This window comes from Rhinatrema bivittatum, chromosome 7 (assembly GCF_901001135.1).
Source record: "Rhinatrema bivittatum chromosome 7, aRhiBiv1.1, whole genome shotgun sequence".
Taxonomy (NCBI): Eukaryota; Metazoa; Chordata; class Amphibia; order Gymnophiona; family Rhinatrematidae; genus Rhinatrema; species Rhinatrema bivittatum.
Window position 1 is genome coordinate 96,989,517 of NC_042621.1, and position 240,729 is coordinate 97,230,245.

Consider the following 240,729-nt stretch of genomic DNA (forward strand, 5'->3'; position numbering starts at 1 on the left):
TAAGGCTAACATCCAAAAATAAATCAGTTATCAAAGGCTGGAGAGAAGAACCAAGTTTTGAGGTTTTTCCTAAATTTGCAGGAAAATCTCTTTCCAAACACAGGGAAATCAGAAGTGAGTTTCATAAATTCTCATAAATTTCTCAGGTATGTTCCAGGTGGATCTTGCTGGCTAATGGAATTCTAAGTAATTCCAAGTGGGAAGAATGAAGGGAGCATCCCGGTCAGAAAGAAGTAACTAAATTTGCCAAGTAAGGGAGGGTGCTCCTAAAGAACCAGTTCTGAATTGCACATGACTAGAAATAAGGATCCAGTGGAGGTCCTGTAGAAGGGGGATTGCATGATCATATTTCTGCTTCCTAAAGATACGTTTAGCTGTGGTGTTTTCAACAATCTGAAATCTGTATGTTGAGCTCAATAAAACACCATGGCACCATGGCATAAGATGTTGCAATAATCTAAACGGCTTAATACAGTAATAGTTACTGTGCCAGGTGGACTTAGACATCACACTCTAATGATGGGACCTTCACCCCCCAGTGTCAGAAACACTTCATTGTTGAGCAATGCAGAAATATTGTTCCTATTTCACTTAGCTCTGTATATTTCCCAAGCTGAGAAAGCTGCAGCTTTGAACCAGAGCTTTGGGGCTTGCAATTGCAGTAACTCCGGGGCCCGAGCCCCCATTGCCGCAGCCTGCACGGGTAGCTACAAATTAATCAAACCGGCAGTAAGCAGTGGCAGCAACAGAGAGCAAGCTCCTTCTCACGCTGCCACCCTGAACTGCCTAGCAGACCGTGCACGCGTGCTCTTTTGAATGTGGGTGTGCATGACCCGGGGGGGGCAGTGTGACAGCCAGAGAGATTCCTCTGTGAGGCCACCTCTGCCTGGAGACTAAGCTCTCCCAGCCACAGAAGGGAGATGTTCTTTCTCTGACCTGAGGGCAAACAAAGAAGGGCAAAGGTAAGAATGAAGGTAGAATGATGGGAGACAAAAGGGCAGCAGAGAGGACTCCCAGCAATGAGGAGAAACAGGACAGAAGGCACGACAATGGGGGAGAGTGAGAAGGAAGAAATGAAAGAAGCCCAAATGAGAACAAAGGGAGAATAGAGAAGTTAAAAAAAGAATACACTGGGCAAAGAAAATAGACCAAGAAATACATTAAAGATTTCAAAATGTTTATTGTATTAATAACTTTCTGTTGTATTTCAATATCAAACCCCAGGAAGAGTGACAGAAAAACATGATAGGGAAGTATTGGACCATTTCATTAAGAAATTACATGATTAAAATAAAGCTCAAATGTGGATATTATTTTGTTCAAATCAGGGGTGTAAGGTGACTGCTAAAGTTGATGGTGCACCAGAAAATCTTTCATAGCAACACTGAACGCCTCCAGGATCATATTAGGAGCGAACCACAATCCTGGCAGAAGAAAAGTGTTTCTGAAGATACTGGGTGGGAGGGAGGATTGGGGAGGAGACAGGCAGAGACTGCCCAGCAGACCCTTATCAGATTTATTTTTAAACCTGCTCTTGGAGGGGTTTTGGGAAGAGGGGTGTGTTGAGCCCTGCAGGACCCATTTTTAACGTATTGGCTGAGAGTTGGAGAATCAAGCCGCTTGCCCACATGTCACTTGGTCTTCTCACTGTCACCTCTTAACAGGCTATAGTCTTTTGAATAGAACCAGTTAAGTCTAAAGTTATCTAGGAACAGTTTCCACTGAACTTTAGACTGGATTAGTACTGGGGATACTGAAAACTCAGTATTTAGCCAGTTAACGTCTGTGTTATCTGGCTACATGCCTTTGAATATTAGCCTCAAAACTGTATTGCAGATTTTCTTCAGTGTTTGTACATATTGTGTATATTTCAGGGGTAAAACAATTATAAATCGTGAACCCATCAATATCCTCCACGCAATCTCCTCTTTCTACCTTCCCGTGATAGTCTGCTCAACATCCCCCTCTCTCTCCCATCCCTGTCTTCTTCTCCATCCCCTCTCTCATCCCCCTCTCACCACAGTGCTACTGTCTCTCTCCCCAGCAGGTTAGTCCTTAGGCTAAATCAAGCCAATAAAAAAATTCTCCCTAGCCTGTTCGAAGCTAAGGATTGACATGCTGAGGGAGTTTATGGTGAGAGAGAGAGACTGAGACTCTTGCAAAGGAAGGCAATTCCCTCTCCCCCTAGAAAACTGCACCTCCGTATAGCTGCTTTTACCTAGCATTGTTCTCCCTGGTCATGGTGTGATCTACCTTCAGGCTGAGACAGGGGAGAGGTGTTCAGCACCTGGTCACCTGGAGGATGCAACAGGTTTACCAGCGCAGCTGCTGCTTCAGCAGTTATGGCAGACAGCAGCTGCAAGCTCAGGACTGCTAAACACAAGGCAGAAGCACAGATCAAATCCTCTGTGCCAGTGCCTACTATGGTACTGCCAACTGATTGGCTCTAGCAACGTGGCAAAAACATTTAAAAAGTGGTAGTGACAGTGTGCTTGAGCAGAGAAAATAAGCACTCTGTCTCCAAGCTGCCGACACTCTGACCTGCCTGCTCCAGCGACACCTGAAGTCATCCATAAAGGCCCAACATGTGATATTGGGCCTTCAGTGATGATGTTAGCAGGTAGCCACTGGATGCAACTGGTGCTGAGCCAGCAGTTGAAGTGGGACAATGAGGCTGAAGGTGGAACAGTTGTGCTTTGGGGGTGGGGAGCAAGAAGGCTGCTGGCACACTAGAGGATTGCCATGATGCACTCACATGCCCTAGAAATGCTATTTTTTCAGGTTGGTGGTGCATGGCACAGCCATTTTCTAAGCTGATGGTGCCTGTGCACTATGGACAATATACCCGTGATTCAAATCAATCACATCAATATATGTTTTATTCCAGTGCTGCGCAAACTGGGGCGAGAGGGAGCCTGAACAATCCTGAAAGGAGGCCGTGCATTGCTGGCTGCCTAATCAGGGAAGAAAAAAAATGGCTATGCTGTCAAATCTTGGTGTTATGGAGACACGGCCAGCTCAGGAGGGAGGAAGCTGCCAAAACTTGGTGACGTAACCCTGCATCTGTCAGTGGGCTGGGGAGAAGAGCTGCTTCTGCTGTGGTGGGAACAGGTGGGGAGCCACGTACTCTGTGGCAGAACTGGACATGAGAGCAGCCACTGTCCTGTTTTACAAGCCAGGAAGAGCTGCCTCCCTCATGCATCAGCCCAAGAGTTCCTGCTGCCACCAGCTCCCTACCTAGGGAGAGGGATCGCAGCTGTTTCCCACCCAGGGGAAAAGAGATGGTGAGACAGAGGAAGGGAATGGACAAATAAGGAGGAAGGAGAATAAAGGCAACACGTTCAAAAAAAAAAAAAGTTTAATAAGCAAATCAAAACATGAGAAAATAAAAAAGATGAGCAAACCAAGACAAATTAAAAATAGAGAGAAAAATAGGAAAACTTAGTGAAAACAATAAAAAGGAAAAAGAAAAGTTGGGCAGGGTGGGATGGAGTTTTCTCAGCTCCTAAAAGATTTTGGCTGGCACCTACATTTTTTGGAAAATGTTTCCAGCCCTTACCATGGTGATGTGTGGCCCGCGTGTCTGGGTGTGGTGCATCCTCCCCGGGTCAGGATCTTTCTGGTTGTGGATTGTGGGCCTCTGTGTTTGTCTGCCTTGCTGTGCGTGATGTGGTGTGTCTGTGTCTCTCTCTGTACCTGTCTCTGGTGTGTCTGGGTGTGGTGTGTCTGTCTTGTGTGTTTTTTTTATTTAGGTATGGCATGTGTTAGTCTCTGTGCTTGTTTGGCTGTTGGCTTTCTGTCTCTCTGTGAGGTATCTGTGTCCAGTCATTGGGTGTCTGTGTCTCTCTCTCTGTACCTGTCTCTGGTGTGTCTATCTTTTGTCTGGGTGTGGTGTGTCTGTCTTGTGTGTTTTTTTATTTAGGTATGGCATGTGTCAGTCTCTGTGCTTGTTTGGCTGTTGGCTTTCTGTCTCTCTGTGAGGTATCTGTGTCCAGTCATTGGGTGTCTGTGTCTCTCTCTCTGTACCTGTCTCTGGTGTGTCTATCTTTTGTCTGGGTGTGGTGTGTCTGTCTTGTGTGTTTTTTTATTTAGGTATGGCATGTGTCAGTCTCTGTGCTTGTTTGGCTGTTGGCTTTCTGTCTCTCTGTGAGGTATCTGTGTCCAGTCATAGGGTGTCTGTGTCTCTCTCTCTGTACCTGTCTCTGGTGTGTCCGGGTGTGGTGTGTCTGTCTTGTGTGTTTTTTTTATTTAGGTATGGCATGTGTCGGTCTCTGTGCTTGTTTGGCTGTTGGCTTTCTGTCTCTCTGTGAGGTATCTGTGTCCAGTCATAGGGTGTCTGTGTCTCTCTCTCTGTACCTGTCTCTGGTGTGTCTATCTTTTGTCTGGGTGTGGTGTGTCTGTCTTGTGTGTTTTTTTATTTAGGTATGGCATGTGTCAGTCTCTGTGCTTGTTTGGCTGTTGGCTTTCTGTCTCTCTGTGAGGTGTCTGTGGCTCTCTGTGTCTGTCTGTGCATGGGGTAATTCCGTCTCTGTCTAGATGTGTCTGTTTCGCCCTCAGTGTGGGCTGGGTGTGTTTGTCCAGGAGTTACATAGTGGTTAGATCAATAGGCTATAAACCAGAGAAACAAACTTTCAAATCCTACTGTTGCTCCTTGTGACCTTGAGCAAGTCCCTGTTGCCTCAGGTGCAAACTTAGGGGCCTATTTGCTAAGCCACAGTATTCAATTATGGGGGGGTGGTCCCACAATAATATGTCGCTCCTTGAGATAATAACAGGCAATATTGCCACATTATTATCACAGAAAATCTTATGTTCCAACTCAATGATAAACAATAACATTGGGGGAGCGGGGAAACACATGATGATGGCCCCTGTCACCTGGGGCCGCCATCGACTTAAAGGGCCAAGAGGCCGAAACTTCCCCTCCCCAAAGCGCAAAAATGGTCTCCCCCGGGATCAGTTTAGACCCTTGCCCACTTCACCCTCTCCCAACCCTGCCATCCAAGGGAGGCGGGGGATGGGAGAGGGTGACGTGGGCAAAATCCCTTGGGGCACTGATATATGGCATTGACCGAGGCCAGCACTAGGGGGTGCTCCAGGACCCTACTGGCCCACCATGGATCTTTTTAAAGGTACAGGGGTGTGGTCTAGAAGTGCAGGTATGATTCCGGCTGCCCTACCAGACCACCAGGGCCTGTTTTCCAGGGTGAGAGATCCACTAGACCCCAGGGATTTTGCCTTTTGTTGGGGAGGGAGCTATTGGGGCAGGAACTCAGGATGGGTATTTTTATTGGAATAGGATGCGAGCTTGACTTTCACTGGGAGGGCAATTTCTGGACAAATGGAAGGGGTTTAAAGTTTTTTTTTTTCTTTTGGGGCTTGCCACCGCCTTCCTAGGTGATGGGGGTAGATGGGGGGGGGGGTCTATATTGACCCCTAGGGGGTCATTTTTGCACTTTGGGGTTAAGGGGGCCTCTTGGCCCTTTAATTTGATGCCCCGATGCCTCCGGGGAAAAGTTAGCTACAACTCCGGAGTTGTAGCTAACTTTTCCTGCAATAGCGTGGCTTCTTCCAGCAATGTTATTGTATTTGCAACAAATTAACTATGCATGAGCTGCTTTGCATGCATTATATAATTTTATGCATTCAAAATAGTAACATAGTAATGACAGCAGAAAAAAGACCAAATGGTCCATCCAGTCTTACCAGCAAGTTTCTTATGGTAGTAACTGCCGCTCCGTGCAGGTTACCCCAAGCCTTATGTTAAGGGTAGCAATATTTACAACCAAAACCAAGCAACTGTCAATCCCATAACAAAATGACTGCTAGCAACATTTTTACAGGGTGAGAAGCCTTCTTGATGATTCAGACACTGCTGCTTGAATGTGCTTTGCTTTTGGACTTGGCTGTAGAAGCAGTCGCCTGATGTCTGTGTATCAGTTCCCCGGACCATAAAAGTTGGGGCCCAGCTCTGGCTGTTGCCTGAATCCAATTCCCCTCCCCCTCCCCCGCCGTTGTCGAAGCAGAGAGAGATGTTGCAGTTGTGCCAAAAGCATCTATATAGGGGGTGTTTTTAAATCAAATATTGCACAATATCTTGGTACTTTGTGTGACATCACTGTGATACGGCTATATCGCGTAATAAACAGGGTTTATCATGCATTATAGCAATATCACAGCTTTGTAAATGACCCCCCCTTAATTGTAAACCCTCTGGGGATATGGAAATACCTGTGGCAGCTAAATGTAATCTTCTTTGAAGTGCCAAAAATCAGAATATGAATAAATACAAATTAGGAATGTTAGGTATTTCTCTTTGTGTTTGTCTGGGTGTGAGGTGTATGCGTGTGTGTGTGTGTTTACTCTTTCAGCAACTTGAGGAGAAACATGGGGGCTTTGAGCACTGGGTAGCAGTGTGGTTGCCTGGCAGATATCTTTCATATGTCTAAGTGTGTGATGTCTATATCTAGATCTATATGCACAGTATATGAAGTTATCCATCTTGGAGAGCCCCAACCAATTACATGAATGAAAAATGGGTTGTGGCTCAAAACGTTTGCTCATCCCTGCTATATTAATTTGCAAAAGTATAATCACCTTCTATAAATGTGTTTTTTTGGAATTCATAAAGTTGAATATCTAAAGGTCAATATTTAAAATAATTTTTGGGGGGAATCCAGTTCCCCCATACCCTCATGACTAAGGGCCCACATTCTCAATTTATTTGCAGAGCTCAGAGTACTCTAAATTCCCAGATACAAATATGTCTTTATCACACTTTATTCTACCAACCAGCCACACAAACTAAAGCCCTGGTGAGCATCACTCACTATCTGTAATGCTGCTCCCTAATCTGGAAAGTGTGCATGGAAGGGGATTCATCACACTGTTGAGAGGAGTGGAATCCTGGCTCCAGTCTTATCTTGTGTTTCTCTCCCACACTGAGCTCCATCAGCGGTCCCCTAGCTCGTCCTAGAACAGGCCACTTCTTTTCTGGAGGCTGATCTACAAACGTATTGCAATGGGGTTGCTTGTTAGCCTTCTTTCATCTCCACTATTTAATTGGTGTCCCTTGAACCTTAATCCTGGAGTGATCAAGCTTCTGGTCCAATAAGAAAGAAGACATTGATTCTTTAATGCTTTTTCATTTCCGGCATCAAAATTTATTTATTTATTTTATTTAAATTCTTTTGATATACCGATGCTCAAGAGCCATGTCTTATCGCACCGGTTTACAATGAATTCGGGGTAAACCAATTAACACTGAAAGCGAAAGTTACATTACAACAGGGAAGGTCAAACAGGGCTGTTGGAAAAAAAAGGATAGATTAACGATTTCTAACTGAAGAGCCGTGGTGGAAGCACGGAGAAGTTGTTTACATGGAAAAATAAAATACAATTTACACTTTATAATTTACACATGGAGAAGTTATATATGAATTACACAGAGGGGTCGATTGTACCAGTTATATAAGAGCGTAGTTGGCAGAAAACAGTTCCTTTGTGGGGTGGCAAGAGGGCGCAATGGTGGGGTGATGGTCTGAGTAGGTTACCATAATTGTTTATTCAGGGAAATGCTTGGGTGAACAGCCATGTTTTTAATTTTTTTCTGAATGTGATATGAAAATTTAAGATGTAAGATGCTTATAAATTAATGTAGAAGACTGCTCTACTAAAAAGAAGCATCTTGCTTTTGGGGATGTCCCGTCCTGCATTTGTGATATAGAAAAGAAGATTTTTATTTTTTTTTACCTAAATGGTAGCTGAGAAGATTCCACATTGAAGAACTTGTTACCTGAGGATGATACAAGAAGGGTTAAAGGGAGTGGCTGGCACAAGCTAATTCTTGGAGCTTTATTGCTAATTCTGTTTGATAAGGAAGCTGTCCTGTCTCCTGTTAGTACGGCTGTGCACAGACAACCCTTTGACAGATGCTTTGGATATTCTGCAACATAAAGGCAGAAGGAAGAGAAGACAAAAGGGGGGAGGGATTTTACCAACAATTGATGAACCATTGTTATCTAAAAAGAATGCCAATCCTAGCTTTAAGTGAGCCGAGTGAAATTCAGCAAGGTGCTCACTGAAAAGAGAATACTTACAGGGATAGTCTGAAGTCACTGATATAATAAATTACTGCCAGCGCGTAAGGGGCAGTGCTACCTGTTTTTGCTGCCCTGTGCAAAAGATTACTGTGCTATCCCCCTTCCCACCACCAAATCCCGGTGATTTTAATGGAAGCATTCATGGACTTCTTTTTGTCTTACCAATAACTTTATGTCTGAACATAAGGTGTAAGTTTACCAGATTTCAGTTGGGCAAATTAGGGCACTTTTTCCCTGTAGTGGGCAAGTTGCTCATTTGTAGGGAGGAGTGGCTATCTGGAGGACTGTCCCCATTGAAAATCGTAGTAATCTATTTTCAAAATGTACCTACATAGCAAAATCTTTGAATTTTGAGACCAATAAATAATTCTCCTTCATTACAGAACCTCAGGGTTGATGTGTATGTTGAGTGGTAGGGTGAGGGGGGCACCAAAGTAATAGTTTACACAGGGCAGCAAAACAGGTAGCACCAGCCCTGAGTGTGCTGGCGGCCCCAAGGTCTCTTTCAGACTTTAGCCACTGCCAGCCTTGCATCCTCTTTCAGAGTTTGACTGCTGGAGATTTGGGAAGCACAAGTGACCCCCCCCACGGTCTCCTTCAGACTTTTGCCACCAGCAGCCCTGTGGTCTTTTTCTGGCTTTAGATGCTGGAGGGTTGAGGACCACTGCTGGCCCTGTGGCCTCTTCCCAAGCTTAGCCCCCAGCTGATTAGGGGCCCGCCTATGGCCATCACCAGGGCCGGCAGGAGGCATTAGGAGAACTAGGCGGCTGTCTAGGGCGCTGGAAGTGGGCAGGGCGCTGTGGGCGCCATGGTTGATGTGAGCGCATCATGCAGCGCGATGCATTCATTGGCGAGATTGCCGGGGAGAGAGAGATCGTGTGGTAGGGTGTCATCACTGCCTAGGGCAGCTGAACATCCTTGCACCGGCACTGGCCGCCACCCCCTCCAAGTCACTGCCCTCTGCAAGTTCACAGCTTGCACAGTGGGTTGTACTGGCCCTGCACTGAATTCTACTCTACACATGGACCTAATTGAGACCCAGAGAAGGAGATGTAAAGAGGCTGAGTGGGAAGGAAAGTAGTAAGGAAGAAAGATAACTAGAAAATATGGGAAAAAACAATCAAAGTTAAGAAGTAAACCAGATGGCATGATAAAAATAATATCCATAAGAACATACTGGGTCAGACCAAGGGTCCAAGTCAGCATCCTGTTTCCAACAGTGGCCAATCCAAGTCGCAAGTACCCACACTACTATTCCTTATTGATTAATAGCAGTTTATGGACTTTTCCTGTTGCGCGCTCATCGGGACCGAGTTTATGGCCTTCGGGTACTGTTACGAAGCGCACCCTCAGGCCCGGTCAGGAGCTCGGAAGCATGATCCATCTAGAGAGGAATGTGAGCCCTTGAGCCCTGGCCTGACTCAGGGAGGAGCCCCAAGACACACCGCAGGAGGTGAGCTGGTACCAGCATGGGTGGAGCAGGAACAAGGCCGGAGTGAAGACAAGGCAAGGATTACCCGGAACAGGAACAAGGCAGAAGTGAAATCAAGGCGTGGATTATCTGGGACAGGAACAAGGCTGAAGATACTGACCCTCCACCAGACCTGCACGCTACAAGAAGACCAACAACGCAATGGTGGTCAATGAACAGTCCTCCGACCATTCCAAGCCCTTTCAGTCCTGCCGCTGGGTAATGGCAAGAAGGGGCAGGCCGGACGGAGACCAGGCAAAGACATGGATACTTGTATGAAGACTCAGGATCAAGGTTCAGGAGACGAAGACTCAGATTTAAGGTTCAGGAGTCAAGGAGTCAGGATCAAGGTTCAAGATCAAGTGAAGTACTAGGTTGAGGCTGTGATGCAGCGCGCCCTACACAGCCCTCCCGCGGGACTGGTCGCGGACCACACTTGATGCGGGGCAGACTCTAGATGAGATAATGGAGCAAGTGAGAATGACATGACCCAGAAACTGAGAGGCCTGCACCGGGGCACGCCCTACACAGCCACTTGTGGCTGGTCACGGACCATGCTTGGTCGATGCAGGTTCCAACAGCGTCTAACACATGGACGGAGCAGACACAAAGAATCTGAGGGCCGGCAAAGTTCAGGACACAGGACAAAGTCAGGACTTGGCTTCAGGCAAGGATTCAGGACCAATACAGGACTTGGCTTCAGGCAAGGATTACCCTCCGGAGGTTTGCGCTACGAACGAGGAAGGGTGGACATCAAGGAACCAAAGGTACAGGACATCAAGGCTGGATTGCAGAACATCACGGATGTCACGACTGGATCATGAACATCAGGAACATCAAGGCTGGATTGCAAACATCAGGAACCATCCCAAATTACAGACGAAGGAATTCTGACGAGGGACGAGACCAGAAACATCAGGATCAGGAACATGAAGAACACTGAACACGAAGCCATCTACACAATGAAGACCATGGAGAATCTGGACCAGCAGACAGAACACAATGATGTGCAAGCTGATCCAAAGGCCCCGAGGAACATGAAGAGAGCCCATATATAGGGCTGAATCAGGAAGTGAGATCTGAAGACTTCTGGTGGGGCTGAAGGCCCAGAGATAGAACAGCACCAAGGACAGCGGCATCCTCCTGGCTGCACAGGAACAGATGAAGCAGGCAGACTTCGGGGTGGCCTCCAGACCGTAGGATAAAGGCAGCAGCACTGGCGGCGGTTCCCGGCCATGTAGGGGAATCTCCGCGAGGGGTTCCCCGCTGCAAAAGCGAAACTTCGGGGGCGGCACCAGGCCACAGTGAAGACAGAGTTGGCAGCGGCCCGGTCCGGAGGCAGGCCTAGATAACAAGGAAGGAGTAAGGTCCGCGGCTTCCCTGCCGCAGAGGCAGGGGATCCCAACGGCGGCTCAAAGGCGCGAAGATGAAGATCTCCAGCGGCAGCTCCTGCCGCTTGAAAAGGAATCAGCAGCAGTAGCTCAGCGGCGGTCTGGGGTAAGAGGCCTGTTCGTGGGGATTAGCTCCACGGGCAGGAATCGTAACATATCCTCTAGGAAATTATACAAACCTTTTTTAAACCCAGTTACATCAACTACTGTAACCACATCCTCTGGCAATGAAAAATGAATTTTCTCTGATTTGTTTTAAATGAGCTACTTGCTAACTTCATAGAGTACCCCCTAATCCTTTTATTGTCTGAGAGAGTAAAAAACAGATTTACATTTAACTGTTCAAGTCCTTTCATGATTCTTTCCTGGGTAGTAACTCCTAATAGGGAGCCTAACATCGTGTAACTACAGCAAGGGTTATTTTACCTAATATGCATCAGCTTGCCTTGTCCACATTAAATTTCATCTGCCATTTGAATGCCCAATCTTCCAGCCTCACAAGATCCTCCTGCAGTTTATCACAATCCACTTGAGATTCAACTATTCTACATAATTTTGTGTCATCTGCAAATTTAATTACCTCACTTGTCATACCCCTTTCCAGATCATTTATAAATGTATTAAAAAGCACCGGTCCTAGTAAAGATCCCTAGCACTCCATAGTTTACCTTTTCCCATGGTGAAAACAGACCATTTAATCCTACTCTGTTTCCTGTCTTTTAACCAGTTTATAATCCACAAAAGGACATCACCTCCTATGCCATGACTTTTTAGTTTTCTTAGAAACCTCTCATGAGGCACGCTGTCAAACACCTTCTGAAAATCCAAATATACCACATCTACTGTTCATCTTTGTCCACGTTTACTCACCCCTTCAAAAAAAAATGTAGATTTGTGAGGCAAGACTTCCCTTGGGTAAATCCATGCTGGCTGTGTCACATTAAACTATGTTTATCTAAATGTTCTGTGATTTTATTCTTTATAACAGTTTCCACGATTTTTCCCAGCACTGAAGTCAGGCTCACCAGTCTATAGTTTCCCTGATCTCCCCTGGAGCCATTTTTAAATATCGGGGTTACATTGCCCACCTTCCAGTCTTCAGGTACAACAGATGATTTTAATGCTGGGTTACAAATTAATTGTAATAGGTCTGAAATTTCATTTTTTAATTTTCAGAACCCTGGGGTGTATACCATCTGGTCCAGGTGATTTACTTTTCAGTTTGTCAATCTGGCCTACTACAACTTCCAGGCTCACCATGATTTGATTTAGTTCATCTGAATCATCACCCTTGAAAACCATCCCTGGAACAGGATTCTTCGCAACATCCTCTTCAGTAAACACAGAAGCAAAGAATTTTAGTCTTTCCGCAATGGCCTTATCTTCTTTAAGTGCCCTTTTATCCCCTCTATCATCTAACAGTCCAAACAACTCCCTCGCAGGCTTTCCGCTTCGGATATATTTTAAAAAGTTTTAATTATGAGTTCTTGCCTCTACAGCCAACTTATTTTCAAATTCTCTCTTAGCCTGTCTTATCAATGTCTTACATTTAACTTGCCAATGCTTATGCATTATCCTATTTTCTTCTGTTGGATCCTTCTTCCAATTTTTGAATGAAGAATTTTTGATTAAAATAGGCTCTTTTACCTCACTTGTTAACCATGCTGGCAATCGTTTGGCCTTCCTTCCCACTTCCTTAATTCATGGAATACATCTGGACTGCGCTTCTAAGATGGTATTTTTTTAACAATGTCCATGACTGTTGCACACTCATAACCTTTTTAGCTGCAACTTTCAGATTTTTTTTTAAACTGTTTATCTCATTTTATCAAAGTTTCCCTTTCGAAAATTTAGTGCTAAAGCTGTGAATTTACTTAGTCTCCCTGCCAGTCATTAATTCAAATTTGATCATATTATGATCACTATTGCCAAGCTGTCCCATTACTTCTCTCACCAAATCCTGTGCTCCACTGAGAATTAGATCTGAAATTGCTCTCTCTCTCATTGGCTCCTGAGAAAATTGCTCCATAAAACTGCCATTTATTCCATTCAGGAACTTTATCTCTCTAGCATTGCTTGATGTTACATTTACCCAGTCAATATTGGGGTAATTGAAATCTCCCATTATTACTGCACTACCAATTTGATTACCTTCTCTAATTTCTCTTAGCATTTCACTGTCCGTCTCATCATTTTGGCCAGGTGGATGGTAGTATACACCTATCGCTATACTCATCCCCAAGATACAGGGGATTTCTACCCATAGAGAGTTTCAATTGTACATTTAGTCTCTTGCAGGATCTTTATGGTGCATATAAGGAGCCACCCCACCACCAAGTTGCTCCTATCATTGTGATATAATTTGTACCCAGGTATAGCACTGTACCATTGGTTATCCTCCTTATACCATGTCTCTGAGATGCCAGTCAAGTCTGTCATCATTCACTGCTATACACTCTTAACTTTCCAATCTTACTTCTTAGACTTCTGGCATTAGCATATAGACATTTCAAAGTGTGTTTTTTGTACGTATTAACATTTTGCTTTTCAGTTGTCAGGGATAATTTGGAATCTTTTAGCTCAGGTAATTCTTTACTTATAGGCACATGTAATACATTTCTTATTATTGGAACCTCTCTGTTAGGATGCCCTAACTCTAAAGCTTCATTAGTATCCCTCGAAGATACCTCCTTCCAAACCATGCGCTGCTGAGCAACTATTAGCTTTCCCCTTTGTTCTAGTTTAAAAGCTGCTCTATCTCCTTTTTAAAGGTTAGCGCCAGCAGTCTGGTTCCACCCTGGTTAAGGTGGAGCCCATCCCTTCGGAAAAGATTCCCCAGTTCCTAACAAAACTGAATCCCTCTTCCTTGCACCATTGTCTCATCCACGCATTGAGACTCCGGAGCTCTGCCTGCCTCTGGGGACCTGAAGGAAAGAAGTAGGAAAAAAAATGAAAAGAAATCAAATTTCTAGGAATTACATGGGCTGAATCCAAATTATTTTAGCTACTGTTAAAAAGACGGAGAATAGGGATAGAAATCCAGAAGACATGGAACCCACCCTCCCACCCCCAGAAGAATATGTGAAAAAGGGCAATACGTGTCTTGATTTGCATATATAATTTCTTAGGAGTGGGTATCTCTTTTATTCATAAGGTCCCTCAATTTATAGAATGAATGCATATTGAATGTGATGTTTTATTATGCATGCATCCAGAACCAACACCAAAATAATAGGTTTTCACAAAAACAAGCACACATATTTTGATGTTTTGTGCATTTGTAATGATATAAACCTTTAGAAAAACATCACAAAATTGTTTCAGAATCTTGAAACCCGGGATCTCCAAGATGGCAACTTGAAGGGAGGATGGAGTTAGAGGCGCTCCTTCTTCTCTAATTTTCTTCGCAGATGCCGCACACTGGGGACATATTTGGATGGAATCCTCTGCATCTACCTTATCCACCCCGACTCAACTTATCATTGAGGGCTTCTTTGCTCCATCGAATATATCAACCCCGAGAGGGAGGTCCGCAGCAGATCCCTGGGAGGAACACACCCTGGCTCTGCAGGACATACTAACATCTTTGAGCCCCGGAGCTCCCATGACCCCCTTCTCCAACATCCCATGACCTAGCGCGGGTCCTGGGTCTGGCTCCACGACAGCAATTGCCAGATGTGAAGCCGACTGCAGAGGCAGGATGCAGAGCATTCAGCATGGGCTTTGTAACTGAAGGCACTGCAGGCCTGCTGGTTCAGCCTGCGTTGCAGCAGACTAATTTGGAAGAACAAAATCAACCAAGTCTGAGTGCACCAGTTTCCATCTGTGATAAGAACATAAGAACATGTCATACTGGGTCAGACCAAGGGTCCATCAAGCCCAGCATCCTATTTCCAACAGTGGCCAATCCAGGCCATAAGAACCTGGCAAGTATCCAAAAACTAAGTCTATTCCATATTACCATTGCTATTAATAGCAGTGGCTATTTTCTAAGTCAACTTAATTAATAGCAGGTAATGGATTTTCCGCCAAGAACTTATCCAATCCTTTTTTAAAAACAGCTATACTAACTGCACTAACCACATCCTCTGGCAACAAATTCCAGAGTTTAATTGTGCATTGAGTGAAAAAGAACTTTCTCCAATTAATTTTAAATGTGCTACATGCTAACTTCATGGAGTGCCCCCTAGTCTTTCTATTATCCGAAAGAGTAAATAACCGATTCACATCTACCCATTCTAGACCTCATGATTTTAAACACCTCTATCATATCCCCCCTCAGCCGTCTCTTCTCCAAGCTGAAAAGTCCTAACCTCTTTAGTCTTTCCTCATAGGGGAGAATAACCGACAGATAATCCTGCCAGGATTTTAGAAGTCTGTGGAAAGATGCGGTAAGCACTGCTTTAAATTTGAAATTGTTAAACCTCAGGCTATTACCTTAGAATCAGTGTGGAGTGCTTTGATTTCCTTGGAAACATCTATTTCTACATTAACCTCAGTTATAACTGAGTCACAAAAAATTATTCAACATATGGAACCATTACTTAGTTCTTATGATGTTAGAATTAAAGATTTGGATTCATGAGTTTCCCAGTTACAAGATGTTCAGGGAAAATTAGTGGCTTCGAAGAAAATGGAGAACATGGAAAACACTCTTAGATATTTAAATCTGAGAGTGTTAAATTTTCCCCACATAAAATTAATTTCTCCACGAGATACATTTAAAAAATATTTAATGGACATATTACACTTTCCATCGGATGCAATTCCACCTTTGTCCAATATATATTTCTCATCTACGGAGAAGAAAGAAAATTATGATACCTCTGTTAATCAGCTTCAGAATCGGGGGAGGGCGGGGCACGCTGAACTCTTAGCTTTATTGAAAACATTGGGGGAGGATCAAGTGGATTTCTGCTGAACTTTGCTTGTTACTTTTGTTTTCCCTGCTGATCGGGACTCTATGTTAAGAGTTTTTCTTCGTAATAGAGATAAATTGTATTATGGTCAGAAGATTTGGGTATATCCCGATATTACTAGAGCTACTCAAATATGTAGGAATGTGTCAGGAGGCCAGACAGCTAGGAGCACAGATTGCCATTAGATACCCCTGTAAATGCGTATTGAAACTGAATAATATCCGATACATTTTTTTTTTAACCGTCTCAGCTGCGGTTTTTTTTCTAGATTCCCACACAATGGAAGGCAGTGCTACCTGTGTCATGGTGTAATGTATAATATTCATTGTCTCCCTTTATTTTTTTCCTTTTACCTACGCTCAAATTGTGTACGTTGTAATCCTTGGATCTCTCCAAATTGCTTTATACACGGTTAAATGATTACCTAGTAATAGGTGGATATGTGTTTATCCTAGCCTTTATTTTTCTTCTATATAATTTGTTAATGACCCATTCTAGATTGGTTGATTCCTGTCTAAAGTTATCTATAATAAATAAATTAAAAATTTAAAAAAAAAAGAATCTTGAAACCCATAACTTTTGAATTTTCATACTATTCTTGCTGAATCTTGAAAACTGTGCCACAGCATTTTCTAATCTTCGTCACAGAATCTAGAGGCTTTGATAGCACTCTAGTGCTAGCGCATTATCCCTGTAATAACATTAGCACTGGTACAATAGTCACTGATAAACCATTTTCTGTTTCACAGTGCTCTTTGTTATAACAGTTCTGTCATAACACTGATTCAACAGAAACCAAAACTGCATGGAAACTGCATTTTATTTCCCATAAATTTATAACACTTTCTCCACATTTCTTTATCAAATTGCAGAGATGTGTTATGGTTCTGGCCGCGACCAGACCCTTACCTCTGTGTTCCTGGACCTGTTCCCGCTCCTGTTGGCCTAGTTCGCGGCCTGTTCGGTGACATCCCCGCGAGGGCCGTGCCGCCGGGAAGCCTCCCATGGATGCCCTGCCTCTAGGCACGCACGCCACTTGGGCGCTTTTCTAGGTCGTTTCCTGCCAGTGGTGACTCCGCCCAGTTCCTGACATCAGACGCTGCGGCCTTGATAAGCCGGCCGCAGTCACTCAGTCTTTGCCTTGCAACGGGCTTACCTACTGGTCCCCTGTTGCTCCGTGCCCCGGAGTGAGCTGCCTTAGAACTCGCTCCATTCCTGCTTGCCTGCTACAAGTACCTACTTGGTTCCTGCTGGCCTGCCACAGTTCCTGCCCAGTTCCAGTATCCGAGTCTTGCTACAGTTCCTGTCTACTGTCCTAGTCTGGTTCCAGTACCCGAGTCTTGCTACAGTTCCTGTCTACTGTTCTAGTCTGGTTCCAGTTCCCAGTCCTGTTCATCAGCCTGCTCGTTCCAGTCTCAAGTTCATCAGCTCGCCTAAGTCCCAGTGGCTGGGCTCCTACAGGCTCCTCCCGGGGGAGCACCAGCTTCCAGGGTGAAGAGCACCACTATGTCCTGCCTGAACATCTGCCTCCTGGCCTGCGGTGTACCAGAGACATTGAACCCCTTTCCCAGTCTCCTGCAGGTCGGCCCAAGGGTCCACTAAACTGAGACTCCATAACAGAGATGTGCCATTATGCCCACAGGAATAGCTCCTTGAGATACAAGGGTACATATATTAAATGTTTGCTTCAATACAAAACTTAGTTTTGCATCCACATTGTCCTCATAATGGTAAATATGGAATATTTTTTGCATTAAAGCAAAACTGTTGTAAATTGAGTTCACTCACAAGACTGGCGTTCTCACTAAGAACCAACATGACCAAATAATTTGTAATCATAGCTTCTTAGCTGTTTTTCTACATATGGCAAACATGAGTTCTTTGGTGTTTAACTTATTAACAACTAGACATGAGGGCCTCTGTGCTGGAGTCATAAACAAGGAGAAAGAAAGCTGGAACTGAAAAGTCCATATTTACAATGCAGACACCAAGAAGGCAAAAGAAAATAATTCCAAGTAGAAAGCTAAACAGATACTATGTGAATGCCACAAGAGCAGAAATACCCATGAACAATAGTTCCTGTAAGTTGTGTGTGTGAAACATAGTGTATATAGGAAAATAGAGCATACAAAAGAAAAGGAAAATAGAATGGTGTTTAAAAGAACACTGTATATAGTAGGGATGTGCATTCGTTTGCGATGAAATAGGAAATATCATCTATATTTCTTATTTCGTCGCGTTTGGGGGGGGGGCCGAAACGATAGGAAAACCCACAAAATTTTTGTGGTTTTCTTATCATTTTTTTGGGGGGGGGGGGGAGAAAGGGCACATTAAAAAAAACAAAACCCCAAACCCACCCCAACCCTTCAAATTTCATTAATTGCAAGCCCCCAAGACTTGCTTGCCCCCACTTAAGACTTACCAAAAGTCCCTGGTGGTCCAGAGGGGTCCTTGGAGCGATTTCCCCCTCTCGGGCCATCAGCTGCCACTAATCAAAATGGCACCGATGGCCTTTTGCCCTTACCATGTGACAGGGACTATCTGTGCCATTGGCCGGCCCGTCACATGGTAGGCGCAATGGATGGCCAGCGCCATTTTTTAAGATGGCACCGGCTGTCCATTGCTCCTACCATGTGGGACCCCCGCTGGACCACCAGGGACTTTAGGCAAGTTTTGGGGGGGGGGGGGGTCAGGAGGGTGGGGGATTGTAATTAATTAAATCTTAAGGGTTGTGGTGTTTTGGTTTTTTTTTCCGGTTCGGGGCAGCCGAAAAAAATCAGCCTGAACCTTGGAAAACGAAATTTCCTGCGGCGGGCCGATAACGAAGGCCAAACCAAAAGGTTCGGCCGAATCACATCTCTAGTATATAGCAAGTTTGCTTACTGTAAATGGTGTTCTCCATAGATAGCAGGATGAATTGGCCATGCATGTGGGAGATGTCATTTAGCAGCACCAAATAGACCTCTCTCTCTTATAGGGCCATTTATCAAAATGCTAAAAGGCGTTTTCACATGAGTTAAGGGCTTATTGCATGCGAAAACGCCTTTAACGCATGGTGCAATGCAAATCAGAAAAAGTTAGGAGCGGGAGTGGGCTGGGTTTACTGTTTTGCGAAGCCCTATCACACAGCTTTAACACCAATTTTACACCTTTTTCAGTAGCGTTAAGCCATGCGATAGCTTGTGTTAAGGCTTTCTCGCATGTTGCGATGTTTTTGCCCATGCCGGTTTTAGTCGTTTTGACTCTCTCTCTCTCTCTCAGCTAGGCTGACTCTCTGGGAGCTTCAAAACAACTAAAACTGGTATGGGCAAAAACATCACAACATGCGAGAGCCTTAACACAAGCTATCGCATGGCTTAACGCTACTGAAAAAGGTGTAGCTAAAATTGGTGTTAAAGCTGTGTGATAGGGCTTCGCAAAACAGTAAATCCAGCTCTCTCTCTCATGGTAAACATGGTCCCCCCAGTGGTTGTATGTAGGAAATACCACAATTCTGGCACTTATCTCAAAGTGAGAAAAAGTTATCGCAATTTGCGGTAACTTAGCTCTTCGCATAGGAATTAGCACAAATTGCGATAAACTGCCTATTACCATAAAACACACCCCTTTTTCTATTGCATGTGATATTTAGTGCATTTTGATAAATCCAGGCCTTAGTTAGTAAAGCTATTGCTCTACTGAGAATGTAGTGGGAATTCCTGAGCAGGTCTTGCCTTATGAGTCCCTTCAGTCAATTTCAGAGCTAAATCTAGTTAGGTAGTAAATTCTCTAGGGAGGCAGGTGAGTATGTAGCATGGCTAATTCATCCTACTATTTATGGTAAGCAAATGTGCTTTCTCCATTGACAAGCAGGACTAAATTAGATATGACATGCAAGGAGTCCCAAGTTGAGTAGAGCATTTACTGAACAAGCAACCCAGACCCCACTGTGAAGAGTAGACTATGGGTCAACAGGCTATGCAAAATTGATTGCCAAAATTTACTGTCACTCTTTAAGAGATTGTCCAGATAGCTATGGGATGCAAAGGTGTTTACTGACGACATGTTGCAGCTTTGCAGATATCTTCAAGACGTACGGTTCATAGACGAGCCGATGTAGCAATGGTACTAATTTGATGAGCCCTGATGGTGTCTGTAACATGTAGTCCTGCTGGCATTTAACAGGGTACAATACAGTTTGTTGGCCAGTAGGATAATGTATGTTTGGCCATTGCTATGCACAGGGTCATAGTTGAAGAGTTGAAAAGCCTGCAATGTGGCTGAGTCCTTCTTTTGTAGTAAGCCAAGGCTCTTTTATAGTCTTAAGATATGAAGGGCTTTCTCACCATCATTTGCTTATGGCCTCGAAAAGAACATATGTAACACTATACCTTGATTAATATGGAACGCTGATGCTACTTTTGATAAACTTTGGATGTGTGTGGTACACCATCCTACTATGGAAGAATTGCATATAAGACAAAGAACTAAAGCCTGAAGCTCACTGACTCTTCTGGTTGATGTTATTGCTATAGGGAATATTACTTTCCATGTTAGAAACTTCAGAGAAGCTGACTCCAATAGTTAAAATGGCAGCTTCATCAGTTGTGTGAGAATCACATTTAGGTCCCATGGAACAGGCTTATTCCATAAGCCTTTCATAAACTTGTAAACTAATGAATAAGTGGAGATTAGTTTACCCTCAATTTAAGCTGTTATGGCACTGAGATGTATTCCTACTGCTGAGGTACTAAGTCATTAAGCAGAAAGAGAGAACAAATAGCTCAGTAACTGTTTGTTGTATGCAAATGAATCTAAGGTATTGTGTTGGCACTATGTGGAGAACCTTTTCCATTTAAATCAGTAGGCTCTTCTAAATGATAGTTTTCTGACAGACACTAATATGTACTTAGCAATGAAACACGTAGATGGATCGGTGTAAAAGATTTTAATTGAAGCTTGCCCGACTCTGGCCGAGTTTCGCTCAAAGAGCTGCCTCAGGGGCTTACAAGCCACATGAATTGGCTTAAAACAACGCGGAGTGAAATCAAGAGGAGGTTCCTTAGGTTTCAAAGCACAGCTCAACAGCAGGTTCTCGCAAATATTTGCGAGAACCTGCTGTTGAGCGCTGATGTTGTGAGCTTTTTTCTTCAGTATGTCTTCATTATTTGGTATACAATACTAATATCTTTAAAGCTCTGCTTTGAAACCTAAGGAACCTCCTCTTGATTTCACTCCGCTTTGTTTTAAGCCAATTCATGTGGCTTATAAGCCCCTGAGGCAGCTCTTTGAGTGAAACTCGGCCAGAGTAGGGCAAGCTTCAATAAAAATCTTTTACACCGATCCATCTACGTGTTTCATTGCTGACAGCCATCTTGGATCGGCTACTGGTTTGTTTTCTTGGACTAATATGTACTTGACAGCCTTGGGTAAGGATACTTCAGTCATTGAGCACTCAACAATCATCAAACCATCAAGTTGAGGGAGGGTTCAGATGAAACAGACATCCCTCTAACGTGAGAGATATTGGAGGGCTGTTGGACAGCTGTACTGGATACATGAACCAAACTTGTCTGGGCCATGTTGGAGCTACTAGGATCATACAGGCCTGGTCTTTGAGCACTTTTTACACCATTCTAGCTATCAATGGAATTGGTGGAAAAACATACACGAAATCTGCATTCCAATTAAGCAGAAATGAGTCCTATGTGGATCAGAGTTTGCTGGGAAAAATGGAGCAAAACTTCCCAGTTTTCTATTTTGCTCTGATGCAAATAGGTCAATTGATAGAAGCCCCCATAGACTGAATAATATATTAGCCGTTGCTTCTGCAAAAGCCATTTGTGTGGTAAAAAGACTGCTGAAGTGATCTGCTAATATTTTGGGGATCCCTGGAAAGTAGGTTGCTTGTAGAGCAACTTGATGTTTGCATTCCCATTCCCCTATCTTTCTCGCCTTTATTGACCCTGTGTCTACCTGCTTGTTCACATAGAGCATGACTACTTTGTTGTCAGTTTGAATGAGAATGGACTTCCCTTGGAAGATGTGGGTAAATATTATTACAGCATATCTGATCATTTTCGATTCTGAAATTGTCCTTTTATGAATGACCAAGTTCCTTGAGTTCACAAAGGCCCCAAGAGGGGTGTCCCAACCTTTTGTGGAAGCATCCATCATCAAAATAATTTGGTAATCCTTCCTGAAGGATGTAGGGATCTAGCCACCAGTGCAGTTCATTTCTTCAGAAATTTTCATTTTGGTTCTCATTGGTCCTACTGGGAGAGGAGGCACCACTCCAGGAGACATCTGTGAAATAAGCTTAGTGAAACAACATGTATCATGGCTACAATGTGGCCTAGAACAATTAGAACTTCTCTGGCTGTGAACTGATCCATGTTTAACAGTCTGTACTTCACCTAATCTGACATAAGGAAAGCTTTCTCCTGCAGGGAATCTATGCACACTCCAATGAATTTGATTTTCTGGAAGAGAATTAGAGTTGATTTCTCAAAATTCATCAAGAAGTCTAATGACTGTAGGAGTTAAACTGATCTTTGCAGAGAGGTTAGTAATCCAGGTAAGGGAAAACTCGGATGCCCTATCGCCACAGATATACTGCTACTACAGCTAGGTATTTGATGAAGATCTTTGGTGTTGTTGACAGGCCAAAGGGGAGCACTTTGTACTGAGAGAGGGAGGAGTCCACCATAAAGCACTGGTAATGCCAGTGGGAGGGGTGGATAGGAATATAAGCATAAGCATACCTTAGATCCAGTGCACATCCACTCCCCCCCTGTGGCAGCTGACCATGCCCAAGGGGGGAAGTCCAGTGAGGGGCCACAGGTCAGGCTCAGCTTAGGACACACAAACACAGAGATTGATCTTTTATTAGACAATGTGATGAAGCCACCAGAGGTGGCAGTAGTGAGCAGCAGAAGTAGCCCGGCTGGGCTAGTATCCCTCAGGCGCTGGAACAGTGACTCCTCCAGTAGCAGTGCTGTAGTGGAAAGAACTGAGAATACTGAGTACAGTGGAATAAGCACAAAGCCCCAGTATGGAGAACCCCAGGATAGGGAGAGCAGGCCCTTGAGGGGCGAGTACCTGATCCCTGAGAACAGAGAGGCTTGAAGGTAATGTACTCACACAGCCGTTCCACGTAGGAGATGGCACTAGGGCTGGAATGGAGGCAGGCCCTCAAGGAGTGAGTACCTGGTTCCAGGGAACAGCTCTGAGTTGAAGATGTTAGTACTCACCTTGAGTAGACCCTGGAGAAGGACCATCTCTACACAACAAGAAACTGGAAGGAAATGGAATAGATGAAAATCCTTTTACAGTATAAAATGTGTGGGAAGAGCTAAAGAACCTGAAAGTGGACAAAGCCATGGGGCCTGATGGGATTCATCAAAGGATATTGAGGGAGCTCAGAGATGTTCTGGCGGGTCCGCTGTGTGACCTGTTCAATAGATCCCTTGAAACGGGAGTGGTGCCGAGAGACTGGAGAAGAGCGGTGGTGGTCCCGCTTCACAAGAGTGGGAACAGGGAGGAGGCTGGCAACTACAGACCGGTTAGCCTCACTTCGGTGGTGGGAAAAGTAATGGAGTCACTGCTGAAAGAGAGAATAGTGAACTATCTACAGTCCGGAGAATTGATGGACCAGAGGCAACATGGATTCACCAGGGGAAGATCCTGTCAAACAAATCTGACTTTTTTGACTGGGTAACCAAGGAATTGGATCAAGGAAGAGCACTCGATATCATATACTTGGATTTCAGCAAAGCTTTTGATACGGTTCCGCACAGGAGACTGGTGAATAAAACGAGAAGCTTAGGAGTGAGTGCCGAGGTGGTGACCTGGATTGCAAATTGGTTGACGGACAGAAGACAATGTGTGATGGTAAATGGAACCTTCTCTGAAGAGAGCGGTTTTAAGTGGTGTACCGCAAGGATCGGTGTTGGGACCGGTCCTGTTCAATATCTTTGTGAGCGACATTGCGGACGGGATAGAAGGTAAGGTTTGTCTTTTTGCGGATGACACTAAGATCTGCAACAGAGTGGACACGCCGGAAGGAGTGGAGAGAACGAGACGGGATCTAAGGAAACTGGAAGAGTGGTTGAAGATATGGCAGCTGAGATTCAATGCCAAGAAGTGCAAAGTCATGCATATGGGGAGTGGAAATCCGAATGAACTGTACTCGATGGGGGGGGAAAGGCTGATGTGCACGGAGCAGGAGAGGGATCTTGGGGTGATAGTGTCTAATGATATGAAGTCTGCGAAACAATGCGACAAGGCGATAGCAAAAGCCAGAAGAATGCTGGGCTGCATAGAGAGAGGAATATCGAGTAAGAAAAGGGAAGTGATTATTCCCTTGTACAGGTCCTTGGTGAGGCCTCACCTGGAGTACTGTGTTCAGTTCTGGAGACCGTATCTACAAAAAGACAAAGACAAGATGGAAGCGGTACAGAGAAGGGCGACCAGGAAGGTGGAGGATCTTCATCGGATGACGTACGAGGAGAGATTGAAGAATCTAAATATGTACACCCTGGAGGAAAGGAGGAGCAGAGGAGATATGATACAGACTTTCAGATACTTGAAAGGTTTTAATGATCCAAAGGCAACGACAAACCTTTACCATAAGAAAAAAATCAGCAGAACCAGGGGTCACGATTTGAAGCTCCAGGGAGGAAGATTCAGAACCAATGTCAGGAAGTATTTCTTCACGGAGAGGGTGGTGGATGCCTGGAATGCCCTTCCGGAGGAAGTGGTGAAGACCAGAACTGTGAAGGACTTCAAAGGGGCGTGGGATAAACACTGTGGATCCATAAAGTCAAGAGGCCGCCAATGAAGAGTGAGTGACTCGCCAGAATGATGGCTACTGCCTGGACACAATACCCTTATTCAATAAACATACACATGGTTACTGTGACTCCAACATCACTCTAAGCTTCAACAGCAAGAGGAAATGTGGAAAAAAGGATTTGCACTCACAAAGCCGGGAGTAGCTGGCTTGTTACGGCGGTTACTACCCCAAACCAAATGTGCCTGATACTTCACTTTCGATGCACATCCAGCATAGCTCTCTGCTCCAATGGCAGGGGAGAAGAAAAACTGATACTTCACGCATATCCAGCATAGCTCTCTGCTTCAACGGCAGGGGAAAAGAAAAACTGATACTTCACGCATATCCAGCATAGCTTCAACGGCAGGGGAGAAGAAAAAAGGATTCACACTCACAAAGCGGGGAGTAGCTGGCTTGTTACGGCGGTTACTACCCCAAACCAAATGTGCCTGATACTTCACTTTCGATGCATATCCAGCATAGCTCTCTGCTTCAACGGCAGGGGAGAAGAAAAACAACCAATAAGGGCTGTATAACATAGTCTGGGATAAAACAAATAAGCATGGGTGTAGCTTGCTTATTGCGGCGGTTACTACCCCTACTACCCCTAACTAATCAAGCTAGATATTTCACTTGGATGCAGCTCCATCACTGCTCTCTACATTAATGGTGGGGGAGGAAGGGAAATAGAACCAAGAGCTAAAAGAAACAGATAAGTATGAGAGAAAAAATGTGTGAAGCTTGCTGGGCAGACTGGATGGGCCATTTGGTCTTCTTCTGCCGTCATTTCTATGTTTCTATGTTTCTATGTTTCACTGGTGTTGAAGATAGCGAATCCTTCCAGGCAGAAGAGAAGGTAGGAGCAGGCAGTGAGTCAAGGAACATGGGCCCTCAAGGAGCGAGTACCGGTTTCCTGATAGGACCTGAAAAGCAAGTGAGGCCCCTGAGGAGCGGGTACCCCGTTAGCGTTAAGAGTCCAATGGAAAATTGGAGAGGCAGAGTAGCTGGGTACAGAGAGCGAATCCCATCCATAAGATTCCCCTTGCTAACTCAAAGGCTAGCAAACATCGTAGGCTTTAAATATCCGGGCAGCATGACGTCATCACAGGGGGACGCCCCTGAGGTTCACGCCAAGTAGGAAATAAGAGTGAGGGCTGCACAGCGCGCGTGCCCTAAGGTACCAGTGGAGCATGGCAGGAGGCAGTGCCCAAGCCGATCTGGGGATGCCAGAGAGGACGGCAGGCAGATGCCACAGCAGCCAGGCATCCTTCCATAGCGAGAGGAGGTGCAAAGAAAGAAAGATAGGCGGAGTGAAGCCGTCGGGAAGGGATGGTTGCAACACCACTTCTGGAGGGCAGAATTATGTGGAAGGAATTAATTTTGAATTTCTCCCAAAAAATATGCTTGTTCAAACTTCTTAAATCCAGGATGGATCTCAGTTCCCCGGATTTCTTGGGGGATAAAGAATTAGCAGGAGTAGAACCCCTGGCCATGATGATGGAGACAAATTAGTTCAACTGCCTGCTGTTAGAGGAGCAATTCCACTTCAAGACAAAGTTGCGTTGAGTGAGACAGATCCGTATTGAAGGCTGAGCAATGAGGAAGCATGGGAAGCTAGGAAAAACACAAGCAATATCCGCAAACTTGACAACCTTGTGATCTTTAGTGTATATTGCACTATTCCTCCAGGTAGCGCTGGATTCTCACCCTACTGGAGAGGATGGTTGCTGAATTTGAAAAGTGGATATAAACTTAGTCCAGGTTTGAGCCAGATTTCTTGTGTCATTTTCGGCTGTCGGCGCACACGTTGTCGAGTGCAAGTCAGAAATTGTTGTTGAAGAAGCAGAGGCAGTATCTCATATCACTGAAATTGCCAGAAGGGGCATCACTGGAAATACAGTCTTTTAAAAGCATAATAAGGGCACTTTGTAGAAGACTGTTGCTCTGATCCTGTAGATAGGGACTGGACCACCACATTCTGTTCTTATATTTGAGCAATGTTTTGCTGAGTTTTTCTCAGAAAAGGTGATCACCCAAGCAGGGGACATATGTCAGTTTATTGTGAACATCATCGCATAGACCTCTTGATCTTCTTAACCAAGCCATTTGGCATGCTCCAATAAAGCTGATGAAGAGTGTCACGGCATCAAACACTCTGTAGATGGATCAAAGATCATGCCTATGCACTCTTTTGCATCCAAAAGTGGCTGAGGGTATGTGATTCTATCTTCATCAGGTGTAAGAAAAGGCTTCAATTTCTGTATACAATTGTGAAAGTACTGAATCATGTAGAATTAATGAGAAGAGATCTGTGCATTATGCACAGAGCTTTGGAACACATTTTTACTGAAATTGCCCAATAACCTGGGATCCTTCCATGGGGGAGGTATTCAAGTATATATTTGTTTCCTTGGCTTTTTAAAGAGGAAATTCTACCACAACAGATTGAGTAATTGCACTATCCCAAATCAGAAGGATCTTTGCATCCTAAATTTGAGGTAGTTTTCTTGCAACTGGGGCACAGGAAATATGATTTTTCTACATTCTTGCAGGATATCATGGATTGGGATAGCTGTTGACTCCACCACTGTGTCCAGAATTTGGAGACCTAATACCTTTACATGAGGATCTTTGTCCTTTTGCATATTAACTCCCAAAAACTTTTCCCAACTTGTCCAGAAACCTGGCGTAAGAAAGATCTTCTGGGGGAGAAATGTGTTCTGGAGGATCTGGGAATGGGGATTCCTATCAATCTCTCTTTAGATCCTAGAAGTGAGGGAACACTAATCCAGGACCCCAGTGATGAAGGCGATGGAGGAAGGGTCCTTGGTCACCTCTGAGGGGTATACTCCTGGTGCACATCCTCCAAGAAGCTGGACTCTGCTGCAAGCGAATGTCATGGGCTATAACCACTTCACGGGGGTTCTCATGTAGTGTCCTTAGGAACTGGCAGTACTGGGACTCCTCATGAGAGTAAATCTAATATCCTAAAAAGGAGAGATTGGGAAACCAAAGAGGTAAAGAAATCCTTCACTAACTCCGCTACTTGAAAAGGGGTTAACGTGCCCTGGTGTGGGTTGTGGAACATCCTATGACACCAGAACAGAATTCTACACATCTTCTGGGCTTTGGATGGGAGGCAGATTAAATGTGAGGTACCAGAGAGCAAATGGGATCTGGGATCTCCAAACACAGCTCTTGTTCCATTAATTTAGTTGGTGTTAAGTGCCCCTGGTAATTAGTGGGGCAGGGGTACGATACCCCTTTCTGTTCCTATTAATATTCTTGATAGGCCAGCTCTGCAGCTCAATGCGTTGATGCTGGAACAGGTTTAATAGGCAACAGTACTGAGAACCAATGTTTCAGGGCTCGATGCATCACCAGCATCAAGGACCTATGCATCGGTAGTGCCAGGACCTTGTGTTTCAATGACGCCAGGGCCTTTTGGGCCAATGGTGCTAATGCACCATGTGTTGATGGCACTAATGCATGTGTGATGGTGCTGATGCACCATGCGTTGATAGTACCAATGCACTGTGTGTCAATGATGCTGATTTACCCCAAACTCAGTCCTTTTTGGCACCAGCTGCTTTGGTGGCTCTGAGGAGTGGCACCTCTTTTTCTTCAACACATGCCATTTCTGCATACTTGACTCCGAGGCCTCAGCCTGTTCCGCCAATGGGGGGAGATGTTTCTGAGGAGCTTCTGTCAACTCCATTCCTGGTGAGGCAGTTCTTTAGGAAGAAGATCTAGTTTGGCTTCTGAGAGCCTTACTCAATTCCTCCAAATTCCAGGCCCTCAAACTTTATGTACATGGGGACATCCATCATCAATCATAACAGTTGGCCTGGTTGTGGTCCGGTCCCAGGCAGAGGTGGCATAGATCATGTCAACTGGTAACTGACATTCTCCTATCACAAATACAATCCTTGAAACAACTCACTGTGGCTTTCTTCTTACCAGTCATTGTAAAGAAAACTTTTTTTTTTTATTTTGAAGTAGCACTGCAAAGTGCTGCTTGGGGGCTGCTGAGGCAGCAAGGCAAATATTAAGAAAAAGGTTCTGGTGTTTGGACAAAAAAAAAAAGACTACACATGCTCAGTAGAGCAAAAGCTCTACTAGCTATGAGAGGCCCCTTTGGTGTCACCAGATGACTTCACCCACATGACATGGGTAATTCAGCCCTGCTTGTTGAAAAAGAAAAATTTGTACACTATATTGCACACAAGAACTTTTTTTGCACACACTACCACAAAAAATGAGAGAGAACATTGCATACCACCCTTTCTTTTGGTTTTACAATGTAACTTTTATTGATGATGGCACACTTTAAACACTAATAGCCTTAAATAAAATATCTGCTAATAGTAGCTATACATTCATTAATGTTCAAATATTATATATAGAGAAAGCATTTTATTGAGCAAGTCAGCCCAATGCATATTAGTAGATGAGATTTATTTATGGGCTAAATTTCATTAGATTAATGTATATATGACTGTATGTACTCTTGTGTATATGTACAATGCCCCTAGACTTAAGGCTTGAATCTAATACACAAAACTTAAAGAAAAAACCTGAAAACCTGGCTCTTTAAGCAAGCCTACCAATAACTTTCGCACACTCACACTCAGACACACAAGCTCTTTCCCCTCCACAAGCCCGTTCCTAAAACTGTTATCCCCTCCTACAACATGATGACCTCTACAGTTACAATAATTATAGTTACTTGTTCCTTTCTGTTTTTGGTCTCTTGTGTTCCTACCTCCTTTCGCCTTTCAAACTCCATAGCTATTCAAATTAAGACATAGTTACTCAAATTGTTAAGATGTAATTTCCTTTCATTTTTCAGTTGTTCTACTGTAAACCGATGTGATGTGCAAATGAATGTCGGTATATAAAAGCAATAAATAAATATATACTGTATATATAAAACATCTGAAGTATAACTGCTAGAAGAGAGTTCTGATAACCCCTGCTGGTGCAAAAAGGATCTTATTGACCAAGTCAACCCACTCCAGATTATATCAGATTTATTTATGGGTTTAATTTCATTTATTCAGTGTGTGTGTGTGTGTATATATCTATTTCTTGGAAGCCGCATATCAGTTAAATTATGCGTGTATGTGGGGGGGACGGGACCGTATTTGTGCTGTTCTGAAAGATGGGAGTTTGTGTGGGTGAGATACAGAATGAGAAAGGGAGTTCATGTGTCTTTGTGAGATAGGAAGGGTGCATGCATGTATACTTGGGAGAGACTATGGTTGTGTATGAATGTGTGTGGGGTGGGGTGGGGTAAAAGACTATTTGGAGCTATGCACCTTCTAAAAGTGTGTGTGTGTGTCACACTGGAAGAGAATATGATTTTGGGCCGGATTTTATAAAATTGTGCGAGCGCGTAGCCGCGCGTATCTTATAAAATCCGGGGTCGGCGCGCACAAGGGGGTGCACATTTGTGCAACCTGTGCACGCCGAGCCCGGCGAGTGTTGCCTGTTCCCTCCGAGGCCGCTCCGAAATCGGAGCGGCCTCGGAGGGAACTTTCCTTCGCCCTCCCCCCACCTTCCCCTCCTTTTCCCTACCTAACCCACCCCCCCTGGCCCTATCTAACCCCCCCCCCTAACTTTGCGTGCGCCGGGCCGGCTGCCCCGCTCCGTGTTCCAGTCCGGGGGCTGGTCCTGAGGCCGCGGCCACGCCTCCGGGCCGAAACCACGCCCATGGCGCCGCCCCCGAAATGCCGCGTCACTCGCGGCACGCCCCCCTCCACACAAGCCCCGGGACTTGCGCGCGCCGCCAAGCCTATGCAAAATAGGCTCGGCGCGTATCCTACACGCGTAACCCTTTGAAAATCTACCCGCTAGTGTGCATATGCGTCTCTATGAGTGATAGAGGGCAGTTGTGTATGTGAGGAAAGCTGTTTGTGTGAGTAAAAGGGGATTTCTGGTTATGTGTGAATGAGATGTACAAGGAGAGAAGCTGTGCATGAGTGTTTAAGTGAGAGAGAATATATTGTGCATGGGGTGTGTGTGTGTGTGTGAATGAGAGAGACTATGACTGTGTGTATGTGTATATGGGAGAATGCTTTTATTGGGATGCTTCCCATTTAAAAACAGACACTGTTAGATAGATGGAGCTGTCAGCGAGGTACCATGAGAGCAGCAGATCAGGCTAAAGCAGGAAAGAGTCCTGGATTCAGCTACTTTGATGGCGTTTCAGTTGCTTGAACTGTGCCAAGTCATGCTGATTTGGGCCATAGAGGAGGCGATGTGGATGATGCATTGGCAATGTTCTGAGCAACAGCTGTTTCAGATTATGGCATTCCATGACAGCAGCAGATCGGCAGCACAGGATGCCTTCCATAAAATGTCTCCTTGCAGCCAATCACGGGATGCCACTCTCCTTTTATGGGAGGGAGTATGACAGGTGGAAATGAGCTTTTATTTATAGGATGATTTGTACTGAGTCAGTGGTTTTGCCTGTATGTCCGGTATCTCCTTTGCAGGTTTTGTTCCTTAAAGTAGTTACTATGCTTGCAAGCATCAGAAAACTCATTTAACTTTACTACTACCACTACTTATTTATATAGCACTACTAGAGTTATACTGTGCTGTACAAATACACATAAAAACCAGTCTCTTCTCATTACAGCTTACTATCTATTCAAGACAGACAAACAGGCCGTGAAAGAGACTCTGGGAGTCCCATTTAGTATGGAAAATGGTTAAAAGCAACAGGAGTATGATCAGGAGAACCAAGGGATAAGCTTTAAAAGCAGCCTCAAGAAGGAAGGTTTTTAGGCTTCAATAAGGCCAGAGAGGGAGCGTGGCACAACTCAGGAGGGTTATTTATCTATTTAGGCATACTTATAGATTAAGGTAAATCTCTCAAAGTGTTGTACAATAAAACAGAACACTTGGACATTGAAAACTGAACAAGAAAACTAAAGAACCAAAAACTAAATTAGAACCAGGAAATACACATAATACTATTAAAGAAATCGTGAAGTCGACTGGACGATGGTGACTGTGAGAGTAGGAGGTCAGCTGGCCTACAGAGCAGCAAGGTGGAAAGCGCAGAGTCTGGAGTTGTTGATGGAACATTTTGAACTGAGCACGAGTCCTCATTGGAAGCCGGTGCAAGGAATTCAGCATCCCTTTTACTGAACAGCTCAACCCTGTTCCTGCAACCACATTTGTAAGGTCTTTCATTTTCAGTTTAAACTGATTTTCATCCATAAATTCCTGGATTTTTTTTCCAAAAGTGACACTTGGTTTAAATCAATTTTCACCCTAATTTTGGGAAGATTAAAGAGCTGCTCTAAAGCAGCAGATGCAGTGTTTCAAGTCCTTCCACCCCCAGAGCAAAAGCGCTGGCTATCCAGTGCCGCTGATGCGGCATTTCAAGTTCCGTCTTCCGCTACCCCCAAACAGCCAAAGTGCCTTCTGCTTGGTGTCACCAAAGCAGCATTTGAAATAAGGCCACGCCCACCAGAAGCACTACCTGGCAGGCTCCCTGGCCCTGCACAAAAGCAGACGTGCAGTGCCATGGATAGTGGGAACCTCATTAAGTAAGCTGCTGAAGGAGAGAGAAGCTTGGAGCTACCATTAGTAAGGATGAAAGCTGTTGAAATGGAGAAGGGGGAGGAAAAGGGAGATTCTTGAGGGTGTGGGGAAAGCTAGGCAGGGAGATGGGGGTAGAGATAGGAAGGCTGCTGAGTGGGTGAATCTACTTAATATTGGTTTATTGCCCTGGCTTCGGTCCACCAAAATAAACTCAGATAATTACCCAGAAAAAAAAAGTCTCATTTTTCATTTGATTTTCTTCTGTTTTTGTTCTTGACATAATTTATTTATTTATTTATTTATGGATTTTATATACCGGGAGTTCCTGTATACAATACATATCACTCCGGTTCACAGTTAAACGGTAATAACTACTGCCGTGTAGCAGTTTACATGGAACAAATCAGAAACTTGATCTAATAAGCATAAGCGAAACTAACTAGTTACAACTTTAAACATATAAGTAAGGCAATATAAATCTTAGCTAAATAGTGTAGAGAATAATACATTAGAACCAAAGGACCAGGGTTGTTATGGGTTGTTATATCAGTTTGTTCTTAGCTCTCTGGGAATAATAAACCCGGATAGATTCCCGGGAAAAATAAAAACCGAAAATGAAGGTCCCTTGCAACCTATGACTCAAATCTGTGGCAACCCCACCAATTGTCCATTACAATAATCCAAATGTGACACTACTAACGAATGAATAACCAATTTGAACTCATTCATGCTTAAAAATGGGTGTAATTTCTGCAACATTCTTAACTGACAGGCCGATACAGTAAAGCGCGGCTGCGATTACCCTGTTTCTAACCCGCTTTGTACCCGCAATTTGGCCACGTAAGTCCAACCCGCGATTCACTATCCCTTTTAACCCATCCTTACCGCTTCTTTAAATCAACGGGTAACCCTTTCCGCCCGCGGCATGTATGTGAGATGTAAATGATCGGATTAGCTATTCCCTCCCATACAGTAACGCACGCCCCGACTATCGCCTTTTTAACCTGCAGTTTAGCCGCGTCTTTAACCTGCTAAATTACCGCCTACCCGTACCCCTGCGTTAGAGGGTAGACGGTAAAGTTTGCCCGTGAAATTTCACGGGCAAACTTTCCCCCAGCCCCCGATCACCTGCCCTGGCCGCGTCCATGGGTGCCGGTCTCCCGTACGGGCCCGCTCTGACAGGGACAGGGACATTGACTCACAAATGTCCCTTCACTTTCTCTTTCAGCATTCCTTCTCCCGCTTCAGCAGCCCGGGGCGGATCGGACGCTCTCCGTGAGGCGGCTTTCAGCAGCCCCCGCTGGCGAAGATGGATGAACGCACGCCTGTACTTCCAATTTGGGTGCTCAAGGCACCTTCGTTGGCTTGAGTGCCCAAATGGGACGTACAGGCGGTGCAAGCTCATCATGCCAAAAAAATTGCACCGGCAGGCAACTGGAAGATTGCCAGAGCGGCGGAGCCAGGGCCGGGGGGGGGGCGGCGGCTCCCCTACCTTTCCTGCATGTGGGGCAGCTCCGGCTCGCCTGCCTGCCTCCCTCCGTTCCGCCGCTCACTGCCTCTCCAGCGCCATCTTGCAGCTTGTGACGTCACCCCTGACCCTTGAGCGCCCAAACGCCGGCAAAGGTGCATGAACGCACGTCCAATCTGGGCGCTCAAGCAGCGAAGGCGCATGAGCGCACACCGTGACCTGAGCGCCCGGATGGACCTCCGAGGTCACGGCGTTCGCTCATGCGCCTTCGCTGCTTGAGCGCCCAAATTGGACGTGCGTTCATGCACCTTCGCCGGCGTTTGGGCGCTCAAGGGTCAGGGGGGACGTTACAAGCTGCAAGATGGCGCTGGGGAGGCAGTGAGCGGCGGAACGGAGGGAGGCAGGCAGACGAGCTGGAGCTGCCCCGCATGCAGGAAAGGTAGGGGAGCCGCCGCCCCGTCCCCTCCTGCGCACCCCCCCCCCCCCCCCCGGCCCTGGCTCCGCCGTTCTGGCAATCTTCCAGTTGCCTGCCAGTGCAATTTTTTTGGCATGATGAGCTTGCACCGCCTGTACGTCCCATTTGGGCACTCAAGCCAGTGAAGGTGCCTTGAGCGCCCAAATTGGACGTGTGTTCATGCACCTTCGCCGGCGGGGCTGCTGGAAGCTGCTTTTGCCACCGGCTGCCCCCGGAAGGCAGGGGAGCCGTGGTGGGTGCCTCGGGAGAAGGGGAGAGAGGACTGGGGCTGCTGGAAGCATGCAGTAAGCTTACTTTAGTTACAATTTCTATTTTCTTAATAACATGTCGAGTCGATTTTCGCCCTGCGCCTTGCTTCGGGAGGGGGGGAGAGAGGACTGGCAATCCCCGATGCCCGAGCATAGGAGAACCATCCACTTCCTGGTACCTGTCATTTGAAATGACAGGTACCAGCGCACCCATTTTACCTTATAGACGCTGTATAGCGCTCTATACGGTAAAATGGATTGCGCTTCATGGACGCTTCTTGGACGCGCTTTGGATGCGACTTGCATTTGCAAGCCATTTAAATACTGTATCGAGCGGTATGTGATCCGAACTGTGTGTGCGGCAAACGAGGGTGCGCCCGGCACTACCGCGTCCTTACTGTATCGGCCTGTTAGTAAATACCAACTGAACTCCTTAGACAATAGAACTTCCCCTTCTAACTGTGCACCAAACATCACTCCCAGATTTCTCACCTTCTGCATCATGTACTTTCAGATTCTTCCTTAACATCCAGACATGGCCTAATTATAAAGTATTTGGTTTTCCTATTCCTAGTCTCTCTCTTTTAGCAGAATTCAAAACTAACCTATTCCGCTTCAGTCAATCCATTGTTACCATTAATTTCCCATTAACCTTCAGGAACAATCTGTCTTCTTTTTCAGGGGAATTACCAATTCTATATCATATACATACAAATATCCTATTATACCCAGGAACCTAATAATGCTCCCTAAGGGCTGAAAAAAAACCCCCATTCCCTCAATTTTCCAAGTTTCTGTCCAATAATAAAACTGACGTGTCCCACTTAGGTGTAACAGAGCATCTCAGCTACCTGCATTATTCTTTCCCTAGTTTGGACGAGAGACAGTTCATTGGGTTCAGATCCTTTTTACTGCCAGTCTGAAGGCCTGTATTTGCCAGCAGGTGAAATTGAACAGCGTACTGAAAGTTCATGTGATCGGCTTTTCTAAGTTGCATCAAGTCTCAGTAATAATCCACCCTGGATGTAACATCAGAAATTAGAGGTGCAGTAACAATCACACTAACAATTGTTACAACTTGCAAGCCTATAGAGAAATGTTCTTACCTGTTAATTTCCTTCCCTTGAGTCCTACTACACCAGTTCAGAAAAGTGGGTTGTTTCTCCTTCCTACCAGCAGATGGAGGCAGAGAACAATTTTCTCTGCAATGTCATCACAGATACCTATATGTGGTGCAGTCCAGAAAATTCCTCAGTATTCTAGTATCAAAAGCACTACTTGGAATCCAAACAGTAATGCATAGAAACATTCAGAACTGGATCTTTTGAGCGAATCACCTCTCCATTTACTAAGAGACAGAATTCAAACAGCATGAATAGGAAGTGGAGGAAAAAACATATACATACCTTGTAAGTTGCCGGTGCTTTGGAACTTCTGATCTCTTCCTTAACCTGAAACAGGGCCGGCCTTTAGGTAGGGCAAGCAGAGCAATCACCCAGGACATCATAAGACAAGGGGCACCTTGGACAATGCTGGTACCATCCATTGGAATTGCCAGTCAGTGGAGACAAAGATGAAGGGGGAATATATGAAGAGAATGTCTAGAGGAAAGAAGGAATGTCTGAAAGAAGGGAGAGAGAGAAGGAGGAAGAGGTGCCATTGACAATTTTCACCCAGGGAATCATTTACCCCAGAGCTGACTCTGACCTGAAAAAACACTTCCTAACCTAAAAGCCCAACTTCCCAGGTGAGTTCTGGATTGGTGTAGCAGGACTCATGGAAAGGAAATTAACAGTTAAGAAAATGTCTCCTTCCTCATATCCTGCTACACCAGTCCAGACAAGTGAGACTTAATTAAGCCCAACTAATCTAGGAGTGATGAAGTAAGGGCCATTTTGAGGACGCGGCCATTTTGAGGACGCGGCACCAAAGGCCGCGTCCTCCTTAGTCTGAACATCCAAACCGTAATGCTTGGCGAAAAAGTGCAATGACAACCAGGTAGCCACTTTACAAATGTCCTCTGGAGCTACAGCCACAGCTTCATGCCATGAAAAAGATTGTGCTTTAGTAAAATGAGCCCGGAGAACTGCCAGAACCTGATGATTCTTAAGTACACTGAAGAGATAATCTTTTTAATCCATCTAGCCTGAATTGCTTTGGAGGCTACCTCACCTTTGCATGGAACTCCAAACAAAACAAAATAATCTGAGCACAGGAAAGTATTAGTGACTTCTATTAGGAGAACCCAATGAACATCCAAAAATTTCAAAGATTTATTAGCACCCTGACACTCTTCTCTGTAGAAGGCCAGTAGACAGTCTGATTCAGATGAAAAATTGAAAGCACCTTCTGTAAGAAAGAGGATATTGGCTGAATAGATACCAAATTTGCAGAAAACATCAGAAAAGGATCCTTACAGGACAGGGCCTGCAGCTCAGAAATATGCCTAGCCGAACAGATTACAAAAAAAGCACTGCCATTAGAGAGAAATACATGATAGATGCATGCTTCAGAGGCTCAAAAAGGGAGGCGACTAGAGCCTTGATGATCTAATTAATCTCTTCACCCCATGAAGAAAAATGAGCAATGTCAGGATAGGAAGCAAAGTGAGTTGCTTACCATAAATGGGGTTCTCCATAGACAGTAGAATGATGACTTGCCCATAACATGTGGGATGATGTCATCCGACGGCAAAACAGACCACTCTCTTGATTTCAGTAGAGCATTTGCCCAACTGAGTATGTGCATGAATTCCCATAGAAATGCTCCCTCATGAGCCCCATAGTCAACCGAAGAGCTTAACTAGATAGGTAATCGATTCTCCAGGGAGGCAGCAGGTATTAAGTATGGTTAATTCATTCTGCTGTCTATGGAGAACCCAATTTATGGTAAGAAAACTTACTTTCTCTGTTGACAAGCAGGGCTGAATTAGCCTTAACATGTGAGACAACCCAAGCTGAGAGTTGCACTGAAGTGCAGTTACTGAATCATTAACCTGGTTTCCCCATGGAGAATAGACTACTTGATGAACAGGCTGCGCAAAACTGCTTGAACAAAAGTTATTGTCATTCTTTAAAAGATTGTATAGACAGTAGTGGGGCATAAATGTATGGATACATGACCAAGCTGCAGCTTTGCAGATGTCTTCGATAGAAACAGATCTTAGATGAACAACTGAAGTACCCATGGCTCTAACTTAATGAGCTTTGACAGAGTCTGTAATCTAGAGGCCAGCTAATACACACAAACAGTGTGCAATACAGTCCACTAGCCAATTGGAAATAGTATATTTGGCAACTTCTATGCCCATTCTGTTAAGATCATAGAAGACACTAAATTGGGAGGGCTGTCAATGCAGTCAAGTTCTTCGTAAGCCATAGCCTTCTTACAGTCCAGTGAATGAAGGGCCTTCTTGCCCCTCTGTGCATGCAGCTTTAGAAAGAACATGTGCAAAACAATGGCTTGATTGATCTGAAACGTGGAGACAATCTTTGGCAGAAACTTTAGGTGAGCACCAAGCACTACCCTATTATGAAAATGTTAGAAACTGGTATGTTGTGGACCCTGGATCGTGGTGAGAATTGGCTCCACCCACAGGGAGGAGCCCTGTGGGGACTCACCGCGATAGGCTAGCCTCAGCTGAGACTGACACAAACGAAATAAATTGTATTATACTGAAAATGTAGAGGCTTCCCACCAATGGGAAGAGAGGCACAGTCCAGAGTACCAGATAGCTCAAGATGATATCCCCGGTAATGGCCCGCAGCGCAGGGTACGCCGAGAATCACAGGAGAAATGTTGAAGGTAGAGCAGAAAGTCAGCAGAGTAGAACAGCTGGTGGTACTTATTCTTGAAGTGTGCAAAGATGGTTGCTGAGGAGAGCATGGTAGTGGCCCGAGGAACGGGGTACACAGAGGTTCCGTCAGCAGAAGTAGCGAAGTCGCCAGGCAGAACCAAACGCTCCCAGAGCAGGTGAAGAGAATTCTAGGCAGGAAGGCCCTCCGAGGAGTAGGTAGCCAGAACGTGACAAGGCCCCCGAGGAGCAGGTACCTAAGGCGTTCCAGAGTCAGGTTCAGTAGCGAAGCGAAAGGTCTCCAAAGGAGTGGAATATAGCAGGAAGGAAGTCCTTGCTAACTCATAGGAAGGTTAGTTAGGCAGGCTTAAATACACAGGCAGAGATGACGTCATGCGGAGGGGACGCCACTGAGGTTCCCGCCATGATGTGTATTTGAGAGGCCCTGGCACGCGCGCCTTAGGTAATCCCAGTGTCAAGATGGTGGATGGAGTCGCTCACGCCATCTCGGGGATGCCAAGGAAGGCGGCATTTGGAAGCAGATACCAGTGCAGGCAAAAAGGAGGTGAGCAGCAAAGGTCGCAGCCATCTGCGACTGACGGGCGCAACAGAAAAAAACTGTAGATAGGGCGAATAAGAGATAAAGGCTTGTAATTCACTCTCTCATCTCGCTGAAATTATTGCCGCTAAGAATATCAACTTTTGGGTGAGGAATTTCAGTGGAACAGAGATCAGTGGTTCAAATAGAGGTTTCAATATCTGTGCGGAAACATTAAGATCCCAGTGCGCAGCAGACTTTGATACTGGGGGTTTTGTATGCCACAAGTCCTTCATGAATTTGGAAACCAAAGGATGGATGGAGATTGGTTTTCCCTCCATATGAAGGTGGTATGCAATGGTACTCAAATGCACCCTCACTGAAAAATTAAGGAGACTTGAGAAAGATAGGGAGAACAGGTATCTGAGAAGATCCCTAGGATAGCAAGCAAAAGGATCTAGGGATTCTGAATGACACTGTCAAAAATGTTTCCATTTAAAAGCATATGACTTCCTAGTGGATATTCTGCTAGCAGAAATCATGATATCTCCACCTCCTTAGGCAGTGCCAAAGGAGAGATCAATGAACACTCAATCTCCAAGCAATCAGGTTGAAATGAAGCAGATTGGGAGGTACAAGTGGCTTCCCTCCCAGGTAAGAAGGGATGGTAAGGTTGTGAGTTGAATCAAAGGACATAAGGAGAGTTGTATGAGGTAGGAGTCCACAGTTATCTGGACCAGACCAGAACGAGTATCATGTTCACTTGATCCTGTATCATCCTTTGAACTGTTCTGTCCACCAATGGTAGTGGTAAAATGCATACAGTGGGTTGGCATCCCACGTCAGCAAAAATGCATCCTGAGCTAATCTGAAATCTTGGAAGGATAGAGCAAAAATTCTTCGATGTTCTAAATGCTTTCTGAAATGAACAGGTATATTGATGGTTGATCCCACTTGGATAAGAAGTCATGCCCAATTTTCTGGTCTAACAACCACTTGTGGGGTCAGAAGATCTAACTGAGGCAATCTGCCTGCATGTTAGATATTCCTGAAAGGTATTTCACTTGAAGGCAAGCCCTGTGGCTGAGGGCTCACACCTCTATCTGTTGATCTTCCTGGCAGAAAACCCAGGAGTCTGTTCCACCTTGCTTGTTCATGCAGAACATTGCTACTTGATTGTCAGTCTGAATTGGAACTCTTTTCCCTTGTAGTAGATAAGCGAATGCCCATAGAATGTAGAGAATAGCTTGAAGCTCCAATAGAATTATCTGATGCTCACACTCTTAACACTGACTGACTATGTCCCTTGTGTTCAGAAGACAACAAAGGCTGTGTGCTCCCCAGCCTTTGTTGCAAGCTTGTGACTAGAATCACCTGATGTAGGAGAATGCATAAAGGGAAACCATGGTGAGAACCCTTGGCTTTAACCATCAGTGGAGTGACATTTTCATCCAATGATTTAATTCAATTGGTTGAGACAAAGGTTGCCAAAGTTGATCCAACTGTGACCAAAGGTCCCTCTGAAGAGATCTCATGTGAAGGCACCACATGGACTGTTGCTGCCAAGTGACCAGTTATGACCAGAGCTGAATAGGCTGTGGAATGGCTCTGGCGCATCATCTCTTGCACGCGTGTTCAAATGTGGATTACCCTGTCCTCTGGCAGTAGCGCCCTTTCTTTGATCAAGTTATATGTTATATTTTAGTTTTATGTATCTTTTTGTTTTATTATGCATGTTTATACTGTAATCCTCATTGAACAATATGGAAATTGCAGAATATAAAATGGTTCAAATAAATAAATCTATTCAGACTCCAAAAAACTGAATTTTCTGGGTTGGTATTAGGCTTGACTTGGCAAGTTGATGATGAAGCCCAGAGACTGCAGCAATTGTATTATTCTGCTCAACAAATCCAAGACCCCTGTCTTGAAGGATTCTGTCACTAAATAGTCATTTAGGTAGGGAAATACTGATATCCCCTGCTAATGAAGATGTGCTGCTACTACTGCCAGATATTTTGTGAAAACTCTGGGAGCTGCAGACAAGTTGAAGGGCAGTACCTTGAACTGGAAATGCTGATCCTCCACTATAAGTTAGAGATATTTCCAATGAGATGGGTGGATAGGGGCATGGGCATACAATTCTTTAGATCCAGCACACACATCCAGGTTCTCTTGTAGATGAAAGGGAGGGAATTCATTTTGAATTTTCTCCTTCTTCAGATGCTTGTTCATTCTTCATGGGCTGAGCCAGGCTGTCTTAGGGGCTCTGAACTGATTTAAGAAGACTGTGGTATACAGATCTCATAAGACTATAGGTGGATCAGAGATGAGATCTTTTTGACTCCAGCTCAAGTCATCATGGAGGACCCATCTCCATTCTCACTTATGGCTTGGCTCTTGAAAGATCATGCTTGCAAAGAAAGGGATACCCTTCCTCTGTAATTTCCACTTTGTTGAGAGCCTGTTAGAGGTCTACCTTTTTAGCATATTCGTGTCTGGTGGCTATTTAAGGCCTGCTGCATGGAGTGGTTAATTTCTCCATGGCAAGCTGATATTTCTACCATTTTAGCCTTTCCTCAACAGGGTCTAGATAAAGGTTTGGTGATGAATTCTTTGGTCCAGGTTACTGCAATTTGCTGTTTATGGGGTAGAGTGCAAGGATTATCCTTTCTCTGGTTGACAAGCAGAGATGAATTAGCCATAACATGTGGGGTGACATCATCCAACAGCATCGATCATACTACTCTCTCTAGCTCAGTACAGCTTTTGCCCTACGTGAACATTCCCTCAAAAATGCTGCTTCATGAGCCCCCTCAGTCATTTTTCGTCCGTATTTCAGCCCAGACATGTATCTCTCTTTTAACAATTTTCTTCTGGGCCTCTCAAGATTCTCTTTCTTTCAATGCTTTTTCTGCCTTACTGCCTCGGCAGCCCCTCAACTGCACCTTTCAATGTTTAAAAAATAAAAATTCAAAGTAGAAAGGAATGCCCATGCCCAAGAAAATGGTCATCACTGGCTTTAAGGACTGCATCTGTGGACGGAAGACGCATCACTAACAACCACAATGTTTGTTACAAGTGTCTGGGGTCCTACCCTGACTCTGCCAACAGGAATCAGAAGAACCTAGATTACAAGATGGCAGAACTTTGGAGCTCCTCATCAGCCATGGGCAGTGAGTTGAACAAGGGCTTCTCCCACTACCTATAAGGCCTAGGGGTCAAGTGATTGAAGAAGCACCACCTTTCAGGCCAAGAGTGTTGCGAACTTTAAGCAGGCATAGAGTTCCTTGGTGCCATTGGCAAAGGACCCTGTCACACTGGCTGGAGACAAGATTTTTGTTTCTTTAGCCTGCCTCAACTGGAAGGAGAGCAGAGGTCTCCAGTCCAGACAGAAACAATCGATCCTGTATGCAGATTCACAGAAGGCAGTTTGGGGAAGCTGGCAGCACTTGGCAGAGGCTGGGCAGTGCAGGAACGCACAGAGACCCCACACAGAAGCTGTGGGGCGGAGATTCAACAGCTGCTTCCTAGGCACCGAGGCGGCGGAGGTACAACCGCTTCCTGGGCAGTGCAGCAGCAGGGAAGGCTGAAGGCAGGTCTTGGCCCGGCAAGTGCTGGTCAGTAACTGACAAAAGTAAACAAGCAAAATGGGCCTGCACATGGTGGAATTTACCTCTGCAGCGACGTGCGAGTTGTAGTTCAGGTAGGAGGATAGGTAGTAGTTGCTGTTTCTCATTATTGCTTAAAGAAGTAAGCTGGAGCAGGAGGGGGTAGGAGTCACTGGTGGCAGCTGAATTTTTTTTGGGGGTGGGGAAGCATGCTCCCATCCCCAGCCTCCTCGTTGCACCGCCTATGGGCAGCAGAGACCCACGAACACGGGAAGATCTTTCTCTAAACAAACTAAGGGGCTGATGCAATATGGTGCGCTGAGCCGAGCGCACTCTTAAAAAGCAGTTAGACACAGGTAAATAAGCGCTAATCAATCCCCTAATGCAATAAGGGGATTAGCACCTATTTAGCGCACGTCTAACTTGGAGTGAATGAGATAGTGCTCATCACATGCAAATGCGCATGGAAATGAGCCTATTAATCGTTCACTCCCAATGCAAAAAGCTAAAATGTGCATCTCAGATGCACATTTATCGCTCAGCTATTAACACCTGCCTGGAGCAGGTGTTAATAGCTGAGCGCAAAAAAAAAGATAAATAACTTGGCAGACCACCGAGTTATGAAGACCAATGCCGGTAAACTCGGTCTCGGTTTCATAACCGGCCTGTCTGCCAGTAATGAAAATGGCCACCAACCGGCCGTCTGCCAGTAATGAAAATGGCCGCTGATAAACTCGGGGGCCATTTTCATTTGTGGCAGACAGGCAGCCGCGGTGGGCCGTGCTAGGAAGGAGGCGCTAAGGTTGCGCAAGCGACCCTAGCGCCTCCTTCCTAGTGCGACCCCCTAATTTAAATATTGCATGGCACCCCCCTTTGGGGCACCATGCGCACATTAAGAGAGCGGGCGCTGACGGTTCAGCGCCCGCTTTCTACGAACCTTTATTGCATCGGCCCCTAAGTACTAGTTTACGCCTTTGGCATTTTTCCACTTCCTTATATCCTCTGTGTTACAGATTATATCAGCAGCAAGTGTAAGCTAGATGCTTAAGATATTGTTCATTCTCTAGCTGTAGAAATTGAATTACAAAGGAGATAGCCTCTGTTTGCTTGCCTTTCTTTTTTTTTTTTTATTTAAGTCTAAAAAGCCAGGGAAGCACATTAAAACTATTTCAAAAGATAGGTGGTGACATGTGGACAATTTTGCAGTCCTTTTTGTTGATTAGACAGAGCGGTGCCAATGCAAATTCTTTCCTTTGAAGCCCACAGAAGTCATTCTCTTGCTCTGCTAATTTTAAATTACCCCCCTTGGCACAGTAATAGGGGGAAGGGGAGTGGTGTTATTTCCAGGGTTACAGTGACAGAGTGGACATGACTGTAATTGCTAGAAGGAAATTCTGCGCAGAAAAAGGCAAAGACGGAGGAGACCCCACCTGCTGTGAGCAGAGCCTGTCACGCTTGTGGCAAAGATGAAGGTCCCAGTGAGAGTGTGTGTAGAGGGATGTATGTGTATGTGTGAGAGATTGCGGGGGGGGTGAGAGAGCATGTAGGAGGGTGCTTGGGAGTTTGTGAGAGAGAGCATGTGTGGGAGGGTGCTTGGGGGGTGAGAGAGAATGTGGAAGGGTGCTTGTGGGTTTGTGACAAAGCATGTGGGAGGGTGCTTGGGGGTGTGTGAGAGAGCATGTGGGGGGTGAGAGAGCATGTGGGAGGGTGCTTGGGGGGGGGGGGGAGAGAGCATGTGGGAGGGTGCTTGGGGGGGGGGGTGAGAGAGCATATGGGAGGGTGTGTGAGAGAGCATGTGGGAGGGTGTTGGGGGTGTGTGAGAGAGAGCATGTGGGAGAGTGCTGGGGGGGGGGGGGTGGGGTGAGAGAGGGAGCCTAAGTGAGGAGATTGCAAAGGATTGTGTATGTGGGTGAGGGATTGGGAGCTGGTGTGAAAAAGTGATAGTGTGTATGTGAGGGTGCTTGTTTGTTTGTGAGAGAGGGAGCCTGTTTACACAGGCACTTCCTGCCCCTGCCACTCATACCTGGGAACTCTCCGGATTTGGCCCGGAGACTCTGGAATTCTGAATGAATTGCCAAGTCTCCGAGCCAAAACTAGAAAACTTTGGGTGCCCTGCTGCAGAAGGCTGGAAGAGAAATGGCCTGGAGCCGCACACGTTCGAAGGAGGAGGAGCATCAGCACCCGCGCCACCAGAAAATGTGAAGCCCGGTGCAGCGTGGCAAGAAAGACGCGCAGCATTGCCCTCCTCCGATGAACAAGAAACTGAAGACACAGGAGGAAATGCAACACTGATGTATTTTCTTTGAATGTTTTACTTTTTGAAAAGTGTTGTGATGTAAACACGAACGACGGTATATAAAACAAATAAATAAAATAATTATTGGAGGAGGAGGAAGTGCAGCACATGTCCCGCGGGCCTGGGGAAAGAGGAGGTTCCTGTGGCTAATGAGAATCGAGGTGAGAAGAGAGTGCATGTGTGTATGGAAGAGGGAGAGAAGTGAATGAGTGTATATGTGTGTATGCATGTATGGGGTTGTGTGGAAAATAGAGGGGCGCCATATCCCTCGACTCAGGCAGCAGATTGCCTTGAGCCGCCCCTGTTCCTACACACACCCCCCAGTTAGGTTCTCATCACAGACAGACCCCCCAGTTAGGTTCCAGGCGCGCACACACACATGCACCTGTCAGGCTCCCCCTTCACACATATAGAAGGCAGGCTTTCACTGTCACACCCCACCGAGAGCCATTTTGTGGTTCTTCCTTGTATGCCGGCCCCTGCGCTAATCAAATCTCGCGGGGCTAGCACTTCCTGTATGCCGATCTGGTGCATTGCAAGATCAGCACAGAGCACGTGCTAGGTGCAGGAATTTTGGATAGCGCATGCCGGCCCAGAGAAAGAGCAGAAGTACGGACTCCCTCTTCCTTCTTCAGCCGTTGGTAGGGTGGAGTCCACCGGCGGCCTTGCGGGCCACTTCCTCTTCTGAGCCGCCGTCGGTAGGATGGGGTCCACCGGCGGCCTCCTCTTCTTCCGTCCCCCGGATGTGCTATCTTGTGTACTTGCTCGGTGTGCACACCCGGCAGCGCCGGGCCTTTCAAGTAATTACGAAAAGCTCAAAACCAGCCACAAAATAAAATAAATTAAAGAAAACTACAACTACCAGAAACACCGTTCTCTTCGCTTCATGACGCTACCAAACGGGCCAATCACTGATTTTTGCGGCAACTTCTCGGGTGAAATCACAATAGGAACAGGCGTTCCTTCAATCTCAACCAATGAGAACCTTGAACCGAAGCTGTGAAGGGTGGTGGAGAGAGAGAGAGACGGGATGATAGCCCCTCCCCCTGATACTCGCGTTGCTTTGCTGTTTGTCTCGCGGATTTTTGTCACCTACGTCTGTTTCGCTCTTTGGATTTTAGGAACCGCTTCCCCAAAGCCCGACTTGGAACTGTAGCCGGACTCCGCGTGCCTTCACGGGATCCAGCATGATTGAGAGACCCGAGTCCGTAGCGGCCGCCATCGCGGTAAGTCTGGATGTGTCCTCCGCCCCTCTCCCATCTCCTCCGATCCGCTATAGTTGTCCGTCAATAGCCCAGAATTCTTTTCGCTTGTGCTCTCCAGTTTCCATAGATCATCTCTACGATCTTCATCCCTACTACTGACTGCTCACAGTTGGACCCCGTTGACTGTATTTCTTCTGTCTTATTTCTTTATTCTTCTGTCTGTGATTGAGAGCCTCTTATTTTACTTGTCCTGGGCTTTCTTACTAACTTCTCTTATTGATCTTGCCTTTCTACCTTCCTTTACTGCTCCTGCCTTTCTATCTCTGCTGCCCTGCCTGACTTCACCTAGCACCCCAGCCTTGCTATTTCTGTTGCCCCCGCTAACCTTTTTTCCTGCCCCTGACTGTTGATCCTTTGCTTACTATCTCTGCTGCCCCTTACTGACTCCCTTTTCTTCCTATGCCTTGCTTACCATCTTTATTCCCTTTAGTTATCTCCTATACCTTCTTATGGCTTTTTGCCTCTACTATTAGGTGTCTCACTCATTGTGATACTCATTTAACTCCATTTCATGATAAGATGGTCAGACTGTTTCTGATGTTTGACTCCCTATAGTGATGTAGCTTGGTTCCTAGTTCATGGCAAATAATATTTGTAATCCATGCCGAGCTGCTAGATTTTGCTTCATTTATGTTTACTGCCCTGGTACTGTAAATAGAGGGACATGTATCTCTCTCCCCCCCCCCCCCCCCCCCCCCCCCATATGACTGCACATCTCCAAGGAAAGTTGGAACATTCTTTTTTTGCCCAATGGATTGGGGTGGGAATTAGAAAGTCATTTGTGAACAAACATGATGTGTTAATTGGTAACATTACTCTATCATATGCCATGCCATACTCTGACTTTGTGGTCGATTTTCACAATCCTGCAGAGTGGATACATTTACCCTGTTATTTTTGAATGGCGATTCAGGGCATTTACTTGCTAATTGTTTAAAGCATTTTTCTCCACTGATTATTTTTTCTGCCTTGCTTTTCTTTCCCAGTTGTTTCTCTTCTTTCATTTTTGGGGAGAGCCATTTTGAAAAGTCATTTATTCGGGTATGGCTATTTCTTTGGGCAAATTGGCTATTTGAAGATTGCTCTTTCCCCTGATAAAACTGCTTATGGGAATCAACAAAATGTATTCTTCCATCCAGGCAAAATAAATACATTTTTTTTAATTTAAAAGCGCTTATAGACCACTTATTTTGAAAAAAATCAATGCTAAGCAGTGTACAAAAACAGTGCATTGTACCGCACAATTAAAATAAAACATAACATAATAGTTATTCAATAAATAAGAAAAGCAAATAATTAGAATATCATAAAAGTACAATAAAACAATAAATCAAAGTAGGCAGAAGCAAGTAATATACAAAGTGGCTCAAGAAAAGGCTAACTGAAAATAGTGGGCTTTAAGCTTTTTTTTATGATGCATTTCAATTTGGTAATGCTCCAAAGTTCAATTGGCAGCTCATCCTAGAGGCTGGGACCAATAATAGAGAGAGCCTACCTTGGGTAGACTGATGACATGCTGCTTTGATGGTCCGTTTCTGGAGAAGACTCTCTGGTCGGCTGACCCAAGAGCTCTCCTGGAACATATCTTGTAAGTCTACAGGGTAAGGAGAGGGGTCCATCATTTTGAAGAGCTCTAAACACTAGTCATCCTCTATAACCTAACCGTCTGATCAGCAGGGAGCCAGTGGAGTTGTTTCAGCACAGGAGTTTTGTGTGCTCTATATGGACGAGCAGCAACATTCTGTGAAAGCTGTAGTGCCCATATCGTGTTTGGGAAGACCTGTATACAGTCAGTCGAAGTAATATACGGTGGTCTTGATGAAACCCTAGTGATCTAAATTCCTCAATAGATAAGTGTATGCGTCAAAGGACATATTAGTGTTAATTTTATAAAAAGCGGTTTTGATTACCACATTCAGTTGCTGTTTCATGCAGAAGGTGGAGTCAATTAGGACTCCCAAGTCCCTAATAGTTGCAAAGAAAACTATAGGGGCTCCCTCGGTGATGAGATGTTGCAACTGAGGTGGCGGTGGAGTTTTGCTAATCCATAGTGCTTCCAGTCTTTTTTTCACATTCAGCAAAAGATTATTTTGCCCTAGCCAGGAACTTACTGCATGTAAGCAATCTTTTACCAACTTAATGGCTGAAGATAAATCGGAGTCTGTGGAGAACACAAGCTGAATACTGTCAGCATAAACTTTAAATTCATCTGCATAAGAAGATAGAATTGTGCATAGGGATAGCATGTAAAGATTAAAAAGCATAGAAGAAAGAGTGGAGCCCTGCGGGACACCTTTTACAGCAGGTTATCAAGACAGTCTGTCTTGGCCTACCTTAACCTGAAATTCACAATGTGTTAAGTAAAAATGGAGCTACTGAAGGACTGCATTGCCTATGCCAAGTGAAGATAATGTTGCAAGCAGTATAGAATGAAAAGGCTGCAGAGAGCAGAATCAGGGAGTTATCCCAATCCAGCAATTGGAAAGTGATCTGCCATGAATGAGATTTGGAAATGTGGCAAGCATGTCTGTAAAATAAAGAAATAATAAAAGGGTTTCAGTACTATGATTTGCATAGAATCCAAATTAATTTTGGTGCAGGGTATCATTTGTCTGCACAAATTCTGCAAGTTGTGATAAGACAAATTTTTCTAGAATCTTGGCTGGGGTTGGAAATGGGCCTAAAGCTTGGTAGCTGCATTAGAGTGCAAATTGCCTTTCTTCAAGGCTGGGTCAATAGAGCTTTTTTTTTTTTTTTTTTTACAGAACTGAGGGACAGTATCTTCAGTAAATGAAAGATTAACTAATGCAGTGATGATGTCTAGAAAATTTGGATTTCATGCCAAGCATGGTGCTGATAGAGCAATGATGGCAAACTCCAGTCCTCGAGTGCCACAAATAGGCCAGGTTTTCAGGATATCCCAAATGAATATGCATGAGAGAGATTTGCACGCACTGCCTCCGCTGTATGCAGCTCTATCTCATTCATATTCATTGTGGATATCCTGAAAACCTGGCACTCGAAGAAGAGTGGAGTTCGCCATCGCTGAGTTAGAGAGTGGATCAAGAAGGGAATGGGAAGCTGTTAAAGAATACCTTATCTTTTCAACCTCGGTTGGGGGAAGCAATGTGTGTAGTTTTCCACAGCAAAAGCACCTGCACATAAAATCAGGTGCAGATCTCTGTGGGTACCTTCTCTCAACACAGTTTTTTTAAATGGAAAATATACTTGGGCTTTCTCTCTTAAAACTAGCGCAGGGCCTGTGGGTAAAACTCGTCATGCGCTTTGCATCAGAGAAAGCAGGTTGGTAACTTACCCCCTCTATAACAGTCTTTTCTTGCTTTCTTTTGGGATACATTTATTTTAAGCGATGCTGCCAGGACTGGTGAAGAGGAGTTTGAAAATCCCTGGCAGTTGTTTCCAGCCTTTGTGCAGTAGCTCTGACTTGCAAACCGATTGGTGCCTCCTGATGAACGAGGTGCAGTTGAGCCGCTGGCAGCTGCTGGACCATGGCTCGAAATCGTTCCCCTTTTTCATTAAAATAGTAAAAAGAGTGTGGCATAATTAAATAAGTCCAAAAAATATTGGGTGGAGAAAACGGGGGGGAATCCAACCCACAATTAAATGTCCAAAGAAAGTGAGGGAAAATATAAAAAATGTTCAACGTCCCAGCAAAGAGCCAGGATATTTAATAATAAAAAGGCCCCACCCGTGTCGCTGAATCCACTCTTACGACTGCCCCTCAGCTCATGTCAGGGGCTGTGTGGTTTCTTGAAGCCCTGTTGAGTGAACAGCCTTTCTTTCTTTACTCTTTTGTTTCACTTTTCTGTTGATGTGGGTCTGTTTACATTTTATGGATATACATCTTTAAAACAAATAAAGCTATTGTATCCCCTGAGTCTCTTGTGGGACATTAACAAAGATTTCTAGAACTCCCCCTCCTTCCTTTGGACATAAATAAATGTCAAGAAATGACGGTGGATTAATAAGATCTATCTTTTACACCGCCATAGAAACACAAAGGCAGAGAGAGATCATATGGCTTATCTAGCCTGTCCACTTCCAGCAATCTAGCATTGAATGCAGATAAGACAGAAGTGATTATTCCTGGCTGTTTTAGTTATTTACACAGTTTATATTTCGCTGATCCAAAAATCTCAGCGGATTACAGCTCTACATACATAAAATTTCCGCATAAATAAGCCAAAAAATAAATGACATAATGACTAAAAGAATACAAATATTCAGTTTAAAAACATCTAGTTACAGTGGCAAAATCAGAATAATGTCAGTCTGGGTAAGCACATGAGAGAACATTTTTAACAGCTTTCTGCTCTGATCTTGTCCGGCAGCTTATTCCAAAAGCTAGGACCTGCAGCGACCAAAATATGCTGTCAGGATTCAACCATGTGGATGGAGTTTCTAATAAGTTTTTGGACTGTGAACGAAAAGAGCAAACAGGAAAATACCTTTGAAGAGATGACGAAATGCAAGCAGGAGTTAAGGCCATGAGGGCCTTAAATACCAATGCGAAAACTTGAAATTATGCTGCCAGTTATTTGGCGGGTTAAGTTTTCCCTTAAACAACGCTCATTCAGTCGTTTAGTTGATTAATATGCTATTCTGATTCCAGCACAAGTGTAAAAAAAAAATAAAAATCTTGTATTCTGGCTCGAATCCAACTTGTCTTTACGCATAGAAGTAAAAGCAGTAGTAAAGGGGACTTTTTTCAGATTACGAAGGCTGTGCCTGCAGAACCCTATAGATTTCTGGGCTGTGCTTCAAGCTCTAGTCCTCACATTTTTAGATTTCTGTAATTCCAGCTGCATCGGGGTTCCAGCATATACTCTCAGGACATTACAAATAGCACGGCTGCACGAATCTTGACTAATAACCGGTATTAGGGAAGCTATTACATCTGTTCTTCAGTCACCCCCCCTGGCTTCCTGTAGAATGGCAAATTAAATACAAAATTGCAATGTTGATTCACAAGTTATTAAATAACTCTGTACCCTGGGTTTGTGTGATCCTGCCTAGCTACAATTATCCTCATGCTTTAAGGTCAGCACACTGTTTTGTTTGATTTCCTCTCACAATGATGGGAACCTGCGAGAGAGCCTTCTTGATGGTAGGCCCTGCTTTCTGGACTATTTTGCCAGAAAGTTTGTTCCTCGGTCACCATGCAGATATTCACAAAGCAGCTGAAGGCCATTCTGTTCACACAGGCATTTGTGCATTGGCATTAATTTGTGCATTGGCATTCAAACCGATGTGATGTTTTACTAACGAATGTCGGTATACAAAAATTGCAAATAAATAAAATAAATAATCTCCCATTTTCTGCGATTCTACGGTTGTAATAAGTGCTGTAGAATTTGCCTTCTGTTACTGTCCGTCAGGTTGCACCTTGCACACTCCCTCACCTTTAGTGCTGTCTTCCCCATAGCCTTTCCGCTGCTGCTGTCATGAGCACATCCCTTTTCAGCATCCCGCCACCGTCCATTCGTGTCTCCCCAATGTCCTGCTGCCGCACACTGCTGACCTGTGCTGGACGTCTGCTCCTGATTCGCGTTTCTATGGCCTCCCGTTAGCACAACTGGCCTACATCCCCTCTTGTCGCTGCCACAACTGAACTGCCTTCTTTTCCCTTTGGTCACATGGTTCAGGGAAGGCAGATATGCCAGGCTGGACAGGAGAGCAAGCCTTGCGATGAAAGAGCCAAGTTGGAGGGGCAAGAGAGAGCCTGGGAATGAGTGCCTAGTTGGAGGGCAGCTGGGGGAAGTACTGATTGGTTGATTGAATGAAATGGGAAATGCAGGTGGGACGAAGGAGAGAATAAAATGGAGGGATAGGAATAATGGAGGAGCACTTGGAATGGAAGAATGGCATAAGAGGATGGAGGAGAACCAGGGAAAGAGGATAGCAATGGCAGGGAGGGAGAGAGGCGAAAGGAGGAGAAACTGGAGGGGATGAATGGAGGTGGGGAGAGAGACTGGACAGGAGGGAAAAATGTGTGGTAGCTGGGAGAAAAAGGTAACTTTTGGGAAGGCTAAAGACAGAATGTGGTAAAGATAAGGGAGAAACCAGCAAAAGAAAGTAATTGGGAGAAAAAACAGAGGTGAGAGAAAAATAAGGGAAAAATAATTATTTGGGCAAAGATTATAAAACCTTTTTGAAAATAAAGTTAAAACAATATTTTCAAGATGTTGCCTGTGTACACTTCATGATAACTGCATGCTAATGTACACAAATACACTGCAGAATCTTTAACCTTGCCGCAGAATCCTCTAAATTTGTAACAGAATTTACCTTTGAGTTGCCACAGGCAGAACACAAAAATTAGTTTACTGTTAAAACAGTCTCAAAATACTGTTCCTTAGCAGCTGGGTCCATCCTTCTCTCGACCTCCTGGCACAATTCATGGCCATATGACAATAGCAAGCAGACCCTTTCTAAGCAGGACTTAACCAGCCCCGTGCTGAGGTTTGATTCTTGTTCCTGGAGCACCTGCCCTGTGCAAGCTGATTCCTGCATCTGCTCCTAGGCAGCTGAGGGGCTCCTGACATCGGCTAGCTGCCGGGTTTAAATTGCAGCCTGACTCCAGAGGGGAAGTGGCAGGGTCTGAATAAGCATAGGCATCATAAACTTGCTTCACCAATATTTTAATGAACAAAACATAAAACACAATCTGTGCTTCCTGACTTGCGATAATGCAGGAGAGCAAACAGAGGAGCCAGGCAAGTGAAGAGGGAGAGCCAAACAGCTGAGTAGTAGTGTAGCCTTTTTCAGCCCCAGCCCTAAGTGTTGCTGCAGAGGTTAAAAAGGTGTTACAAGGGTGGGTCCAGCTTTGGGCCAACCAAAGCCCACAGTACCTGGGAATTAACAGCACTACTGCTTCCCCAGCCTTCCACCACTCACATGGCTCACCTGAGATGGCTTTAGCTTGCCGCCCCACTCAAAACCTCTAGCTGGAAAAGCAGAGGGAATAGGGAAGCACTCAAGGCTGTCAGGAACTGCTAGGAACATTGGACAAAAATTGGGCATAAAAATGGATGGTTTGCTTTTTCAGTTTCTCTATAAAGTTTTTGGCTAAGTTCTGATAACTTGTGTTGCAGTTGCACTTCTTGATACAAATAGTTTGTGAAAACATGATCTTGTTGGCTTGGAAGTATTTTTTTCTGCAGCTCATTCAGAATCTGTGCACTGTTGCTCTGCTGTATGATATTCATCTCTCCCGGCTTGGCTCAGCTGTTGCTCAAGCTGGCATTTGTAGACTCAGCTCATAGCTAGGCTAGATCTCTCCATTTGAGTTCAGTGTGAGGTGGCTTGGTGGATGAACTGAGGGACACCAATAACTCAAACACATCCTGAAATTTCAGGCGAGTTAGCGGTAATTGCAAAATCTGATGGGCACAAGAGGAAGCACTGTACTCTGTTTGGGAACTACCTCTTCCCTGTAACATTATTCTCTTTCTACTTAACAGCAGCAGCGGAACCTGGATGGCTATGTGGGTTTCGCCAACTTACCAAACCAGGTGTACCGGAAATCAGTAAAGAGGGGCTTTGAGTTTACCCTAATGGTGGTGGGTAAGTAACAGCACATTTTTTGTCTTTTGTTCTTCCATCATGTGATAAAATGATTCCATGCTAGTAAATTAAATTGATTGTAAGATAAATCATTGGAATTACCTAGTTGGTTGTGTTGAAAGGAAACCATCAAGTCCAACGTTAAAAGGTTGTTTGAAGACCCTAAGGCATCCAGAGCATACAATATTCACAGATTTTACAGGAGAGTGAATCTTTAGCTTCGGAACACAAAGTTCACAGCTCTTTACTTACTGATTTGTTCATGAAGAGTAGGTTGCATTTTATGTTTTTGTAATGGTGGTGTTCTGATCTTGTATCACGATGTTGCATTTGATGCACCTAGTCCTGTCATCTTAGATAACTCATTGCCTGGAATAGATTGGTGCTAATAACCTGGCCTGTCTGTTTGAAGAGGTTACCTAAGAGCAGAGTTCCCAGTTTTTCGCAATTCTGTGGCCGGGAGAAACCGCATAATTAACCTGTTGTCACATAATTTTCAACCTTTTGCACAGTCACCAAATATGAAGTTCTCCCACCTCCTGTTACAGTCATTGAAGAAAGCTCCAGGGTGCCTGCTTTTCTTCTCAGCTCTATCTGCTTCCTGCTCCAGCCCTATCCCTTCCTTACACCAGTAATGATTCAAGCATCGGAACAGAGTGCTCCAACTTGGTGCACTGAGCTGCGGTGCTTGCAATGCCAACTGCATGAGGTGTGGACATTGCTTCCATTACCAGTGAAATCCATGCACAGAGGAAGATTGTCAGGGGCATAAGGAAATATATTATTCCTATGTTGTCACCATTGAGATTTTTGGAGCAAGGCCTTCATCTAGATTCCGTGGTGTCTTTGATTTCTAACTGGCCCCAGGTCCAAATTTTGAAAAGTCCAGAGGATGTGCAAGGAGATTCTATTCTAATATCTGAAGAAGATAATCCACCTCCAATGCCCGGCCAAAGGGCACATCAGTCCTTGGACCAAGTGACCGAGTTGATGAAGGCTTTCTTTACTTCTCTTGCAACTGAGGATTATGAGGGTGCTTTCCCACTTCTCCTTTTCAAAATATCAGATTTACTCCCACGGGAAGGGTGTCCCAGTTTCCCCCAAATCAAGTGGGTTTTCCATCAGATCCCCCACGAGGTGATACTAGTCTCCCAACATTCATTAGTGCAGACAGTTGGAGGATATACATCAGGAATACACCACTTTGATGTGACCAAGGATCCCTCAGTTGCCCAATTCATAGTTGGACTTAGAGTTTCCTACATCCTTGGACCTGAAGAGGGTTTGATGGAAATCCCTTCAATTCCCTACTTGAGCCTCCGGAACACACATTTCCTCCTGAAGACCTCTTATCACGCCAGGTTTCTGGACAAGTTGGGTACAGCACTCGGAGTCGGTGTTTGTAAGGACAAGGATCCTCACGCGAAAGTCTTCAGCTTTCTCCAGATTTCTGGTGAACCCCCTTCAGAGCTGGCAGCCATTCCTAATCATGATATTCTGCGAGAGTTACAAACAAGAATTCGAGAACCCAATTTCCTGCTCTCCAATAGCAAGGAAATTAGACTAAAGTACAGAGTATAGAAATCTCCAGGTTTTGGAGTAAGAACATAAGAATATGCCATACTGGGTCAGACCCAAGGGTCCATCAAGCCCAGCATCCTGTTTCCAACAGTGGCCAATCCAGGCCATAAGAACCTGGCAAGTACCCAAAAACTAAGTCTATTCCATGCTACTGTTGCTAGTAATAGCAGTGGCTATTTTCTAAGCCAACTTAATTAATAGCAGGTAATGGACTTCTCCTCCAAGAACTTATCCAATCCTTTTTTAAACACAGCTAAACTAACTGTGCTAACCACATCCTCTGGCAACAAATTCCAGAGTTTAATTGTGCTTTGAGTGAAAAAGAACTTTCTCCGATTAGTTTTAAATGTACTACATGCTAACTTCATGGAATGCCCCCTAGTCTTTCTATTATTCGAAAGAGTAAAAAACCGATTCACATCTACCCGTTCTAGACTTCTAATGATTTTAAACACCTCTATCATATCCCCCCTCGGCCATCTCTTCTCCAAGCTGAAAAGTCCTAACCTCTTTAGTCTTTCCTCATAGGGGAGCTGTTCCATTCCCCTTATCATTTTGGTAGCCCTTCTCTGTACCTTCTCCATCGCAATTATATCTTTTGAGATGCAGCGACCAGAATTGTACACAATATTCAAGGTGCGGTCTCACCATGGAGCGATAGAGGCATTATGACATTTTCCGTTTTATTCACCATTCCCTTTCTAATAATTCCCAACATTCTGTTTGCTTTTTTGACTGCCGCAGCACACTGAATCGACTATTTCAATGTGTTATCCACTATGACGCCTAGATCTCTTTCTTGGGTAGTAGCACCTAATATGGAACCTAACATTGTGTAACTATAACAAGGGTTATTTTTCCCTATATGCATCACCTTGCACTTGTCCACATTAAATTTCATCTGCCATTTAGATGCCCAATTTTCCAGCCTCACAAGGTCTTCCTGCAATTTATCACAATCTGCTTGTGATTTAACTACTCTGAACAATTTTGTGTCATCTGCAAATTTGATTACCTCACTCGTCGTATTTCTTTCCAGATCATTTATAAATATATTGAAAAGTAAGGGTCCCAGTACAGATCCCTGAGGCACTCCACTGCCCACTCCCTTCCACTGAGAAAATTGCCCAGTTAATCCTACTCTCTGTTTCCTGTCTTTTAGCCAGTTTGCAATCCACGAAAGGACATCGCCACCTATCCCATGACTTTTTACTTTTCCTAGAAGCCTCTCATGAGGAACTTTGTCAAATGCCTTCTGAAAATCCAAGTACACTACATCAACCGGTTCACCTTTATCCACATGTTTATTAACTCCTTCAAAAAAGTGAAGCAGATTTGTGAGGCAGGATTTGCCTTGGGTAAAGCCATGCTGACTTTGTTCCATTAAACCATGTCTTTCTATATGTTCTGTGATTTTGATGTTTAGAACACTTTCCACTATTTTTCCTGGCACTGAAGTCAGGCTAACCGGTCTGTAATTTCCTGGATCTCCCCTGGAGCCATTTTTAAATATGGGGGTTACATTATCTATCCTCCAGTCTTCAGGTACAATGGATGATTTTAATGATAGGTTACAAATATTTACTAATAGGTCTGAAATTTCATTTTTTAGTTTTCACAACTCTGGGGTGCATACCATCCGGTCCAGGTGATTTACTACTCTTCAGTTTATCAATCAGGTCTACCACATCTTCTAGGTTCACCGTGATTTGGTTCAGTCCATCTGAATCATTACCCATGAAAATCTTCTCCAGTACGGGTTCCTCCCCAACATCCTCTTCAGTAAACACCGAAGAAAAGAAATCATTTAATCTTTCTGCAATGGCCTTATCTTCTCTAAGTGCCCCTTTAACCCCTCGATCATCTAACGGTCCAACTGACTCCCCTCACAGGCTTTCTGCTTTGGATATATTTTAAAAAGTTTTTACTGTGAGTTTTTGCCCCTACGGCCAACTTCTTTTTAAATTCTCTCTTAGCCTGTTTTATCAATGTCTTACATTTAACTTGCCAATGTTTATGCTTTATCCTATTTTCTTCTGTTGGATCCTTCTTCCAATTTTTGAATGAAGATCTTTTGGCTAAAATAGCTTCTTTCACCACCCCTTTTAACCATGCCGGTAATCGTTTTGCCTTCTTTCCTCCTTTCTTAATGTGTGGAATACATCTGGATTGTGCTTGTAGGATGGTATTTTTTAACAATGACCACGCCTCTTGCACACTTTTTACTTTTGTAGCTGCTCCTTTCAGTTTTTTTCTAACTATTTTTCTCATTTTATCAAAGTTTCCCTTTTGAAAATTTAGCATGATAGCCGTGGATTTGCTTACTGTCCCCCTTCCAGTCATTAATTCAAATTTGATCATATTATGATCACTATTGCCAAGCGGCCCCACCACCGTTACCTCTCTCACCAAATCCTGTGCTCCACTCAGAATTAGGTCTAAAATTGCTTCCTCTTTCATCGGTTACTGAACCAATTGCTCCATAAAGCTATCATTTATTCATTTATGAGTAGTACAACTACTCATCAGTCAGTGAAGTCGGTTCTTAAAAGAGCTAAGAAAAAAATATTTTACAATATTTCACCAGGAAAGGATCCTAAATTACTAGACTCTTTTTTTGCTAGAAAGCTGTTTCAGAGATCTATGCTCAATGGACAGATTTCTACTCATCATTTATACATGGTTCAATACTTTAACGATTGCATGCAAAAACTGAATCATCAGTGAAAAGAATGTGAGGATAAGTTTATAAATCCAAGCCAATAATCAGGCCGATGCAATATGGGCGCTCAGTGCTGTGTGCCGCTTTCCTAGCACGTGCCCAGCCACCTCTCCTGGGCATGCGATCCAGTATTTAAATGAGGGGTCGCACTAAAAAGGTTGTGCTAGGAACAATTGTGCATCCCTGGTGCTTCCTTGGCATCAGGTGTTCAGGAGAGGTGGCTGTCAGTGTGGGTTAGGAAACGGACGCTTAATAAGAGCGTCCGTTTTCTCCCGCTACCTGCACAAGATATACGGCCTGGACCGTGTGTGTGTGTGTGTGTGTGTGTGTATGTGTGTGTTATATATAATAATTTTTTTTTCAAGACCCTTTTTTTTTTTTTTTTTCCCCCCACCTGGATCTGCTTTCTGTGGTTCCTCCTACTTAGTATCCCAATGATACTAAGAGGAGGAAACCACCAAGAAATCCTGCTTTGGAAAAAAAAAAAAGAATTGAGCCCTTGAGTGTGGCAGACCTTAACGCCAGCCCTGAGCTGGCGTACAATTTGCCATGTTACAATGGGCGCATTGCCTGCACGGGAAATGTTTTGAATCGTCGGGATTAGCTAATAGCCTCATCTACATGTACTGTACATGTGATGAGTGATATTAGCTTTGCGGTGGTTTAGACGCGTTTTAGACACGCTAATCCCTGTATTGCATTGGGGGTTATGGACGCATGTCCAAAACGTGCGTCCAATCGCATATAAAGCCGTGTGCTCAGCTGAGCGCACTACATTGTATCGGCCTGAATGTGAAATTCAGAAGCTCTTCTCAAGGTTGAGAAATGAGTTATTTAACAGAAGTATCTTGTTTTATTTTCAATAAGAACATAAGAAATTGCCATGCTGGGTCAGACCAAGGGCCCATCAAGGCCAGCATCCTGTTTCATGTTATATTATAACTGTTATGTACAGACTTCAAGCTGATTTAAGTTGTCTCAGCTTTAGTCCCTCCCAAAGAAGCCGATATTCGAAAAATGGCCATGTCAGGGGACCCCAATGCTTGGAGTCTGTACATGACACAGTGATAATATAACATGAAATCTCATTATTGAAAGTAAGATACTTCTGTTAAATAACTAGCTTCTCATCCCTGGGAAGAGCATCTGAATTTTACATTATTGGCTTGGATTTATAAACTTATCCTCACATTCTTTTCACTGATGATTCAGATATCCGTGTGAGGTTCCTATATCCACTTTGACTCTGCCGCATGCAAAAACTGAAGCCATTGCTTCCTTTAGGTGATAGTAGCTCTGCATACCTAGATGCAAAAGAGTGATACACCATCATATTTGATCAATTTATGAAATATTTGATATAACAGCCTGCTCTTCATCTGCCTCGACTGGTGTATATCAGATGGCTAGTCTGCGAACCAGTAGGTTGCACGCAATAACCGCAATAAATTTAGTAGACTTCTCCTGCCTGGGAGATCACCTCTTTGGAGACAACCCCTGAGAAATGGTTGCTCAAATCAAACAGTTTGAAGGTGAATGTTTTAAATAAGCAGAAATTGCCTTCAAAATGTGTACATAGGAAGATTTATTGGCTGTTTGTACCATCAATAATACATTTGTTTATAACACACCTGTCATTCTGGTATTTCATCTAGTTTGTTTGCTCATCACTCCGCATTCCTCATGTGAGACAAATCAAATAGTTACACATGGCACTCCAATTCCTCTCAGTGGACTCAGAGCAATAGTCCACACTGGCCTTAATATGTTTTTAAAAGGCCATACTTCCAGAGACACTCCAGTAATTTCAGAGGTACCGAATCCTGCCTTGGCTTCTGCAGCAGCAATTTCCAATCCAAAGTTGACAACATGGATGCCATCAACCAAAAGTGGCACAATAGGTTCAATCTAAACCTGGACCAAGTTTTTGACCCGCCTCCAAACTCAGTCATCTTCCCCAGGTAGGAAGAATGGCACAAGATTACTAGACAACTGGATTCTCAAAATATTAGTCTGGATACTGATTACATTTCTCTCTGCTTCCCTTGCTTCCTAATTACTCAGCTTTCAATCTGGATCCATTTCACTCAACTCAACTCCACCTGAAGGTAGAGTCACTCAGTCAGCAAGCAATAGAACCTATATCTGCACTTTTTGTGGTAGACTTTTCTCTCATTACCAGTACGGAGTACTGGTTATTTACACTTTCGGATAATAGAAGGACTAGGGGGCATTCCATGAAGTTAGCAAGTAGCATATTTAAGACTAATTGGAGAAAATCCTTTTTCACTCAATGCACAATTAAGCTCTGAAATTTGTTGCCACAGGATGTGGTTAGTGCAGTTAATGTAGCTGGGTTTAAAAAAGGTTTGGATAAGTTCTTGGAGGAGAAGTACATTAACTGCTATTAATCAAATTTACTTAGGGAATAGCCACAGCTATTAATTGCATCAGTAGCATTGGATCTTCTTGGTGTTTGGGTAATTGCCGGGTTCTTGTGGCCTGGTTTGGCCTCTGTTGGAAACAGGATGCTGGGCTTGATGGACCCTTATTCTGATCCAGCATGGAAATTTATGTTCTTACCCTTCGGATTATCAGTAGCACCAAGGGTCTTTACCAAATGCCTAGCTGTAGTAGTAGCACACCTTCATCATCAAAGCATCCGGCTCTTCCCTTACCTAGATGACTGGCTAGTGGCAATGTCTACTGAAGAGGATATTTTCACTTCCCTGCAGAAGTCTATTCAAATCCTACAGTTATTAGGCTTCCTGGTGAACTTTGAATGATCAATTCTTAATTCCAACCCAGAGAATAAAATTCATAGGAACATGGATAGATTCCTTGCAATTGCGAGTTTTCCTCCTGTCAGATTGGGTGAACTCTCAGGACTATTGTATATTGACTGCTGAATGCAAATCAGGCAACAGCCAGGTATGTTCTAGTTGTTTTGGGTCACATGGTAGCAGCAGTTCATGTAGTTTTGCTGACCCGCCTTCACATGCAGCTGCTCTAGTGGGGCCTTCGCGCTCAATGGGACCAATTAACTCAACCCTTGATGACCTTCATGGATGTCTCACAGGAAATGAAACAAGAGCTTCGTTGGTTGCTACAACTCTTCATCCTTCAAGAAAGGGCACCACTTCATTTACTTTTTCACCAAGTAGCACCGGTGACAGATACTTCCCTCAAAAGGATGGGGAGGCCCCCACAGGCCCCTTCCTAACTCAAGGGACTTGGTCATTAATGGCAAGACAATTTTCAATCGGTCTCCTAGAACTATGAGCAATTGGATACGCTTTGACTACTTTCATGCGTCTCCTCCAGGGGAAGAGTGTTCTCAACTAAACCTACCAGTTGGCCATGTTCTATACGAACAAGGTGACATAGAATCGTGGATCCTCTGCCAAGAGGCAATAAAGATATGTAAATGGCCATCCAAACCTCAAGCTGTCCTGCAAGCAGCATAACGTCTTGGAATTTCCAATATGTTAGAAGATTGTCTCAGCAGAGTATTTTGCCCCCGCGAATGGTTCCTGTAACAATTAACTGCCACCAGTCTATTCAGTCTATGGGAACTTGAGCAGTCATCGTCAGAGGAAACAGAAAAGTAGAACGATTTTGCTCCATTCTTCTCAGCAAACACAAAACCCCTCAGGACTCTCTACTGCTCAACTGGAAGGCAGACATCGTGTACTCCTTTCCACCAATTCCATTGATTACCAGAACAGTACAAATGTACTTAAGGACCAGACCCATCTGATTCTTATTGCTCCAGCGAGGCCCAGAAAAGTTTGGTTTGTGTACCTGGTACAGCTATCCAGCAACCCTCCAATGCATCTTGGGACAAATCCATCCTTATTAATTCAAGAGTAAGGATGTCTATATATCATCTGAACCTTCTCTTCTTCAACCTGACAGCATGGATGTTTTATGCTCACAGATTGCCCACATTGCCTTACTCAAATGTTGAAGATATAGTAGTGTCTGCTAGGAAGCCATTTTTAGAAGAGCTTATGGATTTAAATGGAAACTATTCTCATCTTGGTGTCAACCGACTTCCATTAACCCATTGACATGCGAACCAAAAAACCTACTTAAGTACTTCCTCTGTCTTGCTTAGGTCTCAGTACCTTTATCAGAGAGAGTACATCTCAGTGCCATAGCAGCCTACCATTTTTAAATTGAGGGTAGGCCAATTGCCACTCATCTGTTGGTATTCAAGTTCATGAAAAGCTTATGGCATATTAAGCCTTCAGTTGTCAATCCTCCTGTTCCATGGGATCTTAATGTAGTTCTGGGATAACTAGTGAAGCCATCATTTGAACCATTGAAGTTGGCTTCTCTCAGAATTCTCACATAGAAAGTATTGTTCCTAGTCGCAATTTCATCAGCCAGAAGAGTCTGTGAGCTCCAGGCTTTATTCATTACTCTCCTTATATTCATTCTTCCACAATAGGGTAGTGCTCTGCGTACACCCAAAATTTCTACCAAAGTTGGTATCTGCTTTTCATATTGCTCAAGCCATCATCTTATTTTTATTGAAACCACATGAAGATGAAAAGGCCCTTCATTCCATAGACTATAAAAGAACCTTGGCTTTACTACAGGAAAGGAACTCTGCCACATCATCGGGCCTCACATCTATTTGCCTTTTACAGTTCTAACCGAGTGGGCATAACATTAGCAAACAACATTGTCCAGTTGGCTAGCAAACTGTATTACACATTGTTATACTCTAGCAGCATCCAGATTACAGACTTTATCAAGGCTCATCAAGTGAGAGCCTTGTCTGTTTGAGTTTCTGATTTTAGAGAAGGTACTGATTGAAGACATCTGCAAAGCTCAGCTTTGTCATTAGTGCACACCACATCCCATTAATGTCTGAACAATTTATCAAAAAGTGACAGTAAATTTGGGCAAATAGTTTTATGTAGCCTATTCACCTAGTAGTCCACTCTTCATTTGGAGTGCTTATTCAGTAAACGCTCTGCTGCAAACCTCAACTTGGGATTCCCCATGTGTTATGGCTGATTCAGCCCTCCTTGTCAACAGAGAAAGCATTTGCTTACAATAAATAGTGTTGTCAGTAGATAGAATGAATTAGCCATGTTAAATTTCTGCCTGCCTCCCTGGAACATCCACTACTTTGATTTAGCTCTGAAATTGACTGAGAGTGCTCACGAGGCAGTGCCTGTGCAGGAATTCCTGCACATGCTCAGCTCTGTGAACTTAGAGAGAGGGATCTGTTTGGCACTATTGGATGAAGTCTTCCATGTGTCATGGCTAATTCATCCTGCTATCTATGGAGAACACCATTTGTGGTAAGCAAACTTGCTTTGCCTTATTTGCTGATCTGGCTCACCTTAATTTTCTTTTTTATTTTGTGCACTGAACAAATCTATTGCTGCTGCTGCTACTGTTATTTTAGCATTTGTATAGTGCCTGTAGATGTACACAGTGTTGTACAGATACATGTAAGAGACTGGCCTTATCCAGTGGTATTTACAGTCTATTTATTGCACATGGATAAGACACAAATAAGATACATCAAGAAATGTTTGTTATAGAAAATATGATTAAAATTGCCAACTGCAATAAGATATGAATACAAAACAGATTTCTATCCATAGAGATTCCAAAGTGTAATTTGATTCATGCAGAACTTACATCTTATTTGATTTTAGTGTCATTGTTAACATATAGCTCTTCCCCAAGTTCTATCTGTTCTGTAATTTTAATGTATTTCTATCCTGGGATCAGCATCCTATTGTCAGTTTTTTTTTTTTTTGCCAGCTCTCTGAGATGCCAAATATGTCTATATTTCTATGTAGTGCTGCTAACACTCGTGAATCTTCATTTTTAGACCTATGGGTAAAAGTGGAAAATGGAGGTTGCCACTGGCCCCAACTTAGTAGCTTTTTTTTTAGAAAATTACTGCTGCCTCAGACACAGACTGAGCTTCAGAATCTCAATATGTGGATGAGATAGGGAAGTTAGAATATCCCAGTAGAGAGGTTTTGCTTAAGGTTGAAGTAGTCCAGATTGATGTAGATTAAAAAAAAATGCATGTAACATTTGCTAATAATCAGGTTACAAATACAAAAAGAAATGAAAGTACAAATATAAAACATACTTTAAAATATCTGTATGTAAATGCCAGAAGTCTGAATAGTAAGATTGATGAGTTGGATTATATGAGGATAAATATACATTTTAGGCATGTCAGAGTTATAGTGGAAGGAGGATAACTAATGGGGGACACTGTGATACAAGGGTATAAGTTACTTAGACTTCACTGGGAAAAACAAATTGGTAGAGGGGGTGGCATTAAATGTAAGAGTCAAGCATGATAAAAATCCTGCAGGAAAAATGCACCATGGAATCCTTATGGATAGAAATTCCGTGTGTGATGGTAACAGTATAGTAGTGGGTGTATACTGCTGGCCACTGTCCAAGATGGAAACTCTGAAATGCTAGATGAAATTTTAAAAAACAGTATTGATTGTGTCAGTGTCTTGGGACATTCTAGAGAGGTTACATTTCTAGATGCTATAAATGACTGCTTCATGGAGCAGCTATCCTTACTAGAATTGACAAGAGGGATAGCTACTTTGGTTCTAGTCCGCAGTGCAGCACATGCATGGAGTTAGAGGTAGGTCCACTAAGCAAGAGGAATCATAGTACCATCAAATTTGACATTATCACTGGAGGGAGGATATTAAGTAAAACTATTACAGTAGCATATAACCTTGTAAAAGAGCCTGATAGAATGAGGAAATTAGAAAAAAACTAAAATAAGGGTTGGCAGCCAAAATTGGATGTTAGGAATGATTCAAAAAGGAAAACATATTGCTTCCTTATTGATTCATGGTGTGATCACATCTTGAGTATTTTGTGCACTAGCTCAAAACAAAACAGTAGAACTAGAAAAGATACATAGAAGGATGACAGAGGGATAAAGGGAATAGAACAGCCCATCTAGATGAGAGACTATACAGATTAGCCTCTTCAGCTTGAAAAAAAATTCAGGTGAGAGGGTAGATGTTTATAAAAACATGAATGGGATGGAACAGGTAAGTAAAGGATGGTTATTTACCCTTTCAAATAATACTAAAACAAGAAGATTCCCCATGAAACTAACAACCAAACAGATTTTTAAAAATCATAGAAAGTACTTTTTTTCTCGGCACACAATCAGACTGTAGAATCTGTTGCCAAAGGACATGGTCAAGGTGATTAGCGCAGCCGTGCCACCGAACATCCCGATTAAGTTAGCAGGATAGAGATATCCAACTACTTAATTAGCCGCTCAGCGGCTAAATATAGACCCCCTATGTTTAAGCCTATATTAGACCACGGGGAGGAAGGAAAAAGGCCCTGGAGGATAGGCCTGGTAAAGAAGAAAAAAGTTGAACAGATGTATCCTGCCATCCATATTAACGCATTGGAACTGTTACTAACAAAGAAACATTTTTAGATCTTGCATCTATGAGCTGGGTTGGATCATAAAACATATTTAACTGCATCAAAAATAACCAAGCATTTACACAGGTAGCCCCTAGGGACAGCACTTTGGGTTCATGGCCATAAATCTTTCTATGATTTTGCGTCACTTTGGCTAAATAAGGAAAAATCCAGAATTTTTATCCTTTAAATAGAACATCTCAGTAAAAAAAAAAAAAAAAAATCGCAAAATTTGAGTTTGATCCTGCAGAAATACAAAGATGACTAACAGTGTAGCTCTGATAGACATAATCTCTCCAGTATTTTCCTGTAAGTCAGACAACTTAGGAGAAGCTTTTCTATCCATTGGTTTCTTAGGAAATTTAAAAATTTTAGCAATTGGAGATAGAGCTGCATTGGGAATATGTAGTACCTCTTTCATATAGGACTTAAGCAGCTCAGAAGGAGAAAGAAACTAAATTTGAGGAAAATTGAGAATTTGCAGATTTGGAGCCTTCGAAAAATTCTCCAAATTTTCAATCCTCCTTGAGGACAAAGTTCTTAATATGTTGAACCTGGATATCTTTAACCTGGGCCATTGATACTTCCAGATCAGATATTTTCTTTTCACAATTCGACAGTCGACCATCTTGACTTTGGAATTTAGAATGAATGTCTAACATTAAAACAGAGAAGAAATAGATTTTTCAATGGCTTCCATAACTGACCATAGACTTTATAGTGACTAATAAAGGCGTAACTAGGGTAGTTCTGACCTGAAGTTCTGAAATTGCATCCTGGAGCTCCCTTGAGCCGATCACCGATCTTCCTGGTATCAAGAAAATATCACCAGACGCTGAAATCTCAGCCACAACTGTAGCAGAATTTCCCTCTGGTCGCCAGGAAGATTGAAACATCTCTGCATTGGTCAGCTGCAGTCCTGCAGCCTGAGGTGGAAAAATGCTGACCGATGATGCAATGGAAGCGCCGGAGCTTTCCATTCGCAGTGGCATCTTCTCTATCACACAGGCAGCACTGCCTGGGGGCCGCAGCGTTGAACTGTCCTCGAGGCTGTGTGACTCTTAAGTAGCCCCAATGCTGGCCAAGTTGGACTTGGGCCTAGTTGTTTGACTGACTGGATCTTCCAATGGTGGGGAGCCTCCTCACCCTTCCTCTTCTCTATGATAGAAAAAGGGTATTTAGAAGGAAAGATAATAGAAATTCAGGGGAACTCAAGCATGCATGTCTGCTCAGGACTCTGTCTTACTTTTCCCCAGGGCTTCCACTTTTGAATCAACATTTTTTTGTCTTGCTGACCTTTCTTTGGCTTCAGCATCATGAGCCTTTGTTCACAACTGCCAAGTATTTTCACTGTTTGAACCTTCCCATTGCCTGTCTAACATAACCACTGCACCGATGATCCTCTGCCACGAATTGTGGATCTCTCTAGAATCCAGTTTTCTTGCATCTTGAGCCTGGCCACTAGGTGGTGGTGGTGTGCAGTGGCTGGGATTCCCTGGCTTTATGGAGCTATGACAGCTGCCTCTGCAGCATCCCCAACCTTGGCCATCTAACGAGTAGAAGCTTAGGCCTAGATCTATCAAAATGCAGTAAATATCGCATGCAATAGGAAAAGGGGTGAGTTTTATGGTAATAACGCACATTGTGATAAATAGGCTATCTTAGCGCTTCGCACAAGTATTACTGCAAATTGCGATAACTTTTCGCACTTTGCGGTAATGCCTACATAATTGTATTTTCCTATCTGCAAAGTGTTCACCGGGAGAGAGCGAGACTATCTACAAGGCTTTTGTAGTAGTTAGCTGTTTATGCTACTATAGGAGGCCTACCTAATAACTCGAGGTGAGGTTTAGGTAGTAGTGTAGGGGTTAGAGGCCACTTTTACATGCAGAGTGAGACGTACGAACAGAATAGTACAGTCTTGTGAAGATTTGATGTCCTTCGGAGTGAGGAAAGTCATACAACGATGACATTTGTGCAGTGTTCTCTCAAGGAAAATGCTATAACGCAAGTTGATAAATGACCCGGTTAGTTTGGCAGCTGAATTCACCTCTCCCACGTGGCTGCAACGGTCCTGCACTTTTCCTTGGTCCTCCTCTTTCATTTTTTGATTACCTTTTTATTTACTGGAGTATGTTCTGAATCTGTTCTGAGAAAGTGTGGAATTTTTCAGAATAAAGATTTTTAGTATCCTCCTTGCATTGTTCCAAGGCTGCATCTGTTTTAATAAGCAGAAAGCCGCTGCCTTAATGCCTCTTTTTTTTTAATATAGTTATTGAATGTTTTCCTGCTACCCTTTTTGCCCCTCAGTTACCTTTGCACTTCTTAGTTTTGTCATTCAGACTTATTCTATTCTCGCCTGCTTTTTAGGTCATGGAAGAGCTGATGGTTAGTTAATTTGCAGGACGTTGTAATAAAGGTGTGTTCAGATGTGCACACATGTTAACATGTAGTTGTACCTATATTTTTGTGTGCAGCTTTACTCCTGATTTGACAAGAATTCTCGCTTGTTGCCGAATGCATCGTCACAGGCTGCTTCAGAGCCTGCGATATCAAAGCCTCCTGTTAGTTGTGAAGACACCAGGAGTGCCTTCCAGCACTTCTCAGTGACAGCGCTGTCATTGTTCCAAGAGAACTGCTGGAAGGTCTCCAGTGTTGTGAAGATTTTCTTCAGAGAATATTTGGGATCCTTACCAGATTATGCTCGATACTTGTGGCTTTAAGCGATTCTGCTTACATTGAAAGTAAAGGAACATTCCCCGCATGGATTTATAGATCAACGGTTGAGAAGACGACTCGTGCATATTGATGCTGAATGCGGAGATTGGTGTTTGTAAAGCTTATAGCCATGAAGATTTGAAAATTTGAACTTTGGTCTGTAATCTGGGAGGACACCCGAACCAATAGTGGGTTATTTGATGCTATTGGATATATTATTGTTGAAAACTTGTGTGTTCACTTTTTTGGAGTTATGGTAAATGTGATAATTGTTTTCAGCTTCACAGATTTTTGGAATATTAGCTCCTTATTTAAGAGATTATAAGGTATTTCCCCTGAAGAAGCTTTAACAAGTGAAACATGTTGAAGGTTTTTATAAAAATTGTGGATGAATGTTTTTTTGAATGGAGATTGTGTGACTATGTATGTGTGGCATGCTAGTTGTGATATCCGTGAATGTGAGTTTAATTTTATTATTACTTCTATAATGGTGGCCTATAAAATTGGTGGATACACTGAAATGTAATAAAGTTTTGTTACATTGATTACTTCAAGGACATATAAAGTCTCTTCCATCTTATCATTCTAGTTATTTATTTTCAAGCATTTTATATTTTGCTTTTATCAGACTGGATTCAAAGTGGATTACAATAAATTTGAATGGCTTAACAAGTCAGTATCAGTGCAGATACTCAAACAAGACCAACGGTACAGAATTATTTAGCTTAGCATAGCAAAGCTAAGCTCAAACTATGACAGACAGTGTCAGAACTAATACATTTTAACATACAGTATAGGCCAAACAGCAAAGAACAGGTGCTGCTTTGGGCTTGCTGGGCAGACTGGACGGACCGTTTGGTCTTTTTCTGCCATCATTTCTATGTTTTCTTTTGACCTCCAGCCAAGAGGAATAGCGGCAGAGCATAGTTAATTAACAAAGCAGACTGATTGCTGAAACTGTGAATGGACTAGAAATATAGTTTTGGATCAGGGTCTAGAGCAGCTTTAAGTGCCCACCATGGTAAGTGTTTTATGGGTGGTGGGATTAGGTCACTTTAACGAGCAAACAGAGAAAGTCTGGTCAATTAGCCATGCTTTTGTATTGTACAGAAAGCTCTTGCCACTATCATCCTTTGTCCTTTTCTGTTTTGATATTTACCTAGAGGTTTTCAATAGGTTTATCTCCCACTTAATACTGGATCTCAGAGCAAGAGATAAATTTGTAGGGACTCATTGTAATACATTAAGTAAGTACTTTCTTTCCTGGGATTTTGACGTGACATATTTTTTTTAATGATATATTCAAATATGTTTGTTTATTGTTAACACCGAACACAGCGACAAATGACATGAAGTGATGGACTCTGTACACCTCATGCCCTCCGAAAGCTGGAGGCAGATTTTAAACATACAGAGTCTCACAGCATCGCAGCTGATAAATATCACCTTTTCATTTGAATGTTGCCGTGGCTTTATTTTTGTGTGTCTGCAGTTTATTTGATAGAAGGGATGTGTTTAGTTCTGAAGAGGAGAGTTTGTGAACCACTGGGTCTGCTCTTGCTTCTTGCCTGGGTATCTCTGCTTGTGCCTTGGCTGTTTTGCCCGTGTGATTGGTTTTCTCCATCTTTCTCTCCTTGGGGCCCTTTTCTCCCGTTTTGTGGCTATGGGAAAACCCCTTAGTGAATCAGGTCCTTTGCTTGCTGAGCATTTCACACAGACCTTTTTTTTTTCCATTTCTCAGCTTTAGCCTTTGAGTGAAAAGCTGGATTTTGTGGTTGGCTTCACACTAGTGGTTTTGTCTGAATGCTGAGAGGAAATGGACGTGACCTGGAAGCTTTCCAGAGCAGAGGGCATGAGAGGGAGAATTGGAAATTCCTCTTTGATCACTTCATCCCTGCTTGTCCAGCCGTCCAAGAATTCTCATTTTTGGCTGTGTAAGGAAGGTTTCTGGAAGATGACCAGGAGAAATGAGTTTCCCTCCTAGCCTTTTCCTCCCCTTTGCAGTCCCTGCTATTAAAGGCTTTCATTTGTATTGCTAATATAATAACAATCCCAGCGGTCTGGAACTTGTAACCTTTTATCAGTGCCGAGCCTTTCTCCCTCCCCCCAACGTTTGGTCATTCGCGCAGGTCTGTGTTTAGTGCTTTAAAGGTCAGAGTATTACACCTCCATCTTTTACACGGAGACAAACATTTATTTGATAGCTAGGATCAGACTGAGTATCTCTCTGACCAGCTAAAGTTGTATGAATAACATAAGGGCCGATGTAATAAGACCCCCCACGGCAAAAGAGGCACTAGTTATGAGCACGGGTTTTGATCACCGCGCACGGCTGAAGGTGCTGCTTCCGCTGGATGTAAAAAAAAAAATTATGCAAATGATTTGCGCACAGAAATACTTGCACATATGGAGAAATGCGTGAACCTAAGCGCGGTAAGGGCCTATGTAATAAGCGGCCGCATCCGCGCTGAAAACCCGAGCCGATAACCCGCGCCTTTTAAGCGAGCGAGCGAATGGGTCTTCCTACTAAGTGATAGTATGACCCTGGAAAGTATTTGTAATATTTCAAATAACTGTGCTGCAGAAAACATGGCAAATGTTTTCATGGATACTAATTCACACTGCTACAGCAGCAAGGTAGGTGCTCAGTTGGGTGCCAACATAGGTACTCAGCCAGGAGTGAATATGGATGCTCTGGCGCCCAGAAAATGTTGTCGCTTAGGCGCTGAGCTAGGCTCTTAGTTGGTTGCGAATCTATATGATCAGGCGCCCAGAAAAGCGCCTAGGGAAGCTCCTACCTAAGCTAGCCACTCCGCCAAGATAGGCGCTCAGCTAGGTGGTTTTGAGGATGCTCGGGTGCTGACACTTAACTCGTTCTCTGACTGTGGGGGTAAAAAACCTGCACTAGCATTAGCGCGGCTCCCTGCATTGCCTGTGATTAGCTAATCACCTCCTTTGCATGCCGTTAGCTTGCTCCCACACAGAAAAAACCGCAGGTCTGTAAGTGCGTTCATATGCGCCTTTTTCACACGCACAAAAACCTTATTACATCTCCGTATAGGGCTTTGCACGTGAAAACGTGCCTACAGGCGCACACAAACCCGCGGCAGCTTCAGCGCACCTTATTACATCGGCCGCTATAGTAAGGTAGTAAATGACAGCAGAGAGAGAGACTGAAATGGCCTTTCCAGCCTGACCCAGCAAGTTAGCTTAAAGCTGTGACGCTTAGATCTATAGCTTCCTTTCCCCTGGAAAAGGTTTATTTGAGTGTTAATATCTTTCCCATATTTAAATGTCTGTTTTCATATCTTCTCCCTCCCCACTCCATCTTCTATAGGGCAGGGGGTGCTCAAACTGATCCTGCGGGGTCCAGTCAGTCAGGTTTTCATGTAATCCCTAATGAATATGCCTGAGATTTGTTTGCATGTGCTACCTCCTGTGTAATAAAGCTCATGCATATTCATTAGGGATAGCCTGAAAACCTGGCGGGGGGCCTGTAGGACCGGTTTGAGCACCCCTGCTCTAGGTTATGCATGTTCAGGTGATGAAGTCTCATCTCGTATATCTTTTTTTGTGCAGACTCCCACATCATGTTGGTTGCCTTTCTCTATATCACATATATTCTATCTCTATCCTTTTTGAGCAATGACTTCCAGAACAACTTGGGCCTCACCAACAGCCTGTACAAGGGTATTATCACTTTTTTTTTTCTACTGGCTATGCCTCTCTTTATGTAGACTAGTATCCCTCTGGCTTAGCCACCATCTTGTCAATGTTTCACCAGTTTTTGTGTGTGTGCTTGTAATTTGTGGTCTCTTATTCTGTGCTTGGTGAAGGTCTGTTTTGTGTGAGAGACTGAAAGGAGGTATTTTACTAGCTTGTGGGCATTTGTATCAGTCTTATTTGTTGCATTTTCTCAATAGGACATGCACTGATGGAGCACTGCTGCCTTTTCATTGGGCTATTACAATTTGAGTCTTCACAGTTAGTGCTGCTATGGTATAGCAGGTTTGCTATGTATGTGCTGAATATTTTTTTTCAGGTTTTGTATTTTACTGTGTGCCTAGTAGTAAAGGAAGCTTGTGTTTTTGTTACTGAGATGACACTAGAATCTCAAAATCTTTTTTTGTATCTTGCTTGAATCTGACTATTGATAAAAGTACAGTGTACATAGGCATATAGAAAACTGATTCTGGGCCGGTTAACTTAATGTACACATGGTCAGGCAAACAGAACTGTTCCAGACATCTGATTCTCCCCCACTGCTTGCATAATTTTCTGCTTGCCCCCAACTGTTTGCTAACAGCTACAGAAGAAGGGCTGGGCTGTATCTCTCACATATGCAGATGCTGTTGATTAGAACTGCCCAAATACAGGGCCCAAGTACAAAGGTGCACATCAAAGCAATATTAAGATCTGAGGAGCTTAACTGTGGCACCAGGACTGATAAGAAAACAGAGGGAGGAAGACCCCCTGCTGCCTCAGGCATTGTTAGATTTCTCACAAACTGTATAAAAGTGAACAAAGATATAAGGATTCAGAATCAACACAGACCTCAGACTGACAGATCTCCTGAGCCCTTGTGACTTACAACCAGGCCGATTCAGTAAAAGTCGCGGGAGAGCGGGCTTTTACTGTGCACGCACAGGCCACTCTCCTATGCGCGTGATTCAGTATTTAAATGAGGTCCCACGGTAAAAAGAGGCGGCTGTCAGCGAGTTTGACAGCCGATGCTCAATTTTGCCAGCATCGGTTTTCAAACCCACTGACAGCCACTGGTTCGGAAACCGGACGCAGGCAAAATTGAGCATCCGGTTTTCAACTTGTGAGCCGCGGGCCGATTTTTACATTTTTTATTTATTTTTTTTATTTTTAATTATTCTTTACTTTGGGGCCTTTGGGGCCTCCGACTTAATATCGCCATGATATGAAGTCGGAGGGTGCACAGAAAAGCAGTTTTTACTGCTTTTCTGTGCACTTTCCCAGGGCCTGAAGAAATTAGCGCCTACCTTTTTGGGTAGGCGCTAATTTCTGAAAGTAAAATGTGCGGCTTGGCTGCACATTTTACTTAGTGAATTGCGCAGGAATAACTAATAGGGCCAACAACATGCATTTGCATGTTGCGGGCGCTATTAGTTTTGGGGGGGTTGGACACGCGTTTTTGACGCGCTATTACCCCTTACTGAATAAGGGGTAAAGCTAGTGCATCGAAAACACGCGTCCAAATGCGAGCTAATAGTGCGCTCCACCGGAGCGCACTGTACTGTATCGGCCTGAATGTAAGCTCTGGATTTTTATGTGTGTATATATGTTTTCTGTGATAGTTGTTATTGTCTACACTTGACCATTTAGCGTTATCTGTAGCATTTAGTGTTATTCGTAGCACTTCTCTTTTGTCTAATTATACCTGTAAGCCAATAATAAATCCATTATTACTTTTACCTGGCACCAGAGATGTTTTCTGTGTGTGAGAGTGTAGTATTAAGGTAAGCCTAATCAGTTACTAATGCAAGCCCTGGCAGTTACAAGGGTCCTAGCCTCTCTGTCAGGACTCTGAACATATGGTGAGTTGTATGGGGAAACATGCTAGTTCTGCTCTGCATCCATTGTTGGGTTCTGGGGATTCCTGTGGATGCGGGCTTTATGATTACATTTAGCCCTGTGACAGCCATGTGTTCAGTGTGTCATGCATGTGAGCATCACCTGTCAAGTGTGTCCTGACAGAAAAAAGGTTGAGAACCACTGGCCTAGCAGACTGCATTGCACGCTGCTATGACTGGCTGGTTTACAGATTAGAGACCCTGTCAAGGCTTACCAGGCAAGAGCCATGGCAGCTTCAGGGGCTCACCTCCGGGCTGCTTTCATTGAGGAGATTTACAAAGCTACAGCTTGGTTGTCTCTGCACACCTTAGCGTCCCGCTGCTGTCTGGATAGCATATTAATATTGTTACATATATGTATTTGATAGGTATACTCCTAGTTTTTCTGTTTAAATTAGCACTTTGCTTTTTCCATATGTTCATTGTAAAGCCTTTTGTGGCTGAATTACTGTTTTACTGTAAACCGAGGTGATGTGCATTACGTACCGCGGTATATAAAAAACGATAAATAAATATTAAGAAGTGACAGCAGCTTTAGGCAAGCAGTTTTGCACAGCTTGCTCTCCCAGTAGTCCATTCTCCATTGATGGGGACAGATTGCTTTTTTCATTAAGTGCTCCACATTGCAACCCTCAGTTTGCGACTCCCCTTGAGTTATGGCTAATTTGGTCCTGCTTATCAGTGGAGAAAGCAAGTTTTCTTGCCTGTAAAGAGTTCTTTGTAGACAACAGGATAAATTAGCCATGTTTATTGCCCTCCTGCCTTGAGGAGAGTCTGCTACCTTACTAAGGGACTGATGTAATAAAGTGCACCCAGCTTAGGGCACAGGTTTACACAGGGATGGGAGCATGTTTTATGCATTCTGCACTAGCATCTGAAGCTGTAAGGAGTTCAGCGCGCCCAAAATATGTGCCCTAACATAATGTAAATTCCATGTAGATGAGGCTATTAGTATTTCCCCCTGATGCAGGAACGTGCTGGGCATCCAGTGCATACTTTTTAACCTGGCAAATTTAACTCCTGCCCCGGAGGTGGAGTAAATTCAATTTGCAAGTCAAGGGCTCATGAGAAATAAACAGTCCTTTGTGTTACGATGAGTGTATCCTACTTAGTATCGTTGTGACATTTTTATTTGCTGCTTGTGGTGGAGAATAATTAATGTATATTGGCTTGGTAAAAAAAAATAAGAAGAGAAAAGAAGAGAAAACGGTGTTAAGTAGAGAGCTACAGGGACTGGTTCTGTTCAGTATCATTGTGACATTACGGAAGGGATAGAAGGTAAAGTTTGTCTATTCGCGGATGATACTAAGATCTGCAGCAGAGTGGACACGCCGGAAAGAGTAGAGAGAATGAGTCATGATTTAAGGAAGCTTGAACGGTGGTCGACAATATCGCACTGGGATTTGATGCCAAGAAATGCAGAGTCATGCATCTGGGGTGTGGTAATCCAAAGAGCAGTATGTGATGGGGTGAAGGACTGTTGTGCATGGAACAAGAGAGGGACCTTGGGGTGATAGTGTCTCGCGATCTGAAGACGGCGAAGCAATGTGACAAGGCGATAGCTAAAGCCAGAAGAATTAATCAGTTAAAAAAAAAAAAGGTGATAATCCCCTTACAGGTCCTTGGTGAGGCCTCACCTGGAGTACTGTGTTCAGTTCTGGAGACCGTATAGCAAAAGAGACAGAGATAGGATGGAGGCGGTCCAGAGAAGGGCGACCAAAATGGTGGGTGGTCTTCATCAAATGACTTATGAGGAGAGGTTGAAGGACCTAAATATGGAGAAGAGGAGGTGCAGGGGGGATATATAATACAGACCTTCAGATACCTGAAAGGTTTTAATAATGCACAATCAATGACAAACCTGTTCCATTGGAAAGAAATCACTAGAACTAGGGGTCACTAAATGAAACTCCAAGGAGGACGACTCAGAATCAATGCAGGAAATGTTTCTTCATGGATTCCTGAAATACCCTTCCGGAAAAGGTGGTGAAGACAAAAACAGTAAAAGATTTCAAAGGGTCATGAGATAAACACTGTCAAATTTTCAAAGGGCCGCTCGCATAAAAAACAGGGGTTGCGTGCATTTTAGAACAGGCCAGGCCATGTGAATAACCTCCTTATGTGCAGAAGTGCTGGGCCCTGAAAAAGGGGGAGGGCATGGTGTGGGCGGGGAGGGACAGAGGCCAGCTGGGACAGTGTACGCCGGCAGGTGCATGGAAAATACTTCTGCTTCAGAGGAGCAGTAAGTAGTAAAATTAAAAAAATTTCGGCTCACTTGGTAGGAGGTAGGGGACAGGGTGGAGAGAGGAAAGGGAAGGAAGGCTAGGCAGGGGGTTTACTACCCTTAACCAATAAGCCTTCATACTGCTGATACAACTCATTATTGCTCTCTGCTTCAACGGCAAGGGGAAAAGAAGAAAAGGGGAATTTAGATTCAGACAGCAACTAACAAGGACATTGAATTGTACAGTCTGGGGAAACGAGCATGGGGGTAACTTGCTGATGCGGCGCTTAATACCCTTAACCAATAAGCCTGATACTTTTGATGCAACTCCAACATTGCTCTCTGCTTCAACAGCAAGAGGTAACAGGGAATTGGACTCAAAACAGTAACCAACAAGAGCCCTGACTGACGGTCTGGGAAACTGATAAATTATAGAGGTGACTTGTATGACGCAATAGATACTACCATAAGCTTGCTGGGCAGACTGTCCTTTTCTGCTGACATTTCTGTTTTCTATAAAACAAAATATTTCCTACGGCCACTTTACCGAAGTCGCTATTTTTGAAATCTAGGACTTTGACCTTTGTGTGACTCCTCTATTCCTTGGCCATTATATCATTCTATATTGTCTGATGACTATTGGTGCTTAGATGGACACTATAAACATTAGAGAGAAAATCATTGTTTGTGAGAACCAGATCTAGTTTCTCTCCTCTCCTTGTGGGTTCTTTCACTAGTTGTTCTCACTTTTTATGTCTTTGGCCAGATTTCTGTCTACTTTCTCCATCCAGATCACAAGTGTTCCTCATTTCCCCATGCTCCCTGCATTTCAGTTGCTTTAATATTATTTTTCACATAGAATTTCTGCCATCTTTGTTCTTCGTAAACAGATTATAGCCCGGTATGGCCATATCTCATACATGGGACTCCTTGAACCATGTCTCTGTAATTGCACCAATATTTAGATCTGCCTCCTCTATTAGATCTGGAACCTGATTGCTTGGACTGGGAGTATTTGTGCTCATTGCATTCCAGCTATTTCTCTCTGGCTTGCTTATACTCTGTATATCCTCACACCTGGACTCCTCTCCGACTCTGTTGCTGAAGAATGAATAGAACACCATTCTTTGAGTTAAAGTTATAGAATGCGCATCTGACAGCGCTGCTGCAGGTGATCTTGGACAAGCTGCTTTATATTCCTGTGCTCTTTTTCATATCTTATCTTCCTTTAAATTCTGTCATACAAATTGTCCATGAAACTAGGCTTCCACTCCACTGTTGACTGATTACTTGCTTTTGAAGTCTTTCTTCCGATATAAAATAATCATCTGTCTACCTCTCGGTGCTGCGCAAGCACGGTGATGGTTAGCCTGTCACTATTACACATGGATGGGCTGGAAAGAGCCTGCAATTGCCATGCAGGCCAGAAGAAAGTGCAGACATTGGGTTTGAGAGGGCAGGGGAAGATGATTGAGTTTGGGGAAGGAGGGTTCAGGATGAGGAGAATAGATTCAGGGGAATGACGGGGAAGGGAACACAGGTCTGAGCTTGGTGAGAGAAAGAGGGGAAGAGTAGGAGGGAGAGAAAATCACACCCACTGCAACACAGCAGGCTCTTTATTGGTACTTGAAAAGCACATTTGTTATTGCCTCCTAGATCATTCCAGGCCAATGGCTTTGTCTTCCCTACCAGCTAATGGAGACAGTTCTCATGTTTATAGAGCTCACCAGCATTGCCCATCTCTGCCCCCCATGGTTGAAACAGCCTTCTGCCTCCCTTTCATGGTGGGCCCAGCAGCTCCTGAGCAGCCTTCCCTGCTATTAACACAGTCTCCCCCACAACCCCAAGGCAAGAATCTTTCCCTTGTGGTCCCTGCAAGCTATGCCCCACTTCCCGCTCTCGGTGAGAGTGGCCATCTTGGTAGTAGCGCACCAGAAACAGCTGCAAATGCTGCAAGCCTGTCCCTCTCTCACTACAGCAGGAAAAATGCATCAACCCCCAAGCACATAGTATCTCGAACTAGATCTCCACAAAATGTCTCCTCCTTAGTATTAGCTGAGGCCCATTTGTCAACTGCCTCCTGCCTTTTTTTTTTTTTTTCCTAACTGCTTATTTTAAAGGCACAGCATCAGCACTCAAACAAAAAACCCCACCCAGAAATAAAGGGCTGCTTCTCTGTCCAAAGTCTTGTCAGGTGGACACGTGATCCAGAGAGGAGGGTAGGGAATGGCTGTCGGGTCCCTCTCCAGGACAGGGCAACAGCTGCTGAGAGCCACCGACTTCCTGTTCACCCCAGGGAGATGGTCCCAATCAATCTGAATGCAGGTTTGCTCCTCCACCATCTGCTGGAGTCTGAGAATATTGACTGCAGGTGGCACACTGTCTTATGCACCAACAGTGATGCTTTTCTTCTGTTTCCATCTACAAAAATCCCCTCATCTGGACTGATCTGTGGAACACAAGGAAAGAAAATTAGCAGGTAAAAAACAGTTTTTTCCTTTTTATCCTGTTTGGATGAACGTTGCTTTATCAATAGAAGTATTTACTAAGAAACAAGCATAAAGGTGTTAGTGGAGATCAGAGATGTGGCCTATAACTTCCTCCTTAGGTGCTGAAGGTGCAGTTAATAGTATGTGATGGTTTGAAATAGTAAGGGGAGGGATATGAACTAGGCTAAAGTGTACGATGTTGCCCACTTCGTGCAGTGTGCTGCAGTGAGGGTGGAACCTTCACAGGGTATCTGGGAGACTTTTTTGCAAAGGTCTGACTCCTGGGTGATAATGAGATGTGAGGAGAGCACATATTTGTTTATTGTGTTCTAAAGGTTGGTGTTTTGGAAAAAGGGAAGCATGAGAAGGGCAGAACCTTTAAAGAGCTATCCTAAGGTTAAAGAAGAGGCGGGCCGATACAGTAAAGTCCGCGGGAGAGTGGGCGAACAGGCCACTCTCCTGTGCGTGCGATTCGGTATGCAAATTAGGCCCGGCGGTAAAAACAGGTAAAAGGAGGCGCTAGTGTCCCTAGCGCCTCCTTTTGAACCAGAGCGACGGCTGTCAGCGGGTTTGACAGCCGATGCTCAATTTTGCCGGCGTCTGTTCTTGAGCCCGCTGATAGCCACGGGTTCGGAAACCGGACGCCGGCAAAATTGGGGCCAACTTCAAAAATTATTTTTTTTTTTTACTTTTGGTAACTTTTCGGGACCTCCGACTTAACGTCGCCATGATATTAAGTCGGAGGGTGCACAGAAAAGCAGTTTTTACTGCTTTTCTGTGCACTTTCCCGGTGCCTGAAGAAATTAGCGCCTACCTTTGGGTAGGCGCTAACTTCTGAAAGTAAAATGTGCGGCTTGGCTGCACATTTTCCTTTCTGAATCGCACGGGAATACCTAATAGGGCCATCAACTTGCATTTGCATGTTGCGGGCACTATTAGCTTCGGGGGGGGGGGGGGGGGGGGGGGGGGTTGGACGCGCGTCTTCGGCCCCTTACTGAATAAGGGGTAACGCTAGTGCGTCAAAAACGCGCGTCCAATAGAGGGTTAAGTGCGCTCAGTCGGAGCGCACTGTACTGTATCGGCCCGAGGATTAGGGCCAGCCCTGTGGAGAAATCTGGATTTGATTTCTAGCTCAGGTCTTCCGATAACCAGATTATCTGGGGCTTTGAACGCTGTGGAGTCTGCGTTCACAGCCTTGGATCGCTCAGGAAGAAGTCTGTCATTACACAGTGGTAACACCTAACGGACAGATATAGGGTCCATGATTGCAGGATTCCAGATAGAGCTCTGGTGCATAGGCCTTGGCTGAGGACTATTGCTGAATTAACAGATCTGAAATAAGTTGGGAAGGTGCACAAAATAGGGGGAAAAATTCCAGATACTGCAAATGGAAGCTCATGGCGCTGAATCCCAGCTCTGGTTCTGACTGAGCTGGAAGCCTAGAAGAAGCAAGAGGAAATTGCCTGGACAGAAAAAGAGAGAGCTTGTTACACAGGTTAAATCCATGCCTTCCTTGATTCATCCTGACCAAACTGGCATTATAAATGAGCAGTCTTAGTTCAATAATATGCCAGAATTTTTAACCTAATGCAAATAGCTGCATGTGAAAATTTCTGGCCTTGTTTTATCTCTAGATGTGAACAAGGCCTTGGACAGACAATTGACCTTTTTTAGTTGTAGCCTTAGGCTAATGAAAACTTGAAAAGTTCATTGCATGGATTTGTATCTTATATTCCTATTCGGGAACAAGGATTAGACCAATGGGATGCTGTCTAAATTTTTCATGAATGTATTTCTTTATTTTTTTCTAAGGGTGCCCCCGGTTGTCTCTTGTTTGACCTGGATTTAGAGCCACTGATTAAATCCTTGTACATGGTTTCTAGCCTGATAGTGCAGTGTCACACAAAATCTCTTTGTATGCTGATGTATGCCTATTCATCACTAATATTAAAACCTCTGCTCCCATGCTTTGTTTTCTTGACGAGTACAGTTTGGTCTCAGGTTTTAAAATCAAATTTTCTTAATTAGAAATCTTTCCAATAAACCCCAATACTCAGGTTCTGTCTTGTTTAACTGCCTTTAGGATTGCAAGACAGGGAGTACAATATTTGGGTAGCCAGATGGTGCCCAAAATCCAGGACTTATTTAAGGTAAATGTTACCCCTATATTAAAACAATATTGAATGGAACTTCCTGGAGTGGACTGATTTAATTCTCTCCCATGAAAGATGATGATCTCCTTAAAATGCTCATATATCCTTGCCTTCTATATATTCTAGCATGTCCAATGTTCTCTCTCATAAAGATCTTTTTCAACCGCCATGAATGCCCATCCAGTTTTATTTGGAATCTCACAATTAAACTGAATATTCTTTAAAAGGCAAAGTGTTGTGGAGTTATAGCCCTGGATTTGGATGTGATCAGAATCTCCTTCCTCTTGCTATTTGCCTGAAACCTCACAGAACACAGGTTATGAACTGGCTTCCATATTAGATATCCCAGCTCCATCTTCATCTTATAGACATATAGAATAGCAATTCATGCTGATAATTAAGCATATGTTTAGCAATCACCCTGCACATCTCTCTTTAAAAAAACCCTTCTATTTCCGTATCCACATTTGCGTCAGACATGACTCTGGAATTGTTGTGGCCTTAAATATATATGACAAAAGATTTTAATCCATCTAGTGAGTTCTAATCTCATTTTAACTATTTCTCATTACTTCTTTTTCACACTTTTTTTCTGCTCTTTTTACATTGTGTTCTCACTGTTATGATTATTACATGTAACATTTCTAACTTTTTGTTATATGTACACCGATGTGATGACTCTAGTTGAATATTGGTATATAAAAAAACAAATAAATAATGGTATTCCCAAAACATTCATCTCTATTTGCATCTAAAGCAAGTTTTTTTCATACCACAAATCTGGGTGGAGTCCTAGAAAACTCAGTTGTTGGAGCTGACCATATGTCAAAAACAACCTACTATTAAAGGGTTGTCACTATGATGTAATAATATACTTCTAGAGATCCAGAGAAACAATTATCTCCTCAAACTGATACAAAAATGGAATGCTGAGTTGCAGACCGAATTTAACTCAGATGATCGACATCGTATTTGGATCTCAGCTCATATGGTCTTAAGCAGTAGTAGTAAAACTCATGGTTCCTTTGAATCACACCTGTTTTGTAGCTTACCCAGTCCTCTCTTCTAGCCCATAAAGAACTGGTAGGCTATGTGGGCATTTAGCATAGCTCCCTGAAACACCTTTCCCCCCCCAAGAGTGTCTAGGGTCCAAGGCTCCTTCCTTGAGGGCACTGAGGAATGAGTCCTCTGACTTGTGGCCCTCTTACAAGCGGATTCAACCACCACAGTTTGATGCATTAACTGCCTTGCTTCAAAACTGGCAGCCTTTTGGATGAGAGAAACTGCATCTGCCTTCCTGCTGACAGGAACCACAGAGCGGGGGTTTTCTCAAATCCTCACCTGCACCTCTAGAAGGATTTCTGGACTGGGAGTGCCATGATCTTGTTAAGGGGCCTCAGTGAACTAGAGGATATCCAGTATTTTTTGTTCTGGTTTTATCCTCTGCAAGTAAATGGAATGTTCTCTGCCATTCTTCAGACAAAACCAGTGAAGGAGAGTTCCTCAGGAGGCAGCTTCCTCTGACGGTAGAGAGGGGTCAGAGGGAAGACCCATCGACTCCTCTTCTTCAGAAGCATCATCTGTTCTATAGCTGTACCCTCATGAGATCTTAGAGTTGGACCCCAAGTAGTAGGCTGGTGGTGAGGATGCCGATCATGTCCAATCCTCAGCCAAGGCTGAAGAGAGGGTACACATGGCTGTTTTGGCCTGGATCTCTGCAAACTCTGGCATCTTGGGGAAGCTTCCTTCCCTCAATGGGCTGGAGATCACCAATGGTGCAATGGGCATAAATGCCAATCCTCCATTTGGAACGGACATTGACCACAGCATAGATACCCACTGCTAGTCCGTGGCCACCAGATAGTTGGAGGGATTCAAGCTGCAGCTCAAAGGTGGTCTGTTACCTGTCCCAGTGCTCTTGATGCTGAGGCCCTGCATTGTCATTTTCAAAGCCTGATGAATCTTTCTGTCTAAATCCTCCTCAAAAACAGCAGATGCCAACACCGACTGGGAGGCAGGAGGGGTGGCCACATCCTCCTTGGAACCGAAATGTATTTGAGACAGACACCTGGACCTTTGGAGACTGACGTAAATCTCAGGTTTTTGAGAGGATAAGTTCTCCTTCCCACAGAAGCACTTAGGGGCCGCCTTGGTGGATGCCAGAGCATCTCCGCTTCCGACATGTACTGATGGAGACTGCTGCCAATGCTTTTTCAGTTTCCCTTGATGCTGGTGTTGAAGAAGTAGAACCCATTACCTTCTTCGAATAGGACAAGTCAGATTGCCTGTCCATGGGTTCCTTGTTATTTATTTATTTAACATTTTATATACCGGCATTCGTAGGACACATCATGTCGGTTCACATGCTGATGGCACCCAGCATTAAAGGAATTGATGGCTCCCCTGATATCGATGCTTTTTCCTACACCAATGCAGCTGAGAGGTCCCTAACTGTCGATGGCTTTTTTGCCAATGCTGATGGCTTGGACTTCCCATACCCAAAGTGTTTCTCCGTAAGTTTTAGACAGGACCGTTATTCTTTTTTCTTTTTTTTTAAATTTATACTTTATTGAATTTTTAATCTTCATGACATAACATGCCAAATACAATACGGGTATCTATTTTTCTAAAATACAAAAGTAAACATTATCCCATGTTATAAAACCCCAAAAGAATTTCTCACATAACCTTTAGCAGTCAAATTATTATCTTCCATTGAAGGTTAACAGTAGATACCCTATTACCATGAAATTAGCAATAACCAATATTTCTAATTGAGCATTAATTAAAGTAACACTTTTAAGAAAATTAGAAGTATAATGTGACAACCCTCTTAGGCTACATTATTCCCAACTAATCTCTTGGCTTCTAAGAACGTTTTAAGATCTGACGATTCAAAATAAGTATATTTCATACTTTTCAGTCTCAGCGTGCATTTGTATGGGTAGCACACTACCATTTGAGCTCCAGTTTGTTCAGCAAGTTGTCTCAGGGCCAGAAATTCTTTCCTTCTTTGTTGGGTCACTTTGGCAATATCTGGAAATATCCAGATTTGTTGATTATAATATTTGACAGTACGATTTCGCAAAAATAACTTAAGAGCCATATCCCTATCTGATGGAAATATGAATTTCACCAGTACAGTTCCACTTTTTTCAACTATTTCTTCACTTGATGTCTCAAGAAGCTCTGTCACATTTAACAGAGGTATTTGTTCTTCATTCGCTCTACTATATGAAACAAAATATATTTTTGCCAGAGGAGGGGTTGCTTCTAATGGTATTTTTAATACCTTGTTCATGTATCATTTAAATTGATCTTGTATCGACATGTGTCTGATTTGGGGAAAATTTATAACTCTGAGATTTATATATCTCGACTCATTTTCCAATCTTTCCAGGTTCTTTAACTGGACCATTTCTCCTTGTATTATCCCCCCCTTGCACTTTCTGGACCTGGGAAACTTTCTGTTCTAATTCCTCCAATTGTATTTTCTGTGTTTCAAGCTGTTCCGTCTTTAATACCCGCTTATTCACATCCATTGTCACGTTCGTTAAAGTGGATATGGATCTTTCCAATGTCATGATTGCTGTCCATACACTATCCAAAGTGATTACCAATGGTTTTTCTAATTTTTTTTTTTTTACAGGAATATTGGTGGCTAATTCTGAACCCACAATGTCCATCACTTCTCTGTGTTCATTGATGGGTCCTCCCTCCTCCCTTTTCAGAGTCTCTGTTCTTAAGTGTCCCCAACTTTCACGAAGAGTAAGGGATCTGACTCACTTAATTCAGATAGTATTGTTCTTTTTTCAGGAGAAGGTCTCTCCAGGCTTTCCAAAAAAGGGGGGGGGGGGGAGGAGGGTGTTGTCGGTGCTCCCGGGCTGAGAGAGATGGCTGAAGCAAGTGAATCTGCTTTTTGCTCTATTGTGGAGTTCACAGTGCTTCTTTCCTCAGGAGTTTTTTCGGGGGCAGAGCTGAAAAAGCACTCCATTTTTGGCTGGGATGGGTTTACTGGGGAAGATATAGCAGCTGCTTCCCTCAGCTTACCCTTCCTTTTAGTATGCGGCATACTGAATACATCAGCAGTAAAAGAAGAAATAAACTTTCAAAGAGCAATCAGCTGTTTACTTCTAAACACTGAAATTTCTTAGTTACCGCTATTGGAGGCTTCAGGAGAAGGCCATATATTATACTTTTACATTACTTACTTTTAGGTGGAGGAGACTTAAGGGAGCTATTCAAAAAGTCCCAGATTTCCCAGACAAAGCTGCATGCCGCGGGAGGGCCGGTTTTATAGACCTTTCGCCGGACCCTCCCCAATGACGTCAGTGACCGGAAATGGATGTTGCAGTGCTGTTGGGGCTGGGTTTCCCTTCTTACCCCCGGAGTCAGCTGTTCAGGCAATGAAAGTCAGGTAACAAATTCGCTCCCTTCTCCTCCACCTCCAGGACCGTTATTCTTTTCAGGGTCATGATTGCACATTTGTAACACCTCTGGACTTTATGCGAATGCCCCCAGGCATAGGATACATTTAGCATGCGGGATCCATGATAGACATGATCCTGGTACACTAGGTATGTCGCTGGAACCCACTAGACATGACCGGTTAAAAAATAAGGGAAGTGAAATGAAACTAGATGGCAGCAACAATTGATGCCTGCCAGACACCAATGGCACACTGACTCGGCACCAAGATATTAATGAAAACTACTATTGGGTTAAAAGGCAGAACAGTTCTGCGGGGCCCTGTGACAAACCATCCTACTTTGAAAAGCCACAAAAAACAAGGCCTAAAGCAGGAGCAATGAGGAAACAGTGACCAGAGGCTACATAGAAATAGAGTGAAAGAGCCCCCACATAAAAGTATGGTAAGTTAGCATGCATGAGCATGTTCAGTGAGACACAGTTAAAGTTTTAGAAATTTTAACAAAAAAATGAACAGATGATGAAATGCTAAGCTAACAAATTTCACAGCACAGTAATAATGAGAGAATTAGGTTAGCCCAAATGTAAATGTAGGGTAAATGTAACATATCAGCACATGCTAGAGAGATAAAGTTCCTGGATAGAGCAATTGGTTCAGGAACCAGTGAGAGAGGGATCCATTTTGGGTCTAATTCTTAGTGTAATGCACGATTTGGTGTGAGGAGTAACTGTGGTGGGGCACTTGATAATAGTGATCATAACATACACAATAAGTAAATCTACAGCTTCAGCACTACATTTTCATAATGAGACTTTGAAAGTACAGTCCAGATGTTTTCCAGATATCAGGAAAGGAGGAAGGAAGGCCAAACGTCTGCAGGCATGGTTAAAAGGCGAGATGAGAGGCTATTTTAACCAAAAGAACTTCCTTCAAAAATTGGAAGAAGGATCCATCTGAAGAAAATAGGAAAAACCATAAGCCATTAGCAAGTTAAATGTAAAATGTTGATAAGACTGGGCTAAGAGAAAATTTGAAAAGAAGCTGGCCTTCAAAAACTCATCATAAAAACTTTTTTAAGTATATCCGAAGCAGGAAGCATTCGATGATCAAGGGGTTAAAGAGGCACTTAAGGAAGATAAAGCCATTGCAAAAAAACTAAATTAATTCTTTGGTTCGGTGTTTACTAATGAGGATTTTGGGGAGATCCCCGTTCCAGATGATTCAGATGAACTGAACCTGGAAGATTTAGTAGGCCAGATTGACAAATTGAAGAGTAGCAAATCACTTGGACCAGATAGTATACACCCCATGGTTCTGAAAAAACTAAAAAATGACATTTCAGATTTTTTACTAGTAATTTGTAACCTATTATTAAAATCATCCATTGTACCTGAAGGTTGGAGAGTGGTCAGTGTAACCTCAATATTTCCAAAGGGCTCCAGGGGTGATCTGGGAAACTGTAGACCAGTGAGCCTGACTTCAGTGTTGGAAGAAATCATGGAAACTATTATTAAGAACAAAATCACAGAACATATAGATAGACATAGTTTAAGGGACACAGCCAGTATGGATTTACCCAAGTCTTGCTCACAAATCTGCCACATTTTTTTTTGAAGGTGTTAATAAACGTGTGTAATCTCTGGGTGGGACAGATCTTGTAAACTGTACTCGGGGGCACATAGTAAGAGAGATGGGCCCCTATGTGCTCTCAGTTTCTCCACGGATAGCTATTACACTCTTGAGTTCCAGGGCTCCCTGTAGGGGGAGGCTTAACCTCAAGGCCCTTTTGCATTAGTCCCAGTAAAAGCCCTTCTTTCCGTCTCTGTACATAGCACTGATAATAAATATAGCCTTTTGCATCCAAAAATCACACTGAAAAGCAATGTGGTTTCCAACTTCTTTACTGATAGTTGATAAGATCAATTTGAGTTCAATTAAAGTCAATAAACATTAAAACAGCAGAAAGATTCCTTTGAAGCACACTACTTGACACTTGATCTCTTTCTCTTCCCCATTACTCAAAGTTCTCAGATTGAAGATATTTCAGTCCTCCTCACATTCTTCACATTACATCTCAGCTTCACCCCACTGCGGAGTGATTAGAATAAAGTTCCAATAATTTATTAGAACATAAGTCCAAAATCTCATACCTTTCCTGAGTCTTTTTAAATCCTTCTGAAAGTACCAAGCGATCATTTCCTCCTCAAGTATCCCTCACTTGAGCCAGCAGTATACATAGTTCTCAAAAATAGCTTCAACTCCTTTTGTTCTCTATGATGGGCAGAACTGCCTTCTATTATGACTCCTCTCGTCTTCAGGTTCTTCCTGAGTGAAAGACACCTCTCTCCCAATGTAGTGGGTACTGACACCCTCATACCAAAGGTATGCAGTTCCAAAGAACAAAAAGGTGTCTTTATCAAAACAAGGAAAAACAAAACAGAGACAGGAAGGGTGGAAAAACTTCCTTGTCTCCCAAATGAGGAGACAGCGTATTTAAAGTTGAAACTCCCCTGCATTAGGTAACTATCAGGTCTACACCTTGGAGGAAGAATAGCACGCTGCAGGTCTTCCCTACCCTTGATTTAACCAACCACAGGAACAAATCTATTCTCTGTGAAACAGGACACAAGGGTCTCACAGTGGAATCCTCCAAAAATGGATTAAAAGAGTAAAAAGCAACCCGAAATAGGTCAGAATTTAGGCTGACCCAAAAAGGGAAAAAACAATTCCTTTTCAAGAAATGAAGCAACAGGAGACTGCAGTTGCTTGAAAATATACAGCCTATCTAACCGAAAGCCAAACTAAAATCCACACACCTAAGTTGGTGCCTGATGATGATAAACAGCTAGAACAAACCATCAGCTGCTCCACATGGGGGTGGTAAAACCCAAACTCCTCTCTCTGTTACTGAATAGCTCGGAAACTTCCCAGATATTTAGTACATTCCCTCTAGTAAATAAACCAAGGGTTCCCTTACATGTGGATAAAGATGAATCGGTAGATGTAGTGTAATTAGGTTTTCAGAAGGTGTTTGACAAAGTCCCCCATGAGAGACTCCTAAGAAAATTAGTCATGAAACAGGAGGTAATGTCCTTTTGTGGATTACAAACTGGAAAAAGAAAGGAAACAGAGAATAGGATTAAATGGTCAGTTTTCTCAGTGGAGAAAGTTAAGTAGTGAATGTCTCAGGAACCTGTACTTGGACCAGTGCTTTTTAATATAGCTATAAGGATCTGGAAAGGGGAACGATGAATGAGGTGATCAGATTTGTAGATGACACAACGTTATTTAGAGTTCTTAAATAACAAGTGGATTGTGATAAATTGCAGGAGGACCTTCCGAGAATAGAAGGCTGGGTATCCAAGTGCCAGATGAAATTTAATGTGGACTAGTGCAAAGTGATGCACATAGAGAAAAATAACCCATGCTGTAATTACAGGATGTTAGGTTCCATATTAGGAGTTACCACCCAGTAAAAAGATCTGGGTGTCATAGTGGACAATACATCGAAATTGTCGGCTTAGTGTGCTGCAGCGGTCAAAGAAAGTAAATAGAATGTTATATATTATTAGAAAGGGAATGGTGAATAAAACAGAAATGTCATAATGCCTCTGTATCGCTCCATGGTGAGATTGTACCTTGTCTGCACTTCTGGTCGCCACATCTCAAAAAAGATAGTTGTACTAGAAAAGGTACAGAGAAGGATGAGCAAAATGATAAAGGGAATGGAACGGCTCCCCTATGAGGAAAGGCTAAAGGAGGTTAGGGCTGTTCAGCTTGGAGAAGAGATGGCTGAGGGGGGGATATGATAGAGGATTAGAACAGGTAAATGTGAATTGGTTATTTACTTTCTCAGATAATACTAGGATTAAGGGGCAGTCCAAGAAGTCAGTAAGTAGCACATTTAAAACAAATTGGGGAAAATTCTTTTTTACTCAGTTCATTGCCAGAGGATGTGGTAAAGGCAGTTAGTGTAGCTGGGTTTACAAAAGGTTTGGACAAGTTCCTGGAGAAGGAGTCCATAAACTGCTATTAATCAAGTTGACTTCGGTAATAAACGGTGGTTATTTCCTGCATTAGTAGCATGGTATTTATTTAATGCTTGAATACTTGCCGGCTATTTGAATCCTGGTTGGCTACTATTGGAAACAGGATGCTGGGCTTGATGGCCAATAAAAATACAGAATCTTGCACAAGGCACTCACCACAATCCACAAAACTATCCACAATCAGCTACCACTAGACCTTCAGATCCCATTCAAACTTTACTCATCCTCAAGACCCATCAGAGAAGCGTATAAAGGAACCCTACAAGTTCCACCAACTAAAACCATGCGTCTTATCATCCACCAAAGAACGAGCATTCTCCACAGCGGACCCTTGGAATAACTTGCCGACTGACCTCAGATTGGAACCCTGCCTTCTAACCTTTCGAAAAAAACTTAAGACTTGGCGCTTCCTGCAAGCCTTCCCTTAATTTCTAAAACGTCAATATACCTCTCAACCAGACTTTGCTCACCCGACTAGACGTTCTGCCTAGTCTCAGCATATATTTTCCTTCTAGTTATGCTGTCCTTTTACTTCCCAGCTACACTAGCCCCCCAAGTTCTATCTCCCTGTTATATGTAACTTTTTGCTTCTAGCTTCTTGTTATATGGTTATTTAGTTAGTCCCTAGGTTCCATGTAAACCGATTTGATATGAATCTTTTTCATGAATGTCGGCATAGAAAAGTGTTAAATAAATCCTCAGTCTGACCCAGTATGGCAACTTCTAATGATCTTAGTCCTGTGCCGGGCTTCATTGGATAAGGTCATCCTCTTGTGAGGACTGCCATCTTGCTTGGCCTTGGAGAACCAGACTTTACCAAAAAATATAAAATGGAGATCAGTCACTAAAAGCCTGATTAAAAAGCCACCCTTTCACTAATCATTTAAACTGGAAATAAATCTCTGCCAGTTGTGCTTTTTTTGGAAGGTAATTCCACAGCAAAACGTGCATTAATATTTGATTTAGTGAATGCTGATCAGTTTATATTAAATCAGTTTTCTCTGGCTGGGTTTATGTATGGATATTAGCCTTGGGTCGGGAAGCAGAGTTGGAGGAGTGCTGTTGATTTACAGGAGCACACTTGACCTGAGATGCCACCCTTTTAGTACACTAACATAGGCCATAAGTTTGGGCTATAGCCTTCTTAACCTTTGTACCTCAAGTGCTATCCCTGACAGCATCTTGCCTCACTCCAACTATTGGACAGCTTATAGATAGGGACCTTTGTTTTCAGTTTTAATTTTATCTTTTTCTGGGAATTTCAATGTTGTACTAAAAAAAAAAATCAGTGGGAAAAAAGCAAACAGAATATTAGGAAAGGAATGGAAAATAAAATAGAAATGTCATAATGCCTCTGTATTGCTCCATTTTGAGGCTGCACCTGGAGTACTGTACACAGTTCTGGTTGCTGCATCTTAAGAGATGTAGTTGCTTTGGGAAAAGACAGAAGGGCGACCAAAATAATAAAGGGGATAGGACAGCTTCCCTATGAGGAAAGGCTAAAGAGGTTAGGGCTATTCAGCTTGGAGAAAGGACTGTTCCAGGGTAAATCTGTTATTTACTCACTCAAAAAATACAAAGATTAGGGGACACTCCATGAAGTTAGTAAGTGGCACATTCAGAGGAAATCGGAGAAAATATTTTCACTCAATTCACAATTAAACTCTGGAATTCATTACCAGAAGATGTGATTAAGACAGCATGGATGAATTTAAAAACATTTGGGGAAGTTCCTCGCGGAAAAGTTCATAAACTGAAATTAACTTAAGTAGATCTGAGGAATAGCCACTATTTATTACTGCGTGATAGCAGCATGGGACCTTGTCAGGTACTTGTGACTTGGATTGGCCACTGTTGGAAAGAGGATACTGGGCTTTATGGATCTTCAGACTGACCCAGTATGGCGTTTCTTATGTCAGCAAATAAAAGCCATAAGGCTCATCCAGCCTGCCCATCTTCATCTTCTGTCTCAGTTATTGCAGACCGGATTCAATCTTCAATGTTTCATTTCTTTTTCCCCATTCCCAGAGATCCCCTGTTCTTGTTTCCCCTTTTTCTTGAAATCTGATACTATATATTTTTTCTCCAGCACGTTCAATGGGAGGCTGCTTCATGAATCCACCACCCTTTCTATGAAAAAATTGTCTGATTGCTCTCCTGCAACCCCTCGTTCTCCAGCTTCCCTTCCTTTGAAAAAGACCTGCATCGTTATGTACATAGTCCTTACACGTATTTGAAAGTTTCTACTATGTTAGGTCTTCCAAAAACAACTATTCTTCCCCTGCAGGTACTTCAAAACGTTACAGCTAGGATTTTAACTAACACAAGAAAAAAGGATCATATTACTCCAGTCCTGAGTACTCTACATTGGCTGCCAGTGGAATATAGAATCAAGCATAAAATATTATGTATGGTTCATAAGATTGTATACGGTGAAAAAATGAACTTGCTGAATTCAGTCATTAAATTACATATACCAAAGCGAGACCTAAGGTCGGCTAATAAAAGGTCTTCTTTCAGTACCCACAGTTAGAGCCTCTTATCTTAGTGAAGTCAGAGACCGGGCTATTTCAATTGCAGGGCCAAAACTTTGGAACAGTCTGCCACAAGAGCTTAGATTACAGGACAATCTGAAGAGATTCAAAAAGGATTTAAAAACGTGGTGTTTTCAACAAGCATATGGGACCAATTTCCAAGTGGATAAGTGAGAAACAGGATAATTACAAAAGATTGGCTCATTCTTATCTCTATTCTTTCTACTTGCACTCACACTTTTACTCTGTTTTTTAACAAGTAGAAATTTTTAGTTTTATATTTGTTTTATATTGAATTTTATTGTATTTTTTACTCTTTCTTCTAACTTATACGATGATGATTTTTTGATTTTACACTTAAACCATAGAGAGAGAAACTTGTTTTCTGTGCAACGGTATATAAAAATTGCATAAATAAACATATACCTTTCTCTCTCCTTTCCTTCTGGATATCCATGTTTAGGACCTTGAAGATCACTGATTTGTTTTAGTATTTGCTCTCTGCATCAACTCTGTCCTGCCTATATCCTTTTGTAGGTGCAGTCTGTAGAATCTGACGCAGTAAGTTAAATGAGTTCTCACCCCAGATTTATACTTCTGCATTATCACCTCAGTGGAAACCAAAGTTTGCTCCTCTCCTTATGCACTCTAGCATGTTTTGACTTTTGCTGACACCTTTAGATTGTATGAGATGATAATCCCCAGATCCCTCTCTTGTTTATTGCACATCAGAATCTCTTCCCCTATTTTATACTGTACTTTTAGGTTTCTGTTACCCAAATCTTACACTTTTCAGCCTTAAATTTTAGATGCCAAACTCTGGATCATTTCTTAAGCTTTCTTGAATCACTTCTCATCTATTCTGCACTTTTGCAGATTTTTAGTATCTTCTGCAAAAGGATTGATTTTCTTTTTTCCCAGTAGCTCCTCTGCAACATCATTTATGTAAATGTGGAACAGGACTGGAGCCAGTATCCAGTCCTTGCTGCATTCTATGGTTAAACGCTAACTTTTGTTGTCTTCCTATCGACCGTTTTCTAACCCAGCCAGTCACTTTTGGGACCCACACCTAGGCAACTCAATTTCTAAGTTATTTTATGTGGAATTATGTCAAAGTCCTGTCAAAGAAATTGATTATATTTTTTTCAAAAGACCTATCCCTGTGAACCTGTGCTTCCTTGGATCATGGAATTCCCGGGATTCGTGACTGTGAACGCTCCTTTTTTTTTTAATCAGCAATTCCATTGGTTTTTCTACCACCAATGTTAAAGTAAACAACCTATAAGTCACATCCACTTTTGTGAAGGGGATCACATTTGCCTGTCTCTGTCTCCAGTCCCTGGGAGCCACAGCTGATATCCAAAAGAAGCATTGAAAAGGTCAAACAGCAGGTCTGGAAAAACGTCCCTGAGCTTTCTAGGGCAGGCGTGTTCTTGAGGGCTGCAGACCAGCCAGACTTTCAGGATAACCCTAATGCATGAGATAAATTTGCATACATACTGCCTCATATGTGTGCAACTATCTCTAATGAATATTCATGAAACATCCTGAAAACCAGACTGGTTTGTGGCCATCGAGTACTGGCATTGGATATCCGTGAACCTGTGTCTTTATTCACTTTCGGGTAAAGTGTATTTGCTGGCGCACGCAAATACCGGGAGATACATGCGTGGCTGGGCTGTGTACGAGCGCCAAGCGCTTTTTAGAAATGGCCCATCCATGGGCATATCTCCCAGTATGCGCTGAAGTGCTGGGCCATTAAAAAAGGGCGGGGCAGAGTCTTCGCTGGCCGGAATAGTGCCATTTTGCGCTTTCTCGGTGACTGCCGGCACGCGTAACTTCTAATCTGAGGAGGAAGTAAGTTTAAAAAAACAAAAAAATGATAGGTAGGGTAGATTTAGGGATCAGGGTGGAGACGGGAAAAGGAAGGAAGGTTAGGTAGAACGGACTGGGAGGGAAATGGGCAAAGGCCCGATCGCATCGCCCTGCGTGCTCTACAAAATTTGTTCCCCCACCCACCCATACGGGTGTTATAAAATCGGCGTGCCCATGTTTTAAAATCCACCCCTTTGTTTAGCTAACTCCACACGAATGGCTTCCTTTGAAATTTGCTTTGGGTCTTCCTTACTTCCATGTTTATTTCTGGCAGCTGTTTGTGGCCTTTCTCCATCCTTTTTGACTGTGAATACTGAACAGAAGTATTTGTCATCTGCTTTCTCTTTGTCGGCCTCTAAACACTGCCGCTCTCCCCTGCCCATCTCCCCTGCCCATCTTCACATCTAACTTGCTATCTCACTTTTGTTTTTCCTTCTGTCACTGATAGATGTAAAAAAAAATGTTTTTTCACCATGCTTTATTATAGCTTTTTTCTCTATGCACTTAATACTCCTTATACTTTCCCAGCTCCTCTTAGATTTTCCAAGTATTGTTTCCTGTTGTCTTCATTCTGACATCTCTTACAGTCTTTGAATACTAACCTTTTCAGCAGCTTCTTTTGTGAACCACTCTCCTCCCCTGCTTGCTTTTCTTACTCTCTTATCAAATTAATTTACAGTTTTTTTCTGCTTCCCCTTTCTTTTGCCACCCGGTTAATAATGCTAGAGATATGCCCCTCCCCTTCCAACTCATCAAAATGTGTTTTCTTAACACCCAGGACCCTCTGCCTTTGCCTTGATATTGAACCACAGTGTCTAGGGATCACTGGGTCCCAGGTAACCATGCACTGTGATATTCCCATTTGAAAATAGTAGGTTCAGTATTGCACCCACCATAGGCAGGTCTGTAACTGGTGGGCTGAAAAGTTCTTTTCTCAAGAGCGCTTCCTCTTTACTGTGATTTTACAAATGTAGCATAGTAACATAGGGAATGACGGAGGATAAAGACCAAATGGTCCTTCCAGTCTGCCCAGCAAGATAGTAGCAACTGCTGCTCTGTGCAGGCTACCCCCAAGCAGAAATGTAAAACTTTAGGTGTAATGGAAATGTTACTCTATTTCTTCATTTCCATTCTTTAGCCAGCAGGGCCCATGTGTTTGTCACATGCCCTTTTGAATTCTACTATCGTTCTTGTCTTCACCACCTCTTCCAAGAGGGCATTTCATGCATGCACCCCCATTTCGGTGAAGAAATATTTGCTGACATTCCTGAGTCTTCCCCCTTGGAGTTTCATATTGTGACCCCTGGTTATACAGCTTTCTTTCCATCGGAAAAAATTCGATTTTACACATCATTAATTCCTTTCAGCAGTTTGAAGGTCTGTATCATATCCCCCCATCTCTTCTCTCTTCCAGGGTATACATATTAAGATTTTTCAGCGTCATCTCATCACCGTTTTGGTTGCCTTTTTCTTGGAATACTTCCATTCTGTCCTTATCCTTTTTGAGATGAGGTCTCCAGAACTGAATACAATATTCCAGGTGAGGCTTCATCAAAGAACTGTACAGTAGCATTATCCTCTTCTTTTTCCTACTGGTTATGCCTCTTTCGATGCAGCCCAGCATCCTTTGGCCTTAGCCACCGCCTTGTCACATTTACGTCGCCTCTTTCAGATCATCAGACATTACCACCCTGAGGCTCTCTCCCAGTTCATACGCATTCATCTTTTTGCTGTCTTCCCCCTCCCCCAACACATACAATTCCTTCGGATTGCTATACCCCCAAATGCAATTCTTGGTATTGAAACCCAACTGTGAATCCTTTGACCACTCTCCAAGTTTTCCTAGGCCTCATTCTCTCTACTCTTTAAGGTGTGCCCACTCTGTCTCATCTGCAAAAGACAAATTTTACCTTTCAATCCTTCCACAATGTTGCTCACAAAGATATTGAACAGAACTGGTCCCAGAACTGATCCTTGAGGAACTCAACTTTTCACTCTTCTTTCTTCAGAATAGGTTCCATTTACCACTACTCGTTGATGTCTGTCAGTCCACCATTATGTAATCCACTTCACCACCTTGGGACTCGCTCATAGGTTTCTCATTTTATTTATAAGCCACCTATGCAGGACCGTATCAGAAGCCTTGCTGAAATCCAAGTAGATCATATCAAGCACTCTTCCTTGAATCAATTCTCCAGTCACCCAGTCAGATTTGTTTGACAGGACCTTCCCATGGTAAAACCATGTTATCTAGGATCCTGTAGCCTATTGGATTCAGGTAATTCATTATCCTTTCCTTTAGCAATCTCTCCATTAATTTTCCCACCATCGAGATGTTGTCTTCAATTAAATGTGGCCATTACTTTGTGGGCAGTCATAAATGTGTGGGAGAGTCTGCCAATAACACCAGTGAAGATGGGAATTTATTTTCTCCCATTCAAAATAACATACAATGCTGCCTTCCTTACTTCATAAGCCCTGGACTGGAGTTCATAACTCTAATATTTTTAATACAAAGAAACATTCCTTCGCCGCCTTTTACCTATTTACATAGCCTACATCTCATTCATGGTTCTCTGTGTATCACGTTTCCGTGATTGCCACTATATCTTAAGTAAGCTTTGTATGTGAGGACCTCCAAGTCTTGTGACTTTATTACCCATGTTATGAGCATTTGTGTACATAGTTTTCTTGATGTTGATCTTATGTATACCATGGCTTTGCTCATCAATCCCTGATGATCTTAGTTTAAAGCTCTCCTCACTGTCTGCCAGACTTTTTTTTTTTTTTTTTGCAAGATACCTCATCTCTGTTCGGCAGTCCTTCTTGGAGTATCATCCTATGACCCAGAAAACTGAAATGCTGCTGTTGACACTAGCTATTTAGCTTTTAGCTATTTATGTGATCCTCTTTCTTGTCCTTTATCCATCATTAGCAGTATTTTGCCTTGATTGCCTGCAGTCCAGTGGTGTTGCTTTGTTTGAAAAGATGTTGAATGTAAATATTTCACACGGAGGAGGTGTGACAGCAAAGTTGCATAGCTGAGAGGAGTTGTTTTGTGTAAGTGCTTGCAGGCCCAGATTTAAGCAAAGGCAACATATCAAACTGCCTAGGGTGCCAAATTTTTAAGGTGCCTAATATCCAGACCAGAGAGGAGCCTGCTTCTGCTTGCTCTAGGACCAAGTGCTTCATAGTGTCAAGGGGGCACTGCCGTGGCACCAAAATCTGAAATCCGGCCCTGAGTGTTTGCAGTGTGAAACAGCTAAGGTGGTGGTTTTGAGGAACAGTTTTAAATGGGAAGGCACTGGCTGAAATAACGTCACTCCTAAGTGTTCTGTTCATAGCTGCAGCAGTGGTGTGGAAGCAGGACATCTCTCTAGGTAAAAATGAGGAGTGTATGTGTGTGCAGGATTTTGACTTGAGGAAGAAATAAAGACTTGCTGATCTTTATTTCTTCTAATTCATTTGAGCTAACCTGGTGATTATATTTCTATTGTAAGGACCTGCAAAGTTTCCCCTTACTAATGTAGGAGTCCTGTAGTTTATAGACAGTGGTTTGAAAATACCCTGCCCCCCCCCCCCCCTCTGTAAGTGAGGTCAGTGTAGGGGGTAGGAGTGTTGAAGGAGGTGTGTTAGGTTTCATAAAACTCCTGTGTCCGGTGAGTTCAGGAGCAGTCAGGAGAAGCCAGTAAGCCAGCCCTGGTCTGAGAATGCCACCTCTCCACAGAGTGGTGCCATGGGGGTCTTTCTCTCCACGGGGAAAGTACTAGAAGTGGGATCTTCTCGCAACTGAGGAGTGTCTGAAAGAGAGGAGTTCCTGCCCAATGAAGGGGACTGGAGCCCAAGGTCGGGATTTCTGAAAGGAAACAGATGCTGGCGTTCAACAAAGTAGTACTCTGAGAGGTCTGAAGAGATTGCCAGGAAGCAGAAATGTTTGAAATTCCTCATCTGACTGGGAGGGAGTTTGAAGACATTCTCACTGAGGTGGAGTTTGGGGGCAAAGAAAACTGCCCTGCACTAAGGATTGCTTACAGCAACAGCTCTTGGTTGAAAAAGGAGTCAACTAGAAGATGCTGAGAGAGAAAAGGGAAGAGCTGCCTTCAGAGCAGATACCCAGAAGGACCCAAGGGAGGAGGGTTCCTGTCCTGAGAGCTGACCTGTTTGGGTGTTTAGTGGATTGTTGCCGAAAGTAACTGAGATTGTGCTTGTTTTGGACTTTGGTGTACCTTGGCCTTTTGTTTTTCCAGCCATCCGGTCCAGGAAAGAACTTTTAGTTTTGAACGATTGCCTTGGTTGCGAGTGGTATGTTTGGTACCTGGACTGGCTGATGAGCAGAAGAGCCCCAATGAAGAAAACCCCCCAAGAGCCTTGAAAGAGAAACGACTTCTCTATCCTGTGCAGGAACTCCAGGAAGTCATGGGGGCTTGCTTAGGGACTGTCCCAGTGAGCCCCTGTGTCCAAACCAGGCTTGGTGCAGGGCCTACACTATTAATTAGACAAGTCTCTGTATTTGCATAGAATATTGCTGGATTGCCTGCATTTCTCATGGTTTTGGTGGGTTTTTTTTGTGTTGCAAGTCTCTTGACCATAGGATGATTGATATTCATGTTGATGGCGTAAGCTGAAAAGGCAGTTTTTGAAATGTTTTTGTTAGGAACCAGGTTGGTAGAGTTTATTTTTTGAGTAAGGTAAGAGAAACTTACAGATGAGAGTTCTGATTTCAGTTTAGGAATTGTCAAATGGTGTAATTTGGTGTTGCCACCTTTAAAATATCTATATGAGATTCAAAATAGAGAGAGGGAATAGGAAGTGAAAGGAAAAAACTGGAGGAAGAATCAAATACTGCAAAGTAACAATAAACCCTGCAAAATACACTCTGCATCTGTGAAGCACCCTACTATACTATAATAGCACTAACTCCCAGGACTCAAACAGCAACAGCCATTCCTGTGCAAAGGCAGCACTGCAACTATTTCAAGAGACCCTAAGGCAGTAGTACACCTACTGGGAAAACAAAACAGGCCAGACAGCCACAGATCTCTAAACAGAAATTCTACACTTGTAGTATACCTCGCCTCAGTCATACACACAAACCACAGACAAATCCTCACCAAATACAGAGTAAGCGGCCAAAAATGTGAAATGGGAAACTTCAAGCAGCCATGTATGTAACACCGCAGAAATTGAAGCAGAAATGCATTTCTTCCTGTATTGTGTGAAATACAAGAGTATAAGAAATGCACATTGCCTAAGTTTACAGTGAAACTAAGATTGCCCACAAAAGAATGAGCTGGAAAAACATTGTATAATCCTGAGGGAATGAGGAGAAACAGCAGCTATAGCAGCAAAATGTAGCATCCTGCTTCTAGATTTGAAAGGTGACAATAGTGATCATCCCCAGCCCACTCTTAATTGTCCGTGATGATGTTTCTCTTCTGTTCTTGGTATGGGTTTGCTTTCACCCTGTTAGGTATTGCTTTGTCATGCTCCATAAAGTTTCTTGCATCTTGAAAGTGGGAGTGGGTGGGGCTGGAAGAGACAGAAGAGGATCAGAGAGATGAGGAATAAATGTGTTCCCCTCCCCCTTTGCTGGCCAGTTGAAGGCTCTGGGATCTGAGTAATGAGAACCAGCTGTGCTGGTGTTTGGAATAGCTGCATATGGCTCTTCTGATGGGGGAGGGGGAGAACAACCTCTGGGAACAGCAGCAGCCCAGCACACAAGGGCCTCTCAGAGGAATAAGGGCAGAGTTTCCCACAGACACATTCTTTATGTTCCAAGCGAAGACATACATCATTTTCTGCTTGTTTACCCTGAAAGGTCCCCGTTTCTGATCTTTTTCCAACTCTTCGCATCACTCCCTTGCTGAGTTTAATAGAGATGTGTGCATGCAATTTTTTAGTCCTTATTGCGCTGGTATTTCTGTACGTTGCATCTCCTTTGGGAAGGTACACAGACATGTTTATTCCTCTCACTTCATCAATGACATTTGTGTGTGAGTAGCAGCACAGATTAGTTGCTCATGGTTGGTATTGGAGATCTCTAGTAGTGTGTTCTGAGTTAGTATGTGCTGGTTAACAGTGCTTCCTGTGAACTTTTGCTAAGAGGAAGTGATACAGAATGGAAAAGCATGAGACCAGGAGAGCAGTTGCTTCTAAAAGGCGAGACATGCAGAAGGAAAGTATGTGCATGTGTATTCGTGGAAGGGTGAATAAGAAGAAATAGTTGACGCAAATGAAGGTTCAAAGAAACATGGGACCCTTCTCTAGCCCTCCACTGTTAGCTGCAACCTCCTGTGCGGCACTTTCCCTGAACTGAGGTTTTACCATAGCCCTTATCTGCCAGCCTTTTTCAGTTTTCTGTCTTCTCACAGCAGCAGTCTTCAAAGAGACTATTAAAGCAATGTCAACCAGTCAGAATCTTGCATTGTGACAGAGCTTTCATCTGGAGCATATCAAGGTGTGTCTGAAAGTTCTCTTCTTTTCTTTTTAACCAAGCCAGTGACGCCCAAGGTAACTGGGACTTTTTCTGGAACTTTCTGCTAGACTTTCTTGATCTCTGATCACATCTGTTGGTACCTGATGATCACCTGTCTCTCTCCATACATACACTTGGCATACGCTCATTCTTACAGCTGCTTAGCCCCAAATATTTTTTATTTGCAATGTTATTCATGTGTTGTTCATGTCTGATTTTCTAGCATTGAGTTTTTTTTATTGGTTGGTATGAGAATATCATAGTCTTCCCTTCTACTATTTAATTATTGTACACAATGTTTAGGTTCTAAACTTGGAACAAGGAGTGAAAATATTAAGGCCAAATTTTAAAAGCCCTGCGTGCATAGAATCGAGGAGATACGTGGAGGCCTGCAGACTTGCGCGTATCTCCTGGTATGCACATTGGAAGGGCTAAATGAAAAAGGGGCGGGGCATGGCAGGCTGGGACACTGCCATTAGGCACAGTACTGCTGAAGCGTGCGCCAGGACCCAACCAGCCCGTGAAACATGCTGCTGCTGTGGTGAGCAAGTAAGTTTAAAAACAAAATCTAGGGTAGTTAGCGGGCTTTTAGGGGTTGGAGCTAGTTGGGTTAAAGGGGAAACAGGTTAGGTAGAGGGTTTAGGAACTGGGAAAAAGGCCTATTCCATCACCACGCACATCTACTAAATCCCCCCCCCCACTTACGTGAACGCCGCTATAAAATCATGCACGCATGTACGCGCGGGTAGTGGATTTTCTAACGTGCGTCCTGACGTGCACATGTTATAAAATCGGAGCATCCATGTGCGCGCGCTGGCAACCACATGCACATAGACGCCCGTGCGGAAGTTTGAAAGTTACTGTCCCTGGGAGGAAAAAGATCTCAGACTTGATTTTAATCATTAATCTAAAAAACCCCTCCCATTTTATTTTATATTTTCCAATAGGGAATTTTTTTTATTTTAGTGAAAAGTATGTGAAAAAGTTAATGTATCTAGATTGTAAAGTCACTTTGAAATTACTTATCTTTAAGTCCAAAATATTATTCTGCAGTAACCGAAGTCGTCTCAGACTGACATTGCTAGTGTTTTGCCTATGGCAGCATCAATGTACTTTGGTTTTCAGAATTGTACTGGAATGTTTGCTGGTTCCTGCAAAATTACTGCTGTTGGAAAACCTACATGAAAAAATAAAGATTTATTACAGCCTATTTATTAACTTTTCATTTAAAAATCTTTTCTCACACTTGGTTCCAATTAATGACTGTCTCTTTACTCACAGCTTCCACTTGCATATGTTTGTATAATCCTGGTGCACAGCATATTTAAAGCTACTACTCACCAATCGCTCAGCTTCAAAAGTGTCCAATCACAAAAAGTGACATTAGAATCCTATGGGAATGTGTCCAATTAAACATTCTTAAAAATGCTGAAAAACTTGGCCGATCAAAATTCAGATATACTCCAAAGCTGTAATATGATTGGTTCTTTTGAAATAAATCGAAATAGAAAGTCCTTCAGTTTATTTAAGATATCAAAACTCCTCATTCAGTGTTCTCTTATTTAAACCTTGTGGTTATCAGATAGTCCAAAAAGTTATATTTGTTATAACCTGTACTTATTTATCCAACTTCATAATCTAAAAAAAATACAGTCTCAAAATATACTGACAGGCAATGAAAAGATTAAAAAATTAATCTATTCAATATTTAAATATAGGCAAAAAGTTAATGCTTGATTTACTTTTTTGTGGACACCATGCTTTTTTGTGGACACCATGCCAAAATGAAGATTATTAACATTTTTCAACTTGTTTTTGAACTTCAAAATAGCCTCTATTCAGTAGTGGTATTTGAACCTTGTAGTTCCAATGTGGCCAAATGACAAATACATTTGAGAATTGTTTATCACAATCACCTCTCCTGGGTTTTATGACACTTGATCTATATATATTATAAAGTATCTCAAAGAATCAAAAGAATGTTCCTTATCCAAACAGTGAGAAACCAAAGGTGTCTCGAGTCTTTTGTTCTTTAAACAACTGTAGTGTTCCACTGTTCAAAGACAAAATGTTCTTTTGGTTTTACCAACATACATTAAAGTGCATAGACATGAATAGTGTACACCACAAAATTTGATTCACACATTGTAAAAAAGTCGTAAAACGTGACAAATAGAAGACTTGCCACATCTTATTTATTTAAAATTTTTTCTATACCGTCGTTAAGTTAAATAACCATCACAACGGTTTACAGAAGGGCACGATAAAGAGAAATATGAGTGGTATAGATTACAAATTATTCATGTGCCATCAAAGTACGGTAACAATTTAAAATAATAAAACTAAGGGGCTGATTTTAAAAAACAGCGCGCGCGTGCATACTTTTGTTCGCATACCAGGCGCGAACAAAAGTACGCCGGATGTTATAAGATACGCGCATATCTTATAAAATCCGGGGTCGGCGCGCACAAGGGGTGCACATTTGTGCAATTTGCGCGTGCCGAGCCCTGCGCGCACTGCCCGTTCCCTCCGAGGCCGCTCCGAAATCGGAGCAGCCTCGGAGGGAACTTTCCTTCGGCTGCCGCGCTGCATGGTCCGGTCCAGGGGCTGGTCCGGAGGCCGAAGCCACGCCCCCGGATGATGCGCCGGCCGCGTCACGCACCCCGACACACCCCCGATGACGCGCAGATCGAGACACACCCCCCCCCCCCCCCCCCCCCCAAGGAAAGCCCTGGGACATACGCGGGTCCCGGGGATTGCACGCGCCTCCGAGCCTATGCAAAATAGGCTCGGCATGCGCAGGGGTTTTTTTTAAGGGTTACGCACATAACTTATGTCCGTAGCCCTTTAAAAATCCGGCCTAAGTGTGTAAGTTAAACCTGATTGTTAGGAACAAATTAGGCAGTTTGATTTTAACATTAATATGCTTATGTAGGTTACTAATAACTTCTAGCTTGGTGCATCCTTATCTATCAACTATTTTTCTCCTTTTCTTTATAAAATGCTTGTTTAAAAAGCCAGGTTTTCAGATTAGTTTTGAATAATTTCAGATTTCTCTGTAGTCTTATTTCGAGTGGCATGGTGTTCCAGTCGGGACCAGCCAGTGACAGTGCTCTTTCCCTTACTTGCGTGAGATGTGCTGATTTGACAGAGGGGACAGTTAGTAGAGCTTTAGTTGCAGATCTCCGGTTTCTTTGTGGTACGTGCACGTGCAGTACCGTGTTAAGCCAGTCGGATTTTTCAAAATCTAACAGATTTTGGGGTTAGAACAGAAATGGATTTTTCAGTTGGCCATAGTGGAACCACAAGATTAAGAACATAAGAACTTGCCATACTGGGTCAGACCAAGGGTCCATCAAGCCCAGCATCCTGTCTCCAACAGTGGCCAATCCAGGTCATAAGAACCTGGCAAGTACCCAAAAACTAAGTCTATTCCATGTTACTGATGTTAATGGCAGTGGCTATTCTCTAAGTGAACTTAATAGCAGGTAATGGACTTCTCCTCCAATAACTTATCCAATCCTTTTTTAAACACAGCTATACTAAATGCACTAACCACATCCTCTGGCAACAAATTCCAGAGTTTAATTGTGCATTGAGTAAAAAAGAACTTTCTCCGATTAGTTTTAAATGTGCCACATGCTAACTTCATGGAGTGCCCCCTAGTCTTTCTATTATCCGAAAGAGTAAATAACGGCTTCATATCTACCCGTTCTAGACCTCTCATGATTTTAAACACCTCTATCATATCCCCCCTCAGCTGTCTCTTCTCCAAGCTGAAAAGTCCTAACCTTTTTAGTCTTTTCCTCATAAGGGAGCTGTTCCATTCCCCTTATCATTTTGGTAACCCTTCTCTGTACCTTCTCCATCGTATTAATATCTTTTTTGAGATGCGGCGACCAGAATTATACACAGTATTCAAGGTGCGGTCTCACCATGGAGCGATACAGAGGCATTATGATATATTCCGTTTTATTCACCATTCCCTTTCTAATAATTCCCAACATTCTGTTTGCTTTTTTGACTGCCGCAGCACACTGAACCGACGATTTCAATGTGTTATCCACTATGACACCTAGATCTCTTGCTTGGGTTGTAGCACCTAATATGGAACCCAACATTGTGTAACTATAGCATGGGTTATTTTTCCCTATATGCATCACCTTGCACTTATCCACATTAAGTTTCATCTGCCATTTTGATGCCCAATTTTCCAGTCTCACAAGGTCTTCCTGCAATTTATCACAATCTGCTTGTGATTTAACTACTCTGAACAATTTTGTGTCATCTGCAAATTTGATTCTCACTCGTCGTATTTCTTTCCAGATCATTTATAAATATATTGAAAAGTAAGGGTCCCAATACAGATCCCTGAGGCACTCCACTGCCCACTCCCTTCCACTGAGAAAATTGTCCATTTAATCCTACTCGCTGTTTCCTGTCTTTTAGCCAGTTTGCAATCCACAAAAGGACATCGCCACCTATCCCATGAATTTTTACTTTTCCTAGAAGCCTCTCATGAGGAACTTTGTCAAACGCCTTCTGAAAATCCAAGTATACTACATCTACCGGTTCACCTTTATCCACATGTTTATTAACTCCTTCAAAAAAGTGAAGCAGATTTGTGAGGCAAGACTTGCCTTGGGTAAAGCCATGCTGACTTGGTTCCATTAAATCATGTGTTTCTATATGTTCTGTGATTTTGATGTTTAGAACACTTTCCACTATTTTTCCTGGCACTGAAGTCAGACTAACCGGTCTGTAGTTTCCCGGATCACCCCTGGAGCCCTTTTTAAATATTGGGGTTACATTAGCTATCCTCCAGTCTTCAGGTACAATGGATGATTTTAATGATAGGTTACATATTTTTACTAATAGGTCTGAAATTTATTTTTTAGTTCCTTCAGAACTCTGGGGTGTATACCATCTGGTCCAGGTGATTTACTACTCTTCAGTTTGTCAATCAGGTCTACCACATCTTCTAGGTTCACCGTGATTTGATTCAGTCCATCTGAATCATTACCCATGAAAACCTTCTCCAGTACGGGTACCTCCCCAACATCCTCTTCAGTAAACACTGAAGTAAAGAAGTCATTTAATCTTTCTGCGATGGCCTTATCTTCTCTAAGTGCCCCTTTAACCCCTCGATCATCTAACGGTCCAACAGGCTTTCTGCTTCGGATATATTTTAAAACATTTTTACTGTGAGTTTTTGCCTCTACGGCCAACTTCTTTTCAAATTCTCTCTTAGTTTGTCTTATCAATGTCTTACATTTAACTTGCCAACGTTTATGCTTTATCCTATTTTCTTCTGTTGGATCCTTCTTCTAATTTTTGAATGAAGATCTTTTGGCTACAATAGCTTCTTTCACCTCCCCTTTTAACCATACCGGTAATCGTTTTGCCTTCTTTCCACCTTTCTTAATATGTGGAATACATCTGGACTGTGCTTCTAGAATGGTATTTTTTTAATAATGACCATGCTTCTTGGACATTTTTTACTCTTGTAGCTGCTCCTTTCAGTTTTTTTCTAACAATTTTTCTCATTTTATCAAAGTTTCGCTTTTGAAATTTTAGCACGAGAGCCGTGGATTTGCACACTGTTCCTCTTCCAGTCATTAAATCAAATTTGATCATATTATGATCACTGTTGCCAAGCAGCCCTACCCCCGTTACGTCTCTCACCAAGTCCTCTGCTCCACTGAGAATTAGATCTAAAATTGCTCCCTCTCTCGTCTGTTCCTGAACCAATTGCTCCATAAAGCTATCATTTATTCCATCCAGGAACGTTATCTCTCTAGCGTGTCCCGATGATACATTTACCCAGTCAATATTGGGGTAATTGAAGTCTCCCATTATTACCGCACTACCAATTTGGTTAGCTTCCCTAATTTCTCTTAGCATTTCACTGTCCGTCTCACCATCTTGACCAGGTGGATGGTAGTATACTCCTATCACTATAGTCTTCCCCGACACACAAGGGATTTCTACCCATAAAGATTCAATTTTGTATTTAGTCTCATGCAGGATGTTTATCCTGTTGGACTTTATGCCATCCCGGACATAAAGTGCCACACCGCCTCCTGGGTGCTCCTGTCTGTCATTGCGATATAATTTGTACCCCGGTATATCACTGTCCCATTGGTCATCCTCTTTCCACCATGTTTCTGAGATGCCAATTAATTCTAGGTCATCATTCAATGCTATACATTCTAATTCTCCCATCTTACTTCTTAGACTTCTGGCATTAGCATACAAACATTTCAAAGTTTGCTTTTTGTTTGTATTTTCATTCTGCTTTTTAATTGATAGGGATAAGTTAGAATTTTTTAGCTCAGGTGAGGTTTTAGTTACAGGCACTTGGACTACTTTTCTTATTATTGGAACCTCACTGTCGGGATGCCCTAATTCTAATGCATCATTAGTATCCTTAGATACTACTCTCCGAACCATGCGCTGCTGAGCGAATGTCTGCTTTCCCCTTTGTTCTAGTTTAAATACCCCTATTAATTGGGGGCTATTTTTGTGAAGTTCAAAAACACGTTTAAAGATGTTGATACTCTACATTTTGGCATGTTCTCCTAAAAAAGTAAATCAAGTAATTACTTTTGACTGTATTTAAATATTGAATAGTCAAGTTTTTAATCTTCTTATTGGCCATTATTTTTTTAAGACTTTATTTTTTTGAGATTCTGTCTTCGGATAAATAAGTACGGGTTGTAAGAAATATATAAATTTTTGGTCTATCTGACAACCGCAAAATGTGATTGAACGAGGATATTTGATAATCATAAATAAGCTGTGGGACTTTCTATTTCGATTTGACATTTCAAAAGAACGAATAATATTAAAGCTTTGGAGCATGTCTGAATTTTGATTGGCCGAGTTTTTCAGCATTTTTGTTTAATTGGACACATTCCCATAGGATTCAAATGTCACTTGTTGCGATTGGATACTTTTGAAGCTTCGTGATTAGTTAGTAGCTTTAAATATGTTGTGCACCACTAGCGGAAGCTGTGAGTAAAAAGATGGTCATTAATTGGAGTCAAGTGAGTATGAGAAAATATTTGTAAATGAAACATTAATAGATACATGTCAATAAGTCTTTCCCTTTTACATGTAGGTTTGCCAGCAGCAATAATTTTGCAGGAACCAGCAAACATTCCAGTGCAGCTCTTAAAACCGAGTATTCTGATGCAGCCTTACGTGAAATGCGGGCCAGGGTCGGTCTGACACTCTTTAATGTGGAATAGACTTAAAGATAAGAAATTTCAAAGTGACTTTATAGTCTTATGAATTTTTTTCACATTTTTCACTAAAAGAAAATTCACTATTGGAAAATATAAAATGGGATGTATTTTTATATCCATGATTACAATCATATTGGTTGAGGAAGCTGTATCAGCATATTATGTCACAAGTACAAAGTTTAACAGAAATATTAAGATACTACGGAAAAATCACCCACAATTTATACAAGAAAAATTGATATCGCAACCTAAAGCTCACAAACAAGAGCGGGGGAAAGGAAAGGAGAAAAAAATCAAATCTTCAAGAAAAAAGAAAATTACAAGAAAAGGCACTAACTGGAAGTCCAGAAAGCATAATTATCTCTCAGCCTACCCCATTATCATTACCTCCCTTCCCCAAGAGTTAGTTGGACCAGTAACTTCTTCAAATCAAGTAAAGCTCTCAACCGCTCCAGTATAAAGAAGAGATAGTTAACTCGTGCATGTTACAAAGCGTTTTACAACAGAAGCGCAAGAAAAAAGTAGTGCCAAGATCATTGTTTTTTTGATACATAGCCTAAAAGGATTTCCTTTTTTCTTGTGGAGATCTAGTAACAACTGAATATGACCATATACGCTGTCCCATGAAAACCTCAGAAGCCTTTAGAAAATACATCTGACAAACCAAGTCCATTTCTGCTTTAAATACAAGAGACACCAATAATGTAGCTCTGCCTGATCCCATAAGGTCAGCCCTTTCCAAAACTTCGTTAAAGTCTGGCTATCTCCAATTTCATTAATAGAATCACTCTGAAAGGAAATTATTATTTTCTTAGCAGGCAAATAATATACTTCATTCAATGGGGGAACAGCTTCAGTCGGAATAGCCAAAATTTCAATGAAATTTCTACAGAAGCAAGGTGAGTTGACTTTGGAGAATATATAAATCTTAGTCTCAGTTGTCTAAATTGAGTTTTCAGTGCTCTAAATGTCTATGAATTAAGATCTCATCTTGAATTAAAGAAAAATTAGCGGTTTTAGCTTCCTCATTTTCCTCACTTATCTCCAGAACTTTTATTGGACTCCTTAGAATCATCTTCTTATTTCTTGGCCAGAAATTTAATTGACGCTGACAAGGAAGCAATATCGCTGGAAGCAGCTTGTAACACAGAGTGGTCTGTGGCCTGCCAGAGGATAGTGTAGACTGGACTCCGGCTGTTCTTCTTCAAACCTTTATTATTTACAGGCAAATTAAAAAACCAAGAGCCTGCTTATCTGAGCACTGCTGGAAACAAAAATGCAGTCTTCGGTTAAGTAGCTTTAGCAAAGTTCCTACTTCCTTCGCCTCACTTCTGGGACCCACTTTCCATCCTGGGGGCCTGCCTTCTTATCCTTCTCCCCAGTGGAAATGCCCTGCAACCAGAATTCCCTTGAGGGCTGTCTTAAAAGTGCTGGATCAAGCTAAATGCTCGCTCCTGGACTTTTAAGGAAGGTCTTAACATATGTACATATAATCAACATTACAAGAGGGAATTTAACCAAAGAAGGGATAAATAATAGATCTTGGATCAGCAGAAGAGTCAGGGAACCAGAAACAGGATCTTCAGTAGAATCTTGAAACCTGCATCGATTCTGGCCAAGCACTTCTTCTCCAACCTCTGCCCCCCTAGTTCCAGCAAACACTCCCTGCTCTTTCAGTAATTGCTTCGAGTCCCACAGCTCGGTCTTCGGCATCATTATCAAGCAATGAGCCAAGTATGGGACCTGGATGTTGTAAATGAAAAGACAGTGGCAGTGAAGGGGGCGTTAAGGGAACCTCAACTCCAGCCAAATCAAGCTCGCCTTCACTGGACATGGCACTGTAGATACTCTCCGCAAATCCCAATCCTCTCTCCAAAAAGATGTCCATGTTCCGTTGCATCATCGGAATAGAAGCCAGTACAGATATAGTTCTAATCCTGCCTTTCCTCCTCTTAGAAGGTATCACAAGTGAATATTAAACAAAAGGCAAAGACAGCAACAGACAGAGTAGAAAAGCGCTGCTTGGAGGCATGTCAGCATCTTGACTCCTCCCCTCATCTAGATCTTTTTCCTCTCTTACATTTTTACTGTTTGTTCCAAAATTAGAACCTAAAGGTTGTGTTTACAGTAGTGAAATAGTAGAAATAACCTCAGTACCGGAATGTAATTCTCTATTTGAAGTGCTGAAAAGCGAAGATAAATCATAAATAATAGATAGGCATACCATTTTGGACATAATAGTTATATAAATTTCCCTTGTCATAGCTTTTGGATTTAACTGCTATGGGAATATCCCAGGTGATCACAACTTCTTCATTCGCTGCAGTTCTGCCAGGCTGATAATAGTGTTTTCCTGGCACCTTAATGTTATAGAGGACAGTGTTTGAAACCATTTACCTACGAAATAGGGTTCTGAGAAAGATGTAAAAACGAGGAGGGTGTGGGGAATCAGGTGGTGGGGCAAGCAGAAGTGTTGAAAGGCTCATTTTGAGAAATCACCAATCTGTGTAATGAGGTTTGACAGATTAACATTTGTGGTAGAGTGGAGAAAATTTGTTGTGACGCTTGGATACTGTAGAGATTTGATTATAGTTATCGAAAAGAGGAAATGTTAAGGTACTGACCAGCAGTGTAAGGCAAAAGGTATGGAAATGTAAGGAGAAAGACCAGGAGAGGAGTGAGGGGATCAGAAGGAATTTGAGGCAGAGACCTGGTAAAGGATAGTGGCAGTGAAGAAAAGCAACAGAAAACTTGGGGGTGATGTATACGGGGAAACAGTGGGGATCTGAAGCATTGAAACAGAGAGCCTGAGTGGGGAGCAAGGTTATTTAAGGCAGGGAGGGTGAATGATGTATGTGGAGGAGAGAAATGTCTTACTGATCTGTGTAGATTCTTTTTTTTTTTTTGTGGCTTTGAGCAGTCTGTTGTGTCTGCATCTCAGCATTGTCCAAATGAGTCACATGACTTGACAAGCTCTGGAATTCTTGAGTTCATGCACCATTGGTCATGCAGAAACTATTAAAGCAAAACATTTCAGTTGCCTTTAGATAGTTCTAAAAAAGAAAGGAAAATGACCAACTACTAAAAGAAAAATGGATTGGTTCTGTGAATTTACAAGGATGCAGTCTTTGAAAAAGAATTACAAGAAATTAATTATCTTTTGTGCATATCTAAGAATACTGATATGATTAGCTATGTAAGAACATAAGAAATTGCCATACTGGCTCAGACCAAAGGTCCATCAAACCCAGCATCTTGTTTCCAACAGTGACCAAACCAGGCTACAAGAACCTAGCAAGTACCCAAACACTAAAAAAGATCCCATGCTACTGATGCCAGTAATAGCAGAGGCCATTACCTAAGTCAATTTGATTAATAGCAATTAATGCACTTCTCCTCCAAAAACTTATCCAAACCTTTTTTTAAACCCAGTTACACTAAGGGCCGGATTTTAAGAATTCCGCGTGAGCGTAGACTTGTGCGCGCAACCTGGTGCGCACAAATCTACACCCAATTTTATAACATATAGACAGGAACACTGCTTACTGACATTCAGGAAAAGACTTAAAACATGGCTTTTCAAACAAGCCTTCCCAGACTCAGATTAAAAACATTTCTATCCGATATTCAACCTCCAAGCAACATCTTTCTTATTATAACCATCCTGGTAACCTACCCCTAAGCATTATAAACATTCAGAATTTTCATTACTTATGATTTATTCTTTATTGTTAAAAACTACATATTTATACTGAACAATTCATTGTAAATCACTCACTTCCATTATTGGAAATTCTACCATTCTACGGGTTTACACACTATGTTAAAGTTACTATCTTTTCTTCTTCTTGCTCCTAGTTGTACGACTCCTTGTTTATTGTAACTGCATTTATATTTTGTATTGTACATATTATCACCCCATTGTTTACTGTAAACCGGCTTGATGTGATATTATCACGAATGCCGGTATAGAAAAAAACTAAAATAAATAAATAAAATAACATACATGCACAGCTGTGCGCATGTTATAAAATCCGGGGTCAGCGTGCACAAGGGGGGTGCACACTTGTGCACCTTGTGCGCGCCGAGCTTTAGGGGAGCTCTGATTACTTTCCCCATATCCTCCGAGGCCTCGGAGAGTACTTTCCTTCCACCCCCCCCCCCCCCCCACCTTCATTTTTTTTATTTAGGCCTGCCTCTGGGCAGGTATAGGTTGCACACGCCCGGCCCAGTGCCAGCGCACGATCCCCCGGGATGGCCGCTGTTTCGGAGGCCTCAGACCCACTCCCCGCCCCTTTTTTTCAAGCCCCAGGGCATACGGGCGTCCCGGGGCTTGCACGCTTCGCTGGGCCTGTGCAAAATACGCGCGTAACCCCTTTAAAATCCGTCCCTTTCTGCACTAACCACATCCTCTGGCAACAAATTTCAGAGCTTAATTGTGCATTGATTTTCTCCAATTAGTTTTAAATGTGCTACTTGCTAAGTTCATGGAGTGCCCCCTAGTCCTTCTATTATCCGAAAGTGTAAATAACCGATTCACATCTACCTGTTCTAGACCTCTCATTTTATCCCCCCTTAGCCGTCTCTTCTCCAAGCTGAACAGCCCTAACCTCTTTTTAGCCTTTCCTCATAGGGGAGCTGTTCCATCCTCTTTATCATTTTGGTTGCCCTTCTCTGTACCTTCTCCAGTGCAACTATATCTTTGAGGTGTGGTGACCAGAACTGTACACAGTACTCAAGGTGTGGTCTCACCATGGAGCGTTACAGAGGCATTATGACATTATCCGTTTTATTAACCATTCCCTTCCTAATAATTCCCAACATTCTCTTTGCTTTTGTTGACTATTGCAGCACACTGAGCTGACTATTTCAATGTGTTATCCACTATGATGCCTAGATCTTTTTTCTAGGTGGTAGCTCCTAATATGGAACCTAACATCGTATAACTACTGCATGGGTTATTTTTCCCAATATGCAACACCTTACACTTGTCCACAATAAATTTCATTTGCCATTTGGATGCTCAATCTTTCAGTCTCAGAAGGTCCTCCTGCAATTTATCACAATCCGCTTGAGATGTAACTACTCTAAATAGTTTTGTATCTGCAGATTTGATAACCTCACTCATCATATTCCTTTCCAGATCACACATATATATATATATAATATCTATATAGAAAAGCACCAGTCCAAGTACAGATCCCTGAGGGCACTCCACTGTTTACCCTTTTCCACTGAGAAAACTGATCATTTAATCCTGCTCTCTGTTTCCTGTCTTTTAACCAGTTTGTAATCCATGAAAGGACATCGCTTCCTGTCCTATAACTTTTTTTGTTTTCTTAGAAGCCTTTCATGCGGGACTTTGTCAAACGCCTTTTGAACATCCAAATACACTATATCTACTGGTTCACCTTTATCCACATGTTTATTAACCCCTTCAAAAAAAAATGAAGCAGATTTGTGAGGCAAGGCTTCCCTTGGGTAAATTCATGTTGACTGTGTTCCATTAAACCATGTCTTTCTATATGCTCCGTGATTTTGATTTTTAGAATATTTCCACTATTTTTCCCTGCACTGAAGTCAGGTTTCCTGGATCGCCCCTTTTTTAAATATTGGGGTTACATTGGCCACCCTCCAGTCTTCAGGTACAATGGATCATTTTAATGATAGATTACAAATTTTAACTAATAGATCTGAAATTTCATTTTTTAGTTTCTTCAGAACACTGGGATGCATACCATCTGGTCCAGGTGATTTACTACTCTTTATTTTGTCAGTCTGGCCTACTACATCTTCCAGATTCACAGTGATTTGGTTCAGTTCATCTTACTCATCACCCTTGAAAACCATCTCAGTAACTGGTGTCTCCCCCAACATCCTCATTAGTAAACACAGAAGCAAATAATTCATGTAGTCTTTCTGCAGTGGCCTTATCTTCCCTAAGAGCCCTTTTAACCCCTTGGTCATCTAACGGTCCAACTGACTCCCTCACAGGTTTCTTGCTTCGCATATATTTTTTAAAGTTTTTATTATGAGTTTTTGCCTCTACAACCAGCTTCATTTCAAATTCTCTCTTCACCTGTCTTATTAATGTTTTACACTTAATGACAATGCTTATGCTTTATCCTATTTTCTTCAGATGGATCCTTCTTCCAGTTTTAGAAGGACGTTTTTTTTGGATAAAATAGCCTCCTTAACCTCACCTTTTAACCATTCTGGTAATCGTTTTGCCTTCCTTCCACCATTCTTAATGCATGGAATACATCTAGACTGTGCATCTAAGATTGTATTTTTTAAACAATGTCCATGCCTGTTGAACACTTTTAACCTTTGCAGCTGCAAAAAATTGGGTTGCAAGAATGGAAACATAATAGTAAGCTTAAAAAGAAGACATTTTCATGAATTTTATTTAAACTGAAGGCCAGTGACAGACAGTTCTGGAGTTAAAATTAATATAAATTGGCCTTGTGAGCTACAACATCCTGCCTTAGAGAGAGAAATTCTTTCCTCCTAATCTGTGTAATTTGAGCCAGATCCGGATATATTCTAACGGCTTGTCCATAGAACATCAAAGGAAATTTTCTGAAGAAATTTCGCATCACACCATTCAAATCTTGGACAGTAATAAATGCAACAAGTAAAGTATTTAGTTCTAGAACATCCGTATTTCGTTCTAGAACACCCTCGTTCGACCCAAAAGGTCGAATGAGGGTGTTCTAGACGTTGCGCTGACGTCACGTGATTCCCTGCGGGTTCGCTCCGGGACCCTCGTTCGACCCAAAAGGAACTTTTGGCCAGCTGGCCAAAAGTTCCTTTTGGGTCGAACGAGGGTCCCGGAGCGAACCCGCGGGGAATCACGTGACGCCGCGTCACTCCGACGTGACGCCGACGTCACGTGCTCCTTGCAAAGGAGGTCAGAAATGGCGTCCTGACCTCGCTGGACCACCAGGGAGTTTTGGTAAGTCTTGGGGGGGGGGGGGGGATTAAGGAGGGTGAGGGGTTTAAATTTTTATTTGCACATATGGACATAGACTCAACTTATGGAATTCTCCATATGTCCATATTGACCGCCGCAAATGGGACCCCCTTTCGACTTATGGACTTATGAACATAAACTTTTGCTCTGCACATCCCTACTAGATATTGAGTGCACAGTAGTGTCATTCCTAGAATTCTCTCAGGAAACTGAGATTTTTATTTCAGCATGTAAGCCATCTACCAGAAGTGATATGGCTTCAAATGGAGGCTGATCTCTCTATGGTGCCATTTGAATTGTCTAGATCGGTTTGCTTGTAATCCCAAGGACTTGATTTAAGTACATGTTCCATTTGTTATCTTCAGGATAAAGTACTTCATCAGTGAGAGGTTGTCTTGGTGCTATAGTGGCATATCATGTATACAGGGCATTCAGAAAGTATTCAGACCCCTTCACTTTTTCCACATTTTGTTATGTTACAGCCTTATTCTAAAATGGATAATGTGCATTTTTCTCTCCTTAGTCTACACACAATACCCTATAATGACAGAGAAATCAGGGTTATAGAAATTAATGCAAATTAATTAAAACAAACAAAAAAAAAAAAACCTGAAATAGCACATTTATATAAGTATTCAGACCCTTTGCTTTGAGCTCAGGTGCATCCTGTTTCCATTGATAATCCTTGATTGGAGTCCACCTATGGTAAATTCAAAGGATTGGACATGACTTGGAAAAGTACACACCGGTCTATATAAAGTCCCACAGTTGACAGTGCATGTCACAGCAAATTCAGAGCCATGAAGTCACAGGAATTGTCTGTAGACCTCTGGGACAGGAGTGTGTCAAGGCACAGATCTGGGGAAGGGTACAAAAAATTACTGCAGCATTGCAAGTCATGAAGAAAACAGTGGCTTCCATGATTCTTAAATGGAAGAAGTTTGGAACCATCAGAAGTCCCTAGAGCTGGCCACCTGTCCAAACTGAGCAATCATGGAAGAAGGGCTTTGGTCAGGGAGGTGACCAAGAAACCCGGTGGTCACTCTGACAGAGCTCCAGAGTTCCTCTGTGGAGATGGGAGAACCTTCCAGAAGGACCAACATCTCTCCACCAATGAGGCCTTTATGGTAGAATGGCCAGATGGAAGCCACTCCTCAGTAAAAGGCACATGACAGTCTGCTTGGAGTTTGCCAAAAGGCACTTAAAGGACTCTTAGAGCATGAGAAACAAGATTCTGTGGTCTGATGAAACAAAGATTGAGCTCTTTGGCCTGATTGCCAACCATCATGTCTGGAGGAAACCAGGCATTGCTCATCATCTAGCAAATACCATCCCTGTGGTGAAGCATGGTGGCGGCAGCATCATGCTGTGTGGATGTTTTCCAGCTGCAGGACCTGGGAGACTAGTCAGGATCAAGGGAAAGATGAATGGAGCAAAATACAGAGAGATTCTTGATGAAAACCTGCTCCAGAGCGCAGATATTGGTCCAGGATTGAGTTGTCTTCTAGAATACTGTATGAGTTGCTTAAGTACGATGGCTTCAATGATTTTGGATAGAAAAGGAAAGGGGAAAATGGGTCAATTTGAAAGGCTAGAGCTATCAACATTTAGTTTTTGAGAATAGGGAGAACAGATGATTTTTTGAGGGGAGATGAAAGGTGGCCTGTCTCTGGTGAACAGTTAATTTCATTGCAGGCTAAGTTCAGGAGTGGAGTGGAGTATTGGTTGAGGGAGAATATATATGTGCTCCTAAAGGGTGGGATAAGGTGGATGTTTGATGACATTGTCTTATTTGTATGAAGGTTTATTAAAAAAAAACAAAAAAAACCAGCTCAATAAAGATATTAAAAAAAAAAAAAAAAGAAAAAAAGACTGGACAGACATTTTCCCTACTAGAAATTTGTGGAAATGGCCAAGCGAGGATAAATGACTAACTTTTAAGCTAGAAGTTAGTCTAGCATTGTCTCTGTGGAGCAAGAATATAGTTTCTGGTCCTTGCTCTCACATTAAAAGGCAAATTACGTTCACCTGAGAATGACCTGATTGACTGTAGGCAACCAGGACTTCGAAGATCCTTCTCTGATGCAACAAATCAGTAGTAGCTAGGCCAATTGGAATTGGAAATTTGTGAGTAACAGTGTACTGGCTGTGACAGATCAGTTCTGGCACGGCACCTGACTTTATGGGCTCTGTGTTGGCCATTCTTTTTAGAAGAGGGTTGAGAATCTGTGAGCAATTATTTCTCTTGAGATTTGTGATTGTCTTGCCAAATCTTCTTGCTTGAGCCAGCAGTGGATGGATGGCACTGTCACTAAATTCTTTGAAGAAACTGAATTGCAGAACTTCATTTACATAAACACTGGAGTTCTGAATCTTGAAAAGCAGTGATGGAAGGTAAAATATTTATTTCTAGAAATGTATCGAATACAATGTTAAGAAATATCTTTAAATTCTCATAGGGTAAATTTTCAAAATGTTATGCATGTAAAAATTAGCATATAAGTGCATAAGTATCCTCTTCTCACATATTTTATAAAAAATACGCACGTATTTTCACTTTCACGCGCACATATATCACATGACGAAGGGACGGTTTCGGAGTGTTCCAGGGTAGGGCCAACATTTATGTGTTTAAGTTGCTATTTTAAAAGGCACTTACACGCATACATTTGCTAACTTATTCATGTACTTCTACATCTGCTAATTATCTAGCATAAGAGATATTAAATGTTTAGTACGAACTGGATGGGAGGTGTGGGTGAAATGGAGAGAGTTCAGGCTAAAGGAACCAGGAAAGGTGTACATGACCTGGAGAAGGACTGGGCAAACTACTAATTGATAAATTGGTTAATTTCATTTATTACACATGTTTTAATATTAGCTGACTTGTGCATGCAACTCGAGATTTATGAGTAAGCCTTGCTTTACTTTCGCACATAAAATATATGTGCATATGTTTTTAAAATCTGAAAAGTACACACATTCAATGCATTGATACAATGCAATACATTGAAACCACGTATATTTGTGCGTAAGCATTCATTTGCGCATATGTTGCTGGATAAAAATTATGCATTGCCATATACGTGCATAAATGCCGCCATGACCAGTTGTTTGACAGTTTAGCCTCCCTGAATTAGTGGAAATGTTGTTAGAATCTGTTATTTGTCAAACTTTGATTTTTCTGTGTCCTGCATTTTTCTGTTTACTAGGTGAATCTGGTCTTGGAAAATCTACATTGATAAACTCCTTGTTCTTGACAGAGCTGTACTCTAAGGAGTACCCTGGACCATCACTTAGGATAAAGAAGACAGTCCAAGTAAGCATTGCAGTATCCCTTCCACCACCCTTGATCTTTCTTTCATTTTCTGTCACAACTATATAGTAGAGCTAAGACGATTTAACCTTTGTAGGAACAGGACCTTGCTACACAATGCTAGAGACTGAGACCGCACCTTGAGGGCAACTTTCAGGGGCTTTAGGCTGCTAATTTCACCCTTGTTTATTGTATGAGGGTAGTTTGAGTTAGGATAAAATGAGGGGATTGTATTTGTTTATGCTCAATAAAAGAGATTAGTGGAAATACGTTTTAGATTATTTTAGTATTGCATTGATTTGTATTGTATTGTGTTGTATCTTGCTGTATATTTTTTGACATGAATTATATTGCAATTAGTTGCATGAGCAGGATTGTATATCAAAAAGTGAGATATAAATCAAAATTGAAAATTCAAATTTCTCTAATGGTGTTGTGGCAAGGGGAAATTTTAAGACTTCTGTTGCATAGCAGCTTAATTCACGTCATGTGTTTTTCATACGAGTTTTTGCAGTGTGGTTGTTAATTTTCCCTGACTGTAGCCAGAGGGATCTCTTACTCTGCCACAGAGCTTTGTGATTTGAGCCAGTGTTTTTCTGTCTGTCACAGACCCCTGGGATTTGCAATTCTCTATACTGCTTTCCTCCTCCAAGATCAGAGTTCCTTCTTTTTCTCATGGACCAAAAAATGTCTCTCTCAAATGTTCAGTATTTCTGAGTGTGTTCTCTTGGACTTCCAAATCTGTGAGCCCTCACACTTTGTACGTACAGGTGGAGCAGTCAAAGGTCCTAGTGAAGGAAGGCGGTGTCCAGCTAACACTGACTATTGTGGATACTCCAGGCTTCGGTGATGCTGTAGACAACAGTAACTGGTGAGCAACCAAAGGTTTCTAGGCCAGGTGTGCCAGGAGTCTAGACTCTAATGGAGTCAGTTACTAAGCTGTGGTAGCATTTTACTGTGTGATAAACTGTTTCCTTATCCCTCAGATCAGTCCAGGCGATTGGATTTTTCTCCTCTACCAGCAGATGGAGACAGAGAAGAAATGCTTTATCCCAGGACAAGCAGGATGCTAGTCCTCACATATGGGTGACATCAGTAATGGAGCCCTATGTACGGAAAACTTCTTTAAAAGTTTCTATGAAACTTTTGAATGGCACCGGAGTGCCTACTGAGCATGCCCAGCATGCTATGATATTTCCTGCCACAGGGGTCTCTCTTCAGTCTTCTTTTTTCCGCGAAGCGGTTAGCCTCGCGGTTTGATTGGAGTCTGAGGTGAATTTTTCATCTCCAAAAAAATTTGGAAAATTTCAAAAAATATTACCTTCACCGCAGGGGTTTTCCCATTTGTTACCGGCGGTAACTTTTTTCTCTTTCGATTCCCGGCTGGGAACGATAAAATTCGGGTTTTCGCCGTCGACGGCCGTCCGGCGCCATGGCCTCCGGGTTTAAAAAGTGCCCGAATTGCTCTAGAACAATGTCGATTATCGACCCGCATTTTGAATGTGTTCTTTGCCTAGGCAAGGATCACAACATTCAGGCATGTTCATCCTGTGCTGAAATGACCAGTAAGGGTCGGCGACTTAGGGCCGAGAAGATGGAGCAGCTTTTTTCAGTTCAGCTGCTTCCAAGACCGTCCACTTCGGCTCAGTCTTCGCCATCGGCCTCGGTTCGGCAACTGCTGTTAAAGAAACTTCCGGCTGCGGGAGACGCTTCCACTCCATCCCCGTCGATTTCATCGAAGGCATCCACTTCAGGAAGCGACAAACAGCCTGAGAAGCATCGACATTGACATCGACGGCGGGAGTCGGTGTCCGGAGACACTACCACAGGTACGGCCTCTCCGGCAAAGAAAACCCGGACGGAAGCAGAGGCTCCAAGGCCTACTGACGGGCGATCCCCACCGATATCGGTGCCGGGTTCCGAACCTCCTCAGGGCCCTGAGGAAGAATCGGCATCGCCAACACCGCCTCCCTCCACAGCTGCTCTGTTTTCACCAGCTGTGCGAGTGGAACTTGACTCCCTCATACGTCAAGCGGTGCAACAGGCTCTCCGAGACGCAATTCCACCATCGATGCTGATTCCACAACCATCGATGCCCATCTCCGCACCAACGATTCCGGGGTCATCGACGATGCCGCGGGAACCGACATCGATTCCAACCCCGGTGCATTCACCGATACCACATACACCCCCTCCGATTCCGTCTTCGGTGCCACCGATGCCCATGCCGGTGCCCTCACCAGGAAGGCCGATTCCAGCACCGATTACTCATGAGGATGTTCCCATTCTGCACCCAGTTTTCAACAAATTGGACACACTACTGGGGATCTTGACAAGACAAGTACCACAGGATCCACTTCCAGGCCCTTCAGGGGTACCGGGGCCCACTAGGCCACACTCACCTGTAAAGGCATCAGTTCCTTACCCCAGGCCACAGGATGAACCGGATGATTCCAATTCTGAATATTCTTCGGAGGAAGATTTATTCTCGGAACCATCTCCAACTGAGGATCACAGAAAGTCTCCACCGGAAGACCTCTCCTTTACAAATTTTGTTAGGGAAATGGCTGATACCATTCCATTCCCTATACAAACAGAGGTGGATCAGAGACAAAAGACTTTGGAAGTCTTACAGTTTGTAGACCCTCCAAAGGAGATGTTGGCAATCCCAGTTCATGAAGTCTTACAGGAACTTCAACACAGAATCTGGGAGCATCCAAGTTCTGTCTCACCGGTTAACAAACGAGCTGAAGCCACGTACTTGGTACAACCAACTCCAGGATTCCAAAGGACACAACTGCCCCACCAATCAGTGGTGGTAGAATCCGCCCAAAAGAAGGCAAAGAGACAAAAATCTCATGCTTCAGTGCCGCCTGGGAAAGAGAGTAGGTTGTTAGACAACCTAGGCAGAAAAGTTTTCCAGGGTTCCATGCTGGTATCAAAAATTACATCTTACCAGCTGTACATGAACCAATACCAAAGGAACCTTTGGAAACAGGTTCAAGAACTTTCTCTTGCCCTTCCGGATCAATACCAAGAGGCATTTCAAACACTTGTACATAAAGGCCTTGACTCTGGCAAACACGAAGTCAGAGCAACTTACGACTGCTTTGAGACAGCAGCAAGGTTGTCAGCATCGGCTATAGCGGCAAGACAATGGGCATGGCTGAAAGCCTCGGATCTTCGCCCAGAAGTCCAAGATCATTTGTCTGATCTACCATGCTTAGGGGATAATCTCTTCGGAGACAAGATAAAAGAAGCTGTAGCGACACTTAAAGACCACTCGGAGACGTTAAAGCAATTGTCGTCTCAGCCTCAGGAGTCACAGGCCTCTTCTAAAAAGTTTCCAAGAAGAGACACTCGACGGCCTTACTATCGCCAACGTAGATACTACCCCCCAGCAGGTAGACAAAGACCTAGCCGCCCAGCACAACGCCAGCAGCCTAGGCAAAGGCAGCCGAGGGCTCAGCCACCTCCACAAACGACAGCCACTTCTGGTTTCTGAACATCCCCAGAGAGCAGCAGCATAAATCCGTTCCCAGAAACACCTGTAGGAGGCCACATTCAACACTTCCTCAGCAATTGGGCCTCCATCACCACCGACCAGTGGGTGTTATCCATCACAACTCACGGTTACAGGTTGGATTTCTCAACTACCCCTATAGAGAATCCACCACTTCACTCTCACTCAATAAATCAACACTCCATAATTCTTCAAACAGAATTATCCATCCTTCTGAGAGCCAGGGCCATAGAACCAGTTCCTGGTCCTCAAAAAGGCAGAGGATTCTACTCTCGATATTTCCTCATTCCAAAGAAAACAGGAGGCCTTCGTCCTATCCTAGACCTCAGGAATCTCAACAAATTTCTCAAAAAAGAAAAATTCAGAATGGTATCCCTAGGCTCCATTCTACCTCTTCTTCAAAGGGGAGATTGGCTCTGCTCTCTGGATCTTCAAGATGCCTACGCTCACATCCCCATCTACCCTCCTCATCGCCAGTACCTGCAATTTCGGGTACTAGATCAACACTTTCAATACAGAGTGCTGCCATTCGGTTTCGCATCAGCACCAAGAGTATTCACGAAATGCATGGCTGCAGCAGTGGCACACCTACACAAACAAAAAGTGCACGTGTTTCCTTATCTGGACGATTGGCTGATCAAAAGTCATTCAAAAGAAGGTGCTGTCACTTCCCTCAAGCTCACCATCCAAGTCCTTCATTCCTTGGGGTTTCTCATCAACTACCAGAAATCCCATCTGTCACCAACTCATCTACTACAGTTCATAGGTGCAGAGCTAAACACTACGCTAGCGACTGCTTTTCTACCAAGAGACCGTGCTCACACTTGTCCTCTTAACTCACGATCTCCGCAACCGATTCAAGGTGACAGCTCACCAGTGCCTCATTCTTCTAGGGCACATGGCTTCCACGGTTCATGTAACTCCCATGGCCAGACTGACCATGCGACTTCTACAATGGACACTCAAGACACAGTGGATACAAGCCACTCAACCAATGTCCACTCCTATTTACATCACACCAGAGCTCAAAGCTGCACTTCTCTGGTGGACGTTAATGCCAACCTGCTCAAAGGTCTACCTTTTCAGCAACCAGTTCCACAAGTGACGTTGACTACAGATGCATCCACCTTAGGGTGGGGAGCGCATATTGGTCATCTAAAGACACAGGGCAAGTGGACACGACTCGACGCCACTTTTCAGATAAACTTCCTAGAGCTTCGAGCTATACGCTATGCGCTGCATGCATTCAAAGACTGCCTATCACACAAGACTGTTTTAATCCAAACGGACAACACGGTAGCCATGTGGTACATCAACAAACAAGGAGGGACAGGTTCGTACCTTCTTTGTCAAGAAGCAGCACAAATTTGGGACTGGGCCCTGACACATTCAATTCTTCTACGGGCCACCTACCTAGCGGGCATCCACAACACAGTGGCGGATCGCCTCAGTCGTCAGTTCCAACCACACGAATGGTCCTTGGATCCAACAATAGCATCCAAGATCTTCCAGCGCTGGGGACAACCGACGATAGATCTCTTTGCATCCCAGCTCAACTACAAGGTGAACAATTACTGCTCTCTACTCCGACAGCAGAACAGCCTACCAAAGGACGCATTTGCTCGCCATTGGAACTCAGGCCTGTTATACGCGTATCCTCCGATACCTCTCATAACCAAAACACTAGTGAAGTTACAACAGGACAAGGGGACTATGATACTCATAGCCCCATATTGGCCTCGACAAGTATGGTTCCCCACACTGCTAGATCTCTCAGTCAGGGATCCCATTCGCCTGGGAGTAGCTCCCAATCTCATAACTCAGGAACAGGGTCAGTTGCGCCATCCCAACCTTCAATCCCTGTCCCTGACAGCGTGGATGTTGAAAGCTTGATCTTACAGCCATTCAACCTCCCATCCGCTATATCTCAAGTACTTATAGCCGCACGTAAACCTTCCACTAGAAAGAATTATTCCTACAAATGGAAACTGTTTACGCTGTGGTGCACTCAGCAGGATTTAGATCCTTTCACTTGTCCCACTACATCGCTACTTGATTACCTTTACCATCTTTCAAACTCTGGTCTAAAGACATCATCTGTAAGGGTACACTTAAGTGCAATCTCAGCTTACCATAATAAGCTGGACGACGCTCCTATCTCCACACAGCCTCTCGTCAGTACATTCATGAGAGGCGTAACTCACATTAAACCTCCAGTTCATTCCCCAAGCATACAATGGGATCTGAACGTAGTACTCACTAGACTTATGCGTTCTCCCTTTGAACCCATAAGTAACTGTGACCTTAAATACCTTACTTGGAAAACGGTATTTCTCATAGCCATCACTTCGGCCAGAAGGGTCAGTGAATTACAAGCACTAGTCACATACGAACCTTTTACAAAGTTCTTACATGACAGGGTAGTCCTCCGGACACATCCAAAGTTCCTTCCTAAGATTGTCACGGAATTTCACTTAAATCAATCCATAGTTTTACCTACATTCTTTCCTAGGCCTCATTCCCATCAAGGTGAAAGAGCCCTACATACGTTGGACTGTAAGCGTGCGCTCTCCTTCTATTTAAACCGCACTACAGCCCAAAGAAAATCCAGTCAGCTGTTTGTATCCTATGATCCAAACAAACCAGGCAAAGCAGTGGGTAAGCATACTCTGTCAAAATGGCTAGCAGATTGCATACAATTTTGTTATGAAAAAGCAGGCCTTACTCTTCAAGGGCGAGTAAACGCACACTCAGTCAGAGCAATGTCAGCCTCAGTAGCACACCTTCGCTCTGTGCCTATTCTGGACATTTGTAAAGCAGCAACATGGAGTTCGCTTCACACCTTTGCAGCTCACTATTGTTTAGACAAGGAAGGAAGACAAGATTCAGCATATGGACAATCCGTCTTAAAGAACTTGTTTCCAGTATAATCCCAACTCCTTCTACATCCAACCTGCTGTGATTTCGGCTGATTCATTTCAACAACAATACCTCACGGTTACTTCAGCACAAAATGACTCAGCCTCTAGCTTGCTAATCACCCATATGTGAGGACTAGCATCCTGCTTGTCCTGGGATAAAGCAAAATTGCTTACCTTGTAATAGGTGTTATCCCAGGACAGCAGGATGTAGTCCTCACAGAAACCCACCCTGCCACCCCGCAGAGTTGGGTCCGATACGTTTATTATTTTATTTTTGGCTAACGCTCATTGCTACAAAACAAGACTGAAGAGAGACCCCTGTGGCAGGGAATATCATGGCATGCCGGGCATGCTCAGTAGGCACTCCAGTGCCATTCAAAAGTTTCATAGAAACTTTTAAAGAAGTTTTCCGTACATAGGGCTCCATTACTGATGTCACCCATATGTGAGGACTAGCATCCTGCTGTCCTGGGATAACACCTATTACAAGGTAAGCAATTTTGCTTTACTGTACTACTGGTACTTAAGGTGCTGTGCCTCCTGCAGTTGCTCGGTATTCTGTCTCCAGCAGATGGTAGAGGTGCAAAGTCTGCAGTTGGACTTGGAACTAAATTGCTTCTAGGGGTGATACGTCCTGGGTTGGGTCCATCCCCCTGGTAGAGTAGGGGCAAGCAGGGGAATGGTGCCCTGTCCTGGAGAGGGGTTTGACAGCCAGTATTCTGGCTCCCTTGTCCTCTGCCTCACTTCCCTCCCTTTCCTCTGGCTGGCAGCATCCCTTGAGCCCTTCCATGAAGACTCCTTACAGGAAAGGATTTCATTTACTTTCTGAGTTGCTTTGTTATTTTGGCCATTTAAGATTAAAAAAAAACAAACCCCAAAACAAACAGAGAGGATGCAGTAAGCGGCAGAGGGCCTCTGAGCCTGAACAAGAGGGGAAGCTGATAAAAGAGCCTGTTTGCAGTGCGGACAAGCAGAGGATAGCTGTTTGGCTACCCTTCGGAGAGAGCTCAAAGGTTGCTGAGGTTGCAGGCCTTCTGGATGAGTTAACTAGTTTATTATATTTAATCACATTTCTTTAGAAAAGTCAATACAGTTTACAATCTGAAATAAAAACAATTTACAATAAAAGCATATATAAAAAGAAAAACATGTCATGTATCAGAATAAATACAATTATATATAAAATAAAAAAAACCATATCAAAACAGTGCAATATCTGATAAATTGATAGATAATTCATAAATCCCAGATAACAAAATGAGAATCTAATAAAAGCTGAATCAACAAGAATCTAATGCCAAAACTCGCCCCTTTGTATCCAAAATGTTACCCCCCACCCCCAGCCTGATCAGTTCTTTAAACTCCATGGTGGTTCAGCAATCTGGCTGTGCCATTTTCAAAAGGGTGCTGGCCAATCGCAGTCTGACTTTGTCCCCATCATGCAATGGAGCAAAAATCCAGCTGAAGCGGGCTGGCACCATTTTGGAAATGGGGTGGCTGGACCCTGAGGCTTAGGAGGCACTCCGGTTATTGCTGGACCACTAGAAGTTTAAGGTACTAGTCGGGGGAATGAAGGTAGGGTAAACTTTTTTTTTAAATGCAGAGGGTGGGGTTTAGCACTTGAGGGGGGTGGGGCGGTGCTGGAGCCATCTGCATCAAAAGTTAATTTTTAATTTTTTCAGCTTTTGCTGCCTTCAGGCTCGTGAGGGGCAGGTTTATTAGACACCTTCTCGCCTTTGAGCACTATGGCCAGTGAGAGTGCTGCTTCAAGGGGAGTATTTTACCACAGGGAAAAATCCTGACGGATTCACTAACGTGTGGTACAGACTACCACACGTTAGTGAATCCCATGGTATTTTTCCCTGCGGCTTAGTAAACCCTCTTAAGTTTGTTACTTGGGTGTTAGTCATGTCTTTGTATTATATAAAAAGTACCCCAGAAGACTGACAAAACAGAGGTGCTTGCAAACAAATCTCAATGTGCGCATCAGCTTTCTTAGTTTTAAGAAAAGGTCTGGGAGGATCTAGTTTGAGCTGCTCAGACAGGGAATTATAAGCACACTCAGCTTTTCTCAGGATATGTTGCTCCTCCATTTTATTACTTCTGTTTTTGAACAAAATCGATGTTCCTTCAGGGGGCAGTTTTCAAGATAGTTGCCTGTCCTGGTGTACCTGCTTTTAGCGTTGGCAGAATTTTGCTGGATACTAATGTGTGTAGGTTTGAAGCCTGAATTTATGCAAATTGTTTTCAGAGCCTGCCCAAACTTTGCAACCCAGGAACTCCTTTCTGGGTCAGACGAAAGTATGTGTGTGCTGTGAAACCCAGCGCAGACTTTTAACTAGCTTGAGAAAAGGCAGTGGTCGGACCTCCAGTTTACCTGGGTGAATCATTATTAAAGTATTGACATGTTCATTGTAAGCTATTTGATCTGTGGTTTTTTCCCCCTCCAGTGACTTTTTTAGTACTCAAATTGGTCCTGGAAGAAAATTAGAGTCTTGGTAGCTTGTGATACTTTTTAAAGGCCAGCAAAAGTACGTTGTACATAAAATTTCAGAACCCAGTTCCCTTCTCTACTTCAGTGAGTGTTGGCACAGATGCACCTCCAGGTCACATCTGACAGACCTGAACCTCTGTATCCAAGCACACTGGACCCAGAACTGTGGACACTCGCTTTGTGTCTCCTGACCTTGCACCCTACCCATTCTCCTCCTCCTCCTCCTCCTGTACTTCCTTGGAGACCATCCAAGCTTCTGTCCCCAGCATTATGTGTAGCAAAAGAACAGAATGAGGGTTGAGCGTTGTTACTATCAAGAACACTGAGCTGTTTAGCATTAGGTACCCTTTCTCTTGAAGCACGGCTGCTGTGCCGCTGTTCTTGACAGTCACACAGACTTTTATTACGCTTCTCTCTGTCTAGCTGGCAGCCAGTGATCAACCACATTGACAGCAAGTTTGAGGACTTCTTGAATGCAGAATCTCGAGTAAATCGCCGGCAGATCCCTGATACTAGAGTCCATTGCTGCCTGTACTTCATTGCTCCATCTGGACATGGGTGAGTGCCACTCAGCATCAGCTTGATGTCAGCCTCCAGTAAAGAGAAACATCCTCTAGATAAGAGGGTGGCAGCAGAGGCCCTTCTGATTGGGTGTGGAGTTTGGAGAAAAGAAGGTTCTTCTGCTAAAGAGAAATTTGGATTTCTGTGGTGAGAGAGAGGATTGTTGGGAATGTTGTCATTGAACTTCACCAATGCAGATGAGCTTGGGGGCAGTTCAGCTAGAAGGGAATGTCTTTGATGGAAGGCAGGTTAGAAGGGGAAATTAATTTGACAGAGAAATTCAATTCTCCACTTTCCCTCTGTGTACAGGGGAGAAGAGATTTCTCTTTGTAAACTGAGATGTGAGTTTTCGGGGAAAGGGATCACCTTTGACCTTTTTAGGCATGCTTGTGTAAAGTATGGTGAAGTTACTACTACTCCTGGGGGAATTCTGCGCAAAACAATTTAAAATTCTGTGCACAAAAACGTAAATTCTGCAAAATTCAGCAAACTTTATTTTGGTCAAAATAACACAATTTACATGACAATTTAAAATGCAATTATTTAAAGACTAGTACAGCAAAATGTTGTTACTTAGATTTGCAGAATTTTAAATATTTTTTTACTAAACTTTACTTTTCTTGAAGAGTCTGGTATGGCAGTAGGAGAGTGAAGTGAGGGGGGAGGGAGCTGGACCCCCAGCTATCACCCTACCGGCCGCAGTGGAAACAAAGCTCGGGGCTCCCAACCCCTGCTCGTCGGAGGGGTTGGGAGGGATGGTCCCACCAGGACCTCACAACTCCCTGGGAGACTCCTAGAAAATTTCCAATCACCAAAACCTTTTTCTTTTTTTTTTTTTTTTTTCTCTTGCTTGGATCAGAACCACAGGTTTGCACCACCTCCAGCTGCTGGAAACAGAGAAACACTGAGGAGCAGCAGGTGGCTCACCAGGTTAAGAGAGGGCACTCTCAAAGTTTTTCTCTGTCTCCATCTGCTGGAAGGGAGGCAAAACCCAGCAGTCTGGACTGATCCGGGTACGTACAAGGAAAACACAATTTACATGACAGCCTTTAAGTATTTACATTTTAAATTAATACAGAAAAAAGTTATTACTTAGATGCAGAATTTCCCTAGAAATTCACTGTAAGAGTGTCCCTTCCACTTGCTCTCCCTACTCTCCTGGCCACGTTGCCCTCTCAGGCCTCAACTCCTCCACCTGCCAATATCTCTCCCCTCCACCTCTAGGCTCAATCTCTTCCACTCTGCCAGTCTCAGAGTTTGACCCCGTTCTCAGTACAGTTCCTCACACAGGCTCCCTCTGTCCCCTCCCTCTCTCACACACATGCTCCCTCTCTCTAGTACTCATACAGGCTCCCTCACTCTCTCGCACACACACATCCCCTCATACAGGGTCCTTCTCTTTTGCATACACACCCACATGAACTCCCTTTCTCTCTCACTCATACAACCTCACACAGGCTACATATATATCTCTCTCATGCACCCCTTCACACAGGCTCTGTCTCACACACAATCCCTTCACACAGGCTGGCACCCTCAGGTACACACGATCCCTTTTTCATACACACCAGCTCCCAATCTCGCTCACACATACACACTCCTTCACAATCTCCTCATATCTGCATCCTCCCCCTCCCCCCCCCATCACCTCCCATGCTCTCACATCTTCCTGCTCCCCTCCCCCTGCTCTCTCTCTCTCACACTCCCTCCCCCTGCTCTCTCACACGCTCGCTCTCCTCTCACACACGCGCACACATTCGCTCTCACCAGGGCCTTTGTCTTCACCATGAGCGGAGCGCATCCCGTGACACAAGGGGGGGCCTTCATCTTCGCTGCAAACGACGCACCGGGGCCTTCATCTTCGCTGCAAACAGAGCGCTGGGGCCGTCATCGTCGTGCCCTTCTCAGCATGCTGAGGTCTCCGCTGCCATTTTCTGCACAGAATTTCTGCACAGAATTTGGCAATTCTGTGCTGGGGGGAATTCTGCGCAAATTCCCCTAGGACTATTACTACTTATCTGATAATTTTCTTTCCTTTATGCTAGACAGGCCAATCCACAGAAGTGGGTTATGTACTCTAGCCAGCAGATGGAGATCACTGACTTGCTGACATCACTCGTATATATAGTTCTCCAGCAATATCAGCCTGCCAGTATTCTTGGAAAAGCCTACCATGGACAACTGATGAAAACTCAAACTGCACCATCATTTGCTGAACTCCCTGCCCCAATTATTATTTTTTTTTTACTTCCAAAAAATCAAAAGTACTGGGCTCAAGAAAGGAAATATATTAACAATAGCAGAAAAAGAAACAAAACTGTCACTTACCCAGATCTTCATTGTTTTGGAGCCTTTATTGGTTTCCAGATATCTGCTGTCAAGAAAAGTCCCCCCAAAAAAGAACCAGGTATTCAAAGAGCACTAATAGCCCCTGCAGTCCCGGGCAGGAGTGTGGACTGGCCTGCCTATCCTAAAGGAAAGGAAATTATAAGGTAAGTAGTAATTTCACCTTCCTTTTTGTCTAGGTAGGCCAGTCCACACAAGTGGAATGTACCAGTCCTTCCCAGAGGGGTAGGAGGCTGCCCACACGCCCAGCAAGACTGCTCTTACTAATGACATGTCGTCCTGTGCCCGAAAATCCAAATAACAGTACTTGGAAAAGATATATAAGGAAGACCATGTAGCAGCTCTACAAATCTCCCACGGAGATATCAACTGTAATTCCTCCCAGGGCCCTGCTTGCGCTGTAGTTGAATAAACCCTAATTTACCTGGGCAAGGGCTTCTCCTCCACCATATAAGCCACTTTTATTATCTCCTTAATTAAACGATCAGCAGTGGCTTGAGAAGCTGCCCCCCCCCCCTTTCTTAACCCCACCATACAGGACAAACAAATGATCCATTGGCTGAATGGGGTTAGCGATCTTAGGATACTGTAACAGATGCCTTCTAACACCCAAGGGGCGCAAAACACAACAGTCTTGCTCATTCCGTAACCTGTCCAAAGACTGTAAGGAATGGACTGATTCATATGAAAGTCTGAAACCACCTTTGGCAAGAAGGGAAGGCGCAGTACTAATTCAAACTGCGTATCTGGTAATCACCCAAAAGGGCTCCCGATACAAAAGAGCCTGAAACTCTGAAATTCTCCTTGCCAAACATATCGCAACCATAAACACAGTCTTCATGGTTAGTAAATGCAAAGAAAGCTGTCTAAAGGGGTGAAAAGTGGGACCCGCCAAAAAAAAAAAAAAAAATAGCACCAGATTCAGATCCCAGAGTGGCACCAGAATACACAATAGAGGCTGAATGTGTTTAAGCCCTCACATCTGGATGTTTCTAGATTTTTGAGGTTTACCCTGAATATACCCTCTATAACAGGCCAAAGCAGCAACCTGCACTTTAAGCATATTAAGGGCCAGCTCTTTAATCAAACCATCTTGCAGAAAGTCTAAGATTAAGATCACCCCAGCCTTAATGGGGTGACTCGATCTCTCTTTTCACTGGTCCTCAAAAATTCTCCAGACTCTGGCATAAGCCAAAGATGTAGAAAATTTTCAAGCCCGTAACAGGGTGTTCACTACTGCCGAAGAATACCCATGTCTCGATAGCTGAGCCCTGTCAAGGGCCAAACTGTAAGACAAAACTGGATTTTCGTGTAGGATCGGTCCTTGATGCAGAAGGTCCTTCTGCATCGGCAGTCACAAGGTACTATCTACACTTAGCCACTGGAGATCAAACCAAGGCCTGTGTGGCCAGTCCAGAGCCACCAGAAGTGCTAACCCGGGATGTCACACAATCTTTTGTAGTAACCTGCCGATCATTGGCCACAAGGACAACGCATACAGCATCTGTCTTCAGCCACAACTGTACAAGGACATCAATCCCGAGAGCTTTGGAGTCCCTCCTTCAACTGAAAAAACTTTGAACCTTCGTATTGAGGTGGTCCACCATTAGATGTAGAAAGGGGCAACACCAGCAAGAGACAATGAGCTGAAAGATCTTATCTGCCAGCTCCCATTCTCTTTGATCTAAGTTGTGATGACTGAGATAATCTGACTGAACATTGGCCACCCCTTCAATGTGAGCTGCTGATAGTTCATAAAGATGTTGTTCTGCCAAGGGCAGCGATTTGTCTGTTTTCAGAGAAACCTTATTGACTCCATGTTTCTCTTTGATTTATGTACACTACCACAGTAGCATTGTCCAACATCACTTTCACTGCTCTTCCTCTTATTCAGTCTGCAGATTTAAGAATGCCAGTTGAATCGCTCGAGCCTCCAGTCGATTGATGGACCACGATATCGCTTCGGAAGCCCATTGACCTTGTGTCACTAGCTCCTAGCAGTGAGCTCCCAGCACTGGAGACTTGCATCTATAGTAACTACTATCTAATCTGGTATCTTCAAGTCTGTTTTCTTGGCAAGATGGTCTCTCTTCATCTACCATAGCAACTTCTGCTTCACCTCTGATGGAAGGGATAGCCTCACCATGTACTTCTGAGATTGAGGATTCTATCGAGATAGCAACATCTTCTGAAGGGGCTGTATGTGTGCCCTTGCCTATGAAACCACCTCCAGCGTCGCTGTCATGGATACTAATGTCTGCAGGTAATCCCACACTGAGGGGCAAACCTTTACCCTTAGGGCCAGAATCAGTTCCCAAAGCTTCTGGATACAGTGCTTTGGAAGGAAGACCTTGCCTTGAGCTGTATCAAACTGGACTCCCAAATACTCAAGTTTCTGAATTGGTTGAAACTTGCTTTTGGCTGGATTTACTACCCAGCTCAGCTCCTTCAAAGCTGTACCACCCTAAGAGAGACAGTCTGGCTTTCCTCCGCCAACTTGGCTCTGACCAACCAGTCATCCAGTTTTGAATGGATCAATATGCCTTCTTTGCGCAAAGTGGCTGCCACCACTACCATTATCTGGGAAAAAGTTTTTGGTGCCTTAGCTAACCTCACTGGCAAAGCCTGAAACTGGTAATGCCGACCAAGCACCGCGAAGCACAAAAAGCTTATTCCCAAAATTCCCATGATTGCTCTCATATGGGAACATGCAAATAAGCTTCCATCAAAATGGGGTGAAAAGTATTCTCCTTCTTGGACACTATGAAATAAATCAAATATACAGACTTTAGCATGAGCAGCCTCTGCAGAGTGGCTTGTACAGCAGCTTTCTTTACTTCTGAGTTGCATGGGGAAACCACAAAAGGGTCGAAAAGTAACTGGCAAAATTTCAGGGTGTAGTCATATTTCACCCCATCCAGGACCCACTGGTCGAGGTAATATGCGTCCACCTTTGATAAAATTGAGATAGACAGCCACCTATCTCTGGAATCAGAGGATGGACACCCCCCCCCCCCCCCCCCCCCCCCAAGGTCTCATTGCGAGGAACGGGAAATTCCAGCACAGGAGTTTCCATCGTTACCAGCTTCTTCATCTGAAATGACTGAGACCTCCCAAAAGACCGAGACTTCTGCGTTCCTGAACCTCTGAAGGAGCAAAAATGATGAGAGTCCTGAAAACAACCTCCTAGAGAAAGAGGAGCACAGAGTTGACTTCCTATCCTCTGGCAAGCGTGGAATCTTGGAGTCTCTGCATCGATTTGCCATCTTTTCCTACTGTTCCCCAAATAAAAGTTGGCCCTTGTATGGCAACTTGGTTGTTTGACTTAGACATCGTATCAACCGACCAATTGCACAACCGCAGGAGGTGTCAAGCTGCTATCACCAATGCGACTTCTCGAGCCATGGTGCACGCTAAATCATAGCCTGCATCTTCCAAAAAAGTCGCCCCTGGCTCTAAATAAGGGCCATCTTCACCAGTATTTCCTGGGCATCCAGGGTCAAACATAAACTTGCCCACGCTACCATGCAGCAACAAGCAGACACCTGCAAATTCATGGCCATCGCCTCGTAGGCTTGCTTCAAGATAGCTTCGATCTTTTTATCCTGAGCATCCTTTAAAGCTGCTGTACTTTCCATCAGAATTATGGTTCTCTTGGTTATGGCACACACCAGGGCATTCACTTTTGGAAACCGAAGTTTATCGCTCGCCTTAGGATCCAGAACATAAATCCCTGCCAGGGACCTACCCCCTTTAAAATTTGCTTCTGGTGCATGATTCAGCTCCTGAATCGCTTCTTGAAGAGGAAAGAAACAGGATGTATTTTGCAAACTGACCATAATAGGATCTTTCTTCTGAGTCTTTGTCACATCCAGCTTGCCTGCCTCCATTCCTAGTGCGTTCAGCATTTTGAGACAACAAGCCTGACAAATCATCCAAGTGGAATAAATGCAGCATAGTTATGTGTGGCTCCATGTTGGTGTTGTTTCACCTTCTTCCAAGGCTTCTTCTCCTAAGTCACCTGGGAAGAGACAGTCACTTGAAGAGTTCTCTGAGAGAGTGTGATCCTCATCTTCTATCATCTCATCCTACTCCTCTCCCTTACGGTGCTTGTCATGCCTCGGAGGGGGAAGAGGATGGTCTTGAGCATTTCTTGCTCCTCAGGGAGGGTGGCTGCAGCTGTTTTCTCTTGACTTTGGATGTCATTCTTCTTGACTTCTGCAAAAAGTCTGCAGACCTTTAAAAAAACAAATTCCACCCAATGATGCCAGATCCGTTCCTGTTATCATAGGATTAGAAAAAAGGAATCTAAGATTATCATCAGCTCCCATGGAAATTAGGCAAGAGGGATAGGGGAGTGGGATTCCAGAGGCTTTCTTGGGTGTCCCCTTCTGCTGGCCTCTCTATTTCAGAGGAAGAGGCCCCTGCAGAACTAAAGTCAATTATAGACAACTCCCTTTGAGCCTCCAGCATTTCAGGCACAGGCCAATGAAAGGGAAGGCTGGATTGGATTATGCAGGCTGTACATATGGGAAGCCTCTTCCCATGTTTACTGCCTGACGACATCAGCGAAACATGCAGTGCTGCAAATCAAAATGGCGGCCATTTCTCTTTCAGCTGCGTAGAAAGCACATGTAAAATTCTGCCACTGAAAAAAATAAATAGTGACAAGAGAAGCGTCGGGCCACATGCAAATCAGCCAGCCTGAATCTACCTGCTCCCGAAGAGATTTGCTGACGTTCCCAGCCCGGGAAGCGTTTATAGCCCTGAGTCATGCCTGCAGTAGAAAAATGCTGCAGGTTGTTTTTTTTTAACTTAAGATCTCCAAGCACAGTTAGCTGACCGAGAAGGGGAAATCCATTGTAGGGGAGAAATGCAGAGAGGAGAATTTTGAGTCCAAAGCTTCCTACTTCTGCTGGAAGGAATTCTGGAGCATTCGGAAGAGGGGGGCTAATAGCCTTCACCTTGGAGCTCCTCAAAGCCAGCTCAAGGACTGTCTGCTCAACTGAAGGAGGGGGATGCAGGCTATCACCTCAGGAGCCATCTATTACCAGCCTGACGGGCCTATCTACATACACAGTAGGTATGCTTGTCCGTCATCTGCTAGAGACGGAGAATACTGGCAGACTGATGTCACCTTAGGACTTATATATGAGTGACATCAGCAAATCAGTGATCTGACTCCATCTGCTGGCTAGAGTGCATAACCCAGCCTGCCTAGACAAAAAGGAAACAAGAACATCTTATGGGGAGACTGTGCCTATCCATCTGTCTGTCTCTGACCTTGTATCACAGGCAGAATGATGGGAGGTAAGATTTTGTGATTTGAGAATGAAATGTGGTAGTTGAATTGCCGAGTTTCACACTGTCAGGTCTGTAAGAGTGCCTCTCCCACACCTGTATATCTTTTGTATGTGTTAAAAAGGTAAAGCTGCTACTCTTAAAACCATTCTTGCGGCAGGATTGTCGAGCAGGGCAGCTGCATTTCCAGTGCAGCTGCTTTTCCAGTGCAGCTGTTTAGCCGGACCTTAGATGTTGCTGTAAGAGCAGTGTTTGATTTAAGCGTCCATGGTGCTGTGAGTGCTAATATTAGGAAAATCTCAAACCCCAACAGTTTGGAGCAGTAGATGTTTGAGCCAGGAACAGACCCTAAGTCTCCCATTAGTGCTAAACACTAAGCCATCAGGCTTAACTCCTCGTTCTGAGATTTTAGTATGTGGTGTGTTTTGTTTTTTTTTCCCTTTTAGTCTGAAGCCATTGGACATCGAGTTTATGAAGAGGCTTCATGATAAAGTGAACATAATCCCGCTGATCGCAAAGGCAGATACGCTTACACCAGAAGAATGCCAGGCTTTCAAAAAACAGGTACAGAAACAAATTAGAAGGAAGGGTCATGGAAGAGAGGGCATGAAAGAGATAAGGTGGCTGTGCTGATATCAGGGAAATACCAGACCTTCAAGAAGTAAGTTTGCTAAAGGAAGAGGAGGAACAGACCATGGAGAGAAACAACAAGACTCATTGTCCTGACTTGCTGCTGACCAGAGCAGCATAATTCTACAATCATCCATAAAATTGCACTAGTATTCCTTGATATATATATATATAGCCACTTAGAGGTCAATATTCAAAGCTGGCTAAGTTAGATATGCTCTAAGGCATATCTAACTTAGCCACATAACTTATGCAGCTAAGACTAAATATTGGTTATTGGCCCATAATTTATACAGCTAACTGTCTTTGCCCTGATCCACCCACTACGTGCCCATAAGTTATGCGGCAAACGTTTTAGCCCCTGAATGTAGGCCCATATTCAGTGGCTGCTACTTAACTGCGTAAGCTATACTTATGTGGCTAAATAGCACTGAATGCGTTTTGAATATCGACTGCATTGTCATTAAGGTTTTTGTAAGGACTTTGATGATATTTGGAGCAAACCGAATTCACCATTGTCCAAAAGATTCACAGGTCTGTAGTCAGAGTGAATGAGAGAGCAGTTGTGATTGGTGTCTACATGCAAAGAAAATGAGGCCAGTGAGACACTGCTGATTGCATGCGAAACTGCCGTCTGTCCCAACAAACTGGACAAGTTGTGATTATCCACCATTGATTCTATGAACGTTCAATTCCATTATCTCTATCCACAGCAGGACTTACAAGTTCCTAGATGAAATGGGGCAAAACCAGGACTCAATTAAGTGGGAAGCCAAACTGCTGCATACAGAAGGGAAGAGGGAGCTAGAGGAGGATTCAGTATATGCAGGGAGGCAAATGTCCTGTTCAAAATCTTGGGAACTGATCTTCATGGCTCTCCTTTAAGAGAGAGCCTGCAGGGCATGCCGGGTGGGACAGAAGTTTCTTTGCTTCCACCTTTTGTTGGAAGCTCCTCCCAGCGTGGGGCTGTGAGAGTAGGTCTGCGGGTGCAGGTGTGTGCAGGGCATTTGGTACTTGCTATAGTGAGCTTCTTCCAAGGTCGGCAGTTCTCTGTCCTGAACATTGTTCCCTGACCCTCTGCACTCACATTGTGATGTGATGTTCTCTATTCTTACTGTATGATCTCTGTTCCTGATTTAGAAAAGGATAATTAACAGTTCTATGATTTAGAAAAGGATAATTAACAGTGCTATGTAAACACATGGCACTGTATAAAAAAAATAACTGATATATCATGGCTTAATTTTTAATTCTCCCACAAATAAGTGCAGAAAACAGACTGAAATCCTTAGGGATACATGTGTTTCATTTTGAGATTATATGATCTGTTCAGGGTAGAGTGTGTTAGCTCCCTCTTTAGAGGAGAAGAAAACGTCAGTTTAACATTACTGATCACATAATTCCTGTTGTACTATGTTTTTTTTAGGTCTCCCTTTTGAGCATCTGGACAGCAACAGCTTGTAAAGACACAAACATTAGGCCAGATCTGGAGGCTGGCACTGACTGTGGCCTGAACATAGCAAGCTGTTGTCATACCGGTCTGAAAGTGCTGGATAGATTTCTCTTGCATAAGCAGAGAGAACTGAATGGCATAGGGGGAAGGAAGGAGAATGAGGAATCAGGTTGCAAAAGATCTATAGTCTGGGTCTGGTTTACTGTGCTTTTGGAAAGTAGGAATTAGTTGATACACTTGCCTACTGGCGCTAGAGTAACCAGTGTTAAATCACTGCTCACAGCACAAGTGAGATTGAATGGATGAAAGAGTTGGCAGCCAGGGCATGGGGCTTTTGTCATTGAGAGTATTCATTGCAGGTGTTTTCTCGTAGTACCTGCAGGTAGACGCTGGGTATGGTTATTCTGTGCTGTGTAGGTGCCTAAAATAACCATGGGTGAAAGCTTTGATAAGAGTTATCATCTATGTTTATTTCTCCAGGTTTGTAAAATCTTTTTCACTGCTTACAGACGGGCCTATACAGTACAGTGCACTTCGGCGGAGCGCACTGTTAACCCGCAATTGGACGTGAGTTTTCGACACACTAACTTTACCCCTTATTCAGTAAGGGGTAATAGCGTGTCGAAAACGCGCGTCCAACCCCCCCGAACCTAATAGCGCCCGCAACATGCAAATGCATATTGATGGCCCTATTAGGTATTCCCGCGCTATTCAGTAAGTAAAATGTGCAGCCAAACTGCACATTTTACTTTAAGAAATTAGCGCCTACCCAAAGGTAGGTGTTAATTTCTGCCAGCGCCGGGGAAGTGCACAGAAAAGCAGTAAAAACTGCTTTTCTGTGCACCCTCCAAATTAATATCATGGCGATATTAAGTTGGAGGCCCCAAAAGTTTAAAAAAAAAAAAAAATTAAAAGCAGTCTGCGGCTCGCGGGTTGAAAACCGGACGTTCAATTTTGCTGGCGTCCGGTTTCTGAACCCGTAGCTGTCAGCGGGCTCGAGAACAGATGCTGGCAAAATTGAGCATCGGCTGTCAAACACGCTGACAGCTGCCGTTCCTGTCTGAAAAGAGGCGCTAGGGACGCGCTAGTGTCCCTAGCGCCTCTTTTTACCGCGGGCCCTAATTTAAATAAATTAAATTACTGTATCGCACGCATTTTTACTGTATCGGCCCGAGAGAGAATAAATATATGATCTCCCCTCTCCTGTCCCTTCTTACCCTCATTATATATTTGAGTTCTTATTTCTAGCTTGCAGTTCAGCAGGACAGGATACAGCTAGGCTGGCACCTTTGTGTGATGTCACATTCTTTACAGTATTGACATTATCTAGAAAGTCCTCTGGATACAAACTCTCACACTTTTCTTGACTTGGTTGCTTCATCTTTTAGGATTGTTACTAGGTCTTTCTTCATTTTGGTCCTGTCTTAGTACATTTTTATTTCTTATATTTTTATACTTTTTTGGAGTAAAAGACACACACATCCTTTCCCCATTCCTCTCTTCAGCTGCCTGTTTTTACTTTACATGTATCTGTGTGATGCTTGCTCTGGCTTCTAATGCTCTTGATTTGGAATGGTGGTGACAGGAGGCTTTAAGTCTTTAACATGAATATCTTGTCTGGAATGAATCAAAAATCTGAACAGAAAGAGACATCTTAATTGTTTTCATTGCTAATTGAATGATTTAAAATAATTGTTTTGCTAATAACTGTTCCTTTTACAAAACTCTGAGCACATTTTATCTGACTCATATGTTTTGGTTCAGTTGGGGACGAGGTGTCTATATGTGTGTACCAGTGACTTTTTTTTTAATGCCTTCATATGCCTCTCGCTAGTGGCTGTTCTGATGTGAACTTGCGCAAGAGTTGTTTATATGTATGTCTCTTAGTGGTATGTTGTGTCCTTGAAGCAATGTGAAATATTTTCTTTTGCTCAGGGCTGTGTTTAAATGCTTATGTTAATGTGCATAGAAATGAGACGTCTTGCCTCAAATGTAGTCTTCTGACTGTTACTTAACGTTTATCATAGTATATCCGCTCTGGGCAGAGTATTTGGAAAAGCGGAAGTAAATAAATAAAAGTTCCTATAAGATGCATTTGGCTAATGCTTCACATATGATGTTAAAGAAACTGCTCAGAACTAATGAATAGCGTTGGTATAACCTAAGAATTATCCAAAGATCATATCCATGAGCTTTAGATACTGCTGGATAATTCTTTTGTTGGTCCAATTAAAGGTATCTCAGCCTGCAAAAAAACTTAGAATTAGTATTATGTAGTTTAGGAATTCATAGTAGGGGACAGATGATAGACTAGGTAAGCTGGAAGTTAGAGGTAAAATGAATATCTTTAATAAGTAATTGAAAATGTTTATAATGTAATTTAAATTTTATCTTATTTTTGGTTTTGAGTGTAGATCATGAAAGAAATCCAGGAGCATAAGATAAAGATTTATGAATTTCCAGAGATGGATGATGATGAAGACAATAAATTGACCCGGAGGATAAAGGTGTGTGAATGTAAGGGATTTGGGGTGAGGGTGGGAGACAATGAAGAGGAGGTCGGGTGTGCACAGATGAGACCAGTAAAGTGATTCAGAGGATAAAAGCATACAGAGATTGTGACTGGAGGGGAGGGTCAGTGCCTTGATGTACACTTTGGATTCCATTACTCTTAGGAGCTGCATCTTCAACATCTATATTCACCTTAGGCTCTTTTATTCTACCCCAAGCATAGAGATGAAACCTAGGTCCTTTTCCACCATCACCAAGTTTTGATCTGAGTGTTATGTCAAATAGTGACCTCTCTCATGCTGGCTTTCAATTATGATATATTCCTTAGCACTACCAACTTACCAAGTACAGGCGAGTTTTTTTTCTTTACTCTCTTGTAGGAAACCAAAATGTTCTTGCTCTCAATCCGTACCTCGAGCCTATATAGGGGGAATCCTGCCTTTACTTCCTTAATTTGATTTCTTTCTTAAGAATTTTCTTACGATTGTTCTTTATTTCTCCAAGGACAAGCAGGATGGTAGCCGTCACACATGGGTGACATCAACAGATGGAGCCTGATGTGGAAAACTTGTGGTGCGCATGCACACAGAACATACCCAGCATGCCTTATAACATATGTCCACGTGGGGTTCCTCTCCAGTGTCTTTTTTTTTTTCCACAGAGCTGTGAACCTTGAGGGTTGATTGAACTCTTAAAAAACTTGATTGAACTCTTGTCAAAAACTTGGTTTTTCGCATTTATTTGCTTCAGGTCCATCATCAGGTCCCTCTCAGTGCCTCCCTGTAGTGTCCCTAGTCAGGGTTTTTGGCATTCGGGTGAGTTTCTTTTCGAAGTCTGTTCTCCCCCCCCCCCCCCCCCCCCCCCCCCATGGTGGCGATGCCTCGGTGCCCGTCTACCATTGACGCTCACAGTTTTGTCGTCAGTCTTTCCCTTTTATTTCACCCTGTCATGGCCACGTACAGTTTTTGCCGATGGCCCCAGTGCCCAAGGACCATGTCGATCACTGATCTTCATGATGTTTGCATCCTCTGCCCGGGGGGAGCATTGCATGTATCAGCTCTTCAGGTCCAAGAAGTCTGAGCCATCGGCATCTGCATCGAGGAACCTCTGAGCTGCACCAGTGGACACAAGTCATCAACATTGGCAGGACTGTCTCTTCTCTCGAGGTCGCAGGTGGATAGGGGCGCCAGAGACCAATCGCTGTCTGTCTGAGGATGCCGGGTTAATCATTCTCAGCACCAGGGAAGGACCGGGCTGAACATCGAGGGAAGTCTAAAAAGCATCTGCACTGGTCGTCATTGATGCATGGTGCTGGGTACGGGGATGCATCGGATTTTGCCGTGATACCCTCGAAGCAACCCTGTGTCGAGAAGCACCCATCCTCCATCGATGCCCGGAGTCTGCGACTGTTTCCACTAGTCCTGATGCCAGTTGCCGATCCTCCTTGTGGGTCTGAGGAAGACCTGGCCATCCCTCCTCCTTCCCAGTCGCTGTTGGCATCAGCAATGTTCGAGGAGAAGCTGGTGTGTTGAGTCCAGCTGGCAGTGGAATGGGCGCTGCAGGGCTTCGGTCCCATGGCACCGACGGCTCCGGAACTGGTGCCATCACTCCTCATACCGCCTCTGGGGAAGCTCGATGTGCTTATTGGTGTGTTACCGACCGAGCTGGCATTAGTTTCTGGGACGGCACTGGTGCCTAGCGGGACACTGAGGCCTCCCCCTATCAATAGAGTTGTCATCACCAGTTCCTCCTCTAAGGAAGCTCCACCGAGGCTAGTGGAGATGTCGAGGCCTATAGTCTCCCATCCAGTTCCATCGATGCCTGCACCTCTGGATGTAGGCCGAGCACCTAGGGCCCCATCCCCTGTGGCATACAGTGAGGATGAGGGTCCCTATGACCCTTGGTGGGGGGGGGGGGGGAATCAGAGTCATCCTTCGAGGACTCGGATGGTCTCCTGTCAGACCTTTCTCCTCCAGATGAGTGAAGGAAGTCTCCACCTGAGGACCTAACCTTTGCGGGTTTTGTGAGGGTGATGGAGGCCATCCCATTACAGTTTTTAACTGAAGAGGATACCAGGCACAAAATTCTTGAGATCCTTCAGTTCGTGGAGCCTCCTAAGGAGATCATGGTGGTCCTGGTACACAAGATCCTTAAGGATTGCTGCTGAGGATTTGGGAATACTCCCTCACAGTGCCTCCTGTTAATAAGAAGGCAGATGAAGCTTACCTCATCCAGAAGACTGCCGGCTTCAATAAACATCAGCTGCTTCACCAGTCTGTGGTGGTTGAATCCACCCTCAAGGGCCAAGCACTCTCAGACCCATTCCTTGGCACCTCTGGGAAGGACTACAAAGCAATGGATGCTCTTGTGAGGAAGGTTTTCCAAGGTGCCATGTTTATAGCCCGCATTGCTGCCTACCAGCTTTATATGAGCCAATACTCGCGGGACATCTGGAAGCAGGTGCAGGAGATGGCTGAGCAGCTGCCTGAACAGCAGCAAGGCATCCTCGTGTCGCTGGTGCACAAGGGTCAGGAGTGGGGGAATCAGGAGGTACGTGAAACCTATGATGGTTTTGAGACTGCACTGAGGGTCTCTGCAGCGGGAATCAGCGCCTGCAGGATGGCATGGATGCGGGCCTTGGATCTCTGACCAGAGGTACAGGAAAGACTCACTGACGTGCCATATACTGGAAAAAATATCTTTGGAGATGGGGTGAGGGATGCTGTGGCCCAAATCTGGGATCATCATGAAACTCTCCAACAACTCTCTGCCAATACTCCGGAATCCTCCTCCTCCTTTAGGAGGCAGTCGACCCAGGAAGTCTTTCTTTCTTTAAAGGAAGTACTGACTTCCACCTCCTCAATCCTGTCCACACCATCAGAGCTCCCATGGCCATCTCAGGCAGCAGAGAGCTCTCAAACCCCAGCCAGCTCCTCAGTCAACATCGGGGATTGGGTTTTGACTGGGCCATAGGGAGCGTAAGCCAGTTGCTCGTACTCAGGATGATGGACCCTCTGGTTGGGGCAGGCTATGGTTCTTTGTGAATCAGTGGCTCAGTGTCACCTTGGACTAGTGGGTTCTATCCATCATCTGTCAGGGGTTCCAATTGAACCTATTGGGTGTCCCATCAAATTTTCCTCCATGCCCATTTTGGGGGCCGGTAGCTCATCAGGAGGTACTATGAATGGAGCTCTCCTTCTTCCCTTAATGGCCAGAGCGGTCAAGCCCATACAACCAGGGCAAAGAGGGCAGGGATTTTACTCCAGGTACTTCCTGATTCCAAAGAAAACAGAACAACTCCATCCCATCCTAGACCCGAGGGCCTTGAATAGGTTTCTAAAAAAGGAAAAGTTCAAAATAGTTTCTCCTGGGCATTTTGATACCCCTTTTGCAAAAAGGGGACTGGCTGTGCTCCCACAAACTAAAGGACGCTTACACCCATATCGAGTTCTTCCCTGGTCACAGGAAGTATCTCCGATTTGTGGTGAGAAAACAGCACTTCCAGTAGTGGGTGCTGCCTTTTGGGCTCACATCAGGTCTTCACAAAATGCATGGCCATGGTGGCAGCGCACCTCCATAGACTGGGAGTGCATATTTTCGCGTATCTGGACGATTGGCTGGACAAGAGCATGTCTCAGGCAGGGACCACCAGTTCCATGTGCTTGACCATTTGGGTGTTGGAGTCACTAGGGTTCGTTCTCAATTACCCAAAGTCCCATCTCAATCAGTCACCTCAATTGGACTTCATCGGAGCCCTTCTAAACACAGCTCAAGCCAAGGCCTTTCTGCCGTGCCAGAGGGCTGTTGCCATGACATCCATTGGGGCAGAAGCTCAACAGAGCTAGCAAACAGCCTGGCACATATTGAGGCTGTTTGGCCACAAGGCCGCAACCGTCCATGACACTCCCTTGGCACACTTACGTATGTGCAGAGCCTAATGAACCCTGATGTCACAGTGGCACCAAGCCACTCAGAGCCTCCAGGATTGCATTTGGGTCACCCAGTCTCTCAGGAGCTCCTTGTTCTGGTGGTGGCTACTTTCCAATCTAGAATAGGGGATTTCCTTTTGGAGTCTCCCTGCTCAAATGTACTAACCATGGATACATCCATCCTGGGGTGGGGAGCTCATGTGGATGGGCTCGGCTCCCAGGGTTTGTGGTCTGCTTAGGCACGTTCTTGTCATATAAACTTCCAGGCAATCGGGTACGCGCTATGGACTTTCAGAGATCAAATGTCCAATAAAGTTGTCCTGATCCACACTGACAACCAAGTAGCCATGTGGTATGTCAACAAGCAAAGAGGCACGGGTTCATACCTCCTGTGTCAGGAAGATGTTCAGATCTGGTCGTATGCCCTGTTTAACGGGATGGTGCTTAGGGCCATGTACGTGGCCGAGACCGAAAACGTGGTAGCGGACAGGCTAAGTTGAGCCTTAAGACCCCATGAGTGGTCCCTGAACCAGGAAGTAGCAAATCAGATATTCCGCCACTGGGGAAGCCAGACGTAGATCTGTTCACGTCCCCCTGCAACAGGAAGGTGCCTTTAGTTCTGCTCCGTGACCAGATCAGATGGCAAACCAGCCTCAGATGCCCTGGCCCATCATTGGGGCAAGGGTCTGCTGCACGCATATCCTCTGATTTCTGAAGTAGCGAAGACTTTCTTGAAGCTTTGCAAGGACAGAGGGACTGTGATCCTCATAGCCCCTCATTGGCCGAGACAGGTCTGGTTTCCGCTCCTGCGGGAGTTGTCCATCCAGAAACCGATCAGTCTGAGAACTTCCCCAGATCTTATCATGCATGATCAGAGCAGGCTGCGGCATCCCAACTTCCAGGCCCTGTCGCTCACAGTTTGGATGTTGAGAGGTTAATTCTGCAGCCGTCTTAAGGATGTATTTCAGGTCCTGGTGGCTTCTAGAGAAAGCCTTCCACTAGAAAGTCTTATGGACTGAAGTGGAGGAGGTTTTCCATGTGGTGTGAGCAGAAAGCCCTAGATCCATTCTCCTGCTCCACAAAAACTGCTGGATTACTATCTACACCTTTCGGAGGCTGGCTTAAAAACCAACTCCGTCAGAGTTCATTTTACTGTAATTGGCACATACCACTATGGTGTAGTTAACACATCCATCTCTGTACAGCCTATAGTTATATGATTCATGCGGGGCTTGCTTCAATTGAAGCTTTCCCTTAGTCTTCTCACTGTGTCTTGGGATCTCATCATTGTGTTAGCTCAGCTGATGAAAGCTCCTTTTGAGCGCACCTGAACTGGAAGGTCACTTTAGCTCGCAAGGTCAGCGAGCTTCAAGCCTTAGTGACTTATCCACCTTACACTAAGTTTTATCATGACAGGATGGTCTTGCAAATGCTCCCTAAGTTCCTGCCTAAGGTGGTGATGGATTTCCATCTTAACCACTCAGTCATCCTGCCAATTTTCTTTCCCAGGCCCCATTTGTACCGAGGTGAACAAGCACTGCACAGTTTGGAGTGCAAGCAAGCCTTAACCTTCTATCTGGAATGGACAGAAGCCCTTAGACAGTCCACCCAACTTTTTCTTTATTTTGATAAGAATAAGTTTGGTGTTGCCGTTGCCAAACAGACACTATCCAGTTACTTAGCAGATTTCATCTCCTTCTGTTATGCCCCGGTGGGACTTCATCTTGGAGGTCATGTCAAGGCTCATTCTGTCAGAGCCATGGCAGTGTCAGTGGCCTACTTGCAAGCAGTCCCCTTGAAGGAGATCTGCAAGGCTGTGACATGGAGATCTCGCCACACATTCTCATCACATTAGTGTCTGAATAGGGATGGCTGATGCAACAGTAGGTTTGGCCAGTCTGTCCTCCAGAACCTGTTTGAGGTGTCGAAACCAACTTTCCCAACCTAGGGCCCATTGGCACCTGGTTAGTTGTCTTTTTGGTCTCCTCTTGTGTTGGAGAGTAGCCTGTAGCAAGGAATTCACCCATGTGTGAGGACTACCATCCTGTTTGTCCTCTGAGAAAGTAGAGTTGCTTACCTGTAACAGGTGTTCTCAGAGGACAGCAGGATGTTAGTCCTCATGAAACCCGCCCACCACCCCGCGGAGTTAGGTTTCTCCTGGTTTTTTTATCGTAATTCTCTGTTACGAGACTGGAGAGGGACATCGCGTGGTCGCGTGTATAGGGCATGCTGGGCATGCTCAGTGTACCTAGTCAAATGTTTCTAGAAATTTTGACACAGGTTTTCTGCTTCGGGCTCTATCTGATGATGTCACCCATGTGTGAGGTCTAATATCCTGCTGTCCTCGGAGAATATCTGTTACAGGTAAGCAACTGTGATTTCTCTTTCCTTGCTGGTTCCTACATCTTTGCATTTACTGAATTGCCATGCCTGTTGAATACTAACACATCCTAGCTATGTGTAATTCTCTTAGATCTCTAAAGAGCTAAGGATTTGGAATATTATTTATTTTTCTCTTACTCTCCCCCTAATGTTGAGTTTCTGCTTGAATAGTACAGAGGCAGAAATACCCCATACTGGCCTTTAAGTAACTTCTTTTTGACCATTTCAAGGAAGAGACCATAACTGGTTCTTAGTGCTAGATATATTGGATGCGATCATAACATTTCAGTTGTTGAAGCTCAGCCATATATTTTTTTCTCTGAAGACAAGCAGAATGGCATTCCTCACAAATGGGGTGATATCATCCGATGGATCCCAGCATGGAACTTTGATCTCAAAGATTCTAGAGCTTTCAGCATGCTGTACTGAGCATGTGCAGCTGTAGTCCCCTCACTGTCTCTGACAGAATCCCTTGGTCTTTCCTTTTCTATGTTGTCGTGGTTCAGCTTTGTTCTCCTCACAACTAATGTTGTATTAGTTCTGGAGCTGCAAGCAGCTGTTTGTTTTTTTCAGGCAGAACCTTGTGGTGGTCATTTTTCCTCATCTTTTATAATAGTTCAGGTTTAATTTGTTTTTTCTCTCTTTCTAGCACAGCTCTGTTGGCTGCATGATGGGCCTCGTGCACTGTGCAGCCAACAGAGGTTTTTCCCATTAATTAAAAAATGCTGTATTTGCAGCTTATTCCTGTGTCCTCTCCTTAACTTGTCTGTTTTTGCTTTTGTCAGGTGCCTGTTCAGACTGTCAGCATGCTGTCCATTGTGATCTGAGTAGGCCTCTGGCCTGGGGACTTGCCTGAGTTCCTACCCAGGCAGGAATTCCAGGAAGTTTTGTATGACCATTGGGCATTGACATAGACTCAATGAAGGAATTCAGGATCAGATGTTCCCGTGGGGAGGAGTGCTCATCTTACCCACACTCCTGGGAGCTAGTCTTCGTGGCTGATTCCCTGGATGACGTAGCCTTCCCTCCCCTCCTGCTTGTCAAATCGATCTGGCATGGCATCTCCTTCAGAGAGAGGGTGAGCATGAGCCTAGGCGATCAGCTCACTAATGCACTCTTTGCCATGCCTGACATCAGTTGCCTGTGCACATCTGTGCCAAAGCACGGATGGCCCCAGGAGCGTGTCGAGCTCCGGCGTGATGCGGTTGCTTTTGAGCACTGGGGGCACCATTGAGTGCCTTGGACTCCATTAAACATGGATGCCAGTCGGCGCCCTGGATAAAGGGTAAAGGGACACCATTGATGCTGTCGAGCGTCATGGAGGCCGTCGTGCACTGTGGGTGCCTGCAATGCCAGTGAGCACCACAGACACCATCAAGCACCATGGGTGCCACTTTGCGGCATAGGTGCTGTTGAGCACTGAGGTATGGTGGCCATCATGCATCATGAGCACTAGCAAGCTCCACGAGCACCATGAGCGCCACTGACACAATTGATGCTGCCAGGCAGCAAATGGTGCCATTGAGCACTTTGGCATGGCGCCATCAATGCCAGCAAGGCCACAGGCACCATCAAGCACAGTGGGCACCACTGACACCATAGATGCAGTCGAGTGACATGGGTGCCATCTGGTACCATGGTGGCCCTTTATGATGCCAGAGTGCAGTTGAGTGCTATAAGTTCCATCAAACACCATGGGCACCATCATTGCCAACAAGTTGAATACTGGGGGCACCAGCTAGCGCCGCAGATCCCATCCAGTACCATGGGTGCCATTGACACCATTGAGTGTCAGAGGTGCAAACGAGCACTATCAGTGCTGTTCAGAGGTGCACCGTGGGTGCCATAGAGCGTCAAAGGTGCCATCAAAGGACCTGGTGCCACCACTCCCATCAAGTGCTAGGTGAACCTTTGTCACCTTTGGTGCCATGGGGCACCATGGACGCTCTTGACACTGTCAAGGGCCCTACCTGCTGTCAGGTGCCAGGGTTGTCCTCAACACCATCGAGCACCAGGCGCCTCGACATTGAATGCCATGGATGTCATCAAGCACCATGGGCATCTTGAATGCTGAGGAGGCCATTGGTGTAGTTGTGCACCTGTCATGCGCCATGGTTATTTTAGAGTGCTTAGTTTTCAGTCAAGTGCCATGGTTGCCATTGATGCCATGTTCGCCTTGGGCACCTGGGTTGCTACCACACGCAATGGCTGCATTCAAGCACCATGATTGCCATAGACACCATCACACACCAGGCGTGCTGATGGGTGCTGGGGACACTTTCCACGTAGTTGAGTGCCATGAGTTCCCTCACCACTGAGCATGTAAACACGCAGGACACCTTCATTGAAGGGTGCTTCCAAGTGATGTAGGGTGTTGTAGTCGGCGCCATTGCCCTTGCTCGAGTACAGCGAGCGCTGCTACAAGCATAGAGCATCATCGAGATAGTGGAGCAATGGAGGTGGTATTCAACTGGCAGGAGTTTCTATGCCTCCAGTTGCCCTGTACACCACCAGGGCACTACCATTGCTATCAGCACCATGGAGTTCCTGGGTACCGGGGGGCATCTGTGTTACCATTGATGCTGCAGGCGCCATTCCTGTTGTGGAAGGTGCCTGGGTGCTGTAGACACTTTGGATGCCATTTCTTCCATTGCATTGTGGTAGGTGCCATACAGTGTGTCTCCGGTATCTCGCATAGTCTCCATGCATAACAAGATATACTTTCCGTGCTGGACAGCCTGTGCCAGGGGCATCATTGCAATGGCTCTTGATCGCTATCAAGAGCCTCAGCCTTCCATTGCTGCAGTTGTTGTGACCGTCCAGACTATAGCATGGACTGCTAGGCCCTCGGGCACTTCGTTTTTCCATGCATGCATGTCACTGTCGGCTGGATGGAGTACCGTGGTGCAGGTGCACAGCACTGTTACAGGATGCAGATTTGGTGACATGGTGCCTCCGTTCCTAGGTGCTGGCTGGCATGTGTGTCTGTCTGTTCTTGTACTGGAAGACATCACACAGTCGCAGGTGAACTGAGATGTCTTGAATGAGAATGCATTCCTATTCACTCAGTTTTTGGGATTGCTATCAGGGATACCTCCCCCTATTAGGAGGGGACGGGGCCTTACGGGCTTCCTCCCTTATTGGCTTAAGTTCTGGACACCCTCTCTAGAGGGGAGCCTCCAGGGCGCATTCCCTCTCCAATGCATGGCTCCAACTGGGGCATTGATAAAGCCCTTGATTCATATGAGTTAGTACAGCAATGTGGCTGGCTGGATCAGGTTCACTGTCCTTACCTGCGTCAGGTTGCCATATTGGCCCTAGTGTCCCACTTGGCAGCCACCAATGATTGTTCTTGTCACCAATAGACCCTCATAAGTTGACGACTGTGTCCCCTTTCATCCAGGGAGTGGGAGAGTTTCTGGAATCAATTTAATCCATTTGAGTAGTATACTCTCCCTCCACATCAGGGATGAGAAGTCTGACTATTGGCTTTCGAGGGGTGCCCTCTGGAGATTCCCTCTCAGTGCCTTGTTTTCTGCTCAGGATAGGGATTGTTTTTCACGCCCTGTTCTCCAAGTTGGCTTAGCCTCTGAATGGCAGCTGTCCTCTGTTTTTGCATGGGATCCGAAGGCGGTCCATCTTGAGCTCTCCACCATTTCACTACTGCGCAGTGAAGATGCCTTGTGGCGGGTGATGAGCAACCTGGATGAGAACTCCTCATAGAGCAATTTCCTCCCCAGTAGCAGCTGTGGATTCCTCTCACGTGGGCAGAGTGCCTCTTTGGATATCTGCTGAGCATAACATGCATAGTCTCACTTTGAGCCGCTTCTACTCATTGGTATTGAGTTTGGGTGGCACTTTACCTCTGAGGGGAGGTTTCTCCTTCCTCTATTTCTTGATTGACCTGTTGGCCTTCCGACAGCTTGCCATATCTATTGTACCTTGGATCAGTGGTGGAGGATCTCATAAAAGTTGATACTCATGTTGCAGTCATTTAAGGGTTCTTATTTCCTCTATCAGAATTGACCCTGTCAGCAGACGCTTGCGTTTGGCTGACAAGGCAGGTCTTATCCATGTGGATGTTTCCCTTTAGGTGTCATGACATTTTCTCGAGCCATAGGTTTACTTCCTCTACTTGGTTGAGGGCACTCTACTCTGCTGATCAGAGTGCTCCTCCTCTGGTACACTCAGGGTGCCAAGATCAGAAAGGCAGTCCATTTCCTCAGGTGCTGCCTCTTGCAGCATTCCTGTTTTTGCTCTCAGGAGAGAGGTTTATGGACTACTACTTCAGGTTACTCTCACCCTCCTAGAGTCTGGGACTCTTTCAGTATACATTGCCTATGTTTACTGAAAGTAGATGGGCCCCGTGGGCTGTGGTGCCTCAGAGGCAACTCCCTGCTGAGTTTGGCAGGGAATTCATATGGTTGGGAAGTCTCATTTTCAACAACCTGGAGGCTGTTTCCTTTGTCCTGCAGCCCAGGGATCCATGTGGTGTTCACTTCTTCTGACTTTCAGTCAGACAGACCAGGAGGAAGCCAGGGGCTGCATGGAAGTGGTTGTCACATATACTGTCATGGAAGGATATGGTATCCTTTCCCTGCTTGGGCTAGATCCGTAGCCTAGGTGCCTCCCTTTTGCCTGGCTTCCCTTGATCATGAAGTACATCTTTTAGCTGAGCTTCAGTCACAGCTCTCTGCTCTGCTCAGCGTCTTGGCATGGGGCGCCCAGTGGAAGAGTAGCCCTTCATGCTTTGGCACTCTGGTTTTTATGCCGGTTGACCTTGTGCTTGTAGTCGGGACTGGTGCTAGGATTTTTGCTGCCCTGTGCAAACAATCACTGTGTTGCCCCCCCCCCCCCCCTCCCGATTCATTCAGTCTCTGTCCCAGCCCATCAAATAAAACCCAGCTCCCTCCTGCAATCTGTATTTTAAAAAACTGACACGCTCCCACCCCTTCACCTCTGTCACATATGCAAAACACAGACAGAACCTCACCAAATACAGAATGAAGAGATCAGTACGTATAAACAGAAACGTGCTGAGAAGAACTGAACTGGAACCCACAAAAAGCCAGCCTCTATATGCAGATCAACAATGGAAAAACAGGAGCATTACCATTCTTTATAAAACGTTAAATAAACATATCAAGAAATATAAACATCAATTATAATAATAAAATCATATTCATAAAAAGAATAAATATTTCAGACCAGTTAATGAACGAGTATCCAAAATTTCCTAGGCACCAATAAAATATTTCAAAACATCTGATGAATAAAAAATTCCATAATTAAAATAAATTCTATTCCCCCCCCCCCCCAAAAAAAAAATTAAATATTTCAAAAGAGCAGAAACATCAAATTACACCCAATAATTAAAACTAATAATGATTTAAAAATCTTCATACATATGCACAATAACATATTCTCTCACACATACACAGGCTCCTTCTCCCTCACAGATGCATTGTGTGGGTGTGTGCGCACGCCTGTGAGAGCCTATATGTAACACATAGGCTCACAGGCACACAAACACACAAACTCTCACAGACACATTCACAGGCACTTAGGCTCTCACTCACACACACACACACACACATGCTCTCACACACACATACAAAGTCAGACATATACATACAGGACCTCCTATTGTCATCAGGCCGTGGTGGGATGAACACCACCACGACCCAACGGCCTTCCTGCTTTTGGGGGAGGAGAACGGAAGTTGTGCGCGGGTGCACACGCACACAAATAAAAGCACAGGGCCTCTCCTTCAGCTGCCAGTGGGTTGAGTTCCGCTGGCGGCCTCTCCTTCAGCCAGCAGCTGAAGGAGAGGCTCATGTTTTTATTTGTGTGCGTGTGTGCTGCATTCAGGGCTGCCAAAACCTTGGTTTGAGTGTCCCAGCCCTGGACTGAGGCAGCAGGAAATGGCAGCTGGTGTGCTGCTATAAAAGCAACCATAGATCTGGCAAAGAGAAGTGGCAGAGGATGCTGCTAGAGAGCCATGATGTTCAGGGGTTGAGATGGAGGCAGAGAATAGTTGTTTCTGACAGCTGCAATGATTGCGGCTTTGTAAGAAACAAGGGCACCGGAGAGAGACGTCTGTGGTGTCTTCAGCAGCCGTCGGGTTGAGCTCTTCCAGCGGCCCTGTGGCCTCCCGCCACCCTGTGCAAATGCACGGTATGCACATCCGGTCGTGCCACGCTTGCATGTAGTAGGGTGGGTGGAGCCTGCTGCAGACACTGATGCTTCTTGCTGCTTCTTCTCTGGGCGGATATTTGGTTTTCATGCCTGCTGTTCCTTTCGGACATTCTTTGGGCGTCGCTTTGCATGCCCAATCTGTGGTGTTTCTTGGTTGATAATGAACTGCAGTTTTCTTTCTGTTGGGTTCTCTAGTCCCAGCTGATTTTTGGTTGTCTTGTGACATTAAAGAGACAAAAAAAAATCACTTTGTGGTCTTGATTCAAGAGCTTTTTTCTTTTGTCCTTGGTAATTTGTCCCTTTGCCTATACCCAAGGGGTCCTAGGCCTACAGTGCTAGTCGCTGTTCAGAAACTCTGACTCTATTGGTTTTTGTGGCTCAGTGGGCTTCTCGCCCCGTGCTCGCATTATGCCCCTGCCTTTGGACGACTTGCTGCATATTAGGGTTTCTGTCTGTCATACCAGTTTCTTTGAGGTGAAAAACCCAACTTTTTTTTTCCTCCTAGAGCCCTTGTAGGTTGGCTGCCTCATCAAAAAAGGGAGGGAGAATGGTGGTGTTTCCGCACTGAAGGGTTCCCCCATTTTTCCTGTTTGTAGCCTCTAGCTTGGGATTCAACCATGTGTGAGGACTGCCATCCTGCTTATCCTTGGAGAAAGCAGAGTGGCTTACCTGTAACAGGTGTTCTCAGAGGACAGCAGGATGTCAAGTCTTAAGATACCCTCCTGCCTTCCCTTGGAGTTAGTTTTTCCATGCATCTGCTATATCACTGACTGAAGCACTCTGCCTGAGAGACAGGGAGGTGGCTACAGCTGCACATGCTCAATAGGGTGTTGAAAGTTCTAGAATCTTTGAGATCAAAATTCTTTGCCGGTCTTCATCAGATGATATCACCCCATGTGAGAGGTCTGACATCCTGCTGTCCTTGGAGAACACCTGTTACAGGTAAACAATCCTGCTTTATATGGAGCTCCTTCTAGGCTTGCCTTTAGATTCCGGGTGACGTCTTCATGATGCATTATGAAATTATATAGTACAATGCTCACAGCTTAGTGCTGAATGCTGCCCTGGTGACAATGCCTTGGTTTTTCCTTCATTTCCATGTCTGATACTCATGCCACATTCCTGGTGTGATGGTGTGTGTATATATATACTGGGCAATTTTTGTTTAGCGCACCCTGAAATTTGTGACAAAACGTTTATTAGTGTAGGTGTCCGGGGATTACTCTTTAGTTAATTTTTGTGAGCTAGAATGAGAGTATCTAATTTTTTCAAGAGGCATATGTTTGTGATGTAATGTATTTTTAGTATTTTTGTATTGAATTTTGTTTTCCTAGCATGTAGCCAAATGGACTCTGGACCAATGAGTTATGTGCTGCCTTCTAGCAGATGGAGACAGATTCAGGTTTCAAAGCTGACGTCACCTTAGATACAACCCTGCAGTGACCTCAGCCCTTCAGTATCTCTCCGTCTCCTAGCAAATGTGGATGTGCTTTCCCTATCGGGATCGCTGTTTCCGTTTAGAAGAAAAAATTCTACTTTTAAATTAGAGAAAGATTGAGCCACTCTCCTGCGGTGATATCTAAAAGTCCTTCCCCCCCCAGTTGAGAATTCCTGAGGTAATTTCCGAGATCCCTCTGAGGTGTGCCTTGGTCTGGTACTTTGCTGGTCTTTCCTTGGACTTTGCTGCTGAAGCAGCTGAACGGTAGCGGGTGGAGGAAGCCGAGCGCAGTGGTGACGGCCAAAGCCCTCTTCCCTCCCCTCCTGCTGGAGACCATCTCTGTGGTCAGCTGGTAAGTGCAGAGCCCAGGTAAGTTTAAAAAAAAAAAAAGAGGATTTCCCGATTAGAGACATTGGAGTGGTTTCGGTAAGACTTCCTCTGGTCTCCTTGCTCAGCACACTGTACTGACGTCGATCCTGATCCGTTGGTGTAAAGGGAAGGGGGCATCTGAGCGGCTCTCCAGTGGGCTAGACCCCGCTTCAGGCTCAGTCAGCCCATCACGTGGTAGGCCGCATCAGTGCCATCTTGCGCGTATTTTTATGCGCCTTGCATTGCTCTCCATTCATCATCGGTACGCCCAGTGTGCATACATCATCACATACTGGAAGCCATCCAGGAGTTGACTGACCTGGAATGGGCCACCCCCTGAAGCGAGTTTTAAAGTTGGTTGAGCATTAGAAGCTCTATACCCACTGGAGCCGGCGGCGAGAGAATGCCTGCACTTCCCTAAAGTGGATGCTCTGGTCTGTGCTTTTTTGAAGCATACAACTATCCCAGTGGAGGGAGGAGCGACCTTAAAGGATGCGCATGATAGGCAGATGGAGTCCAACCTTAACCAAGCCTTTGATGCAACAGCAATCACCTTACAGATTGCTTCCTGTTGTGTCCTGGTGGCTCTCTCATGCCTGCTCCTCTCTAGAGAGGTGGATGACTTAGGGGCGTATTCCAGAGAAACTATGGAGCCTACTGCTGCCTTTTTAGCTGACGCGGGCTCTGACCTAGTCCGTTCCTCGCCAGGGGAGTGGCCTCAGTGATAGCGGCCAGAAGACGGCTATGGCTGCGAAATTGATCAGCAGACGCGACCTCTAAGGAAAACCTCACAAAGATGCCCTTTAAGGGATCACTTCTTTTCGGAAGCAAATTGGAAAAGCTGGCCAGTAAGTAGAGAGAATCTCCAGTGCCCCGGCTACCAGAAGATAAGAGAAAGCAGTTACAGCGCCCCTCTCCTATGAGGGACGAGCTAGGAGCTCCCAATTTTTACGACCCTACAGAAACTCGACATTTCAGAGTTCTCTGCCCTCGGGGAGGTCTCAGTCTTTTTGGAGCTGACAGCCCAAGAGAGGGATAGGTTCAGGTTCAGCTCAAACTCCCCAATGACGTTTTGTTGACTCATCCACGGAACGAGGAGAGAGGGGGTTGGCTATCCCTCTTCTATCAGCGGTGGGTTGAGATCACGTCAGACAAATGGGTACTGGATGTCAGACGAGAAGGATATGCATAGGAGTTTCGCAGGAGTCTCCTTGCCACTCCCAGCACAAGAAGCAGGCAGTGGAGCCTACCTTGATAAGGCTCTTCAAATTGAGGGCTATAATTCCAGTACCTGTGGCCCAGGAAAATATGCGGTGTTATTTCATCGTACCCAAGAAGGAGGATTCTTTTTGCCCCATCCTGGACCTCAAGAGTGTCAACTGACACCTACGGGGTAATTCATTTCTGCATGGAAACTCTTCTCCGTGATAATGGCCAAACAAACGGGAGAGTTCTTAACCTCCCTGGATCTCTCCGAGGCCTACCTTCATATTCCAATCCATCAAGAAAATAGTTTCCTATGCTTTGCAGTGCTGGGCCACCATTATCAGTTCTGGGTGCTGCCCTTTGGCCTGGCCACGCCCCCAGAACATTTTCCAAGATTATTGTGTTTGTAGTGGTGGCACTGAGGAAGGAGGGAATTCTGGTGAACCTGTACTTGATCCGCCCGAAGTCATTGGAAGAGAGTCTTTGGGTGACCAGCAGGGTGATGTCTCTGCTTCAGGAACGTGGTTGAGTCATAAAGCAGCTTCAAGCTGCTTCAAACCCTCCCAGTCCTTGAATATTTGGGAGTCTGGTTCTACACCAACCAGGGCAAGGTCTTCCTGCCACCCTCGTGGATAAGGAAGTTGAAATCCCCGATGCATCGGTTAATGAACTCGATACGCCCCAAGGTGTGGAGCTATCTTCAGGTCCTTGGTTTGATGGCGTCAACCCTGGAGGTAGTACTGTGGGCGAGGGCACACATACGACCACTTCAGTGCTCCCTGCTGTCACGTCAGAACCCACTGTCTCAAGACTATTCGATTTGCCAGCAAACCTACCAGTGGAAGTATGTTCTCGGTTCCAGTGGTGGCTGCAGGAAGCTCACTTGGGCAAGGGTGTAAGCCTGTCCCCGCCAAACTGGCCGGTCTTCACGACCGACGCGAGCCTCCGGGGTTGGGGAGCTGACTGTCAGGAACTGAAGGCCCAGGGGCGTTGGACCAAGGAAGAAGCACTCTGGAACATAAACCACCTGGAAGCCCGGGCAATCAGAGTGGCGTGCCTACAGTTCAGCCACATACTCCAGGGTCAAGCGGTCTGTGTGATGTCTGACAAGGCAACAGTGGTAGTTTACATCAACCGCCAGGGGGAACCAAGAGCCAGCAAGTGTCACTGGAAATAGATCTCCTTATGGAATGTGCGGAATTACATGTACAGATGATTTCAGCCTCCCACATCGCAGGAAAAGACAACGTCAGACCAGACTTTCTAAGCAGGGAGAGTCTGGATCCAAAGCCTTTGAGCTGGTGATAGATCATTGGGGCCTCCTGTCACTCGACCTGCTGGCTGCATCTCACAATGCAAACGTTCCCCGATTTTTTTTTTTTTTTTTTTCCAATCACTGAAGAGATCAGTGGTCCCTGGGGATCGACGCACTAGTTCAGACCTGGTCAGAAGAGGACTTACTATACACCTTCCCTCTGTGGTCCCTGCTGGGCAGGGTCATTCACAGGAGCGACCGCCACAGGGAATTATTCCTACTAGTAGCTCAGGCTTGGCCCAGGCATCTGTGGTTATCAGACATGCGGAGACTCCTGGTGGTGACCCCTCTGTGCTTCCCACCGCACAAGGACCTACTTCAGCAAGGTTCGGTCCTTCACAAGGATCCAACTCTATTCTGTCCTATGGTTTAGACCTTGAAAGGGCTCGCCTGATGAAGCATGGGGATTCGGCGGCAGTAATCGCCACCTTGCTCCACACGCAGGCGTTCTCTACATCCTTAGCGTATGTGCGGGTCTGGAAAGTATTTGAGGCCTGTTGTGAGGAACGCGGTGTTGCCCCTTGAATGGTCAAAATACCACTGGTTCTGGAATTTTTGCAGGACGGCTTAAATAAAAGATTGGCCCTTAACTCCTTGAAGGTCCAGGTAGCGGCGCTCTCCTGTTTCAGGGGCGAGGTGAATGGAACCTGCCTGTTGGTGCATCCGGTCATGACTTGTTTTCTGAAAGGGGTAAAACATCTCCAGCCACCCCTATGGTGGCTGTATCCCTTGTGGAATCTTAATCTAGTTTTGGAGTTTTTGGTGGGGCCTTCCTTTCAGCCGCTGAGCAGTCTTTCCTTGCTCTTATTAACCCTGAAAACTGTGTTCCTGGTGGTGATATGCTCGGCATGTCACATCTCTGAACTACAGGCCATTGTCGTGTTGGGAACCATTCCTCCAGATCACTCCAGGAGCATTACAGCTTCAAACCATTCCATCCTTCTTGCCCAAGGTACTCTCAGAGTTCCAATTAAATCAGTCTATTTCATTGCTATCCCTAGTTAGGCACAAGGACATGGAAGAATACCATCGCCTCCTCCATTTAAATGTCAGCAAACATTTGGTGTGGTATCTGGAATTTTCAGTCCACAAGATGGACTGCTTGTTCATTCTTCATAGTGGATGGAGACAGGGTGAACCAGGTTCGCGGGCTTACCATAGCTCGCTGGATCAAGGATGTGGTCCCGGGAGCCTATGTAGAGACAGGAAAGTCATTACCCTTTCAGGTTAAAGCTCATTCCACTAGGACTCAGGCAGTATCCTGGGTGGAAGCTAGACTGTCTCCCGTCGACATCTGCCGAGTGGCGACGTGGTCCTCCTTGCACACCTTCTCCAGGTTCTATCGACTGGACGTTCAGGTCTGAGAGGTCATAGCCTTTGCAAGGGCAGTGCTAACCGGACCATGGGCAGCCTCCCACTGTGATCAGGAGTAGCTTTTGTACATCCTATTTGTTCTGAGTCCATCTGGCTACACGCTAGGAAATGGAGAAATTACTTACCTTTTAATTTCATTTTCCTTAGTGTGTAGACAGATGGACTCAGCATCCCGCCCATGGCTGCCCAAGAATAGTACCAAGGAATCATCCGTGAAATGAATATCGATTCCAAGAGATTACGGGTAAGCTGTCGCCAAACCTCTCGATCAAGGCATCTATAAACTTGCTGGGATTCAGCGTTTGTTTGGTTTAGTACAGTTATGGTTATCTACTTTTTAACCATGTTTTAATCAAGTATTTTCAATAGTACGTCCACAACTGCTTTTGAAGAGGTCACTGCTGGGGTGTTGTGTATCTAAGGTGACGTCAGCTTTGAAACCTGACTCCCGTCTCCATCTGCTAGCAGGGGAGCACATAACCCATTGGTCCTGAGACCAACTGTCTACACTAAGGAAAACGAAATTATCAGTAAGTAATTTCTCTATTTTAGTTTAATTTATAATTTTATTGGGTATGTATCTGTGTAATCTGCCCCAGAAAAATTGTATATTTGGAAGATGCGGAATATAAGCATTTTAATAAATTAATAAATAAATAGCTCATCTGTGCTATGTAAGCGGAGTCAGCGACTGTTCCATAGTGAGCAGCGTCTTGTCCTTCTTGGTGATGTGTGTATTCTGTTGGAATAGGCAGTGCCAGGGGTATGGTAGACAGAGGTGCGGGGAGGGAGGGCAAGGGCATACCTGTTTCATGAGGTCAGTTGACAATTCTGTTTCACCTGCATCCCTTTGACAGGAGCGGATGCCTCTGGCTGTTGTGGGTAGCAATGCGGTGATTGAGGTGAATGGGAAGAAGGTGCGAGGCCGGCAGTACCCCTGGGGGGTTGCAGAAGGTAAAGGTTTTGGCGTTAAAGGTTACTTAACATTTCATTGCTGTATGTTGTCCTAGGGCAGCAGGAGGGAAGATGTGCTTTTGATACCTCTTATCCTTCAGCCATATTAAAAGGGTTGCATGCTCAGAAACCAACTGTAGAAAAAGAATGTGGGGAAGGCTGAAGGGTAAGGGTCCCATCTCACCATTCACTGATGTCTTTTTTTTCTCCCTCCCTGCTGCTGTTGCGACTGACAGAGGGCATTCTGGGTAACTCCTCTCGCTTTCAGTTCTTGCTTTCTTCCTTCCCTGCTGATCTCCCTGTTTGCTCTCTCAGCTCTCTCCCTGCTTGCTGCTGTTGCGGCTGTCTGCTTTTAACCCTTGCTGCTCTTGGAGAGAAGAACCACTCTTCCTAAGTCTGCATGGTCCTCTTGGTAGGCACGAGAGACACTGCCCTTCCCACCTTATCGTCACACTTCTTTGTGCAATGCGCTCTGATGGGGCAGGAGGAACCCTGTCACTCTTCTCCTGCTGTCCTTGAGTAGGAAATAGAGATCCTCAGTCATATGAAAGGCACTTGTGATATCTGCTTTCCTGCCTTCCTCCAAAGCAAGATGTGAAACTAGCTCCTCCCTTCCCAACCCTGAATGAGGAGAAATCTCTGGACCATCCTGCAGGGAAAGAGGGAGATTCTCTGGCCCATCCTGTACCAGGGAGAAGAGACAATTTCTAGCCTTCCTCTGAACTCAAGCACTCTGATTTAAGGGCAGTCTTTGTGCTATGCTTGAATAGCTTCTGACCTGCCATGCCTAAATATTCCTTGTCTGTGTGGCTGTCTAGGGCCTCTGACGTGCACATCACTGAGGGGCCCTTTATCTCTGCTGAATGAGTCACTATTGCGGTCCAATTCATTTGTTTAAATCTGGCTGAGTTGATGTGCCTCCATTTCCAGGCAAGTTGTTTTGGTGTGATTATACTGTCTATTTCACATGAACCAGCTTAGTTTATGTTCACTCAAGTCATAACATAGATACCCTGAAAGGTTTTTGGAATCCTAGAGTTTTCCTTGAATTCTATGCACTATCACATATTTGTTATGATAGAGCAAAATTGTTTTCTTCTTTTTTCCTGTATCCCTCTCTAGTTTTCTTGAGTTTTTGTGTGTTGTGATTTTTTTCTGGGTTTGTGTTTTATTTTTTAGTTTGCTCTTTTGCTGTTCTCAGCAATGCCTGCCCATCCCACTAGTGTGGCCAGTAATGTGAGTTTTTCTGTCGATAAGCAGTGCTGAATTAGCCATAACATGTGGGTGACATCATCCAGTGGCATCGGACCCCTGTCTCATAGCTAGTAGAGCTTTTTGCTCTGCTGAGCATGTGTGGGAATTCCCATTCAGGCGTTGCCTTTTGAGCCCCTTAAATCATTTTCTGTCTGAGCATTAGCACAGATGTGTACCTCCTATCTCTCTCTTTTCCTGAAAAGTGTTCAAAACATTTTTCTTTAAAGATGCCTTGCTGCCTCAGTAGCCTAAGCAGCATTTTTCAATGCTACTTTTCTAAAATAAATAAATAAAAGATTTTCCATCAGAATGTCTACCAATTAAAATGCCACAGTAAGTAGATTTAAAGATTGTATTTGTGGCAGAAGATGTCCATTACAGATGGATATGATCTCTTTTAACATTGCCATGGTCCAGACCATGACCAAGCCAGTTGTTATAATTGTGGATGAATGTCCCTGTGAACACAGAGGTCCAGGGCCTGGAAAATGGAGAAACCGTGAAAGTCTCGAACAAATTGCAGTCAGTCCTCTTCCTGAAGTGCAGCCTTTTTTTGTCTCACTGGGAATAGAGTTGACTGCTACCTCCTCTAAAATATTTCCCCCATCAGCAGAACAGGCTGAATCCCTAGGGTTGGGTAAACATAGCCTCCATGCATTGAAGAAAAGGAGAAGCCATAGAAGTAGTGAACGCTTGAAAAAACAGAGGCTCGAGTGCACCGGCACCATCAACGCATGGTGCATCACACCTTTGGCACTGTCAGCACATAAGGCTGCATCAGCACTGTCAAAAGCAAAGGACCCTGGTATCAGCACAAAAGGCCCCGGTGCCACTGATGCAAAAGTCTTTGGATCGAGCTCTGGAGCATCGATCTTTAACGCTTCTACCCAGTAAACCATTGGAAGCATCAATGCATCATACCACAAATCTTCCTAAATAGCTATGTTGGTCAGGTCAAGCTTTTCACAGGAGCAGAAGGGAACAAGATCCCTCTTTCACCTCCGATTTCTAGCATACTCTCTCCAACAAAATTACTGTCACAGAGTTTGCATTTAGAAACTTGAGATCCTATTTGCTCTCTGGTGCATCTTATTTTCAGTTTGCAGAATCTGTACTGGAGGCAAAGTCCAGAAGATGTACAAGATTCCCTTCTAGTATCAGAAGAATATTTTCCACCACCCACACCAGATCAGAGGGCATATTAGTCATTTGACCAATAGCAGGTATAGTGAAAGTTTTCTTTACCTTATTAGTGGCTAAGGATAAGGAGAGTGCCATGCAACCTTTCCTTTCCAGAATGTCATCTTTACTTCCATGAAAGAGAGTCCCAGCATCCCCAATTCATGTGGCTTTTCCATCAGATACCCTGCATGTGCTTCTAGCCCACAACCTTTGCATGCAGTGGAATCTAGCTATTTCAAGGATATGCACCAGGAGTGTACTCTTCCATGGTGACCAAGGACCTCTACTCAGTCACCATAATTGGAGTCCTGGATCAGTATTCTCTTGCCTCTAGGCACTGAAGAATGATCGGGAATTCCTCCAACCCACCCCCCAAGAACCTCCATAACACTCGTCTCTCTGGATGACCTTTCCTATTCCAAGTTTCTGGACAAATTAGGAAATGCCCTAGCAGTAAATATGCATAAGGACAAAAATCCTCATGCAGACTTCTTGGGCCTCATCCAGCTTCTGGCAGCTCCAGCAGACCCAGTAGCTATTCCTGTCCATCATATCCTGCAAATTTTATAAATAAGAATGTGGAAAGATCCCATTTCTTCTTCCCCAATAGCAAGGAAACTTGACATCAAGTTTTTGGAATAGTGCAATTACCTCATCAATCAATAGTGACAGAATCGGCTGTTAAAAGAGCAAAGAAAACAAGCATATATTTAAATACGCTGCCAGGGAAAGATCCCACACTATTGGACAATTTTGGTAAAAAGATATTTCAAAGTTTCATGCTTAATGCATGGATTACTGCTCATCAGTTCTACATGGTCCAGAAGTTACACAATTATATACAAAAGCTGAAGCCTTTTCTTCCGGCCAGTGATTGTGGAATTGCATACCCTCAGCCACTATTGGATGCCGAACATTGTATAGGGTATCTGCTTCTTCTTCAATCCGTCTACAAAGCATTTGATACCACCGCACGCTTCTCTTTGAGCTCCATTGCAGCTCGCCATGTGACCTGGTTGAAAGCCATTACCCTAAACGAGGATGTACAGGAGAAGTTGGTAGATGTACCTTGTCTGGGTGATAATGTCTTCGAAGAAAATTTCAGAGAAACAGTGACGCAAATAAAGGAGCAGCATATAGTGGTGCAGTCCATCTCCATAGGAACGGAACAATAGTCTTTTTTGCAAGGTGTCCCTTCTACACTTTAAAAGACCATATATCCAGAGACACTCCTTCTGGCAATTGGATATCATCCATCCATCAGCCAAAAAAATGATATATTACAAGCTCTATTTTATTAAACAGTATTCATCTATATCACTGTAATGCAAGTGTATCTTAATGTATGAGTGTGTTTGTTGCATCTGTGGGATGGTGATATGATTCTTATGATAGATTTTATGAGTTAGATTTATGACATATTGTGATATAGGTGAATACGGTTTGATAACATTTGAATTATTATAGCTTGTTATATATCATTTTTTGGTAGATTTTCTGTTGGATGATATATTTTTTGCCATTTCTTTATATATTTAAGTTGTCCATACATCAGCAACAGCAAATTCCAGTTTGCACCTGAGAGCATAAATGCAGTCAACCAAAAGCAGCACAAGTCCCGCCCAAGCCTGTGGCAAGTTTTGACAAGCCTTTAGACCCAGCAACTATCCTTTCCAGTAGGGGGGGAGAATCCATCAGTACCTAAATCACTAAAGATCGCTGGATTCTTAAGATTTTCGAGACTGGATACTGATAGCATTTCTCCCAGTTTCCCACACTTCCTCACTGCTAAGCCTACTATTTGGATCCATCTCGCTCGAAGGAGGTCCACCAAGAGTTGGACTTGCTTCTCGAACAGAGGGCAATAGAACTGGTTCCTCCCCATCTCTATGGCCAGGGTTTCTATTCCTGCTGTTTCCAACCTCAAGAAATCTGTGGGACTGAGTTCAATCCTGGATTTAAGAAGCCTGAACAAGCATATTCTCTGGGAGAATTTCAAAATGAATTCCCTCCAGACAATTCTCTCCTTTATCCAGAAGGCGGATTGGATGTGCACTCTGGATCTAAAAGATGCTTATACTTATATTCGCATTCACCTCTCCTATTGGCAATACTTGCGCTTTATGGTGGATTTTTCTCAGTACAAAGTGCTCCCCTTCGGCCTCTCTGCTACACAGCGGGTCTTCATCAAATGCCTAGCTGTAATAGCAGCGCATCTGTGCCACTAGGGTATCCAGGTCTTCTCTTTCCTGGATGACTGGCTTGTGACAGCGAATTCCCAAGAGGGTGTTCTAACCTCCCTGAAGAAATCAATACACTTCCTATATTCACTCAGCTTCTTCATGAATTTTGAGAAATCAACTCCAATTCCCTCCCAGTAAATCAAATTCATCGGGGTGTGGATAGATTCTCTGCAGGAGAGAGCTTTCCTTCCTTCAGATCAAGCACAAACTCTCCAGGCATTGACTCACAGACTGCTAAACACAGATTAGTCACCTGCCAGAGAAGTGCTGGTTGTTTTTGGTCATAAGGTGGCAGCAATCAACGTAGTATTGATGGCCCGCCTGCATATACATCTCCTACAGTGGGGCCTTTGTTTCCAACGGGACCAGTTAATACAGCCCTTATCAATCATAGTGGAGCTTTCCTCAGAAATGAAATTGAAATTGAGTTGGTGGTTTGGACCCCTTCATTCTACAGGAAGGAGCACCACTGTGACTAGTTCCTCACCTAGTAACCTTAGCAATGGAATCCTCCACAAAGGATTGGGAGGGGGGGTGGGGCATTCAGGCCCTTTTCGAACTCGAGGGATATGATCATTCCAGGAAAAATAATTTCAGATGAAATTCCTCAAGTTCAATGCTGAAAATAACTCTTACTTGCCACCTTCAAGGGAAGAGCATTCTCATTTGAACAGACAATCAAGTCCCCATAATCTATATGAGTAAACGAGGCACAGGATTTTGGACTGTGTGCCAAGAAATGCTAAAAATATGGGAGTGGATATGTAAACATGAAGTTGTACTGCACGCCACTTACTTTCCCAGAATTTGCAACACATTGGCAGATCACTTCAGCAGAATCTTTCACCCACACAAATGGTCCCTTCATCAGTCAACAGCCAACAGTGTTTTCAATCTCTGGTGATAGCTAGCAATCGACTATGTCAGAACAAAACAGAAAACTAGAAACGTTTTGCTCCATTCTTCCCAGCAAACTGGGATCCATCAAAATGTTTTTCTGCTATGCTTAAATGTAGATCTCATGTATGCTTTTCCACTGATTTCTCCAATAGTCAGGACAATGTAAAAAGTACTGAAGGGCCACGCCATCTAATTCTTATAGCTCTAGCTCCAGTATGGCCCAAACAAGTCTGGTTTGCATATCTAGTTCAGCTCTCCACCATCCTTCAGTTCCTCTTGGGTCAAATCCACACTTGTTAACTCAAGCAGATGGGCGACTTTTTTTCACCCGAACCTTCCCTCCCTCAACTTGATGACTTGGATGCTGCTTACCCAAAGAATTTGAGGACATAATAGTTTCTGCCAGAAAGCCGTCAACTAGAAGAGCTTAGGGATTTAAGTTGAAAAGGTTCACCATATGATGTAGAGTGCAACCACTTTGATTTTTCACGTGCAAACCAAAAGTTACTGATTTATCTACTTTTGATTTCTGATTCAGGCCTTGCCAGCTCATTAGTAAGAATGTATCTCAGTGCCCTAGCGCTTACCATATACAAACCGAACAGTTGAGACTCTGTCTCTCACGTTTCTAACATGGAAAGTAATATATTCCTTGTACCAGCAACCTCAGCCAGAAGAACATAAGAACATGCCCTACTGGGTCAGACCAAGGGTCCATCAAGCCCAGCATCCTGTTTCCAGCAGTGGCCAATCCAGGCCATAAGAACCTGGCAAGTACCCAAAAACTAAGTCTATTCCATGTTACTGTTGCTAGTAATAGCAGTAGCTATTTTCTAAGTCAACTTAATTAATAGCAGGTAATGGACTTCTCCTCCAAGAACTTATCCAATCTCCTTTTTTAAACACAGCTACACTAACTGCACTAATCACATCCTCTGGCAAAAAATTCCAGAGTTTAATTGTGTGTTGAGTGAAAAAGAATTTTGTCCAATTTAGTTTTAAATGTGCCACATGCTAACTTTAAGGAGTCCCCCCATGTCTTTCTATTATCCGAAAGAATAACCAATTCACATTAACCCGTTCTAGACCTCTCATGATTTTAAACACCTCTATCATATCTCCCCTCAGCTGTCTCTTCTCCAAGCTGAAAAGTCCTAACCTCTTTTAATCTTTCCTCATATGGGAGCTGTTCCATACCCTTTATCATTTTGGTCGCCCTTCTCTGTACCTTCTCCATCGCAATTATATCTTTTTTGAGATGCGGCAACCAGAATTGTACACAGTATTCAAGGTACGGTCTCACCATGGAGCGATACAGAGGCATTATGACATTTTCCGTTTTATTCACCATTCCCTTTCTAATAATTCCCAACATTCTGTTTGCTTTTTTGACTGCCGCAGCACACTGAACAGATGATTTCAATGTGTTATCCACTATGACGCCTAGATCTTTCTTGGGTTGTAGCTCCTAATATGGAACCTAACATTATGTAACTATAGCATGGGTTATTTTTCCCTATATGCATTACCTTGCACTTATCCACTATAAATTTCATCTGCCATTTCGATGGCCAATTTTCCAGTCTCACAAGGTCTTCCTGCAATTTATCACAATCTGCTTGTGATTTAACTACTCTGAACAATTTTGTATCATCTGCAAATTTGATTACCTCACTCGTCGTATTTCTTTCTAGATCATTTATAAATATATTGAAAAGTAAGGGTCCCAATACAGATCCCTGAGGCACTCCACTGCCCACTCCCTTCCACTGAGAAAATTGTCCATTTAATCCTACTCTCTGTTTCCTGTCTTTTAGCCATTTTGTAATCCACGAAAGGACATCGCCACCTATCCCATGACTTTTTACTTTTCCAAAAGCCTCTCATGAGGAACTTTGTCAAACGCCTTCTGAAAATCCAAGTACACTACATCTACCGGTTCACCTTTATCTACATGTTTATTAACTCCTTCAAAAAAAAAAAGTGAAGCAGATTTGTGAGGCAAGACTTGCCTTGGGTAAAGCCATGCTGACTTTGTTCCATTAACCTTGTCTTTCTATATATTCTGTAATTTTGATATGTAGAACACTTTCCACTATTTTTCTTGACACTGAAGTCAGGCTAACTGGTCTGTAGTTTCCCAGATCACCCCTGGAGGCTTTAGTTCTTTATTCTCCTTATATGCAATTCTTCTATAATAGGGTGATGCTTCACACCCACTCAAAGTTTCCACCAGAGGTTGGGTCAGCTTTCCACATTAATCAAACCCTCATGCTTCCCATGTTCTTCCTGAAGCTGCAGGCACATGAAGGTGAGAGAGAGTTTTGGCTTACTATAAAAGAAAAACACAGCCTCATTGTCAAGTTTCCCAACTTCTTTTTCTCTTATGCTCCCAACAGATGAAACATAACAGTGAGCAAATGTTCATTATCCAACAGGCTAGTAGACTGCATTGCACACTGCTGTAAGTTAGCAGGCATTCAAATTACAGACTCCACCAAGGGTCTGCTTGCATCAGTAGCTCATCTGCGAGCCATGCCTCTCAGAAATTTGCAAAGCTGCAGTGTGGTCGTTGGTCCATACCTTTGCCTTAACTGTCTGAGCAATCTCTCAAAGACTGACAGTAAATTTGGACAAGCAATTTTGCATAACCTATTCACTTATGTCTACTCTCCATGGTGGGCACTGGGTTGCTTATTAAGTAAACGTTCCACTGCAGCTCTCAGATTGGTACTTCGCACATGTTATGGCTAATTCAGCTCTGCTTGTCAATGGAAAAAGCAAATTTGCTTACTGTAAATGATATTTTCTGTAGATAGCAAATTGAATTAGCCATGCTAAATACCTGCCTGCTTTCCTGCAGTGTCAACTACCAGGCTAGACTTAGCTCTAAAATCAACTGAGGGGCTCATGAGGCAACACTTGAAGGGAATTCCTGTTCATACTCAAAAAGCTCTACTAGCAATGAACGAGAAGTCTCACCCACATGTTACGGCTAATTCATCCTACTAAGTATGGAAAACACCATTTACATTAAGCAAACTTGCTGTGTGTGTCTAGTGTTACTCAACCTGTGGCCTATCAAGGAGCCTTGGCATCAGTGTGACTTCTTTTTGCACAGAGGTTAGAACTAGTTTAGACATAAGAATCTAAAGGAAAGCTGCATCCACTTTGTAAGATTTCAGATGTTAGTACAGCAGGAATACGGAGCACTCTTGTATCCAGTTAAATGCTATGATTTCCCAGAACTAGAGAACGGCTGATCTTTGGGGCACAGTGATTGATACAAGGGGGTTGGTTCCAAGTTATGCATCTTCTAGCATGTATCTATTTTCCATCATGATCACCTATCAGAATTTTACCATCAGAAAGACGATCCAGACTAAGAAGACAAAAGTCCCCTGATCATATCATGGAATTGACATATTTTTCTTAATTACTTTTTATTGATTTTAGATAAATTATTTAGAAGCACAATCAACAAATACAGTCCTAATGTAATACAGAGGCTAACAGAACAACCAAATTCTATTGTGATTAGTTATTATACACAACTGACTTTTACTTTATTCAGAACTCAGTTCCAGCCTATTCCATGAGTTATGACCATAATTTCTTGAATACTTTTTTCTCTCCTTTGGCTTATAGTAAGCTTTCTCTAAGGGCATTGTATAAATTAATTTTCCCATTGTCTTTGAGTTGGTGCTTCCTTTGACTTCAGTGCAACTTAGTTTCTTTGCTATGACAAGGACCAGGCTGATAAATTTCCCTTGGGGAAATTAATTTCTTACCTGAATCTGTGTTCGGCTCACAAACCCGTGACTACAGGTCAAGAATTTGACATGTCTTGAACCCTTATGATGGGCCATGTTTGTAATAGTGACTTAGACTACCTCATGCAAACTCAATGGTGGTGGTTGTGCCACACCGGTCACAGTCTTATTCATGAAGTGCAGACAAATCTAACACCTTTTTGGTGTACTTGGTGGCACTGTTCCAAACATGATTGCTTTCAGGGTGTACATGGGAAGATGCAGGGAACTATGTTTAGGGATGTAAGAAAAATACATGCAAAGTACAATGTTTCATTGATTCATTGCTTTACTACTTGTGTGTTCTTATGAAAGATTACCAAGCACATGGTAGGACATGTTTATTTTTAGATGGAAAGGACCTTTGGACCTGGCTCTGACTGGGTTTTCTCTGAATGACCAAGGTTGAGTACCACTAGTTCTGGGTAGAAAAAATGGGACATGGAGAATGATAGGGTTGCCACCTAGTGGGATTTTGGTAGGAGCAGAGAATGGGATGGTAGTGGAGAGCATCTCCTTATAACCCGATCTGTGTCCCTTCAGAAACGCTATTAATTCTAACAGAAGCTCTGCCTTCATGCCAAACACATGCTCTCTTTTTCCTTGTTTAGTGGAGAACGGGGATCATTGCGACTTTACCATTCTCCGGAACATGCTGATCAGGTGAGTTTGAGCCAGGCTGCTTTCAAATAAGCCACAAGAAACTGGCAGATCTCTACTAATTGGGTGAAGTTGGGAGAGGGTTTAGTCTCATGGCCACACTGTACCACTCTGTCATTATTGATCTTTGTGTGTGGCACACTCGTTGCTGTCTTTATGCTAAGGTCTGAAGTGACTTTATGGATACATTTGTGAACTGTGATTATATTAAGTTTGGACTCTATGCTGCATAAGAATGATTCTCTTTGGAGAGATGTTTCTGGTTTCTGAGCCAGGTAGATGATATTTTTGGATTAACAAGGGAAACTGGGGAACGTTAGCTGTGATAAACCTTTTTTTTTTTTGTCTTCTCTTCATCACAGCTAAGAAGGTGCCAGCAAGGGATCTGAAAAAGTATGAACATAACTAACTTGTCATTATCCGCTGGCCTAATCTGCTTTATTACTGTCTCTTTGCTTAAACCTTATGGGATGTGCACTGAGAACCTAATATGCGTTTGACTCTACAGTCTAGGACTGTATGATCAGATTAGGGTTCTTATCTGGAGAGTATGTTTTTGGATATTTTGGTTCTTGTAAGTTCCAGATCCCTCAGTTGATTGAGACTGAAATAAAATAAATCAAAATGGTATCTGGGAGAGTTAAAAGTGATGACAGTGTTTTGACTTCTCAAATGTGTTTGGTTTGTTGTGGATACAGTGACTGTAGTATTGTTCTTTGTATTCATATGTTTTAATTGTATTCACAAGAATAGTTTTGATATCATTTTAGTATCCACAATTAACATACACCAAACATTTGTAATGCTCCCAGAACCAACTATGAGCTGTAAAATTACCAGAGAATAAATATTTGATCCCAGGAGTTGATTCTAAAGATTTGCTACTCAACCTTTGCTTCTCACACTGTGCATTTTGCAGAAAAGACCTTCCTTCCCTCTGGTAGAAAAACAGCACTCTGATATTATGGACCTGATTCTGTTTCTGTGGGAAAAGATGTTAACTCACGCCCTATTATATTAGAAGCAGCCCTTCAGAAAATTATTTGCTTTCCTTTTGTCTTCCGCTCATTCACGTTCCTATCTATCTTACTTCTTACAGGCATTTCTCTATTTTTCTTCTCTCCCCTATAAAAATTCCTCCTTTCTTTGATCCATTCATTCATTTTAACAGAAATGTTTTAGATGTGAATCATTTCTGCTACCCACATCCTTGAATCAATTCCGCACCATTCTCCAGAGCAAGCATATAAACAACTATTGCAAACTTCATATCAGAACTGTAGCACTTCTCTCCAATCCCAGCTGTTTGACATGTCTCAGTAAGAAACCTACTACATTCACCTTACCCCTGTTAACATTACAGATATTTTTTGTACTTCAAGAATATTCTAGATTAAATTTGCAGACTTCCCACTGCTCTAGACCCTTTGTTATCTTTTAAGACCCATGCATACATTTTTATATTCCCTATAAGGCAGAACGTACTCCCATATAACATACCATGCATCTTTTAAACCCTTTCTGCCAGCTTCTCAAACAAAGCCATGGTCATCAATGTATCACATTTAAAGTCGAGATTTCTTGACAAATATTTGTTTATTTTTAGGTATGTATTTTAAAAAAATGTATACCTCACCTGTACAACATCTGTTCTAGGCAACTAACAAATTTAAACATTCACAAAATATACATGAAACATGCTACATGTTCACTGCATTTCCCAGGAATTCTCTGGAAGCCTTTATAGTTTGCAAATAAAGCAGTCAGGGCTTTTTCTTTGTTTACAGTAAAACTTCCATATAGAGTAGGTCTCTGTTCTCCTCACCAATAGTTATGAAGTGTCAAAGCATATCATTATCGTGTGTACACAATGTACAATAAATCCTCAGACAACTTCCACATCGGACCAACTCAATATATCTCTCTGGAATACTCATCTTGTACATGTAAAACATTGAGTTTCCATTGTGGCTGGCTTTCCTTTCCTCCTCCTTCCTCCCCACTCCCTCTAATTAAATTTGTCACTTTCTCTCATATTCATTAGAATACAAACTATGTCCCTTGACAATGTTCATTATTCCCTGGGCTCACATATTCATCTCCATATTTTCTATTAAAGCCATAGGTTGTTCCCAAAATTGTTTGGCTTGCTTTTAAAGGTAAACAATGTATTGACACAGATCTGCAAGAATTCCATGAAGATCAGGACTGTTATGATGTGTTCTCTGTATGCCCATTACATTTCACAGAACATATCTGGAAGATTTTTAACCTTACATATAGGTACTGTGGAACTCCATTTTATTCTTGCGGTAAATTCTTGCACACAATCAGACTTCACAGTCCCAATAACAAATTTATCTGAAGACCTGAAGCTCTCATGCACAGCAAGTTCTTACAGTTAGGTCCCCTGAATTGCAATGCTCCTGCGCGTACATCTCCCGAGAATTTGCATCCAGCTCCTGATTTCTGGCGGGTGATTCTTTTGACACAGAGCATGGCTTTGGGTGATAACAATACCATCCAACACTGGACCCTGCCACTGAGCATTCAGGAGGTGCTGGACTGACCTCTGCACGTTCCAGCCTGGACCCTGCCGCTGAGCTTGTAGAAGACGCCAGGCGTTGCTTTCCAACCCAACCCCTGCCACTGAGCTGGGGTATTTAAAAAGCCGGTTCTCGGTGTGGAAGGCAGCAGTGTCTCTCCATTTTAATCTCCCATGGTTCCAATGAAAGCTTTTGCCTCTTCTTCAAACCAGATGCCAGCACCTCTCTCTATCACAAGACTAGGGCAAATAAGATATGTCATAAAATTATTTTCAATAATAAATTGTTGTTTATAAATGAAAGAGGGGTCATGGCCTTGGTGTTGAAACCAGTCCCATATTTATGACATTGTTTCTCCAAGGGCAAGCAGGATGGTAGTCCTCACTCATGGGTGACATCATCAGATGGAGTCCGATGTGGAAAACGTATGTCAAAGTTTGTAGAAACTTTTTAATTAGGCACACTGAGCATGCTCAGTGTGCCTAATTAAAAATTACTGAGGAGAGACCCTGTGTGTCCACACAGGGTCTCTCCTCAGTCTCTTCTGTGAAGCTGTGAGCTTCACGGTTGATTGAGCTCTTAAATATTTTGACATTTTGGCCTAGTGGAAAACTTTTTTCTTGTTTTTACAATTTTTTTTCTCTTTGTTTCACCTCCAAGTCCCTCTCGGAGCCTTCCCATATTATCCCCAGTCAGGGTCTTCAGTGTCTTCGGGTAAGTTTATTTGCAGTTGATTTCCCCTGTGGTGACTGTGCCTTGGTGCCCGCTGGTCATAGACACCTGCCTCCACCTTTGACCATTTTATTTTGCTTCATCATGTCCACGTCTGGTTTTCGCCAGTGCCCGCGGACCATGTCTATCACTGATCTGCATGAAGTTTGCATCCTCTGCCTGGGGGCATTGCATGATGTTTGGGGTTGCCACTTGGGTGACCAAATGACCCCGAAGGGATATTTGCTTCGACTTGACAAGATAGAGTACCTCTTCGGGTCAAAGAAGTCCAACCCATCGATGTCGGCATCAGGGGCATCGGTATCTAAGGACCTCAGAGTCACACAAATGGACACCTCGTTATCGACATCGGCAGGACTGTCGGTTCTATCAAGGTCGCTGGTGGATAGGGATGCCGGAGACCAACCACTGTCTATTTCCTCTGGATTGAGGATGCCAGGTTCATCATCTTTGACCTCAGCACTGGAAAAAGACAGGGCCAAGCATCATGGGAAGACCAAGAAGCATTGGTACCGGTCCTCGTCGCTGCATAGTGCTAGGCACGGGGATGCAATGACTCCAAAACAACCTCAGGGCAAAGGAGCACCAGTCCTTCATTGATGCCCGAAGTCCACAATGGTCTACACCAGTCCTGGTGCAGGTTGCTGATCCCCCTTGAGGATCTGAGGGAGATCTGGCCATCTATCCTTCCTCCTAGTTGGTGTTGGCATCATCAACATTCAAGGAGGAGCTGGAACATAGAATCCAGCTGACGGTGGAGCGAGCACTGCAGGACCACGGGCCTGTGGCACCAACAGAACGGGAGCCGGTACCACCTGTTCTCGTACCACTTCTGGAGAAGCTCAGTGTGCTCATTGGTGCCTTACTGACTCAGCTGGCATTTGGTTCCCAGGCCATTGCCTATGCCTGGCAGTGCACCAGGGCTGCCTCCTACCGATACGGTGGTCAGCGCCACTTCCTCAGAGGAGGAAGCTCTACTGAGGCTAGCGGAATTCTTATTGACTGAATTCTTATTGACTGAATTCTTATTGACTGTAAAGCTTGTTGCTGATTTATTGTTTATTGTAAACTGAGGTGATGTTATTAACGTGCCGCGGTATATAAAAAATACGAAATAAATAAATAGCGGAATCACCGAGGCCTATAGCATCCCCGTCCAGTACCATCGGTGCCTGCACCTTTTGGATATTGGCTGAGCACCTAGAGCCCCATCCCCTGTGCCATCAGTGAGGATGAGAGTCCCTATGACCCATGGGGGGATGATCACATGGAGTCTCCCACCAGACCCTTCTCCTTCAGAGGAGTGAAGGAAGTCTCCACCTGAGGACTTAACCTTTGCAGGTTTTGTGAGATTGATGGCAGAGCCCATCCCGTTCCAGCTGTTGACGGAGGAGGATGCTTGAGATCCTTCAATTTGTGGAGGCTCCTAAGGAGGTTGTGGAGTTCTCAGTACATGAGATCTTTTTGGAGTTGCTGCTGAGAATTTGGGAACCTCCCCTTAGTGTCTCCTGTCACTAAGAAGGTGGACTGGGTTTACCTCATCCAGAAGGCCGCCAGATTCAGTAAGCTTCAGCTGCCCCACTCATCGGTGGTGGTAGAATCTGCCCTCAAGAGGGCCAAGCACCCTCTGACCCAATCCTTGGCACTCCTCCCTGGGAAGTACCAAAGAGCAATGGACGCTAGTGGGAGAAAGGTGTTCCAAGGCACCATACTTATTGCCCGCATCGCTGCCTACTAGCTCTACATGAGCCAATATTTGCAGGGCATCTGGAAGCAGGTGCAAGGGGTGGCTGAACAGCTGCCTCGAGCAGCAAGATACCCTCATGTCGCTCTTGAGCAAGGGTTTGGAGTGTGGAAATCACAAGACCTGTACGGCCTATGCTGTTTTCAAGACAGCATCGAGAGGTTCTGCAGTGGGAATTGGCGCCCACAGAATGGCATGGCTGCAGGCCTCAGATCTCTGACTGGAGGTACAGGAACGACTCACTGACTTACTGTGTACAGGAGAGAATCTCTTTAGAGATAGGGTGAAGGATGCTGTGGCTCAACTTTGGGACCATTATGAGACCCTCCAACAACTCTGTCAGCACTCTGGACTTGTTCTCCTCTTCCAGGAGGCCATTGAGGTAGGGGCCAAGGAAATCCTTCTTTCACCAAAGAAAGTACTGTCCTCTGCCTCCTTGATTCCGTCATCATCAGATCTCTTGGGGCCATCCCAGGCAGCAGAGAGATCCCAAGCCTCAGCCGGCTCCTCAATCAAACACAGGGACAGGGTTCTGATTGGGCCACAGGAAGTATCAGCCAGTCGCCCATACCCAGAGTGAAGGATCCTCCAGTCAGGGGGCAGCTGCAGTTCTTCACAAACCAGTGGCCCAGTGTAACCTTGGACCAGTGGGTTCTGTCCATCGTCTTGTCAGGGGTACCAATTAGATCTATTGGGTGTCCCACCAAATTGCCCTCTGTACCCCTATTGGGGTCCGATAGTGCATCAGGAAGTACTGCTCCCTGGGCACCTTGATTCCCCTTTTGCAAAAAGGGGACTGGCTATTCTCCCTTGATCTACAGAACCCATACTCCCACATCGTGATCGTCCATGGTCACAGGAAATATCTCTACTTTGTAGTGGGGGAACAGCACTTCTAGTACCGGCTGTTGCCTTTTGGGCTTGTATCCGCCCCACAGGTATTCACAAAATTCCTGGTCATGGTGGCAGTGCACCTCTGCAGACTGTGAATGCATGTTTTTCCCTATCTGGATGATTGGCTGGTCAAGAGCATGTCTCAGGCAAGGGCAGCCAAGTCCATGCGCTTGACCTAGTTGAAGTCACTAGGGTATGTTCTCAACTACCCATAGTCCCATCTCAGTCTGTCACCTCAATTGGCCTTCATCAGAGCCCTGCTGGACACTACTCAAGCCAATGCCTTTCTTCCATGCCAGAGGGCTGTCACAGTAGTGGCCATGGCAGCAGAAGTTCAACAGAGCCAGCAGATTTCGGCTTGGCACATGTTGAGGTTGTTGGGCCACATGGCTGCAGCCGTCCATGTTACTCTCTTGGCATGATTACACATGCTCAGTGCCCAATGGACCCTGAGGTCTCAGTGGTGACAAACTGCACACAGCCTCCAAGATCGCATCCAAGTCACCCCAACCCTCCGGTACGCCTTATCCTAGTGGTAGGTACATGGAACATGGAATCTCCTTTCGGAGTCTTCCCACTCAAATTGTGTTAACCATGGTTGCATCTACTTTGGGGTGGGGAGCTCATGTGGATGGGCATGGTACCCAGGGCTCGTGGTCTGCTCAGGGAATGTTCATGTCAAATCAGCTTCCTGGAGCTCTGGGCAATCAGATTTGTGCTATGGGCTTTCAGAGATCAGTAGTCCAACAAAATTGTCCTGATCCAGACCAACAACCAAGTAGCAATGTGGTATGTCAACAGCAGGGAATCACGGGATCATACTTTCTGTGTCAGGAAGTGGTGCAGATCTGGTCATGGATGGTCTGTCCCATCAGATGGTGCTCAGGGCCATGTACCTGGCCAGAATGGAGAGCATGGTAGCGAATAGACTGAGTCAAGCCTTCAGACCCCACGAGTGGTCCCTGGACCAGGAGGTGGAAAATCAGATATTTCACTGGGGGGGGGGGGGGGGAGGGGAAGCACGGACGTAGATCTGTTTGCATCCCCCTGCAACAGGAAGGTGCATCAGTTTTGCTCCTTGCACAGGACAGACAGCAAACCAGCTTCAGATGCCCTCGCTCACCATTGGGGCACAGGTGTATGCGTATCCTTAGATTCCCTTAGTGGTGAAGACTGTCTTGAAGCTTCGCGAGGACAGAGGGACTATGATTCTCATAGCCCCTCATTGGCTGATGCAGGTCTGGTTTCCACTTCTTCGGGATTTGTCTATGCAGAAACCGATCAGTCTGGGGACTTCCCCAGATCTCATCACGCAGGATCAGGCAGGCTGCAGCATCCCAAATTCCAGGCCTTGTTGCTCACAGCCTGGATGTTGAGAGGTTAATTCTGCAGCTGTTCGATCTTTCGGAAGATGTCTTGGGTCCTGGTATCTTCTAGAAAGCCTTCCGTTAGAAAGTCTTTTGGACTGAAGTGGAGGAGGTTTGCTGTGTGGTGTGAGCAGAAGGCTCTAGATCTGTTCTCCTGCCCCACACAAAACTGCCTGATTACCTTCTACACCAATCGGAGGCTGGCTTAAAGACCACTTCTGTTAGGATCCATCTTAGTGCGCTTGGTGCTTACCACCATGGTGTAGATGGTTCGCCCATCTCTGTACAGCCTATAGTTGTACGTTTTATGTAGGGTCTGCTTCAGTCGAAGCAGGGACTCCTGTTGTACCTTGGGACATCAATGTGGTTTTAGCTCAGCTGATGAAAGCTCCTTTTGAGCTGCTGTGCAACTGTGACCTGAAGTACCTGACCTGGAAGGTCATATTTTTGGTGGTGATCACTTCAGCGCACAGGGTCAGCGAGCTCCAGACCTTAGTGACTTTATCCACCTTATACAAAATTCTATCACGACAGGGTTGTCTTGCATACGTACCCTAATTTCCTGCCTAAGGTGGTGACTGATTTTGATCTTAACCAGTCCATTGTCCTGCCAATATTCTTTCCCAGGCCCCATTCACACCAAGGTGAACAAGCACTGCACAGTTTAGAGTGCAAGCAAGCCTTAACCTTCTATCTGGAGCAGACAGAAGCCCATAGACAGTCCACCCAATGTTTTCTTTCTTTTGATAAAAATAGTTTGGGCGTTGCCAAACAGACACTATCCAGTTGGCTAGCAGATTATATCTCCTTCTGTTATGTCCAGGCAGGACTGCATTGTGGGTCATGCCAAGGCTCATTCTGTCAGTCATGGCAGCGTCGGTGGCCCACTTGCAAGCAGTACCCATGGAGGAGATCTACAAGGCTGCGAAATGGAGTTCTCTGCACACATTCACATCTTATTACTGTCTGGATAGGGATGACTGACACGCGAGTAGTTTTGGCCAGTCTGTCCTCAGGAGCCTGTTCGAGGTGTAGAACCAACTCTCCCAACCTAGGGCCCGTTATTTGGGTTCAGGCTGTCACCCCCTCTGTTACCAATAGCACCAGTGGTGTTGTGCCCATTGGTACCTGATTAGGTGTCTGTTGTTTCCCTTTTGTGTTGGGGAGCAGCCTGTAGCTAGAGATTCACCCATGTATGTGGACTGTCATCCTGCTTGTCCTTGGAGAAAGCAGAATTGCTTACTTGTAGCGGGTGTTCTTCAAGGACAGCAGGATGTCAGTCCTCATGAAACCTGCCACCACCCTACAGTTGGGTTTCTTCTATTTTTATTTTTCATTGTTGTTCTATGTTACGAGACTGAAGAGCAATCCCGCGTGGATGGTGGCATAGGGCTTGCTGAGCATGCTCAGTGTGCCTAGTCAAAGTTTCTAGACATGTTTTCCACATCGGGCTCCACCTAATGATGTCACCCATATGTGAGGACTAACATTCTGCTGTCCTTGGAGAACATCTCTTACAGTTAAGCAACTCTGCATTCCTGCAGAAAATTCAATTTTGACTTAGGTTTTTTTTTTGTTTGTTTTTTAAATTAAGACAGTTTTCAGGAGCTAATTGTGACTTTCTGCTGTTAGTCAGTTATAATCAGGAATCATACTGAAACTGAAAAACATATACAGACATTTGTTGCGATTATAATAATTGCAAATTTAAAAATTAGCAGATAGTCTCTTAGCCAGGAGCACAGTCTATAAACTTCAGTTTGTCTCTCTCTGCTGCAGATATTAATTTTCGAGTCTCCATTTCGTTGTATAACAGACAATCAATATAATCTTTTACTTCTTCAGGATCCTCTAATATTTTGGCCTTGTTAGTCGCAACCATTTTCATCCTTACTGGAGAGATCAATCCTAACTTTACTTTCCTATTTTTTAATCACTTTGACATTACTAGAAATTTCTATCTTGACTTTATTTGGGTCCACCAAAATCACAATTTTCTTTCCTTACCTTTACCTTGAGGTTTGTTTTTTTTTCAGAATTTCAATAGTTATCCAAAGGTACGAATTGCCCTCAGTTTTGGATATATTTTGTCACTGGTGTTTTGGGAAGGGGCTCTGTGCTTTTTCTGTCTCAAAGCCTTCATAAACTGAATTTCCAGTAGCTGTGGTAGAAATGTCTCCATAAATCTCCCTGAATCATTCACCTTCATTCCCCCCAGAATCCCCCAAATTCTCAGGTTATTTCTTTGGAGTCTGTTGTTTGTGTCTTCGAAGTCCCTTTTCTGGTCATGATTGATTTTGACATGGTCCTGTAGCAGAGTCATGGTATCTTCCAGCAAGGACTTTCTTTCCTCCAGGTCATCCATGCTGTTGAAAAAGAGAATTGTGCCATAAGGAAAGCCATCTCTGTGTTAATTTCTGGAGTTCAACCATTATTCTGTGTTAGTATCTTCAAGGTTTAGTGACATGCCTGGAGTTTACCCAGAGACTCTGGGATTTTGTAGGACTTGCTGCATCTTTGGGAAATCTCGGGCACGCTAATCCATGCCAGCCTTAGGGTGACTAGAACTCAGAAGTTCTCAGATATGCGTAATGATCATTTCAGTTTTCTTGCCAGCAGCCATTTCCTCTGGTGATGAAGGGTCCTGTTTGGTTCATTTGGCACTGTGTGATGCTGCAGAATGTGCTTCTGCTTCCAGTTTAACACTGGCCATAGCAGTTATCTCTTGGGCTAAGTATTTGGAAGAGACAGCAATCTTACTTGCAAGGTTTACAGAATTTTGGCTTGTTCTCAGCAAACTCTCTAGCACCCCTTGACAGTAGTCTTGTTAACTACATATTTCCTAGTGTGTAGCCTGATGGTACTCAGGACCAATGGGTTATATACTCCCCTGCTAGCAGTTGGAGACAGGTTTCAAAGCTGATGTCACCTTAGATACACCCCTCCAGAGACCTCAGCCCTTCAGTATCTCTCCTAGCAGATGTGGATGTGCTTTCCCTATCGGGATCACTGTACCCATTAGAAGAAATTCTACTTTTAAATTGGAGAAAGATTGAGCCCCGCTCTCCTGCGGTGATACCTAAAGGTCCCTCCCCCAGCCGAAAATTTCTGAGTTGATTTCTGAAATCCCTCAGAGGTGAGCCTTGGTCCAGTAGCCGGTTCAGCTGAAAGGCAGCGGGTGCAGGAAGCCGAGCGAGGCGGTGACAGCCAAAGCCCTCTCCCCCCGCAGTCGGTGACCGTTTCTGTACTCAGCCAGTAAGCGCTGAACCCAGGTAAGTTTAAAAAAAAAAAAAAAAAAAAAGGATTTACCAATCAAAGACGTTGGATGGGTTTCGGTAAGACTGCCTTCGGTCTCCTTGCTCGGTGTGCCATACTGACGTCATTCCCGATTCATTGGTGTAAAGGGAAGTGGGCATCTGAGCGGGTTGAGCACCCCCCTCCAGTAGGCTAGGCCCCGCTTCAGGCTTAGTCGGCTCACTGCATGGTAGGTTACATCAGCGCCATCTTGCACGCAGTTTTGTGCGCCTTGCATTGCCCTCCATATAGCATCTATATGGGCAGTGCATACTGGCACTGTGCATGTGCTGTGCGCACAAGTGCGCAGTCGTACGTGCAGAGTTCTCGAGCGCACAGGCTGTGTGTCGCCTTGCGTGGCCCGCTTAGGTGCCCAGAATCTGTGCGCACACGAGTCTTGAAGCGCAAGTCTGCTTAGTTCGCAGCTGTCATTTCTAATGGCTCTGGCAGTAAAGAAACATAAGCACCATTCTCTCTGCACTGCTTGTCATATTCTTACTTATGTTAGCACTGTGAGGAGGCCCAGGGAGAGTTGGCCTTCCCAGATTAATAAGCCTGGTTCCTCCCTTTCTGAGGATGGGTCAGTCACAACCTTAAGGAGAAGTACCCTGGATCTGAATAATCCTGGGGCTGGATCTTCCGTGGGAGAAGGAAATTCAGCAGCACCTACTCCAGTTCTTCCTGGGCTAGGTATGGACCTGGCTGCCTTCTCTTGGGTGGAATTCTTTAAAGGCCTTTTAATCCTTTGTACAGGCGCAGTCTGCTTCACATGCTCCTGCCCGGACGGAACCATGGCCAGTAAGGCCTTCCTTTCCGAGCCCTGTCTGCAGACCTCGAGACATGCCTCGCCTCGTCAAGGGTATACTTGGCAGGGACCCAGACAGCACAGACTAAGAAGAGGATCCAGATTCCTTGTAAGATGGAGAAATCCCTAAGGGTTTAGAACCCTATCAGACCATGTTATGTTTTTTTCCATAGAGATGAATTGCTGGCCCTGGTTTCCCAGAGATAGGGAGTTCCTGGGGCGGACTCCATGACGGAATTTAAGAAGAATCCCATTCTGGTGTCCCTACGGAAAGCCTCTTGCTATTTTTCGGTACTGGAAGCCATCCAGGAGTTGATTGACCTGGAATGGGATGCCCCTGAAGTAAGTTTTAAAGGTGGTCGAGCATTAGAAGCTCCCTACCCACTGGATCCGGTGGTGACAGAATACCTGCGCTTCCCTAAATTGGATGCTCTGGTCTGCACTGTTTCGAAATAAGCTACTATCCCAGTGGAGGGAGGAGCAGCCTTAAAGGGTGCGCATGATAGGCGGATGAAGTTCATCCTTAAGCAAGCCTTTAACGTGACAGCAATGACTGTACAGATTGCTTCCTGTTGTGCCCCGGTGGCTTGCTTGTGCCTACTGCTCTGTAGAGAGCTGGATGACTCTGGGCATATTCCAGAGAAGCTATGGAGTCTGCCGCTGCCTTTTTAGCTAACATGGGCTCTGACCTAGTCCATACATCGGCCAGGGGAGTGGCCTCAGTGATAGCGGCCAGAAGACAGCTATGGCTGCGAAACTGGTCATGAGATGCGATCTCTAAGGCAAATCTCACAAATATGCCCTTTAAGGGATCACTCCTCTTCGGAAGCAAATTGGAAAAGCTCACCAGTAAATGGGGTGAATCTCCAATCCCCCGGCTACCGGAAGATAAAGCAGTCGCTGCTCCCCTCACATTTCAGAGGTCTTGGTCCTCGGGAAGGTCTCAGTCCTTTCAGAGCCAACAGCCCAAGAGTGGGGCAGGTTCAGGTTCGGCCCAAACTCCCCAATGAAGTTTTGCCTCCCCGTCCACGGAACGAAGAGCTAGGGAGTCGACTTGGAGGAGACGTCCATTACCTGCTATTAAGTAAGTTGACTTAGAAAATAGCCACTAGCATCAGTAGCATGGGATAGACAGTTTTTGGGTTCTTGTCAGGTACTTATAGCCTGGATTGGCCACTGTTGGAAACAGGATGCTGGGCTTGATGCTCTGGTTAATCCTGGCGAAGTCATTGGAAAAGAGTCTCAGAGTGTCCAGCAGGGTGATGTCACTGCTTCAGGAGCTTGGTTGGGTAGTAAACATGGACAAAAGCAGACTCAAGCCCTCCCAGTCCTTGGAATATCTGGGAGTCTGGTTCGACATCAAGCAGGGCAAGGTCTTCCTCCTGCCCTCGCGGATACGGAAGTTGATATCCCAAGTGCGTTAGTTGACAAACATGATATGCCCCAAGGTGTGGCGTTATCTTCAGGTCCTCTGTTTGATGGCGTCAGCCCTAGAGGTATTGCCATGGGCAAGAGCACATAAGCGACCACTTCAACACTCACTGCTGTCACGTTGCAACTCACTGTCTCAAGACTATTTGATTCGCCTCCACCTACTGATGGAAGTATGCTCTCAAACTCTAGTGATGGCTGCAGGAAGCTCAACTCTAGTGATGGCTGCAGGGTGTAAGCCTGTCCCTGCCGCACTGGCCGGTCCTCACGACAGACACAAGCCTTCGGGTTGGGGAGCTGATGGTCCAGGTACATTGGACCAAGGAAGAAGCGCTCTGGAACATAAACTGCCTGGAAGCCCATGCAGTCAGATTGGCATGACTACAGTTCAGCCACATACTCCAGGTTCAGGCAGTCTATGTGATGTTGGATAACGCAACAACGGTAGCCTACATCAACCACCAGGGGGGGACCAAGAGCCAGCAAGTGTCACTGGAAATAGATCTTCTTATGAAATCATCTACAGATGATCTCGGCCTCCCACATTGCAGGAAGAGACAATGTCAGAGCAGACTTTCTAAGCAGGCAGAGTCTGGATCCAGGAGAGTGGGTGTTATTGGCCAAAGCTTTCAACTGATAGTAGATTGTTGGGCCTTCCATCAATCAACCTGCTGGCCGCATCTCACAATGCAAGATTTCCTGATTATTTTTTTTTTTCCGTCTCAGAAGAGAACAGTGGTCTGTGGGGATCAACGCCCTAGTTCATACTTGGCCAGAAAAGGTCTTACTGTACACCATGGCCTCTGCTTGGAAGGGTCATTCGCAGGATCAAGCACCACAGGGGATTATTCCTACTAGTAGCTCTGGATTGGCCCAGGTGTCTGTGGTATGCAGACATGCGGAGACTCCTGGTGGAGACCCCTGTGCCTTCCACACAGGGACCTGCTCCAGCAAGGCCCAGTTCTTCACAAGGATCTGACTCTATTCTGTCTTACGGTTTGGCCCTTGAAAGGGCTCACCTGATGAAACATGGATATTCGGTGGCAGTAATTACCACCTTGCTCTGCATGCGGACGTCCTTAGCAGTCATACGGGCAGGAGAATATTTGAGGCCTGGTGCAAGGAATCATGGTCAAAATCCCTCTGGTTCTGGAATTTTTACAGGATGGTTTGAATAAAGGGTTCTCCCTTAACTCCTTGAAGATCTAGGAAGCGGCGCTCTCCCGTTTCAAGGGCAAGGTGAGCGAAACCCACCTGTCGGTGCATCTGGACATAACTCATTTTCTAAAAGGGGTAAAATACCTCTGGCCACCCCTTTGGTGGCTGGTTCCCTTATGGAATCTTAATCTAGTTTTGTATTATTTAGCAAGGCCCTCCTTTTGGTCACTGCGCAGTCTTTCCTTGCGCTTATTAACCCTGAAAACGGTCTTCTTGGTGGTGATATGCTCAGCTCGTCGCATATCTGAACTACCAGCATTGTCGTGTCGGGAACAATTCCTCCGGATTGCTCCAGGAGTATTACAACTTCATATCGTTCCATCCTTCTTGCCCAAGGTAGTCTCTGAGTTTCATTTCAATCAGTCCATTTCATTGCCTTCCCTAGATATAGGCACAAGGACATGGAAGAATACCACCTCCTCTGCCATTTAAATGTCAGTAGGCTTTTGGTGCAGTATCTGGAAATTTCAGAACCAGTGCACAATACGGACCGCTTGTTTGTTCTTCACGGTGGCAGGAGACTGTGCGAACCAGCTTCGTGGGCTCCATAGCTTGCTGGATCAAGGAGGTGGTCACGGGAGCCTACGTAGAGGCAGGAAAGCCATTACCCTTTCAGGTTAAGGCTCATTCCTCTAGGGCTCAGGCAGTATTCTGGGCAGAAAGTAGGCTGCTGTCTCCTGTCGACATCGGCTGAGCAGCGATGTGGTCCTCCTTACACACATTCTCCAGGTTCTGTTGCCTAGACATTCAGGCCCGAGAGGACCCAGCCTTTGCAAGGGCGATGCTAACCAGACCGCGGGCAGCCTCCCGCCCCGATCGGGAGTAGCTTTTGTACATCCCATTGGTCCTGAGACCTCTGGCTACACGCTAGGAAATGGAGAAATTACTTACCTGATTATTTCATTTTCCTTAGTGTAGACAGGTGGACTCATCATCCCGCCTATGGCTGCACAAGTATGGTGCCAAGGAATCGTCCATGAAATGAATATTGATTCCAAGAAGTTACGGGTAAGCTGTCGCCCAGTCCCTAGATCAGGGCATCTATAATCTTGCTGGGATTCAGCATTTGTTTGGTTGAGTACAGTTATGGTTATCTGCTTTTTAATCGTTTTAATCAAGTGTTTTCAATAGTATGTCCACAATGGCTTTTGAAGAGAATACTGAAGGGCTGAGGTCACTAGAGGGGTGCTGTGTGCCTAAGGTGACGTCAGCTTTGAAATCTGACTCAGTCTCCATCTGCAAGCAGGGAGCATATAACCCACTGGTCCTGAGTCCATCTGTCTACACTAAGGAAAACAAAATTATCAGGTAATTTCTCCCTTCCATAATGCACTGAGGAACTTTAGGAGGAGGTGGTTCATTTTTTAGACGTATGAAATAAAGATTTGGGTAACTGGAAAAAGCAAGTGGAACATGTGGGATGATACAGGTGGTGGTAAAGTGTTAATGGGCTTCCAGTAGGAGAGGTAAAAATTGAACCATAAGTAAAACAGTTATTGGGGTTTGCAGAAGGAAAACGGGTGTCAGTGAAAAGCATTGCTGATGGAGTTTCTCAGGTGGGGAAAGGAGCTGGAGGGAGAAAGGAACTCTGTTGTTTCTTTACTGGAGAGGAGGTGGATGGAAGGGAAGCTAAGTCTGTTTCTGGAATGACATGGATACACTGCCCAGGCTTATTGAAATTACCCAAAAGAGAGTTTGTTCTGTTGTACTCCCATCGGCTTCTGTTTGCCAGGGAAGCTCGGGAGTGCTTTACTGTGAACACTCTCATCGGATGAGAAGTAGTAGTCTGACACTTACAAATACTTGCTCGAAGCTGGGAAAGAAGATTAAAAACAAAATGGAGAAAACATACATGGCTCATTTGCCCCTTTTTCTGAAAGTGTGCTTGCAAGAGCACAGAACTCTCCTGCCTCTGAGGATAATTTCTGTAGGATCCTATATAGCAATACATGCCATGTACATTGCAGACGCAGACTTCATAAGTTCGCTGTGAAAACCCTGAGGAAATTGGCTGAATATGCATGCAGATTACCTCGCAAAAATTACACCTGCTCCAAGCAGTGCAGAACTTTTATGCAAGGTAACTTAGACACATACTTCCTAAAATCAAAAAGTATGTATGTTCAGTTGCAATGCTGCCCCAGCTCTGCCCTTGGAATGCCTCTCCTACGCACGGGTCTGGGTTCTGTGCATACTTGCTCTGTTGACTGACTGATTTTCAAAACACCATTTACATGTATAAAACAGGGATGCACATAAGTCACTTTCAAAATCAAGCCTGAAATGCACACATGCTTCAAGCTATGTTTATACAGAGATATATTGTGTCGACTAAAGAGAGAGAGTTGCTAAGTTAGGACCAGCCATGGGTTGAGGAGGAGTTGTGGTTTTATGACTTTCTGCATATAGTGAAGAAAGAAAGTGGAGCTGCCTCCAGATGGCTGGCCTCAGTGCAGTGCACACCCAGCTCTAGTTGTGGCACCTTCAGACCATTTTAGTTCTTGGCTGTAGTTGTGTTGGGATTGCAGCGTCTACATGCTCTGGCATTGGTTTTTGTCTAGCTTCAGTATTTATGGTCTTTCTGTCAAAACTCTCCGTTTCAACTATAAGCCCCCTATTCTCTCATTTTGTGATGACTTGATGAATGGCCTTACTGCCTACCTCTCACTAATACCCATCTTTTCTGATTCCAGGACCCATATGCAGGACCTAAAGGATGTCACCAACAATGTGCATTATGAGAATTACCGTAGCAAGAAGTTGGCGGCTGTTACTTGTAATGGTGTTGATGCCACCAAGACTAAAGGCCAGCTCACAAAGTAAGGTTCTTTGATGGGGCCAGTGACTTGCACAGATAGAAGTGGGTGATTTTGCCCTCTGGTTTACATTGCTCCACAACTGTTTAAAGACATAAGCCTAGTAAAAGGGCTATGCATGGCACTCTCACTGCAGTCCGTGCACAACCATAACTGTAAGAATTTCAGTCATCCATGAGAAGGGATGAATCTGCATACTGCAACTGTGGAATTAAGTCGATTATTTACCATTTACTAAATTTTATACAATAATTTTCATATAATCCACCTGATGCAGCAAGAGATGTTTTCAATAGAATATTATTGGTGGCATGTATTACTGTATTGGCCAGACAGTTTAGTTTATTGTTCTTGATTTACCGCAAAATCATTTAAACACATCAAAGTGGTTTACATTGAAAAAAGAATAAATATTACAAATAGAATACTGATGCTAATCTAAATATAAATGTAACCATAACAGATCTAAAAATATTAAAATGTAAACAAATGTTAAGATGAAAAAACAATAACAGTCAAAATACATAACAATGCTAAAGCCCAAGAAAAATGGTCTACAAAAATAGACAGAAACCTAATCTACATGAATCTCAACAATAGCAACCAGAAGAGTATTAGCAATCATAACAATCCCAGTCCGCAACCTAAACCCCCTAGCTAACCTGCCTTCCTTTTCCCCTATCCATCCCGACCCCTAAAACCCTTCTAACTAACTTTGTTTGTTTTTTTTTTTTATTTAAAACTTATCTGCTCTCCGGAACAGTAGCAGGTTGCGCGGACCTGCTGGCTGCCGGCAAGCACTTCAGCAGGACAGTACTTAATGGCGCTGTCCTGGCCTGCTTATGCCCCGCCCCCAGCCTGTCCTTTTTCTCTAACCCGTTTTCCAGGTGTGTGTTCTTCGGCGCACACCAGGAGATAACGCGTGTAGCCGTGGGCCTTTGAAAATCTCTGCAGTGCCCGGCTACGCGCATATCTCCCGGTTTAACACGTGCCGGGTTTTATAAATTGGGCCTTAAATAAGCTAAAACATGTTAATAAGACTTGTAGGTTAACTTTTAACCCTGAATATAAGAGTGTGCTTTACATTCAGGTCCATGCTATAGAATGCCACCTCTAGCATTGCTGCCAGGGCCAGGAACCCCTGGGAGCCCCCATTAGGAGCTGCTGCTTCCTCCTCGTTAGCCCCACCCTTAGTGCTGCCTTCTATACCACAGCTCCAATTAGTCAGATTACACTCCTCTTCCAGAGCTCTGATTGGAAGAGCAGCGAGTAGCATTTTCGGTGGCAGGAGGAGTGGGAGTAGCAAGTTGGTGAGAGTGGCACTTAGTTGTGATTATAAGATTTTTTTTAAATATGCAAAATGTAAATAAAATGTTTTTATCTTATTATTTATTGATTTTTGTTTTAAAATATGCACAAACATAATGTATATCTGAAAGTAAAACAGTGGGCCAGCCAGAAGTAGAACAGTGAAGTGTGTTCAAGTTAAAATCACATAAACACACAGAAGCGGAAATAAAAACAAGCACCAAAGCTTCCTAGCCTACATTAAAGGAGGAACAAGATGAAAGAAAAGGCCAAAAAAGCAATAGAATAGTCAAAACAGTACTATAGTTCCTATTCTATAAATACAAGTACAACAGAAAACGATCATTTATCAAAATGTCAGAGAATTATTTCCTGACCACAAATACACAAGCAAAACAGGACACTTTAATCAAATCTAAGTTCATGAACTGTACTTCCCCCAGTCGGCTTTCCAGAGATTCCAGTTTAACAGCATGGTCTAAAAGGTTGTCGTCATAAAGAGACAATTTGTTTTGGACTTCTTATAAGACTCAGAAATTTTGTCAACGTACCTTGTAACATAATTTTCCAGAGCCTCCATGTCCAACTATATTGAATCTAAAGTCACAACTTTTGGCCTTACCAGATGGGTCTCTCTTACTTCAGCTGTTCTGGACTCACCAGAGCTCCTCTTCCCTGCTGTTGTCCTATGCCAATACCGGCCAGGAGCTTCCTGGCTGAGATGTTCATCAGTCATGGTTTCTTCCGCCTGGCCTCCCTATGTTCTGTCTCAGGCCCTCTCCATGCTCAGGCAGAGGACGTTCCCCCTGAGCTCCTTGCCAAACCTTATAGCATCGCTTCTTCTCTCTCATGTTCCAAACACATCCCCACCATCAGCTGCCCTGTGACAATTATACTCCTCAATGGGAGGACCACTGGCATCTTCTGTGTCTCCTGGTGCTTGTGGGGGCATCTGTTCCCGAACCGTTCCCCCAGGCGTAGAAATGTCTGGCTCAAACAACATGTGCCAGCGCAGAAAAATCGTCTGAGACTTGTCCAGTTCAAATTCCAAATCTCTCTGTGGTGACAGTCAAAGGGAACTCTGACAGGAATGCCATAAGCTCCCCCTTCTCTTCACTCCATTAAGGTCAGGAAATCTGTGCTAATGAATAAATAAAAAAAAAAAAAAGAAGAGAAAATAGATGAAGCCACGGGAATGTTCTCTGCTGATGCCATTTTGGTTCTCCTCCCCTCCAATAACCCTTGCTTTTGTAATCTGGCCAATATAGTATGTGTCACTTAGGTGGACTGAAAGAGCAGCTTTTTCACTTTTGTACAAATGCCTATGTTGATTCTTGTTAATATACCCCAGAAGGCGTGATAAATAGAATAAAAATGCTGTGACTGTTGCTTGTTAAGTTGTAATGTAGCCTCTTGGACTGGCTCAGTGCAGGCCAGCCAGAGCAGGAGATGATGCGGAGGCAGCGTTCACATCCTCTGGGAGAGAGTCTCCCCTTCCAACCAGACTTACCAGATTCTGGAGGGAAGCCTCTGTCTGTGGCCCCTGGCCAGGGGCAGAGATTGGGGGGGAGTGGGGTAAAACAGAGGAGAAGCCCTGTGCAATTGCGAATGAAGACATAAGAGAGACTGGTTCTGATCGCGCTGGAAGCCCAAAGGAGCAGCAGGAAAGTGCCAGGAGAAAACCTGAAACAAGATGTAATGCAGAATCTTAAAAATACAGAAAACAGCTTTTGCTTGTAGCTTGTAACGCTCATGATTACAGCCTCTTAAAAAATAGGCAATTTTCATTTAAGTATCCTTGAGTTGGTTGTTCTGGAACCTCATGTTGCTGTGCAGGATAGTTTTTTTTTTTTTTAAATTTGGGTATGTGTCACCTGGCATAAGTGTCTCTTCTATAGCTGATATCCTCACAGAAGTGAGTTTATGGCGGCGTGTTGTACAGTCATTTATTCCAGTAAACAGCTTGGCTGAATGCGAGCCTGACTAAAAGTACTTGCAGGTTTCCATAGTTTAGCTGGGTTAAAGAGTGACTTTCCCAGGGGCATTTTTAGGCTGGGGGGGGGGGGGGGGGGGGCGAGGAGAAATGGCACACATGTTCACTTTTCAGATGTACCCACACTTTTATATCCTCAACCCCAGCTACCACCCTGAGAGCGGGAGGAAAGCAGATGGTTTCCCTGGAAAAACCGCTGCAGTGTACACAGGCTAATAGTGACCGCAGACTATTTAAAATCCCCCTCCCCCCCACAGTGACTTCCTGGCCCCGTGGCTCTGACTGTGCCATATTCAAGTTGGTCCTCGGTTGGAAGGGGTCAGCCAGGCTTAGGAGACACCGCTTGGTTTCCAGGGAGGGGAAAACAGTTGCGGCTGTAGAAATCTCTGCACGGAGGGTAAAAATAGAAAAAGACTTCCTCTCCCACCACAAGGCTGGCAAGGGCGCGAGTGTTGCCCAGATGTGCCATCTGGTGTGGGGAGTGGAGATCTAAAAAGAGGAAATAAAAGGAGGGATTAAAAAAAAATAAAGAAAAAAATGACTGTTTTGTTTTCTAAAGAGATCCGAAAGAATGCATCCTGAGCTGTGTGTTCTGTTTTTGCTGTGAAGTTATTAAATATGAGTGGCAATCCGGGGGGGGGGGGGAGAGGCAGGGAGGGTTTTTTTTATAATATTCCAGGCATAAGATACCTGTTGGAAGCCTGCTTACCAGAAATAAATCCTGTTTGTTAAGAGATGATTTTCCACCTGACTGAGATGCCAACATTTTATCAAAAATCTTGGCAACAATGTTGAGAAGCAGGAATTCCCCATCTTGTGAATTTGTGTAATTACTGCATCATTCGTAGTCCTAGGTAATGTTCTAACTTGCAGAAAACAATTTTAACCAGTATGGCAATCATTTTCAGCAGTGGGGACACTGAAAGCACATCAGACTGTCCTGCATTAGAAGCAAGGGTCAGGCAAGATAGGCACTAGGCTTGGGGGGGCCTGTAGTGAGAGAATAGTTGCCAGTAAGATATGGCACTGCTGTCAGTTGCACTATAAAAGGGAAGCCTGCTGACCATCTGCATCATTGGAAGAGCCCTGTCCTCTACCAGCTGCAACACTGGAGGAGGCACCACTCCCCCTCGAACCAGTCAGGACACTTTGTAGCCCTGTGATGGTCCCCCTTGGAAGACATTGATTGTAGTCCTGGGGGAATTCTGCGCTACTGCAGAGCGCAGAATTGCCGTAGAAGATGAAGGCGCTGGCATTCTGTGAGCGGAGCAAACCATTTGCGGCGAAGATGAAGGCCCCGGCACGCCATGTGCGGCGAAGATGAAGGCCCCAGCACGCCATGTGCGGTGAAGATGAAGGCCCCGGCGTGCTGCGAACAGAGAGCGCGCTGTTCGTGGTGAAGATGAAGGCCCTGGCGCAGCATGTGCGGCGAAGATGAAGACCCCGGCATGCCGCAAATGGAGCGTGCACATTCGCAGCGAAGATGAAGGCCCCAGCAGGACGCGCTCTGCTCGCAGTGTAGATGAAGGCCCTGGGGAGAGTGAATGTGTGTAGAGAGGTGTGGGTGTGAGAGAGGAAAGGGGGTAAGGGGGAAAGTGAGAGAGCAGAGAGGGGGGAGGGGGTGTTAGGGGGAGGGGATGTGAGAGAGAGAGCAGGGAAGGTGAGAGAGTGGGGGGTGTGAGAGAGACCAGGGAGGATGAGCAGAGGGTGTGAGAGAGGGGAGGGGGTGCTTGAGTGTGAGTGCCAGAGAGAGGAAGCCTATATGAGGAGATTGTGAAGGAGTATGTATGTGTGAGAGATTTGGAGCTGGTGTGTATGAAAAAGGGATCATGTGTATGTGAGGGTGCTAGCTTGTGTGAAGGGATTGTGTATGTGTGAGACAGAGCTTGTGTGAGTATGTATGCGTGAGAGAGAAAGGGAGCTTGTGGGGGTGTGTATGCAAGAAAGAGGGCCCTGTATGAGGGTGTGTGTATGTGTATTAGAGAGAGGTAGCCATGAATATATGAGAGACAGGGACAGAAGGAAGCTTGTGTGAGGGGCAGTACTGAGAACAGGGTCAAACTCTGGGACTGGTGATAAAGTGGAAGGGGTTGAGCCTAGAGGTGGAGGGAAGAGATACTGGCAGATGGAGGAGTTGGGGCCTGAGAGGGCAAAGTGGCCAAAGGAGTAGGGAGAGCGAATGGAAGGAACACTCTTACAGTAAATTTCTAGGGGAATTCTGTATCTCTAAGTAATAACTTTTTTCTGTATTAATTTAAAATGTAATTACTTAGGGGGCACTCTTGAGCAGCGACCAATATGGCTGCTTGAGCCTGCACCTCCATCGGATCATATCTCGTTTAAGGGGAGAGAGCCTGAATTCGCTGGTTTTTTTTACTCTTTCCTACTTCACCTTTTTCCACAAGATAGATGGCATCGAATAAGGCGGGTAAGATTGAGGCTGCTTTCGCTGCTTCGTCATGCTCCAAAAGAACGAAACCGGACCCGCCGTCCCTGACAAGGCCTCTCCGTCGAAAATAATGGCATCTGCAGATAAAGTTCTCATGGACCTTAAACAGCTTAAGGACTTGATTCAAGTCAACATAGAAGCTACTACGGCTATAAGGGGTGATTTGCAACATATGTCAAACTGGCTAGACGCGTTCCAAAATCGAATCGACGACGTTGAATCGCAAGTGGTGTCGCTGCTGCTCGTGACCGCGCCTGTTCCGCACCTAGCCCAGGACCTGGATAAATTACAACAGGCCATCGATGACTTATCTAATAGAAACCGGAGAAATAATATTAGAATACTGGGAATCCCAGAAGGGGCGGAGGGAACGGACATCATTCAATTCCTCACACAACTGCTTCCCACTTGTTTATGGATCACCTTCGATTTTCCCTTCGAAATTGAGAGGGCGCACCGGATTCCCTCTTGACCCTTACGGAATTCGAAATATCCTAGACCTCTCATTTTTAAGGTCCTCCGCTAACCGCAAGTTTTGCAAATTTTCTCCGCTGCCCGGGCGCAAGCCCCAATAAACTATCAAGGGCATACTTTCCTTTTTGTGCCTGATTTGGTGAAATCAACAGCAGACAAAAGAGAGGCTTTTTTGGTGCTGAGGCCCAGGCTCCAAACACTAGGCGCAAAATATGGTCTCATGTATCCGGCACAAATGAAAGTTACCTGCCACAACCAAACTAAACTCTTCCAGGAACCGAAGGATTTGGATGCATTTCTTTGCTCTTTTGAAAACTCAGTCTATGGTCACTTGAAAAGCTACACCCATAGACTGACACACTACACTCTGTTGGTTTTGCGCTATTAAGCGCCATCGTTTAGACTGCTCCAAGAACTTTGTTGGATTCCTCTCCTTCTCATTATTATTTTTTTTTTTCTTATCGCTAAATTGCTCCTTGCTTCCAGAATGGCAGGAGATGGATATCGTGCAATAGTCTCCTTGAATACGTTTGTCCTCTTTGCTAAGAGTCTACATAGCTAATGTTGATCCCAATTTATATCCCTATATAATTAACCTAAGCTTGTTATTGCAATGGCTTTCTCTCCCTACAAGATTCTCCTTTAAGTCCTTCTGAAGGAGATGCGGTCTCGGAGGCCTATGGTCCACCTAGAGGCCCGTTATTTATTTTTCTTACATAGGCATTGCCTTGTAAAGCGAAGGCTACTTTACAGCCCTTTTGTATTTTTTTTCTGTTCTTCCTTTTCTCTTTCCTTCTTGGCTCTTCTCTTCTATTTCCTTTTTCTCGCTCTCTCTTTCTTCTAGTACTGTTGCTTATGCTTCTGACCCTAACATACCAGGCACCTATGGTTGACTGTCACACAGAATGTAATTTGCTGGATCACCTATGGCTTCTCAAATCACATCACTCAATTTCATATCTCTGAATGTTAATGGCTTTTCACACCCTATCAAACGGAGGAAGATCCTAACATACTTACAGTCTCTTCATCCGGACATTGTGCTGGTACAAGAAACCTATCTTTCGCCTTCTGGATTGCTTAAGCTGAAACAGCAGTGGGTTGGCGAGGTTTACTTCTGCCCGGCTGTCCACAAAAAAAAGAGGTACTGCTATTCTCATTTGGAAACAAATGAATGCCAATGTGACACCAGCTGGCTGATACGGATGGTCGTTGGAATCTCATTCAAGTTACTATTCATTAGGAGTGCTTTACGATTCTTAACCTGTATGCGACCACGACGGACGAGCCTCTCTTCTTCAATGATACTTTTGCGCATCTACTTGCCGTGGACTCCTCTTCATTGATCATAGGAGGTGACTTCAATCAACCGCTGGATCCATTTTTGGATAGTAAATCAATTGCTCTGATAACCTTCTCTAAGGCTTGCAAAGCCCTAAATCATCTGATGTCCTTTTCAACAGCAGGCCCAACTATCTGGAACAACATCCCAGCTGACCTCAGAATGGAACCCTGCCTACCAACATTTAAGAAAAAACTTAAGACCTGGCTTTTCCGCCAAGCCTTCTCAGATACCCATGACACACAATAGCCGACAGAACTTCCTTCAGGAGCAATGGATCTCCATATTACCCCTAAGTCCAGATTAAGAGCCCCCTGACTCTGCCTTGTTTATACTAATAATTTCTCCGCTATCTCTAGCCTTTCCTTCCTTCCAGCAGTCTATGCTTCCAAGTTTAATTTCCCTGTTAAATGTAACTTTGTTTTTTCATGTTCAACCTATTGTTTTTGATTACTGTACTTGGTTCAGTTCCCCAATTTGATGTAAACCGATCTGATATGGTCTCTACCATAAAGGTCGGTATAGAAAAGTGTTAAATAAATAAATAAAATAAATGTCTTCTCTTGGGCTGTCAGATCCATGGAGATTACTGAAACCTGAAGAGCGGGATTATACCTTCTATTCGTCGCCTCAAGCATCATATTCTCGCATTGACTATTTTTTTAATCTCAAATGGTTTGGTTCCTCGCATTCTCTCAGCTGAAATTGCTCCCATCTTGGTCTCTGATCATGCAGCAGTTAAGATAACTTGTGAGTTACAAACATCTATTTCTGTAGACCATCAGTGGCGTTTCAATACCACATTGGTTTCTGATTCGGACTTTCTGGACTTGATGCGTACTAAAATGTCAGAATATTTTGAATTCAATGCAATTCCAGATTCCTCTGAAGCCTCAGTTTGGGTGGCCTTCAAAGCCACGATTCGGGGAGAGATTATTAGCTATACTTCTTTCAAAAGGAAACAGAGTGCCTTAGTGGATCTACACCAAAAAGTAGCGGCACTTGAGCAGCAGCATATAGCTCGTCCTCATAAGTCTACCCTGGACGCTTTGCTGAAGGCTAAATTTCTCTATAATAAATCGTTAAGCGCTACTGTATACCTTCATGTATCCCACTCTAAAGCAGTCTACTATGCCTCTAATAATAAATGTGGACACTTACTAGCTTCATATTTGAAGAAACGTCAAGATAAGAAAAGAATTGTGAAAGTATATTCCTCCTCCAAACGACCATTGACTACAGATAAGGAGATTCTACAGGCGTTCTGAGACTTTTACCACTCCTTATATCAGTCCGAAATCATCTCTCCAGAGCTGGCAATTCAATCGTTCTCTACTATTTCGCACCCTTCACTTTCAGTAGAGCAATCTGATGCCTTGGATAAGCCAATTATGCAAATGGAAATCCATAAAGCAGTTACTGCGCTTTCCCCTGCAAAGCACCTGGATCAGATGGTCTACCTGCGGACTTCTACAAAGCATTTCAAAAAGATCTTGTACCATATATGCTTACATATTTTTCAGCTGCCTCCTTACAGCCTGCTCTTTTCCCCACCTTTTCTGAAGCTTGTGTAGTGGTTCTTCCAAAGCCAGGTAGGGATGAGACCAACATTGGTAATTACAGACCCATTTCGCTTTTAAACTCAGACTACAAGATTTTCACCAAAGTGATAGCGTCCCACTTAGTCTCTGCTATGTTACCCTTAATCCATCCAGATCAGCCTGGTTTTATTAAGCATCGTCTTATTGCTAATAACATTAGACTCTTCTTACATGTGCATGAGACGACCCTTACTCAAACTCACCCTGTGGTAGCTGTATCACTAGATGCGGAAAAGGCCTTCGAAGGGTCGAATGGCCTTTTCTCTTTTCTACTTTGCATCAATTTGGCTTTGGTCCTAAATTAATTTCCTGGATTCGCCTACTATATTATTCTCCTACTGCATATCTTTATATTAATAATCAAATTTCACCTTCCTTTTCCTTATATAGAGGAACACGCCAAGGTTGTCCTTTTTAACCTGGCTTTGGAACCAATACTCCTTGCCATTCGGCAAGACAAGCGGATTGTAGGGGTACAGCTAGGTTCAGAAGAGTTTAAACTATCTGCATATGCAGACGATGTGCTTCCTTTTCTCCGTAATCCTGATACTTCCCTTCCTCATTTATTAGATCTGATCGAGTCCTACTCATCGGTCTCTGGTTATGAAATTAATTGGCATAAAACTGAACTACTTCCCTTAAACTATTTGGGTTCTCTGGTAGATCTCTCCCACTCTCCTATACAGAAAGTGCCTCATGGTCTCAAGTATTTGGGAATTACATTTTATTCAGACCCGCAACAAACTATTAGTAATGCCGAATCTCAAATATTACAAACCCTGCGACATCTCACCTTACAATTGTCTCCTCTTCATCTTACGTGGTGGGATAGATTGGACACTATTAAAATGGTTTTGGCCCCTAAGATTACCTATATTCTTTCTATGCTACCGATTTTTTTTTTTTTTTTTTTTTTTTTTTTTTTTTTTTTCCCCCCAATGATTTTTATAGACACGTAGATAATCTTTTAACTCTATTCCTGTGGAATCACAAGATCCCCAGGATAGCACTTTCCAAATTAAAGATGATAAAATCTGATGGCGGGGTTAATTTCCCTGACTTTTATTCGTACCATCAGGCTTTTATTCTCCAACAAGCGCATCATTATTCCCTCGCACAGAGTCTGGGTGACGTTCCTAGATGGTTAGCAGCTGAGTCACACATTTTTGCTCCGTACCCACTTACCTGTTTGCCGGGTATGGGAACCTTGCTGCAGCATACCTCCAGTCCTATTTTGAGGGCACTTCATAGGGCATGCAAGGAATTTGATGCTGTTCATCCACCTGACTGTAGCCCTTGGCATCTCTCTTGCATGGCACCTGTATGGCATAAACCCCTCTTTAAAAATCGGACAGCACTCTCTAAATTGGCCCTGCTGGAAGTCCAAAAATATTTGGCGCCTGACTGACGTTACGGAAGGTTCGGTTATTCTCCCCTTTTCCACGATGCAGGAAAAATGGGACCTATCCTCTTCTCATTTTTATAAATGGCTCCAACTGCAGAACCTTCTAGTTTCTAAGGCCTTTTCTAAGTTTCAGTTGACCAACACACCAGTTTTGATGCAAGTATATCAGGATTATGGAAATAAGGGGCATTTAGTGTCTCGCTTGTATAAACTTGTCCGGTCTCATCATTCTCTTGCTTCGCGCAAGGGTGTGAGGTCAGTTTGGGAGAAAGACCTGGAGGTTACCTTGGATGATTCTACCTGGAAATACTTGTGGTTAGTCTCCACCCGTATTTCATTATCCACCACCATTACACAGACTACTTATTTCTTATTGCACAGGGCGGCCTGGACCCCTTGGAAGCTACATAGAGCGGGACTTCTCTCATCCCATAAATGTTGGTCCTGTAACATGCCTAATGCCACCTTGGAACATGTGATATTTCTCTGTCCCAATGTTAATTTGTATTGGTGTCACCTTTGGGAAACCGTGGCTCTGATATTTCCTATTGCCCGACAGCCCACTAACACCCTGGTAATTCTGAGAGGGACGTGCCCATCTCTCAATATCTCCCTGCCTCATAAAAAATTACTGGATTTTCTGGTAAATGTGGCATTACACAACATTTTGTCCAACTGGAAAAGAAGTGATCTGCTCTCCTACCACCTTTGGTGGAATTCTGTATGTATGTATTATAAGTATGAAAAAGCTATGGCCATCAAATTTCATAGGCTAGCCCACTGGGCCTTGGTGTGGAAGCCATTAGAAGAATATATCAATAAATTATAACTGATGGGTTAACCTTAGGGTCTTGGTATCGATGTCCTTTTTCTTTTTCTCTGTTTCTTTTCCTCCTGTCTGAACTCTATTTCTTCTTCTTCTTTCTTTGTTTCTATCTCACAAGGGTGTATTTTTAATGTTGTATCATGGTTGTTCTATTCTGACATTATGCGGATTCTATGCGCATGGTTGTTTTGATAGTATTGACATGCTTAGGTCTCCCATATGTCATTTCCCTTGTATTATTGTTTGTGTATTATTGTTATTCTTTGCATAAAAACAATAAACATATTGAAATTAAAATGTAATTACTTAAAGGCTGTCATGTAAATTGTGTTTTCCCTGTACGTACCCGGATCAGTCCAGACGGCTGGGTTTTGCCTCCCTTCCAGCAGATGGAGACAGAGAAAATCTTTGAGAGTGCCCTCTGTTAACTTGGTGAGCCACCTGCTGCTCCTCAATATTTCTCTGTCTCCAGCAGTTGGAGATGGTGCAAACCTGTGGTTCTGATCCAAGCAAGAGAAAAAAAAAAAAAAGTTTTGGTGACTGGAAATTTTCTAGGAGTCTCCCAGGGAGTTGTGAGGTCCTGGTGAGACCCCTCCCCCCCCCCACCCCCTCCCGGTTGCAGGCGTATTTCCGACGAGCAGGGGTTGGGAGCCCTGAGCTTTGTTTCCACTGCGGCCAGCAAGGTGATAGCTGGGGGTCCAGTTCCCTCCCCCCTCACTTCACTCTCCTACTGCCATACCGGACTCTTCAAGAAAAGTAAAGTTTAGTTTAAAAAAAAAAAAAAATTTTAGGCACAGGAAGAGTGACGCCGGGAATACCTGTTTGGGGCTTCCCCTTGGTGGCAGGTAGGCATTTCTATTTTGTTCAGCCGGAAGCTGAAGTTTGTTTAATTTTTTTTTTTTTGTGGAACGATTCCCTGGGCGGTTTTTTCTTTTTGATCTGGCCAGGCCGCATAAGGGCTACTGCACCCACTGCAGTGAATGGCTCCCCAGTCGAGCCGCATCCAATATTTGCAGCCGGTGCCTCTCTGGAGGAGAGGACAGCGCCGGAGGGAGCAGTGACGGGGGAATCGCAGCAGTGTAGCGCCGGGAGGCTGCTCGCTAATCGGGAGGCCCCGTGGGACCCGTTCCCACTCAGCGTGGGAACGGTGGCCTTTTTGAACAATTTTGCACCGCTGAACTCCGAGCACTGGGGGGAGGGGGATCTCGCTCCGTTTCTTTCTCTCACAGATTCGAGTTCCGGGGCAGCCCAGGGAGTGAGTGGGGGCTTTCCTGATGATTTTTCTGACCCTTTAAAGGGTAGCTCGATGGGTCCTGCACTCTTTTCCCCATGGTTTATTTTATTGCTGTATCAGGCCTTTCTGGCCAGTGGGGGCGACAAGAGGGGCCCTTTTCCCCTTCAGGGGCCTGCTGTCCTCCGCCTAAGGTTCCCCAAAGAGAAGAAACACCCGTGGCAATGCGTATTCGCCGGGTTCAGGCCTTGGCCCCGAAGGACCCGGAGCCCTCTTCAGATGACTCTGACCAGGGGGCAGGCAGGGCCAGTGGCCCCTCTCTATCCCTCAGACAACCCAGATGCCAGCATCACAGCGGATCAGGCCCCCTCCAGTGGAGGGGGATGACCCTAAGGTGGTCCGCCTGTTTCAGAAGGATAAACTGGCGCCATTAATTCCTTATGTTTTGGCCGAGCTGGATATCGCGGACTCACCTGCCGATCCCGGTCTCAGCACAGTGGACCCAGTGTTGGCTGGGTAACAGGGTCCGGCCCGTACTTTTCCTCTACACGAGATGGTGCGGCAGATGATACTACGGGAGTGGAATTCCCTGGAAAAGGGCCTTAAGGTTAGCTGGGCCATGGACAAGCTGTACCCCTTGCCTGAGGACGTATTTGAGTTACTACGGACTCCAAAAGTGGATGCTTCAGTTTCCGTGGTTACCAAGCAAACCACGATTCCAAGGATCTACAGGATCGCAAGCTGGAAAGCTACCTCAAAAGGATTTTTGAGGTTTCTGCATTGGGCATTCGAGCTGCAGTTTGCAGCAGCTAAGTGCTTCGAGCAGGCCTGCGCTGGGTGCAGCAGTTGCAGAGTGCCAAAGATCTTGAGCCAGCGGAAGCAAAGCAAGCAGAGCACTTGGAGGCGGTGGTCGCCTATGGGTCGGATGCCCTCTGACCTTCTTCACACATCCTCACAAACAATGGTTTCTGCGGTGTCAGCACAGAGACTTCTTTGGCTGAAGTCGGTGGATGTCTCTTCCAAGTCTCAATTGGGGGCTCTTCTCTTTAAGGGGAGGCTTCTTTCTGGGGATTATCTGGAACAGCTGATCAAGAATTTAGGCGAAAATAAGCTACACAAGCTACCGGAGGACAAGACACGAGGGCAGAAAATGTTCTCCTCTTCCCGCTACCGTTTTTGGGGACAATGGTATTTTCGTTAGAGCAGGGCTCAGAATGCGGGCAGCAGGCAGACCTCGCCGAGGTTTCAGTCCTGGTCGTCAGCTTACCGTGGGCAGCGCGCTCCCTGGGACAGGGCAGGTCAAGGCGCCGCAGGAAACAATGTCTCGCAATGAAGTGAGGCCGGCCCACTCCATGGATCCTGTAATAAGGGGACGGCTGTCTCTCTTTCTCCAGGAGTGGGTCCATATCACGTCGGAACATGGCTACACATTAGAATTTGCTCGTCTGGTCCGCAGTCTTTCTAGTGTCCCCGTGCGGCTCCCCAGCAAAGGAGTTGGCTGTTCGCCAGATCCTAGAGAGACTCCAAAGTCTGGGGGCTATCGTACCTGTCCCTCTGGCGGAGCAGAGGAAGGGTCATTACTCCATTTATTTTGTCATCCCCAAGAAAGAGGGAACCTTTTGCCCTATCCTGGATTAGAAGAACTTCAATGTAGCCCTCAAGATACCCCATTTCTGCATGGAGACGCTTCGCTCGGTAATCACAGCGGTGCAAAAGGGCGAGTTCCTGGCATTCCTCGATCTGAAAGAGGCCTATCTTCACATCGGCATCAGTCGGGATCACCAGAAGTTCCTCAGGTTTATGATCTTGGGTCAACACTTCCAGTTTTGTGCCCTACCATTTGGCCTTGCCACAGCGCCGCGGATGTTCACCAGGGTAATGGTGGTGTTGGCGGCGTCCCTGAGGAAGGAGGGAGTTCTGGTGCATCCGTATTTGAATGACTGGCTCATTTGGGTGAAATCGGCAACCTTATGTGACAAGCGATGGAGGTGGTCTTAGCCCGGCTCCACTCTTTGGGTTGGGTGGTCAACCTTGCCAAGGGCCATCTGGTTCCCTCCCAGGTTCTGGAGTTTTTGGGAGCCCAGTTCGACACGCAAGTCGGCAAGGTTTTTCTTTCAGGGGACAGAATCATCAAATTGCGTGGTGAAGTACAATCCCTAATGTGTGCTTCCATGCCCAGAGTATATGATTACTTGCAGGTCCTTGGCTCTATGGCTTCGATTTTGGAGTTGGTCCCGTGGGCTTTTGCACATATGAAGCCTCTGCAAGCAGCCTTGTTGCCCCATTGGAATCCCTCCTGTTACCGCTCACAGAGATGGGCCCGGTCCAGTCTCTCATGGTGGCTAGTGCAACTGCATTTGGAGCGGGGTGTGGACCTGGAAATACCCCGCTGGATGGTGATCACAACCGATGTCAGCCTCTCCGGTTGGGGTGCAGGGCCAGTGGTCGCCGAAAGAGGCGTCATGGTCGATCAATCGTCTCGAGACACGGGCTGTGCGCTTGGCTCTGGAGAGTTTTCTTCCCATACTATGTCATCAGGCAGTGCGAGTTCTGTCTGACAATGCGACGACAGTAGCCTGTATAAACCGACAAGGCAGAATAAGAAGCCTTCCAGTGGCCCTCGAAGCAAATCTCTTGATGACCTGGGCAGAACAACATCTTCAAATGTCGGCGGCCTCACACATTGTGGGGGCCTCTAACATACAGGTGGACTTCCTCAGTCGCCACCAGCTACACCTGGGAGAATGGGAGCTGTCAGAAGAAGCCATGTAGCTGATATCCCACCGATGGGGCGAGCCTCACGTGGATCTCATGGCAACCCACGCAAATACCAAGACTCCTCACTTCTTCAGTCGCAGAAGGGATTACGGCGCGGAAGAGGTCTATGCTCTGGTGGTTCCCTGGCCACGCAACATGCTCCTGTATGTGTTCTCTCCGTGGCCTCTGGTGGGAAAAGTATTAAGAAGGATCGAGATTCATCCGGACCGAGTCATTCTCATGGCTCCAGAGTGGCCACGAACCAAGGACGGCGTAGATCTTATGAATCTGTCGGTGGAGGGACCCCCGAGGTTGGGTCATTTACCAAATCTTCTATGACAAGGTCCAATATTTTTCGATCAGGCAGCTCGCTTTTGTCTTGCAGCCTGGCTTTTGAAAAGCGTAGACTGCGAAAGAAAGGATGTCAGGAGGAGGTGATCTCCACTCTACTGCAGGCTCTGAAGACTTCTACCTCCCTGGCCTATGTCCGTTTATGGAAGGTTTTTGAGTCTTGGTGTAAGTCACGGAGGGAGGATCCTCGGAATGCCTCTGTTTCCTTCATCCTTTCTTTTCTGCAAGACGGTCTTCAGAAGGGGTTATCCTTCAATTCCCTCAAAGCCCAGATTTCCGGGTTAGGCTGTCTACGGGGCTGGATCCAGGGATCTTCTCTGGCAGCTCATCCGAATGTCATGCATTTCCTTCGTGGAGAAAAGCATCTGCGGCTGCCGACCTGGCAGATATGTCCTTTCTGGAATTTGAACTTGGTTCTCTGGGTTTTGTGATGCACCCTTCGAGCCTATTAGAAGAGCTACCTTGAAAGACCTTATGCTGAAAGTGTTTTTTCTGGTGGTGATCTGTTCTGCCAGGAGGGTGTCTGAGCTTCAGGCTCTGACCTGTAGGGAACCTTTTTCTATGTATCTCGGAGTCCGGTATTTTGTTGCGAGCGGTCCCATCCTTTTTGCCAAAAGTGGTCTCTGCTTTTCACTTGAATCAGTCAGTGGAGCTTCCAGCATTTACGGATGTGGATTTGTCAGAACCTCATTTTAGGGAGTTAAAGCGTCTAGATGTTAGACGTGCTTTGCTACACTATTTAGAGGCTAGTAGGCTACCAATGATTTCTGGGTGTCGGATCATCTTTTTGTCTTATGGGAATGGCCCTAAGAAAGGTCAGATGGCATCTAAGGCCACCATTGCTCGTTGGTTAAAGGAAGCGATTGCATCACCCATATCTGTTGGGATCGCTCAGTTCCAGAAGGACTGAAAGCTCATTCCACTCGAGCACAGGCGACTTGCTGGGTGGAATGCCAATTGGTCTCTCCGCAGGAAATCTGCAGGGCAGCTACTGGAAGTCTTTGCACACTTTTGCTCGACACTACTGGTTAAATGTACAGCAAGCGGAGGCTTGCCATTTTGTAGCCAGTGTTGTTCGAGCGGGACTTTTGCAGTCCCACCCTGTTTAGAAGAAGCTTGGGTACATCCCAGCAGTCTGGACTGATCCGGGTACGTACAGGGAAGGGAAAATTGGCTATTACCTGCTAATTTTCGTTCCTGTAGTACCACGGATCAGTCCAGACGCCCATCCAATAATGGGTTGAAGGGTGTAGAAGAAGAATCCGCTCGAACTGATCTATGTTCTATAATATTTTCCTGAAGAGAGGTATAGGTCTGTCCTATTCGTTTACTGCCGTTTTTTGGTCATTTTCTTTTTCAAAGTTCTGTTTTTACCCTCTGCTTGTTTGGGGAGGATAGAGATTAGGTTAATTCATGAGGTTTTTTTTTTTATCTTTAAAGTGATTTCTGGTTGGGTATGAACAAATACTGAGGGAGCAGCATGTGGCTCACCAGGTTAAGAGAGGGTGCTCTCGAAGTTCTTCTCTGTCTCCATCTGCTAGAAGGGTGGCAAAACCCAGCAGTCTGGACTGATCCGTGGTACTGCAGGAACGAAAATTAGCAGGTAAGAACCAGTTTTCCTATTTTGACCAATATAAAGTTTGCAGAATTTTTGTGTGCAGAATTCCCCCAGCAGTATGATTGGTACTGCGTAGCAGTGAGGTTCTCTTATGCAAGGAAGGTTTTGACAAGTAATTGAGTAATGAAGCTGTCTGCTACTTGTATCTTGCATTGGTATGAGACACTCTTCTGCTTTGATTGTGCAAACAATTGTAGCTCTCCCTGTGAATAAGGCTGTATTTGTGGGAATTTATTGTTCATGCATAAAGCATAGCAGGTAAGTAGCATGAAAAGTTCATATGGGAGGGTACGTCTTGCGTGCTGGTTTGCACAGCCCTGTTGTGTTTTATTTATTTATTTTTAACAGATCACTGTTCCAGTCCTAAAGCCAGAGAATGAAACGCCAGCATTTGAGACTTATTACTTGAGTGCAGTACAGCTTTTCTCCTCTATTGTCTATTACATTTTGAGAAATCCCAGGGTTGCCATAGTAACTGGGTAATTTCTACTTGCTGACAGCATCAGAAAGTGAAGATACTGTGGGGGTTTTTTGTTGTTTTATTTTAAAATACCTCCTTAAGGACAAAGAGAGAGAATTTACACTGTGTACCAAAAAATAATCAAAAGAGAAATCAAGAAAATGCACCAATTCATATTGAGCCCAAAACTGAAAGATGGCCGTTTTAAGTAACTTAGCCAGATATGAGTTATCCGGCTAAGTTACAAGGGATATTCAGCGACATGGCTATGCAGCTGAATATCTGCAGTCAAGCTGCAACTTAGCCGGATAAGTTATCTGGCTAAACAGTGGCATCCAGATCTGCCCACTGCCCCACCCACTGTCACATTGGTTACGAGTTAGCCAGATAAGTGACTTAATCCAGCTATTGGCGCTGAACTCGCTTTCAGCATCGGGCCCGTTGTAAATAGCCAAGTCCAAAATAGAGATAATGGGTATGAAAATGCACAATCGCAACCAGTCGATGAAATTCTAAATAAGTTGTCATGCTGTATCATCCCCAATCATTTAATACAAAATTTAAAATACTATTCATATAACATTTAAATATAAATTGTATACTTGTGATGGATAGGGTAGCATATGTGAATGAGAGAGATAGACAGCTAACTCTCTGATACCAGATATGATATAATGCTATTGATTGAGCCAACACAGGATTAATTACTATGGTTTTTGAACTGGTGTCTTGAGGGTTTATCATGAGATAATATTACTGAGAGAAAAGCTTGGCTTTTGGTTGAAAATTCTCCACATATTCCTTACTTTTACACTCTTCCTAAAACTGTTTAACATCACCTCCAGAGAGATCTGTAGTCTCGTGTATTGGTCCAAGTTTGTAGATAAGTTTCCTCAATGTTTTGTCTCAATGGCTCAGTCCTGTGTACACGATGCATCTCATTTTATTGAGCTTTTGAATAGGTTCCAAACTATGTCTAAGAATGTCATATTGGTTAGTGTGGACATCGAGTCCATTTAGTTAACTTGACATTTAAACAGAGCGACGTAATAAACTCTTAAATATTGAAGGGGGATGAGTGATGAAGGCACTGCTTCATTGTATTAGTGATTACTAGAGAAGTGTGCAGTAAAGAGTCTGCATCAGAACAGTTTTGCCTTCACTCTCCTTTGTCTGATTAAGAAGATGGGGATGCGCAGGCCCAGTCTTTATATCACAAGCTCTCCACTCGTATGCCAGGATTCCCGCCGAGGCACTGTGTAAAACCTTTAGCAAGCGGCAAGGAGTGTGTTGCTAATGCCAAATACCCCTGTTATGCTTGCTTCACAGAAGCCCTCTGGCCCAGATGGAGGAGGAGCGAAGGGAGCATGTGGCAAAGATGAAGAAGATGGAGACTGAAATGGAGCAGGTGTTTGAAATGAAGGTGAAAGAGAAGAAACAGAAACTCAGAGACTCTGAGGCAGAGGTGAGGATCCCCCTCTTTCCTCTCATCTTGCTTCTGTCACATTTCACCCCTTTGTTTTCCTAACATATTTTTACTTGCTATTACGTCAGCATTGTGAGAAGGAGATAGCTACCCTAGTTTTCCAGTCTGTTTTTCTTTTTTTTTTCTTTGCATTATCTCTTTGATTTTGTCGGATGTGGCTTTAATTTTGTGTAAATCAGGAAATGGTTTTATTTAATTTTGCTCTCGTCCCCTTTTTTGAGTGTGGGCGCCAATGCCTTTTTCTAGGTAAAAGAATAGTGCTGAATTGTGAATCCCTGTTAGTGTTGGAAGGGTAGAATGAAGGGCATGAATGACTTTTGTGTCTCCCTTAGCTTATTGGATTGGTTTTGTTAGCTGGGTTACCCTGGGTAGATAAGGATAAGGGACAGTAGCATAGCATAGTTTGTAAAGGCTCCTTCACCTGGTCCAGCTCTATCCCTTCACAACTGTCTTAGCAAACTAAGTAAACTTAATAAAATAAAACTAGCTGTTTTATTTTATGGATCTCTGTGTTTTAGTTCTTTTATTAAGAGTTTTTAGTCTGTTTTTATAATTATGAATGTTTTTAAGATGTGAACCGCTCTGAGCCATTGCAGAGAACGATTATATAAATGCTAATTAGATAAAAATAGTATCTTTTGCCTGACCTTCATAGTTTCTTCTACTTCTTTCCTCCTACCTGACTTTTCCTCCTGTCATCATCTTTATTTAAAAATATTTGTTACATGCTTATTTTAACAAATTCTAAGTGAATTACAATACAGAAAAAAAAAAGAAAATTATAGCACAAATACTTATCCCACATTAGCAAACAAATATTACAAAAAAGTAAAATAAAAATGAAACAATATCTGTAAACTAAACCAAATAAATCGCCAACCAGAACTAATCAAATACAAATAAAATCATAAAACCTGTAAAAATAACTACTTTTTAAGTGTATATGTAAAAACATCAGATCTTGAGTAAGCCGCAAATCCTTAGACAATTGGTTCCAAATAATAGGAACCACTCCAGAAAATCCCTTTTGATGAAAGGGATATCTGTCCTTGCCTGTTCCCCTATTCTCCCCAAGTCTCCTATGCCTGCTCCTGACCATCCATCCCCAGGATTCTCTAGCACTCTGATCTGCTCCACTCCAGGAGCCTGCTCCATTCTTCTCTCCCATCCTTTTACCCAGTATACAGATTCACTTCAAACCTCATTCCATTCTGTACAACTGCTGCAATCTCCTCTTTCTTATTTTATTTGCTTGTTTAGCTCATGCCTTTTCATTGGTAGGTTAAGGTAAGTTACATTCAGATACTGAAGGTATTTCCCTGTCCCCAGAAGGCTTATCTGGCGTAATGGAGAATGACGTGACTTGCGCAGAGCTCTCAAGGAGTGATAGTGGGATTTGAACCCTGGCTTCTTTGGTTCTCATCCTGCTGCTCTAACCATTTAACTACTTCACCATTCTGCTTGCTTTTCTCTCACCTGTACTATCTTAATTATCTGGTATATCCCTGATCAGGTCCTATGGCACTTCTTGGTTGTGAAAAAGGGAATCTCTTTCTGGCAGATGTTTGCAAAGCTGTCATTTGGACATCATTGCACTCCTACACGGAGAGCCGTCACCTATATGAGCTGGTTTCAACTCATGATGTGTATTAGGTCACTGAGCACTTAGTTATGAGCAGGATCAGTCACAGCTGTTGTGGGGTTGGAGGGTTCCCAATAGTGAATGTATTAATTATGAAAATTGCTGATTGACACTCTACTCATCCTCTACTCATTTACAGAACAGGTACTGCACAAACAGCAGTAGTGTAAGTTTCCCTTACATATTGCACCACCATTGAACAAGTATAGCATGCTTGGCTGTCAAAGAAGCTTTTCCCACACTGCTGTACCAATGTACCTTAACCCCGTTCTGAAAGGGTAATTTGGAAGTTCATTTTTCAAAGTATTTAGCTGGGTAACTCAGAAGTTAGCTGGCTAAATGCATATTTAGGTACTTAGCTAGCTAGAATTTAACTGGCTGAGTTAGGGGCATACCTGGGAGGACTTGAGTTAGCTGGCTAAGAGCTGTCCTAAAGTTAGCCGGCTATCTTTAACTTTGCTATCCTTACTGTGTCTGAATATGGACCTCGTAATCTCCATACCTTTTTGATTTGGCTGCTGAGCTTGCAAAAAACTGTGATGGTGGCTTTTAGTTTAGTTGGAGAAAAATGTACATGTTAGACAATACAGCACTGAACATTGATATATAGTATAAAGGGTAGAAAAAGCCATACGTGATGGCCTTTTTTGTAATGATATGAACATTGATGTAAAATGGAGTTTGTGGTCTCGGTCCACTTCCCACCAAATAGCTTTCAGAGGGTAATGATCTCTTGGCATTGCTGATCACAGCTGAATTGTAACCACGACCTAGAAGCGAGAAGCTCACAGCTCTTGTCCTGCTCAGACATCACTGTATGGATTCCAGTCACTTGGACTGGTTGATATAAGCAGGAGAGGCTGGGTAGTTTCTAGTGTGCGTGCTTTCTGTGACTTGTACAGCAATTCAAAGCACCCTCCCATCAAGTATATATTTACCTGCCTTTCTCCTTAGTGGCTACCTAGTTGAATGATTTGGTTAGGAGGGAGTCAGGTTGGGTATGTACCCTTATGCCCCTTATGTATCTGTAGTATTTCGTTCCTTAATGGAGGAAGCTTTTTCTGAGCAGGTGAGAAATTGAGATGTAGATGGGGAGATCAACAGAGGGTGGGCACTGCAGTGCTTTTTGTTGAAGCTGTTAGCCCATCAAGCAAAGATGGGCACACCTTCCATTAGATGTATTAATAGCTCTCTTGCTCCCCTCCTTAACAGCCTTGTCGTGTTTTTTTTTCTGTTGGAAATTACCAGCATGAATCTTGAAATGGTTTTAGGATTTTTTTGTTTTCCTTTTTGAGGAGGGGAACCCTGTTCTCCATTTTCAGCCCAGCTCTCCAGGTTCATTGTTTGCTGGTGAAGAAGTCTCTGAGGTTGAATCTTTCTTTATACTACAGCACATTTTACCAGCAGGATCACCCCTGCTGCACCTTCCCCATCCCCATGGAATATTTTACACAGAGATTGTTGCATAGCAGGGACTGCCACACAGGAATTGTATATAACATGGGTGGAAATTATATAACTATTTTGAAATGGAAGCAGGTATTAAAATGAATGTTTGTCTTTATTTTGCCTCTGTGTCATTCTGACATCTCCCTTTAATCATCTGTATCCATCCCGTTGGTGTCCCTTTCCTGTTTTATACTCTCCCAGGGCTCCAGCTTTCTGTTGTTGGAGGTGAGATGCAAGGAAGAGATGTTCTGCTCCTTGCTTGACTGGCTCCTTGTCTTGGAAATGGAGGAAAAAGCCTCTCCTCCCCATTTTCAGTAGCCAGGTTGAACCTTCTTGCCTTGCAGCTTCTCTGGCATTATGTAAAGCCAGTACCGCAGCCTTCGTTGCAGTACATGGTCAGCTAGCATTTTCCCTAGATTCACTTCCATGTTGCAGCTGCCCCCCTCGAAAGGCAGGAAACCCATAAATCTCCTGCACCAGGCCAGCGCCATGGGGCTTGTTCTCCTGAGGCGGTGGTTTTCAGCCCTTTCTTCCCCTTTTTAAATCCCACTTTCCCCATCCCAGATGGGTATGCTTTAGAGAGAGAGAGAGACAGGATCCCCTCACTGGGCGGGGGAGGGAAGCCTTTCAAGACTGTCCCAAAGTGCTGCTTCTTTGATCAACAAAGGTCACCGGGATAGCAACTGCTTTCCCTCTTCCCCAGGGCTGAGCACATTGTCTCCATGGCACACCCAGCCCCGGCTGCTCCCTCACGGGAGGTGTTTTCATCACCAGGTATTTACTGCTTCTCTTGTTTTCCTTAGCTGGAACGTCGACACGAGCAAATGAAGAAGAACCTAGAAGCACAGTACAAGGAGCTGGAGGAGAAAAGGAGACAATATGAGGAAGAGAAGATGTCCTGGGAGGCCCAGCAGCGTCTCTTGGAGCAACAGAAACTAGATGCTTCCAAGTAAGCATTGGTATTATTGAGCACTAGAGGGCATTGGATCCCTAGATTGGCTGACTATTCTATTTTGTTTTATTCTGGGGGATGCCAGAACACTGATCAAATCCATAATGGAAGTATTCACTTCCAGACGTCAGCACATTTCTGATACAAGGGAAATAAATGTAGAAGTTTAAATAAGTCATATGTCCATGGGATACGAGAGATTAGTTCATGCAGTATCAGGGGAACCGAACTCCATAACTGCGGTTAAGAGCATATCTGTGTCACTGACGTTAATTAGGCTTAGTAGTATGATTGGAGATACTCATAATATCCAAGCCATATGTGATCTCTCAGTAGGTGTGTAACATTGACTACACTTGCTGAATGTTTTTACTTGGATTAAAGAATTCATGGCACAAATGAATTAGCTGGATTACATGATGTTTTATTTCACTGCTGATCCTCTGGGCTCTATTTCTGAGAAGGTGCGGATACCCAGTAGGTTTCTAGCTCAATGCCGATGAAAAATTTGGCAGATGGGATTGAAAAAGTTGAATTGTCCCAGATTTTTATTGCTCTTTATCTTAAAAATTGCAAATGGCATTTTCTTTTTGGCTAGGCAATTTAAAAAGAAGTTAACTTTGTTTATATGCCTCCCCCACTTTATTCCACTGCTGCCACTCCTTGGGTTCCCTCCAATTCTAGCTGGCGCACATGCTTATCTAGTCCTCCTGCTGCCACTTCATTAAACAGACATGGCACTTCACAGCCTTTACTGCTGCTGCTGCTACTACTGTTTACTATTTTTATACCACTGGCAGACCAATGAACCACTGTATAGATACACAAAACAGGCCTTCCCCATTCTGTGGCGTTTACAGTCTAGTCAAGACAAGAGACTTTAGTACATTTATTATAGAAAACCTTGATCATTTTAACAATGTTATGATCAAGGAGAGCCCATGTTCAAGATTTTAAAAGCAGCTTCAAAAAGGTGGATGCAAATATAACCAGCATGATGCACAAAACTCAAGAAAGCTATTCCAGGCAAATTGGTCAGCAAAGTAGAAAGCACAACTGGAGTAAGCAGTGAAGGACAAATGTAGAAGCAACGTCTGAGCAGGGTTTGTGTGGAGAGGTTTTTATCCCAGGACAAGCAGTATGCTAGTTTTCACATATGGGTGACATCAGTAATGGAGCCCTATATGGAAAAACATCTATCAAAGTTTCTGTGAAACTTTTGACTGGCACCAGAGTGCCTACTGAGCATGCCCAGCATGCCATGATATTCCCTGCCACAGGGGTCTTCCTTCAGTCTTCTTTTTTCCGTGGAGCTGTTAGCCTCGCGGTTAACCTGGAGTCCTGTGGTGATTTTTCACTACACGCAAAACTTTAGAAAAAAGTTAGGAAAAACTTTCCACCGCAAGGGTCTCCCTTCCATACCATCGCGGTAAGTTTTTCTCCATTATTTTCGTCTGTTCCACACCGGTTTTTCGAGCCATAACAGTCGATGGCCGTCCGGCTAAAATGGCCTCGGTTTTTAAAAAATGCCCGAATTGTACGAGAAATATGTCCATAACGGACCCGCACCAGGAATGTGTGCTTTGCCTCGGCGAAAACACGACGTCAGGTCCTGTAATTTGTGCGCCGAGATGACATCGAAAGGACGTCTGCTCCGGATGGAGAAAATGGAGCATCTCTTTAAAATTCAACTGCTCCCAACAGCATCGACGTCAGCCCAGTCATCGCCTTCTGGATCGATACGGCAAGTAGTTCTGAAAAGGCGTCCACCTCCGGCAGTGAAAAGGAAAAGCATCGGCATCTGCATTGACGCCAGCACGCCATCGAACCGGTGCCCGCTGAGCCATCGACGGAGTCTGCCTTCTCCGCTAAGAAAGCTCGGATGAGCGCGGAGTCTCCGAGGCCTACGGTACCAGGGCGATCCCCCACCGGTACAGGGCACCATACCTCCTCAGAGCTCTGAGGAGGTATCTGTATCGCCATCACCGCCTCCCCCCATAGCTGCTCTGATACCATCAGCTATGCGGGCGGAACTTGATGGATATATCCGTCAAGCGGTTCGACAAGCGCTCCTTGATGCGGTGCCAGTCCAGCCATCGACACCGATGTCGCCATCGACACCAGCTCCGATGCCGTCTGATCCATCACCATCGATGCCGATACCTCCAACGATTCCGCCACCGATGCCTTCGGTACCACGCCCGATGCCGACATCGATTCCACCGATGACTCCATCGGTGCCACCCTAAGAGTTTTCTATTTTTCAACCTCTGATGAATAAACTTGACACCTTACTCGATGCCATATCGAAAAAACCAAAAGACATCGAGGATGAACCTATTCCAGCACCCTCAGGAGTTCCTAGGCCTCATCAGCCACGGTCTCCTTTACTTCCACCAATACCAAAAGTGACACCGTTGATACCTACTAGGCCACAACCAGTGAGGTCCCCAAGAGATACAGGCACAGATACCGATACAGATTTCTCCTCAGAAGAAGACATGCTGTCTGAACCATCACCTCCTGAGGACCGTAGGAAGTCTCCTCCGGAAGACTTATCCTTTTCCAACTTTGTAAAGGAAATGGCGGAAACTATTCCTTTCCAGTTGCAGGCAGAGATGGATTCCAGGCAAAAAACACTGGAAGTTCTACAATTTGTAGATCCTCCAAAGGAGATTTTGGCGGTGCCAGTGCATGAGGTACTACAAGAACTCATGTACCGAATATGGGAACATCCTGGATCACTTGCATCGGTAAACAAAAGGTCAGATGCAACCTACTTAGTCCAACTAATTCCTGGATTCAAAAAGACCCAACTACCTCACCAATCTGTGGTAGTGGAGTCGGCCCAGAAAAAGGCAAAAAGGTTAAAGACTCACTCCTCAACACCGCCAGGAAAGGACAACAGATTCATGGATAATTTAGGACGTAAAGTTTTCCAGGGATCTATGTTGGTATCTCGGATTGCAGCTTATCAACTTTTTATGAACCAGTACCAACGAAATCTTTGGAAACAACTCCAAGAGCTCGTTCACACACTTCCTGATCAATATCAGGAACCCTTTCATCAAGTGATGCATAAAGGCCTAGAGGCAGGAAAGCATGAGGTTAGGGCGACCTACGACAGGTTTGAAACTGCATCTCGTCTCTCGGCTTCAGGAATAACTGCTCGTAGATGGGCCTGGCTTAAAGCATCCGATCTTCGACCAGAGATACAGGAGAGATTGGCCGACCTTCCTTGTTTGGGAGATAACCTGTTTGGAGACAAGGTTAAGGAAGCAGTTGCCACGATAAAAGACCACACTGAGACACTCAAACAACTCTCATTACTGCCTCAAGAGTCACAACCCTCGGCCAGGAGACTTCCTAGAAGGGATATAAGGCGTCCTTACTACCGCCAACGATGCTATTATCCCCCAACCAGCCGAGCAAGACCATCACGCCCAGCTCAGCGTCCCCAGTCTAGGCAAAGGCCTGCTAGGCCTCAACCTCCTCCTCAGACTGCATCAATGTCGGGGTTTTGAAAGACAATCAGAGAGCAGCAGCCCATCCAACAATCCACTTCCACACCTGCCAGTAGGAGGTGTATAGCCTTTTCCCATCACACCTGGACCTCCATAACCACAGACCAATGGGTACTTTCCATTACAGCTCAAGGGTACCGATTGAATTTTCTCACTGTACCAAAAGAAACTCCACCAATCTCCTCTTGGACAGTGAACCACCATTCCAAAATCCTAAAAATAGAATTATCCACCCTTCTGAGAGCCAGGGCCATAGAACCAGTTCCCAGGCTTCAGCAGGGCAGAGGATTCTACTCCCGCTATTTCCTCATTCCAAAGAAAACCGGAGGCCTGCGTCCTATCCTAGACCTCAGAAATCTCAACAGATTTCTCAAAAGAGAAAAATTCAGGATGGTATCGTTAGGCACCATGCTACCTCTTCTTCAAAAAAGGGGATTGGCTCTGCTCTCTGGATCTTCAAGACGCCTACGCTCACATTCCCATTTTTCCTCCTCATCGCCAGTACCTGCGATTTCTGGTCGAAGGACAACATTTTCAATACAGAGTGCTCCCATTCGGCCTAGCCTCAGCACCTCGAGTGTTCACAAAGTGTCTGGCAGTGGCTGTGGCACACCTCCACAAACAAAAGGTGCATGTATTCCCTTATCTAGATGATTGGCTCATCAGGAGTCAGACACAAGTAGGAGCTCTCAATTCCCTCAAGCTCACAGTCAACTTGCTTCACTCCTTGGGGTTTCTCATCAATTACCAGAAATCCCACTTCACATCATCTCACCTACTACAATTCATCGGTGCATATTTAAACACCATCATAGCAAAAGCTTTTCTTCCAAAAGACTGTGCTCAAACACTCGCTCTCCTGGCACACTCTCTCCGAAATCAATCTCAAGTTACAGCTCATCAGTGCCTCACCCTACTCGGTCACATGGCCTCCACAGTTCACGTCACTCCGATGGCCAGATTGACCATGCAACTACTGCAATGGACACTCAGAACACAGTGGCTTCAAGCCATTCAACCATTGTCCACTCACGTTCAGATAACGCAGGAACTGCATTCCTCCCTCCTCTGGTGGACATCAATGAACAATTTGCTCAAAAGTCTGCCTTTCCAGCATCCAATTCCGCAAGTGACATTAACTACAGATGCGTCCACTTTAGGCTGGGGAGCACACATTGGTCATCTGAAGACCCAAGGGACGTGGACAACAACCGAAGCCTCTTTTCAAATAAACTTCCTAGAGCTTCGAGCTATACGTTATGCGCTACATGCGTTCAAGGACTGCCTTTCACACAAGACTGTGCTGATTCAGACAGACAACACAGTAGCCATGTGGTACATCAACAAACAAGGGGGAACAGGTTCCTACCTCCTTTGCCAAGAAGCAGCACAGATTTGGGACTGGGCCCTAGCACACTCAGTTCTTCTACGGGCCACTTACCTAGCAGGCATCCGCAACATAATAGCCGATCGCCTCAGTCGTCAGTTCCAACCACACGAATGGTCCTTGGATCCAGTGACAGCAACCAAGATCTTTCAACGCTGGGGTCAACCAACAATAGATCTCTTTGCGTCCCATCTGAACTACAAAGTGAACAATTACTGCTCCCTGCTACGACAGGAGAACAGCCTACCAAAGGACGCCTTTGCTCGCCATTGGAACTCAGGCCTGTTATATGCGTATCCACCGATACCGCTCATAACCAAAACTCTAGTGAAGCTACAACAGGACAAAGGGACCATGATGCTCATAGCCCCATACTGGCCTCGACAAGTATGGTTTCCCACACTGCTAGACCTCTCAGTCAAGAATCCCATTCGCCTGGGTGTAGCTCCCAATCTCATAACTCAGGATCAGGGTCGGTTGCGCCATCCCAACCTTCAATCGCTATCCCTGACAGCATGGATGTTGAAAGCTTGATCTTACAACCACTCAACCTTCCAACCACTATATCTCAAGTGCTGATAGCTTCACATAAACCTTCAACTAGAAAGAATTATTCCTACAAATGGAAACGGTTTACTTTGTGGTGCACTCAGAAGTCTATATAGATCCTTTCACTTGCCCCACTACCTCACTACTAGATTACCTATACCATCTTTCAGACTCTGGTCTTCGGACTTCATCTGTAAGAGTACATTTGAGTGCAATCTCAGCTTACCATAACAAGCTGGGAGACGCACCTATCTCTACACAGCCTCTCGTCAGTAAATTTATGAAAGGTTTAACTCACCTTAAACCTCCAGTTCATGCCCCAAGCATACAATGGGACCTAAACGTAGTATTAACCAGGCTCATGCATTCCCCATTCGAACCCATAGACACCTGTGACCTTAAATTTCTTACATGGAAAACTGTATTCCTCATAGCCATTACATCAGCTAGAAGAGTCAGTGAACTACAAGTACTTGTCACATACGAACCTTTTACAAAGTTCCTTCATGACAGGGTGGTCCTCTGTGCTCATCCCAAATTCCTTCCAAAAGTAGTCACGGAATTCCACCTGAACCAATCTATAGTTTTACCAACATTCTTTCCAAGGCCTCACTCTCATCAGGGAGAAAGAGCCTTACATACCTTGGACTGTAAACGTGCGCTATCCTTCTACTTAAACCGCACTACAGTCCAAAGGAAATCCAGTCAACTATTTGTATCTTATGATCCAAACAAACCAGGTAAAGCAGTGGGAAAACATACTTTGTCAAACTGGATAGCAGATTGCATACAGTTTTGTTATGAGAAAGCAGGCCTTACTCTTCAAGGGCGAGTAAAAGCACATTCAGTCAGAACAATGTCAACCTCAGTAGCACACCTTCGCTCTGTACCTATTCTGGACATTTGTAAAGCAGCAACATGGAGTTCTCTTCACACCTTTGCAGCTCACTATTGTTTAGACAAAGAAGGAAGACAAGATTCAGCCTACGGACAATCCGTCTTAAAGAACTTGTTTCCAGTGTAATCCCAACTCCTCCTACATCCAACCTGCTGTGATCTTCGGCTGATTCATTTCAACAACAATTCTTCACTGTTGCCTCAATCCCAAATGACTCGGCCTCTAGCTTGCTAATTACCCATATGTGAGGACTAGCATCCTGCTTGTCCTGGGATAAAGCAAAATTGCTTACCTTGTAATAGGTGTTATCCCAGGACAGCAGGATGTAGTCCTCACGAAACCCACCTGCCACCCCGCGGAGTTGGGTCCGATACGTTTTATTATTTTATTTTTGGCTAACGCTAATTGCTACAAAACAGACTGAAGGGAGACCCCTGTGGCAGGGAATATCATGGCATGCTGGGCATGCTCAGTAGGCACTCTGGTGCCAGTCAAAAGTTTCATAGAAACTTTGATAGAAGTTTTTCCGTATAGGGCTCCATTATTGATGTCGCCCATATGTGAGGACTACATCCTGCTGTCCTGGGATAACACCTATTACAAGGTAAGCAATTTTGCTAGATAGAGATAAGAGAAAAGAAGAAGTAAGGACCTGCAGAGCAAAGGCACTTGCGAGTAGGCAGAAGTGGATGGGACGCTAAAGTAGTTATTTCAGAAGAAGGATTAGATTGTCATGATGGTATTAGGGAAAGATAAGTCATACAGCTGAATTTTGAATAAACTGGTAGAGATAGATGGTTCAGGGGAGTCTTGGACATCTGGAAACCCGTGAGAAGCAAGTTGCAGCAGTGGAAGCTAGAGGTGATAGTTTTAGTAGTTAGTTCAGAAAGGAAGGGATAGATTTTTGGAGTCATAAAGATGTGTTCGCAACATGAATGCCGGTATATAAAAATGTTAAATAAATAAATAAAGAAAGAAAGAAAAATGAACTGTTTCAGCATTGTTTTAGATGTATGTAGAGAAGAAGAGAGAGGAGTCGAAGATGACCCTAGGGTTGTGCGCCAAAGGGACTGGAAGAGATAGTGTTATATACAGAAAGAGAAAAAGGAGGGAAGTGGGTTTTGGGGAAAGTTAATAAAAGTCTCTTGGACATGTTAAATTTAAGGTAGCGCTGGTTCATCCTGGCAGTGATGTTGGATAAGCAAGTTGAGATTTGGGACTGGATTATGGTTGAAAGTTCTGATGCAGAGAATTAAATCTGGGTGTTACCAACATAAAGATGGTAATGAAAACTGGGAGGAGGTTAGAGCGCCAAGGAAATGAGTGTAAGTAGAGGAGTAAAGGGCCCAAGACTGAGTCCTCAGTTACACTGACGTTTAATGGATTAGTGGTGGAGGGGGAGTTATCAGAGTATACATGGAAGTGCAATTGGAGAAGAAAGAGAATCCAAAGTACAATGGAGTTCTGAAATTCAAGTGAGGACCGTGTCAAGGAGTAGATGATAATCAACAGTTTCAAAAGCTACAGATAAGTCATGGAGGATGAGGATTGATAAGTCCCTTGGCTAAGCCACAAAGAGGTGGATGGAGATTTTGACAAGGGCTTCTGTAAAATGTAGAGGGAAGAAGCCAGACTGGAGTAGATCTCGAATGGCTTGAGATATAAGCAAGTCAAGGCAGTGCAACTGAAGTGAATGGTACATTCAGGTAGTTTGGATACAAAAAGGAGGAGGAAGATAGGACTGTAGTTAACAAGGAAAGTATGGTCAAGTGAGGGGTTTGTAGAAGTGGTGTGATCACAACATGTTTGAAGGTAGCAGAAATGGTTGCGGTGGAAAGTGGTAGATTTGAAGATGACATGGAGGGGGATGACTGCAGGGGAGATAAAATTGAAGAGCTGGGTGGGAATGGGATCAGAAGAACAAATAGTGAGTTTGTAGTTTCCTCCTTGGTGATTGCAGAAAGAAAGGGAAAAAAGAATGACAGGGGCTGAGGGGAGAGAAATGAAGTGGGGGAGTTGAAAGGGGCCCAATGGAGAGCTCAAGATTAATCTTGCGAACCGTATCATGGAAGAAGTTTGTCATAGCTGGGGCAGAGAGTGAAAGAATGGGAGCCATTTGAGAAGGGAGATGACATTGGTGAAAAGTTGGAAGGCAAGATGAATACAGTAGGTTTGCTTGGCAAGTACAATAGCCCACTGGAAGGAAGTGAGCATGAATTTGAAATCTATATCCTCCCAGGACAAGCAGAATGGTAGTCCTCACATGAAGGTGACGTCACTGGACGGAACCTATCACAGAAAACTTTTCTGTCAAAGTTTGTAGAACTTTTGACTGGCACACTGAGCATGCCCAGCATGCCACAATCCCTGTAGCCACAGGGGTCTCCCTTCAGTCTCTTTTTTTCCGCACTGCAGTTTGCCTCGCGGTTAGGAGCTCTGTGAGAATATTCTCACACAATTTTCCTCATGGAAAAAAACCTGAAGATTACATCATTAAAAATCTCCCTCATTAGGGGTCTTACATCATGTTATTGTTTTTCATCGCTCGGTGAGTAAAATTCACTGTCCCTGGTCGGTTCCTGCCCCTAACTTTTTCGGTGTCTGCAGGCCATCAACCTCTGCCGCAACCTCTGCCATCATGGCAATAGGTTTCCAAAAATGTCCGGAATGCCCCCATACCATGTCGATTACTGAACGACAATATGTCTGTGTGCTGTGCCTCGGCTCATCACATGATGTTTCTCACTGCCCAAGTTGTGCCCAGATGACTCCAAAGGGTAGGCGGGCTCGCCTTGACAAGATGGAGACCCTGTTTAAAATCAAGCTAACTCCATCGACGTCCACCCAATCGTCATCGGCAGGAGCATCGAAGAAATTAGTCATTAAACCTCTCCAGGAGCACCAGGGCAGCGGTGACCGTCTGTCACCAATTCCGTCTAAGGCATCTGTATCATCTTCCTCGGTGCTGGAGAGACCGGACCGAGCACCAAGGGAAGCACCAGCACCAATGTGAGTCTACTCCCGGTGCCGGCACAGACATCGCATCGGCCTCGATGGCTATCGAGCCGGTTGCGAAGAGGACACGGGTAGAGGAGCCTTTAACACCCGAAAAACCAAGACTGTCCCCACCGATATCAATGCCGGGTTCTGAGCCCCCCACAAGTCCCAGTGGAGGTGCCAGTAGCGCCTAGCCTACCTCTCCCTGTAGCTGCGATATCTACACCATCTTTCAAGGAGGAACTGGACAGTTTAATCCTCCAGGCAGTGCTCGATGCTCTCCGAGACTTACAGCTATCGATGCCGGCCCCCATGCCAGCACAGACACCGAAGCCATCAATATTTACACCGTTGCTAACAAGACTGGACGCACTCATTGGCCCTCCCGACACAGCCTGGGCCACCGATGCCAAAGCAACCCGCAAAGTCTCTGAAAGTCCCGATTCCCATTCCGGGATCCTTAGAGGACGAAGGCATGGACTCCAGTCCCCTTTCAACACAGATTCCACCGATGCTGGAACCAATGCCTGGTCCATCAGGGCTTTCGGGACCGAGAGGCCCACGTTTCCCCTCTCGATGCCTTCGGTGCTGCCGAAACCCACACCGGTGCCATCGCATCTTCCATCGAGGCCATCGAAGGATCCATCTGTGCCAAAACGTCCAACAGTACCAACCTTTTTCCCTCTCTCAGGATCTCAACTAGAGACCTTTTCTGACACATGGGAAGATGTTGACACCGATCCACGAAGGACATCTTATCAGAACAATCTCCTCCGGAAGAAAGGAGAAAATCTCTCCCAAGAAGGTCTCTTCTTCGCTAATTTTGTATGGGAGATGTCAGAGACAATCCCCTTTGACCTGATTACAGAGGAGGAGACACACCACAAACATTGGAAATTCTCCAATTTGTTGATGCTCCGAAAGACGTTATGGCTATCCTTGTCCACGAAGTGCTAGTGGATCTCCAACATCGTCTCTGGGAGCATCCTTGTGCTGTCCAGCCAGTGAATAAGAGAACAGATGCAACTTATCTGGTCTAACATATTCCTGGATTCCAAAAGCCACAACTACCCCATCAGTCGGTGGTAGTTGAGTCCGCACAGAAGGCCAGAAGACTGCAAACTCACTCTTCAACACCTCCTGGCAAAGACCAAAAGTTCCTTGATATTTTGGGTCGTAAGGTATTTCAGGGCTCTATGCTAGTGTCCCACATAGCTGCATAGCAACTTTACATGACACATTATCAAAGGAATCTCTGGAAGCAGGTTCAGGGAGTAGCCGACTCTCTTCCCCAACAACAGCAAGATAGTCTCAACATACTACAGAAAGGCCTTGAGGCTGGGAAACATGAGGTTCGTACTGCTTACAACTCCTTTGAAACAGCCTCTTACTTGTCTGCAATGGGAATCAGTGCCAGGAGGTGGGCCTGGCTGAAAGCATCTGACCTGAGACCTGAAGTCCAAGACAAACTTGCTGATTTGCCATGTACTGGTGAAAACCTATTCGGAGCCAAGATACAAGACGCAGTGGCTCAACTAAAAGACCATAATGAGGCCCTGCGGCAATTATCCACAGTTACTACCGAGGCCCCTTGCTCTGCAAGAAGATCCACCAGAAGGGACCCTAGAAAACCATTTTATCGCCTACGCAGATATTACCCACCTACATCTCGTGTGAGGCCAACCAGGCCGTCTCAGAGCACATCCTCGACAGCCCAAAACATCCAGACCTCATCCACCACCGCAATCAGGCCAAGCCTCTGGATTTTGAGACTCATCCAGAGAACAGCAGACGCTCCACAAATCCAGATCCAGATTTCCTAGTAGGAGGTCGAATTCACCACTTCATAACCAACTGGCTCAACATTACCACAGACCAATGGGTTATATCCATCATAACTCAGGGATACCATCTAAACTTCCTCATGGTACCCCCAGATTCACCACCCAATCCACTGTGGATGCAAAAAGATCACACAAGTCTTCTAAAGTCAGAACTGTCCACCCTTCTTGGCGCCAGGGCTGTGGAACCTGTTCCCCAGACACAGCAGGGCAGAGGGTTCTACTCCTGCTATTTTCTCATTCCAAAGAAATCAGGTGGCCTCCACCCCATCTTAGACCTCCTCAATCTCAACAAATTTCTACGAAAAGAAAAATTCAGGATGGTGTCCTTGGGCACCATGCTTCCCCTTCTGCAAAGAGGAGATTGACTCTGTTCTCTGGATCTTCAAGATGCTTACGCTCACATTGTAATATTCCCACATCATTGCACTTACCTACGTTTCCTAGTGGGACATCAACACTTTTAGTACCGGGTCTTTGCTTTCGGATTGCCTCGGCACCCCATGTATTTACAAAGTGCCTAGCAGTGGCTGCGGCTCATATATGCAAGAAAAGCACACACGTCTTTCCTTACCTGGATGACTGGCTCATCAAGAGCCAATCCAAGCAAGGAGCTTTCGACGCTCTCAAGTTCACTATCAATCTGCTATAATCTTTGGGATTTCTCATTAAATACCAAAAATCCCACCTGACTCCATCTTACTTTCATCGGAGCAGATTTGGACACCACAGTCGCAAAGGCCTTCCTGCCCAACTACCGCGCAATCACACTCTCCAAGCTAGCTTCGTCTCTGCACACAAAAGTAACAGCCTCAGCCCATCAATTCCTAACATTGCTGGGCCACATGGCTTCCTCGGTCTACGTCACTCCTATGGTCAGGCTGGCCATGAGAATAACTCAATGGACTTTGAAATCTCAGTGGCTCCAAGCCAGTCAACCGCTTTCATCCCAGATTCAAGTAACCCACCAGTTACGGTTAACGCTTCTCTGGTGGACAAACAAAACCAACTTGCTAACAGGTCTACCCTTCTAGCAACCAGTTCCACAAGTAACTTTAACCACAGACACATCCAACTTTGGATAGGTTGCTCATGTGAACAATCTTAAAACTCAAGGTACTTGGACACTGCTCAAAGCAACTTTTCAGATGAATTTTCTAGAGCTTCGAGCTATACGTTATGCTCTATATGCATTCAAGGACTGCCTTTCACACAAGACTGTTCTCATACAAACAGATAACACAGTTGCAATGTGGTACTTGAACAAGCAGGGCGGCACAGGCTCTTATCTCCTCTGCCAAGAAGCCGCGCAGATCTGGGCCTGGGCCCTTGCACACTCCATGTATCTCCGGGCTACTTATCTGGCAGGCATACAGAACGTAGTAGCAGATCGTCTCAGCCGACAGTTCCATCCCCATGAGTGGTCTCTGGATCTTGTGGTAACGACCAGAATCTTCCAACGCTGGGGTCAACCAACAATAGACCTCTTTGCATCCGAACTGATTTACAAAGTGGACAGATTCTGCTCCCTACACAGGCAACAAAACAAGTTAACCATGGATGCCTTCGCTCGCCCCTGGTACACAGGCCTCCTATACGCGTATCCCCCGATACCGCTGATAGCCAAAACTCTAATAAAGCTACAACAGGACAAAGGGTCAATGATACTCATAGCCCCGTATTGGCCTCGACAAGTATGGTTTCCCATGCTTCTCGACCTCTCGATCAGACAACCCATTCGCCTGGGCACAGCACCCACTCTCATAACTCAGAACCAAGGCATGTTATGCCATCCGAACCTTCAGACCCTATCCCTCACAGCCTGGATGTTGAAAGCTTGATCCTGCAACCGCTCAATCTTTCAACTGATGTCTCTCAAGTGCTTGTAGCCTCACGAAAGCCTTCCACACGAAAATCTTATCGTTCTAAGTGGAATAGTTTTACCATATGGTGCACGCAGAAAAGGTATCGACCTCTTTTCCTGCCCCTCTCTGTCTCTATTAGACTATCTCTGATACCTTTCAGAGTCTGGTCTCCAGACTTCTTCGGTGAGGGTACACCTAAGTGCCATCTCAGCGTACCACAAGGGAGTTGAGGATGCCCCGGTAATAGCACAACCCCTTATGAGTAGGTTTATGAGGGGCCTACCACAACTCAAGCCCCCTCTACGGCCACCAGTCACTGAGTGGGACCTGAATGTAGTATTTACAAGTTTCATGCGCTCCCCGTTTGAGCCTTTGCATTCCTGCGATGTTAAATTTCTTACATGGAAAGTTTTCTTCCTACTAGCAATTGCATCTGCTCGAAGGGTTAGTGAGTTACAAGCACTTGTCACAAACTCACCCTATACAAGGTTCCTACATGACCGAGTGGTCCTCCGTACGCACCCTAAATTCCTTCCTAAGGTGGTTACTGACTTCCACTTGAATCGGTTTATAGACTTGCCCACGTTTTTCCCAAGGCCTCACTCTCACCAAGGCGAGAGGGTTCTACACACCTTGGACCTTAAAGGTGCACTTGCATTTTACCTAGACCGCACTGCAGTCCATAGGAAATCCACCTAACTCTGTTTCTTTTGACAAAAACAAACCGGGAGTTGCAGTGGGCAAACAAACTCTCTCCAATTGGCTAGCAGACTGTATCGAATTCTGCTATGAGAAAGCAGGCCTTCCTCTCCAGGGATGAGTGAAGGCGCATTCAGTGAGAGCCATGGCAACATCAGTAGCGCATTATCGTTCAGTACTGATTGCCGAGATCTGTAAAACTGCAACATAGAGCTCTATTCACACATTTGCAGCACATTACTGCCTGGACAAGGAAGGATGTCAAGACTCTACCTTTGGCCAATCCGTCTTGAAGAACTTATTCCAGTATAATCCCAACTCCTTCCACATCCATCTGCTGTGATTTTCAGGCTGCCTCATTTTTCCCAACAGTATGCCACTTGTTGTGCCTGTTGCACAAGTTGTATGCTGTTGGACCAAAACAAATATGAGTCAGCCTGTAGCTTGCTAATCACCCACATTGAGGACTACCATCCTGCTTGTCCTGGGAGAAAGCAGAGTTGCTTACCTGTAACAGCTGTTCTCCCAGGACAGCAGGATGTAGTCCTTCTTACCCGAAGGCAGCCCCCTTCGCCAAGGGCCATCATCTTCTTAAAGGGCCACTTCAGCCCTAAAGATCCCCCCCTCTCCTACTATATGCCAAATCGACCCCATCTCTAGAGGCAGCTCTGAAGTGAGCATGGTGACACCCCAGTCCCCTACCCAATCCCCCAATATACCTGGTAGTCTAGTGGGCTCCTGGTAGTTTGTGAGACCAGACAGCCCCCTAGGCTTCTGGCTGGCCACTGCCATTTTTTAAAAAGGGTGCCACCCATCCTTTGCCCCTTTTTATGTGATTGGTACATAGGCCGGCCAGCGCCATTTTGGATTTAGTGATCGGCCAGCCCAGAGTCTAGGAGGCAGTGTGGGCTCCATTAGACTACCAAGTATGCCTTCTAACATGTGTGAGGGGGGTCAGAGGAATGGCTGCTTTCTACTGGGGAGTGGAGTGTGGATTTGTGGAACTGGGGGGAGCAGAGGAAATTTTTTTTTTTTTTTTTTTTTTTTTTTAAAGAAAGAGGTTGTGTAGGGGAGCAGGGTGTCACCATAAGACTTTGAAACTTATTTTTCTTTCAACAATTTTCAATCGTGGGCTGCCTCTGGAGTCAGCGAGGGGGGGGTGATAGGGGTTTCTCAAGACTCCCAAAGGGAGCTTGTATACATAGCAGGGGGAGGGGCTTTAGAGTTGGCATGATCCTTTAGGAAGCATCCAGTGCCTCTGAGAAAAGTTAACACATTTTTCAGGAAAAATATTGCACAAAAGTGCTTATCGCAGCTTAGTAAATATACCTCTAAGTTTATACATGAGGCAGTGGAGAGTACAAGTGACTTGCCCAAGGTCACAAAGTACAGCAGTAGGATTTGAAGCCTGGTTTCCCTGGTTCGCAAACCACTGCTCTAACCATTAGGCTACTCTACACCTTACAGCCTGGCACCAGAAGCCCACCCACCCTCCTGGTACCTTTACGCTGGGATCACCAGATATCTGGCTGATTATGCCAAATTTGCCGTTTAGATGGATAACTTTTGAATTATCCATCTAAATGACTTTTGAATATGGACTGCTCACTGTTTTTATTTTCTATTCCTTTCCTAATAATTCTTAACATTGTGCTTGGGGTTGTTTTTTTTTTGTTTTTTTTACTGCTGCCACACACTGAATCAAAGATTTTAAAGTATTGTCCACTACGCTACCCAGGGCCTTTTTGTGGACAATAACTCCTAATATGGAACCTAACATTGTGTAACTACAGTGTGGGTTACTTTTCTCGATGTGCATCACTTTGCACTTGTCCACATTAAATTTAATCTGGCATTTAAATGCCCAGTCTTCCAGTCTTGCAAGGTTCTCTTGCAATTTTTCACAATCCACTTGTGTTGTCTGCAAATTTGATCACCTCACTTGTCATTCCCTTTTCCAGATCATTTATAAATGTACAAGCTGTTAAGCCCGTTAAAACAGGCTACATTAAATTTTTTTTCAGTCCATTTTCGAACACGCACCCTTCTACACTTTTTTCCCTCACTCCCCCTTCCCCTCGTTCACTCACCCCCTTCCCTCCACTCAGTCTTACTCACCCTCTGTCTCCCACTACCTCCTTCCCCTCACTCTCACCTCCCTCCCCTTCCCTCAGTCACTCCCCACCCTCTCTCAATCCCATCCCCTCTCCCTCAGCCCTCCTCCACTCCCTTTTTCTTTGCTCCACAACTTCTTACCCTTCCACTTACTCACATCCCTCTGTCTCTCACCTCCCTCTCCCCTCACTCTTCCCCACCTCTCCCACCCACTCCTCCCTCCCTCCCTCCCACACACTCTTCTCCTCCCTCTCTCCCTCCTCCCACTATCTCCTCCCTTCCTCCCTCCCTCTCACTCAGTCCCTCCCTCCCACTCTCTCCTCCCTCCCTCGCTACTGGCCGCCGCTGCTGCCGCTCCTCGTCGCCGCCGCTGCTGCAGCCGCTCGACAACAACGCCGCCGCCACTCCTCGTCGCGCCGCCGCCATATTGATATATTCAGCTGACGCTCGCTGAGACCGACGTGCTTGCCCGCACATGCGCAGTAGAGCTGCTGTCTACTGCGCATTTGCGGCACGTCGGTCAAGCTTCGTTTATTATTTTGATTAAAAAGCACCGGTCCTAGTACAGATCCCCGAGGCACTCCATTTACCTGGCTCTACTGAGAAAACTGACCATTTAGTCCTGCTCTTTGTTTCCTATATTTTAACTAAGTTTGTAGTCCACATTAGGACATTGCTCTCTGTCCTGTAACTTTTTTAAATTTTCTCAGGAGTCTCTCATGGGGCAGTTTGTCAAACGTCTTCTGAAAATCCAAATACACCACATCCACTGGCTCACCATTATCCACATATTTATTAACCCCTTCAAAAAATGTAGCAGATTGGTGAAGCAAGATTTCCCTTCTGTAAATCCATGCTGGCTGTGTCCCATGAAACCATTTTTTCTATATGTTCTGTGATTTTATTCTTTAGAATAGTTTTCATGATTTTTCCTGGCACTGAAGCCAGACTCGCCGGTCTATAGTTTCCCGAATCGCCCCTGGAGCCCTTTTTAAACATTAGGGTTACATTGGCCAGTCCAGGCTCGATAGATGATCCAAATGATGGATTACAAATTACCAGTAACAGATCTGCAATTTCATTTTTAGGTTCTTTCAGAACTCTTGGAAATATAGCATATTGTCCAGTTCTTTCTCAAAAAATCACCGACAGAGCCACACCTCTTAAAATCTACCATAAAACCACAAAAAGAGAGAGAAAAAAATAAAATACACAATCTGTAAATTCAAAAACATCTTCCAAGATAACATCCAACAATCCTAAAAATGTTAACATTTGTTTGAAGATCGGACATGGTGGTTAGTTTCGTTATAATTATTTTGATGTCTTAGTCTGTTAATGACACTTTTTAATGAATGTCTCAAAGTTATTTTTTGAATAAATTGATTATTTAAGGTTTGCGGTAGATGATTTGAATTAATGATGTACAACTCTGATACTGTCTTAGGCCCATTGCAGGCAGGAGACAGTGGATAAAATCTTTTACACCTATTTTTTTCTGATACCGCTTTCCTCCTGCATATATATAGAATTTCTAGGATTGTGTATTTTACAAGTTTTTCTCAAACATTCTCTTCAGTATATACACCAAAGCAAAGAATTAATTCAGTCTTTCCATGATGGTCTTATCCTCCCTAAGTGCCTCTTTATTTCCTCTATCATTTAAGGTCCAGCTGACTCCCTCGCAGGCTTCCTGCTTCGGATATATATTTTTTTAAAGTTTTTATTATGAGTTTTTGCCTCTAAGGCCATCTTCTTTTCAAATTTTATTTTAGCCCACTTCATCAATGTTTTAAATTTATCTTGCCAATTCTTACGCATTTTCCTATTTTCCTCAGATGGATCCTTTTTCAGTTTTTGAAAGAGATTCTTTTGGCTAAAATAGCCAATCTCACTTCCCCTTATAACCGTAATGATAGTCGTTTGGCCTTCTTTCCACTTTTTTAATGCATGGAATAAATCTGGAAGAAGGTATTTTTAAACAGTGACCAGGCCTGATGTAAGCTCTTAACATTTTGTAGCTGCACCTTTCCATTTTTTTTTCTGTTTTCCTAATTTTATTAAAATCTCCCTTTTGAAAGTTTTTGGTTTTTTTTAAGGAGGCAGGCAAGTTAATGCTAAAGCTGTAGATTTAATGTCCTCCCACTTATTAAGTCAAATTTGATTGCACTATGATTATTGTTGCTGAGAGGCCTCACCACCATTATCTCTTGCACCAAATCCTGTGTTCCAGTAAGAATTGGATTTAAAATGGATCTCCTTTCTCATTGGTTCCCAGACCAACTTCTCCATGTAGCAGTCACTTATTTTATCTAGAAACTTTACCTTCCTAGCATGTCCTGATGTGATATTTACCCAAATTTGTTAGCTTCCCTAATCTCTGTTAGCATTTCATCATCTGTCCATTTTGGCTAGGTGGATGGTAGTATACCCCCACTGCTATACTCTTCCCCATCACACATGGAATTTCCACCTATAAGGATTCTACTGTGCATTTTAGCCTCCTGGAGGAACTTTATTCTGTTGAACTCTAGGCTAGCCCTAAAATAAATCACCCCCCAACCAAGATGATATACCCTATCAGTACACTATAATTTGTACCCATTGGTTATTCTCTTCCCACCAATTATGTCTACCTCTTCATTCAGTGCTATGCACTCTAACTCTACCAGCTTAACTTTTTAAACTACTGACAGCATACAGACATTTAAAAGTATGGTTTTTGTTGGTATTTACATTCTGCTTATCACTTGATGGGCATTTTTGGAATCTTTTAACTCAGGTGGTTCTTTATTTATAGGGCACATGGGCTACTCTTGCTTTTATTGGAATCTATTGGGATGCCCAACTCCTCCATTATTTTAGCATCCTTTGAAGATACCTCCTTCCGAACCATGCGCTGCTGAGTGACTGTCTGCTTTCCCCTATGATCTAGTTTAAAAGCTGCTCTATCTCCTTTTTGAAAGTTAGCGCCAGCAACCTGGTTCCACCCAGGTTAAGGTGGAGCCTGTCCCTTCAGAATAGGCTCCTCTTTCCCAAAATGTTGCTCAGTTCCTAACAAAACGGAATCCCTCTTCTTTGCACCATCGAATCATCCACACATTGAGACTTGGAGCTCTGTCTATGGCGTCCTGCACATGGAACAGGGAACATGTCAGAGTATGCTGCCCCCGGAGATTCTGGATTTCAACTTTCAACCTAATAGCCTAAATTTGGCTTCCAGAACCTCCCTCCCACACCTTCCTATGTAAAATCTTATCTAGGTGATGTGTGAAGTTTACCATCTTCACATCAGGCAGGAAACTTTCCAAGTAATCCCTTATTTCCACCAGCCACTCAGGTATCTACATTCCTAATAACTGAATCACCAGCTATGACGGCCGACCCTCCTGGGAAGTAGCCCTTGGAAACTCATTCTCGGTGGAAGAGGACAATGCATCACCTGGCATGCTGGTCCTTGCTACAGGACCAGGATAATGCTCTCCGAACAAGTGGCCTTGCTCCTCCAAAATGACATAGGAGCTGCTGGACTAGAGTTGGGACTTGGCTACTCTATCCCTGAAAGTCTCCTTTATATACCTCTCTGTTTTCTTCAGCTCCTTCAGATCTGTGATTCTAGCCTCCAGAGATCAGACTCATTCTCTGAGAGCCAGAAGCTCTTTGTACCAAGCACACACACAACCTCTCACCAACCAACAGACATTTGGCACTCGATGCAAAAGACTGGAAGGTCGCCCTCTTGCTGCTGGACTGCTGTCAGCATCTTAATATTGTTGAATTCTTCATTAATTTAGGTTGCTGTGGGAGTGGAATGTGTAAATCAGAGTCCTTTAAATTTATGTGATGTATTTAATGTTAATTTGGAAATGACCTGCAAGGGGATAATTAATCTAATTGATAAAGGCTAGGTCATCTGCTTTTTCTAGATAAATCCCTGATTGATTTTTTAAGGGAAAATGTCTCTTTTCCTCCTCTATGGGATAAAGAACGAGCTTAGGGTTGGGTGGGAGGGAAAGAAAGACACTAAAAGAAATTAACTACCTTCCCTAATCTTTTCTTTCAAAGCAAGGTGCACACAGCCAATAGAAGAAATTAACTGCCTCTCCTACATTCATAAGCACGTACACACATATACCCGCTCCTGCACACAGGCTCCACCACAGACTTCCACATGCGTACATACACAGGGCCTCTTCTTTGGCCACTGCCAGACCCTGTCTTCATCCGACACATGATGGGGTCCTACGGCAGCCCTCTCCTTCTTTGGCAGCTGCGGGATGGTGTCCTATGGCAGCCCTCTCCTTTTTTTCTCACCATGGGATGGGATCTGGGGCAGGCCTCTTCAGCAGCTGTGGGATGGAGTCTGGCGGTCAGTTACAGGAGAGGTCTAATATACCATCTGTGTACTTTATAAAGAGGTTCTCTAGGTTCTATATGCTTTCTGTTTCTTAATAAAATAAAACTATATATATTGTTTTCACTTTTGTTTGATTTTAAAATATCTGTTATGGACCAGACTACCCGAGCAATGCTAGGCACTTTTTGCTAGTGTTGTTTTAATCAATCAGGTCATCAACTTCAAAGTAAGATAAAAGCTCAAGTCAGGACTATGGCAGCATCTTTAGCCCATCTTCACTCTGCTTCCATAGAAGAAATCTGCGAAGCTACCACCTGGTCTTCTCTCCACCCCTTCACTGCTCATTACTGTCTAGAAAATGCTTCATGTCAAGATAGCAGTTTTGGATAAGCAGTTCTCAAAACATTATTTAACTAATTCCTTGAACTTTCTCACCTGGCTCTATCAAGTTACTTGTTGTATGCTTCACTGATGATATAAAATCATAAATACATGCAGCCCTCAACTTGGGAATCTCCACTTTCATGACTGATTACTGTCCTGTTTGTCAACAGAGAAGGCAAAGTTGCTTACTTGTAACAGGTGTTCTCCATAGACAGCAGGGCAAATCAGCTGCACAGTCCCGCCTTCTTCCCCTATAGAGTCTAATGCAAGCTTGCTATAAAGATCAGGGAGAATGGCACAGTACCAGCTGCACAGGAACACCTGCCTTTCTGATCTCTGAGAGAGCTTTTCTGTCTTGGCACCATTGGAGGACATCACTCACTTGTGTGGCTGATCTATCCTGCTATCTATGGAGAACACTTGTTACAGGCTGGGTCATTCTGGTAGGCTATGCAGGGGACCCAGGAGTCTGAATGTTGAGCAGTGGCCACATTAGTATCTGCTTAGATTACGACAAAGTTTTGTGAATAGACATGGAAAGGAAGGTGTTTCGGTTGTGAACTATGAGGTATCCTGAATTAAAACAAAAATTAAATCTTGTATGCTGGTCTACCCAAGATAGTAGAGTACAGATGACAAAAATGACAAAACCTGTCATGCCTAAGGAGCAATATTATTTATTTATCTATTTATTATTTTTATATACTGACATTCAATCTCAATTGAGATATCACACCGGTTTACATTCAGGTATTGTACCTGAGACAATGTAGGGTAAAGTGACTTGCCCAAGGTCACAAGGAGCGACAGCGGGACTTGAACCTTGGTCTCCTGGTTCATAGTCCACTGCTCTAACCACTAGGCTATTCCTTCCTCCCCCAATATATATATTCCTTCCTCCCCCAATATATATATTCCTTCCTATCTATTCCAATATCTATTCCTTCCTCCCCCAATATCTATTCCTATCTATTCCTTCCTCCCCAATATCTTATAAGTGGTTAAACTTTATATCTGGCAGCTAGGATATATCCTTAAAGTGCGGCCAGAAATAACTGGGCAGACCAAATGGCCCAGCTGGTCTTTGTGCTGTCATATACTATGTTACTACGTAAGCAACTTTGCAAAAGCTGCATGAAGGGGGGAGCAGTAGCCCACCACCTTAGTCTATCAAATGAAGTGTATAATAGTGTAATAGAAAAAATAATCTCAATAACAGAGCAGCAACCAAAGCAGAGACCTCGGGAAAACCAGGTCTCAATCAAAGCGAGAAGATGGGGGAAATGAGCAAGAAAGAGATCATAAATGAGGGCATGCTTGTTGGAATTAGAGCAGGCATTCAATAGGGAGCATGAGAAAAGGAAGAGAAGAGGGAGTTAGGTGGGGGATAGAGATAAGTTTGGAGAAGTAATGGATTGATGTGCACAGATGAGGAGATTGGAATTGATAGAGGAGGAGAAGAGAGGGAGAGGTAATGAGGATGAGATTCCTTCAGTGAGAGTGACTATGACTGAATGAGAAGAAGAAAAATTGGAAGCTTGAGAATAATGTACAAGGCAGAAGAGAGAATGGATGGACAGGTGGAAAATCCAGGGAAGAGGGGCAGTGGACTTTGTTCCGAATGGTTTGCAGTGGGGAAGGCTAACATTATGACAAGGAAGTGTGGTGAAGTCATAAGAAGTAAAGGAAAAAAAAGTTGACCTGAGTTGATCCTGTGGTGCACACCGTGAGGCATATCCTTCTGACCCAGTGACTGAACGAGCGTGGGGTGGCAGTACCCAAGTCCAGTGGACCATGGTGTTTTTTAAGCAGTCATAGCTGGGAGAAACAGGCAGATGAGCTCTGACCTCCCCACTATTTGACCCATTGGTTGAAGGACTGCTGGATGGCAAAAGCCCAGGCCCTTGGGGGGAGTCGCCACATTCTTAAGTGTATAAAGGCAAAGCAGCTGGGAGAAATATTCAGATGCACTGCAAGTACCTAAGTAGCTGCTTATGTACCTTCCCCAGGAACCTTAGCCTCTGGTCCTAAGCAGAGGTTCCAGCACCTGCCACCTACTTCCCACTGATTTTGGTCCTCTCTTATAGGAGGCTTCCCCCCAATGGATCCAGAATGCACATTCATAAAGTCCCATGGCATTGTGGCATTACTTTAACCTAACAACCTTTTTACAAAAAGAAACACAAATTAAGAGGGTGATTCCATGGGAAAACAGGAAATTACTTCAAAGCATTTTTGCTGGCAAGATACTAGAAAATTAATAGTGCAGTATAAAAGGCAGATTCCGGGTAAAAGAGGAGCAAGGTACTTAATCCTGAAGAAGAAATGTTGACAACACTTCCCCTTTTAAATTTACAAATTATGCTCTCCAGGGTGCATTGTAAGATTGAGGATCGATCACAAAGTCTGAGCTCCAATCCAATTATTTCTCTAGAATAAGCTTCTTTTCTCTAGATTGGGATTATAGTTATTCAAAAAAATTGAAGAAAAATCACTAAGCTATTGCTTCAGTGGGCCCGGTGATGGTCTGGATTGCCTTTGATATTTGACAATAATTAAGGTGGAGGAGGGGCAAACCCCCACTCTCCCTATCTGCTTTATTGCCAGCATCTCCGGTTCAGGCAAATCACTTTTCTCCCAGGACAAGTAGGATGGTAGTCCTCGCATATGGGTGACGTCATTAGGCAGAGCCCTATTACGGAACACTTTGACTGGCACACCGAGCATGCTCAGCATGCCATGATCCCTGTGTCCACAGGGATCTCCCTTCAGTCTCTTTTTTTCCGTGCTGCAGTTTGCCTCGCATTTAGGAGCCCTGTGAGATTTGTTTTCTCACAACATTTCCTCAAGGAAAAACAAAGATTTACTTCACAAATAATTTCCCTACATGGGTCTCCCTTCGCGTACATTTTCATCGGCACTCGGTGAGGACTATTCTGTGTTCTCCTGTTGGTTACCAGTTGTTTGCGGCCCTCTTTTTTTCTCTCCCTATGTCTATCACACTCTGCCCCACGATGCCCGCGGGTGTCCTTGCTGCAATCTTCCATCGGACCTAGAGGGATCGGGGCGTCCATGGTTCCCATTGATGCCATGGAGGCTGCCATCAACCACATCGCGGCCACCATCGATGCCGCCGTCGAGGCTCCCATTGATCCGTCGATGCCACCGTCAATACTGTCGAAGCCGCTGTCGATTACCTCCATCGATGCCTCAGTGCCCTTGACTAACAAAAACGCTCCATACTTCGGGATCTCAATCAGAGCCCCTGTGTAATCCTCGGGTGAAAAACTGCCAGGAGCAGTAGAGGCACAGTGACCGGCCATCACCGATGCCATCCAGGACATCGGTGGCATCTTCCTCTGTGCTGGAGAATGACGGGGCCGAGCACCGAGGGAAACATTGTCACCACCACGGTAACTGTCCGTCACCGACGCCATCCTGGACATTGGTGGCAGCTTCCTCTGAGCTGGAGAATGACTAGGCCGAGCACCAAGGGAAACATCATCGCCGGCACCTACAGGGTTCCGCATTTGATGCCGACACCGATACCACATCGGCATCTATGTCCATCAAGCCAGTTGCGAAGCGGGCCAGGGTACAAGAGTCTCCATGCTCCTCTGCACCCAAGGCACTGAGGCATTCCTCACCGACATTGGTGCCGGGTACTGAGCCACCATAGATCCATGTGGAAGTGCCAGTAATGCCTAGCCTGCCTCCCCCTGTAGCTGCGTTACCTATACCAACTTTCAGGGAGGAGCTGGACGTCCTTGTCTGCCAGGCTGTACTTGATGCCTTCTGGAGTCTACAACCTCAATCGATGCCGGCCCCATACCGGCCCCAACACCGGAGCCATCGATATTTGCACCATTGTGACACCGCCTCGCTGCCCTCATCGGTACCCTACCAATGACAGCCTAAGTCATCGACGCTGACTCATCCTTCTGAGCCTCCACAGGCCCCTATACCTATCCTGGGATCCTCAAAGGGCGATGGGGTCTCTAATCCCGCTTCAGCACCGATCCCATCGAGACCTAAACCAACCTCCTCTCGGAGCCTTCCCCACCAGAAGAGTGGAGACAATCCCTCCAAATGAAATCCCCTTTGCCACTTTTGTAAAGGAAATGTCTGAAACCATCCTTTTCGACCCGGTCACTAAAGAGCTCTAGAAGTTTTCGGGAGGGTCTAGGTTGTAAAATCTTCTGGGGATCCATGTTGGTGTCACATGTTGCTGTTTACCAGCTATGTTTGACACAACACAGAGGGAACCTCACTGCCATCAACATGAAGTTCGAACAATATGTGATTGCTTTGAAACGTCCTCCCGTTGCCAGCAACAGGACTCGGTGCTAGATGGTGAACTTGGCTTACGGCCCCTGATTTACGGCCTGAAGTCCATACACCGCAGATCATCTTTGTGCACAAGATCCAGCAGACAGTGCCTCAATTGCAAGACCACTGCGAGACCCTGCGACAGCTCTCTACATTTCTTGCAAATCCTTCCTCCTCGGCTAGAAAACCAGTGAAGAGGGATGCTAGAAGGACCTTTTACCGCTCACATGAGTACTATCCAGCTCCCGCGTGAGACCAACCAATCCACTTCAAAAAGCACGTACACGTCAACAACTGATATCCAGATCACACCAGCTCTGCCAGTCGGGCAGGCTTCTGGATTTTGAAGCCTTGCCAGAAAACAGAATGGTCCATCCTACTGAGGACCAGGGCTCGGGGCACCGTTCCCCGGACACAGCATGTCAGAGGATCTTAATCCCGCTATTTCTTACTTCCAAGGAAAACAGGCGATCTCTGCCCATCCTGGACCTCAAATCTCAACAAATTTCTTCAGAAAGAAAAGTTCAGTATGGTGTCTCTCGGCACCATGCTTCCCTTACTACAACAAAGAGGTTGACTCTATTCTCTGGACCTTCAATACGCTTCATAGTGAGTCAACAGCATTTTCAATACCAGGTTCTGCCATTCGAACTAGCTTCGACACCTCATGTATTACACCAAAATGCCTAGCGGTGATTGCCACTCCTCTACGAAAAAACAGCATTCACTTGTTTCCTTACCTGGACGACTGCCTGATAATGAGTCAATCCAAACAAGGAGCTCTAAATTCTCTAAGACGCACTATAAATCTACTAAATTTGCTGGGATTTCTGATCAACTACCATAAATCCCATATGGATCTGTCTCATCTCCTTGCCTCCATCGGACCAGATCTGGGCACTACAGTCCAAAAGGCCTTCCAGCCCAAAAACCGCGCAGACATCGTATCAAACTGTCCACATCTCTGCGCATGCAGTATAGCCTCAGCCCATCAGTTATTCCCATTGCTGGGCTACATGACTTCCACGGTCCATGTCACTCCTATGGCCAGACTAACCATGGGAAAAACTCAGTGGACTTTAAAATTTCAGTGGCTCTAAGCCATTTAACCGCTTTCATCCCTGATCCATGACACCGATCCAGTAAGCAATTCCTCAGGTGACTTAGGCCACGGTCGCATCCATCTTGGGTTGGGGAGCTCATATTAATAACCTCCAAACCCAAGATGTGTAGACTCCGCTCGATGAACAGTTTCAGATCAACTTCCTGGAGCTTCGAGCCGTAAGTTATTCCCTTTATACCTTCAAACACTGCCTCTCACACAAAACTGAGTGGATACAGACAAGAAGACAACATAGTGGCAATGTGGTACTTGAACAAGCAGGGGCACACAGGCTTTTATCGGCTCTACTAGCAAGCCAAGCCACGCAGATCGGGGCCTGGGCCCTTGCACATTCAGTGCATCTCTGGGCCACGTATCTAACAGGCATACCGAATGTACTATCAAACCATCTCAATCGATGTCTCCATCCCCACGAGTGGTCTCTAAACCCATGTGTAGCGAGCAAAATCTAGCACTGAGGTCAACCAACTATCGACCTCTTTGCGTCCGAATTCAACCACAAAGTTGGACAGATTCTGCACCCTACACAGGCAACGACATGCATTAGCCATGGTCGCCTTTGCTTGGCCCTGGAACAAAGGCCTCCTATATACGTCTCCTCCGATACTGCTCATAGCCAAAAAAACTCTCGTGGAGTTACAGCAGGAAAGGGGTTTAATAATTCTCATACCCCAGTACTGGCCTTGACAAGTATGCTTCCCCATACTTCTCGACCTATCAATCCAGGAACCAATTCGCCTGTCCACAACTCAATCTCATAACACAAAATCACGGCAATTTATACCATCCGAACCTTCAAAACTTTTTCCTAATGTTTATCAGGTACTTGTAGCTTCACGAAAACTTTACACACGTAAATCTTACCATTCGAAATGGACAGGATTTACCAAATGGTGTACACAAAAAGGTATTGGCCCCTTTTCCTGCCCCACTCCATCTCTATTAGGCTGTATAGGATACCTTTTGGATTCTGGTCTCCAGAATCCTCTGCACAGGTACACCTCAGTGCCATTTCAGCGTACCACCAGGGAGTAGTAGGGTATGCCCTGATAAAGGCTCAACCCCTTGTGAGTCAGCTTATCATTGGCTTTCTACAACTTAAGCCTTCCTCTGCGATCAACGGTTATGGAATGGGATCTAAATGTAGTGCTCATAAGGCTCATGAGTTCCCTGTTTGAGCCTTTGCATTCCTATGACATTAAAAATTCTAACATGGAAAATTATTTTCCTCGTAGCCATTACATCTGCTCAAAGGGTCAGTGAGTTACAAGCCCTTGTTGCATACTCACCCTACACTAGGTTCCTCTGTGACCAAGTGGTCCTCTGTACTCACCCTAAATTTCTTCCTAAGGTGGACACAGTCTCTCCCCTTACTCAGTCTATAGTCTGCCTACTCTTTTTCCCACAGCCTCACTCTCACCAGGGTGAGAGGTTTTTGCACATCTTGGACTGTAAGCGTGCAGTTGCATTCTATCTAGACTGCACTGCAGTCCATAGGAAATCCACCCAACTCTTTGTTTCTTTTGACAAAAACAAGCTGGGAGTTGCAGTGGACAAACAAACTCTCTCCAACTGGCTAGCAGACTGTATCGAATTCTGCTATGAGGAAGCAGGCCTTCCTCTCCAGGGGTGAGTGAAGGCATATTTTGTAAGGGCCATGGCAACGTCGGTAGCTTACGATCGTTCAGTACCAATTGCCAACATCTGCTAGGCTGCGACATGGAGCTCTCTTCACACATTCGCAGCCCACTATTGCTTAGATAAGGACAGCCATCCAGACTCTGCCTTTGGACAATCTGTCTTGAAAAAAAATTTTTTTTCCAGTATAATGCCCCACTCCTTCCACAACCACGTGCTGTGATTTCAGGCTGCCTCATCATTGCCAATAGCACCCCAATTATTGTGCCTGCTGCACGAGTGGTCTGCTATTGGCCTGTTGTAATATGAGTCAGCCTGTAGCTTGCTAATCACCCATATATGAGGACTACCATCCTGCTTGTCCTGGGAGAAAGTGGCGTTGCTTACCTGTAACAGGTGTTCTCTCAGGACAGCAGGATGTAGTCCTCATGAAACTCATCTGCCATCTTCGCGGAGTTGGGTCCACTTTCGTTTTGTTATTTTATTGTTCGCTCGCACTTTTGTGCTACAAACGAGACTGAAGGGAGACCCCTGCTGGATGCAGGGTCAGTGCATTGCCGGGCATGCTCAATGTGCCAGTCAAGGTTTCTAGAAACTTTGACAAAAGTGTTCCCTAATAGGGCTCCGCCTAATGATGTCACCCATATGTGAGGACTACATCCTGCTGTCCTGGGAGAACACATGTTACAGGTAAGCAACTCTGCTATCCCTTTTGGTATGATGCTAATTTTGTTACTTTTTGAAATAGAAGGGATGAAATGCCTTTATTATTTAACTATACTTGTTTCTCTTTTTCAGAACAATGGAGAAGAACAAAAAGAAAGGAAAAATCTTTTGAAGGAGAGGTGCCGACATTTGGTCTGTGGATCAATTTTTATTGCTGAAATTTTTTTCGTACCTCATGGCTTATATTTTTATTTTATTATTATTTTTTTTATTTTTTTGGAAAGCCACGGTTCTATACCCTGCCATGAACCTTTGCTCTAGCCCTGCATCCCTCTTCACCTGCCACAGGAACGAGGAGAAGACAGGGAACGTGCTAAAAGCCAGGCAGCATAACGAGTATGTCTGGTCTCATTCCTGAGTGAAGCCTGTCAGACATTCCATCAAGCTTCTTTTTTTTTTTTGGCATGGAAGTAGTGCCCTCAGCTGGTAAAATGTGAGAGGTGGGATGCAGAAGCGTGCCATGTTCTGCGGCTGCTCTCGGTGTCCCATGGGAAACACCGTCGTGTGATATATATTTTTGCTTGCCTGTGAAGCGCTTCCATTCCAGGCTCTCGCTGCATTCTCGCTGTGCTTGTGCTAAAGAAAGAGGAAGCTGCACTCAGCCCAGGGGGGGATGGGGCCTGAATCTGCCAACTAATGGAGGAAAGGGGAGAGAAAAGGGGGATCCTTTTGCTGGATGGGAGAAGCTTAGATCCTGCTCCTCTCCTTTCCAGCTCTCTTTAGTCTCGCTCACTGCCTTGCTTTGGATTACCTTTTTTTTTTTCTTTAGTTTCACAGTCTGCCTGATTTCTTTGACTTTTAACAACACTTTCCTACAACAGTGGAGACTGAGACAGCTCCAGTGAAAGCATGTCCTGTATCTCTCTCTCTCTCTCTCTCTCTGTTACACCAAAAGCTCTAGTGCACTTGTCTGCCTTTGCATGAAGAATAGTTGTCAGGATCACAGAAGTAGCCCGCCCGTCTGTCTGTTTTTTGCCTCTCTGTAAAGAGTAAACTCCATTTTAAACCCACAATGGCAGGAACATAAGAAACTGAAATCCGTGTGTCTTCCAAATATTAATTTTTGCTGTTTTGTTTTTTTTTTGTCCAGTAAATGAAGGTAAAGATTTTTAAGAAGCATTGCATAGATATGCATAATTCCTTGCTGCTGCTTTCATGGATACTGCTTCCAGATTTGTGACATTACTGCCTGTCACTATGGCAATAGCTCTGATGGCATAAACAGGATTAAATCTTCATGAGCAGGCAGCAAAAGATGGGATATAAAAGATTCGCTGGCTGCAGCGTTGTCAGATTTTTTTTTTCAGTTTGGGAAGTGGGTGTAGCAGTATGTTGATTTATGGCCTGGCATTTCCTTAAGTGTTACTGCTTTAGTGAAGAAATTTGTATGAAGAAAAGGCTTGCATTTATTTGAAAAACAGCCGGTAATGATGGCTTAAACCGATTTGTAGCCATTTGCAAACTGACGGCATCGCTTCTTGCAACACACACACAGAACACAAATGCTCCCCCACCCACCTCAGAAGCGCTGGTAGCATTGGTTCTCCAAACCGGAGCAAAGCGTCAAACTTCCTGAGAGCCTGAGGAAAAATGAGCTCAGGTTATAGGAATATAAACTCCCGCTTCTGAGTTCTTCTTCTTTTGGCTTATAGCCTACTCCTTAGTTCTTAATTCCTTCTGACACTTGCAACTCAGTAATGTATTGTTGCCAGATTAGTTCATCTGCGCTCATTCATACAGACTAAAAAAAAAAAAAATAATGCTCATGTGACTGACACAATAACCATGATTTCTGATCACGTGACACAATTTTAACCATAAGATATGCGTGATCATGTGACTTGCACACATTAACCATAAGAGATTGCAAACACTCAGAGGTTTAGGAGAGTTTATCTCCCTTTTTAAAACATGTAATCCCTTTATATTTCTTTTTAAGTGATGTATAACTGTATGGATGTAGCTAGAAATGAATTTGTTTTAATATTTCAGGTAATGTATCCCTCACCTTCCTCCCCAAACCCCTTTCCATATGCCCGAACCCCATCCTTTTCCATTTCCTTGGATTTTGATAGGGTCTCTGAAGCAAACCTTTTTTTTTTCTGATTGTGTATTAATATAATAAAGTTGTCATGTTAAACAGCATTGGGGATGGGTTGTCTGCTTTATTGTGTGCCCTGGGAGCTGCTGGAGCTTTCCAAGTCAAAGGAGAGTTGCTACATGCAAAGGTGGGAGGGGATAGATATTTAGATAGATATATCCCTGAGATACCATTCTCAGCTCTGGCCTTTGGAATTCCAATCTGTCACAAATCCTAGATAAAATGAGTTTAAGGGTTGCAGTTGACCTCAGCGTTAGAGGCCCGTGGTTAGACAAAATTTCTCACTGTTTTACCAATTCTTTTCTTGAACTAGAATAGCAGGGTAAGATTTGAGATACAGGGGCAAGGATGTGTGATGATTCAGGAATGGCATAAAAGGTGTATGCCTAGGTCTAGCTCAGCAGCAGAAGACCCATGATCAATTCCTAGGCCAGCCAGAGCCGGGGCTGCCATGGAGGCAGTGTTCGTTACCCATGGGGAGGAGAGGAGATGGGTGTCTCACATAATGGGGGCATCTCCTGGCCAGACTCCAGATCCCTGCTTATTGGATTCTGGAGGGTGCTGTTATCTGTGGACGCTGGAGCTGCAAAGGCTGAGCTGAATTGGGAGGGGATAGAAATGGGAGGGGAAAGGGGAATCCTAGGTGGATGTGAATGAAGATGTATTGTTCTGTAGCCCAAAAGAGCCCAGAAACGGCCAGGCCAAAAAAACCCAAAGTGGGTATGTCTAGGCTGTATTGTGCTAGCGCAGTATTGCATGGGGCTTTGCTACTAACTCATTAAATTTAGGAGATAAAATGGCATCAATTGATCATGATGCATTAGCAGAGATGTGAGCCAGAACTATAATAGCATGCCAGGATAGAGGTACAGTGGTAGAATTGAGTGTGGACTGTTGTATTAGAATAGAAGGGGTTGCTATAGAAATGCAATGCATAGGAAGAGAGAGATGGCAAAGCTTGTATGGCAGTTTGTGTTGTGGCTGGCTTTAAAAGGTGACCCTTTTCATGAGAACTAAAAAATGTATTGCACCACCTTCCATTGTTTGTTCAAGAAACATGCAAAGGAAAAATGGTTACTTACTAGCTCAGTCTCAAATTTGGGAGTAAGCATGTCACTGCAAATGTTGGATTTTCTAACTAAAACTTTAGATATTTATGAAAAAAAGCCAGTACATAACTTATACATATATGACTAAATAAAAATCAGTAGCAATAATTATGTACAGATTTACAGTCCTGCATTAACAAATGCTTTGTTACAAATATGCAACAAATATAATATATCTGACAGATGAGTCCAAACATATTAAGTTTTGTTGTGGGCCAGTCGTGCATGTATCTTAGGGTAGAGAGCGTCACTGAAGGTGAGCAGTTCACTTGAGTTGTCCAGTGGTCACGTGACTGTTCATGGCATTGAATGGGAAGATTTTTCCTGGCAAAGCTTTACAAGCCTTTTGCTGCATCGTTCCTACACTGCCGTTGCCTCGCAGTGCCCTTCACTTCATTTTTACCCACCAAGACCGTCAGATGCAGTTTATATACTCCGTGTCCCCACAGAATTGAAAAACCTGCTTTTCCTTCAGGCTTGTTTCCTAAACCCCCTCACTTTAGAGTCGATGGCACTTTTAAGAGTTTTCTTTTGACTTTGTCATTA

The 240,729-nt window shown here is 44.4% G+C and overlaps 1 protein-coding gene across 9 annotated transcripts; it reads left to right on the forward strand.

Moving 5' to 3' along the window:
- The first annotated feature begins 44,821 nt into the window (after positions 1 to 44,821).
- LOC115095290 (septin-7-like) lies at positions 44,822 to 239,118 on the forward strand. 9 transcript variants are annotated; one of them, XM_029608775.1, is made up of 14 exons: positions 44,822 to 44,848; positions 45,809 to 45,913; positions 53,437 to 53,539; positions 117,291 to 117,397; positions 118,165 to 118,265; positions 126,756 to 126,890; positions 134,987 to 135,104; positions 139,038 to 139,130; positions 158,203 to 158,299; positions 168,302 to 168,353; positions 185,075 to 185,200; positions 204,342 to 204,477; positions 208,393 to 208,538; positions 237,046 to 239,118. In XM_029608775.1, the coding sequence occupies exons 1-14, from the start codon at positions 44,837 to 44,839 to the stop codon at positions 237,083 to 237,085; spliced, it is 1,371 nt and encodes a 456-aa protein (XP_029464635.1). In that variant the 5' UTR covers positions 44,822 to 44,836; the 3' UTR covers positions 237,086 to 239,118. The 9 variants fall into 9 exon arrangements, with proteins under 9 accessions (XP_029464635.1, XP_029464636.1, XP_029464631.1 ...); XM_029608776.1 differs by having other exon boundaries at positions 53,440 to 53,539; XM_029608771.1 differs by lacking the exon at positions 44,822 to 44,848 and adding an exon at positions 45,206 to 45,328.
- The last annotated feature ends 1,611 nt before the right edge of the window (positions 239,119 to 240,729 follow it).

What these genes read in the sequence shown, in the direction of transcription:
- LOC115095290 (XM_029608771.1), top strand. Translation starts at nt 45,272, where the DNA reads ATGCCGGCCCAGAGAAAGAGCAGAAGTACGGACTCCCTCTTCCTTCTT. An exon ending in TCTTCCTTCTTCAGCCGTTG is followed by an intron (nt 45,329 to 45,808) that starts GTAGGGTGGAGT and finishes TTTGGATTTTAG; the next exon opens with GAACCGCTTCCCCAAAGCCC. An exon ending in GCCAGGCTTTCAAAAAACAG is followed by an intron (nt 135,105 to 139,037) that starts GTACAGAAACAA and finishes TTTTGAGTGTAG; the next exon opens with ATCATGAAAGAAATCCAGGA.